Source organism: Nycticebus coucang, chromosome 19 (assembly GCF_027406575.1).
Source record: "Nycticebus coucang isolate mNycCou1 chromosome 19, mNycCou1.pri, whole genome shotgun sequence".
NCBI classification, from domain to species: domain Eukaryota; kingdom Metazoa; phylum Chordata; class Mammalia; order Primates; family Lorisidae; genus Nycticebus; species Nycticebus coucang.
In genome coordinates this window covers 14232477-14520834 of record NC_069798.1, presented here as the reverse complement: position 1 = coordinate 14520834, position 288358 = coordinate 14232477, and positions in this window count along the sequence as shown.

Here is a 288358-nt window from a genome sequence, read left to right as displayed (position 1 = left end):
TCATTATTTCTCACGAGTAATTATTTCTCATTATAATAGAGAGGTGAGTTTGACTTAATCTAATAAGGAAAATGAAGAATCAAAGTTCTGGAGATTAATGTTAGGGAAACAAACTAGAGAAATTTGAATGGGATATGAATTACCTGAGATCTTGTAAAAATGCAGATTGTTTCAGTGGGTCTGGGATGAGGCTTGAGATTCTGCTTATCTAACAAGTGCACATGCGTTACCAGTGCTGCCATGCCAATACCATGGACCTTACTTTGAGTAGAAAAGTCCTAAAATAGTGTTTAACTGGATCTCAGAGAAGCAAATGTAGATTCCACGTCCCTGTCCCAGAATGGTATTACTAAATCAGAATCTGCAGGGGAGGCCCCCGGAGATATGAAAGTTTGGTAAATACCCCGAGTGATTCTTCCAGGCAATGATCAGGCAATTTGGGAATCAGTGTCCTAAGAACTACTGAGTCTGCCTTTAATATCTCAGCATCTCTGGGGGAGAGGGGAACCCCAGGTGCTGGTCTTGAAGGGCAGGTGGCATGCTGAGGGGAAAAAGCAAATAATCTCCACTTAGGCTGCATTTTAGAATCATCTGGGGAAACTTTAAAAAATTCTGAAAATCCTTGCATGTAAGACCCAGGCCTTGGTATTTTTTAAAGCTCTCCAGGTTAATTCAATGCACCTCTGGGGCTAAGAAGCACCGCAGGAGAGGGCTGAGAAGCACCACAGGAAAGGGCGGTGGCTGAGCAAGGCAGAGACTGACAGCCATTCGGGAAAGGATTATTGAAGACAGTGAAGAAATAGATGCTTTAATTTGGATTATAGGTGTGTTCTTTATGAATATGCTGACTTCTTTTTAATACTGGCTTTCCATAAATGTGGTTTGAAAATAATTTGTACTTTAAGGTAAATCTTCCTTTCCTTTCTTTTGTGATTGAAGAAATAGCTATTCTCTGCCCATCTGTGCCCCTCTCCTCCAACACATTATTAACAGACACAGATGGGAGAATGCAGTGTTAACTAAGGGAGTTCAATGAGGAAAAGACTTTGGGCAAGGGCTTGCTGGCAACAAGTATTTTTGGTTAACAGTCTTTTCTGTTCACTAACAAGCTGGCTTTCTGGGGCCATCGGGCCGGGAACTGAGTACAGCTGGATGGAGTTGGAGCTTCTAGAAAGGTGTGGACATCAACACAGGAACGTGTCTAATTGCCTTTTATTTTCACTTCCCCAAGCCAGTTCACCACAAAGCAGAGAGGACCTGTTTTCTGTATCATCAGATTTGATCGGTATGCTAAACTTCATCCAAATTCAAACAGAGCACACCCTGGTGAGATTTACACTTTTTTCTTTAGTAATTTACTGCTTCCTTCTCCTGCAAATCTAGTAAACCAAATAACAATGGAGCGGGGGAAGAGAAGGAATTGTTCTCATCTTTAAAATAAGAAACGCCTTGCCTTGGCATACAGCAGTGCTAACTTGTTACTGTAAACATCAGCAATCCTGTCACAGACAGCTATGTACTGAGGGCGCCCCCCACCCCGGGAAATGTGTGCACAGTTCAGACATACACACTGGACCCAGGCAGCAACAATGGAGAATAGGACCTGGAGGTCTTTTCCCAGGTTTTATCTTTGGCAGGCATCAATGTCTAATGTAGTAAGTCAGCTACTAAGTTCTCCCAGAAAGAGTCTGGCTTCCTCTGTTTGTATGGAGTTTCCTCCAAGTGTGTGGCTGGAGAGACCCAAGTCCACAAAGAACAGCAGTAAGGGACAGGATTAATGTCACCTGTCTTTCCTTGTCTGCTCTACTCCTGGGGAATAACACACTTCAAGCAATACAAAACAGTCGCAGACAACATGAGAGCAAAAGCTTTTAATTCCCAAAGACCTTTTTCATTAAAACGTGTACTTACCTATTACAAAAAATAAGTAGAAAAAGGTATGAGCTTTACTAATGCCCTCGAAGCTAAGCTGAATGCTCCATCATGAAAAATTTGTTTTGGAAATAATTATGAACATGATTTTAAGATGTGTAAACGTCATTGTTTCTAGAAAGCAGCTTGGGTTTCATAAACTTTTACTTGAAAATAGCACTGTAGTATTATGAAAGCATAATTAAGAGAAATCGAAAGGAATGGATTGTTGAAGCACAGATTCACAGACATTAGAACCGGAAGATCTGTGAAAGCTCATCTACTCTAGGGGTTCTCAGAATGTGGGGTGTATCAGAATCTTCTGTGGGGCTTGTTAAAGCACAGAATGCTGGGCTGCTCCTCCAAAGTTTCTAGTTCAGGAAATCCTAGATGGGGCCTGAGAATCTGCATTTTTAGTGAACTATCAGGTGATGCTGATGCTGCTGATCTGGGGACCACATCTCGAGAAACTCCATTCGAGTTCTGTCTGCTTGTATAGCTGAGGCAACCGAGTCCTGAAGAAGTCCAGTGGACATTTTTAATCCCTTCGCCACTGTGGAAGTTGGAGTTTGATCAAAAGTTTCTGAGTGAGTTTACTTTTGTGGTAGAGGATTGGGCTGGTCATTATGGAGGATAGTTGTTTTGGCTTTCATTTATTTCTTTGGAATGATAAGGGGATATGAAAGGAGGAAAAAGAACAATACTAAAAAATCTGGAGGTGACTACATGTACAAGGACCTTGTGCGGGTGACTGCTGAGAATGAATTGGGTAGAAACCTGGAAATATGGTGTTGGGTCAGGTACCTTCCCTCAGAGGCTCCATCAGACACCTCTTACATGCCAGACATCTTAGAGGGCCTCTGTTTTACTCCAGCCTTGAGACTGATGGTGTATTTCTCATTGTCTGCCCCAGGGCTTCTCTGCCTTCATTCGATTCCTGCAGGCGTCTGCATGGGCATTCTGGGTCCTATACACACCTGCTGACATGAGGGTGAACCTTGCTTAATGGAGGTTAAGAACTTGTACATGAATATTTCTCTCTTTTGTCCTTTTGAATAATTCTGAGATGTATTCTTCATGATTCTTTTAGGGGCTCCTGGGAGATCCAGGCTTAGTTGTGCGCAGTGGTGACCAGCTGGGCTGACCTGCAGTTCAGTCCTCCCTCTGGTGTTCTTCCCACTCTCTCCCTTTAGCTCCTTGGGATCACACCCTAAAATAAAGTCCCTGTACCCCAGACCTATTGCAGCTCTGGCCTTTGTGGGAGCCTAGGCTAAGAAAGACAGGAGTCAAACCGAGAGTATTTCTCAAAAACTTCTGAGCCAATTGCAACTTTCTCTAAATACTTTACCTCTGAGATCCTTCTTCCATGCCTAAAGACCTCCATTAGCAATCTATGGCTTGGGTAATAAAGACCAAGATCCTAAACTACAGTAAGTAAAACAAGGTGGTTTATAATCTTGCCCTTCCTACCTTTTGAACAACTCTAAACCAGTCCTCTGTTTTCTCCCAAGTATGACGTCCACGTTTTTGCCTACTGTGTGTGTATGGTTTCTCCCAAGGATTAACTCATGTCTCCTGTTCTCCTAGAAGCCTTTCCCAACAAGTTAGCTCACAACATTCCCACCTTCTATGCACCCTTTCTGCACTTTTTGTCTGGACTGCTGATTTGGTACTTATGCCAGGTTGCTGTAAATTATTTATCTCCTTATTTACGTGTTCTGACTAAACTTCATTCTAATCATCTGTGGGAATAGATCGTATCTTACAATTCAGCATCTCCAGCAGTACTTCACACAAAGCCCTGAACAATAAACGCCAGCGATTCTGAGACCGACATTGTGGTAACACGATCTAAATCGGTGTTTATCAAAGTGTATTCATGGGGGTATTAATAGGTAGACATTATAAGAACAAAAGTATTCTATGTTCAATTACCTTGGGAAACCCCAGAGGACTTCTCTGAGTCTTTTTAATCAACCTTCATTGCAAATCTCTCAGCGGAAAATCCAATATACAGTTTTCCCAAACTTATTTGGCCACAGAATTTATTTACGTGAAGCCTTTCCTTGGGCTAGTCTCCAGAAATGCATGCTTAACCTATTTCTAAATACACTGACTAAATACACTTCTATACTACATGGAAATCCTAGGAGTGAAGAGCCGGGGGTGTGGGGGATGGATGCAGGTAATAGAAATACTAGAATAAGAGAAAATTATAAGAGAATCTTGTAACCAGCATGAGAAGACAAAATATTCATGCCCTAATACTCACGAATGAACATTGGTCAGGAATATCTATTTCAATGTCTCAAATACTTTTTGGCATGCACTTTAATAACCACATATTTTTCTCCTTCAGTTAATTTCTCCTGATGTCCCTCTATTCCCCAGGATGGAGTGCAGTTACCTCATCATAGCTCACTGTAACTTCAAACTCCTGGTCTCAAGAACTCCTTTTGCCTCAGCCTCCCGAGTAGCTGGGACTATAGGTGCACATCACTGTGCCTGGGTAATCCATCCTCCCTTCCTCCCTTCCTCCTTCCTTCCCTTCCCTTCCCTTCCCTTTCCTTTCCTTCCTTCCTCTCTCCCTCCCTCCCTCCTCCCTCCCTTCTCTCTTTCTTTTTTCTTTTTCTTTTTTTTTTGGGAGAAATGGGTCTTGCTCTTACTGAGGATGGTCTCAAACTCCTGGGCTCAAGTGCTCCTCCTGCCTTGGCCTCCCTTTAATTTTTTAATGTAATAAATTATGCTAACAGATTTCTTAAAATTGGGAAATCTTGTTTTTCTGGGATAAACTTTACTTAGTCACAGAATACAACTATTTCAACACATTGGTAGATTTAATTTGTTAATATATGGTTTGATTTATTAATTAGGAGTGTTCTGGTTTTCTTTATTAGAATATCTGTATCAGGTATTGGCATTCGTAGTATGATAGAACTGTAAAAGGAATTGGGAAAAGTTCTGTTATTTTTCTTAAATTTAGAGACAACTCACCTAAAACCTTCTGAATCTGGTGCTGTTTTTAATCATAGAATGTCAGTATATAGAGTATATTTTCAAATTCTACAGATGTTGGACTATTTAGGTGTTCTGTTTATCATTTAGCCAATTTAGAGAATTTATATTTTGGTAGAACATTATTTGTTTCCTTTAGATCTTAAAGTTTATTAGCATAAAAAAGTGGTAGATGATGTTTGTCAGTGATTCATGACTATAGAAGATATTTTATGAGGCTGGGTGCGGTGGCTCATGCCTGTACTCCCAGCACTCTGGGAGGCCGAGGCAGGTGGATTGCCTGAGCTGAGGAGCTCGAGACCAGCTGGAGCCAGAGGGAGACCCTGTTTCTACTAAAAATAGAAAAACTGACTGGGTGTTGTGGTGGGCAATGGTAGTCCCAGCTACTCAGGATACTAAAGCAAGAGGACCGTTTGAGCCCAAGAATTTGAGGTTGCTGTGAGCTAGGACACCATGGCACTCGACCCAGGGTGATGGAGTTAGACTCTGTCTCAAAAAAAAAAAAGATATTTTATGAGTATAATACATTTCCATATAGAAATCAGAATTTTAAAAAATGTAAATTGTTTTATTTTTCCCATTGACTAAATTTTCATTGCCTTTGGATTACACATAAAATAAAATCTAAACTCCTGACAGCTGGCCTCTGCTCAGCTGTCCAACTTCATCTTGTATATTTCTGTACCCTGCTTCAGTCACAAGGGTCTTTTCAGTATTCTTCTAACACAGCAAGCTTTTAACCTCCTTATGACCTTTTTACTTGCTGTACTTTTTCTTCTGATCATTAGGCATAAATAGAATGCTTTGCTGGAGAATAACAGTGAGGATCATAATTTAGATAAGCCTTTGGAGGAAGGGACATTTAAGTTGTCATTCTGTAAGGTGCGCAGAAATCAACCATGTGACAGAGGAAAGAGGAATCTTTCTAAATTATGATTCCCCACTGTTATTTTTTGGCAAAGTATGCTACTAGTTACCTTTACAGCACTTATCACAATATGCATGTATTTATTTACTTATTTACACAATTACTTATCTCCTCATTAAATGGTAAGCTCCAAGAGGGCATTGAATGAATTAAACAACATTGTATTTTTAATTTAGGAATGATGTGATGAATAACTTAGCATGAATGGAGAGAGCCATGTAAATGCTTAATAATATTTTTTTCTCACTATGCAAGAGGAGCTGTGCTCATGTAGTAAGCAGAAATGAGCCGTGGGATCTTTTCAGGAGACTGAGGAGACAGTGAAAACGGGAACCTCATGCTCCACTGGTTATATTTGGATTCCACTAAGAATTTAACATCTCCACATACAAATACAATTGTGAAGTCACATATCGTATTTATCTTTTTATTTTGTTTCCCAATTAGACTGTGAGTTTCTCAAATGTAGAGATACTCTGCTACACTTTTTTTGCTTTCTTCATGGTGCTCAGTCCCAAGTCATAGGAGAGAGGACATTACACGGGAAGCCAGACAACCTGCATTGAAGGGTAGTACCACTTACTAGCTGTGTGACTTTAGGCAAGTCAGACCCTTCGGGCCTCAACTTCTTGTCTATCAAATGGATATAATACTACTTATTCTATTAGTTTTTCTCTTTTTTTTCTGCATTTTTTGGCCGGGTCTGAGTTTGAACTCACCACCTCCAGTATATGGGACCAGTGCCCTAGTCCTTGAGCCATAGGCGCCACCCTCTACTAGTTTTTCTTAAAGAATGAATAACATTTGTGAAATATTTTGGAGAGGAATGAAACGTACAAATGTGAGTTGCCGTTACTATGTACTTCATGAACCATTATTGATTATTATTAGTTTAAACATTGCCTGCATAATGAAAACATATTTTACAATGTAGTGAAAATTATATATTTATCCATGGGCTAAATTTTCAGTTTTTACAATCTTAAGACCAGCTATAAAATGCCATTCTTTCAGACCTTACTCAGTGGGAGAAATCCCTGGGCGCCTCCAGTGGTGGAGAAGAGGAGAAATTTCTTAGCTATCTGGGACATAGTTGCGGCCTAGGTTTTCCAGCTAGTATGAGCTCTCCAGCAGGTAAATTGAGTTGAAATCTTGGTATTGTTTATCTCTGCTATTTCTGAACACGGTCATCGAGATAGCCAGCTCAATGTTTCAGAAAGTCACAGTAGTGCAAGGCTCAGTGCATCCATGAGGTCTTTGCCCAAAACAGGGATCCAACAATACCATTTTGTCTTGACAAAATAAAGAAAAACTTCACCCTTTCCAAGGTAAGCTGAGAGTAGGAATGAAGTACACTTAAATTAATTAATTTCTTGCAAACTGGAAGTTAGGTCTAAATATTTGGTTAAGATTCCAGTTAAACTCATTTCATAAGAGTGTGTGGTAAGTGATGCTTTATGTTCTACATCAGTTTATATCAGGAAGAACATAGCATTAGGTTGTCCTTCTGCTAGTGATGCTTGGCTGGATTACTTAGTTAAGGTACTGGACCTTGCCATTGTAAAGGCACATCTTTCTCTTTGTGTTTAGTAAGTAACCTGTAGGTGTAATGAACACATGTTTTGATTTGCTTTAATGGGAGACACTAGGTTCTTTCCAGAGAAACATAGTGTTTGTCTGCAATGGAATCATGTCTCTTTTAGGAACCTTTGAAGATGAATTTTTACCTTGGGATGGACATATATGAAGCTTGTAAAATTATTATTGACCTTTAACAATAGAAAATTTGCTAGGGCTATAGTTTATTCATCTGTGTTAGTTAAGAAAAATTCCAGGGAATACTTTGAGAGAAGAGAAAATGAGAAAAACCTGAAGTTCAAGATGTGGTCCCTATGGCAGAAACTCCCCTAGTTTTGGTCTGTGTTGGCAGGAGATAGTCACCTAACTACGCAGTGCAAAGACCCAGTGAGAGAAGCTTCAGTTTGAAGGCTGAGGGAGCGTGGTTTTATGCAAGGTGTCCTAAAAGAAGGTTTGAAGAGCATAATATTGATTTGAAGGTGAAAAAAGCTGTCCTCTTGTCTCTATGAAGTGTCAGAGCTCTCCATCTCCAGGGATTAGTTTGGAACACTAATTGTGGCCACTCTTGAGAGAAGTCTGGCGTGTGCTTTTGAGGGAGGGAGGTGATACCTGGGGGCTTCCTCATCTTGTTCCACAGATCCACATCTCCAGGTGTTGCTGGAGAGTTGAGCCCAAGGGGCCAGGCCAGTCTGTTTGTTGCCAGTACCACGCCACAGCCACTCTTATGATCGAGCAAAGTAGATGAATTGAATAGTAGAAGGTAGTGCCTTGGTTCAAACTGTCTCCCTCCTAGAAATGTGGCGTGACAGAAAAAGTGCCCCACAGCTTTGAAGGAGAATAGATCTGCTTTCTCTACCTACTAACCACAGATCTTGGTAAAATTATTATTGTTATCTTATTGTTTTAATGTTTATTTTGGGCCAGTTATGGTTTTCTTTAATCCTCACAACAGCCATAGGAGATAGTTGTTATTAATTACCCCTTTATTTATTTAGAGATGGATTTTGCTGTGTTCCCCAGGCTGGAATGCTGTGGCTCTTCACAGGCTTGATCATAGCATACTGCGGCCTTGAACTCCTGGGCTCAAGTGATCTTTTCATCTCAGCCTCTTACGTCTCAGAGACTACAGGTGTGTGCCACTGGGCCAGTTTAATATCCCCATTTTATAGGCGAAGACATTGAGGCACTGAGAAGTATGTGTGTGTTCTGTGGATCAGGTGTAGGTCATGGCAGAGTAGCTGGCCTAGGGACCCCACCTAAAAAGATTTCCTGAAACAGGCCAGGACATTTCACAAAAAGAAGGGTGAAGGTGAACAGTCAGAGGAAGGGGGACTGAAGAAGCTATATGAAGCCAGCCAGAAGAGAGAGACTAGGGGAGGAGAAAGGCCACCAAAGAAAGAGCAAAAGTGCCTCTTGAGGAAAAGAGACAATTTTAAAGGCCCTAGGACTCAGGGCCTCAGTGCGAGGCAATTCTGGTTCTCTTCGGGTATCACCTTTTCTGCTCCTTACCAAACAGTAGCACCTTACCCTCTGCTCTACTCCAGCTCTTGAGATGGCAGACTCTACAGTGAGTACCCTGGTCCGGAGGGTGAGAAACAGAGGAAGGCACCCAGAGAAGGCAGTGACAGTGTCCCTCTTCCCCACTGCAGGCCCACGCTGGGGAGGGGAACACACATGAACTCTAAATGAAGTTTGGAATTTTGAGTTTTGACTGTGCTATGGGGAAGGATATTTAATTTATTGAAATTAGTTGGCTTTTTGGATAAAAGTGAGAGCAAGACATTTTTTTGTGGTGGAATTTTTATATGTTTGCCATCTGAGATGGACTAGAAAAGACAATCAGCCTGCTCTAGATTCATGTAAAGGGTAGAGGAAAATCAGCCTCACAGAGCAGGTTTGAATAAACAGGGGGAGAAAATGATAGCGTTGGATTCTTTTTCCACTTTTTGGGGTCCTCTTATTTTTGTACTTTTTGGAGACTCTTTTTTCTAGGAGGAGTAACAAATTGCACTGATGGGCTTCAAAACTCCAATATACCTAAAGAATATTTTCTTCAAAATAAATTTTATTTAGAATAGTACAGATTTGAATCTGATTAAAGCAGATCCCTCTCTCTCCACTTGTCCCTCTTGACTACTGCCACCCAATTCAGCCAAAGCAGAGATGTCTGTAACATTTCATGTCTTTAACATTAAAGAGCAGAATTATTGCTGTGATTATAATACCTTAGCAAACCCATTTGGCAGACTTGCTATAATGGCTTCTGGGGCATCTTAAACACTTCTCTAGGGAATTAGAGGACCAAGGTACCTACAGGGTTTCTTGGTGCCTGATTTCAGCCACCGTGTTTTCCCCGGTAACCGAGTAATACATGCTTGAGCTTGCCAAGGAAGTCCAGTTCATTCTTGCGCACAACTGACTAAAAGAAAGTTCTTACTTAATTAAGCTAAATAACAAAACCACTTCCCCACTCCCGCTTTCTGGTAGAAGAAATCATGGTTTTCTTTTCTTAAGTACAGCAGCCTTTTTCCTTTCCTTTTCTTCTAGTTGTGGTTTGGGGGAGGTAATTTTTCCTGCTTCTGGTCATTAGTTTAGCAGTTTTGAGAGCGGTCATGGTGTCAAGTATCAGGGACAGCAGTGTGATAAGTTCTCGTAGAGAAGGAAAAAAGTATTTTTCACAGAGTAAGAAAAACACCTTCAAACAATATCTGAGGAAATGAGGACCCTCGGATTTTCTGCACTTCCTCGACCCCATCCCATATTAGAAGGTGTGATATAAGGTGAAGCATGGCATCAGGGTGGTGGTGTTTCTTTTATTGAATTTGTCAAGGCAGAAAACACTGAAGATTCATGGTCTGAACATTTTTTAGGTAAATAAATTCCCGATTCAGCTGAATCTCTGAGGCTTCTGTCTTTTTATTCTTTTGGTCTGGTTCAGAGGTTCTTTAGATTTCTGTTTAGGGAGACTACGTTGGGTTTGTTCTCAGACCTCATTTTTCTAAAAGGCCCAGGATGGCGTGACTTCACCCTACAGTCCCCACGGGTCTGGGCAATGTTCTTGGAAACACAAAGATGATCTCACCCAGTTGGGAGAAGGGTCGCATGATAAAATAATGGTCCTTCTCCCACTTAGGCCACTGAACACTGCTAAAATATATTGCTTCTTGACCCTTTGGCTAAGATCTCATGGAGAACAACTAAAATATTAACTTCCTGTCAGCTTAACCACATCCAAGGCTGTAATTTCTGACAGCTGTTGAAGATCTTGTGCTTTGTGGGGGCCCAGATGAGCTGTCTTTGTAGAGGCCCCTTTGTGATAGCTGAATTTGTCTAAAAAGCCTGGATCCTAGACTATCCAATTCAATAATCCACATAATGCTTGAATCATCCTTGCAATGTTTGCTTGATTTTCCCCTGGCAGGGATTGTCCAGCCTGGGCTTAAAAACCACCAGTGAAGGGGAGGGGACTCTGAAGCCACTTTTGGCTTAGTATTTGTCTGAGGAAGGAGAAGTTCTTTCTTGCTAAACTTTTTCCCTGAAACTCACGGTCATTAATTCTAGTTCTCCCCCTCTGGGGTCTATGCCATTAGAATAGGCTGAATCCCTTATTAACCATTAGAAATTAGTTACTGTTTGTTCTCAAGTCTTTAGGTTAAATAATCTAGTCCCTTCTACATGGCCTCTTGGGATTTGGATTCAGTGCACCCAGAGCTGAATTCAGTACTGAATATTATATATTGATTAAAGCACCATAAGCTGTCATTAGATTTCCTTTGGAATCATCTCACACTGTTGACACATATTGAGCTTATTATTTATTAAAATTCCCAAATCTCTTACCTACTGTTGTTAAATTTATGAGTTGATTTTTGAACCCACCTATAGGTTCTTGTACTTATTCATTCTAAATTTTGTTATATTTAGTCCATTGTTCTAGCCTCTCACCAATCTTGATTCTTTTATCAACGGTATTTGATGAAAGCCCTCTTGGCTTTTTATTGTCTACGAATTTCACAAGCCTGTTTTCTACATTCCCATCTTACTCAGTGATGTTAGAAGGGCAGAGCTAAAGACAGAGGGCAATTGAAAATGGAAATTACATTCAAAAATAAGTAACATCACTATTCAATAATCATGAGCCCTCAGTCTAGCCAGTGAAACAAGCCCTTCGTGGACCTGGTGTGGTTAGAGAAATCGGTAATGTCTCAGTAACTCTACTCCTTACAATATAGCTCCTTAATTATACAAGAAGTAAGAAATTAAAGGCAACACATAAAGCAAAAGTAAAAAAACACCCATTGATATATAAAATTTTTTAAAAATGATAGCAAAGATTTTATGTGAGAATCTGGTTACTTCCTCAAACCTCAATTGTTCTTTTATTTAAAAAACAACAAACGGGCGGCGCCTGTGGCTCAGTCGGTAAGGTGCTGGCCCCATATACCGAGGGTGACGGGTTCAAACCCGGCCCTGGCCAAACTGCAACCAAAAAATAGCCGGGTGTTGTGGCGGGCGCCTGTAGTCCCAGCTACTCGGGAGGCTGAGGCAAGAGAATCGCTTAAGCCCAGGAGTTGGAGGTTGCTGTGAGTGTGTGAGGCCATGGCACTCTACTGAGGGCCATAAAGTGAGACTCTGTCTCTACAAAAAAAAAACAAACAACCTGTAACAGTTTGACTCAGAATTTGTTTGCAGTCCAGGTCATAACGTCATAACGTCATAAAACATAGCAAAAATATGTAACTATGACACTGCATAAACAAAAGGAAAATAAAGTTCAACAATCCCATTACTGACCGTGCAAACTCACATGCATCTCATTAATTAGGGTAATTTAAAGTGGGTTTAAGTATCCAATTGATGGAAGGAGTTTTTTTTTAAGTTGGAATGTTGTACTGCAATTTATCTCTCCTGGCAATGCTGTCTATGGCTAGTCATTAATCAGAAGGGAATTATTACTTCCTTATGAAATTCAGCTTCAACTCTTCCCCTGTTGAACTTATCTGGAAATCTTTAACATGGAGAATCATGCTAGATCCTTTCCCAATTGAAAAACTTAACTCATCCTTCAAGTTTATCTCCTGAAGCCCACTTCTGTTTATTCAGTCAGAATGTACCAACTGAAATTAAGTTCCTTCCTATCTTTCACATACACGTTTGTCACTGTCAAGAATGACGGCAATTTTAAGGCAAGGGAGCTGAAAACCTGTATATGGGGTGGTTTAAACAAAACCATGTATTTCCCCATCAATTAAATGAACCACGTGATCATTTTTTTAAACTCAACTTCAGAATGTTTATTCCTCACTAAGGTTTTTGTTTGCTTGTTTGTTGTTTTGTTTTTTGTTTTTTTTACCCTTAGGTTTTAGTGTAATGAAAGTGGTTGCAAAGGGGGAGTGTTAGAGAAACAGAGTAAGAATGTGAGAGAGTTTCTTGAAAACCTACCTGGGATGCTAAAGGATCTAGTGGGCAGAAGGCGGCTGGGGTAAGCGTGGAGCGGGGAAGAACAGGGCCCTGATGAAAGGAACCTTGTGTGGGAAGAAGGGTTATGCCCTAAGCTGTGACAGTGGGTCGTGTGATGAAGGTCTCAGCAAAGAGGGAGGCAGCCAGGATGGATGCGATTATGGTTTAATTACCCTTAGGATCCAAATAGGCCTTGGCTTAAAGATTTTTTTTCATGGTTTCAGTAGCTCTCTTTCCAAAGGCTGCATGGCACTGTAGAGTTTGATGTCACAAACGTGGTTTCCAAATGCAGCTATAACACTTTCTAGCTGTCTGACTTTGAGTATGATATGTGACATTTTCGAGCCTCAGTTACCTCATTTGTAAGCAGACAATCACATTCGTCTTGAAGAGTTGTGTTCATTTAAATGAGATAATGTTCATAATGCGTTTAACTCAGTATCTGGCCCAGAGCAATTACTGAACAAATGGTAGCAGTTATTAATATTAACCAGACTTAACCTTTATGAAACTTTTGAATGGTTCTGTTCTTGGCCCTAAATTGTTTGGCATTTTCAAACAACAATTCTTATCAAATTTAAAGATGACACAACACTGAGAAAAACCAGCTAATATGTTGGCTAACAGGCTAAGAGCCATAAAAATCTCAACAACCGAGGAAGATAGGCTGAAACCAACATGATAAAATTAATGGGGATAAATTTAGATTCTTGCTCTTGTGTTTAAAGAATCAGCTGAAACCAGAACAAGGGAGACTTCATTTAATAGTTTATAAGAGAAAGACAAAGGCTAAGGGGTGTTAGCAGACTGTCAGTTTAACATAAGCCAATGGGATTAAGGCTGCCAAAAAGATAATGTGATCTGAGGTCAAGTGAGGAAATAGAGTGTCCAGGAGAAGGAAGGTGATCATCCAACTGTCCCTGTGCTGGTCAGACAACATCAAGGGAGTTCTGCTCAGTGCTTGGCCTGCACTCTGAGAGACATAGATCTAGAAGAAGATTAACAAGAGGGACAAAGTTCTGGAAAACATGTCATGTGAACAATGGTCAAAGGCACCAGAGATGTTTAATCTGGAAAAGAGGAGACTGGAGTGGGGTAGGTTGGGGGTGGAAAGTGGGTCATGATGGAGCATGCCTCTACCTTCAGATAGTTGAAAGATTTTAATTTGAAAGAGGAATCATACTTGTTCTGCAGAGTTTCAAAGGATAGAAGAAAGATTGTGACTGGAAATTTTAAGGGAGAAAAAAGTTGGTGAACATATTTTAAAGTATGCCCATTGTAGGTGTATCTGCTAGCTTTATAAACCTTTATTATAAGCAAGGCTCTCTGCCAAGCTCTCTTATAGTATATGCACATATTGCTTATTTAATCTTTATATCAAGTCTGTAAAGTGGGTATTATCACCCCAGTTTTATAGATGAAGAAACTGAGGCTCAGACTGAAGAAGTAAATCTATGCAACCCATTAAATGGTGAAACTGGGGCTCTAACTCAGGTCTTGTATGACTAGAAAGTCTGTGATTTTGAGCCCTATGGCATTTTTCACATAGGGCTTCCTGGGACAAGACTTTCAGTATTAAAATCAGGACAATTCCTGACAAACAAGAATGAGTTGCCATCCTAATTTTTTTTTTTTTTTTTTGTAGAGACAGAGTCTCACTGTACCCCCCTCCGGTAGAGTGCCGTGGCGTCACACGACTCACAGCAACCTCTAACTCTTGGGCTTATGTGATTCTCTTGCCTCAGCCTCCCAAGTAGCTGGGACTACAGGCGCCCGCCACAACGCCCGGCTATTTTTCTGTTGCAGTTTGGCTGGGGCTGGGTCCGAACCCGCCACCCTTGGCATATGGGGCCGGCGCCCTACTCACTGAGCCACAGGCGCCGCCCGTTGCCATCCTAATTTTATCCCTGCAACCCCAAGATGGACACCTTTGCTGCCTAGCAATAGAAAGCTAGGATTATAGTTCAGCGGCTAGCTTTGGCTCAAATTCCAAAAACGCCTGTAGAAAATTTGAACCATTCAAATATGTAAATGATCAGCTCTAGGTGGCAATGGGCTCCCAATTCCTAGATATAATAAAAAAGAAGCTGAATGACACCTGTCAGAAGTTTGGAAGATGAGAATTCTCTAAGTCGGCTTGTTGTTGGGGAAGACCATTTCTACAGTCCTTTCTATCTCTGTCTTTCTGCAGTGCAGGCGGAGAATTGTCTTGTCTTGGTCCTTGAAGTGATCCTCCAGGCTCTTTGTACACAATTAAGAGCATACTTATAGGACTAGTTTGAGATGATGTCTCAAGAAGCCTAGAACACAGACCCTTTTCCCCCTTCTTGTGGTCATTGTCTCCTGCTAAATATAGCCAAAAGCATGTGTACAAATGTTCTGAGGTTGTTGCTCTAATCACACACAAGCATTAGATTTTCAACCCAAGGGCTCTCAAGAAAGACGGCCATTCACAGTGGCACAGGCCCTTAGTCCCAGCTGCTTGTGAAGTTGAGGCAGGAGGATTGCTTGAGTTCAGGAGTTTGAAGCTATAGTGCAGCATGATTGTATTTGTGAATCTCCAGCCTAGGGAACATAGTGAGACCCCATCTCAAAAGAAGAGAGAAAGAGGGGGGGGGAGAGATAAAGGGAGGGAGAGAGAGAGAGAGAGAGAGGGAGGGAGAGAGGGAGGAAGGAAGAGAGGGAGGAAGGAAGAGAGGAAGGATCCAGTCGTCATTTCATTATATTGAAGGGCCAAATAACAAACATCAGAGTTATTTTTCATTTAAGTTTAACATGTGCAAGTCTAGCTACCATTATTAAAGAACCCACATGGAGTTCAAGCTCTGAGATCATGAGGTATTTGTAGTTCTGTGCTTGTCTTATTTTACTTACATAAATCATGTCCTCCAGGTTCATCCATATTTTCACAAACAACAGGATTTATTTCTTTTTAAAGGCTGTATAGTATTCCATTATATACACACACACATATGCACACACATTTGCTCTATATATTCATCTGTTGATGGCCACTAAGTTTGATTTCCTATCTTGGCTATTATAAATGATGCTGCAACATGGGTGTGCAGATATTTTGTCAGGGTCCTGATTTCATTTCATTTGGATATATATGTATACCCAGTAGTGGGATGGCTGGATCATATGGTAATTCTATGTTTAATTTTTTTGAAGAACCACCATGCCGTTTTCCATAAAGGCTGTACTAATTCACATTCCCCCCAACAGTGTGCAGGAGTTCCCTTTTCTCCACATCCTTATGAACAATTTTTATCTTTTGTCTTTTTGGTAATAGCTATCCTAATAGGTATGAGGTGACATTTCATTGTTGTTTTCGTTTTCATATCCCTGATGATTAGAGATGTTGAACATTTTTTCCGTATACCTGTTGGCCATTTGCGTGTCTTCTTTTGGAAATGTCTATTCCAATTCTTTGCTCGTGTTTTTAATTTGGTTATTTGTTTTTTGCTATTGCGTTGTTTGAATCCCTTACGTATTTTGGATATTAACCGCTTTATAGATGTATAGTTTGCCAACATTTTCTTCCATTCTGTAGGTTGTATCTTCCCTTTGTTGATTATTTCCTTTGCTGTGCAGAAGTTTTGCAGTTTGTACAAGCCCATTTGTTCATTTTTTGCTTTTGGTGCCTGTGCTTTCAGGTTATGTCCGAAAAAAAAAAAATTATTCCTCAGACCATTGTCATGGAACTTGTTCTGCTATTTTTTACATGGTAATTTCATAGTTTCAGGTCATAAATTTAAGTCTTTATTTTATTTTGAGTTTACTTTTGGGTATAGTGTGAGGTAAGGGTCTAAGTTTATTCTACTGAATGTGGATATCCAGTTTCTTCAATACCATTTATTGAAGAGACTGTTCTTTCCCTACTGTGTGTTCTTTGTACCTTTGTCAAAAATCAATTGACCATAAATGCCTGGGTTATAGGTGGGCTGTCTCTTCTGTTCACTTGGTCTATGCATCTGTTTTTATGCCTGTTTTTATGGTATTTTAATAGCTATCGCTTTGAAATCAGGTAGTGTGATGCCTCTAGCTTTGTTCTTTTTGCTCAAGATTGCTTTGGTTGTTTGGGGTCTTTTGTAATTCCATATAATTTTAGAATTTTTTTTCTATTTTTCTGAAAAATATCCTTGGAATTTTGAATCTGTAGATTGCTTTGTGTAGTATGGACATTTTAATAATATTAATTCTTCTAATGCATGAACATGGCATATCTTTCCTCTTATTTATCTCTTCTTCAATTTCTTTCATCAGTGTTTTATTGTTTTCAGAGTATATCTCTTTCACCTCATTGATTACATTTATTACACCTCATTTATTACATTTATTCCTATTTTTGAAGCTATTGTAAATGAGATTATTTTTGTGATATGTTGTTTTTTATAGTTTGTTGATAATGTATAAAAATGCTTTGGACTTTTGCATGCTGATTTTGTTTCTTAAAACTTTACTGAATTTGGGGCGGCGCCTGTGGCTTAAGGAGTAGGGCACCGGTCCCATATGCCGGAGGTGGCGGGTTCAAACCTAGCCCCGGCCAAAAACCAAAAAAAAAACTTTACTGAATTTGTTTATCAGTTCTAACAGATTTTTTTAGTGGAGTCATTAGGATTTTCTGTATATAAGATCATGTCTGGAGATAGGAAAAATTTAATTTCTTCCTTTCTAATATGAATGCCTTTTACCTCTTTTTTCTTCCTTTTTTTTTTTTTTTTGTATTTATTTATTTATTTTTTTGGCCAGGGCTGGGTTTGAACCTGCTACCTCCAGCATATGGGACTGGCGCCCTACCCCTTTGAGCCACAGGCGCCACCCCTTACCTCTTTTTCTTATCTGATTGCTCTGGCTAGGACTTTCAGTGTTATGTTGAGTAGAAGTGGCAAGAATTGGCATACTTGCTCTGATCTTAGAGAAGAAAAAGCTTTTAACTTTCCACCATTGAGTATGATGTTAGCTGTGGATTTGTCATGTGTCATTTATTGTGTTGAGGTACAATCTTCTGTACCTTGTTTCTTGGTAATTTTTGTCATGAAAGAACATTGAATTTTGTCTAATGCTTTTTCTACATCTATTGATATGATTGCATGGTTTTTGTCCTTCATTCTGTTATTATGGTTTATCACATTTATAGGTTTGCATAAATTGAACTATCCTTCCATCCCTGGGATAAATCCCATTTGATCATGGTGAATGATCCTTTTAGTCTGCTATTGAATTCAGTTTTCTATTATTTTGTTGCTATTGAATTCAGTTTTCTATTATTTTGTTGCGGAATCTTGCATCTATGTACATCAGGGATGTTAGCTTGTAATTTCCTAGTGACTTTGTCTAGCTTTGGTATCAGAGAAATGCTGCCCCTGTAAAATGAATTTGGAAGTTATCTTCTCTTTTTGAATTTTTTGGAGGCATTTGAGAAGGGTTGGTATGTGTTCTTCTTTAAATGTTTGGTAGAATTTAACAGTGAAACCATTACGTTCTGAGCTTTTTGATGGGAAAAATTTTATTACCGATTTGATCTCTTTATTTGTTATTGATCTATTCAGATTTTCTATTTCTTCGTGATTTGGTCTTAATATACCTCCAGCTTTGTTATTTTTGCTCAAGATAGCTTTGGTTGTTTGGGAGTCTTATGCGTCTAAGAATTTATTTTTGTCTTTTTAATAATAGCCATTCTAACTGGGGTAATATGCTATCTTGCTGTGGTTTTGATTTGCACTATATTTCCCTGATGATTAGTGATGTTGAGCATTTTTTTCATATACCTGTTGGTCATTTTATGTTTCTTTTGAGGAATGTCTACTCATGCCTATTTTTTAATGGGATTATTTGCTTAATGTTGAGTTGTTTGAATTCCTTGTAAGTTCTGGATATTAATACCTTGCTGGGTGAATACTTTGAAAATATTTTCTCCCATTCAACAGGTTGTCTTTTTACTCTGTTGAGTGTTTCCTTTGCTGTGCAAAAGCTTTTTAGTTTAATACAGTCCCATTTGTCCATTTTTGCTTTTGTTGCTTATGCTTTTGACGTCTTAGACATAATATCTTTGCCAAGACTAATGTTTTGAAGTGTTTCCCTATCTATGTTTTATTCTAGCAGTTTTATAGTTTTAGGTCTTAGTTTAAGTTTTTAATCAATCTTGAGGTAGTATTTTGGAATATAGTGAGAGATAGGGGCCCAGTTTCATTCTTTGGCCTATGGATATCCAGTTTTCTCAGCATCATTTATTGAAGAGAATATTCTTTCCCTATGTACATTCTTGGCACAGTTCTCAAAAATCAGTTGGCTGTAAATTTATGGATTTATTTCTGGGTTTCTTTTTTTGTTTGTTTGTTTGTTTTTGAGACAGAGCCTCAAGCTGTCGCCCTGGGTAGAGTGCCATGGCATCACAGCTCATAGCAACCTCCAACTCCTGGGGTCAAGTGATTCTCCGGCCTCTGCCTCTCCAGTAGCTGGGATTACAGGCACCTGCCACAGTGCCCGGCTATTTTTTGGTTGCAGCTGTCATTGTTGTTTGGTGGGCTCAGGCTGGATTTGAACCCGCAGCTCAGATGTATGTGGCTGGTGTCTTAGACGCTTGAGCCACAGGCGCGGAGCCATTTCTGGGGTCTTAATTCTGTTCCATTGGTCTATGTGTCTGTTTTTATATAAATGCCATGCTGTTTTGGTTACTATAACCTTGTAATATATTTTGAAGTCAGATGGTGTAATGCCTCTAGCTTTGTTCTTTTTGCTCAGGATTGCTTTGGCAATCATTTTTTTTTAAATTATGTGTATTTAATTATGTGTATCATATACACATAGATTGTGTGTACATTAATGCATTTATGGGGTATAATGTGCTGATTCTATATACAATTTGGAATGCTTAGATCAAATTAGTTAATATAGGGCTCACCTGATTTACTTAATTATTGTGTTAAGACATTTATATTCTATACTTAGATTTGACATGTACCCTTGCAGTATGCTCTATAGGTGGTCCCACAGTTTACCCTCCCTCCATCAAACCTCCTCCCTCCCCTCCTCCCCCTTTTCCCTCCTACATCCTGGGCTATAGCTGTGATTTATCTTTCATATGAAAGTGTGAGTGATTATAAAAGAAAAGTCCTGGACCAGATGGCTTCACATCAGAATTCTACCAAACCTTTAAAGAGGAATTAATACCTATATTAATTAACCTTCTCCAAAACATAGAAAAAGAAGGAATACTTCCCAACACATTCTTTGAAGCAAATATCACCTTGATCCCCAAACCAGGAAAAGACCCAACAAGACAAGAAAATTATAGACCAATATCTTTAATGAATATAGATGCAAAAATATTCAATAAGATCCTAGCAAACAGTATCCAGCAATACATCAAACAAATTATACACATGACCAAGTGAATTTTATCCCAGGGTCTCAAGGTTGGTTCAGGTACTTTTTTAGTTCTATATGAATTTTAGGATTTTTTGGTACTATTTATGTGAAAAATAACACTGATACTTTAATGAAGATTACATTACATCTTTAGATTGCTTTGGGTAGTATGTTTTTTTTAATGATATTAATTCTTCCAATCTGCCAGCATTGGATGACTTTCCTTTTGTTTGTGTCCTCTTCAGTTTTTTCACCAGTGTTTTGTCGTTTTCCTTGTAGAGTTCTTTCAACTCCTTGGTTTAATGTATTCTTTGGTGTTTTATTTATTTATTTTTTTTTGTAGCTGCTACAAATGGGATTGTCTTCTTGATTCTTTCTTAGCCATTACTGAAGTATAGACAAAAAATCAGCCATTACTGATTTTTGTATGTTGCTTTTGCATCCTACAACTTTAATTAACTTATCAGATGTAAGTTTTTTGGTGAAGTCTTTTTAGGTTTTCCTCTTCATAAGATCACGTCCTATATAAAGAGGGACACTTTGACTTCTTTTCCAATTTGGATGTCTATTATTTCTTTCTCTTACCTGACTGCTGTGGCTAGAGCTTCCGGTATTATGTTGAAGAGGAGTGGTGAAAATGGGAATCCTGTTTTCTTCCTGATCATAGACAAAAGGCTCTCAGCTTTCCCTCATTCAAAATGATGTCAGCTGTGGATTTGTTGTATATAGTCTTTATTATGATGAAGTATGTTTCTGCTAAAGTAGTTTGCTAAGCATGTTTATCATGAAGGCGGTTGAATTTTATTAAATAACTTATTGCATCTATTGAGGTGATCATATGGTTTTTGTCATTTATTCTGTTGATGTGATATAACACATTTATTAACTTGTGTAGGTTAAATCGTACTTGCGTCACTGGTATAAATCCCCCTTGATCAGAGTCTATTATCTTTTTTCTGTGCTGTTAGATTTGATTTGTTGGTATTTTGCTAAGAATTTTTGCATCTATGTTCATTAGAGATATTGGCCTGTCATTGTTTTTTCCTTTGTTGTTTCCTTGTCTGGTTTTGGTATCAGGGTAATTTTGGCCTCATAGAATGAGTCAGAGTGAATTTCTTTCTCTTCAATTTTTTGGCATAGCTTGAATAGAATTGGTGTTAGTTCTTCTTTATATGTTTGGTAGAATTTGGCAGTGAAGCCATCTAGTCCTGGACTTTTCTTTTTTGGGAAACTTCTTATAATTGACTCAATCTAATTACTTGTTTTTGGTCTATTTGGGGTTTCTATTTCCTTCCTCCTGATTCAATCTTGGTAAATTTTACATATCTAGGAATTTATCAATTTCCTCTAAGTTTCCAACTTACTAGTGTATAGTTCGTAATAGTGTCTGATAGTCTTTTGTATTTCTGTGGTTTTAGTAGTAGTGTCTTTTTTTTCATTTCTGATTTTGTTTATTTGGGTTTCTCTTCTTTTTTCTTTGTTAGTCTAGCTAATAGTTTATCAATTTTATTTATTTTTTCAAAAATCCAACTTTTCATTTCATTTGTCCTTTATAGTTTAGTAGCCTTTATTTTGTTTAATTCTTCTCTGGTCTTTATCATTTCTTTCCTTCTACTAATTTTGGGTTTGGTTTTCTTGCTATTCTAGCTCCTCAAGATGCATTGTTGGATTGTTTATTCAAAAATTTTCTACTTTCTTTTCTTTTCTTTTCTTTCTTTCTTTCTTTTTTTGTTTTTTTTTTGAGATGGAGTCTCACCATGTTGCCCTTAGTAGAGCACTGTGGCATTACAGCTCACAACAACCTCAAACTCTTGGGCTTAAGTGATTCTCTTGCCTCAGCCTTCCAAGTAGCTGGGACTACAGGTGCTTGCTACAATGCCAGGCTATTTTTTGGTTGCAGTTGTCATTATTGTTTTAGCAGGCCTGGGCTGGGCTCGAACCTGCCAGCTTCAGTGTATGTGGCCTGTGCCCTATTCACTGAGCTACGGGTGCCAAGCCAGAATTTTTCTACTTTCTTGATGTAGGCACTTATTACTATAAATTTTCCTCTTAGCACTGTCTTTGCTATATTCTATAGTTTTCTTTTTTGGTTTTAATCTGTTCAAAACAATTTTTTGCTTTCATATCTTTGTCATTCAGGATCATGTTGTTTAATTTCCAAGGATTTGTACAGTTTTCAAAGTTCTCTTTGCTATCTATTTCTAGTTTTATTCCACTGCAGTCTGAGAAGATACTTATATGATTTTGATTTTTAGAAGTTTGTTGACACTTGTTTTGCCTCCTAAGATATAAACATTCTGGAGAATGATCTCTGTGCTGATTGAGAAGATGGTGCATTCTGTAGCTGTTTGGTGAAATGTTCTGTGTCTGCCAGGTTCATTTGGTCTAATGTGTGGTTTAAATTTGTGATCTCTGTTTCCATGGAATACCTTTTTCCATCCCTTTATTTTCAGTTTATTTGTGTCTTTACAAGTGAAATAGAGTTTCTTGTAGGCAGCATGTACATGCTCATGGGGTGTCCCACCTTTTTTTATTTCTGCTGCACTTTGGAAGAAGAGTTGTCTCGGGCCACACATTAAAAATACAAACACTGATGAAAACTGATGAGCAAAAAAGTGTCCCTGCATAATTTTGTGATATTGACACCTCAGAGAAGCAAAACGGGCTTTGAATAATCTGCATGTAGCCTGAGGGCTACAAGTTGGACACTCCTGGTTCATGTTTTCTTACTTATCCAGTCAGTCTATATTTTTTAAGTAGAAATTTAATCTGTTCACTTTCAAGGTCATTATTGATATGGGAAGGCTTATTTCTATCATTTTATTAGTTGATTTCTTGTTGCTTTGTATATCCTTTGTTTCTTTTTTTCTCTCTTATTATAATCAATGTTTGGTGGTTTTCAGTAGTGGTAACATTTCCACTATATGAGAAAGAGTCCTTTCTCTTCTTTATTTGTGTTTTTGCTCTACCAGCAGGTTTTATACTTTTGTGTCTTCATGATGGTAAATGCTATCATTTAATTGTCAGGCAAAGGACTCCCTTAACCATTTCTTATAGGGTGAGTTTAGTGATGAGTTCCTTCAGCTTTTGCTTGTCTGTAAAAGAATTTACTTATTTATTGAAAGGATAACTTTGCTGGTATATTACTCTTGGCTAGAATCTTTTTTCTTTTCAGCACTTTGAATATATCATCCTATTCTCTCCTGGCCTGTAAAGTTTCTGCTAAGAAATTTGCTGTTAGTGTAATGGGGGCTTTCTTATAAATGACTAGGTTCTTTTGTCTTGCTGCATTTAGGATTCTCCTTGTCTTTGATTTTGATAGTTTGGCCATAATGTGCCATGGAGATGACCTTTTTGAATTGTATCTGTTTTAAGATCTCTGGAGTTTTATCTCTTAGACTTGTCTGCTCTGAGCCTCCAGCAATTTGTCAGTTGCAGTTTAGGTTTCCCTACCTTGGCACTGTTTCCTACAGAGGTTTTTGTTTGTGGGTTTCTGCTTTGGCAAGTATCAGTCCTCTGCATTTGCCCATTTGTCTCTCGAATTTGTGGGGCAGTGGTTTTCCCTGTGACCCCCACCTCTCTGACAGGTCTAAGAAAAGTTACTGATTTTTTTCCACTTGTTCCATTTTTTACTTGTTAGGATACAATGGCAGCTTTTAGCTTTTATATGCCAAACTGGAAATCTAAAGTCCTCTGATAATAATAATAATTATTTTTTTTATTTCTAGACATGTACTACTACTGTCATCATAACCTAAATAGAATAGTTTCTTATGACCTTCGAGGAAGTTATCTGTGGAATCAGTTTATATTATACAAATGTATGCAGAATATTTGGTCATCTTTGAATTTTTAATCTTCCTCTTTATTATAATGCCATGCCTCTGCAATGTCTGTTGCATTTTTGCTTTCCTTTTCATATCATTTTGTCTGCTTTATTCAGACCCTTGTTTCTTACAGAAGAAAGTTGAAAATTCTGAACCCAACATTCAAGGCAATCTTGAGTTGGCCCCTGTGGCACTTACTAAGCTGTTAGCTCTCAATTCAGTCCCCGTTCTATACACCATCCTGTGAGTCTGGGCTATCATTCTCCGCAGGCTACATTTCTGCTTTGCCAGTTGGATCCTTGTTAGCTTTGCCACTAAGGGAGAAAGGCACAGGACCTGGTGTTCCCTCTTTTGCTTTCCTGTTGGCTGTGTTTCTCCTGAGTATAACTCTATCCTCGTTTCTTCACCATGGCAGCTGTAGTTACTGCCTATAGTGACAGCTGAATCCAATTTGCCATTGTTCCTGCACTTGCAGAACCAGCCTCACTGAACTTTCTCAAAAACCCCAGCCCCTCCTCAGAGGTTTGGGTTCCAGCACATAGGCTATTAAATTTTATGCATTTCTTTCTTTAAGAGAAAAGATCTCCCTATGTTGCCTAGGTTGGACTATAACTCCTGAGCTCAAGCAATACTCTCACCTCAGCTCCAGAGTAGCTGGGACTACAGGTGTGTGCCAATGGACTCAGATTAAATTTTATTAATCCCTCTTCCTTTTTGCCCTGTCATAGAGGTGATAGCTGTTGCTGCAGTTGCTAACTTCATGATACTTTAGAGTTTTCTTTTTGCCCTTTCAGGTACTTAGTTGACAATTCCCTACCTTAAATTCTCTCTGTTGTATAATTGGTATGGTTTCTCCTGATTAGGCCTGCACTAAATGGCTCCAAACCACAACTGTAAATGCTATTTCCCAAACCAGATCCTCTGCTTCAATGAGACACATGTATTCTTTCCATGGACCCCAGAGTGAGTTTTTCCCTTTTTAAACTTAGAAAGCTTACTTTCATCAACCCCTACCTGCAAAAGGTATCCAACTCTGCCAATCTGAATCCTGTTTTACACAACTCAGGTAAAATCCTGAGGATTTTCTGAAGTTGTCCCTGACCATTCTCAGTACCATTATTTCTTCTTTGTCCAGATGAGTCATTTGACAGTTGGTCCCGTATACGTAGCCTTCCCCTGCCCATCCTTCATCAATGTATAGATATTCTTGGTTTTGTTGTTACTTTTGTAACTCATTTATTTAGAATGCCAAGTGCATTTTCCCATATGAATAATAATATATATGGTGGTTAAGGCAGTGCTAAAATAGTACACAGATTTTCCAGGCTGTTCCATATGAGCCCATTTAATCCACAGTGGAAATGAATTGTAAAGATTCAAGGCTAGAACCTAACACTAATATATAATTTTGGGAGGATGGCGTGGGGAGCTCCACACAAGGTCCCATCTCATTTTGATGTTCTACATTGGGCAGTGATGGAGACAGAGATTGGAGTGATGCGGCTAGGAGCTAAGGAGGCCAAAGATTGCACCAACTATCAGAAAAGGCAAGACAGTGATTCTTTCCTGGAGCCTTCAGGGCACATGGCCCTACTGACGCCTTGATTTCTAGCTTTTGGAGCTATGACAAAATACATTTCTGTTGTAGCAAGCCCCCCAGGTTGTGGTGCTCTGTTACAGTGGTCCTAAGGAACTAGTTCACTCAGTTCATAGTTGGGAAACTGTGGCTCAGGGAGACTGAGGAGTTTGCCTATGAGGCAGCAGACTCAGGTCTGTCTGACTTCCAGTGGGGAGCTCTGACATCCTCCAGTGAGTGCTGGAGTTAGCAAAAGTGTCTGGGTCAGATGTTAGTGCCAACTATCAGAGTGTGTACCTGGCCAGTGCCATCTGGTTCTAGTGTGTTCCTGCATTGGATCCCTGTGATCCACAGAATGCTTGGCGCATCCTGTTGGAAAGTATTAGAAATAGCAACAACCTGTGTTTTTTGGTGGAAAAGGAGAATCTACCAGAATCTTTGAAGAGAATTCCTCATTTATGCAGGTATTAACTTAGGTTTTCTGTAAGTATAAGCCATAGAGATGACTATTTCAGAATAATGACTATTTTAGCCCTAAGCAAATTATTTTGTATCTCTCCAGTACACAGATTAATGATAATTCTTGCCTCTTGACGTATTATCATCTTTGATTCATGCATGGTTTTGCTAGTTAGTTATTGACTATAAAACAAATCTATGTTATAAGATCCTTGAATCCACCAAGCAGTCCCAGAACTAGGACATTAGCAACAGTTCATAGCAATCTATATTCTCCCAGTATACCTCTCCCGAACCCCCACCTATTCAATCATCTTCTTGAATTTTATCTTCATGATTTCTTTTACCTTGACTTTTATTATTTCTTGTTCACTGCACAACAGCTACCTTGGACCTCCTTGCCATTACTCAAGCACATGAAACAGCCTTGGTACTTACTTTTTCCTGTTCTTGGAATATTATTCTTCTAGGCCCAAATGTCACTGCTCAGAGTTACTGTTTCAGACCTTGTCATCTAAAGTAGGCCTCCCACCATTCTCTATATCTTCACCTGCTTTATTTTTCATTTTAGCTCTTTTTCTTTTTTGAGGTTCAAAATTTTATTTTATTTTTATTTATTTATTTTTTTATTGTTAAATCATAGCTGTGTACATTAGTGCAATCAAGGGGTACAATGTGCTGGTTTCATATACAATCTGAAATATTCTCATCAAACTGTTCAATGTAGCCTTCATGGCATTTTCTTAGTTATTGTATGTAGGCATTTGTATTCTGCCTTTAGTAAGTTTCACCTGTGCCCACTCTAAGATGCACCGTAGGTGTGGCCCCACCCATTACCCTCCTTCCACCTTAACCTCCCCCCTCCCTTCCCCTTCCTTGGCCCTTTCCCCATATTCTTGTGCTATAGTTGGGTTATAGACTTCATGTGAAAGCTATAATTTAGCTTCATAGTAGGGCTGAGTACATTGGATACTTTTTCTTCCATTCCTGAGGTACTTTGCTAAGAAGAATATGTTCCAGCTCCATCCATGTAAACATGAAAGAGGTAAAGTCTCCATCTTTCTTTAAGGCTGCATAATATTCCATGGTATACATGTACCACAATTTGCTAGTCCATTCGTGGGTCGATGGGCACTTGGGCTTCTTCCATGACTTAGCAATTATGAATTGGGCTGCAATAAACATTCTGGTACAGATGTCTTTGTTATATTGTGATTTTTGGTCTTTTGGGTATAAACCTAGTAAAGGAATTATAGGATCAAACAGCAGGTCTATTTTTAGATCTCTAAGTATTCTCCAAACATCCTTCCAGAAGGAACGTAATAGTGTGCATTCCCACCAGCAGTGTAGAAGTGTGCCCTTTTCTCCACATCCATGCCAACATCTCTGGTTTTGGGATTTTGTTAGGTGGGCTACTCTTACTGGGGTTAGGTGATATCTCAAAGTAGTTTTGATTTGCATTTTTCTGATGATTAAGAATGATGAGCTTTTTATTCATGTGTCTGTAGATCATGCGTCTGTCTTCTTTAGGGAATTTTCTCATCAAGTCCCTTGTCCATCCTGAGATGGGATCACTTGTTCTTTTCTTGCTAATATGTTTGCGTTCTCTGTGGATTCTGGTTATTAAACCTTTGTCGGAGGTATAACCTGCAAATATTTTCTCCCATTCTGAGGGCTGTCTGCTTGCTTTACTTACTATGTTCTTGGCTGTGCAGAAGCTTTTTAGTTTGATCAGGTCCCAGTAGTGTATTTTTGATACTGCTTCAATTGCCTGGGGAGTCCTCCTCATAAAATATTCACCCAGGCTGATTCCTTCAAGAGTTTTCCCTGCACTTTCTTCAGGTATTTTTATGGTTTATGTCTTAAGTTTAAATCTTTAATCCAGTGAGAGTCTATCTTAGTTAATGGTGAAAGGTGTGGGGCCAGTTTCAGTCTTCTGCAGGTTGCCAACCAGTTCACCCAGCACCATTTGTTAAATAGGAAATCTTTTCCTTACTGAATGTTTTTAATTGGCTTGTCAAAGATCAAATAATGGTAAATAGCTGGATTCATCTCTTGGTTCTCTATTCTGTTCCAGACATCTACTTCTCTGTTTTTGTGCCAGTACCATGCTGTTTTGATCACTATCGATTTATAGTAGTCTCAGTTCTGGTAGCTCCTCCTGCTTTGTTTTTATTTCTGAGTAAAGTTTTGGCTATTTGAGGTTTTTTCTGATTCCATATAAAACTAAGTATTATTTTTTCAAGATCTTTAAGATATGACAATGGAGCTTTAATAGGAATTGCATTAAAATTATATATTGCTTTAGGTAGTATAGACATTTTAACAATGTTGATTCTTCCCAGCTATGAGCATGGTATGTTTTTCCATTTGTTAACATCTTCAGCTACTTCTTTTCTTAAAGTTTCATAGTTCTCTTTATAGAGATCTTTCATGTCCTTTGTTAGGTATACTACCAAATATTTCATCTTCTTTGGCACTACTGTGAAAGGAATAGAGTCCTTGACTGTTTTTTGGCTTGGTTATTGTTGGTGTATATAAAGGGTACAGATTTATGGGTGTTGATTTTGTAGCCTGAGACATTGCTATATTCCTTGATAACTTCTAAAAGTTTTGTAGTAGAATCCCTAGTGTTTTCCAGATATACGATCATATCATCTGCAAAGAGTGAAAGTTTGATCTCTTCTGACCCTATGTGGATACCCTTGATCGCCTTTTCTTCCTTAATTGCAATGGCTAAAACTTTCTTACAATGTTAAAGAGCAATGGAGACAATGGGCAACCTTGCCTGGTTCCTGATCTAAGTGGAAATGATTTCAATTTAACTCCATTCAATATGATATTGGTGTTGGTTTTCTGTAGATGGCCTCTATTAGTTTAAGGTGCCTTCTGGTTGGGTGCATAAATATTAATAATTGAAATCTCATCATATTGAGTATTTCTTTAACAAATATGAAGTGTCCATCCTTATCCTTCCTTATTTTGGTTGGTTTAAAGCCTATCGCGTCTGTGAATAGGATTGCAATGCTTGCTTTTTTCTGCTTTCCATTTGCCTGGAGTATAGATGACCATCCCTTCACCTTGAGTCTATATTTGTCTTTTAATGTAAGATGAGATTCTTGTATGCAGCAGATATCTGGCTTGAGTTTTTGTATCCAGTCGGCCAACCTGTGCCTCTTTATAGGACCATTTAAGCCATTCACATTAATTGAGAATATTGATAAGCCTTTCGAGAGTCCAGTGGACATTTTTAATCCTTTTGTGACTGTGGAAGTTGGAATTTGATCAAATTTTTCTGGGTGGATTTACTTTTGTGGTGGAGGGTTATGCTGGTCTTTATGAAGGATAGGTCTAAGAATATCCTGGAAAGGTGGTTTAGTTATGGCAAATTTCTTCAACATGTGAATGTCATTAAAGTATTTAATTTCTCCATCATAAATGAAACTCAGTTTAGCTTGGTACAGGATCCTGGGTTGAAAGTTATTTTGTTTTATGAGATTAAAAGTCGATAACCATCCTCTTCTAGCTTGAAAGGTTTCAGCAGAGAGCTCTGCAGTTATTCTAATATTCTTCCTCTTGTAGGTAATGGTTTTCTTTTGTCTGGCTGCTTTCAGAATTTTCTCCTTCATATTAACTTTAGTGAAATTGATTATGATGTGTCTGGGGGATGTCTTATTTAGGTTGAGTTGTGCTGGAGTTCTGAAACTGTCTGTTATCTGAATTTCAGAATCTCTTGGCATATCTGGAAAGTTCTCCTTCATTATCTCATGGAGAAGAGACTCTGTGCCTTGTGAAGCCACTTCATTGCTTTCCGGGATCCCTATAAGACAAATATTGGTTTTCTTCAAATTATTCCAGAGCTCTCTGAGAGATTGATCTATTTTTGCCCTCCATTTTTCTCTTCCTCTTTGACAGTTTGGGGAGTGTTTGAAAGCTTTGTCTTCAATGTCAGAAATCCTTTCTTCTGCTTGCTCCATTCTGTTACTGAGGGATTCTACTGTGTTTCTCAGATCTTTGTGGGCTGCAACTTCTTGTTTAAGTGTGTCAATATCTTTGGTCATTTGGTCTTTGAATTCGTTGAATTCTTGAGATATCTTTTGGGTTACTGCTTAGAATTCTAATTCGATCTTATTTGCTATCCAGATTCTGAATTTGATTTCTGACATCTCAGCTATTTGTTTGTGCATGGGATCTTGTGCTGTGTTTGCCCCACTGGTCCTTGGGGGAGTTGATCTACTCTGATTATTCATATTGCCAGAGTTTTTCTGTTGATTTCGCCTCATGATTGTTTTTCACCGTTGCCTCTGGCCGTCCTCAGAGTTGGGGAGGTGTCTCTCTAAGATTAGACCCCAGCGGGATAACTCTATTGTTGCTGGATCTTTGTAGGGAGTGACCCTGTGTAGCTTCTCTGGGGCTGCCCCAGCCAGGGAGTTCTGGTTATGGGAGCAGCTCCAGAGTGTGACACACCCAGATCCAGCAACAGGGCCGGGGGTAGTGCACATGGTTCTGGGAGTGCCTGGTGCCTAATGACTTTGGCACAGAGAGTCCAAGGCTCCAGCAGTCTCTGGCCAGGAGAAGGGCTCCACGCAGAGGCAGGGAGGGCTCCGGAGGGTACGCAGCTACCAGAGTCCCTGGCCAGATGAGTGGGCCAGTGTGGAGGCAGGGAGGGTAGAGGAGGGAGGATTGGGGTTGCGCAGCTCCTGCAGTTCCTGGTCCGGGGGTGTGGTGGCCCGGTGGGTGCAGGTTGCGGGTCACGGCGCAGCTCTTACTGAGGTCTGGGAGGGTGCCGATCATGGTGGTGGCGTCTACATTTTAGCTCTTATCTAGCTGATAGTTAAGTGCCATCTTATCTATCTTCACTTCAAAATTTACGCTGGATTCTTCTTTTCTACCAAAATAAGATTTGTTATTGTCTGATCCTCCTATTATAATATAAGCTTCAGAAAGGGAGGAACTTTTTCCTGTTTTGTTCATTTCTATAGCCCTAGTGCCAGGCAAATAGTAGGTGCTCAATAAATTAATTCATTTTTTTCTTCTATTATAATAAATCAACATTATTATATAGGTCTTACATGCCAGCCAATGTGCTAGGATAAAGATGGACAGAGTCTTGTCTTGGCTTTTCAGGAGTTTATAGTTTAGTGAAAACACTGACATGTAAGCATTAATTCAGCAGTGTGATCTAGGTTTGTATAAGTTACTCCAAGAGTTATTGCAGCAAAGGAAGACTTCTGAGAGATAGCATTTGAATTGAGCCTTGAAGGATTAGAAGACTTAAGACCAGAAGAAGTAAGTTAGATCATACAGAAAGAGGGAATATCATGGATAAAGGCACAAAGGTGACAGAGATCATATGAGTATTTGTGCATGGTGAGGCAAAGGGTGTGTGGCAGAGGAGAGCAATGAGCCTTGGAATGAAGGCAGAAGCCCAGTCACCTAAAGCCTGAGATGTGGCACTGTGTAATCTGAACATTCTGTCACTTAGACCTGGGGAAGCCTTGAATGATATGAAATTGAGGAACAGCAGGATTAAGTTTGCATTTTAGACTGTTCACTATATCTGTTGAAGCATGAAGGATGGTTGTAAGGGGTCAAGGTAAAGGCAGGGAAAGTGCCTGCAGACTGTTGCATCAGCAGCCCATAAGAGAGTTGAAATTCTCAGGGTCTGTATGAGCTGCTATTGATGGAACCGGTGAACTATAATAGAGATCATAGTTTTGGTGAAATTTCTTTCTGCAGAAGCTCCTTCATCTTGGAGATTGGAAGAATGAACCTGTGGACCATACAGATCAGTGGTAAGATATGATTTATTAGATAGAAAAGAATACAGAAGTAATAAAAAGTACCAGAGCCTCTGGCAGACGGAAAGACCCAAGTGGGAAGTCATGCATAGGTCTTCTGTCTAGAGCAGTGGTTCTTAACTTTCCTAATGCTGCGGCTCTTTGATACAGTTCCTGTGGGTCGTGACCCACAGGTTGAGAACCGTTGCCATGGAGGGATGTAAGGTCTTGAGAATTTCACTTGGCCAGGACTTGATAGGGTGGAAGACACCTTTTCATGTTGATGAGTGTATTAATAAATGAATGTAGTCCGTCCAACTCCAGGGCAAATTGGCAGGGAGGCCACTTCAGAACAGGTGGGGCTTGTAAGAAATTGCCTGGGCCTAGGAAACTTACGTGAAATTGCCCAGGCCTAGGAAAGGGGTTCCTGTCCAACACTGAATGGGGGAAGCCCTGTATCAATGGGCTTGGAGGGGATGGTAACAAGTTTGTCTGTGGGAAACCTGGGACAACCCAGTAGACAGATTGTAACCATTGTGCTTCATTGTTCTTCAGGCAGAGCTGTGTTGGTGGGCGTTCATGAATGCCATTTTATAATGAGGACTTTACAATTACTACTTGGTTTTGGTTAGGAAACCATTCAAGGACTCCATCCATACAGCTTGCATCTGCATGAATGAAAGACACACACTGAAAGTAAAACTTTTAATCCATTTGGAGCAGAGTGCCCTATGACCTCAGGAATTCTCTTTAACCTCTCAGAACTTCATGTGCTGGAGAGGAGATGGTAGGACTACAGGAATCCTCAGATTTCTTTCAGCAGTAAGATCTTACAGCTCACATGCTGTTTTGATTTTTCTGAATATTCTTGAATTTATTTAGGTAAATATATTAAAGGTATGGTTCAGTAAAATGGTCCTAATTTAACCCTGCCTTTTATAATTAAGCCTTCCTATCACACAGCAGTTTCTTTTTAATACGTCCTTTATCATTCTAACTCATACTCCCAAACTATTCAGGATTTAAATTTTCTCCTCTATCAAAAAACATTTCCCCCAACTGTATTTCTGTCAATCTCAACCTCCCTATAAAAACAAAACCCAAACAACAATACCTCTCATACTGCCGATGGAATGTAGAATGGGCTGCTCTATAAAGGTCAACCCAGTACGTATCACATTTACAAATACATTCATCTTTGACTCAGCAATTCTTCTGAGAATCAAACAATTACCCCTGTAAGAAGTGACATGCATTAATTAAAACATTTTTTTCTAATATCCCAAGACTGGAAACAACACAAGTGTCTGTCTATAGGAATTACCTGTATGAATTGGAGTATATTCACAGAATAGAATATGTGCCACCATAGCAGAGTACAAGGAATGGCACTGGATGGGGACCAGGGCGGGAGGGAGTCTTTTCTGTGCCCTTTTGTGGTTGATGCAGCTCAACTCCATGAGCAGCCTCTGTGGTTCTGTGGAGCTGCTGTGCCAGCTGAAAGGCAGCAGCCTTTTTCTGCAGAGACCAGCCCTGCTGGTACTCGACTGCAGCTGGCCTGACCACCCCAAGGTCAAGTTCTCACAGAGCTGCTGCAGCTGGCGATAGGTACCACCTTGCTCTGATGGATGTTGTACTGCTGGGAAGCACGCAAACATTTTCCTAAATGGTTGGAGTATTAGCACAACAATTCATTTCTGTTCACCTCCCAAGTGCATGTTCTAACTGATCTTTTCAAATATAATAATAAATGTTTCAAGTTTACAACTCCTGAGAAAGAAGAAGCATGATGAAATTCCAGAAGAAATCTGTGAAATCTTAGTCTTTGGAATTTAGTCTTTGGATACAACAACATTTTTACCTAAGTGATGGGCCAAAATTCTAAACCTTCTTTTCTGGGAGCTGTCTGGGAAAACATTCAATGATGTAGTACACTATGGAATTGCTGAAATGTAGTCTGAGTTTTGGGAATTACATGATGTGTTACAATAGCTGGGATCCCAGGGATGGTGACGTACTAGACCAGCTGTGGACCAAGACTTGTTCAAGTCTCCTGAGTTGCAGACACTCAGTTTCTCAGTATGAACAGCATGGGAGAGTAATTTCCTGCAGACCTTTTTCCCGAAACTGCTTTGTTTGTACATATTGTTCGAGAGTTCTTGTTTTTTTTTCTTTATTTCAAGCATGTTCACGATTGATCACTGAAGGGTGTTCATGATTGATCACCGAACCATTTTTATGATAGCTGCTTTAAAATTCTTATCAGATAATTCCAACATCTGTGTTTTCTTGGTATAGGCCTCTGTTGATTGTCTTCCTCACTCAAATTGAGGGTTTTTTATTTGTTTTTGATATGATGAGTGATTTTTGTTTGTGTCCTGGACGTTAGGGGTATGATGTTATGAGACTCTGGATCTCCTGTAAATGTTCTGCTTTAGCAGGCTTCCTCTGATTCCACACTGCCAAGGGAAGGGGCTCTGCCAGGTTACAGCCAAGCGGGGTGGAAGCCCAGTTCTTGCTCAGCTTCGCCTGACACTTGGGTGCTTTGTTACTGCTGTGGTTGGTGGGGGTCTGGCTCCGCTAGGCAGTAATCCCTGGTTGGCAGGGGGAGAGGGGTATCTGATCACAGCTGGCCACATACCCTCCACTGACACTGAGTGGGGGGTTCGCTATCTCTGCGAGGTGGTAAAAGTCCTGGCTCGTGGGGACATGAGCAGAGAGAGGTATAGCCCTATGGGATAGTATGCTGATGTAGTATAAACTAGATTTCATCTTTTTTTTTCTATTCACTTAAAAACCTTTTTACACATACATAGAAGTAGAGAGATGAGTATAATGAATTTCATATGCCCATCACCCAACTTCAACAATTACTTTTTTTTTTTTAAGTCTAGTCAAGTGGAGTAGTGAGAAGGGGGAAAAGAGCAGAACAAGGAGTTCAATCTGTAACTGTGAACAATCGAGTAAGATAACTCACTACCTTCAGACCAGCCCACAGTTACGTTTTGCCAACCCAGTTTCATCTATTTCCCATGAACTTTCTTTTTCTTGCTTATATATTTTATAGTGAATTCCAGATATTATTTTATTTACTAATACATATTTCATATGGAATTAAAAAAACTATAATCTCAATTCCATTGTCATTCTCAGCAAAATTAATAATCATTCCTTAAAATTATTTTTTGACAACATTCAGATTTTCATGACAAGACTTTTTTTTTTTTTACAGTTGTTTCTTTAAAATTTGCAGCTCTCATCTTAAAAACAAACAACCTAACAAACATTCTCCTCTCGGTAGTTTTTCTACTTCTTTTTATGATTAAATTCCACAAAGGAGATGTCTAAATTCACTGTCTAATTCTTCTTCTCCCATTTTCTCTTTAACCCATTTTGATCAGGATTTTGTCCCCATAAGCCTACTGGAATCTCATCATCAATGTTTTCAAATTCAATGATTCTTTTTTTTTTTTTTTTTTAAGAGGCAGAATCTCACTTTGTTGCCGTTGATAGAGTGCCATGGTGTCACAGCTCACAGCAACCTCCAGCTCTTGGGCGTAGGCGATTCTCTTGCCTCAGCCTCCCAAGTAGCTGGGACTACAGGCGCCCGCCACATGCCTGGCTATTTTTTATTGCAGTTTGGCCTGGGGCCGGATTTGAACCCACCACCCATGGTATATGGGGCCGGCACCCTACTCACTGAGCCACAGGCACCGCCCATTCAATGATTCTTTTTAATATTTTCTCAAATTCCAAGCAGTAGAGAAAGCTGATGTTTTCCTTCTTTTGGGACACGTTCCTCACTTGGTTTCTGGAACATTATGCCCACCTTCTTTTCCTACCTCACCTGCTATTCTTCTCCTTCTTGATCTCTGACTTTTGGAATACTCTAGGAGGTATTTTGTTCTCTTTTCTTCAGTATATGGTTGTCTTTCTTAGGTGACAACCAGGATTTTTATGTTCATCCTAACCTTTCCCCTAACCCCTGGCTATGTGTCAAGTTAGCAGATTTAGTATCTTCTCTTTGATGTCTAATAGACATCTTAAATTTGATTTCTCAAATCCTTCCTCAAATCAGGCTGTCCTCTTCCCCAAGTCTTCTTCCTCATTTCAGTAAATGACTCAAAAATAGTAAAAGAAAAGAGTTATAAGTTAACCTGGCACTGTAAACAAAGATTATCTGGGGAGGCCTCTCTGAAGAAGTGATATCTGAACAGAAATTAGAATGATGAGAGTGATAGTATTGGTTAAAAGACAAGAGATGGAAGGAAAGAGAGAAATTGAAATCTAAGAATCATTCTTAATTATTTATTTTCTAATCCCTATATCCAATCTAATCAATAGATTCTTTTTGCTCTACCTTCACAAGTACTCTGGAATCTGACCAGTCTTCATTACTTCCATTGCTACTGCTGTTTTCCAAGTCACCATCATTTTTCAGTCGGGCCACTGCAGTAGCTCTCCGAGTGGTCTTCCGCTAGACTGTAATCTCTATCAGAATTGAGACCCGTTTTATTTACTGATGTACCCTGTGCACTTGCAACAAAGCCTAGTGGATATTGATGCTCGTTATTTTTTATTTTTTTATTAAATCATAGCTGTGTACATTAATGCAATTATGGGGTGCAATGTGCTGGTTTTATGTACAATTTGAAATACTTTCATCAAACTGCTTAACATAGCCTTCACTGCATTTTCTTAGTTATTGTGTTAAGACATTTATATTCTACACTTAGTAGATTTAACATGTACCCTTGTAAAATGCACCATAGGTGTGGTCCCACCAATTACCCTCTCTCCACTCAACCTCCTCCCTCCCTTCCCCTCCCCCTCCTCTTTCCCCTTCATCATGGGCTGTAATTGGGTTATAGCTTTCATATGGAAGTGTGGGTGCTTATAAATTGGTTTCATAGTAGGCCTGAGTACATTGGATTCTTTTTCTAACATTCTTGACTTAATTATCAGAGAAATGCAAATCAAAACCACATTGAGATATCATCTAACTCCAGTAAGATTGGCCCACATCACAAAATCCCAAAACCATAGATGTTGGCATTGATGTGGAGAACAGGGAACACTTCTGCATTGCTGGTGGGAATGTAAACTAATACGTTCCTTTTGGAAAGATGTTTGGAGAATACTTAGGGATCTAAAAATAGACCTGCCATTTGATCCTTCAATTCCTCTACTAAGTATATATCCAGAAGACCAAAAATCACTTTATAACAAATATATTTGCACCAGAATGTTTATTGCAGCCCAATTCATAATTCTAAGTCATTGGAAGAAGCCCAAGTGCCCATTAACCCATGAATGGATTAATAAATTGTGGTATTTGTACACCATGGAATATTATGAAGCCTTTAAAAAGATGGAGACTTTACCTCATGTATGTTTACATGGATGGAGCTGGAACATAGTCTTCCTAGCAATGTATTGATGCTCATTAAATTGTTGTTGAATGAATGCATGATTTCTCTACTTTCCTCAGCCAGAGTAATCTTTTAATGAGGTTCCAGATCCCTTACTGCTCAATACACATCTGTCAGTGGTTTTGAATCACAATTAAACTTAAAATCTGAATCTAACCTTACATGATCTATCTGCTGCTTATCTCTCCAACTTTCTAACATACCTCCAGCCACCCTTCTACTTCTCCCTCTACTTCAGCCATGTTGTTTCCTTGATGTACCACAAATATGCCAGCATGCTCCTGCTTCATGTGCCTTTCCCTTGGAACATTCTTTCCCTAGATCTTTACCTGGTTGACTCCTTCTCCTTCTAGTTCTGCTCAAATGCTTCTTCAGAATAGCCTCCCTTACGATCTTACTTTGGAGTGCTATTTTACCTCATAGTTTTCTTTCCTTTTTCTATGATTTTTTTCCTTTTTCTATGATTTTTTCCTTTTTAACCCTTTTTACCAGAGGACATTTATTTATTGTTTACTTCTTTCTTGTCTACCTTATTCGCTAGAATGTGAGACCCATGAGATGTGCGTTTACGTAACTCTAGCTCAATAATATTATTGAATGAAGAGCTGCACTAATCTAGAAATAGAACCTTCATGCTGTACAGGTGGAGACATTGAGGATGGGAGGGATGAGGTTGCTTGTTAAGTCAGGGGGCTGAGCTGTGACTCCACTGCTATCCTCTGGACTCTCAGTCCAGATCGTATTTTACTACATGACATTGCAGCAAGGCCCTGAAAATTCTATTAATCCCATTCCCTGCTCATTATAAACACTGAGCTTGCTGTCTGTTATGATTTTATGTCTAACAATAATGCAAGCCAGTTGGCACTTTCCAGGATTTCCCAAAGGGGAGAGGAGGAGCAGAACACCTCTGCTAGTTTCTCTTTTGAAACAGAGACTTTGCAACGTCAGCCACTGTGCCATTGTTGGACAACAATACATGTCTCAGAGGCAAGGAAAATTTCCCACACTCGGTGCTTACCAGATGCCTGACTGGTGAGCCCTGGTCTCCCTGCTACTCCTGGGTTCCTTGTTTCTTTTTCCTCTCTCTTTGTTATGTCATCTATTCATGGCTGGGGCAAGATGCCATGCTATTCTTTCTCAATTCTGGATCAGTCTGATATTAACTATTCTCCTTGGGTGCCCTATTCATGAAAACCTAACACCCCCAGTTGCAGTAGGTGAATTACGTGGAAAAGTTCAAGGCACCTTTTTCCTGCTTGGTTTGTGGGTTTCCTGTGATTCAGCAATCTTCAGAAGGAGCTCTTCATCATATTATACCATCATGGACCGTGTCTCTGGATCTGAGGAGGTTAAGTCCAGTCCAAATTTTATGGACATTCTCAAGGAAAAGGAAAGCTAAATTACAGAAAAGTCAGTCTTTGTTTGACTGTTTGTTCTATGGTTTTAAGAGACCTAAAAATGGAAATATCCTCATGGTAAGAGCATGTTGGTAGAGAAAGTTACATGTATGATGCTCAAGTCAATTTAGGTTAAACTTTAATTCTTCTCTAGGCATACCTACTCCTTCCCCCAAGTTCTAACACTTTCCCAAGTTAACCCCTGCTTTCTGAACATTGGTTTCCCCACTCAATAAGTGGGGCTGAGAGTAATAACCATCCAGATAATAATCTGGTGTTTTTTTTTTTTTTAATTGTGCTTTAGCTATTTTTGGAAGGGAGCTGAATCCAGGCAGAACATCATTTCATCTGCAGAGTTTAAGTGCAGGATGCAGGGAAGCAAGATTCCAATTCATTTAACATGTGCTTGATCCTTTTGCCTATGAAGTTGTATGTTTTCCCTCCCCCAGTTCAGGAGTCATATACAGAGGGTGCCAAAAAATTGTAATATTCAAGTCACATTTGACTACTGAATTACAGAAGGTGTTCAACGTGACTTGTGTTCATTTTTTGTTATCCATATATATTGAATATTATAATTTTAATACAATATTTTCCCCCCTTAATATATGTATACATTTTTTGCATCCTCTATATGTGTATATAGAGATGTGTGTGTGTGTTGTGTGTGTAAGAAAGAACTGAACTGAGTCCTGAATGCCTTTTGAAATCTTAAATCATCAGATAAAATGGAATTGGCACAGTATCGTACCTTAAGCTTACAGATTAATAACACTGGGTCTGTGCTTTGGCACAAGAAGACTTGGATGCAAACTCCTGTGTACACCTTGCCTGTATTTTGATTTAGAAGAAGTTCTTTTTCCTTTCTGAGCCTTGGCTTCCTTACATGCAACATAAAATTACCAAGATTGTCAACCTCACAGGGTAAATGTGAGAATTATGTAATGTATATGTATATAAAAATGCATAAAGTACTTTGTATAGTTCTGATAGTTGGTTAAGTATTCAATAAATATTAGCTATAATTATAATCATTAATATAATGCACAGTTCCACAGAATCAGAAATAAAACAGAATTGGATATTTTCTAATATATCCCCCTCTCTTCAGAAGTTTATTGGTGCTTCCCATCTCTACCTACTTTCTCACCTTCCCCCCAACAAACCTCCCTAAATACGATACATTTATGGTGGCCCCTTGAAGGAAATCTCTTCATTGCTTGGCGGTCCTTTGGGAGACCCCCCAGGTTCTGTTTTTCTGGAGGACCTCAAGTCGTATTTTTATGTTTTTCTCTGTGAAGCTGTTTCTGAGACTGTAGGAAGGGAACAAGTTATTGTACAGGATTTACTCTCCCTATTCATCCCCATACATGAATAAAGTCAATTAAAATGCACGTGATGGGCACTGGGGAGAGGAAAAGAAGTGTGAAAGGGAGTGGAGAGAAAGAGCAATGTGGAGATGGTAGTTTACCATGAGAACTGAGTTTGCTACATGTAACAAATTCTATATCACAGTGGCTCAAACAAAAGAAAACTTTATTTATTTCATGTGGAAAAGTTCTCAGGAAGGTAGCCTGGGGTTAATCTGTCCCCCTCTAGTCTTCTGAGATTCCCGCACGTCCTTTCTATCATCTTTAGTGAGCAGCTTTCGACCTTAGGTTCTCTTGTCCATGATGGCTGCTGGAGCTTCAGTCTTCATGTCCATATTCTTAGGGATGTGATAAACTAGACAAGATATAGAATATCCAGATAGACTTGAATTTTAGATAAATGACAAATGATCGTTCAATATTAGTATACCCCAAATTGCACAGGACATACTTATACTAAAAAAATTTTATTGTCTAAATATTCTCTAAAAGGAGAGAATATATTGGAGGTAGAGAAGCAGAAATTTCTGCTACAGGTGGAAATTTGTTCCAGTGTTTTTGTCAGGTGGATGAATGCAGAGATAAGAATCTCATGTTATCTTTAACATTGTCTTAACTGAGGACATCTTAGAGTCTTCCCTTTAACTGCTACACTTCTCACCACCAGGTGTTAGACGCTGAGAATGTTGTCCATTTTTCTGGAATATACTTCAGTTCCTTTTTGCATATGGTAAAATAAAAAGTAATTAAACAATAAAGCATATTAAGGATTGTTTTAAAAATGTCCCTAACTTTGGGAGAGTCAAGATGTGGTATTTGGGTATATGGTTTTGAGCTATGTACTAAATGTTGATCCATTCTGTACAGTTTTATCAGCATATCCTAAGAGTGAAACACAAATAACAATCTTGGAATAGTTTAAAATAAACTGGCTTTAATCTAACAAAAAGCAAAATTGACCTTTCCAAACTACAATACTTTATATACTCTTATCTTTTGGGGTATAAACCAATTTATGCTGAAAGGTTTTTTAAATAATAAAAGTTAATTTGTTGTTAATTAATAATTTATTGTTAACTAGTAACAAGCAAAGGCATTTTAACATATCACTGGAGAAGATGTCCAATAAGGTTAAAGGCAGAACTAGTCAGCAAATAAGAAAACAAATAGGTTTATGACAATGGTATATTTGAGCCCTTGGAAAGCTTATGTCTACAAATGATCGGCTTTTTAAAGAATTCTGGCAATTGATGTAGAACTGATACAGTAGTATGACTCTGAAAAAAACCACAGGGTAGTTTGATCTTTGATTATAACAGACATTGGTTATAGGAATCAGGGTAACCCAGTAGCACCCTCCTTAATGAATACGCAACTGAACAATGTAAATTGGAATTGGCAGCAGAAGCATGAGCCTGGGAGACCCAAAAGCCATTGTCTAGTGGTGAAGCCAAGCAGATGGTCCACCTGAGGGGTTGCTTCAAAAAGGCTAGCTGGAGAAACAAATCTAGGTGCTTGTCCAGGTACCTGAGCATGCAGGTTAGAATGAAAGAAGGGAAGCCTCCTGCAGGTTTGCTCAAGATCAAGAACACTGTGCTGGGCTTGGTGCCTGTAGCTCAGTGGCTGGGGTGCCGGCCACATACACCAGAGCTGGCAGGTTCGAACCCGGTCTGGGCCCGCTTAAAAACTAAAACCAAAAAACAGCGATGACAACTATAACCAAAAAATAGTGGGGCGTTGTGGCAGGAGCCTGTAGTCACAGCTACTTGGGAGGCTGAGGCAAAAGAATTACTTAAGCCTAAGAGTTTGAGGTTGCTGTGAGCTGTGACGCCATAGCACTCTACCAAGGGTGATGTAGCGAGACTCTGTCTCAAAAAACCAAAAGAACACTGTGCTGGTTTGGACATGAAACAAGAAGACATAGAATGGTAGTAAGAAGTAGGTGATCCCTGTTTGCCTGGGACTTAGTTCTGGAACATGAGACTTTAGCACAAAACTGGGAAAGTTCTGGACACCCTGTGAAAAAAGAGGGTGTTTGAAGTCACAAGAGGACTTTGGGCCCAGTAGACCTATGCAGTGAAGACTCATCAATTATCATGGTTGAAAAGGACCACAGAAGCTGGCCATGAGTTAAAACATTTTAACTCAGTTTAGATCTCTCTACACCAGTAATTTTTAACCACTGTGCCATGTCATTCTGGTCTACCACGAAAGGATCTTAGATGTGCTGTGAAAGTTTTAAAGACCATAAATTAAATTCTTTTTGAAAGATGTTCAAAGCACAGTAAGTATATTCTTTTTTTTTTTTGGTCAATGTCATTTAAGTGTTCCATGGAAGCTTAACTATAGGTTCAAGTATGCCAGGAGATAAAAAAGGTTGAAAACACTGCTCTACACTACCCCCAACTGCCAGTTTCTTCCTGAACACTTATTGATGGGTTGGATTTCTAGCTCTTGTCATGCTCCCAGAAAATTTTTAAAATGGTAAGTTATAAGAAAGCAGTTCTCTTTCATTTTGATCTATCCAGAAACAAAAGTCCCTTGCACACATTTCAGACCCTGAATAACTGAGTAGCTACTTGTATTATAATTGCTTAAATATCTATATCATAACAAACAGAGATGTATAAGGAAGATAAAAGGATTTATCGCCAAAAGATCTGGGATCTGTCCTGCATGAATCCTTTGACCTTGCTAGATTAGGAGGCTCAGAGAGATTAGGTGACCTGCTTAATACGGCAGAGAATTGCAATGACCTAGAATCTGTGCTGCAGAAAACCAAGCCCATATTCCAAGTTCTTCAGACTTTTTTGCTTTATAAACTGTAGTTCCCTTGAGGTGTTGGCTAACTTAGTTCTAATGTTAAGACAGAAATCTGGGGGTCCTACTGATACTCCTCAGGCTATCGTGACACCAAAGAATTTAAAGAGGCTCATATCTTGATGACATATCTTTTTAGCTAAAAAAAAAAAAATGTGCGTATTATTACTATGCATCTGCGGCACAGCCTGTAACTTTTCAGTTCACTTTAATTGCAGTCCCATGACTGACACAGATGTTATTGCTCCCCAATTACAGTGTTTTCTGCTTGGAGGCATCTTGTCCTCTGTAATAGATCATGGGCCAGAGCCCCAGTGCTAAACATTAGCTAGTAATTTATGATCATACCTTCTAAGGCAGAGAGGGCAGCCATATCTCACTTTAGACTTGGAAAAGCACTCCAGGTTTTCCCTCAGCTATTTTTTTTCCCCTCTTTTCTCTCTCTGCATTTGCTCATTACTATATCTTTTCAATTTAGGGATGGCCTGGATCCTGCCATGTAAATCAAAGAAGAGAGGGCCTAACTTCAGATGCCTAGCATGGATCACCTGGAACCCATTATGCTACAGGATCATAAACACCTCCATTTTCCCTTTAGAGAGAGACCAGAACCACTGAAGTTAAGCTACCTGCATAAGAGTTGAGTGCAATCAGCTGTACTTAATCTTTAAATGTCCAACCCACTGATAACCTTTGGTTTGCTTTGATAACTGTGAAATAAATTCTCACTGCATTGGATACTGGCATTCTGGTTTCTGTTCAAGGCTGTGGTCCAGATGTCATGGAATCTTGGACTGGACAGAAGTCTTGGAGATCTCTGGGGCCAGTTACTGGCTTTCAGGCACTTAATTGCTAAGCCTCCCTCTGCCAACACTAAATTTCCTTAGGGAATGACATGGTGTTTTTGCATTACCAAGCTTTAGGTACTTTATGGGGTGAAAACCATTTGGAGGAAAGGGGAGAAAAAGAAAGATCCATCAAATCCAAAGCTTTACTGCATGATATAACAGAAAGAACAGTCTAAGTTTTGAGCATCGTGGGTTTGAATTCAATTCTCCTCTTGCACCCCATCCCCATCACCCCCTCTCCCCTCTCACAGCAGTGAGATCTGGATATTAACTTTCTTGGCCTTGGTTTTTCTCCTGTGTAAAATGAGGGGAAGGGTCAGTGTTTCTCAAAGTTTAATATGCATACATGAATCATTCATGGATCTTCTTAAAGTGTAGATTCTGATTCAGTAGGGCTGGCGTGGCGCCCCAGAGTCTACATTTTAAAAAAGCTCCCAGTGGATGTCAATTCTTTGGGTCCAAGAACCATGCTTTGAGTAGGAAAGGACTAAATCAGTAAGTACTTTTGGTTAAATCACATGAGGAGCAGTTAAAAATATTGATGGACTAACTGAAAGCCCCTTAACTTGGGATCTCTGTTGGTACAGTCTAGGCATTGAGAGTCTTAAAAACGTTGAGGTGGTTCTGATGTGCAGCTATGTGCATCAGAATAATGTGAAGGGCTTATTAAAATACAGGTTGCTGGGCCAGACACCCAGAATTTTTGATTCAGTGATCTGGGTGGGGCTCCAAAGTTTACATTTCCCAAGTGATGATGATGATGCTGGTCTGGGGACTACACCCTGAGAACCACTGTGTTAGATGATCTCTAAGGTCCTATTTATCTCTAAACATAGGCTATACCATCGAGATGGTCTTCTCTTCAAGTAGCACAGACTACTTGTGACTATCATGTACATTTTGAAGATTATTACTTAATTAAGGTTTAACTTGGTTCAATTAACCAAGGCATATGTTCAAAGCACAAACTTCTTTTTTTCATATACTTTTCAATACTATTTCTTGTTCTATCCTGGTTATAAACATAAAAAATAACTATATAAATGGAAAAGAGAGACAAATATAATAAAGAAATTAAAAAAATTCTCATATAATTAATTATATTTCCATAGAGTATTTTCTTTGTATGCAAAAATATGTAATAATAGTATGTTTACCTTATAGATTGGTTGGGAGGAATCGGTTAGTTAATATGTAAAGCTATTAGAAGAATGGGTAGCTGATAACACTCTATGAATATTAGTTTTATTATTATTTAACATAATATCATAAGAATTTTGCCACTGTCAAAAGTTAAAAAGACTTCATAACTATAACCTTAACTAGACTTCAAACCATTCTCTAGTATGTCTATATCAACAATAATTTATTTATCCATTTCCTTATTTTTATCAATCATAATCTGTTCTAAAAATACTTGTGACTTTTTTGTTTTTTGCCGATAGACATGAAATTCCTATAGGTAATGAGAAGTACACCTAATAGGTTTCACTAAGGTCCAAATTACAAATCATTTGTAGTGATCAAATTAATTATAACAAAATGCAAGTTTAGAGTTTTTCTTACATATGTATACCCCTTTGATGATATATTTCTGGAATTTAGGAATATTCAAGGATATAATTTGTTTTTGATATTAGCCCATGCTGGGAATGGAAATGTGTACAAGAGCATTTTTCTGTTTTCCCTTCATCCCAAATTATTCATTCATTCAATGTGAATGAAAGGGTGCTGTGGGGCATAACAAAGAGAGGGAAGCATAATCCTACTCTGAAATTTATCTTTAAGTTGAAGAAGTCAGAGTTCAATAAAGCTAGCTGGGATTGGGTATAGGTTATTGTTGGTGAAATAGAACGTAAGTTTAAATTGAAAATGACTATCAAATATTTATATTTAGCAAAAGGTCAAAGAATATTTGGTAGATCCTCATGGTAGAAACTTCTATTATTACCTGTGAGCAAATTAAAATTAGAATATATTTGTGAAATACAACAAGACTTAGTATTGGGCTAAAATAATCTAAATTTATGTTCATTTTTGTCATAATTCTTTACAATATTTTCACTCAGAATTTTATAACATATTGCCAAGGCATCATGGAATAGTTAAAGTACATTAAATTTGAAGTCAGACTGATTTGTGTTCAAATCCTGGATTTACTACTTACGAATTATATAATCCTGAGGTAAATTAAAATCCTGGTATGTCAGTTTTCTCATGTATAAAATAGGTGCGTGCACATACATGAATGTCTTTCTGTTTTTCTGTACATTTATGTGTCTAGATGTAGATATTATTCCAAATTCGCAAATAAAGTGTGTGTAAATTAATAAAGTGTATTATTATAGTAATTAGGTGGCAGTCTGGTATCCAAGAAAATATATGATCTTGAAATTGGAATTTTTTGAAGCTTAAAAAGGTAAGTTAAAAAATGAATGTTTTGGTTAAATTTTAGTGATTAATAATGAAGCCAAACTAAATATTAACTGGTGAGACAAAATTGACCTACTTTATTATTTCCCTTTGGTATCAAAAAATGGGGACTGTGATCCTTTTCTCTGGATTGATCCCTCTATAATCGCACCTTTGCCCCCAACCTATTTAACTGACTTCTATGTATTGCAACCATGAACCTTTGGTAGTCAGGCCAGTCCTTTCTTTTTATTTGTTCTTCTTATTTATTTATTTATTTAAGTATTTTTTATTTTTCTATTTTAGGACCTTCTTTTGTTCACTTCTACCTTTATGTAGATCTCTGCTTTCAGGGAACTTATAGTCCACTGGATAAGAGGAACATTAAACTAAGTAATTATTATAAAGCAAGATGAGGGTTATATGAAAATTTATAGGATGTGGTAGCAATACAGAACAGGGGAACTTAATCTGGCATTTCTGAGAACTTCCCTTTATTCATTCAATAAATATCTGATGAACACCTAGTATGGGCCAGACGTGTCTTAAGCCTGGTAGGGTATTTAAAAGGAAACATTACAGACGTAGTTTATAAAATTAATGTTTAGCTGGAACCTGAAAGATGAATAGGAAATAACTATGTGATAGGAGGTAAGAAAGGAAGATGATTTTTAGGAGATAACAGCAAGGCTGAGTGATGGTTTGATGTGGGGTGGGAGCAGGTAAGCTGAGTCCCAGCTAGTGTTGGTCTCTGTACTTAGCAGCTGGATAGATGGGAGTGTACTGGGTGAAATGATGAACGGCAGGCTTAGGGGGTTGAAGGGTTGAAGATTATTTATTCCACAGTTACTTATTATGTTCTATATGCCAGGCCCTATTCTAAAGATTTTGAATAAAACAGTTAACAAACAGATGATTCCTACCAGGATGTATCTATAATCTAGTAGAGGGGAGTAGATAATAAGTTAAGTATATGATATGTCTAATATTGATAAGTGTTATAAAGACAAAGACATCTGAAAGAGGGTAAGGAATGGTAGCTCAGGGCGTGGGCTGCTATTTTATATAGAGTTGTCAGCCTCGCCAAGAGGAGATATTTGACTAAAGTGTTCAAGGATGTGAGAGAGCAAGTGCTTCTATCTGAAGGGAGGACAGGCAGTGCAAAGGCTTCTGTGCTGGGGCATCTCTGGTTAGTGTGGCTAGCATGGTCTGAATTGGGGGAGAGTAGTCAGAGATAAAGGGCTGGATAGAGATTATGTAAGGCCTTGTAGGTGTCACAGTGCCTTAGGCTTATACTTAGGGCACCTATGCTCACCTTCTGCACAAAACCCTTCGATGTCTACTCATCTGCCCTAAGTATGTAAGAAGAAATCTAAAATACCACTTTGAAAAAATCCAGCTTTGGAATGCTGATTTTGAGTACCCCTAGGACATCTGAGCAGTTTATCCAGGATAATTGAATACACAGGTCTGGAGCTCAGAATGAGTCTGCAGAGAGACACATTTGTGGGTCATCAGTATTTCAGTTATCACTAATATATCAAGCCTTGGAAGACAATGAGACCATCCAGGAGCCAGTACAGGTTATAAGGCACAGTGCTCCTGGGATAATGTCTTTGTGGAGGTTGTAGAAGAGGAAGAGTCTATTAACAGAGATGGCAGACGGTAGGAAGGAATGCAAAAAACAGTGGCATCAACAATCTCCGAGTAGGGCTCTGAGAATAGGGGGTAAGCAGTGCCCAAAACATGCCAAGAGGTTATACAAGGACAGGAAAGGTTCCATTGGATTTAATGACATGAGGACATTGACTTTAGCAAAAGCGGGTTCAGTGAAGTGGTCATGGGGATGGTGGAAGAGGAAGGCAAAGTTGATGGGGTGAGCACAGGTAACCTTTCCAAGATCAAATGAAGGGGAGCAAGAAGGAAGGAATTTTGAGGTGGAAAGGACTCAAATATGAAGTACATGTTGATGGAAGGAGGGTACTACTGGAGAAAAGAAAGTTTACATCTTAGAGGGGTTGATAGATGAAGTGAGATTCCCAAAAGGGTAGGTGGAAGAAAATGAGATTTGGAGAGAGTGGAGGGATTAGACAGAGATGGATGGAGGAACACCTGAGGGATCAACTCAGGATTGGAAGAGTGGCTGCTAGTTGATGAGAATGGGTGGCCTTGGTAATGTTTTCCACACTTACATAATTGTATCTGGTACACAGAGTGACATATCCTTACGGGAAATAGGTAGGAGCTACTGACACTACTCACTGCCACATGACACTACGACACAAGTTATCAACTACTTTACTGTCCCTGGAGCCCAAGAAGATGGACTCATTCTTTTTTAAAAATACATAATATTCTTTATTAAAAATTCCACATAGCCAATTATTTTTGAATTTACCTATAGCTTCAGTGTGACTTGCTTTTTTTTTTTTTACAAATTTTATTATCAGTTTTTATAACGTTATCACCAAATATGTCATAAAATCAATCATAAATGCTTACTAACAATTACATTCAGCAAAGTTGCTACATTATTCAAGAAAAGGTATAGTTCTGATACAGATATTAGTTGACAATTTCGTTTATGTTAACTAGAAAAATGAAAGGAAAACAACTAAGATGTCTTGGAATTTTTTCCCACTGTTTTAATTTTTTATTTTTTGATGGGCTTATTCTTGAGTGTACCTTCTTTTTGCTTGCAAATTGTCAGTTGATCTGCTAGGATGTGGCCTAATATCATGGAAAGAAAATTTATTTCCTTCCCATCATTTTGAATTGGTTATGATTTCAGTTCCATGTATATCTTGCAACAGGATTTGTATTATATGCTTTAAAAAACTGTTTATTAAGCTAAGTATTTTTATGGAACTCTTAAATGGATTTTTGAAGTTCATTGCTAATTTGTTAGCTCTATTTATTCATACGGCATTTTCCCAAGTCTCTAAACCCACTCAGAAAATGAATATAGCTTAGCAAATACACTATGTTCCTTTCCTTTTTTGCTTCAGATGACCCACTTCAACAGGTGTATGTAAAAGAAATCTAAACTTAAATCTCAATTTGCCTTAGGTGAATTTGGTGTTAATAGATATTTTAATTATTTGATCTTCATTTTTTTAATTTTTAATTTTGCTACTTGTTCTGTGTAGTACAATTACAAGGGGTTTTTCTCCATATATAAATAGAGAAAAACATGATACGAACAAGAAAATATCTATAAAGATTCAACTCTAAACTTAATTTCAACAAAAACTACTGTAGGTGTTCTAGGGAGCTATTTACATTGATGAATTATCTTGCCAATTTCTAGCCCTAAGTCAAGTTAGACAAGTTCTTCAACATGGAAGGTGGGGTAAAGATGAAAATTTATATTTAAAAGTATGGCTTCTTCCTCTTTTTGTCCCCTGAAGTCTGTTATTTCTTTTTTGTCACTTAGTACAAACTGTTAAATTAAGTCACTTCATGATAGATTAAAAAATTGTTTAATGTACTTTAAGGCTTGATATAAGATGGGAACATGGAAAAGAATCAATTTCAAAGACCATCAAACCTTTCTCTTAAAGGAGTTTATAACCCAATGTTTAGCTTTCTTTTGGATTTTTTTCTGGGGAGAAACTAGCTCTTTTATCTACTGCGTGTGATAATTTGGGCGAAGTTCCAAGGTACTGGTGCTACCATCTTTAGAGGATATGTTAGGACCTACCTTCTCAGAGGGAAATAGAAGTTAAGTGCTGAACTGCTTCTCTGAGCAGGGAGGTGAAAGACTCACATCACTCTCAGAGTTGCGTTTGGTTAAACAAAGTGACCCTTGAGTTAAGCTATTGCCATTTCAAGTCTGAAGTCACAGATACACAATTATATTAATCAGTGTCTGGGGAAGCCTTTACTTCTTAACATTTCTAAAAAAGTTGTAGCCTTTATGTTCCTGTTTATGAGATTTCAAGACTCTTACTAACTGGAAATCTGAAAAAGTTATCTTATAAATTATTTGGAATTTTTCTCTTCATAGAACTAAACTAAGCAACATGTCAAACATTTCATACATCTTATGACTCAGACACCTACTTAAAGCTTTCTCCTCTTGTGTTTGATTATAAAAAGAGTGATTGAATAAGAAAATTAAGGCATTTGCTGGTTTTTTCCTAAGCTTTAATCAGTTGACATCCAATAGGTACTTTTATTTTCCTGGCCTTGGAATCTTTCTGATGGGGTGTGGGAGAAATATTTGCAGACGCTCTCTTGGTTAGCAAATCAATCTTTGCTTTTTTTGCCTTCTGTTTCTTTTCTTTTCATTCTTAGCCCACCACCCTCCTTTTCTTCTCAACATACACTCACATGTACACCTACAAAGTTCTTGTTCCTTTTCTTCCCTCAAGTGGGGAAGAAAGCTCCCAGAATGGCCTGATATGCAGCCATCACTCAGGACATGGATACAACTTGAACATCCTCAGGTTCTATAGCCTTTGAGTACAGATGAAGTCACATAGCAATAATGCCTGGATTCAGCTGCCCATAATTGTTTACACTTAATCATGCTGGACTGTAGTGCCCTGCAAAACTCCCCTCTACATTCCTGGCAGTTTCCAGGGCTGTCTTGCATTTTACAGATTGCATCAGTGCCCCCACAGGAAGGGTCCCTCTGGGCCTCTGTGGTAGTTTACTTGCACACTGGGTGTGCTCAGCTGGGCTCCCTCCAGGGCTCTGTTGTTTCCTTCACTGTTCCTGCCTGCCAGGGATAGCCCTCCCTGGTCCAGAGGCTGCCTCTGAATTTTCTTTTGGCTTTTCCCTCTAATCCCACCTCATCAGAGCAGATAAAAAAGTTTAGTTAACAAGATTGGGTGGAACCACGTATCTTCAATTCCCTGCTTCTGTTCAGGTCACAAGAACCCTTTCTTCCTTTTTGGTCTAATACAAAAATTAGAACCCCAGATTAGGTGAATTGGAACATCACAAACAATTAGTAAACATCTACTTTGTGCCCTGCACCGTGTTGGGTACTACTTCCCTCCATCATTTCATCTAATTCTTATAACCTTTTGTGTTCTTTTGTATATTATTATTGTTATCCCCATTTTAGAGATAAGAAAAGTGAGGCTCAGAGCAGGTAAGAAATTAAAAAACCAAAGATCACAGTGCTGTTTAAGGGCAGAGTTAGGCTTTGGCTGCAGGTTTCATGTTCACCGTCCTGAACGCTGCTTCCCACCCTAGAAAGCAGTTATGTGTACCATCATCTTAGCAAAACACAGTGCAGCTTTTGAGAAGAAAAATGGCTCTAAAAAGACACAAATAACCCAATTTTTCTATAAACCTAAAAGTATTCAAAAATAAGGACTATCAATTTGTAAAAGACATAAATGCTTTTTATCTAAAGCAGGTTAAATGGTGTGTTTCTACACCATCATCACCACTCTTATTTTAGATATTCACAAGAATAGTTAAATGACAAAATTCATGTGAAAGTGCTTGGAAGGCACCATATTATTATATGATTATTACAGCATGAGAATGAGTGAAGAGCAACCTTTTCTACATGAAATTTACATTATCCTGATCATTTCATGAAGACTTGTAGGTCAATGGGATATTTGTACAGAATTGAGAATCTTTTACCTGTTAGATGAATAAACATAAACTCAGACTTTGTGGCTGCTGAAGTGACACTTTTCACCAGCACTAAATCACCTTAAAAGATTCTTTCTGAGGAATTTAATATTTTGTAGAAGATCTTTTATTCTTGTTCCAGAAGCCAAAACCCTTGAGTTGCTGTTTTGTTGAATGAAATATAATATGAGAGAGTTAATCTTGCAATAATTCCTGTAACTGTGACTTGGGAAAGGGAAGGGAGTGGAGCTTCACAGACAGCTCACAACCACAGGGGATAGGGTGTGGGGGAGGGGGGTGCCCGTGCAGAAGCCGAGGTAGTGGAAGGCAATCTCTGGCCAGAATGAGGAATGGTGAGGGTGGGGCCCAATATTGATGATTTGGTTCCTTCGCTAACTGATAACTGTTAGGGAGGATGTTGGTTCACCTTTCTATGTAAACTGTTGTAGTTTTACCTTCTATTTGACTTTCTTTGGAATGGGAAGGGATGAGGAGTATCTTTACAGTTTAGAACTTCCAGGGGGCTTTCTAAGGCCGTGTCCTTTCTAATTCTTAAAACAAGATAGCCTCATAAGTTATTTATTATTTTTTAAAGCAGATGGAACATATGATTTAAAGAATAAGTGACTCAGAGGTGCTGTGGGAACCTAGGAATCCTGAGGCTGAATCCCTCCCTCCAGAGACCCAAAACTCCTTCATGAACGTAGAAGTACTTCTCCTCCTGACATTTTTGGCTTCGATGGATACCAAACACCACGTTGAATGAATGCAGCTATGGTAAAGTATTAATATTTTTCAACAGGCACTTCAGAGATATGACTAAAAATGGGAAAACCAAAAAGCACCAAAAATGGCACATCTTTATCCAATGTTTCAATCTTCTGCCAGTATAACCCCACTATTCTCTTAATCTCCTACATAAAAAAAATCACCATTGACAACAGCCTCTCCTTGTTTTGCCCTATGTTATTGGTCTTAGCTGCTGCCATGGAGGGTGTGTGGTAAGTAGCAATGCCGTCTTGGGCTTTCAGTTCATCTATTACCAAGATGATGCTTACTGTGCTATGGTACTATTACTACTACATATTTTCTTTAATTGTTTTTGTACCAGGAAGAACATGCATATTACTGGAACAAATATGCTTGGATTAGGAATTTCTAGACTTTAAGGAAGAGTAAATGATACTCTGTGGAAATTAGAATTGACATATCAGCAGCTTTTCCTTCTGTGTAGAAAACCAGTTTTGATCAATAGTTTTGACACATCTACAAAAATGGTAGAGATAAAAGTATTTCTGACACTGTGGTTTTCTATCCCTAGTTTAGAACCAACATAATAAAAGAAATGTTGAATGCCCAGCTTGGTAGCAATTCAAATGGATCCCACAAGAACAGGAAACAAAGAGGAAATTCAAATATAAGCTATGCCCTAAAGTTGCCATCAATAATCCCTGAAACTAAAACAATGAAATTAGAATGTTTGGGTTGCCCTCCCACCTGATAAGTGAACAAGGAATCAGCCTATTTTCATCATTTCCAGTTCAAAAGCTAATGAGGTGGAGAAAGTCCAACAGAAACTGGGCAGTGACGTTTGCTCCTTTGTCAATGACAAAATCATGTAGCAATTTCCTGGCCTGCAAAAACATCCCAATAAATCTCCCCTGTATACCATTGGGAAGAAGTTTTGTGGAGCTGGGTGGACTTCAGAAGGCTGCTAACCTTGAGCGGCTTTGCTGTTATCCTGCTCTTATTGCTCAATGGAAAATTCAGCAGAATCACCAAGAAACAGGAGACTAGGTTCAGGGCCATAAATCTCTAGTAGATGCTCACTGACATCCACGGTGCTCTGTGGAGTGAGTTTAGCAAGGTCACTCTTGCTGAGCTTCCTTTGAGTTGGCGGCTACAGCTTACTGTCAGGCCCCGAGCCAGGTTCTTAATCATTGAGAAAACCCAAGGGTGGGGGCGGGAAGACCATGAAAGGTAAATTTTAGGCCTGGTCTCAGTGTCAGACGGGGTCTGGGTGGAAGCCCCACACAGAATGGCAGCTGAGATCCTCTTTTGCACCTACTCAGGTAGCCTTACTGCTCAGTCTTTCAGGGACTTCCCATAAGTTATCGAATCAAATGCAAACTCTTGGCCACTGTCTTCAGAGTCTTCTCATTCTGCTTCAAATACTTGAGCATATCTTTGATTCACTCTTAGATCTAGCCACATGGTTTTTTCTTGATATCTATATCTGGCCTTCTCCCTTCTAAAGCCTTGTCACCCATCGATGGAATGACTGGGTTCCCTTCTTTTAATTTTTTTGGGGGATGACAAAATACCAAAGAACAGGGATACTAGAGACCAGAGGCAGATTTGAGAGTAGCAGCAGTGGGAGAGAAGTTGAGAATCCAGGCAGGCATTGTAATTCCCATTTTTAAGGTGATAAAACTCAGACTTTGAGAAGTTACATGACCTCACCTAGTAAGTTTGAAGTGTTGTGATCATCAACTCTATACTGTATATTTTATGCCAGGGTCAGCAGCTTCTTGTTTACAGGCCCAGGCTGTAAATATTTTAGGCTGGGTGGGCTACATAGTCCCTGTCACAACCATTCACCTCTGCCATTGCAGTGTGAAAGCGTATGGAGACCGTATACAAGCAAATGGGCATGGCTGTGCTCTAATAAAGTCCTATTCACAAAAATAGGTGATGGATTGGATTTGGCTCATGGGTCATGGTTTGTGGACCCTGTCCTATGCCATAGGGCTATAACTGACCTATGTCAGAAGTAAGGATTCACAGGCTATGACATACTTTTGTACATTTAAATTCCCAGAATGTAGATATTAAGAAATAGAGTGTAAAGTAGTAATTTTCAACTGGTGTGATACAAACATTTTTAAAGATCTTTAATTAAATTATTTTCAAAAGATGTTCAAAGCACAGTAATTGTGTTTTTTTTTAACTTTCTTTTTTTGATCAGCATAATTTAAGTGAGGCGCAGAAGTTTAACTATAGGTTAAGTGTGCCACGAGATAAAAAAAGGTTAAAAAACGTTGGTATAAAGGAATACAAGATAACCTAATGTGATCCATATAACAAGGAAACAAGACAGGGAATCCATCAGTGTGGCAAGAGCTCAGGGGATACTCATGGTAAAGGAGGTGGATGACACTGTGCAGTTGATTTTCCAGGTTCCCGTGCAGTGTGATTGCCTTGGGTCCCCCTGGCTCTTTTCTCAGCCCTCTACCTTTCTGATCATGCCTCCACTGAAATGTAAGCCCTGCATTTTTTTGTGTGTTTTTTTTGTAGAGACAGTCTCACTGTACCGCCCTGGGTAGAGTACCGTGATGTCACAGGGCTCATAGCAACCTCCAGCTCTTGGGCTTTCGTGATTCTCCTACCTCAGCCTCCCGAGCAGCTGGGACTACAGGCGCCCGCCACAACGCCCGGCTATTTTTTGGTTGTAGTTCGGCCGGGGCTGGGTTTGAACCCGTCACCCTTGGTATATGGGTCCGGCGCCCTACTCACTGAGCCACAGGCACCACCCAGCCCTGCATTTTTTATTCTGCACACTTCTCCCGGATTTTATCATCTCTCTTCTGATAATGGCAAATATCTCAGACCCTGCTTCCTAAAGAGAAGATGCAGGCTCTGCCCTGTGGTCAGGATAGGAGCCCTGGCAGGGAAGAGGAGCTGAGAGGCTTGATAGGAATAGGTCTTTGTGTTTTCCACCCACTCCAGGCTCTAGCCCAATTACTTTATTATTTGGTAGCATATTTCTGTTTACCTGGCAGGTAACCTTGCCAGTAAGGCAAGGAAAGAAAATAGGAGAAACTCTAACAACAGAATTCATTCTTTGAACATTGTAAATTTCTATTTATTCTCAGAAAAATGGACTTCTTAGGCCCCAGGAATCTCAAACTCCTTCTTGTGGTCTGTGTCTTCACCTGGGGTGTTTCCCCATCACTCTTCTCCCTCCCTCACCACCATCTCTAAGGCCTAACTTAGCAGCTCTTTTCTCCCCTGTATGGTCTTTCTCTAGTGTGACCAACTCAGCAGCTTTACGGAGCTGCTTCCTTCATGGAGCTTTGTCTGTTTGGACTTGTACTGCCTGTACTGCTCATTTAGCATTTTATTTTATGCTCTCCCGTGTGAATTAACTTCTCATGTGTGTCTTGTTCTGCGGAGACAATTCAGCTTCTTGAAGGCATTGGCTTCCAGCACGGTCCTAGACCCATTCTATGAACACCTCTTATGGGGGCCATACCCATAATTAGGATTTTTCAATGGAACTTTAACATGGAGGTTCTTTTCTCTGGGTTCCTTACGGTCCCCCCACTGTTAAAACCCTTGTTTGGCTAGCTCTGTTGGTTTGTCGCTTTTCTCTTTTTCCTCAGGACTTGAGATTAGGTCTCTATGAGGCAAGTTGGCATAGATGAGTGATAACACATGTAAAATTATCACTCTCTCTTTGTCCTTAGCCATTGTCCTTGGTCAAGTCTAATTAGTATTCTAAAATCTGTAAGAGCAAAGATGGTGCCTGTTTTGGGTCACCATTATATTTCCTCCGTTTAATAAGTATTTGGCACATTGTAGATGTGAAATAATTATGGGTTGAATAAAACAATGCGAGGATGAATATTATCTTGATCTGGTCCTGGGTGACTCCCTTGCCCTGTGGGAAAGAGGCTGATTGTTAAGAAGTGAGGAAGTGGCCTTAGTTACTGCTCCTTGTCAGAGTATCTCAGCTCTTGGTGTTCTCATTTCACATGAGGCCTGTTAGAATGTTTGACAGCCCACCCCAATGTACCAAGTGCCCATGGATCAGAAGCATTCTCCCAACAAGCGATGAACAGGTACAAAAAAATTGCCAGTTTCTGAGACAGCATCACCTAATCTAAACCTATGAGAACTTGCTTTATGCTTCTTCATAGTATAGTGAGATATACTTCTTGTCTTGACCTGTCAAAAAATTTGAAATCCCTCCACAGAGTGGGTCACACATGCAGTGAGTGCTTAGTGGTGACCATATTTGCAGTTTGTTTTCTTAGGATAAAACCTAATTTAAGGGCCCAAATGATGAGCACCCCTAATTTGAAAATATAAAATCTGAAATGCTCCCTAATCCAAAATTTTTTAGTACTGACATGCAGCCATGGTGGAAAATTCTACACCTGACCTCATGTAACAGATTCTGGTCAAAATATAGATGCACAACACAGTTTATGCAGTATCCTCTAGTATTCTGGTGATGCTAGTGTGCAGCTTACTTACCCTGAACACATTATTTTTTCACTGTTTTACTGTTCACTACTTATGTGAGAATAAGCATAGCTTATTAGTAACACACGAATTAAGAGTCAGGAATGATTGTGATGCCAAATCACAGATTGTCTACACGGGTGGCTGAGATAGTGGCACCTTTGCTTTCTGATGGTTCAAAGTACACAAACTTCATTTCATGCATGACATTATTAAAAAAATATTGTGTAATTTTACCACCCAGCTATGTGTATAAGGTATATGTAAAGCACAAATGAATTTCATATTTATACATGGGTCCCACCCCCAAGACATCTCATTATGTATTTGCAAATATTTCAACATTGAAAAAGATCAGAAATCCAAAACACTTCTGATCCCAAGCATTTTGGATCAGGAATACTCGAGTTGTATATATACATTTGATTATACGTTTTCTGAAATAGTTTATTTTCCTGAATAATATTTTAATGCATATAAAAGCATTTTCCTTTTGGGGGCATTCTGTAATATGCATTGTACACTAAAGAAAAGGGTGGGTTTTGTTTATACAATTGGCCTTGTGCATATTTACCACATGGTGGCAGTATAGCAGCCCCTGCTTATCAGGGACATAGATGCCTTGTAAGTGGTGATGGTGGGAAGATATTTTCCCCCTCAAGTTTCCATAGTCCCAAATCATGTCCATATGTCCTAATCTGTGGCTAAGTAGATTTTGTGATAAACACATATACTACACATAAGTTCAAATTCTTTCACACTCATAAAAACTCTCACATACAGGGCAAATATTCAGTATGTTTTGTCTAGTACTTTGTTAATCATTATGTGTGAATCATTTGTATTTATAATTAAGCACTGCCTTGGATAAGTAGGCAAAATCAAATTTAAAACTTATTAGTGTGACTTTCAAAGCAGTGTGCAGAGGATAACGTATTTCAGGCGTGGCATCACTATTGCAGACATGCTACCTCAGTAGTTCTCAGCTGGAGCAGGGAGAACGTCTGGAAGGAAGGTCTACATGAGGCTAGAGGGGAAAGGTGCATGGGTGGGTTGTCAGCCATCACCTTTAGGTTACAAAAATTTACTGAATACTAATTGATCATTACTTTATTGTGTAAAAGCTTGTCTCAGATTTTTAAGAGCTTATGATACAAAGATATAGACAACAGAGAAAAAAATCCAGCTAATACAAGAGAAGACAAGTCCCCATTACCATGGTCTGAATGGAAGGAGGGAAATAATATTATGTTTTTTTCAAGGGATCAGAGAAGAGAGTAGAAACAGGCAGAATCGAATAGGCAAAATATTATGGGAATAATAATAATGTGACCCAGGTTCTTGTCTCAACTCTGCCCTTCACATTCTGGGCCACCTTAGTTTCCTTGTGTTCAGAGGAAGCACTGGGACTCGGGTCTTGGTCTTGGAAGCATCATCAGAAATACGTTCTGCCAACAGGTGATATTAAAAGCTACCCTTCAACAAAGATCTGTGTTGAAATTAAGTGAGGAAAGAATATTATCACATTGCATCTTATCCTCTTTCCCTCCCCCTCAGAGAGTCATGATGTATGTTAGCACGTAAAGGCTCTGAGTAGCCTAAGCAAATGGTATCACTTTGTTTGATATAACATTTCAAATAATTTAAACATGGAACACAATTTATCCCTCTACTTCACTCTATGAAATACCAGCTAACATTCTGTATTCATGGTATGAATGACTTTTGATACATAACTTGGGAATCACTGAATTTAAGAGGACTTTAAAGTCTGTTCCAGCTCTAGGACTCTGGATCAGAAGCTCCAGGAAGGCAGGAAACTCTGCCTATCTTTTTATTTTTATTTATTTATTTTTTTTACTTTATCCCCAGTGCTTGGCATAGAGTAAGGGATGTTTGGATTTTGCAAAGCAATAATGTTTGCAAAATCAAGGCATGAACTATGATAGTATAGATTTTTCTCCTTCCCACTCCTCCTAGGAAGCATAGCCTGTGTTTATCCCTCTTATGAAGTTGTATACATTTCAAATTTAAGCAACTCCAGCTAGAAAAAGGAGACAAAGACCATTTAAAAAAAAAGAAACCTGAAAACCATAGGGGAATTATGCCGAGTCTTTTTTGGCAATGTAAAAGTGTGTTGTCTTGAAGATATTTGACCCTAATAGGATCGCTTTTCTACTTCTTCCTTTGTTTTCATAAGTTGAATTTTTATCCAGATCCATCTAGAAAAAAACAAAATTAGATGGAAGGAAATGATGGATAACTCCATTATGAACATCAAAAAGAAAGAAAGAATCCTAGAATGGTGGAGAAGTGGAGGTTTTTAAAGGACCAAGAGGCTCATGGTAGTAGAGGATGAAGAAAGAGATCCTACAGAAATGGGAGGATCCCTGAAGGATGGGGAGATAGTGACCAAGTGTGTGGCCCCCAACATCATGAATGAAGTATCAGATGCACAGTAAACCCTACATAGGCTCCGATGGGTGTCCTGAATCAGAAGTAAAGAACTCAGAGGTGTATTCTACCAGATTCTGGATAAGAAAGTATTCAGTTAAAAGGCAAACTTTTCTCAGGGACTAGATGGTACATTCTAGTAAGGGCTTAAGAAGGAAGGGACAAAGTGATGAAACATCTGTTCTACTGATAGGATGAGTAGTAGGCAGTGCAATTTCAGGCTTCACCTACCTAATGATATTAGTTGCCTACTATGACCTTTCGTTAAGGCAAGTTCTGGAAGACGTGTCTGCTAAAATGCAATATGTGAGCAGAGGAAAAACAACACATTTACCCATTAGTAGTCATATTCACTACTCAGCAGACAGAGTCCTAGGAAACAGAACACTGGACTGGTAAATTTTATTGGGGAAAGGGAAGCTGAAAAATGTGGGGTGGTGCTGTAGGACAGTATGGCTGAGGCCCTGGGAGTTAGGTCTGCAGGAGCCAAGAGCTTAAGGGGGACCCCAAATATAAAATGTGGGAGACACTCAAGGTATGTTTTATCTATTTTACAATTTTGTTCACAGCAGAGATAAAAAGAGACAATATCAAGCTGAAAATAAAAAATCTTGGAAGACAGCCCAGGTCTCCCCATTTCTGCTTTATATCAACTGTCCTGGTCCTATTAAGTTATTTGCATCTAAAAATGAAGTTTCAATGTTTATAATTTGTATACTTTGTATTAAATATATGTACAAATATATAATTATTTAAAAAGTGAAATAAAATCCAAGTTTTAAGGTTATTCTTATATTTATTCATTCTTATTCACTTGCATTCCAATGTGATTTTTTAATAAGAAGAAAAAGGAAGGAGGTTTCAGTTGGCATTCTGGAATTAGTAGTCTGTAGCATTTCCATCAAAAATTTTAGTGGACCCTAGTACTTATGTGGAGTTAATAACTCTACTAATTATAAATTATGCCACAGTTGGACTTTTCTCTGCCCTACATATTTTGAGTTTCTCAACCAGGTTGTACTCCCTGGAAGTAGGTCCTGTGTGTGAATGTCACCAGGCATGTGTGTAATGTGCAAAGAAGATTGCTAACTGTGAGTTGGGTCCATCTCTCCAGAATTCAGGTGGAACAACCCTGAAGACTTTAAATGAAACAAATCCTTTAGATCTGTGGAGGCCATTTTTATTGAATTTTTGATTGACATATATGTTTTCAATTGTACATGTTTATGGAGTACAAAAATGATGTTTTGATGCATATAATGTACAGTGATCAGATTGGGGTAATTAGCATATCAACAATGTCAAACATTCGTCATTTCTTTGTGTTGGGAACATTCAATATTCTCCTTCTAGCTAGTGAGAGTTTGTACTATTCTTGTTAACTATAGTCATCCTACAGCGTAAAGCACACTAGAACTTACTCGTCCGATTTAGCTACAATTTTGCATCCTTCAACAAATCTCTTTCTATCCCCTACTTCCACCTACCCTTCCCAGCCTTTAGGATCCTCTGTTATACTTTTTACTTGCATGAGATCTTTTTTTTTTTTTTTTCTCATAGCTTCCACATATAAGTGAGAATGCTCAATGTTTAACTTTTTCTTTTTGGCTTATTTCACTTACTATAAAGTCCTCCAGTTTCATCCATGTTGGTGCAAATGACCAAAAAGAATTTCATTCTTTTGATGGTGGAATAGCATTGGGCATGTATATACCACATTTTCCTTATCCAATCATCTGTGGTTAGACATTACATTGATTCCAGATCTTAGCTATTGTAAACAGTGCTGCAAGAAACATGGGGTGCAGTTGTCTCTTTGATACACTGATTTCTTTCCCTTTAGATAAATGCCCAGTAATGGGATTGTTGGATGATATGGCAGTTCCATTTGTAGTGTTTTGAGGAAACTTCATACTGTTCTCTGTAGTGACTGTACTAGTTTACATTCCCACAAACAGTGTATAAGAAAAGAATTCCCTTTTCTCTTCACTCTCACCAGCATTTGTTACTTTTTGTTTTTTTTGATACCAGCTGTCCTAATGTGTGAGATGATACCTCATTGTGCTTTTGGTTGGCATTTCCTCGATGATTAGTGATGTTGAGCATTTTTTCCATATATTTGTTGGAAATTTGTATGTCTTTTTTGTGGGGGGAAGTTTTTTTCTTTTATTAAATCATAGCTGTGTACATTAATCCATTCATGGGGTACAATGTGCTGGTTTTATATGCAATTTGAAATATTTTCATCAAACTAGTTAACACAGCCTTCACAGCATTTTCTTAGTTATTGTGTTAAGACATTTATATTCTACATTTAGTAAATTTCACATGTACCCTTGTAAGATGCACTGTAGCTGTGGTCCCACCAGTTACTCTCCCTCCACGGATCCTCCCCCTTCATGGCTTCTTTTGAGAAATGTCTGTTTAGATCATTTGTCCATTTTTAATTGGCTTTTTTATTTTTTTTTGCTGCCGAGATGTTTGAGTTCCTTCCACATTCTGGATATTAATGTCCTGTCAGATGAATAGTTTGCATATGTTTTCCTCATTCTACAGGCTGTCTTTTCACTTTGTTGTTTACTCCTTTTGCTGTGCAGAAGCTTTCAAGTTTGCTATAATCCCATTTGTTTACTTTTGCTTTTGTTGTCTACACTTTTGAGGTCTTTATTCATAATTTTTTTTCCTAGACCAATATCTTCAAGGATTTCCCCTTATGTTTTCTTCTAGTAGTTTGATAGGTGCAGGTCTTACATTTAGGTCTTTGAATCGATTTTTGAATCAATTTCGAATTGATTTTTGTGTGAGGTGAGAGGTGGGAGTCTAGTTTCATTTTCCGTCTATGGGTATCCAATATCCCCAGCACCATTTATTGAAGATAATATTTTTTCTTCAGTAAGTATTCTTGGCACCTTTGCTAAAAATTGATTGGTTATAGATACATGGATTAATTTCTATGTTGTCTATTTTGTTCCATTGGTCTATTTTCTGTTTTTATGCCAGCACCATGATGTTTGTGTTATTGTAGTTTTGTAGTATGTGTGAAGTCTGGTCATGTGATGTAGGAACCATTTTTAAAGCCACACAAGTTTACAAGAATACTTTGTTAAAAACAATTGCCATCTATTTAGATACGATTTTGTTTTACATCCTTGTTATTACATGGTTTGTGCTAATTTTCCTAAGTTACTACAAAAACCCACCCCAAATTCCCATGTAATCCTGACATGTGGTAATTTCCATTATAGAAAGAGAAACTAATAAAGTTTCAGAGGATTAATAGAGTATTAACAAGTCTATATTCTTAATGTCAAGGTAAAGTGTTCATTTTTACCCAATAGGAAATGACTCTACTCAAAGTATTTATTTCATTGGCTTATTACAGTTTGCTTTTAGGCAAAAAACTATTAGTTTGGGTGAAAGGACATGATTTATACTAGTGTCATTGGTGACCCTGAAAGTTTAAATGTTATGCCAACTCTTCAACATTCAAAGTCGAGAGAAATTCAAGCATCAAATTCATTTTTCTTAAGGAGGATTAATAGTGTTTTCGGGTTCCAGTGTCAGCTTCAATCTTAGCAAAATGTTTGAAAAGCAAGAAGTACTCATATGTTGGCATGTTGAACTGTTCCAATGATGTTTTTGGCTTTTTGGTTAATAGATATGTGCCATATTGTACAGAGAAATGTTCCATTTCAGGTTCCTGTGTAAGTCCTCAGCTCAGTGATTTAGTCTGACAGATAACAATCTTTTGTAAGCCGTGTAGGGGAGACGCAGCACCCTCTGTACGGTATAGTAGACAGAATAAAGCCCTCCACGGGTGTCCATATCTTAATTCCCAAGCCTGGGAACCTGGGGATTACTTGACATGGAAACAAGGGACTTTGCAAATGTAATTAAGGAACTTGAGATGGGGAGATTTTTTGAATTAAGCTGGTGGGCTCAATATAATCACAAGAATTTCTGTAAGTGGTAGGCAAAAGGTTCAAAATCAAGAAAAGGAAGTGTGACAACTGAAGCAGAGGTTGGAGTGATATACTTTGAAGATACAGAAGGGGCCACATGGAAAGGAATATGGGTGGAGGTCCTGAGAAGCTGGAAAAGGTAGGAAACAGATTCTTACCTGGAGCCTGCAGAAGGAATTTAGCCCTTTCAACACCTCGTTTACAGCTCAGCGAGTCCCATTTTTTGATTTCTGACTTCCATAACTATGAGATGATAAGTTCATGGCATTTTCAGCTATTTATTACTGCAGTAATAGGAAACTAGTACTTATGTGACCCAAAATTCCTTTTCTTTTCAGAGAAAACTCCTAAGAGTTAATAGGGTGAAGTGGAAAGAGAAGTTAGAGTTAAACAGGTCCTTGTTCAAATTCTGATTTTGCCACTTCCTGTCTGAGTGTTCTTGAGTAAGTTATTTAAATTCTTTGACCTTAAATTTCTTTATCAGGAAAAGGGGTTGTGATGAAATTTAAATATGGTAAGATATGTAAAATGCCCAGAGCAATGCCTGGACAAATACATACATTCAAAATAGACCTTCAAGAGATGTTACTCCCATTCTCCACCAGATAGCTGAAGATTTGTGGCATAAAAATGGTCTACCTGGAGGTTTCTACCATGTGTTAAGAGCACCTGGTGCCTTCTAGGAAGATGCCTATCCTCTTCTCTTAGTGTGAGTAAAGCAAAAAGACTAGCTGAGAGCTGAGAGGTGCTCCCTGTGGTAAGGTTTGTCACATCCTGTGAACTTCTACCCTTTCCTGTTTCATCTTCTCTGTCTGTGACACGGGGACAGCACCATCTCACCCCCAGTGGCACCGTGTTGATTTATAAAGAAGGTGAAAATCCCAGGTGTTCACAAATGGGGCACAATTATTCTCAGTAGCAGCTACCTGGGCTTTGAAGATTAAATCTCTGGACTTGTGGGCTCTGGCACTCAGTGTAAGCTTATCTGGCTGTTAGTCCAGGCTGCTTTGCTGGTTCAGAACTAGCAGATTAGGGGCCCACATTTCCAGGCATGGGCTCAGCTGACCTAGAGAACATGGACTGCTTTATGAAGCTGTTTCCACTACAGAATATGTGGTGAACCCCAAAAAGGCAGCATTTGGTTAGAAGAAAAACAGTTTTAAAAAGATCCCACTTAAGAAATAAAGACAGTTTTCCCCTTCATACTTGAAATCTTGTAATCCCAGGTGAGGCACAGTGACAAATCTTTGTTGCCAAATCTTTTCAGAACATCCATAAAGTTTGATCCTTTCTAGTGTGTGGATTTTCTAGGAAACTGGTCTTTGCCTACTAATCTTTTTTTTTTTTTTCAACTTCAGATTAATATGAGGACACAAATGATTAAGTTACAACATTTGCATTTGTTAGATAGAGTCCCTGTTGTAGTTGTGTCCTGCACCCAGGAGGTGTGCCATATACCTTTACAATGTGCCCACCAATCCCCCTTCCTCCTCTCCTCTCCTTCTCGCTTGTTCCCCCTCCCCCAAGTTGAATTGCATTGAGTTTTTCTCTTGTGTGGGCATGTATTAGTTTGTCTACTGGCTTCATATTTGTATTGAGTACATTGAATACTTTCTTTTCCATTCTTGTGGCCCTTTATTAAGAAGAATGTGTTTCAACTCCATCTAGGTTAATATAAAAGATGTAAAAGCTCTATGTCTTTTATGGCTGAATAGTAGTCCATGGGATACATATACCACAGTTGATTAATCCATTCATGGGTTGATAGGTACTTAGGTTGTTTCCACATCTTGACAATTGTATGTTGAGCTGTGATAAACAATCTAGTGCGAATGTCTTTATGATAAAATGATTCTTTTATTTCTATAGAGATGCCTAGTAGTGGGATTGTGGGATCAAATTGAAGGTCTATTTTGAGTTCTTTGAGGATTCTCCATACTTCTTTCTAAAGAGGCTATATTAGTTTGCAGTCCCACCAACAGTGTAAAAGTGTGCCCTTTTCTCTATATCTTCACCAGCATCTGCAGCTTTGGGACTTTGTGATGTGGGCTATTCTCACTGGGGTTAGGTGACATCACAAGGTGGTTTTGATTTGCATTTCTCTGATGATTAGGAATGATGAACACTTTTTTGTGTGCTTTTTGCCCATTTATCTGTCTTCAGAGAAGATTCTATTCATGTCTCTTGCCCAGAAATAGATGGGATTGTTTGCTCTTTTTTTGTTGATTAATTTGAGTTCTCTATAGATTCTACTTATCATCCTCTAATCTCTATAGCATTTTTCTTAGTTATTTTGGTAGACTCAAAGTACAGAATTCAGTGCTGTCATCAATTCATGTGTCTTGAATCCAAATCTCAATTCCAGCACGTAGTTCTACCCACAATAATGTTAATATGATTTGTGTTTAATAATCTGTTGTCCCACATGGTAATTAGGCATAAATGATAAGCAGTCCTTGCAACATTTTTGCTTATAATTCCCTGGCTGAAAGTGGTCTATAAAGTATCATTGTCGCAGTTCAGATAATTTTAAATACACTGTGCAAAGTCTGGTCCTCCAAGAAGCAGAAGGAAAGATGGGATTATATGTGCAAGAGATTTATTAGAGAAAATGCCTGAGAAAGAACAGGAGCAGGCAGGGAGCCTTCAGATCAGGATGCAGCTCTCACACTTGTGAAGGAGAAAGGAAGAAAGAAGGGTGGGTAAAAGAGTCCTAGACTATAGATCAGTTTGAAGAAAGCTTTGACCAGGTTGAAGTGATGTCCTTAAGCCCTAGAGGAGTGGAGCTCCAGTTCTCACAGAAATGGGCCTGCATTAGCTCTGTACTGTGTTGGGTCATTTATTGGGAGCAAATTGCTGGCAATATGGCTTATGCTCCAACATGGTGGTGGGTCTAGAAGGGCAGTTGCTGAGCCATCATCACCCATGCTCCCTGTAATAAAAGAGGCAATGGTACATTTTCATGGCCACCCTACTTCTTCCCTACCCGTTCACACTGACATGTATTAAAAAGCAAGAATCTGTTTGTGGACTTTGCAGCCAGTACCTGAAACCCCTAATCCCATACTCATTGCCCATTTCCCAAGATCTGAGATGCTCTGGGTCACTCTTTAGGGTTTTCCTACCAGAGTTGTCCCTGGCTGTGTATTCTACTCATGTGTGCTGATTTTGTGAGGATTTCTGGGACAGGGACTTCATTTGCCTATGGAGGCAAGAGGAGAGGGCACCTGCATTCTTGGCCTCTGATAGCCATGAATTAGAGAGAAATTTGGTAGCCCTAACATCTGTGATGGAAATGGAAGCTGTGGTTGGAAAGAGGCAGATGGGGCACTTGCCACAACCAGACCATAGTGGGTGGGATATTCACTGTAGAGGACCATGAAGAAACTGAGAGGAAGACGTCAGGTTCATCTATCCTAATCCCTACCCCGGCTCCCATCTGCTACCCAGGCATGCTCCACTTAAGGTGTCCTGTGTGCCCACCATCCTGTCACCAAACAACTCATCTGCCAGCTGATGTCTAAAACCTCTTTAACTGGTATAAGGCCTTTCATTCCATAGTTTATAAACTTTTAAAATAGTTTTCTAGTTCACTACATTGTGGTCAGTTGTCCACTAGCTAGGTGTATCTGTCCCTTTTCTAGATTGGAAATTTTTTTAGTTAGTGCAGAGATTGTGTTGTTTTTCTTTTTTAATTTCTAGTACCTAACACAATCAAGTCCCTGATACAAAGTTAGTTCTCCATAAATTTTTGTTGAATTGAGTAGAATCGAGTAGATGTAGATTCTGGATGTAGATTCTGGGAGAGGTAGCATAGCAACCATGATGGAATCATATGAGAGTGGGCAAATTCCTAAGAGTGAAAAAACTATGGACATTTATATCCAAATTTTAACTCCAGAATGTTCCATCTTTGTGACCCATAGATGAGTTCCTTAACCTTTCTGCATTTTAATTTCTTTCTTATATGATGAGATCAAAGCATTTGTTATGATAACCTCAGCACTCCTCAAATGATACAGAAATAACTTTAAAAATGTAAAAGTGACAAAATTTAAAAAAATTTTTTTTGGTGGAGACTTATGAATTAATTTAAAGGCAGCCAGTACTTGCAGCCCAGAAGGAGAAGTTTTAATGACACCTAAGTCTACCTGGGCATGGAGATATTTTAGGCCATGCAGGACTAATATCGCCAGTTGCAGGAAATTCTGGATTGTTTCTAAAAACTAACTTTACCATCCAAAATATAAAGTAATCTACTTAAAGCAGCAATGCCCCTGTTAGCTCACATCTAAATAAGCAATTTCCCTATTTGCTCTAAGGCTTTCCATAAACCCAAATAAATGGTATTCACTCAAGAAATCACTTCAGTAGTAAAACCCTGTAAAGCAACACAACTATACTTTTATTTCTGGAGCGCTGATTGACTGAAGTAACCTATTCTTATTTAGCCCTTTATGGTTTACTAAATGTTTTAATGTACATTATCATTTTTATTCCTCAGAATTATTCTGGGAAAGGAAAAGAATAAACAGTTTTCATGACATCTCACCACTTATTAATTCATAGCTCTTAAAGGAATTCTATAACAAAAATTGGATGGTTGTTAAAAGGCTGGAGTCAGATAGACCTCCTTTAATAGTGGGCTGTGCTAGCTGTGTGACCCCATGGTAAGTAAATAACTTAGATCCAGTTTCTTATTCCTGAACATGAAGGTTGAACTATTACTCTAGACAAAAATGCAAGAGCCCCACATTCAGATTTCAAAGAGGGAAAAGGACCTTGAATTTAGGTTATGCTTCGAGGACTTTCCTACTCAGACTGATTGAAGTAAGGCATGTGAAGTGCTCAGCACAGGCAATAAGTATTCAATATCAGCCTTAAAAAATTGTCATTTACACAGCATTTTTGTATATTTTATTCAGTCCTTCTAATAAGTCATAAAGCTTCCCTTCACAAATGAAGAAACTAAAACTTAGGGAACTTCTGTTTTGGCCCAACTACACAGCCATTCAAATGTCAGAGCTCATCTGCTCCTCTTGTTGATGACCACTGCCTTTCTGAGTCAGGGAAACTTGCTACCAACAGTGGTTATGAAGAAAAAACGGATGGGAGGGATAGGGCCATACGATTCCGTACTAAAGACCAAGAACGTGGAATCTTCTGCCATAGGATGGCATAGAGATATATGGTAAAGACTCCAGGTTCTGTTTTCTATTTTCTTCAGTTTTAGTGAGCAGATCTAGAACTGAGAATATTTCTAAGACCTTTATAAATTCCCACCAATCTTTTTTTTTTTTTTTTTTTTTTGACAGGCTCTTGCTCTGTCACCCAGGCTGGAGTGCAGTGTCAATCATACTGCAACCTTAAGCAATCCTTCCACCTCAGCCTCCTGAGTAGCTGGGACTACAGCTATGCTCCAGATAATGAACAAGAAATTTTCTTATAGAAATGGGATCTCATTATGTTACACAAATTGATCTTAAGCTCCTGGCCTCAAGCAATACTCCTGCCTGAGCCTCCCAATGTGCTGGGATAACAGATGTGAACCACTGCATTGGCCTCTAGCCATCTTCATATTTAATAATTAGAGTTATGAGCATTAGGATTAAGGTTGGGTATGGTGGCTCATGCCTGTAATAATAGCACTTTGGGAAGCTGAGATGAGTGGATCACTTGAGCTCATGAGTATGAGACTAGCCTTAGTGAGAGCAAGACCCTGTCTCTAAAAACTAGCCAGGTGTTGTGACGAGTTCCTGTAGTCCCAGCTACTTCGGACTTGGGAGACTGAGGCAAGAGAATCACTTGAGCCCAAGAGTTTGAGTTTGCTGTGAGCTATGACACCATAGCACTCTACCAAGGGCAAGAAAGTGAGACTCTGTATAAAGAACAAAAAAGGCAGGGTGTGTGTGTGAGTGTGTGTGTGTGTGTTAGGATTAGAAATTAGAGAAAACTAATTTTGTTAGTTAGTTGACATTTTGGGTAACTTTTACATATTTTTATTTCCCATTATCAAAGTTATATTATTACTTTATCAAAAATTTGGAAAATGAGGTAGGACCTATAATATGGGTGAAAATATAGGTGATTTTATTTTCCTGATATAATCTCTATTATCATCTCAAACCATTTGAGATCCCCTCCCCACAGTACCCCCAATTTTTTTTTTTTTTACAGTGATTGAGTCTGTCATGATTTTAAACTCAGCTTTGTTCTCTTTTGGAGGTGTTTTTGTACAGCAGCAACAGGGGAGATTATCTTCGTTGGTTTGGGAGGAGTTTGTGTTCATGTTAACATACTAATATATGTAAATATATAGGGAAAGTTAATTCAAGTGTGGGCAGCCTCATGGTACAATTAGAAAAAGGCATCGGGAGGCTCCTGTGGGGTGAGAAACAATGAAAAGGGGGCTCTTCTGGAGTTAGCTCCAGATCACTTTCAAAGACAGGCATGAACTCCATCCACATAGGTGATAACATGATAAGACAGGAAACTGTGAGCCCAGGACACAAAAGAGAAAGCATTTGAGGAAAAGGAAGTTGTAGAATTTACTCTGATTCCTGAAAGAAAAGAAAATATAGGTAATGCTTTAAGTCACAGAAAGCCACAGAATGTAGGGAGGATGTTTGTTCACTCACTCATTCATACAAAAATTTTGAATACCTGCTGCATGCTGAGCATGTCCCCAGGGTCTTCTTTTCTGGACAAAATGGCAACAGTCTCCAACTACAGGGAAGGCATCTAGTTGGGGAGGCTCTACAAACCCACTCAGTGGGTGGAGAACACTTAAACAGCAACCTATGTAGACACTCAGAAAAACCTGGTGTCATCTCCACTGTGGAGCCATGAAAGGAAAGGGTGAATGACAGTCAGGGGAGGTTAAGTTTCAAATGTGCTCACAATTTGCCTAAGGTATCTGTGTGTGGAGTTCACGTAAGCTAAATACTCAGAAAAACATCTTGCTGTCAGTGATGCTGGGAAAGAGGTCTCTTGTCAGCATCCTTCAGTGATAGCTACCTGAGAGAGTGCTTGAGTTTTGCCCTTGTCTAGACTTGTGACTAAATGAGTCCTAGTGAGTAGATGGTTCTGGCAAGCCTGGATTCACTAAAGAGAGAATTCTCATTCCTCATGCTAAAAGCCTACTAATTATGATCTAATGGATGTAACATTAGCAGAAGGCCAGATGTGTTTAAGAAGCTCAGAATTTGACTAAGGACTCTACTACAAAACTCTTAGAAGTGATTAAGGAATACAACAGTGTCTCAGGTTACAAAATCAACATTCATAAATTGGTAGCCTTTATATATACCAACAATAGTCAAGTTGAAAAAACAATTAAGGACTCTATCCCATTCACAGTAGTGCCAAAGAAGATGAAATACTTGGGAGTTTATCTAACAAAGGACGTGAAAGATCTATATAAAGAGAACTATGAAACTCTAAGAAAAGAGATAGCTGAGAATGTTAACAAATGGAAAAATATATCATGCTCATGGTTGGGAAGAATCAACATTGTTAAAATGTCCATACTACCCAAAGCAATATATAATTTCAGTGCAATCCCCATTAAAGCTCCACTGTCATACTTTAAAGATCTTGAAAAAATAATTCTTCGTTTTATATGGAATCAGAAAAAACCTCGAATAGCCAAGACATTACTCAAAAATAAAAACAAAGCAGGAGGAATCACGCTACCAGACCTCAGACTATACTACAAATCGATAGTGATCAAAACAGCATGGTACTGGCACAAAAACAGAGAAGTAGATGTCTGGAACAGAATAGAGAACCAAGAGATGAATCCAGCTACTTACCGTTATTTAATCTTTGACAAGCCAATTAAAAACATTCAGTGGGGAAAAGATTTCCTATTTAACAAATGGTGCTGGGTGAACTGGCTGGCAACCTGTAGAAGACTGAAACTGGACCCACACCTCTCACCATTAACCAAGATAGACTCTCACTGGATTAAAGATTTAAACCTAAGACATGAAAGTATAAAAATACTAGAATAGAGTGTAGGGAAAAGCCTTGAAGAAATTGGGTTGGGCGAGTTTTTTATGAGAAGGACCCCCCGGGCAATTGAAGCTTGCTTCAAAAATACACATTTGGGACTTGATCAAACTAAAAAGCTTCTGCAGAGCCAAGAACACAGTAAGTAAAGCAAGAAAACAGCCCTCAGAATGGGAGAAGATATTTGCAGGTTATGTCTCCGACAAAGGTTTAATAACCAGAATCCACAGAGAACTCAAACGCATTAGCAAGAAAAGAACAAGGGATCCCATTGCAGGCTGGGCAAGGGACTTGAAGAGAAACTTCTCTGAAGAAGACAGGAGCATGGCCTTCAGACATATGAAAAAATGCTCATCATCTTTAATCATCAGAGAATGCAAATCAAAACTACTTTGAGATATCATCTAACTCCAGTGAGACTAGCCTATATCACAAAATCCCAAGACCAGAGATGTTGGCATGGATGTGGAGAAAAGGGAACACTTTTGCACTGCTGGTGGGAATGCAAATTAATACATTCCTTTTGGAAAGAGATATGGAGAACACTTAGAGATCTAAAAATAGATCTGCCATTCAATCCTGTAATCCCCCTACTGGGCATATACCCAGAAGACCAAAAATCACACCATAACAAAGATATTTGTATCAGAATATTTATTGTAGCCCTATTCATAATTGCTAAGTCATGGAAAAAGCCCAAGTGCCCATCGATCCACGAATGGATCAATAAATTGTGGTATATGTACACCATGGAATATTATGCAGCCTTACAGAAAGAAGGAGACTTTACCTCTTTCATGTTTACATGGATGGAGCTGGAACATATTCTTCTAGTAAAGTGTCTCAAGAATGGAAGAAAAAGTACCCAATGTACTCACCGTTATTATGAAACTAATGTAGGACCTTCACATGAAAGCTATATCCCAGTTATAACCTAAGAATAGGGAGAAAGGGGAAAGGGAGGGGAGGGAGGGGGGAGGGAGGGGGAAGGAAGGGGATTAATGGGATTACACCTGCGGTGCATCTTACAAGGGTATATGTGAATCCTAGTAAATGTGGAATGTAAAGGTCTTAGCAAAATAACTAAGAAAATGCTACAAAAGCTATGTTAACTAATGAGATGAAAATGTGTCAAACGATCTATGAACCAAGTGTATGGTGCCCCACGATCATACTAATGTACACAGCTATGGTTTAATAAAAAAAAAAAAAAAAAAAACAAAGTAATAAAGTTACGTTTAAACATGTCTTCAAAAAAAAAAAAAAAAAGAAGCTCAGAATTTGGAGGGCCATAGGTAGCTTCCTATGGACTTCAGCAGCAGAGTAGATTACATATTTCATTTGTAAGACCCTTTTTCAATGTTCAATTACAGTGTTGAGGAGAAGAGTCAACACTCCTAGAAATATGGATTGTTCAACTTAGTAAATAACTTGTTGAATTGAATTGAGACAGAATAGAAGAACTCCCAGGTGCCTTTCTTCTCCAAATGACTTTTTTTATACCAAGTAACTGAATACTTGACTTGACATCATGCCAAGGTTTAGCTGTTAGTCATGTATTTTCTGGAAAAATGACACTAATTCCCCCTTTAGATTTCAAAGACAGAAAGGGATCTTGAATTTGGGATAGAGCCCTAAGGACCTCCTTAAGTAATGCTGACAAGTCTCCAGATGGGGTAAGGATGTTCTCGATCTTAGGAACTGAGAAGTCTAGCCCCAGAAGTGTGTGCACACACACTACCAAATCTTATGAGACCATTCGGTAAAAATATATATTTTTTATATTCTTAAGATGTTTTCTTGGGTGGCCAGAATATTAGCCATCAGCTATAGACTGGGATTGAGACTGAGTAATAAAAACTCCATGGCTTCTATATTAAAACAGAAATTGAAGTCAAAATAGGATCTATTTCCCCTAGTCTTATTCACCCCATACATCCTACTTATACATTTTCATTGTACTCATGGTCCTTAGTCCTATTTACACCTTGTCTTAAAGGCCAGTGGGATTTGAAGGCGTGTGCCTACTGTATTCTATATGTTGGCATGAATGTTTCCAGGAGCTTATGTTAGATTTGGATCTTCTTACAAATATGTCCAGGTATCTGTGGGTCTGCACTGGTCTTTCAGGATCTCGGGGGAAAAAGGAGCAATGCTAATATGAGGATTACTCATCTCCCTTCCCCATCCACCCACACATCTCTACCCATTGACCGAATGATTTGCAAGTGAGCTATGAAGAAAACTTTCCCCATCAGAGCCCTTAAACTATATGTGAAGTTATTTTGCAAGAACAGCAGAACAGAAACAAGTTCAAAAGGACAGGAAAAATGCTCCAAATCTGTGGCAAACAGGATTTTACTGAAATTTACAGGATTCCTTGGATATGTCTTTGATTCATGCACTGATTTCCCAACACTTTGAAACTATTTCAAGTGGTATTAAAAGAAATGAAAAATTTTCTCTGTAATGAAAAATAAAAAATGACTACTTTTATAGACAAGTTGAAAAATGACTATTGCTTAAGTTTGTTTTCTTAAGCTGAGTGCTTTTTTTTTTAATTGGGGGATGGTTATAAGAAACTACATTCTCTCTCTCCCTCTCTCCTCTCTCTCATCCCCCTTCTTTTCTCCTTTCTCCCTCTTCCCCCTCTCTTTCCTCTCTCTCTCAATTGCAAATGAAAAACACACTTTGTGATTTAGCCAAAGGAAGTTAAAATGAGTCTTTAGGGAGAGGAAGTAGTGCAACTGGTTATCATGTTAATCTTCCACTGTAAGAGTTGGGCTTGGAGCCAGAGTAGCTGCTTATAGCAAATGAACGGAATTTGAATGGTTAAAAAAGACCTCCCAGTCCTCAGATCTGGTGCTTGTAAGCCAGCTTGACATGTTTTCTAGTGTCCTTCTCCTTCACACATACTAAATACTTAAAGTGACTAGAGATAAAAGTTAGGTTATGAGATATGAAATGCCTCCTCATTTATTCCCCTTCAGTAAATGTCTCTGTATAGCCATGACCATAAATAAGCCACCTCAGAAATGATTTCTGTGTTTGTTTTTCTGGACAATGCTCTCCTCTTGGTCTCTGCCTTGATTTTCCTTCCTGTTCATGAGAACACTAACAGACAAACTGAAGGAGTATTAAGAATACTATATGATGATTTTAGTTTGGCATGGAAGTAGAAATGTGGGTTACATGGTAGGAATGATCCTTCCCATTTTCCATTTGATTATAGGCTTACTTATTGGTTTGAGTATCTTTGAAATTCCTCTTTCATCATGTTTCCATTTCTTTCTTTGAGCTGTGTTGAATGAGTTAGCTTAGTGATGATAGTGTGAGCATATGATATTTTATGGTTGAGTTATTCTAAGATGAAAGGCATGACTAGAGAAGAAGAGAGTGAATTGGGGAGCACTAAGCGGTGATATGGCACACTGTGAGAAGAGTAGTCCAGGAGTCTAGCAGTCGAATTTATCTCTACTGGTAACCTAAAGTGGATCTTTCAGTAGGGGCCTCAATGGCACCGAGTTGGTTTTCTGAAACTGACAAGATAAAGTTGTAGGAAATGACCTTCCAGGTCCTTGAAAGGAATTGACATTATTTTTATAATTGACATTACTTTTATAATTTTTTATCATTGAATTGACATTATTTTTCCTTCCAGCATAGTGCCATTTTTTAATTCATTCAGTAGATGTCTACTAAATACTTGCTATGTGTCCACTCTATTCTAATAGGTAGAGATTCCACAATGTACAAAACTAACAAAATTATTCTCTTATGAAGCTTAAGTAGTCTAGTGTGTGTAGAGAACCAGTATAGAAACAAATACAAAGGATGCCCCCAAAAGTATACACATTTTCAGCAAGGAAAAAACTGTATTACTCAAGTCATGTTTGACTTCTGTACTTACAAGAAGTGTTCAGAGTGACTTATATTTGCCTTTTGTTATCAGTATGTATTGAATATTAGAATTTTAATATACTTTTCTCCTTTCTTAAAATGTACATACTTTTTTTGGCACCCTTTGTATATGTGGTCTGGCAATTAAGTTCACAACTTGCCACTGTAAGCTTACTTTGGCAGCACTGTACAGACTGCTCAGTAAGTTTTCATAACCTTGGTATATCAGTGTCCACAATTGTGTTCATGTCCATGTGTGATGATGTCTTGCTAGTGGAGTTCATTATTGTTGTTGTGTGTTAGGAGAATGTTGGAACTTAAATTAGATCAATGAACAAACACTTGTAAATTTCTTGTTAAATTTAGCAAGAGTGGAAGTGAAATCAGGAACATGTTAGTCCAAGTGTAGGGGGATAATGCCATGAAAATATGGTAATGTAAAAACGGATTAAATGTTTTTCTGAGGGAGAGAAAGTGTCACAGAGGAAGAGAAGCAAAGGTGGCCAGTAATGAGCAGAACTGACAAAAACATTGCAAAAATTTGTCAAATTGTACGTCAAAATCATCAGCTGAGTGTGAAAAGCATAGCAGACCAAGTAAACATTGATAGAGAAACAGTTAGCTGAAAACCTTGGCATTAGAAAGGTGTGGCTCCTACATTACAATGATGCACCAGCTCACATGGCACTGTCTGTAAGGAAGACACATTGATGACATTCAGGATATCAAGGGTATTACAAAGACAGCTTTGATGGTCATTCCAGAAAAAGAGCTCTAAAATTGCTTTAAGGGTGGACTGGGCACTGGCATCAGTACATAGCTTCCCAAGGGAAATGTTTTGCAAGTGATTGCAGTGATATTCATCAATGAGGTCTGTAGCACTTTTTCTAGGATGAGTTTGTGAACTTAATTGTCAGATCTTATATGTATAGTCAGTGGTAAGAGATGTTAGGAGAAAAAATAGAGCACTATATGTGAATAGAGACGGACAATGGTTTATGTGGCAGAGCTCTCTCATATAGGGTAGTTAGGAAAGGTCTCTTTTGTAAGGTGACATTTGGACAGGGTCTTTAAGAAAGTTAAAGTTAGACCTGCAGATATCTGAGGGAAGAACAACCAGATGGAAGGAACAGCCAGTACAAAAGTATAAAAGTGGGAATATGATTTATTTGTTCAAGGATTATCAAAGATGCCAGCGGCTGGATCAGAGTAAAAGGAAGAGTATTAGAAGATAAGCTTGTAGTAATGTTGTGGGCCAGGGCATATCAGGGAAGCGAAGAAAGACTCCTAGCTGCTTCTGTGAGATGGAAGCCATGGGAGGGTTTTGAACAGAGGGGTAACATGACTTGATGTACTTTTTAAAAGCATCACTTGGCTGCTGTGTTGAGAACATATTGTGGAGGGTGGAAGGAGTGGGCAAAAGCAGTGAGACTACTTAGGAGGCTCTACCAACAATTCACACCAGAGACAACGGCAGCTTGGGTAAGAGTGGTAGTGATGGAGGTGGTGAGACATGATGGAGCCCTGGGTGTATTTTGAAAATAGAGTCAACAGGACCTGCTGATAGATTGAAATACAGTGAGAGAGAGAGAGAGAAATGCTAGTGATGATGCCAATGTTTTTGTATTGGGCATCTGGAAGATTGAGTTGCTATTTTATGCGAAGCAGAAGTTTGTAGAAGGAGCACGTTTTGGGTGGAAGGAAGTCAAGAGTTTGGTTTCAGGCATGCTAAGTTTAAGATGCCTTATACACAGTCAAGTGGTGAGGTCGACATGCTAGACATTTAAATTTTGAGTCAGGAGAAAAGTTTATATATATATATATATACACACATACACACATATATATGTATATACACAAATATACACATATGAACATTATATATATATATATTTGGGAAATGTCATTGTCTTGATATTATTTAAAGCCATGGATTTGATGAGATCACCGAGTGCCTAGACCAACAGTTCTTTAACCGTGGTGATGTGTTAGAATCATCATGAGAGCTTAAAAAATGTATGGCTGACTGCCCCCCTTTCCTAGGCCAATCAGGTCATAACCCCAGGGCATTGGTCCCAGGCACTGGAGTTTTCAAAAGTTCTTTAAGTCAGTATCATACAAGCCAGAATTGAAAAATCACTGACTTACAGAGTGAGTATAGATGGAGAAAGGGAGAATCCTGCTTCCTGCTCCCTACAGTGTTCAGTGATTAAGAAGCTAGGAGGGACCAGCACAGGGAGACTGAGCAGGACAGACAGTGAGGGGGCAGGAGAGCTTTGTGTCCTGGAAGTCAAATGGAGAAAGTGTTTCAAGAAGGAAAGAGTTATTGTTAGTGTAAAATATTGCTCAGAGATTGAGAAAGAGAAGAACTGAAACGTGATCAGTGGATTAGGTAATGTGGAGGTCAGTGGTGACCTCAAGGGGAGCAATTTGATGTGAGTGAAGACTGGTTCTATTATTTTAGAATAAGAGGAATGGAATTGGAAATAGTCAATAGGGGCACAGTGAAATGAGGTAGAGTCTGGGGCAGCTGAAGGGGCAAGCATCAGAGATAGTGGGACATTTTTGAATGGTGCTGGTAAGAGGGAGAAAAACTGGTGAGGCAGTAGAGAGGCGATAGTAGCAAGAGTAGATTCCTTGAGAAGTGGAGGGAGTGGACACAAGGAAAGGGTTGGTCCTGGATTGGTTCATCCTTTTGGGCAGCAAAGAACATAGAATACATGGATACAAATATGGACAAACTGGTGGATTTGTAGTGGAAGTGTGTGAAAGTTCGTTTTATTTTGAGTGTTGAAACTTTTGCACTTGGCGGTTTGGAACACAGTAGTTAGTAAGCTACTAAAGACTTGAGAATAGAGATGCTCATGGCCTTTGGAGGTGTACATATAATCGGCTATGTCAGAGAAACAGAGTGAAAGTGCTGTATCAATATAACTGACTATCACATAATTATTTAAAATCGTGTCTTAGAAGAATATTCATTAAATGGGAAAAATTTTAGCATATTATTAAATTAAAAAGCATGTTTCCAAATGGTATGTATCCAAATAGCATACTGTTGTATACTCCAAGGTAAAAAATATTTCTGAGTATTTACATGTAGAAAAAAAAAGATAGCAAAATCTTATGTTCCAGCTGGATAGTGGGACTATAGGTAACTTTTCTTTCTTTTTTTTGATGACTTTCAATATATTGTTAACCTTATATGATAATTGTGTATTTAGAAAAAAACGAATTATATGAAAGTGAATGTATTCAAAGCAAAAATATATAAATGGAATTATTTTCTCCTCTTTGGAGTTATTATTCAGAGTGGAAGTATAAAATTATACAGTTTGATCCTATGGGTTGGATTAAAATTTGCAATGAATTCATGCATCAAAGGAAATCTACCTCTAAGTTTTGATTTGGCTTATTCATGGAAAATATTTATGATTAAAGTAGTATCCAGCTCAGTTATCTTTCACATCAAAAAGAAATTATTATCAAAGCTACCATAAATAAAACTCTGGATTATAACTGAGGATTGAATTTTTTGTGTGTTGATATAAAATGTTTGCTGTACTTGCTACTTTTGCCAACCAAGGGTATATTTCCACTTCTTCCTACTACAACTTTGAGATTCTCTTATCTTCATTTCAGCTCTGATTATGGTTACTACTTCTGGACTACTTATGTCACCACAAGTAAGAGACCAAATCCCTCAATTTCATAAATCTTGTTAGTAAAATGTGGGTAGCACTCTTAAATGACCTCCCAAGGCTGTTGTAGAATCTAATTGGGGTTCTAATTGATTTTACAATAGAACCCCAATAAAATGCAAGAGTGTGCCATAGAAATGAGAAGGCTGGAAAGAATAGTAACCTCTAGTAAATGAATTATGTTCCCCTTTGTTCCTTCCGTAGGATTGGAAAAGATTCCAAATCTGGTATCACAAGTTAAAATAATTTAAGTAACCAGTCAACAGTAATGACATGGGGCCATCCATCCTTCAAGAATGGCACCTGGAATAAGTCACGGGTGGAGGGTCTGGAGACTCGCTGGAGCCAGCAGGGAAGCAGAATTTTATGGATGATATCAAACAGGGCAGCAAGGCAACTCCAAAGCCTGAATCAAGAGTCAGCACAGACCTCTGAGAAGGAGGGTAAGTTCAACTTCACCTTTTTCTCACAGAGAAATCAGGGCAAATTTAACGTTGGATACACGGGTACTATCTAATGTACTCCATCATCTATATGTGCATATTATATAGCTTATTCTGTACATTCAGAGAGTTGAGCAACAGGGAAGAGTCTTAGAGGTGTTGCTGTTCCAGGATAAATATTAATGAATTAAAGGGCTTAGGAGCAGTGAGTTCTGTGCTTTGTGCCGTCATCACAGTTGATGGTGGGGTATCGCTGCCAGCAGAGCTCCACACCAGCAGGTGCCAGGCACAGACAGCACCGCTCCCTCAGACATTGACCCCATGTTAGGGAATACACTGATGTGTTCTATTTACTCCAGGAATGATCAGGGAGGCTAATGCCCTGCTATTCAAGGAGTAGCCTTGAAGGGTTTTATAGCTCTTCAAGATAGATTTCAGGTTCATTCTTTCCAGATTCATTCACAGGGAGGGAGAAAGAGAGGGAGGGGATGGCAGCATTAGAGCAATGTTTAACTCAACAGATTCCAATGTCTCAGTGGTGAAGACAATCAAACCCCTCCACTTCCCCACCCTGTTGGCTCCACAAACAGAAAACGTCAAGAGCAGGCAACCTGCCAAATGCTCCAGCCAGCAGCTGAATTGAAACAGATCTGCCCTGGGAAGGGAGGGAAAGAAACACAGCTAAGGAAACCTAAGAAGGAAAAAATGGCAAACTACCCCAATAGTTTTGCTGCTGACCTATCTAAGTGTTTGTTAAGGTGAGAGTTCTAATGTCCCTGAAATGTTAATGTTATTCCTATTATTATAATTCTGTTAGCAGAAATTTTATTACGTTTCAGACCAGTTTAAGTATTTAAATGCACTTTCTTAAGTGTTCCTTCAACTTTATGAGCTAGGTTCTCTTATTATCTCCGTCTTATAGAAGAGGAAACTGAAGTTAAATAATTTGCTATTCAGTGTTTTGAACGTAGGTCTGTTAAGTGTGATTAAAACTTGAGGCATGTAGTAACGAAAAGAATGTACACATTGAAGCTGTTTTGAATTGCAGGGCCTCAGGATGGGAAGAAGTCAATCTTTTGGCTGCTGTGCACTTTACAAAAGTTATTTTGTGTTTACCTATAGAATAAAGGTGGGATTAGGAATTAAATTTCTATTTGCCTTATCCAAGAGCTTCCCTGTCTCTGTGAGACCTTACTGGGAGAAAGAGGAAATGGAAAGGAATTTCCCTTTTCATTGAAGATAGTGGTGTGATGATACAGACCATAGAGGGGCCAAACCCACAGTTCAGATTTCATTTTAATCAGTAGTTTCAACTCCCTGTGATTACTTATGAGAAATACTACTTAATTTGAAGTTCATTTTTCTTGCAGTTGCTAATAAATAACAAAAATCTTATGATATGTAGAAAAAGAAAGAATACAATGCCTAGTTTGAATTTGTTACTTCTTTTGTAGTTTACAAAGTACTTTCTTAAACTTTGCAACACCAGTTCAGGCTTATGATTCCCCAGTCTCTATTTTTTACCCCAAGGAAGGCCAACACCAATCCATAAATATTTATTACATTGTGGTTATAGCAGCCACTACCGTTTTCATATCAGGGACTTTAACAGACATTATCTTGTTGGCCCTGTACAATAACCATGGAATACATAGCCTCTTTTGACCTGTGAGGATATTGAGCTTTGGAGTGTTTTGGTGGCTTGCCAAGGGCACAAAGTTAAAAACTGAAAAATCCAGGATTTATCAAGCTTGTCCAGTGTTTCTTCTCCTATATTGTACTAGTTTTCCCTTCGAGGGTCAAAACAAGCAAGCTGGCTAATCAGCCTCTTGATAATTGAGAACTGGCTGGAGAATGTGAGGCATTTAAAAGATTATGTTCTTCTCTTTACTAAATCTCACGTATATTGAAAAAAAAAAACAGAGCAAGTGACTTGCTTATGTTAGTTTTTTCAACACATTTTAATTTGGTTTTTCAATTTCTAATTTTTGGGTCCTTTTCCCTGGAGACATGTTTTAGAAACAAAAGGTGAAGGAAATTCAGCAAATTAGAAAAGAGAAAAAAACAGAAGAAAGAAAAGGACAGGAAAGCAAATTCAAATAAGCAAGTGAATCATTAACAATGAAGAGGGCAGAGCAGTGATTTTCAACCTGTATGCTGTGGCACGCTGCTGTGCCATGAGAGGATCTTAGGTGTGCCACAAAACATTTTAAAGATATTAATTATTTTCAAAAGAAGTTCAAAGCACAGTAAGTGTATTCTTTATTTACTCTTTTTTTATCAACATAAATTAAGTATGCTGTGGAAGTTTAACTATAAGTTGAAGTGTGCTGTAAGGTAAAAAAGGTTGAAAAATACAGGGCTAGAGAAAGGAATTATCATGTGTATTTTGCATAGGACACAGAATAATGAGAATTCACCAAATGAGTGAAACAGAGGTGAGGGTTCCTTTGGGCACTTTCCTTCAAAATAAATCCCTGAAGTTCCCTTCATGTAAATTTGTACTTGAGGATAAGACTTATGAATTCCAATTAACTTTTGTTGCTCTTGTCCTTCTTTATTTAGACATACGTTTTAATGACCTATCTGCCCCGCTGTCTCCGAAGCCCCTGCTCCCTTATTCCCTATAGCTTAGAGTATTTGGCCCCTTGTAAGCTTACTATGTAAGCTCAGTACCATTTCTTTTTCTTTCTTTCTTTCTTTCTTTTTGTTTTTATTAAATCACAGCTGTGTACATTAATGCATTACACACTATGGGGTACAATGTGCTGGTTTTGTATACAATTTGAAATACTTTCATCAAACTGTTTTAACATAGCCTTCACCACATTTTCTTAATTATTATGTTGAGACATTTATATTCTACACTTAGTAGATTTAACTTGTACCCTTGTAAAATGCACCGTACGTGTGGTCCCACCAAGTACCCTCCTTCCACCCATCCTCCCCCCTCCCCTCCCTCTCCTCTTTCCTCTTCTTCTTGGACTATAGTTGGGTTATAGCTTTCATATGAAAGTGTGTGTGCTTATAAATTAGTTTCATAGTAGGGCTGAGTACATTGGATACTTTTTCTTCCATTCTTTAGATACTTTGCTAAGAAGAATATGTTCCAGCTCCATCCATGTAAACATGAAAGAGGTAAAGTCTCCATCTTTTTTTAAAGGCTGCATAATATTCCATGGTGTACATGTACCACAATTTATTAATCCATTCATGGGTCAATGGGCACTTATGCTTCTTCCATGACTTAGCAATTATGAATTGGGTTGCAATATATTCTGGTGCAATATCCTTGTTATAAAGTGATTTTTGATCTTTTGGATATATACCTAGTAGAGCAGGCATCCTCAAACTTTTTAAACAGGGGGCCAATTCAATGTCCCTCAGACCGTTGGAGTGCCGGACTGTAGTCTAAAAAAAGAAACTATGAACAAATTCCTATGCATACTGCACATATCTTATTTTTAAGTTAAAAAACAAAACGGGGACAAATACAATTCACACCGCTTCATGTGGCCCACGGGCCGCAGTTTGAGGACGCCTGTAGTAGAGGAATTGAAGGATCAAATGGCAGATCTATTTGTAGATCTCCAAGTGTTCTCGAAACATCTTTCCAAAAGGAATGTATTAGTTTACATTTCCACCAGCAATGTAGAAGTGTTCCCTTTTCACCACATCCATGCCAACATTTATGGTTTTGGGATTTTGTGATGTGGGCTAATCTTACTGGGGTTAGATGATATCTCAAAGTGATTTTGATTTGCATTTCTCTGATGATTAAGGATGATGAGCATTTTTTCATGTGTCTGAAGGCCGTGCACCTATATTCTTCAGAGAAGTTTCTTTTTAAGTCCCTTGCCCACACTGAGATGGGGTCGCTTTTTCTTTTCTTGCTAATATGTTTGAGTTCTCTGTGGATTCTTGTTATTAAACCTTTGTCGGAGATATAATTTACAAATATATTCTCCCATTCTGAGGGCTGTCTGCTTGCTTTACTTACTGTGTTTTTGGCTGTGCAGAAGCTTTTTAGTTTGATCAGATTCCAGTAATGTATTTTTGGTGTTGCTTCAAGTGCCCGGGGGGTCCTTCTCTGGACTGATTTCTTCAGGTGTTTTCCTTACACTTTCTTCTAGAATTTTTACAGTGTTATGTCTTAAGTTTAAATCTTTAATCCAGTGAGAGTCTATCTTAGTTAATGGTGAAAAGTGTGGGTCTAGGTTCAGTCTTCTACAGATTGCGAGACAGTTCACCCAGTACCATTTGTTAAATAGGGAGTCTTTTCCACACCGAATGTTTTTAATTGGCTTATCGAAGATCAAATAATGGTAAGTAACTGGGTTCATGTCTTGGTTCTCTATTCTGTTCCATACATCTACCTCTCTGTTTTTGTGTTGGTACCATGCTATTTTGATCACTATCAATTTATAGTATAGTCTGAGGTCTGGTAGCATGATTCCTTCTGATTTGTTCTTATTTCTGAGTAATGTCTTGGCTATTCGAGGTTTTTTCTGATTCCATATAAAATGAAAGCTCAGTACCATTTCTGATGCTTAAACCCAGTTAGTATTTTGATTATTTGATAAAAGCAAATAAAAAGAGTCCTTAATCCATGGGTCCCCATTGCCTTGGGCTGATACTTCTAGCATTTGCTGTCATTTCTAGATTTTAAAACTAAGTATTTCCTTTGTTCTTGAGTTCCCCAAGTTTCTTAACTGACCCTGGCATTGCCTTTTATCAAACACTGGTTTCTCAAAAATAACATCAAAACAAAACTGAGTTTCCTTTTGTTTTAGTAAGGGAGAGGATTACCTTGACAGAGTCTTAGTGGCATCTTAGAGTTGGAAGGGCAAAGTCAGGATCTTTCTGAGGTTTGGGGCTCTAGCTTAAGATAGGTCTTTCAATCTTGGAGCTTGACTGGGATGGGATAAATAGCATAACACACTAGTCTAGGAACGGAGGCAAATATGGGAAGGATTTTGAGGCTGGGGAATCTGAGGAGTCTTTGGGATAAACTGTCATTTGATGCTATCTGCTGAAGAATTGGTGAGTGTTATTTCCATATGTTCACACAGGTGCTAATGGATTAGTTCCAATTTAATGTTGAGTGTGTGGGGTCTTTGTTTTTCCATTCTTGTGATACTTTACCTAGAAGAATGGTCTCCAGTTCCATCTAGGTTGTTACAAAAAGTATTTGATGTATATTTAAATAGCTTTTTAGGGAAATCTCTAAAATAAACAGTAAAATTACTTGCAACTTTTATCTTTCTGGGCAAGAGTTTCTTTAAATAGAAAAGACATGTTAATGAATATGGCAGTCTCTCCTTATCCAAAATTTACCTTTCTGGATTTCAGTTACCTGCACTCAACTGAGGTCCAAAAGTAGGTGAGTACAGTACATTAAAAGAAAGAGAAAGAATACATTCACATAACTTTTAAAATTATTATTTCAGAATATTGCAGGGGAAGAAATGTTTTGGTTACATAAATTATTTTTGTACTGTTTGAGTCAAACTTATAAGTGTGCTCATTACCAAGACAGTGTGCATTTGTACCAGTTAGATGTGAGTTTACATAACCCCTCTAGCTTGTTCCACCTATTTGAATTTGGTGAGTGTTATTTCCATATGTTCACACAGGTGCTAATGGATTAGTTTCAATTTAATGATGAGTGTGTGGGGTTTTTGTTTTTCCATTCTTGTGATACTTTACCTAGAGGAATGGTCTCGTTCCATCTAGGTTGTTACAAAAGTATTAGTTCACCATTTTAATTTTTATTTATTTATTTATTTATTTATTTTAGAGACAGAGTCTCACTTTGTCACCCTTGGTAGAGTGCTATGACATCACAGCTCACAGCAACCTCCAGCTCGTGGCCTTGCCTCAGCCTCCCAAGTAGCTGGGACTACAGGCACGTACAGGCACCCGCCACAACGCCTGGCTATTTTTTTGTTGCAGTTTGGCTGGGGCCGGGTTTGAACCCACCACCCTTGGTATACGGGGCCGGCGCCCTGCTCACTGAGCCACAGGTGCACCCTGGTTCACCATTTTTAATGGCTGAGTAGTATTCCATGGTATACATATACCACATTTTGTTAAACTACTCATATATTGATGGACACTTGGCTTGCTTTCACATCTTTGCGATTGTGAATTGTGCTGTTATAAACATTTGAGGGCAGGTGTCTTTTTTACCTTTGGGTCAATACTCTTTTGTGGGATTGTCAGATTGAATGGTAGGTCTACTTTTAGTTTTTTTGAGCAATCTCAATACTATTTTCTGTGGAGATTGTACTAGTTTGCCATGCACTAGCAGTATATGAGTGTTCCTTTCTCTTTCCATCCACACCAGCATTTGTTTTTTAGGACTTTTTGATAAAAGCTTTTCTCCCTGGGGTTAAGTAATATCTCATTGGGCTTTTGATTTACATTTCCCAGATTATTAGAGATGTTGAGCGTTTTTCATATGTTTGTTGGCCATTAGTCTGTCTTCTTTTGAGAAGTTACTGTTTGTGTCTTTTGACCACTTTTTCATGGGATTATTATTTTTTTTTCTTGCTGATTTGTTTGCATTCTTCGTAGATTCTGGTTAGCAGCCCTTCATCAGATGTATAGAATGCAAATATTTTCTCCCATTCCGGAGGTTGTCTATTCACTCAAATGATTGTTTCCTTTGTTCTGCAGAAGCCTTTTAATTTGATCAATCCTATTTATTTATTTTTATTGTTGCTGTGATTGCTTTTGGAGTTCTTCATACATTCTTTGCCTAGGCCAATATACATTCTTCTTCTAGAATTCTCATTGTTTCCTGACTCCAGATTAGGTCTGTTATCCTTTGTGACTTCATATTTGTGAGTGGTGAAAGGTACAGATCCTGTTTTAGTCTTCTACATCTGACTATCCAATTTTTCCAGCACCATTTATTGAATAGGAATTTTTTTCTCCAATGTGTGTGTGTGTTGTTTTTTGGGTCAAATATCAGATAGCAAGATGAGGACGTTTTTATATTTGGGTTCTTTGTTTTGCTCCATAGATCTATGTCTCTGTTCTTGTGCCAGTACCATGCTGTTTTGTTACTATAGTCTTGTAGTATAGCTTGCAGTATGATAAATTGATGCATCTCAATTTGTTCTTTTTTTTTTTGACTATTAAGCACTTTATTTTATTTTTATTTTTTATTTTTTTTTACAGATATATTTTTTTATTGTTAAAATTTTTTTTTCTTTTTTCTTTTTTTTATTGTTGGGGATTCATTGAGGGTACAATAAGCCAGGTTACACTGATTGCAATTGTTAGGTAAAGTCCCTCTTGCAATCATGTCTTGCCCCCATAAAGTGTGACACAACCCAAGGCCCCACCCACCACCCTCCTTCCCTCTTTCTGTTCCCCCCGCATAACCATAATTGTCATTAATTGTCCTCATATCAAAATTGAGTACATAGGATTCATGCTTCTCCATTCTTGTGATGCTTTACTAAGAATAATGTCTTCCACATCCATCCAGGTTAATACGAAGGATGTAAAGTCTCCATTTTTTTTAATGGCTGAATAGTATTCCATGGTATACATATACCACAGCTTGTTAATCCATTCCTGGGTTGGTGGGCATTTAGGCTGTTTCCACATTTTGGCGATTGTAAATTGAGCTGCAATAAACAGTCTAGTACAAGTGTCCTTATGATAAAAGGATTTCTTTCCTTCTGGGTAGATGCCCAGTAATGGGATTGCAGGATCAAATGGGAGGTCTAGCTTGAGTGCTTTGAGGATTCTCCATACTTCCTTCCAGAAAGGTTGTACTAGTTTGCAGTCCCACCAGCAGTGTAAAAGTGTTCCCTTCTCTCCACATCCACGCCAGCATCTGCAGTTTTGAGATTTTGTGATGTGGGCCATTCTCACTGGGGTTAGATGATATCTCAGGGATGTTTTGATTTGCATTTCTCTAATATATAGAGATGATGAACATTTTTTCATGTGTTTGTTAGCCATTCGTCTGTCGTCTTTAGAGAAAGTTCTATTCATGTCTCTTGCCCATTGATATAAGGGATTGTTGGCTTTTTTCATGTGGATTAATTTGAGTTCTCTATAGATCCTAGTTATCAAGCTTTTGTCTGATTGAAAATATGCAGATATCCTTTCCCATTGTGTAGGTTGTCTCTTTGCTTTGGTTATTGTGTCCTTAGCTGTACAGAAGCTTTTCAGTTTAATGAAGTCCCATTTGTTTATTTTTGTTGTTGTTGCAATTGCCATGGCAGTCTTCTTCATGAAGTCTTTCCCCAGGCCAATATCTTCCGTGTTTTTCCTATGCTTTCTTGGAGGATTTTTATTGTTTCATGCCTTAAATTTAAGTCCTTTATCCATCTTGAATCAATTTTTGTGAGTGGGGAAAGGTGTGGGTCCAGTTTCAGTCTTTTACATGTAGACATCCAGTTCTCCCAACACCATTTATTGAATAGGGAGTCTTTCCCCCAAGGTATGTTCTTGTTTGGTTTATCAAAGATTAGGTGGTTGTAAAATGTTAGTTTCATTTCTTGGTTTTCAATTCGATTCCAAGTGTCTATGTCTCTGTTTTTGTGCCAGTACCATGCTGTCTTGAGCACTATGGCTTTGTAGTACAGACTAAAATCTGGTATGCTGATGGCCCCAGCTTTATTTTTGTTACAGAGAACTGCCTTAGCTATACGGGGTATTTTCCGGTTCCATACAAAATGCAGAATCATTTTTTCCAAATCTTGAAAGTACGATGTTGGTATTTTGATAGGAATGGCATTGAATAGGTAGATTGCTTTGGGAAGTATAGACATTTTAACAATGTTGATTCTTCCCATCCATGAGCATGGTATGTTCTTCCATTTGTTAATATCCTCTGCTATTTCCTTTCTGAGGATTTCATAGTTTTCTTTATACAGGTCCTTCACCTCCTTTGTTAGGTATACTCCTAGGTATTTCATTTTCTTTGAAACTATGGTGAAGGGAGTTGTGTCCTTAGTTAGCTTCTCATCTTGACTGTTATTGGTGTACACAAAGGCTACTGACTTGTGGACATTGATTTTATATCCTGAAACATTGCTGTATTTTTTGATGACTTCTAGGAGTCTTGTGGTTGAGTCTTTGGGGTTCTCTAAATATAAGAGCATGTCGTCAGCAAAGAGGGAGAGTTTGACCTCCTCTGCTCCCATTTGGATTCCCTTTATTTCCTTGTCTTGCCTAATTGTATTGGCTAGAACTTCCAGCACTACGTTGAATAGTAAAGGTGACAGAGGACAACCTTGTCTGGTTCCAGTTCTAAGAGGAAAAGCTTTCAGTTTTACTCCATTCAGTAAAATATTGGCTGTGGGTTTGTCATAGATAGCTTCAATCAGTTTTAGAAATGTGCCACCTATGCCTATACTCTTCAGTGTTCTAATTAGAAAAGGATGCTGGATTTTATCAAATGCTTTTTCTGCATCTATTGAGAGGATCATGTGATCTTTATTTTTGCCTCTGTTAATATGGTGGATAACGTTTATGGACTTGCGTATGTTAAACCAGCCTTGCATCCCTGGGATGAAGCCTACTTGATCATGATGAATGGCTTTTTTGATGATAAGCTGTAATCTATTGGCTAGGATTTTGTTGAGAATTTTTGCGTCTATATTCATGGGTGAGATTGGTCTGAAATTCTCCTTTTTGTTTGGGTCTTTTCTTGGTTTTGGTATCAGGGTGATGTTTGCTTCATAGAATGTGTTGGGGAAGATTCCTTCTTCCTCAATTTTTTGGAATAATTTCTGCAGTACAGGAATAAGCTCTTCCTTGAAGGTTTGATAGAATTCTGGAGTGAAGCCATCTGGACCAGGGCATTTTTTGGTTGGAAGATTTTTTATTGTTTCTTTGATCTCAGTGCTTGAAATTGGTCTGTTCAGGAGCTCTATTTCTTCCTGGCTGAGTCTAGGGAGAGGGTGTGATTCCGAATATTGATCCATTTCTTTCACATTGTCAAATTTCTGGGCATAGAGTTACTGGTAGTATTCAGAGATGATCTCTTGTATCTCTGTGGGATCAGTTGTTATTTCCCCTTTATCAGTTCTGATTGAGGTTACTAGAGATTTTACTTTTCTATTCCTTGTTAGTCTGGCCACGGGAGGTGGATTGCTTGAGTTCAGGAGTTTGAGATAGAACTAAAAATAGAAAAACTAGCTAGGCATTGTGGCAAGCTCCTATAATCCCAGCTACTCGGAAGGCTGAGGCAAGAGAATCACTTCAGCTCAAGAGTTTGAGGTTGTAGTGAGCTATGATGAGACCATGGCACTCTACCCACGGTGATGAAATGGGACTCTGTCTCCAAAAAAAAAAATTTTTTTTCATAATGTACCGGTCTTCTTTGTGGGGTTTGGTAAAATTCAGGTATGAATCCATCTAGTCAAGGGACTTTTTTGGGGAAGATTTTTATTGTTGTTGCTTCAATTTTGGAACTTGTTATTGGTTTGTTCAGGATATCTATTTCTTCTTGATAGACCCTAGGGAGGTTGTATGTTTTTAAGAAAGTGTCCATTTCCGTCATGTTTTTTACTTTATGTGCATAGAGATTTTTATAGTATTCAGAGATGATATTTTGCATTTTTGTGGCATTGTTTATGATTTCTCCATTTTTATTCCTGATGCTGTTAATTAGAGTCCTTTCTCTCCTGTTGAATGGTCTGTCAACTTTGTTTATTTTTTTCAAAAAACAACTTTTAATTTTGTTAATAATCAGTATAGTTCTTTTGCTATATATTTCATTTAGTTCTGTTCTGATTTTTTTTTTATCTGCTGGGTTTGGAATTGGTTTGCTCTTCCATTTACAGTTCCTTGAAATGATTCATTAGATTGTTGATTTATGATCTTTCTGTGTTTCGGTTGTAGATGTTTGTGGGTCTGAATTTTCCTCTCATTGTTGCTTTATCTGTGTCCCACAGATTTTAGTAACTTGTGTCCCTTTATCTTCTTTTTGGGGTGCGGACAGAGTCTCACTATGTTGTCCTTGGTAGAGTGCCATGGCATCACAGCTCACAGCAACCTCAAACTCTTGGGCTCAAGTGATTCTCTTGCCTCAGCCTTTCGAGTAGCTGGACTAAGGGTACCTGTTACAACGCCCAGCTATTTTTTGGTTGCAGTTCTCATAATTGTTCAGCGGGCCCAGGCTAGACTCAAACCCTCCAGCCTTGGTGTATGTGGCTGGCGCCCTACTCACTGAGCTATGGGCACCCAGCTGCCTTTATCATTTAGTTTGAAGAATATTTTGATTTCCTTCTTAATTTCCTCCTTCACCCAACTATCATTCAGCAGTAGGCTGTTTAGTTTCCATGACTATGTGTAGAGATGAAAGTTTCTGTTAGAGCTGATTTCTAATTTTATTTCACTGTGGTCTGAGAAGATGTATAGTATAATTTATATTTTCTTAAATTTTTTGAGACATGATTAGTGATCTAGGATGTGATCAGGCTTAGATGTTCTCTATTTTATTATGAGCTGATGAGATCATATATAGGTGGTTTGGGGGAGAATGTTTTATAAATATCTGTTAGGCCCATTTGTTCTAGGGTTCCATTGTTTCCTTGTTTTTTTTTTTTGTTTGGAGGATCTGTTCTATTCTGTCAGAGCAAATTTCCTGTCTATTTTGTTGTTGCTGTTTATCATTTTGTTTAGATCAAGTAGGATTTGTTTCATGAGTCTGGGTGCACTTATGTTAGGTACATAGTACTGTATGTAAACATTTAGGATTGTTCTATCTTCCTGTTGAATAGTTCCTTTTACCATTATACAGTATAATGACCATCTTATCTTTCTTTGCTTTTTTGATTTGAAGACTATGTTATCTGACATGAAAACTGCAATATCAGATGTTTTTGGGTTTCTGCTTGCCTGAAATATTGTTTTCATCTCTTTACTTTGAGTCTGAATTAGTCCTATGGATTAGATGTGTTTCCTGGAGACAGCAGCTACTTGGCTTGTATGTTTTTTTTAGATATAGCCAACCTATATCTTTTGACGGAGGGAGTTTCATTTATTGAAAGAATTGGTAAGTGGGGTGCATGTCCGTTCCTCCTGTTACATAGAAATTTATGGTTCCATTTTTCCTTTTGAACCAATGTAGTCACTGGGCTTTGGTCTTTAGTTTTTTTAGTTTTTTGGTGTTTTTACACTTGGGGGTGTCTATTGTGCTTATCCATGTACAGTGCAGGTCTGAGTGCTTTTTGCTGGGTGGATCTGGAGTTTGTGAATTCCTTTAGTGTTTGCTTGTCTGGAAAAGACTGAATTTCTCCACTAAATGTGAAACTTAGTTTTTCAGGATACAAATTTCTAGGCTGGCAGTTCTCAAATGCATTAGCAAGAAAAGAACAAGGGATACCATCACAGGCTGGGCAAGAGAATTGAAAAGAAACTTCTCCGAAGAAGACAGGTGAGCAGCCTTCAGACATATGAAAAAATGCTCATCATCTTTAATCATCAGAGAAATATAAATCAGAACTACTTTGAGATATCATCTAACTCCAATGAGACTAGCCTATATCACAAAATCTCAAGACCAGAGATGTTGGCTTGGATGTGGAGAAAAGGGAACACTTTTGCCCTGCTGGTGGGAATGCAAACTAATACATTCCTTTTGGAAAGATATATGGAGAACACTTAGAGATCTAAAAATAGATCTGCCATTCAATCCTGTAATTCCTCTGCTGGGCATATACCCAGAAGACCAAAAACCACATCATAACAAAGATATTTGTACCAGAATCTTTATTGCAGCCCTATTCATAATTGCTAAGTCATGGAAAAAACCCAAGTGCCCATCGATCCAGGAATGGATTAACAAATTGTGGTATATGTACACCATGGAATACTATGCAGCCCTGAAGAAAGATGGAGACTTTACCTCTTTCATGTTTACATGGATGGAGCTGGAACATATTCTTCTCAGTAAAGTGTCTCAAGAATGGAAGAAAAAATATCCAATGTATTCACCCCTACTATGAAACTAACCTAGGACTTTCACATGAAAGCTATAACCAAGCTACAACCTAAGAACAGGGGGAAGGGGGAAAGCGTGGGGAGGGAGGGGGGAGGTAGGTAGAGGGAGGGGGAGGGGGATTGAAAGGATCACACCTGTGGTGCATCTTACAAGGGTACATGTGAGCCTTGGCAAATGTGGAATGTAAATGTCTTGGCAAAATAACTAAGAAAATGCCAGGAGGGCTATGTCAACTAATGAGATGAAAATATGTCAAATATTCTATGAAACAAGTGTATAGTGCCCCATGATCATATTGATGTACACAGCTATGATTTAATAATTAAAAAAAATAAAAAAAAAAGATTAAAGATGGAGGCCCACTTCTTTCTGGCTTATAAGGTTTTGTTGAGAAGTCTGCTGTTATCTTGATGGGTTTTCCCTGGTAGGTCAGTTGTTGCTTATGTCTAGTTGCTTGTAGAATTTTCTGTTTCACTTTGACTTTGTCAAGATGAATAAATACTATGTGTCTTGGAGAATTCCTATTTGCTCCAAATCTTCCCAAAGTTCAATGACCCTTTTGTACCCGGATGTCAGAATCTCTAGCACTACTGGGAAAATTTTCTTCCATAATACCATCAAGTAAGTTTTTCACACTTTTATGCTCTCTTCTCCCTCAGGGATACTTATAATTTGTATGTTTGTTCACTTTGTGTACTTCTATATCTTTCTAAGTGATTGCTCTGCCCTTGTTCTCTTCTCTGCCTTTTTATATGATTGGTTAGCTCTAGAGCCTTGTCTTCAAGCTCTGAGATTCTTTCTTTTCATTTACTTAATCTGATGCTGAAATTTTCTGCCATATTTTGAAAATCTCAGAATGACTCTTTCATTTCTTTGCATTAAATAACATACTTCTTAATTGATTCAAACTCTTTGGTGACTTTTTCATTAATTTCCTGAAATATTTTTTAGGCTTCTTTTTGTTGGTTTTTAACTTTATTTTCAATTTTACTCATCTCATTGGCCATCCATATTCTGAATTCCATTTCTTTTATTTCAACAATTTCCTTGTAGTTGGAGATCACTTCTAATTTCACTATGATCCCTTGAGGGTGTTGATCTGTTTTTATTTTTCGTGTTGTGAAGTTCTTTTGCTGGTTTCTTCTCATCTAAAATCTCTTTTGTTTCAAATCTTGAGTAATAGCTTTGCAGGATTCTTGCTCCTTGCTGGGGACTCTCCTGATAGTTGTAGGATGCTCAAGTTGGGAGCTAGATGAGACTCTCTTCACTGAGGCTGAAGTTGTGGGGATTGCTCTACCCAGGGTCTCCCCACAGAGGAGCATCAGCAGCTACACAATGTTGTCATGGGTTCCTGGGTTGTGGGCATTTGCTCAAAGTAAGTGCTGACAGCCTTGGGCTAAGAGGTCCCTGGAGAGGAGTTGAACTTTGGGGAAGCTCTTCCAGCCCTACTTGGTGATGAGGCTCTGTGTTTCTTTCTTGGGTTACAGGTGTAATACTGGACCCATGGGGATGGTGTCTTGGGCCTGGAAGGAGTTCTGGAGGTACAAGGGTAGAGCTTCAGACTCTTACATGAAAGCCTCAGAAGTGGAACGTGGAGAGGGAGCTGTAATCAGAACCTCTTAGTAAGGCCTCTGAGCCAAAGTAGGGCTGTATAGGTGGCAGACCAACTAGATCTTGGAGGCAGGGGCAGGCCTGAGCAGATGGGGGAAATTGTGGTCTGAAGGACAGAGTTGGGGCAATCAAGGATAACCCTGACTCACAGGCACTGGGGTACTATGATTATCGGATGAGGCTGTAGCTCTCTAGGCCTTGCCCAGGACCTGCCCAAATAGTTACCCCAAGCCTTTCTTGTTAGAGTCTGCTGCTCCCCAGTGTGAGATCCTCAGAGCTGGGACTGTGGTGAAGGCAGAAGCAAAGCCCCTGAGTAGGGGCTCTGAGCCTGAAATGGGGCTGTGGAGGTGTCTGGTGGATCATACCTGAAGGGTGAGGTCAGAGCTAAACATGCAGGATGCAGTCAGGATGGAAAGTGGGGTCTAGGTCGAGCAAGCAGCAAGTAGTTCTGCAGGCACTGGGGTCTGGAAATGTTAACACAGATACAGAGGCTTTACTTCATGAAATAATCAAAGAGAATTTTCCAGACACGCCAAGAGATTCTGAAATTCAGATAGCAGAGAGTTTCAGAACCCCAGTATGATTCAACCCAAATAAAAATTCTCATAGACACATTATAATTAGCTTCCCCAAAGTCAATATGACGGAGAAAATTTTGCAAGCAGCCAGACATAAGAAAACTATAACCTACAAGGGGAAGAACTTTAGAATGACTGCATATCTCTCTGCTGAAACATTTCAAACTAGAAGACGGTGGTCATCGATATTTAATCTCCTTAAACAAAATAAATTTCAACCCAGGATCCTGTATCCAGCTAAACTGAGTTTCATTTATGATGGAGAAATTAAATACTTTAATGACATTCACATGTTGAAGAAATTTGCCATAACTAAACCAGCTCTCCAGGATATTCTCAGACCTATCCTCCATAATGAACAGCACAATCCTCCATCACCAAAGTAAACTCACTCAGAAACTTTTGATCAAATTTCAACTTCCACAGTGGTGAAAGGATTAAAAATGTCCACTGGACTTTCAAAAAACTTGATATCCAAAATACTATCTGGCTTATCAATACTCTCAATTAAGGTCAATGGCTTAAATTACCCTCTAAAGAGGCACAGGTTGCCTGACTGGATACAAAAACTCAGGCCAGACATCTGCTGCATTGAAGAATCTCACCTTACCTTAAAAGATAAACATAGATTCACGGTGAAGGGATGGTCATCTATAATTCAGGCAAATAGAAATCAGAAAAAAGCAGGTGTTGCAATTTTATTCACAGATACAATAGGCTTTAAACCAACAAAAGTAAGGAAAGATAAGGATGGTTCTTCATATTAGTTAAGGGCAACACTCAACATGAGATTTCAATTATTAATATTTATGCACCTAAACAGAATGTGCATCAATTTATAAGAGAAACTCTAACAGACGTGAGCAACTAGATTTCCTCCAGCACCATAATAGTTGGAGATTTTAACACTTCTTTAGCAGTGTTGGATAGATCCTCCAAAAAGAAGCTAAGCAACGAAATTTTAGCTTGAAACTTAACTATTCAACATTTGCATTTAACAGACTTCTTCAGAACATTTCATTCTAACAAAACTGAACACACATTCTTCTCATCAGCCCATGGATCATCCTCCAAAATTGATCACATCTTTGGTCAAAAGTCTAACCTCAGCAAATTTAAAAGAATAGAAATCCATTCCTTGTATTTTCTCAGACGATCATGGAATAAAAGTTGAACTCAGTGACAATAGGAATCTGTATATGCATACAAAAACATGGAAAATAAATAACCTCATGCTGAATGATAGCTGGGTCATAGATGAGATTAAGAAGGAAATTACCAAAAATTTGAAACAAAACAATAACGAAGACACAAACTATCAGAACCTCTGGGATGCCACAAAGGCAGTCCTAAAAGGGAAATTTATAGCACTACAAGCCTTCCTCAAGAGAACTGAAAGAGAGGAAGTTAACAATTTAATGGGACATCTCAAGCAACTGGAAAAGGAAGAACATTCCAACCCTAAACCCAGCAGAAGAAAAGAAATAACTAAAATTAGGGCAGAACTAAATGAAATTGAAAACAAAAGAATCATACAACAGATCAACCAATCAAAAAGCTGTTTTTTTGAAAAGGTCAATAAAATAGATAAACCTTTGGCTAACCTAACCAGAAGTAGAAGAGTAAAATCCCTAATTTCATCAATCAGAAATGATAAAGGCCATATAACAACAGACTCCTCAGAAATTCAACAAATCCTTAATGAATATTACATAAAACTTTATTCTCAGAAGTATGAGAATCTGAAGGAAATAGATCAATACTTGGAAACACGCCCTCCTCCTACACTTAGCCAGAAAGAAGTGGAAATGTTGAATAGGCCTATAACAAGTTCTGAAATAGCATCAACTATAAGAAATCTCCCCCAAAAGAAAAGCCTGGGACAAGATGGCTTCACATCAGAATTCTACCAAACATTTAAAGAGGAACTAGCACCTATATTACTTAACCTTTTCCAAAACATAGAAAAAGTAGGAATACTTCACAACACATTCTTTGAAGCAAATATCACCCTGATACACAAACCAGGAAAAGTCCCAGCAAGAAATGAAACTTATAGACCAATATCTCTAATGAACATTGATGCAAAAATATTAAAAAAGATCCTAGCAAACAGAATTCAACAACAGATCAAACAAATTATACATCACGACCAGGTGGGTTTCATTCTAGGGTCTGAAAGATGGTTCAATATATGTAAATCCATTAATATAATACATCACATAAACAAATTAAAAAACAAAGACCATATGATTCTCTCAATTGATGCAGAAAAAGCTTTTTATAATATCCAGAATCCTTTCTTGATCAGAATGCTTAAGAAAATAGGCATAGAAGGAACATTCCTTAAAGTGATAGAGGCCATCTACAGCAAACCCATAGTCAAAATCATATCAAATGGAGTTAAATTGAAATCATTTACACTCAGATCAGGAACCAGGCAAGGATGCCCACTGTTTCCACTGCTTTTTAACATTGTAATGGAAGTCTTAGCCACTGCAATCAGGCAAGAGAAGACAATCAAGGGGATCCAAATAGGACCAGAGGAGATCAAGCTGTCACTCTTTGCAGACGATATGATTATATATCTGGAAAACCCCAGGGAATCAACTATAAAACTCCTAGAAGTGATCAAGGAATACAGCAGTGTCTCAAGATACAAAATTAACACTCACAAATCTGTAGCCTTTATATATACCAACAATAGTCAAGGGGAAAAAACAATCAAGGACTCTATTCCCTTTACAATAGTACCAAAGAAGATGAAATATCTGGGAGTGTACCTAACTAAGGACGTGAAAGATCTCTATAAGTAGAACTATGAAATTCTGAGAAAAGAAATAGCTGAAGATGTTAACAAATGGAAAAATATACCGTGTTTATGGTTGGGAAGAATTAACATTGTTAAAATATCTATACTACCTAAAGCAATCTACAGATTTAATGTGATCCCTATTAAAGCACCTCTGTCATACTTTAAAGACCTGGAAAAATTAGTACTTTTTTTATATGGAAACAGAAAAACCCTTGAATAGCCAAGACATTACTCAGAAATAAAAACAAATTGGGAGGAATTATGCTTCCAGACTTCAGACTATAGTATAAATCGATAGTGATCAAAACAGGATGGCACTGGCACAAAAATAGAGAGGTAGATGTATGGAACAGAAGTGAAGACCAAGAGGTGAATCCAGATACTTATTGTCATTTTATTTTTGATAAGGCTATCAAAAGTATAAACTGGGGGAAAGATTCCCTATTCAATAAATGGTGCTGGGTGAATTGTCTGGCGACCTGTAGAAGACTGAAAGTGGACCCACAAATTTCTCCTCTAACAAAAATTGACTCTCATTGGTTAAAGGACTTAAACATAAGACATGAAACTATAAAAATTCTTAGAGAGAGTGCAGGGGAAACACTTGAAAAAATTGGCCTGGGAGAATACTTTCTGAGGAGGACACCCCGGGCAATTGAAGCAACATCAAAAATACATTACTGGGATCTGATCAAATTAAAAAGCTTCTGCACTGCCAAGAGCACACTAAGTAAAGCAAATAGACAGCCCTCAGAATGGGAGAGGATTTTTGCAAGTTATATTTCTGACAAAGGTCTAATAACCAGAATCCACAGAGAACTCCAACTTATTACTAAGAAAAAAAAAAGTGATCCGATTTCAATTTGGGCAAGAAACATGAACAGAAGCTTCTCTGAAGAAGACAGGTGCATGGTCTATAGACACATGAAAAAAATGCTCATCATTTCATGTGTCTACAGACACATGATAAAAATTCTCATCATCTTTAACCAAAACCACTCTGAGATACCATCTAACTCCAATAAGAGTGGCCCACATCACAAAATTCCAAAACTACAGATGTTGGCATGGATGTGGAGAAAAGGGAACACTTTTGCACTGCTGGTGTGAATGAAAGCTAGTACATTCCTTTTGGAAGTAAGTTTGGAGAACACTCAGGGATCTAAATGTAGACCTGCCATTTGATCCTACAATTCCTCTTCTAGGTATATATCCAAAGGACCAAAAATCATTTGGCAATAAAGATATTTGCACCAGATTGTTCATTGCAGTTCGATTCATAATTGCTAAGTCATGGAAGAAGCCCAAGTGCCTATTGACCCATGAATGGATTAATAAATTATGGTATATGTATAACATGGAATACTATGTAGCATTAAAAAATGGAGACTTTAACTCTTTCATGTTTACATGGATGGAACTGGAAAATATTCTTCTTAGTAAAGTATCTCAGGAATAGAAAAAAAATCCAGTGTACTCAGTACTACTGTGAAACCAATTTATAATGATTCACATTTGCTTATGAAAAATGTTGTGAAAAAACACAACTATAGCCTAGGATGAAAATGGGATGGGGAGGGAAAGTGGGAGGGAGGGGGGTAGGTCAATAGAGAGAGGGTTAGTAGGGGGACCACACCTATGGAGAATATTACAAGTACAAGTTGGATCTATCTAGTAGTACACAAATGTCTTAACGCTGTAATTGGGTAAATGAGGTGAAGGCTATGTTGATTAGTAGGATGTAAGCATTCCGATTTGTACAAACAATCCACACATTGAATCCCATAATGGCATACATGTATTCATGATCTATGTACAAATGACTTAATAAAAAAACCATCAACACCACCACCACCAACAACAAACAAATAGCACAAAAATATCTGAGAGCCAAGTGTGACTAACCCAGTGTTTAGAGAGAATCTATGAGATAGGTGTAATTTGTGAGGAAGCTCTAGAAAAGGAGACTTAGGAGGCAAAGCATAAAGGTTGCCAATAACCCAAAAGTGAGATGTTAAAACACCCCTAGATATAGTAAGGAACATATAGAAGGGGCCAAACAAACGAGGTAGGAATATTCATATGAACATAAGCTAGACAGAGTATTGAGAGCTATGCTTTGCATAAACAGCAAAATGAAATAGAACTATTGCTGGATAAAATCTTTAACTTTTGTTTACTGTCAAGCCTTAATTATGTGATAATAAATGCTACTAAAGAACTTGGAAATGCAACTCTTAGGGAGATATATCTGTTAGGAATTTATTCAGCTCTAAGTACCAGAAAACCTTACTATAGAGGTTTTAAAAAAGAAACTTAATCACATGTAGAAGACTAAAACTGGACCTGCATCTCTCAGCTCTTACAAAAATTGAGATGGATAAAAGATTTAAATTTAAGACATGAAATGATAAAAAATCTAGAAGAAAGCATGAGAAAAAACTCTTGACAATATTGGCCTGGGAAAATTTTTATGAAGAAGATCCCATTGGAAGTTGCAGCAACCCCATAAAGAAATAAATAGGACATGATCAAACTAAAAAGCTTCTGCACAGCGAAGGACACAAGTAAAGCAAACAGATAACCTTCAGAATGGGAGATGTTTGCATGCTACAAATCTTCCAAAGGGCTGATAACTAGAATCTACAGAGAACTCAAACTAAGCAACAAGAAAAGAACAAACAATCCCATTTATCAGTGGGCAAGAGACACGCACAGAACCTTTGCCGAATATGGCAGACAAATGGCCGACAAACATATGAGAAAATTCTCATTGTCCCTAATTATGAGAAAAATAAAAATCAGAACCACTTAGAGATATCACTTAACCCCTGTGAGAATAACCCACTTCACAAAGTCTCAAAGTTGCAGATGCTGGGGTAGATGTGGAGAGAAGGGAACACTTTTACACTGTTGGTGGGACTGCAAAGCAATACAGCCTTTAGGGAAAGAAGTATGGAGAATCCTCAAAGAACTAAAAACAGACATTTAGGAATAAATGGTTTTAGTGACCCCAAGTTTGCCCTTCCTCTTCATTTTATTCTTTTTTTTTTATTTTGTTTATTTTATTTTATTTTTTTATTGTTGGGGATTCATTGAGGGTACAATAAGCCAGTTACACTGATTACAATTGTTAGGTAAAGTCCCTCTTGCAATCATGTCTTGCCCCCATAAAGTGTGACACACACCAAGGCCCCACCCCCTCCCTCCATCCCTCTTTCTGCTTCCCCCCCATAACCTTAATTGTCATTAATTGTCCTCATATCAAGATTGAGTACATAGGATTCATGCTTCTCCATTCTTGTGATGCTTTACTAAGAATAATGTCTTCCACTTCCATCCAGGTTAATACGAAGGATGTAAAGTCTCCATTTTTTTTAATGGCTGAATAGTATTCCATGGTATACATATACCACAGCTTGTTAATCCATTCCTGGGTTGGTGGGCATTTAGGCTGTTTCCACATTTTGGTGATTGTAAATTGAGCTGCAATAAACAGTCTAGTACAAGTATCCTTATGATAAAAGGATTTTTTTCCTTCTGGGTAGATGCCCAGTAATGGGATTGCAGGATGAAATGGGAGGTCTAGGTTGAGTGCTTTGAGGTTTCTCCATACTTCCTTCCAGAAAGGTTGTACTAGTTTGCAGTCCCACCAGCAGTGTAAAAGTGTTCCCTTCTCTCCACATCCACGCCAGCATCTGCAATTTTGAGATTTTGTGATATGGGCCATTCTCACTGGGGTTAGATGATATCTCAGGGATGTTTTGATTTGCATTTCTCTAATATATAGAGATGATGAACATTTTTTCATGTGTTTGTTAGCCATTCGTCTGTCGTCTTTAGAGAAAGTTCTATTCATGTCTCTTGCCCATTGATATAAGGGATTGTTGGCTTTTTTCTTTTTTTTTTTTTTTTTTATTGTTGGGGATTCATTGAGGGTACAATAAGCCAGGTTACACTGATTGCAATTGTTAGGTAAAGTCCCTCTTGCAATCATGTCTTGCCCCCATAAAGTGTGACACACACCAAGGCCCCACCCACCTCCCTCCTTCCCTCTTTCTGTTCCCCCCCCCATAACCATAATTGTCATTAATTGTCCTCATATCAAAATTGAGTACATAGGATTCATGCTTCTCCATTCTTGTGATGCTTTACTAAGAATAATATCTTCCACGTCCATCCAGGTTAATACGAAGGATGTAAAGTCTCCATTTTTTTTAATGGCTGAATAGTATTCCATGGTATACATATACCACAGCTTGTTAATCCATTCCTGGGTTGGTGGGCATTTAGGCTGTTTCCACATTTTGGCGACTGTAAATTGAGCTGCAATAAACAGTCTAGTACAAGTGTCCTTATGATAAAAGGATTTCTTTCCTTCTGGGTAGATGCCCAGTAATGGGATTGCAGGATCAAATGGGAGGTCTAGCTTGAGTGCTTTGAGGATTCTCCATACTTCCTTCCAGAAAGGTTGTACTAGTTTGCATTCCCAGCAGCAGTGTAAAAGTGTTCCCTTCTCTCCACATCCACGCCAGCATCTGCAGTTTTGAGATTTTGTGATGTGGGCCATTCTCACTGGGGTTAGATGATATCTCAGGGTTGTTTTGATTTGCATTTCTCTAATATATAGAGATGATGAACATTTTTTCATGTGTTTGTTAGCCATTCGTCTGTCGTCTTTAGAGAAAGTTCTATTCATGTCTCTTGCCCATTGATATAAGGGATTGTTGGCTTTTTTCATGTGGATTAATTTGAGTTCTCTATAGATCCTGGTTATCAAGCTTTTGTCTGATTGAAAATATGCAAATATCCTTTCCCATTGTGTGGGTTGTCTCTTTGCTTTGGTTATTGTCTCCTTAGCTGTACAGAAGCTTTTCAGTTTAATGAAGTCCCATTTGTTTATTTTTGTTGTTGTTGCAATTGCCATGGCAGTCTTCTTCATGAAATCTTCCCCCAGGCCAATATCTTCCAGTGTTTTTCCTATGCTTTCTTTGAGGATTTTTATTGTTTTATGCCTTAAATTTAAGTCCTTTATCCATCTTGAGTCAATTTTTGTGAGTGGGGAAAGGTGTGGGTCCAGTTTCAGTCTTTTACATGTAGACATCCAGTTCTCCCAACACCATTTATTGAATAGGGAGTCTTTCCCCCAAGGTATGTTCTTGTTTGGTTTATCAAAGATTAGGTGGTTGTAAGATGTTAGTTTCATTTCTTGGTGTTCAATTCGATTCCAAGTGTCTATGTCTCTGTTTTTGTGCCAGTACCATGCTGTCTTGACCACTATGGCTTTGTAGTACAGACTAAAATCTGGTAGGCTGATGTCCCCAGCTTTATTTTTGTTACTAAGAACTGCCTTAGCTATGCGGGGTTTTTTCCAGTTCCATACAAAATGCAGAATCATTTTTTCCAAATCTTGAAAGTACGATGTAGGTACTTTGATAGGAATGGCATTGAATAGGTAGATTGCTTTGGGAAGTATAGACATTTTAACAATGTTGATTCTTCCCATCCATGAGCATGGTATGTTCTTCCATTTGTTAATATCCTCTGCTATTTCCTTTCTGAGGATTTCATAGTTTTCTTTATACAGGTCCTTCACCTCCTTTGTTAGGTATACTCCTAGGTATTTCATTTTCTTTGAAACTATGGTGAAGGGAGTTGTGTCCTTAGTTAGCTTCTCATCTTGACTGTTATTGGTGTATACAAAGGCTACTGACTTGTGGACATTGATTTTATATCCTGAAACATTACTGTATTTTTTGATGACTTCTAGGAGTCTTGTGGTTGAGTCTTTGGGGTTCTCTAAGTATAAGATCATGTCATCAGCAAAGAGGGAGAGTTTGACCTCCTCTGCTCCCATTTGGATTCCCTTTATTTCCTTGTCTTGCCTAATTGTATTGGCTAGAACTTCCAGCACTATGTTGAATAGTAAAGGTGACAGAGGACAACCTTGTCTGGTTCCAGTTCTAAGAGGAAAAGCTTTCAGTTTTACTCCATTCAGTAAAATATTGGCTGTGGGTTTGTCATAGATAGCTTCAATCAGTTTTAGAAATGTGCCACCTATGCCTATACTCTTCAGTGTTCTAATTAGAAAAGGATGCTGGATTTTATCAAATGCTGTTTCTGCATCTATTGAGAGGATCATGTGACCTTTATTTTTGCCTCTGTTCATATGGTGGATAACGTTTATGGACTTGCGTATGTTAAACCAGCCTTGCATCCCTGGGATGAAGCCTACTTGATCATGATGAATGACTTTTTTGATGATAAGCTGTAATCTATTGGCTAGGATTTTGTTGAGAATTTTTCCATCTATATTCATGAGTGAGATTGGTCTGAAATTCTCCTTTTTGTTTGGGTCTTTTCCTAGTTTTGGTATCAGGGTGATGTTTGCTTCATAGAATGTGTTGGGGAAGATTCCTTCTTCCTCAGTTTTTTGGAATAATTTCTGCAGTACAGGAATAAGCTCTTCCTTGAAGGTTTGATAGAATTCTGGTGTGAAGCCATCTGGACCAGGGCATTTTTTAGTTGGAAGCTTTTTTATTGTTTCTTTGATCTCAGTGCTTGAAATTGGTCTGTTCAGGAGCTCTATTTCTTCCTGACTAAGTCTAGGGAGAGGGTGTGATTCCAAATATTGATCCATTTCCTTCACATTGTCAAATTTCTGGGCATAGAGTTTCTGGTAGTATTCAGAGATGATCTCTTGTATCTCTGTGGGATCAGTTGTTATTTCCCCTTTATCGTTTCTAATTGAGGTTACTAGAGATTTTACTTTTCTATTTCTAGTTAGTCTGGCCAATGGTTTATCTATTTTATTTATTTTTTCAAAAAACCAACTCCTTGTTTCATTCATTTTCTGAATGATTGTTTTGTTTTCAATTTCGTTGATCTCTGATTTGATTTTGGATATTTCTTTTCTTCTACTGAGTTTAGGCTTAGATTGTTCTTCTTTTTCCAATTCCATAAGATCTCTTGTGAGATTGTTGATGTGTTCTCTTTCTGTTTTTCAAATGTAGGCATCTAAAGCGATGAATTTTCCTCTCAAAACTGCTTTTGCAGTATCCCACAGGTTTTGGTATCTTGTGTCTTCATTGTTGTTATGCTCAAGGAAGTTAATGATTTCCTGTTTTATTTCTTCCTGCACCCATCTGTTATTCAACAGAAGATTGTTTAATTTCCATGCCTTTGGGTGGGGTCGAGCATTTTTGTTAGAGTTGAGTTCCACCTTTAGTGCCTTATGGTCTGAAAAGATACAAGGTAAAATTTCAATTCTTTTGATTCTGTTGATATTTGTTTTGTGTCCCAGGATATGATCAATTTTGGAGAATGTTCCATGGGGTGATGAGAAGAATGTATATTCTTTGTCTTTGGGGTGGAGTGTTCTATATGCGTCTATCAAGCATAGTTGTTCTAGGGTCTCATTTAAATCTCTTATATCTTTGTTTAATTTCTGTTTAGAGGATCTGTCCAGCTCTGTAAGAGGTGTGTTAAAGTCCCCTGTTATGATGGTATTATCAGATATCATATTGCTCAGACTGAGTAAGGTCTGCTTCAAGAATCTGGGAGCATTTAAATTGGGTGCATAAATATTTAGAATTGAAATGTCTTCTTGTTGTAGTTTTCCCTTGACCAATATAAAGTGACCATCTTTGTCTTTTTTGACTTTAGTTGCTTTAAATCCACATGTATCTGAAAATAAGATTGCAACCCCTCTTTTCTTCTGAATTCCATTTGCCTGAAAAATTGTCTTCCAACCCTTGACTCGGAGCTTTAATTTGTCTTTTGAAGCCAGGTGTGTTTCTTGCAGACAGCAAATGGATGGCTCGTGTTTTTTAATCCAGTCAGCCAATCTATGTCTCTTCAGTGGGGAATTCAAGCCATTAACATTTATGGAGATAATTGATAAGAGTGGTAGTATTCTATTCGTCTTATTTGGTGAGAGTCCATTACTTAGTTTTATCTTTTGCATCAGTGTGGAGGTTAGGTTCTGTCCTTTGATTTCTGAGTTCTTACTTTGCTGCTGATCCATTGTGGTGGTCAGTGTGCAGAACAGGTTGAAGTATTTCCTGTAGAGCTGGTCTTGTTGTGGCGAATTTCCTCAATGTTTATATATCCGTAAATGATTTGATTTCTCCGTCAATTTTGAAGCTTAGCTTAGCAGGGTACAGAATTCTGGGCTGAAAATTGTTCTGTTTAAGTAGATTAAAGGTAGATGACCATTGTCTTCTTGCTTGGAAAGTTTCATTAGAGAAGTCTGCGGTAACTCTGATGGATTTGCCCCTGTAGGTCAACTGGCGCTTACTCCTGGCAGCTTGCAGAATCTTTTCTTTTGTCTTGACTTTGGACAGGTTCATCACAATGTGTCTTGGAGAAGCTCGGTTAGAGTTGAGGCGACCTGGGGTCCGATATCCCTCTGAAAGCAGTGTGTCAGAATCTTTGGTGATGTTTGGGAAATTTTCTTTTATAATATTCTCTAGTATGGCTTCCATTCCTCTGGGGCATTCTTCTTCCCCTTCTGGAATTCCTATAACTCGTATGTTGGAACGCTTCATAAAGTCCCATAATTCTGACAATGAACGTTCTGCTTTCTCTCTCTTCTTTTCTGCCTCTTTTACTATCTGCCTTATCTCAAAAACTTTGTCTTCTACCTCTGAAATTCTTTCTTCTGCATGGTCTAACCTGTTGCTGATACTTTCCATTGCATCTTTAAGTTCCGTGATTGACTGTTTCATTTCCTTCAGCTCTGCTATATCCTTTTTATATTCTTCATATCGTTCATCTCTGATTTGATTCTGTTTTTGGATTTCCTTTTGGTTATTTTCCACTTTATTAGCAGTTTCCTTCATTGTTTCCATCATTTCTTTCATTGTTTTCAACATGTGTATTCTAAATTCCCTTTCTGTCATTCCTAACATTTCTTTATAGGTGGAATCCTCTGCAGTAGCTACCTCATGGTCCCTTGGCGGGGTTGTTCTGGACTGGTTCTTCATGTTGCCTGGAGTTTTCTGCTGATTCTTCCTCATGAGTGATTTCTTTTATCTGTTTCCTTGCCCTAATTTTCCTTTCACTTCCTCTTGCTCTTTAAGTTCTTGTGCCTGTGGACTAAGGGTTACAGGACCAGAAGGGTGAGAAGGTTGAGGAGCAAAAAAGGGATGAAAGAAAGGAGGACCGAGTGATAAGAAAAAAAAGAAAGATAGAGAAAGGAGAGGGGGTGGGTATAAGGAATATTGACAAAAAGAAGAGAGGTACAGAAAGAGGGAGACAGGGCAATATAGGTGTACAGTAGGGTACTTTGACACAACCTTAAAAAACCCCACCTTCTGGGGGTGCCCAGTTGGGTGGTTCCCTTGAGGTCAGCAGCTCTTTGCTAACCTGGTCAGACACAGTACCCCACCTCCACCAAGTAGAGAGGAAAGACAAAAATGCTATAAATCAAACCAAAACAAGCAAACAGAAAACTTTACAGGGATACAATTGGGTGAAAAACCAAATTATAGGAGTAGAAACACTAGCAAAAATGAAGTTGTAGTTATTAAACAAGGCAGCAATGGGAAATTATAATTGAACTAGAAAAATTGAGAAAGAAAAAGGGATCTGTATGGAAAAGATTGAAATTAAAAAACAAAAGAACATCAACAACATCAAAATAAACAAACAAAAAAAAAACCAACCAAACAACAAAAGAGAAAAAAATACACAACCAAAAACAAAGCAGTTTGTATATGTTACTGAATATTGTCTGGGCAACACGTGGTCTTCTGGGGTATGAGATGTTAGTCACAGTTCTGATACGACTGGAGGCTGCTGATTTCTCAAACCCCAGCTGGTAGACTCCCTAAATCTCTCTTCAGCCCACTTAAAAGGCACTTTGATCTTGTAAACTTGCTGAGCAGAAGCTTTCCCAGCTTTCTCGCTGGAATCACTGCTGAAGTGGCTATCCACTTACCCAGTGTGCCAAAACTGGTCTCACTCTGCCCCTGAGGGTTAGGGCTGCAAGGCGGCTCAGACCCCACCCTTAGGCTACTTGGTTGCTGGGTTACAAGCTCCCACCCGTTTCTAGGTCTGCGACCCTGAGGGCGGAGCTTGCCGGGGCAGATCACTGGCAATGGTTCCCTGTGACCCACCGCCAAACACTATTAGCTCCGTCTGGCTCAGTGGCTCAGACTGGGGCCCTAGACAATGGCCAAAGTTCTCCGCACTCCCGCTCAGGCCTTCCCCAGGGCAGTTCAACTCAGTGCCAAGTCCAAGGACATCAAAACAGTTCACAGGTAAGGCCTTTCTGGTTTGCAGTCTCGCTGCTACTGAACTTACAGTTGTGGGCGGGTTTAGACGGATTGAACACTCGCGACCACTTGCCGGTTTTCTACTGTTTTAGTCCTCCTCTTGGGGTCCAGAAGTCTCTCGCTGACTCCCTGTATCCTCATAGGAGTGACGCTAGGCAGTTCCCACCAGCCAGAGATGCCTGGAGTCCTATCTCCCCAGATTCACTGTGCCCAGATGCAAGGAAGCTGTTACTGGCTGCCATCTTGCTCCGCCTCTCCCTTCCATTTTATTCTTAAATACAATGAACAGTTTGAGCTTTATGACAAAATCTAAGTCAGATTTTGCTATTCCTCTGTTCAAAATCCTTTAGTAGCTTCCCCTTTCATTCAAGGCCCACCATACTTTTGCCCCAAACACTCCTCTCTCTTACCCTCAAATATGGCCACTTTGCTGCGTCTTCAACAGGCCAGCCCTATTTCTCCCTCTGGGTCTCTACAGTGGCCCTTTTCTCTGCTTGGGCCAGTCTTCCTAAGGACCCTGATGACTCATTCTTTCACCTCCTTCCAGTCTTGGTCAAATGTCATCTTTGCAGTGAAGCGAAGTCTGAACCTACTATTAAAAATTTCAACCCCTGCCAATGCACTAGCATTCTTTATCCCTCTACCTACTCTATTTCTCCATAGTTGTTAACACTTTCTGCATAATTTACTCATTTTTGGTGTTTATGGTCTACCTTCTATAGTACAGTGTAAACTTCCTGGGAGGAGTGACTTTTTCTGTTTTGACATTGCTGGATACTTGGCATTAACGGCGTGGAATGTAGTAGATATTCCGTGAATGTTTGTTGAATGGACGAGTGCCCTTGAGTGAGGCTGAAAGCTTCCAGTCATCCATTTCTTACTGGTACCAGCATATTGAGTGAACCTCCTTATAAACCAAGCTCAGCCAGTTGCTCATAGAGAAGTCATCAGTGAGAGTGGCCTGGGTTGAGGAAGTTGTGACCCAAGAATACCCTCTGAATGAGAAATGTGTGGGCTGGTACTTCCTACAGTTTATTTAAAACCTAATACAGTATTACCATAGAATCAGGGAGGAGACAGTACATGAGGAAACTGAGGCCCTGAGAGACCTGCCCAAAGCCACATAGCTATTTGTGTAGCAGAATACAGTGTACTTTTCCTAAACAGATAGATAGAATAAGATAAAAATGAAAACAATTTACAAATACATAGCAGGGCTGACTTGTAAGTGTACATTTTAAAATTTCCTAAATGCATAATATTCTTGTATGTCTTATTTTAAAGAAGGTTAGTCATTTCTGTCATCCTGAGTGGTATGACACCATCAAGACAGCTGTGGCAGCTAAAAAAACACAGAAAACATGTAGCATGGAAAAAGACTCAGTCACAACAAAGGCTGGCTTTCCTTATCAGTGTGAACCAAGAACCCACTGAGTACCCCCAAATATACATTGATGATGATGCTGTGAGTCACTGCATGACTCATAGCTCACTGACCACTACAAAACAGAAACATGAGGAATAATTTACTGCTTAGGCCAAAAGGACTTGAAAGAACTTTCCCACCCACTCTATGAGTGATATATCAAGTTAGGGATAAGGCACCATCTCTTTCTTCTTCTTGGAGTGGATTAATTCTCCTTCTTTGTGTGTCTCCCCCAGAGACATTAGGCCAGATAAGCCTCTGATTTTACTAATAATCTCCCAGTGAGCCATTCTATTCCTGTACCTGCCTACTTAGGCTCATTCTGCAAAGAAATCTAACCCAGAAGGGTGCCTCAGCACACAAAAATGTACTTCATCACTCCTCAGTGCAAGATGGCTTTTTGGATCAATGTTTTATTCTTTCCCTCCCTTGACTGTGACACTAAACAGACCCATAATAAACCGTCCTCAACTACACAAGTAAGAAAATTATTCACAGGGCCAAGACATTTTGTTCTCCAAAATTGTTTCTCTCTTTTACTTATAAGAATCAAGGAGCCAGAGACCATAATTTGGGAGCATACTTGTAGAGAAGATTAGTGGAAATGCTCATGTTTCTAAAAGAATAAAGTGCTTTATTCTTTAAGCCCTTCTCAGAGGGGCTGCTGTTTTATTCACATGATCTGTGTGGATGGGTTGGTGTTATTTCTGCTTTATCCAGAAGGGTCCAGAGGAGGTTGGGAGAGTCTGCCTGAGGTCACAAGGTCGGCCTTTTTAGGAGCTGGGAATGTCTACTCTCCCTTACCTGGGCTGTGCCTGAAACCATGAAGCTACCCTTTAGGGATCAACAACACCAGTTCACATAGTGAGGCTGATATAGGCTTTCTGGTAGCCAGAGGCTATCTGGCGCTTGAGTTTTCTCTGTAGAAATAGTTCTTTATATCCACCAAGAGTCCCCTGCTTTTGGAGCAATGGATGCTCTGTAAGGAAGTATCCCAAGGGAGAGTGTACTTCCCTACCCCTTTTTGTTCCCTTGGTACTAACAGATAGGTCTTAATTGCACCAAGATGTTTTCAGTCTAGGGTCTTCAGTGCTGCTTAGAGATCATCTCATTAGAAATAAAGTATGAACATTTTTTCCAGGTGTTTCTTGGCTATTCTTCTTTTTCTTGGGAGATGGTTCTGTTCATTTCTCTTGCCCAGCGATTAACCGGGTTGTTAGATCTTGTTGATTTGCTTGAGTTCTCTGTAGATTCTGGTTATTAGCCCTTTGTCAGATTAATAACATGTTAATATCTTCTTTCATTTTGAAAGCTGTCTATTTGTTTTGTTTATTGTGTCCATAGCTGTTCAGGAGCTTTTAAGCTTGATTAGGTCCCATTTGTTTATTTTTCATGTTGTTGCAATTGCCAACAGGTTCTTCTTCATAAAATCTTTCTCCAGGCCTATATCATTAAAAATTTTTCCAACACTTTCTTCTAGAGTTTTTATCATTTTGTGTCTTAGATTTTAATCTTTTATGTAACACGAGTCAATTTTTGTAAGAGGTGAGAGGTGCAGGTCCAGTTGCAATTTTTCACATGTGGCTAACAAGTTCTCCTAGCACCATGTTTAAAATAAGGATTGTTTTCCCAGGTGTAAGCTTTTGTTTGGTTTATCAAAGATCAGATGGTGACATGAAGCTGATTTCATCTTCAGTTTTCTATTCTGTTCCATAGACCTATATCTCTATTTTTTATACCAATACCATGCTATTTTGATTACTATAGACTTGTTGTATTACCTGAAATGTGGTAGTGTGATGCCTCCATATTTGTTTTTATTTCTTAGAATTATGTTGGCTATTCAGAGTTTCTTCTGGTTCCACATGCAATGAAGAACTGTTTTTTCAAGTTCTTCAAAGAAAGAGAAATGCAAATCAATACCACTTTCAGATGTTACCTAACATCTGTGAGAATAGCCTACATCACAAAGCTGCAGATGTTAGCAAGAGTGTGGAAAGAAGGGAACACTTATACACTATGGTAGAATTGCAAACTAACCCAGCCTTTTTGGAAAGAAGTATGGAGAATTCTCAAAGAACACACATGGACATTCCATTTGATCCCACAATCTCATTACTAGGTATCTACCGAGAAGAAAAAAATCATTTTACCATAAAGACATTTACACTAGAATGTTTATAGTAGCTCAATTCACAATCCCAAAGATGTGGGAACAACCTAAGTGCCCATCAAACCATAAATGGATTAATAAACTGTAGTATATGTATACAACGGAATACTATTCAGCCACAAAAAGATGGAGACTTCACATCTTTTATATTCACCTGGATGCAGTTTAATAATATTCTCCTTAGGAAGTATCTCAAAAATAGAAAAACAAGCATCCCATGTACTCAATTTGACACTAGTAGATGGAAAACTACTGGTCCACATAAGAAGAAAAGCACAATTAAATTCAAGGAAGGGGAGAGATGAAGGGAGAAGGGGGCTGAGTAAGCCCCCATTCAACAGATACAATGTAGGGGTATATGGCACACCTCCTGGGAGAAGGACTCACAGGAAAAAAGTTGGACTTTTCCTAACAAATGCAAATGATATAATCTAATTGTATGTACTCTTATAATAATCCATCAGGAAGAAAGGAAGGAAGGAAGGAAGAAAGGAAGGAAGGAAGGAACGAACTATGGTGGGTAACGGCAGGGCGCTCAGATTTTACTTGGTACTGGGACAGGTAGTTTGCATATCTAAAATTACACGCATGATCCTGTGGATGAGAAATAATTGAGTCAGCATTTTCCTAGGGAGAACAGTAGCCATGAAAAATTGAAAGGGCAGAGGAAGATCAAGAGTTAAGAGCTCAGACATTCATCAAGGTTGAAGCTGAGGTTTCTGAGGCTCACCTGTCTTGACTCATATCAGTAAATTAATAATCCATGTTACCACATAAGATCAAATAGTATCACTAGTATCGCTGTTCTAGTAAGCTTATAGAGCTCACTTCTTTGTGTTTTTTTTTTTTAGCTTTTAAAAAAGTATTGATTTATTTTTGAAGAATTGACACATGGAGCTCACTTCCAACTGGGAACATTTTATTCATAGTTCAAATATGTTACATGTACTTGATGTTAATTCATCTAAACTACTGATTGATTTTTCAACTTAAAAGTTCATTTTTTAAAAAAAATTCAGATTAATGTGAGGGTAGAAATGATTAGGTTACATTGTTTGCATTTGTTAGGTAAAGTTCAAGTTGTAGTTGAGCTATTCACCCCGGGGGTGTTCTGTATACTCTTACATTGTGCCCATTAGGTGAGAGCTTACCAAGCCTCCTCCCTGTTCCCCTTTTACCTTTCCTTCTTCTTCGCTCACACTCTCCTAACTTGAATTTAATTTTGTTTTTCTCTCATGTGGGGTTGTAGTCGTTTATCTCTTAGCTTCAATTTAGTATTGTGTACATTGGATATTTGCTTTTCCATTCTTGTGATACTTTACTAAGAATAATGTGCTTCAACTCCATCCAGGTAAATACAAAAGTTGTAAAGTCTCCATTTTTTTTAATGGCTGAATAGTATTCCATGGTATACATGTACCACGGTTTGTTAATCCATTCATGGGCTGATGGGCACTTGGGGTGATTTCATATCTTGGTGATTGTGAATTGGGCTGTAATGAGCATTTGAGTGCAAATGTCCTAATGGTAAAATGATTTTTTTTTCTTCTGGGTAGATACCTAGTAAAAGGATTATGGAATCAAATAGAAGGTCTACTTTTAGCTCTTTGAGGATTCTTCATACTTCTTTCCATAGAGGTTGTGTAAGTTTGCAATGAAATCTCTCCATATCATGCCAACATCTGCAGATTCGAGATTTTGTGATGTGAGCTAATCTCACTTGAGTTATATCTCAGAGTGGTTTTGATTTGCATTTCTCTGGTAATTGGGGATGATGAGCATTTTTTAATGTGTTTGTTGGCCATTCGTCTGTCTTTTTCAGAGAAGATTCTGTTCATGTCCTTGCTCACTGCTAAATGGCATTGTTTGCTCTTTTCTTGTTGATTAGTTTGAGTTCTCTGTATATTCTAGTCATCAGCTCCTTTTCAGATTCATAGCATGCAAATCTCTTCTCCCATTCTGAAGGTTGTCTGTGTGCTTTATTTGTGTCCTTAGCTGTGCAGAAGCTTTTTAGTTTGGTCATGTCCGATTTATTTTTTTTAGAGTTTCTGCAATTGTCAAGGGGGTCCTTCAGACAAAAGTTGCATCAATAATACAAAATCTTCCAAAAAAGAAAAGTCTTCAACTAGATGTTTTCACACCAGAATTCTACCAAACCTTCGAACAGGAGCTTATACCTATATTGTAGAACGTAGTCCAAAACATAGTGAAGGGAGGAATCCTCCCCAATACATTCTATAAAGCAAACATCACCCTGATACCAAAACTTGGAAAGGACCCAACAAAAAAGGAAAACTACAGACCAATATCATTAATGAATATCAATGCAAAAATATACCTCATGATCAGGTGGGCTTATCCCAGGGATGCAAGGTTGGTTCAACATATGTAAATCCATTAATGTAATTCACCACATCAATAGAAGCAAAAACAAAGACCATATGATCCTCTCAATAGATGCAGAAAAAGCATTTGACAAAATTCAACATCCTCTTCTCACAAGAACACTTAAGAAAATAGTCATAGAAGGGACATTTCTTAAACTGCTAGAAGCCATTTATAATAAACCCACAGATAATACTGTACTGAATAGAGTAAAACTTAAAGCATTTTCATTTAGAACTGGAACCAGATAAGGATGTCTACTATTGTCACTGCTATTCAACATAGTGCTAGAAGTTCTAGCCAATGCAGTCAGGCAGAGGAAGGATATCAAGGGTATTTAGATGGGAACAGAGGGAGTCAAACTCTTGCTCTTTACTGATGATATGATCTTATACTTAGAAAATCCCAGGCACTCAACCACAAGGCTCCTGCAAGTGATCAAGGAATACAGTAATCTCAGGGTATAAAATCAATGTCCATAATCGGTACCCTTCATATACTCCAATAACATTCAAGCTGAGAATCAAATTAATGACACCATACATTTCACACTAGCTTCAAAGAAAATAAATAACCTTGCAATATTTTTAACAAAGGATGTGAAGGATTTTTACAGGGAACTATGAAACCTTGAGAAAAGAAATGGAAGAAGATGTTAACAAATGGAAGAGCATGCCATGCTCATGGCTAGGAAGAATCAATATTGTTGAAATGTCCATACTACCCAAAGCAATCTACAGATTTATCACAATCCCCATCAATATATCGACATCATACTTTGAAAAACTTGAAGAAATAGTACTTTATTTCATATGGAGCCAGAAAAAACTCCAAATAGCCAACATAATTCTAAGAACTAAAAACAAATCTAGAGGTATCACATTACCAGATTTTGGGTTATACTACAACTCCATCAAAACGTATAGTACTGGCACAAAAATAGAGATATATGTCTATGGAATAGAATGGAGAACATGGAGATAAATCTAGCTATGTATCACCATTTGATCTTTGATAAACCAACCAAATTATACACTGGGGAAAAGAATCCCTATTTAATAAATGGTGCTGGGAGAACTGGCTAACCACATGTAAAAGACTAAAATTGGATACACATCTCTCACCACTTAGAAAAATTGACTCTCTGGATAAAAGTTCATCATTTATGAAGTTATATTTTGTCAGAGATTTACTTAAAAGTAGTCTAAGTGGAGAAGTAGATGGGATACTGGCTGAGGCAACATAGGAAATGAATTGAAAATTATTTAAGTTGATTTTGAATTCCTGTCCTCAAGTCATCCTCCTGCCTTGGCCTTCCAAAGTGGGAAGGCATGAATCATCATGCTAGGCTAAAAATTGTTTAATTTGAGTGATGAGTACACAAAGATTTGTTATTTTATTCTCTCCGCTCAGCCAGACGCATGCTTAGTAGTGCTTATTCCTTTGAAAGCAGGTCCCAAGCATATCTGAGTCAATACGGAAGTTTGAAAAGAACTAAACCTAGTTCTGCCATGATCTGGGTGCATGATATTTGACAAATTCTTAACTATTCTAGGGCTCTATATTCCTTGTAGGTAATAATTAGGTAGTTTAACTGAATGCCTTGGGATTTTACTTAAAAAAATGTGCTGTTCTAGAGAGATGTCCTAATTACCAATGAAATTTGAATGTAATTTCACCTTGCTTTGTTTACACATTTGCAGACCAAGTATGTCATAAGTATGTAAGTGTGATCAGTGTATTAGATATTCAGTGTTTGTTTTTAGAAAACAATGAGTTAAGAAAATATGATGTACATATGTGTGATCCAGAGAGACAGAAGTGGGAATAAACATGTAAAATAAGACTTTAAGGAGAATCCCCAAAGCATTAATCCTAGAAAGACACTGCAGAGTGACTTGGTGCAGATTTTAATGTAGGTCGTCTACTGAGACATACAGCTAGACCAAATCATCCAGGAAAGGCATGAAAATGGTTAGCAGTCACTCAGGAAAATTTCCACAATCAGATGGCAAAGTGATTTGAGGAGAAAATCTGTTAAATGAGTGCTGGGGCACAAAACAGCCATGTAAGATGTTGAAAAGAGAAGAGTTGGACTTGGAAGATCTTTGCCTTGAGTAACCTGGTGGCAAAGCTTAAAAGATTAAGTTTGACTTCAGATAAAAGATAGTGGATTAAACACATGCTTACATTTGCTTCTTCTCTAAATCCCATTAAATGGCTATCAAAGTATTTCTTTTAAAAGCTAAAACCACAAAAAGGGGAAGATTGGAAAAGACAACAAAATGAAATGCTAGAAGCAGGAAAGGAGATGGGATGAATGACATTCTTAGCAAACCTGAGGAAAGCAGAAGTTTGCCTGATTTATGTAGATGAATCTCTCTACGGGTAAAAGATTGGCAGCTTTAGATTCTTCAGGACGTGGGACCAAGAGTGAAGATTGGATAAGGAGGCTTGGTGGAAAGTCTAAGAGCTACCCACATGTCAGATGGCCTCCCACAATCTGATGAACCCACTGATGGCCAGCTATTCCTTCACCCTGGAAAACTAATATTTTTAAAAAGCAATAAGCTCAGTTGAGGATGCAGGTACTGGATAGAAAAGGGAGATTTGGATCATATATGCATTCTAGATTCTGAGCCAGCTCTATTCCTACATTCAGGTCCCAAAATATTGATTGGCCTTCATTCTCTAAAAGGGAGAATATGATTGGTTTAACAGGAAATATCTGAAGATATTTTCAAAATTTTCCACTTAACCAGACCACAATAAAGTAAAACTCACAGTAGACAAAACTCCCACACACGTGAAAATTGAGCCAAGAAACATCAGATGACAGAGAAAAGTATCTACAGAAACCAAATTAAGCAGGAAAGAGCAACATGCAGGAAAGATTGTGGAATTTTAAAAACATGTCCACAAATTATTTGATACTTCTCACATGAAAAGGTAGAGTCTAATTCCTCTCTCCTTGAATATGAGTTAAGCTTAATGACTTAATTCTAAAGAATACATAGTGTAATGTGATGAAGCTTAACTAAGTAATTTTTGAGACCAGTTTAGAAAAGGCCATGTAGCTTGCTTGTGAGGTCTCACACACACACACTCTCTCTCCCCACCCACTTGCCCTAGGATTCAAGCCACTATGCTGTGAAAAAGCCAAGTAGCCACATGCAAAGATGGCATGAGATATTCTAATCACAGCCCTAGCTGAAATCCTGAGCTAGCCAATAGCCACTATCAATAACCAGACATGTGAGTGAATGAGACTATTTTACTATTGTGTTAATCCAATTTTTTTTCTGTCTCTGTTGCTTGAATCAGGAATTCCAATCATTTTTGAAGTGGTTTGTTATGTAGCAATGGAAACTGAGTGATGAACTCTACCTCAGAGACTCTGCAGGGAGAAGGAATTTCCAAAATTTACAATCAACTCTTCTTCAGGCCAAGATGAAGTAACAGGAACTGGATTTATCATCTTTCCTGAAACATCTGAAATCTGGACAAAATATTTAAAACAATGGTTATTAAGATATTGGACAATATTGGACATCAGACAATGAGACCTTGATCCCTGAAAAAAGGAAGACAGTGAAGTGAACCCTATAATTGCTCCAGATTACTACCTAGAGAAATTTTCCAGGCTATGTGGTAAGGAGGAGGAACTCAGGCAGAGCCTGGTAGTCTCCTTACATTGAGGGAGGAAGAACTGAAAATGTAAGGAGGCCAAAGAGGCTAGAATTCACAGGGCAGAGTCCTCAAGAGAAGAGTGCTGCAAAAAGAAATAGAGATAGAGAGATGGGGAGCACTCTGTAGTTCTAAGAAGGTATATCTCTTCAGCTCAGTATTCAGCTGAGTACTGATTAGTGCATATCTCTGAGGAAATCACTCAAGACCCAGGGAAAAGCATCCAAAAGGATTGCAGTGACCAATACCCAGAGCTTACAAAAGGCACAGGAATAGTAATTGTTCCATTAGTTAGAGTAGACAATCTCATAATTTATAGGGCATTAGGTAGAATTGGTTTTGCTCCAATTGTAATGCAAAATTAGCCCTAGATTGAATGCTTCTTTGGTCTTGTCTAGCAAAGCTTAAAAGGACATCTTGAAAGGATTAACCTGTTTCCAAGTAACTCAACTGCATCACAGAATGAAACCCATGATATTTATAGGACCACAGCATTATCTAGCACTTAAGAAGGTAGAATTCATCATGTCTAGCATGTAATCAAAAATTACTAGGCATGAGAAGTAGAAAAATATGACCTATAATGAAGAGAAAGATCAATCAAAATTTACTCAGAAGGTAAAGTTAATAGAGTTAGGACATTAAAATAATTGTTATAATTTTATTTTATATGTTCAAGAAGTTGGATAAAAAGAATTGAACAAGTTAAATAGAGACATGGAAGACCTTTAAAAAAAGGCCAAAATTAAATGTCTAGGATGAGTTAAAAAATATGCATGGGATTAATGCATATTAGAAATTGCTGGAAATGGCTTGGTGCCTGTAGCTCAGCAGCTAGGGTGCCAGCCACATACACCGGAGCTGATGGGTTCAAACCCAGCCTGGGCCTGCCAAACAACAATGACAACTACAACCAAAAAATAGCCGGGTGTTGCGGTGGGTGCCTATAGTCCCAGCTACTTGGGAGGCTGAGGCAAGAGAATTGCTTAAGACCAAGAGTTTGAGGTTGCTGTGAGCTGTGATGCCATGGTGCTCTATTGAGGGCGACATAGTGAGACGCTGTCTCAAAAAAAAAAAAAAAAAGAAAGAAAGAAAAGAAAAAAGAAATAAGAAATTGCCGAAGAAAAGATTAAAAAAGTGAAGATTAACATCACAATAGAAACTATCTAAAATGAAACATACAGAGAAAAAAGACAGAAAAGAATGAAGAGAATGCCAGTGAGTAGTGGGACAACTTCAAAGAGCATGACGTAAATATAACTGAAGTGCCTGAAGGGAAAAGGATATGAGAGAAAATTTTGAAGAAGTAATGGTTAAATTTTTTTCCAAATTTGGTGAGAATTTTAGACTGAAGATCCAGAAAGCTAAATGAACCCCAACCAAGCAAAACATGAAGAAAAGTATTCCAATGCACATCATAATCAAATTGCTTAAAATTGGTGATATAGAAAAAAATCTTAAAGCTAGCCAGAAAGATCAGACATTTTATGTACAGAAGAGCAAAGATAAAGGTAAGAGCAAATTTCTTCTCATAATGAAGACGAGATGGCAATAGGGTAATATCTTCACTATAATGAGAGAAAAATTTGTCATTTTTATAATTTTTATGCAATAAAAATATCTTTCAAGAATACATATAAAAACTGAAGGATTTCATTAGTCTTAGACCTGTGCAATAAGAAATGTTAAATTCCTTTAAGCAGAAGAAAAATGGTACTAGATAGAAATCCTAATTTAAGCAAAAAGGGAAAAGCACTAGAAATGGAAAACACATAAGTAAAGAAAAATAATTTTTCTTATTTAAATCTCTTAAAAAGATAGTCTATTGGTTTAAAATATAAAAATATTTGTGGACTCATATGTAGGTACGCACACACACATCTTATTAATCAACTCATGAATTGGTGGATAATTAGGTTTATTTCACATCTTTGCAATTGTGAATTGTACTGCAATGAAATTCAAGTTAAGGTGTCTTTTAGATAAAATGACTTATTTTCCTTAAGATAGATAGTCAATAGTGGGATTGCAGGGTTGAATGCTATGTTTATTTCTTTGAGGAATCTTCATACGATTTTTTTATAGAGGTTGTATTAATTTGCAGTGTCACCAACAGTGTGTAAGCATTCCTTTCTCTCAGCATCCACGCCAGCATCTATTTTTTTTTTGACTTTTAAAAAGTTGTTTCAGGTTAATTAAATTACAAAAAATTAAGTTACAATGTTCCATTTTTTAGGTAGAGTCCTTCTCATAATTGTGTCCTGCCCTCAAGTGGTATGCCATACACCCTAACATTGTGTCCATTAAGTCGGAGTACACCCATCCTCCCCTCTTCTCCCTATTCCTTCATTCCCTCACCCTGCACCTTGAATTAATTTGAGTTTTTCTCTTAGTGGGTGTGTATTAGATCATCTCCTGGTTTCAGAACAGTATTGAGTACATTGGATTCTTGCTTCTCCATTATTGTGATGCTTTACTAAGAATAATGTATTTCAATTCCATCCAATTCCAATACAAAAGATGTAAAGTCTCCATATTTATAAAGGCTGAATAGTATTCCATGGTATACATATACCACAGTTTGTTAATTCATTCCCAGATTGGTGGGCATTTAGGTTGTTTCCACGTTTTGGTAATTGTAAATTCAGTTGCAATAAATGCTTTTTTTGCTTTTTAATCATAGCCACTCTGACATGGGTAAGGTGATAATCTCATTGTGTTTTTAATTTGCATTTCCTGATGATTAGTGATGTTGAGCATTTTTTTTTTTTTTTTGGTGAGGATTCATTAAGGGTACAGACAACCAGGTTTCACAGATTGCATTTGTTAAGTAAAGTCCCTTTTATAATTGTCCTTTTGGAGTCAAACCTCCAAAAAGTGTGTCACACGCTATAAGTCTGCCATACCCTCCCTCCTTCCCTCTCTCCACTCCTCCACTACCCCCCCATGTGTCATCAATTGTCCTCATACCATAGTTGAGTACATTGGATTCTTATTTCTTCATTCTTGTGATGCTTTACTAAGAAGAATGTGTTTCAACTCCATCCAGGTTAATACAAAAGATGTAAAGCCTCCATCTTTTTTTGTGGCTGAATAGTATTCCATGGTATACACATACCACAGCTTGTAATTCATTCTTGGGTTGATGGGCATTTAGGCTGTTTCCACATTTTGGCAATTGTAAATTGAGCTGCAATAAACAGTCTAGTGCAGGTGTCCTTGTGATAAAATGATTTTTTTCTTCTAAGTAGATGCCCAGGAATGGGATTGCAGGATCAAATGGGAGGGCTAGTTTGAGTTCTTTGAGGATGCTTCATACTTCTTTCCAAAAAGGGTGTATTAGTTTGCAGTCCCACCAGCAGTGTAAAAATATTACCTTCTCTCCACACCCATACCAGTATCTGCAGCTTTGAGATTTTGTGAAGCAGGCCATTCTCTTTGGGGTTAGGTGATATGTCAGGGTGGTTTTGATTTTGATTTCTCTGATAATTAGGGACAATGAGAATTTTTCACATGTTTGTTAGCCACTTATTTATCTTCTTTAGAGAAGGTTATATTCATCTCTCTTGCCCTTTGATATAATGGATTGTTGGTTTTTTCATGGTAATTAATTTAGCTCTCTGTAGACCCTAGTTATCAAGCTTTTGTCTGGTTCATAATATGCAAATATGAAAATATTTTTAATCATTCTGATGGTTGTCTGTTTGCTTTGGTTGTTGTCTCCTTAATTGTACAGAAGCTATTCAATTTAATTAAGTCCCATTTGTTTATTTTTGTTGTTGTTGCAATTGCCACTGAAGTCTTCTTCATAAAGTCTTTCCCTAGGCCAATATTTCCAGTGTTTTTCCTATTCTTTATTTGAGGATTTTTATCATTTCATGCCTTAAATTTAAGCCCTTTATCCATCTTGAATCAAATTTACTGAGTGGAGAAAGGTGAGGGTCCAGTTTCAGTCTTTTACATGTGGTTATTGAGTTCTCCCAGCACCATTTGTTGAATAGGGATTCTTTCCCCCAGTGTATGTTCTTGTTGGTTTATCAAAGATTAGGTGGCTGTAAGATGTTAGTTTCATTTCATGGTTTTCTATTCAGTTACAAATGCCTGTGTCTCTAGCCAATAGATTACAGCTACACATGAAAAAAATCATTCATCACGATCAAGTAGGTTTCATCCCAGAGATGCAAGGCTGGTTTAACATACACAAATCCATAAATATAAGTCACCATATCAACAGAAGTAAAAACAAAGATGATATGATCCTCTTAATAGATGCAAAAAAATCACTTGATAAAATTCAAATAGGCATATGTGGCATATTTCTTAAACTGATTGAAGCCATCTACAACCAACACACAGCCAATATTTTACTGAATGGAGTAAAACTGAAATCTTTTCCACTTAGAACTGGAACTGGACAAGGTTGTCCTCTATAAGCACTACTATTCAACATAGTGCTGATGTTCTAGCTAATACATTAGGCAAGAGAAGGAAAGAAAGGGCATCCAAATGGGGGAAGAAGAGGTCAAACTCTCCCTCTTTGCTGACAATATGATCTTATACTTAGAAAACCCCAAAGACTCAACCCCAAGCGATCAAAAAAATACAGTAATGTCTCAGGATATAAAATCAGTGTCACAAATCAGAAGCCTTTGTATATGCCAATAACAGCCAAGATGAGAAGCTAATTAAGAACACAGTTCTCTTTATAGTAGCTTCAAAGAAAATGAAATACTAATGAATATACCTAACAAAACAGGTGAAGGACATCTATAAAGAAAATTATAAAACCCCAAGGAAAGAAATAGCAGAAGATATTAACAAATAGAAGAACCATGCTCATGGAGGGGAAGAATCAACATTGTTAAAATATTTATACTTCTCAAAGCAATCTACAGACTCAATGCAATCCTCATTGAAATACCAACATCATACTTTCAAGATTTGGACAAAAATAATTCTTCAACCAGAAGTTGAGCATTTTTTCCTGTATTTCTTGGCTATTTGTCTATCTTCTTTTGAAAAATATCTGTTCATGTCTTTTACAGGACCCCTATCCTTCACTACTTACAAAAATTAATTCAAGATGGATAAAAGGCTTAAGTATAAGACATGAAATCATAAAAATTCACAAAGAAAATATAGAGGGGGTAGAGGCAAGACGGCCGACTGGAGTCAGATTTTCACCGAGGCTCCTGTCCAGAAGGAGAGTTAAAGGACATCAAGTAAGCTGATGGTTTGGAGCTGAGCCAAGACAAAAGATTTAAGAATGCACATCAACCCTGCTGAGGCAAGCTGCAACCCCAAGGAAACAAACAATAGGTACAAAATCCATTGCCAAGCGAATGGGAGTCCCCTCCCCCATGAGAATGGTTCACAGTATATTTTCTACAAACAAGTGAGCAGTGTTCTGATATCCTTCTATTTTATCCCATGGAAGATACCCTCTAAAAACTGGAACTCCTTCCCCAGTGAGGACCGACTAATACTAGTGGCACTCTCCCACTAGGCATAAAACTGTAGATATTCTCTACCTGCAGTTCTGAACTCCCAGCATGCCCCTCCACTCTCACCCCAAGGTCTGGAAGACTATCTCCCATGGAGTCCAGATTCTGGGGCATTTTCTTGAGAGGGGTGGACAAGGCATGGGCTATTGCAGGTTTGTACTGATTCTGTGACATGGGGGTAAAGAGAGGATTGTGGACTGAGAGGGAGAGGGCGAAGCAGTGCCCAGCGGCACAGAGCACCAGTGACAGCAGTGGGAACAATAGGGCTCACACCTTTGGGGATATTTTGGAGAGACACTCCCTACCTCTCTTGAAAACCAGTTGCAGCCACTGATGGAATAGATCTGGGATGGAAGCACAGGCCCCTGTGAGTAAAGGGTATGCCTGAGGCAGTACCTTCCCTGGTGGAGCATGGCGGAGATGGAGACTAGAATACGTGCATGCAAAGATGGCATACTCCCAGGGCGGGGGTGAGTCAGAAGTGCTGCTTTAGTGAATCTAAGAAGCACCCAGCCACCAGCGGAACATAGATGAGGCAAAAGCAGACAGGACAACAGCACCAGTCCAGGGAGAAACAGACCCTGAGAGGTGAGGGTGAGCTCTAACCATGTCCGCCCCAACACAGAGTGCAGACAAGACAGAGATGCCAAGTCTGTGAGAATTGGCGCAATGGCAGCAGAACAGGGTGGGGCTGAGCCTCAGTTTCTGTGAACTCAAACAAAGCCTGGCCCTCAGGGGAATATAGCCAGGACAGAAACACTGACAGCAACATCAATCTGGGGTGGGGCTGTAACTGAGTAAATCACCCCAGCTTCCATTAAATACCTGAGGTTGTCAGGCTTCAGGTTCCCCTGCCAGCTGGTGGCAGAGAGTGGTGATCTGCCTGTGACTCAGGCAGGTGAAAACCCCTAGAGCATCTGCTCATTGGAGGGAACTGGGTCACAGTCCTGCGGGGTTACCAGTGACTGGGTGTGACAGAGGTGCAAGGTGGGGAAGGAGGAATGAACCTTCCCAGACTAATTCATTTGCTGGGTAGGTCCTTCTGACTCCATGGAGACCTGGAGTTAGTTATATTTGAGCTGTCAGCAGACCTCTACTATCTACTTGCTTGAGACCTTTTGAATTCTCCCATTTGAGAATGGGTGCTGAACTGGGACAATTGATGTGGAGCTTGTGACCTGGGCCAATCACCTGTGGACTATCCAAAGTGGTACCCTGGGTGTGTGTTTGTGGGAAGGTCTATTTTCCTTTTCAAGTTGTTGCCCATGGGGGGGTGGGGTGACTTAGTTGCTAGTATTTCTCCACAGCTGAAACTTTGACCCAGAATTACTGATTTACTAGGATAGGACAGAGACCAGCTGAAAGCAAGACAGAGCCACTTAGACCCCCATACCAAGCAGATCCCCAGTGTCTCAGGCTGTAGCACTGTACGGGTCCTTGGCAAAACTCCAGGGTAAAAGGTACAGACATCAGTCCCAGCTCTTGGGCACAGGGCTGGTTAATCACTACTCCAGGATCCCCCAACCCAACTTCACCTTATCTGCTCATCTAGCCAACCATGTAAAATAATCATGGGGCAGAATCAGCAAAAAACTCTGGCAACATGAATAATCAGAGTAGATAAACTCCCCCAAGAATTGACATGGTGGACACAACTGAAGATCCTATTCATAAACAAATGGCTGAGATGTCAGAAATGGAATTCAGAATTTGGATTGCAAATAAGATTAATAGAATGGAGGTAAAGTTAGAATTAGAAATTCCAGGAGCATTTCAAAAGTTGTCTCAAGAATTCAATGAATTCAAAGACAAAACACCAAAGATTTTGACACATTGAGACAGGAACTTACAGCCCTCAAAGATTGGAGAAATACAGTAGAATCCCTCAGTAACAGAATGGAGCAGGCAGAAGAAAGGATTTCTGACATTCAAGACAAAGCTTTTAAATGCTCCCTAATCCTCAAAGAGGAAAAGAAGTGGAGAGCAAAAATGGATCATGCTCTCAGAGAGCTCTGGGATAATTCAAAGAAAACTAATATTTGCCTCATAGGAATCCCTGAAACGGACGAAATGGCTTTACAAGGCACAGAGGCTCTACTCCATGAGATAATCAAAGATAACTTCACAGACATGCCAAGAGATTCTGATATCAGATAGTAGATAGTTTCAGAACCCCAGTATGACTCAACCCAAATAAGACATTTATCAGACACATTATAATTAATTTTACCAAAGTCAATATTCTACATGTAATAAATTTCACATGTAAGATGCACTGTAGGTGTGGTCCCACCAATTACTCTCCCTCCATCCATCCTCCCCGCCTCCCCTCTCTGGGAGTTTTTTTATTGTTTTTTTGATCTCAGTGCTTGAAATTGGTCTGTTCAGGAGATCTATTTCATCTGGGCTAAGTCTAGGGAGAGGGTGTGATTCCAAATATTGATCCATTTCCTACACATTGTCAATTTTCTGAGCATAGAGTTTCTGGTAGTATTGAGATATAATCTCTTGTATCTCTGTGGCATCAGTTTTCTTTTTTTTATTAAATCATAGCTGTGTACATCAATGCAATCATGGGATACAATGTGCTGGTTTTATATACAATTTGAAATATTTTCATCAAACTAGTTAACATAGCCTTCACACCATTTTCTCAGTTATTGTGTTAAGACATTTATAGTCTACATTTAGTAAATTTCACATGTACCCTTGTAAGACGCACCATAGGAGTGGTCCCACTGATTACCCTCCTTCCACCCATCCTCCAGCATCCAGTTGTTATTTAAAGCAACTAAAGTAAAAAAAGACAATGATGGTCACTTCATGTTCATCAAGGGAAAAATACAACAAAAAAACCTTTCAATTCTAAATATTTATGCACCCAATTTAAATGCTCCCAGATTCTTGAAACAGACCTTATTTAGTCTAAACAATATGATATCCTATAACACCATGAAAATGGGGGACTTTAACACCCCTCTCTCAGAGCTGGACAGATTCTCTAAACAGAAATTAAACAAAGATATAAGAGACTTAAATGAGACCCTAGAAAAACTGTGCTTGATAGACATAGATAGAACACTCCATCCCAAAGATAAAGAATATACATTCTTTTCATCATCCCATGGAACATTCTCCAAATTGATCATGTCCTAGGACACAAAATAAACCTCAACAGAATCAAAAGAATTGAAATTTTACCTTGCATCTTCTCAGACCACAAGGCACTAAAAGTGGAACTCAACTCCAACAAAAACGTTCAACCTCACACAAAGGCATGGAAGTTAAACAACCTTATGCTGAATGACAGTTGGGTGCAGGAAGAAATAAAAAAGGAAATAATTAACTTTCTTGAGTATAACAACAATGAAGATACAAGTTATCAAAACCGGTGGGATACAGCAAAAGTCCTGAGAGAAAAATTTATCTGCTTTAGAAGCTTACATTCGAAAAACAGCAAGACAGTGCATCAACAAACTCACAAGCCATCTTATGGAATTGGAAAAAGAAGACTAATCTAAGTCTAAACCCAGCAGAAGAAAAGAAATATCCAAAATTAAATCAGGGATTAATGCAATTGAAAATGAAAGAATCATTCATAAAATTAACGAAACAAGGAGTTGATTTTTTGAAAAAATAAATAAAATAGGTAAACTTTTGGCCAGACTAACTAGAAATAAAAAAGTAAAATCTCTAGTAACCTTAATCAGAAATGATAAAGGCAAAAGATAGTTTTTTCAACTAATGGTGCTAGAGTAATTGGATAGGTACATATGAAAGAAAGAAATCGAACTCCTGTCTTATGCCATAAACAACTCAAAATGGATTAACAACCTAAATGCATGAGGTAGAACTATAAAAATTCTAGAAGAAAACATGGGAATAAATATTGATTAATTTTTATTTTTGGCTATGTCACTAAAAGCACAAACAGCAAAAGAACAAAAAAGCTAAATTGGACTTCAAAATTTTAAAATATTTGCAGTGCAAAGGATACTGTCAAGAAAGTGAAAAGGATGCACAGAATAAGAAAAAAACTCTGCAAATTCTATATCTAATTAGGGTTTTGTTTCCGGAATATATATATTTTCTGGAATCAAAATATATATATATATATATATCTTACTAATTACTAATAAAAACAGGCAAAGGATTTGTATGGATCTTTTCCAAAGTTATGTAAATACCCAGTAAGCACATGAAAAGATGCTTCAGATTATTAGTCATCAGAAAAATAGAAACCATAATGAGATTCCAATTCCTATCCCCTAGAGTAGCTACAATAAAAAAGATAATAGCAAGTGTTGATAAGAATATAGAAGAATTGGAACTCTCATACATTGCTGGTAAAAGTATAAATTGGTGCAGCTGCTATGGAAAGCAGTTTTATAGTTTCTCAAAAAGTTAAAATAGAGAGTTACCATATAACCTAGTAATTTCATTCCTAGGTATCTCTGCAATAGAAATGAAAACATACACCCACCCACACACAAAAATACCACCATGGTCATTGTAGTATTAGTCTTAATAGAAAGTAGAGACATCTCATCACCTAACAAATGCATACACAAAATGTGATATATTCATAAGGTAGAACATTATTCAGTCAGAAAAAGGAACAATTTATTGATACATGCTACAACATGAATGAACCTTGAAAACATTATGCTAAGTGAAAACAGCCAGACACAAAAGCTCATGATTTTGTACATATGAAATGTCCAGACTTTAGAGACAGAGAGTATATTAATTGCTACCTAGGTAAATTGGTGCAGCTGCTATGGAAAGTAGTTTTATAATTTCTCAAAAAGTTAAAATAGAGAGTTACCATATAACCTAGCAATTCAGAAGTTCTCCACATTTACATTTTAACTATTAAATTCCCTTCGTTATCTAAAGTTTTTCTTTATATACTTATGTTACTCTTTTGGAGAAAAGAATGATTTTTTTCATATCCATGATTGCTTTTGTTCTGTAGAATATATTAATAATTAAATACATTCACTATATACTATTTGACTGATTTACATTTTAGAACTAGCCACTAAAAAAAACAAAACAAAAAAAAAATTGCCAGTCCAGACCAGTCCAGATAGTTAAAGCCCAAAGCCAACGTAGTCTTTTATTTCCAGGTTATAAAATACGCTTTATTCAAGTTCAGATAAACTAGTATACACATACTATAAATTTAAGCTGTCCCTAGATATTACTAACTTGTATAACCAAATCTAACATAGTTGATTTTTGTTAGAAACTTTAGGTAATCCACAGTTTATAGTAGATACTAAATAAATCTTCTCAATTCTTCTTTTTTCCCTTAGTTAAGTGAGCTAAGATATTAGTCAAATAACTGCATAAAAATTAGTTTACAAAAAGTAATCATACTTGATCTTTATATGAAAAGATCACCACTGAAAGCAACATGCAGGTTAGTCCTTACAACTTTAGCTATAGATGACCTAATCAAAAGAATTCTCATTTTAATTAATTTGCTATGGATTAATTATTAGCTAACATGCACCTATGTCCTAAGTTATAATAAAATAGGGATCAGATAGAAAATAGATGGCAGATAGATAGTATACAGTATAGACTATTTCTAGGATATAATAATGTACAAATATATGCATAAATAAGGCATACACAGAGAAATTTTTATGAACAGAAATTTTGATAGCATTCTTAGGGCATCATAATACTATTTCCCATTTATTTAGTACACCTTCTGCATTTTTGACTTAGACTAAATTTGCATTTTGAATTGTGATTCAAACTTCTTTCTGCTTACAAGGAAGGAAATGGTGGGCTTATCCATATTCACCAGAATAGAGAAATTTATATCAAAATGTGAGGAAATAAGATAAGCAGAGAATAGTCAGTTTTCCATGTTGGGCCTGTATAAAGGATGTCTTGGAAGAGCACAGTAAACAAATACCAAGAAACTTAACCTTAAATCACAGGTTTTTGCTACAGTTTTTTTTTTTTTTTAATGAAATCATAGCCATGTACATTAATGCAATCATGGGGTACACTGTGCTGGTTTTATATACAATTTGAAATATTTTCATCAAACTGGTTAACATAGCCTTCATGGCATTTTCTTAGTTATTGTGTTAAGACATTTATATTCTACATGATGTAGATTTCACACGTACTCTTGTAAGATGCACCGTAGGTGTGGTCCCACCCATCACACTCCCTCCACCCAGTCTCCCCCCTCTCCTCCTTCTCCCCTTTCCCCACGTTCTTGGGCTACAATTGGGTTATAGCTTTCATATGAAAGCTATAAATTGGTTTCATAGTAGGGCTGAGTACATTGGATACTTTTTCTTCCATAAATGTTCAAGTTTGATGGAATCTTAAGCATATTCTATCATCATATATATTGAGACATTGAGTTTGAGGGAGACGATACATTCCAGGTCAAATGGATTAGTGGCTGAGATAAGCCTGGATTCCAGGATAAGTGTGCGTGTGTTGTTTCTTTATCCCCAGTCCTTTGGTCTTTTCTTCTCTGAAGTCTTGAAAATGAACTCAATGACATTTCAAGGTTCTTTCCAACACTGGGATTCTGTGTAATAGATTACAATTGAGGAATTTTTATAAACTTGGCTTTCTTTCAGTTTTGTTAAATTTCTGAAAGAATGTGATTGTTTTCTTTGAATTCTACAAAATACCCAAGAAATTTTTCCACAACTAGCAGTTTATTACTATTAATGAGCTCAATCATGCCATCATAGAGAAAATGCTAGTTCTAGGATACAAACTCCATGGGATACAGTAGGCCTTACTTTATGAAAAGATGTCAGGGACCTAATTATTGTGGATGAGTTTGTCTTTGGAAAGACTGGTTTCTTCACAGAAAACAAAGAGTATTACTGTTATCTGAGAAAATAACATAGAGAGTAACACCAGCCTTCTGAGTCTTACCTATTTTACTGGGTATGAGTAGATAATTAAATGACTCTGGGTCTAGGTTCAAAGAAATGGCTTGGTCCTTAGATACGCTAGGGCATGGTTAAAGTAGTATGGTATACTGTGGCACAGGTCATTTGGGCAACAGCACTGTCAATCATGACTTGTATTAATGACTGTCACTTAATTAGCTGATACAATTTTCAATAGCACGAACGTGATGGCCCTGTGTTATAGTGGTAGGACACTGACCTGTATATTCTAATTACTGCCCTGCTGGTTGGATTCATTCTTGATTTGAATGTAGATGTTGATATTTAGAAGATAAATTTACCTTTTGGCTAAATACTGATCAGAATTGTGGATTAGAGGATTGGTGAATGGCATGTGTTTGGGGCACCTATATCCTTGTATAGGGTGACACCAGACTTGATATTAATTTCCATAATATTATGACTTTTATCTTTGGAGGCAGGGACTACTGAGGGGAAAAGGATTACCTTGCTGAGAAGGTAGTATAAGTAGCAAGCAAGGCTGAGCATCTCCATGGCTGCTCTATTAGTTTCATTCTTAAAACTCCTGAGAGAAACAATCCAGGAAAATCTAGAACACCCAAAATGTGCAGCACTGTGGTTGGGAGTTACTTGACATTCTGACATCTTTTTTGGTACCCATGTGCTATTTTAAAGCCTCTGCTCACCAAGAAACCACAGAGGAAGAGGAGGCATGCACAGGTACAAATCCAAGAGAGTAAAATCACCTTTTGAATAATAAATCAATCCAGTTGGGTTACCATGAACCTCCAACCTTCCACTGATATTATGGGATTCAATCTGCCTTCCAGTGGATTGATCCTATAGAAGACCAGTTTCTTAATATCTCTTTCCTTGGCATGAGGCTATTCCTAACTAATGTTTTCCCTTGCTTAAGAAGCTGCAGCCATTTTGATGTTCCCCAGAACCTTCTTGTTTCCTCCACTTATTGCTTGGGAAAGGAAAAGCAATTTCTTTTACTTCCTTAGAGAACCTTAATCTTTATTTATATTTCTATTTGGAAGCTGCACTCATTGTGTTTTATCATGTCGTCACTCACCATAACAAAGACAAAGGAACCCTCTGTATGTAGCCTTAAAGAGGAAGAGAGAGTGGCTATAGAAGTTAATTAATTAACATAAACTGAAGTACAAAAGCTATTTCAATGTAACCGTTTGTTGTTGATACCTTTCTTCATTCTTTCTGTTGGTCAACTGTTCTTGCCACAGCAGTTAAGAATTCTCTCCATGACCATCTTGGTGTTCCTTTGGCCCTTTGGTGAGGGCATTTGGCCTAATCATGACAAGCTTTGGAGTTGGCTTCTTCCATAGAGTGGAACAGGGACTGTTGGCTGAGAAAAGTGTGAATGTCGAAGCTGAGGACAGAGTTGGCTTATGGAACATTTTATCTTTTCTCTGAGTTTCTTGTCCCAATACATCAACAAATTTGTTTTTGCTTAAAGACTTTCCCACACAAATGTCTGCCAAGTTTAGATGACTGCTTTTTTAGATTGATCTTGGTTTTCTTGGAACAAGACCTGAGATTATATAATAAGCTCAGTTGATCTCAGTGAGAAAAAGCTGGGATATTTTATTTCCATATACATGAGATAGGTCTGGGCACAGAAGAAAGGAAGGCCTGGAAACTAGATGGGTAAGGGTGGGAGGTGGGTGGACAGAACTAGTAGGAGATTTCACTTGTGTCTATATTTCCCACTTATCTTTGAGGATCTCTGGGTCATTCAGAAGTGAGTCACTGAGATTTCAATGTCCAATTTTGAGATAGACTGTGGCCGCACTCTCAGTTGATTTAAATTAGGCCAGTTTGCAATCCCACCAGCAGTGTAAAAGTGTTCCCTTCTCTCCATATCCACACTAGTACCTGGAACTTTGGGATTTTGTGATATGGGCTATTATTACTGGGGTTATAACTAACACAGCATCTATGGAAAGAAGTGTGAAGAATCCTCAAAGAACTAAAAGTAAACCTTCCATTTGATCCCATAATCCCATTATTAGGTGTCTACCCAGAAGAAAAAAAAATTAGTTTACAAGGACATTTGCACTTGACTAATGCAGCTCAGTTCACAATCACCAAAATGTGAAATCAACCCAAGTGCCTATCAACACAGGAATGGATGAATAAACTGTGGTATATGTACACATGGAATACTATTCAGCCATAGAAAGATGGAGACTTTACATCTTTTGTATTTACTTGGATGGAATTGAAACAGATTCTTAGTAAAATATCATGAGAATGAAAGAGCAAGCTCCAATGTACTCAATACTAGTATGAAACCAATAGATAAACAACTATACACTCATGCAATTAAATTCAAATGAGGGGGGAAGGGGACAGAAAGGAGAAGAGAGGGGGACTGGTAAGCTCTCACCTAATGGGTATAGTGTAAGGGTATATAGTACACCCTCTGGGTGAAGAGCTCAGCTACAACTTGAACTTTACCTGAGAAACACAAACCATGTAACCTAATCATTTGTACCCTCATATTAATCTGAAATAAAAAGAAAGTAAAAATCAATAAATTATGCCAACTTGTTAGAAAAGGTTCTTAGTTTCCTGATTTTTAGATTGGGAGACATTGCCTGTACAGAGCTGCCCCAATGTGTACATTTATAGGAGGACTTCTTTCTTCTCAGACATAAAAAAACACTCTATTGTGAAAATCTCTCTTGCTGGAAACAGCAACTGTCTCTCTGTATCCACAGGAGATTTCTTCTAAGACCCTCATGAATACCAAAATCTGCAGATGCTCAAGTCCCTTATATACAATGGCATAGTCTTTGCATATAGCCTACACACATCCTCCTGTATATTTTAATCATCTCTAGATTACTTATAGTACCTAATACAATAGACAAGCTATATAAATAGCTGTTATATTGTATTTTTTACTGGTAGTTTTTCCTGAATATTTTTGATCTGCAGATGTGAAACCCATGAATGTGGAGGACCAATGTACCTAAAGGAAAGAGGCTACAAAAAGGCAAAGCTCTGTTTCCATGATGGAAGGGTTTGGTTGATTGTTATGAGTGCCAGGCATTCCTTGAGATTAGTTTCTGGCCTTTAGCCATATGACAATCAGATGAGAGGGACCTGGAAGACAGGAGCATAGGAAATTTCATTGCCATTGTGAATGCTAACGGTGGCACAGGGTTTCAGGGAAGAAAGTGACACCTGCCATGTCCACATTCAGAGAGCAGGGTTGCCTTAGGTTCTTGCCACTTCTACCAGTGGCAACCAAATATCAGGTGGCACTGTTGCAATTGGAGAGGGACTCAGTAACACTGTCCTTTCTTGACCAATTTTATGACTTAAGACATAGAGTAAGTCAGATGGAAACCAAGATGCCAGCTGTTAGAAGCTTAAGTGTGCAGTGAAAATGGGCATCTTAATATTAGCACTTAATACTTGGAATTAGACTGACCTACCCAGACCCATGCAGGGCTTCACCACCACAGACCACTTGCTATAGGTGAAGCCCTGTCAAAGTTCTTCTATGGAGGAGCATGTTCACCCCACACATGGCTCCCAAGAGGAAGAGAAAGATGGGAAAATGCTGAGGTTTGTGTGTCCAATTCGCCTCCTAGACTCATCGAATCAGGGAAGACACTCTGTCTCCATGGTGAATAGTAAGGGCTAAGCCAAGAAGCCAGAAGTCCTTAGAGGAAAATACTTCCTCAGAGAAACCAGAGGAGTGGGAAGATGTGTTTCTTCCGTGTAACAACTTTTTTGGCATTGACACCAGAATTTTCATAATTAACACCATCAGCTTTAAGAACACTGTGGCCCTTTTAGGCAGCTTGGGAGGACTATAGATTAACAACAGAGAAGAGAAATGTTTAAAGGATACTTGTTTCCCTCATCATTGTCAGTGTTTTCTAGCTTAATGCCAAGAGTTGTTCCCATTACGTTAACCCATGAAAGTAATGTATGGGTGTGTTTGGGAGAAAGAGAATAAAGTTATGAAGAACAAGATAAATTCACATATAGTCACATATCATCAAATAATGGTGGTTGGTCAGTTTGAGACATTTGGGGGAACACTCACAGTTCATAAAGAGTTTATAGCTTAATGGAGAAGGCAAAATCCAACCAATATAGGAGAAATAGACATTTGCCAATAAAGAATTACATTGGAGTGAGAGTTAAATCAGAGATTTTGCTAGTGAGCAGAAAGAAACTTTTTAAAAGAAAAGTTTACACAGAAAGTGGATCTTGTTCTGCAAAGATGAGGAGATGGGGAATGTGGGAACAGTAGCCTGGAGGTTCTCACTGTACGGTGAAAGCCCCTGGAAATGAGCGGGAGGGCTTCTCTCTGATGTCATCTGAGGTTGAACATAAAATATTATGATGGTGCTGCTGCTGTTGCTGTTGCTGTTGATGGAAGGAAGATAAATGTGACAGACATCCACAAAGTTTTTGGCAAGAAATAGGATTCCATTTAGTATGATGCATTTCAAGGGAATGACCTTTAGCATCATGCAGATGTGGCATGTTTTTAGCTCATTGCTAAACTATGGGGTTTGGGATCTATGCAAGTGTGGAAGGCATCAGGTTGAAATGTAATACAGTACCTTTTGGCCAATGTAATTGACAAAGTGAGAATTGCAACAATTCCCCACATACATGTTGAAAAACAAAAATACCACCCCAAAGTACCAGGAAGTGCTTTCTCAAAAAGAAAAAAAAAGTGAGGAAAAGTATTTAGACATATGATGAAGGCTACCTATATTGCTATTTCACTTTTCATCCTGAAGTCAAATGCATATTTCTTTGATGTGATGAGAGAACTACTGCATCCTTATTCACTAAAGCCACAGTGACAATGAGGGACAGAGAGATGTTCCACCCTTCCCCTAGTTCTTACCTTCTGTGTTACTCTTGTGAACCCCTTACCACCTGCACCTGGTTTCTTGCTTTTAGCTCTGGTCTCACTTTACCCAAATCAACCCCTCCCAATAAATATTCCTACAATACTTTTCCTTTACATCAGTTGCCAATCGAAGTTTTTAAAAATGATCCTCCCTTCTCTATAAGATGAAATCAAATTCATTAACTCAATATTCACAGTGATATATAAAATGGAACTATTTTTATTAACTTCAATTCTCTTATGTCATCACACAAATTCTTCAGTAATCCAGTCTGATTTATTCATTGTTTCTCCAAACGGCTCTTTGAACTTTCCACCCACTAGGTCTTTGCTCATCCTAGTCTCCCTTATCTTTTTCCTCCCTCTAAGTCTTTTTCACAAATATAAGTTCTGCAAATACAAGTTCCAACTAAGTACAACTTAGTACAACTTATATTTGTGGAACTTGTATTTGAAGAACTCTTACTCTGCATGAAATTCTGCTCAAACACAGAAGTAATGTTTTTTTTTTTTTAATGCCTATGCTACTTGTGTGTCATTTACCACATCTCAAGTGTATTGATGATTTTATGTTTCTATTTAGGCATCTTAACGTCTCTAAAAATGATTCTTCCTAGATGGAGTTGAAACACATTCTTCCTAGTCAAGTATCACAAGAATGGAGAAGCAAGTATCCAATGTACTTAATACCTAAGATGAAACTAGTAGATGATTTAATAAACACCCACATAAGAGAAAAATTCAAATCAATTCAAGCTAGGGTGAAGGGGGAATGAGGGAGGGGGAAGAGAGAAAGATGGAGGGAGATGGGTGTGTTCCCACTTAATGGGCACAATGTAGGGGTGTACGGCACACCTTTTGGGTACGAGACACAACTACAAGAGGGACTCTACCTAACAAATGCAAACATTATAACCTAGTTGTTTGTATCCTCACATTAATCTGAGATTAAAAAAAAAAAAAAAGATTCTTGAGGGCAGAAATCTTTTTGTGTCTTTCCTATGTTTAGCACGATTCTTCCACATTATAGACTCCAATGATTAAGAAAATTCTCAGGAGAGGGGAAGGAATATGCTGCCCAGGTGAGCACAGTAGCTTCCCAAGGCAGTAAAGCACTTTTAAATCAAATAATAATGAAAACAGGAGTTCAAATATTGAGAGTTGCAACAAAGGTCACTTAGAGGGAACTCACAGCCTTAAATGAATACATTAGAAAATACGAAAGGCTAAAAAACAATGGGATTCTATTCTTAGAAGTTAGTAAAAGAATCATAAAATAAAAAAGTAGAAAGAGTGAAAGAATAAAGAAAATAAATTTTGTAAAAGAGGAAACAAAATAAAGAACTTCTAAAAAGTTAAACATTCTTTATTTGAAAAGACTACTAAAATTGGTAAATCCATGGCAGCAATGAACAGGAAAAAGAGAGAAAAATAGCTGATGTAGCTAACATCACTATAAATCCTATAGCCAGTAAAAAGATAACAATAAGATATTAAATCTTTATACCAGTAAATTTGAAAATTAAGTGAAATGGATAAATGGATAGGTTCATAAATTAAAAGAAGCCAGAAGAAAAATTGTGAAATCTTCTGTCTTATATTTATTAATTAAGCTGTACTCATAGTTCAGAATTTAAAACTATCCCACAAAGAAAACTCTAATTTACATGGTTTTGCTGATTAATTCTACAACATTAAAGAAGAAATCATATCAATCTTACATAAATTCTTTTAGAGAATATGAAAAATGTCAAAAAGATCATACTTATTTTGTGAACCAGTATGCCAGTATACTTTTATTTTCCCTTTATTTCTTTTTATATTTTGAAATAATTTAAACTTACAGAAAAATTGCAAAACTAGCACAGAGAGTTTACATATACTCTTTATTCAGCTTTACCTAAAGTTGATAATGTACAAAACCATGGTACTATTGTTAAAACAAGTAGATTAACATTGGACACTCCTCCATGGGCCACGCCTATGGCTCAAAGGAGGAGGGCGCCAACTCCATATGCCGGAGGTGGCGGGTTCAAGCCCAGCCCCAGCCAAAAACATTGGACACTCCTGTTTTTTTTTTTGTGAGACAGAGTCTCACTGTGTCGCCCTGGGCAGAGTGCTGTGTTGTCACAGCTCACAGCAACCTCCAATTCTTGGGCTTAAGTGATTCTCTTGCCTCAGCCTCCCAAGTAGCTGGGACTACAGGTGCCCACCATACCACCTGGCTATTTTTTTTTTGGTTGTAGTTGTCATTGGTGTTTAGCAGGCCCGGCCCATGCTCAAACCTGCCACCTTTGGTATTTGAGGCCGGCGCCCTAGTCACTGAGGTACGGGCACCGAGCCTGGACATTCCTGTTAATGAAGCCACAGCCCTTGTTAGAATTTTACCAGTTTTACCTCTAAATGTTGAATGCTCTTTTCTAATTCTGGGATCTAATCCAGGATCTCAATTGCATTTACTTTTTGCATCTCCGTAAACTCATCCACTCTGTGGCAGGTCTTCGTTTTTTTTCTTCTCATTTATAAACTTGATGCTTTTGATGATTAGAGGTCAGTTATTTTGTAAGATCTTTTAATTTGATTTGTATCATGTTTGCGATAATTGGACTGAGGTTGTGCATTTTTGGCAAGAATGTATCACAGATGTGATATTGCGTCATATTGGGTGGTGTGTGATGTTGATATATCTTATTACTGATGATGGTAGCCTTGATCACTTGGTTCTGGTGGTGTCTGCTAGGTTTCACCACCATAAAAAAATACCTATTTTTCCATTTGTTGTTGGTAGATACCTTGGCAGGAGACACTTTGAAATAATAAAAAATATCCTGATTATCCTCAAAAATTTTCCCCTTGGTGAAATGATGTTTAAAAAGTCAACACAGGACAATAAAAACTGAGAAAATTAAAGGAATACATTGAAAGACTCATTTTAAAGATGCCAGTTATTTTTCAATTGTTCTATAAATACAGTCTCATTCAGAATTCCTTACAGATTTTATTTGTTGGAAATTGATAAGTTAATTTTCAAATTTAGATGGAAAAACAAAGGCTGAGAATAGCCAAGTTAGCCTTGAAGAAAAATAAGGTAGGAGAACTTGTTCCACTGGATATAAAGACATATATTATAAAACTAGAATAATTTATACAATGTGATAATGATGCCAAGAGAGATAAATAAATGGAACTTATTTGTTCTTTGGGATAGATTTATCCATTTGTGACTTAATTTTTGACAAAGATAATCTTTTCAATGAATGGTGCTAGATGAATTTTGAGAATTTAGAATAAATAAAACTGCACCCCTGCCTCATATTAGACTTGAAAATTATTTCCAGGCAACTTATAAATGTGTATGTAAAAAGAAAACCAATAAAGCTTCCAGGAGATAATATAGGACCATCTCTTCATGGCCTTGGGGGTAGAAGAAGATGGATATGGACAGAATACAAAGGAAAAGATCCATAAATTGGTTCACTATAAAATGAAGAACTTCTGTTCATCTGAAGACCCCCCTCAAAGAATGTAAAAGTAAGTCGCAGAATAGGATGAAGTATTTGCAATGCATACACAACAGGTGGGAGTGTAAATTGGTATAAATACTTTAGGAAAGAGTTTAATATTTTCTCTTAAACGTATGAACTACCCTATGGTCCAGCAATTCCTTTCTTAGTTATATACTCAACAGAAATATTGGCCATATGCGCTTAAAGTACTAACAGGCAGAAAAATGCTTATAGCAGACTTATTCACATTAAATCCCAATTAACAGTCAACACTAAAATAGATAAATCAATTGTGATCTATTCAGGTGATGTGTGAATGGCAGGGAAAAGGAACAAGCCACAGCAACATACAACAACATGGATGGACCTCACAGACTCCCATTGAATGGGCTCCAGACCTGGTATCTGTATTTTTCTCTCACTGCATCCAGCCTTCATGATGCTGGTGACCTGAAGTTGTTTCTGACACCCTTTGCCAGGGAGCCACATGTGCACCTGGCCTGGAACTGGGAGAAGCTGAAGGAGGAGGTTTGGTGGGAGCTGGAAAGCCTGAGGCCTGTCCCATGCCCATAAGGGGAAGCCCAAGGTCAGTGTCAATGTGTAGGGGCTGGAACTGCACCTGGTGCCCATCAGTGACCTTCACAGCTGACTGGGCTACAGTTTTATTCCCACTTAGAAAATCTTGAGCATATCTTCCTTTTGAGCAACCCTAACTGGAATCATATTGGGAATTCTGGGATTCTATTATACCTGGGCTAACTGGATACAGTATAAGTTTCCACAAGAGTGGCTTGCCTTTGTGGGAGAGGGCAAGAGAGAGATGGCTCGGGGTGGGGGTGGGGTATCTGGCATGATGACAATGTTCTATTTCTTTGCCTGAGTGGATGGGTACATGAGGTATACTTTGTGAAAATTCATTTGGTGAAAAATTTAGGTTTCATACCTTTTTCTTTACTCATATACCTTCATAAACACACACACTTGAAAGAAAAAGAGTATAAGCTTTAAAGTCAAAAGGCATAACTTCAGTTATTGCTCCTACCAATTTTTCATTATTATTAATTTGGGGATAATAATACTTTCTACCTCATAGGTTTTGTGAGTATATTTGTTATGTGCCACACACAGTGCTAATATAATTCTCTCATCTAAAAGTTTGTTTTTAATATTGTTCTGAACATGTTATTTTATGTGACCATGCACTTTACCATGCGCTTACGATATATTTTACAATGTACATAAGTATTATATAATGACATATGGTAACAGGCATAGCTAACTTTTTGAGCACTTCTAGGCACTGTTATAAGCAATTTTTCATTTATTTACTCACTGAAACTTTGTAAGAATCCCTTGAAGTGGATTCTATTATTACCTGTAGCAAAGAGATGAGCAAGAGGTTAAATAACTGTCCCAAGGCCACACAACTTGTAAGCAGTGCAGCCAAAGCTTGAAACTCAGAGTGCGCATGCGTAGGCAGTAGGTACGTGTGAGCGGCTGCATGTGCTCGTGTAAGCAATGCCTGTTAGTCAGCGCTGCTTTGGCTGGACTCAGACAAACCTAACTCCACCTATTAGCTTAGTCATAGTGGGTAATTCAGAAGAAGATTAATGGGATATTTCACATAACTATGAGAAAGACAAAGATACAGTGAGGCCTAAGGTCCAGTGGAACCAAGACATCAAAGCACATGTCTTTTTCTGTTTGTCTCCATTGCTGCCTGAATCCTGTCTACTACAAACAAGCTTTCTCTACACAGCAGGAGTCATAGCAGGCAGCCAGCGGCTTCTGGGTCTTGCATCCTGTTTTCCTAATCCCCCAGAGAGGCTGCTTCTCTTCCCTCAGTTCTAGGACAAAAACTTTGGGTCAGGACTGATTAATTCATTTGGGTTGGCCAGCAGTCTGTGCCTCTGGCTAGAGGAGCAGAATTTTATAAATAGACATAGTCTGCGTAGGGGACCATTCCCAGCAGAGCAGGAAGCCATCACGAGTTATAAGGCCACAAGAGCTGGTGTCTACAGTGCATGATGTAGAAAACAAAGCCAGTAACAAGATGCATGGGTTTCTCTGCTATAAAACCTCTATCTGTGGGGGAAAAGATGTCATTCTTTATCTGTGTTCCAGGACTTTCATTTTAATGATTACATTTCCTGGTAGACAAAGATCTGAGAATCAACGAGATCAAGGATGAAAAACGGACTGTAGCTGTATCACTTTGCTGAATCGTATTCTAATGCGGGATATCTAATAAGCAAAGGAAGAGAATAGATACCAAGGAGTCAACAATCACTGTAGTAATAGGTTTTGAAAATAAATGTGCCCATACATTGCAAAAAGTCTTCCTTTTCAATTACTCATACTGCATAACATCTCTGAAAATTAAGGCAGGTAGGATAACAACCTGTAACCATACTTAGACACTTTGCCAAGTGATTTTGCAAAATGACTTAGGGAGCTTATAAAAATTGATCTTTAAGGTGAAGAATTAGTTTTTTGGTCTGGTTAAAATACCAGTTTCCTGAAACTTTAAGTTCCAACGGGAAAAAAATGTAGTTTGGGTTGTGGGTCAAGTTTGGGGTATCTGATGAATGACAAGAGAATGATGTAAGAGTGAAGCATACTTAATTCAGGAAAAAAGTGCCTCATTTCCCAGAATATTTGCTAGGGAGAGTGAAAGCAAAGAGGGAACTACCCACACAAAACCCTTCTGGCTTACACTTGATATTCTATTACCATGCCTAAAAGATGATTTATAACAATGACATTTAATGTCAGAAATGTATTTGTAATCAACTTTTGATGAATCAAGGCAAATAGAGAAATGCATGTAACTTAAAAATTATTCCTACTTGCTTTGGAATCTGGTCTGTAGTTTCATACAAATGTTAGTATGCCATGTGTGTTATTGTACATTTTTTTAAAATTAAAATTTATCTGGGAGATCCATTTATATCAGTACATAGACATTGCTTCATTCTTTTTGATGGCTGAAGACTATTTAAAAATATTTGAGTGTGGCTCAGTGCCTATAGCTCAGTGAGTACGGTGCTGGCCACATACACTGAAGCTGGCAGGTTTGAGCCCGGCCTGGACCTGCTAAACAATGACAATTGCAATAAAAAAATATATATATATATATCCGTGCATTGTAGTGGGCACTTGTAGTTCCAGCTATTTGGGAGGCTGAGGCAAGAGAATCGCTTGAGCCCAAGAGTTGGAGGCTGCTGTGTGCCGTGACACCACAGCACTTTACCCAGGGCTACATAGTGAGACTCTGTTTCAAAAAAAAATTTTTTTTTAGTATATGAGTTATCATAATTAATCAGAGACCTATTAGAGCATTTTTTAATGTTTAATCTTTTGCTGTAACAGATACTGAATGAATATTCCTCTACATGTTCTATTTTGCCCATATATAATTTTGCAGCATAAATTCATAGAAACAGAATTGCTTTATCAACCAGTATGTGCATTTTCAGTTTTAGTAATTTCCTCTTTGTAGAGATTTTATCAATTAATATCTATGCTAGTATTGTGTCCTCATACCCTTGTGAATTTGCTATGTTAAAAAAAATTTCAGGGTTATTTTTCACGTATTTATATTTACTTATGGATGAGGGTGAACATATTTTCATATCTTTCAGCGCCATTTGAATTTTTTTCTATGAACTGTTTATATGTAAATTTTGTCTAATTTTCTGTTGGGTTCTTTTTTATTGGTTTGTAGAAGCTCTTTATATATGAATGATATTAACCTTATGTAATGAAATGAGATAAAATTTTAAAATTTTGTTTATAGTGTTGTGTTACCATGCATATTTTAAAACTTCTATGCAGTTTCCAGTTGTAATCTGGTTATCTAAATAATAAGTATTGAATGAGCAATCTTTTCTCAATGGTAAGGCACAGCATTTATTGTACATATAAATAATTCCGTATCTTTATTGTAGTTTATTGCCAGACTTTCTGTATTTTAATGATATTTCCTATTATATTCCATTGCTTTGTTTATACATGAATCAGAATTATGCTTTGGGAATCAGAATAATGTCCCTTCCACCAAGATGTCCAATTCTAAACCCTGGTACCCATAAATAGGTTATACACATGGTTACATTTAAAAACTTGAGATGGGGAATGAGTCCTTAAAATCAGAGAAAATTTTCCTCCTGTGGTGAGAGTGAGAGGAAAACGTGACTACAGAAAAATTTCAGAGAAATGCATCATAATTGGCTTCAAAGATTGAAGCATGGGGCCTTGAGGTACAGAAAGCAATGACCTCTAGGAAGTGGAAGAGGCAATAAAACAGATTCTCCACTAGAGACCTTAGAAAGGAATGCAGCCCTGTCTGCACCTTGGTTTTAGCTCAGGGAGATCCATTTCAGACGCCTGACCTCCAGAACTGTAAGATAATAAATTTGTGTTGTTTGAGTTTATGTTAAGTTGTTGCAGAAGAAATAGAGAATAATACATTTGCCATTTTAATAAGTTTTAATTTCAGGCACAGCTAGTTTATCTTTTCCACATAACTTCTTTTTCCTCTGAATTGTTCTGGCTATTCTTATTTTTCCATAAGAGTCTTAGAATGAGCTTTCTTAACCACTTTCTCCCTCTTCCCCTAAAAAAACCTGTTGATGTTTTTAATTGGGATTTTATTGAATTTATGTATAATGTTAACTTGAGGGGATGCTCTTTTTAAGATTTTGCATATTCTATTCCAGAAACATTCCTTTTCTTTTGTTCGGCTTTCTTCCTTTTCTTTTCTTTGGGGTAGTGGTGGTGGTTGTTGTTTTTGTCTTTTCCTTCAATAGTTTGTAAACATCTTATGTAGATATTACAACTATTCTTTTAAAGATTGTTTCTAGATTTTTTTTGTTATTTAATTGTGGTTTTTTTTTCTTTAAATATATCTTTCAGTGACTTTTGTTTGTATGTATGAAGACTAATGATTTTTGTGTTGATTTAATATGTATACCCATCTTAGGAATTATTGTTTGAAATGAGTTTTCAGTTGCTTCTTTTTTCCTCCTCAAGTGAATAATCACAACACCTAAAAATAATGTAATTTTGCCTCTTTTTTTTTTGAATTTTTATATTTCTTTCCTTTTTTTTTTTTTTTGTAGAAACAGAGTCTCACTTTACTGCCCTCATAGAGTGCCGTGGCGTCACACGGCTCACAGCAACGTCCAGCTCCTAGGCTTACGTGATTCTCTTGCCTCAGCCTCCCAAGCAGCTGGGACTACAGGCGCCCGCCACAACGCCTGGCTATTTTTTGGTTGCAGTTTGGCCGGGGCTGGGTTTGAACCTACAACCCTCGGTATATGGGGCCGGCGCCCTACTCACTGAGCCACAGGCGCCACCCGAATTTTTATATTTCTAATATAATAGTTTTCTTTTCCTTCAAAACTATGTTAAAAGTGTTAAAAGTGTGCCTCCTATTCTTTTTCCTCAATTGAATGGGGGTGATTTTGTTTCCCAAGTATGATAGCAACTTTTCAATCAACATAAATATATTTTTTCATGTTAAGGAAACTGAGTTTTCTATACCTGTAATCCTAGCACTCTGGGAGGGCAAGGTGGGTGGATTGCTTGAGCTCAGTAGTTTGAAACTAGCCTGAATAATAATGAGATCCCGTTTCTACTAAAAATTGAAAAACAAAGAAAACTAGCTGGGGGTCTGGCAGGCACCAGTGGTTCCAGGTACTCAGGAGGCTGAGGCAAGATCACTTAATCCCAGGAGTTTGAGCTTGCTAGGAGCTATGCTGATGCCAGGCACTCTACCCAGGGCGATGGAGCAACACTCTGACTAAAAAGAAAAAAAGAAACTGATGTTTTTGAAGGAAATGACCCTCTCTGCATAAATATGTTTTTACTTTTCTCCTGAGAGCACAGGTAGACAGACAATATATCTTAGCCTCATCTATAGTTAGGTTTGTTTAGGTTGCTAAATTCTCTACAAGCAAAAGTGAGATGAGTTAACTTTCATGTATAGCCTCTAAAAACCCCTTTAACATTTCCTCCAAACTCTGCCTCCGTCTGGCTGGCTGGATGCAGGCAATGATGAGGTCCTATGGGGTTGCAGAATCACAAGATGGAGGGTCTTTTAGTCATGATGTGGAGAGCTGCTGGTGACATCTACCCTATGCTACTACATGGATTGTAAGTAAGCTTTTAGTATTATACAGCCATTGTCATTTGAGTACCCTTGGTTTAGACCATCTTAACTAGTAAACCTTCTGTTTCTGTTTTGCTCAGAGATTTTATTTCAATCAACAATGAGTGCTAAATTATATAAAATTGCTTTTCAGGACACAGGAAGATAATAAATTTTTTTCTTTATTGTATCAATATGCTAGTTTATATTGTTAATATAAAAATCCTACTTTCATTTCTGGAATACTCCTTGATTGTCCATGGTATACTGTTATTCTTTTTTATGTACTATGGCTTCTCCTTACTAATATTTCATTTGAATTATTGCTTTGATACTTGTAAATGAGATCAGTTACTGATTTTTTTTATTATTGTTCTTTTCAGGTTTTAATATTACTGATTTCATAAAATGAACCTGAAATGTTGCTTTCTGTGATAGGTACCCTCTGAGATGGCACGGATTCCTGGTATTCTTGCTTTTGTGGGCTAGACTTAGTCCTTTCTATTGAATAGGACATGGTAGACTGATGGGATGTCTCTTTCAATATTAAGTAATAAAAAGACTGGCTTCTGACTGGCATGCTCTCTTCTGCTCTCTCTCTGATTGTGTGTATTGGGGGAAGCAGCTGCTATGTCATGAGGCATTTTTTGTTGAGAAGAAGCAAACTTGAATTAGCTTGGAAGGAGATCTTCTGAGGCTCACTAAAAGCCATGTGATGGGCTTGTAAGTAGATACCACACAACCAGTTGAACATCAAGGTGACTGCAGCCTCTACCAACATCTTGACTGTAGCCTGCTGAGAAATGGAGCCCAAACCATCCAGCTCAGCCACTCTGGATTTCTGACCAACAACTGTGAGATGATAAATTGTGTTGTTTTTAGCCACTAATTTTGGTGTGATTTGTTATGCAACAATAGATAACTAATATACTTTCTTTTGATATATTCTGGATAAGTTTAATAACACAGGAATTACCTTTCTAAAAAAAAATTTTGGCTAAAATATCCTATGAAAACTTCTTCTTTTTTTTTTTTGTAGAGACAGAGTCTCACTTTATGGCCCTTGGTAGAGTGCCGTGGCCTCACACAGCTCACAGCAACCTCCAACTCCTGGGCTTAAGCGATTCTCTTGCCTCAGCCTCCCGAGCAGCTGGGACTACAGGGAAAACTTCTTAATGTGATAATGTTTTCATGATTTTAGTTTTAGACTAGTAATGCTTATCAATTAATTGGTTTAGTTTCGCAATATATTCTGACAGAGTTAGAACTAAAAGGTATCTTTCATATTACCTGTAGTTAAGACAAATCATATAATATAACTGAACTTTCTCCTTCTTAGTCCATTCTTCTTAGTTTTTCCTAATGTTACCTTAGGTTTTAGATAAAACTTACTAAGTTTACATGTACACTACATTTAGATTTAAAAATTTAACATCTGCTTTCAGTTTTTTAAGCTTTCCTCCAAGTTCTTTTATTATTTTAATAGTGGAGACTTTTGAACACGTGTAAAAGTAGACAACAGTATATTATTATATATAGTAGTATAATAAAGAATATTATTCTTTATATTATTTACTAATAATATATTAATATATCTATTATATATTGTATATTATATTAATATATTGTATATTATAATTAATATAATAAATATTTATTAATATAATAAATTTATTTATTATTATATTTATAAATATAATTATTTATAATAAATTATTAATAAATTTATTTATTATTATATTTATTATATTAATATATAATAATAAATAAAGATATATTAATATATCTTTAATATATTAATTAATATATATATTATTATTAATTATATTAATTAATATTAATATATTATATATATTATATAATATATATAATATAATTAATATAATTATAATTAATATAATTAATATATAATTAATATAATTAATATATTATATATAATTAATATATAATAATATATATATTTAATATATATATAATTAATATAATTAATATATATAATAATATATATAATTAATATATAATAATTATATATATTAATTATATTAATATAAAAGATATATAATATATTATATATATAATATATTAATATATCATAAAAGATATATTAATATATCTTTATTATATATTATATATAATAGTATAACAAACCCCCATGTTTATTATTCTTAGCTCCAACAACCATGAATCTATGACCCTTCCACACTCCCATCCACTCCTCATATCATTTGGAAGAAAATTCTAGATATTATATTTTCCTTCATAAATATTTCAATATGATCTCTAAAAGATCAGAACTTTAAAAACCCATGCAACTAAAAGTCATTTCTTAATGTTATCAGACACTGAATACATTTATTTAAATTTCTGATTATCTCATAAAAGTCTTTTCTTTGCTATTTCTATAATTTTGTCAATTCAAGAATATTATATGAAGGAAATTATACAGTATATAGATTTGGGGGATTAGCTTTTTTTTTTTTTCCAAGCATGTAAATCCTTTGAGATTTATCCAACTTGTGTGTATCACTAATTCTTTTTTTTTTTAATTTGCTAAGTAGTCCTAGTAAGGATGTCCACAGTTTATGGAACCATTTACTAATTAGAGGTCAGTTGAGTTGTTTTCAGGTTTTGGCCATTACAAATAATTTTCCTATGCACAGATTTTTATGTAAACACAAGTTTTCATTTCTATGGGATAAATGCCAAAGGGCATACCTGCTGGGTTCTATGGTAACTGTGTAGTTATTCAACTTCACTTTTTAATTAGTGTATTTGCATCTTTTACGTGTAGGGCAATTATTAATATGTTAAGACTAAAGTCTGCCATTTGTTACCTGTTTTCTGTTTATTTCCTTGTTTCTTATTTCTTTCTCTTTTCTTGCTTTTCATATGGATTACTTGCACAGTTTTTAGGATTCCATTTTAATTTATTTATAGTATTTTTGAGTATATCTCTTTGTTTCATTTCTTAGCACTCTGGGTATTGCAATGTACATATGTAACATCACATTCTACCACTTTGGGTAAAGTGTGGAAATCTTATTTTCATTTAAGTACCTTTATCTTTGTCATTTTAAAATGCCTTTTAAGTGTGATATAGTATTGTCATTTTTTTCAATTATCAAATAACATTTTTAAAACTCATGAGAACATACACTATTGTATGCATCCATATTTCTTCTCTCTCCGTTGTTCTTTCTTCCTTTCTGATGCCCCAAGTTTCCTTCTTTTTTTAACCATCCAGGTTAATACAAAGGAATTAAAGTCTCCATTTTTTTAAATGGCTGAATAGTATTCTATGGTGTACATATACCACAGCTTGTTAATCTATTCCTGGGTTGGTGGGCATTTAGGCTGTTTCTACATTTTGGTGATTGTAAATTGAGCTGCAATGAACAGTCTAGTGCAAGTGTTCTTATGATAAAAGGATTTTTTTCTTTCTGGGTAGATGCCCAGTAATGGGATTGCAGGATCAAATGAGAGGTCTAGCTTAAGTGCTTTGAGGTTTCTCCATACTTCCTTCCAAAAAGGTTGTACTAGTTTGCAGTCCCACCAACAGTGTAAAAGTGTTCCCTTCTCTCCACATCCACGCCAGCAGTTTTGAGATTTTGTGACATGGGCTATTCTTGCTGGGGTTAGATGGTATCTCAGAGTGGTTTTGATTTGCATCTCTCTAATAGATATGTTTCACCCATTTCTAACTCTAGGAATCCATCGTTCTAATTTCTGTCTCTACTGATTTGCCAATCCTGAATTTTTTTTATAAAAGGAATCATATAATATATGATATTTTGCATCTTATTTCTTTTGCTTACCATAGGGTTTCTAAGGTTCATCCGTATTTTTTTCCATGTTGTAGTATGTGACAATACTTAGTTCCTTTTCTTCACATCTTTGCCTACACTTGTTACTATCTGTTTCTTTTTTTATTACAGCCAATCTAGTAAGTGGGAAGTGACATCTTTTGTTATATCTCTGTCTGGTTTTGATATCAGGGTAATACTGGCCTCATAGAAGAAAGTGGGAAGTATTTCCTTCTCCTCTATTTTCTAGGAGTTTGTGAAGGATTGGTATTTTTATTCTTCTTTAAATGTTTGATTGAATTTACCAATGATGCCATCTGGGCCTGGACTTTTCTTTGTGTAAAGACTTTAATTACTAATTAAGTTTTTTTACTGTTTATAGATCTAATCATATTTTCTATTTTTTTCTTGAATCATTTTAATAAATTTTCTCTTCTAGGATTTGTTTGTTATATCTGAGTTGCCCAATTTATCAGTGTGAAGTTGTTTGTAGTGTTTCCTTAAAACAGTTCTATTTTAAGGGTAGTACTGATGCCCCTCTTTTCCACCTGTTTTGGTTAATTTGTCTTCTGCCTTTTTCTCTTGGTCATTGTAGCTAAACATTTGTCATTCTTGTTATTTCAACAGAATTGACATTCCAGACCACCAGGAGTATGTGAAAGCTTATTAAGGCCCATTCTAGTTTCCGTTTTGGGAGTTTCTGTGTTCCATTTCTGGTTAGTCTTCTAGTCTATGGCTTTCTCCAGCCAGTATTGTGACCTCTGGATGGCTGCCAAGTTGGCCTTTGGTGAATACTTAATGCAGAGATAACTGCTGTTTACATCAATGACCTGGCTCCGACTAGGGAGGAGATTGGGAGCTGCACTGGGTTGTTACCTTGGTCCAATAGTTTTTCTTCAATAAACGCTTCTCAGTTGGTTGTGTGCCCTTTGACATTTTCCAGAGTTCTACTGTGGTGTTATTGACAATTTTGTCCAACTTTATCATTGCTTTTTGTGGGGGAGGAGATTTGCCAAGCTTTTCACGTAGGCACTCTGGAAGTAAAGATGCCATCTCTATGGACTTCATGATCTGGTATGAAAGTCTTTGTATTTCATCTGTTTTTTTTTTTTTTTTGAGACAGAGTCTCAAGCTATCGCCTTGGGCAGAGTGCTGTGGTGTCACAGCCCACAGCAACCTCTCAGTCTTGGGCTTAAGCAATTCTCTTGCCTCATACTCCCGAGTAGCTGGGACTACTGGCACCCACCACAGTGCCCCACTATTTTCTTCTTGCAGTTGTCATTGTTGTTTAGCTGGCCTGGCCATGTTCGAACCCTCCAGCCAAGGTGTGTGCGGCCGGAGCCATAATCTCCAAAGTAGCTGGGACTACAGGCACCAACCACAGTGCCCAGCTGTTTTTTGGTTGTAGTTATCATTGTTTGGCAGGCTCGGGCTGGATTAGAACCCGCCAGCTCTGGTGCGTGTAGTTGGCACCTTAGCCGCTTGAGCCCCAGGCACCACCCTATTCCATCTGTTCTATTCCATCTTTGAAAATGCCGATGGAATGCATTTTTGATCTCTACGCTTTACCATCCATTATTTCATCTCATGTAATTTTCTTCTCTTTGTCATTTTCTTTTCATTCCAAGAGAACTTCTGACAAATCACAAGTTTGATTTCTAGTTTGTAATCCCTGCAAGCATGGTTCTATTTCTGTTGATTCTTTTTGAAACTTTTTTCCTCTTCATCTTACTTTCTTCTCATTCCACTGCCTGTTTAACTTTTGCTACTTTTTCTATTAAGGCTCTTCTCTTTCTATTATTTTCTGCTCCTGGTTTATGGTGATAGTTCCTCCTTGCCCTCTACTGCAGATACCAAACAACTTTAAACAGTTATTTTTTTCTCATCCTGTAGAATTTAATTTTCAAATGACTCTTTTGGCCTTAGACTCTTTCTTCATGGTGCTTCTTTCATGCCATTGCTCTTAATACTTTCCACAGACCCTCTGTTGATTTTGTTTTTTATTCATCTCTTAATCAGAGGAGACCAATCAGAGGTTTTTTTTTTTTGGAATGAAATGCGTGGACTTTCCTGTCTCCAACCTTTATGATCGTGTGGTGATCATACATCTTTATTTGATCCATCACTGAGATGGCATCTTTTTAGAGGATTACTGGTCAAATCTCCAGTTTCAAGCTGGCTTTCATTTTTGGCAATTTTATTTTATTCAGATGACATTTCCCCCCATTCTAGTTATTTGTTTCCTTAATACTCAGAGCTAGTGGAGTTTAGTAAAACCCATAGTTTCTGCAGTAAAAAGCTATAGTTTTTTTTCCTATCTTGTCCTTGGTTGAAAGCATAGAAATGCTAATTTTCTACCTACTTATTACACAAAAATTTCCCTGAAAGCTGTGTTCTCTAAATGGATAAGAGAATATTGGCAGGAGAAAGAGATATAGAATATTTCTCTGCCTGCCTCAGAAATCTGGATTTTGAATTTTACCTTGTATCTTCTCAGACCATAAGGCACTAAAGGTGGAACTCAACTCTAACAAAAACATTCAACCCCACACAAAGGCATGGAAATTAAACAACCTCTGTTGAATAACAGATGGGTGCAGGAAGAAATAAAACAGGAAATCATTAACTTCCTTGAGCATAACAACAATGAAGACACAAGATACCAAAACCTGTGGGATACTGCAAAAGCAGTTTTGAGAGGAAAATTTATCGCTTTAGATGCCTACATTCGAAAAACAGAAAGAGAGCACATCAACAAACTTACAAGCCATCTTATGGAATTGGAAAAAGAAGAACAATCTAAGCCTAAACCCAGTAGAAGAAAAGAAATATCCAAAATCAAATCAGAGATCAATGAAATTGAAAACAAAAGAATCATTCAGAAAATTAATGAAACAAGGAGTTGTTTTTTTAAAAAAATAAATAAAATAGATAAACCATTGGCCAGACTAACGAGAAATAGAAAAGTAAAATCTCTAGTAACCTCAATCAGAAATGATAAAGGGGAAATAACAACTGATCCCACAGAGATATAAGAGATCATTTCTGAATACTACCAGAAACTCTATGCCCAGAAATTTGACAATGTGAAGGAAATGGATCAATATTTGGAATCACACCCTCTTCTTAGACTTAGCCAGGAAGAAATAGAGCTCCTGAACAGACCAATTTCAAGCACTGAGATTAAAGAAACAATGAAAAATCTTCCAACCAAAAAATGCCCTGGTCCAGATGGCTTCACACCAGAATTCTATCAAACCTTCAAGGAAGAGCTTATTCCTGTACTGCAGAAATTATTCCAAAAAATTGAGGAAGAAGGAACCTTCCCCAACACATTCTATGAAGCAAATATCACCCTGATACCAAAACCAGGAAAAGACCCAACCAAAAAGGAGAATTTCAGACAAATTTCACTCATGAATATAGATGCAAAAATTCTCAACAAAATCCTAGCCAATAGATTACAGATTATCATCAAAAAAGTCATACATCATGTTCAAGTTGGTTTCATCCCAGGGATGCAAGGCTGGTTTAACATATGCAAGTCCATAAACGTTATCCACCGTATTAACAGAGGCAAAAATAAAGATCACATGATCCTCTCAATAGATGCAGAAAAAGCATTTGATAAAATCCTGCATCCTTTTCTAATTAGAACACTGAAGAGTATAGGCATAGGTGGCACATTTCTAAAACTGATGGAAGCTATCTATGACAAACCCACAACTAATATTTTACTGAAGGGAGTAAAACTGAAAGCTTTTCCTCTTAGAACTGGAACCAGACAAGGTTGTCCTCTGTCACCTTTACTATTCAACATAGTGCTGGAAGTTCTAGCCAATACAATTAGGCAAGACAAGGAAATAAAGAGAATCCAAATGGGAGCAGAGGAGGTCAAACTCTCCCTCTTTGCTGATGACATGATCTTATACTTAGAGAATCCCAAAGACTCAACCACAAGACTCCTAGAAGTCATCAAAAAATACAGTAATGTTTCAGGATATAAAATCAATGTCCACAAGCCAGTAGCCTTTGTATACACCAATAACAGTCAAGATGAGAAGCTAATTAAGGACACAACTCCCTTCACCATAGTTTCAAAGAAAATGAAATACCTAGGAATATACCTAACTAAGGAGGTGAAGGACCTCTGTAAAGAAAATTATGAAATCCTCAGAAAGGAAATAGCAGAGGATATTAACAAATGGAAGAACACACCATGCTCATGGATGGGAAGAATCAACATTGTTAAAATGTCTATACTTCCCAAAGCAATCTACCTATTCAATGCCATTCCTATTAAAATACCAACATCGTACTTTCAAGATTTGGAGAAAATGATTCTGCATTTTGTATGGAACCAGAAAAAAACCCATATAGCTAAGGCAGTTCTTAGTAATAAAAATAAAGCTGGGGGCCTCAGCATACCAGATTTTAGTCTGTACTACAAAGCCATAGTGGTCAAGACAGCATGGTACTGGCACAAAAACAGAGACATAGACACTTGGAATCGAATAGAAGACCAGTAAATGAAACTAACATTTTACAACCACCTAATCTTTGATAAACCAAACAAGAACATACCTTAGGGGAAAGACTCCCTATTCAATAAATGGTGTTGGGAGAATTGGATATCCACATGTAGAAGACTGAAACTGGACCCACACCTTTCCCCACTCACAAAAATTGATTCAAGATGGATAAAGGACTTAAATTTAAGGCATGAAACAATAAAAGTCCTAAAAGAAAGCATAGGAAAAACACTGGAAGATACTGGCCCTGGGAAAGACTTCATGAAGAAGACTGCCATGGCAATTGCAACAACAACAAAAATAAACAAATGGGACTTCATTAAACTGAAAAGCTTCTGTACAGCTAAGGAGACAACAACCAAAGCAAACAGACAACCTACACAATGGGAAAGGATATTTGCATATTTTGAATCAGACAAAAGCTTGATAACCAGGATCTATAGAGAACTAACATTAATCCACATGAAAAAAGCCAACAATCCCATATATCAATGGGCAAGAGACATGAATAGAACCTTCTCCAAAGAAGACAGACAAATGGCTAACAAACATATGAAAAAATGTTTGTCATCCCTATCTATTAGAGAAATGCAAATCAAAACCACCCTGAGATACCATCTAACCCCAGCGAGAATGGCTCACATCACAAAATCTCAAAACTGCAGATGCTGGCATGGATGTGGAGAGAAAGGAACACTTTTACACTGCTGGTGGGACTGCAAACTAGTACAACCTTTCTGGAAGGAAGTATGGAGAAATCTCAAAGCACTCAAGCTAGACCTTTCATTTTTTTTTTTTTTTTTTTTTTGTAGAGACAGAGTCTCACTGTACCGCCCTCGGGTAGAGTGCCGTGGCATCACACGGCTCACAGCAACCTCTAACTCTTGGGCTTACGCGATTCTCTTGCCTCAGCCTCCCGAGCAGGTGGGACTACAGGCGCCCGCCACAACACCCGGCTTTTTTTTGTTGTTGTTGCAGTTTGGCCGGGGTTGGGTTTGAACCCGCCACCCTCGGCATATGGGGCCAGCGTCCTACTCACTGAGCCACAGGTAGACCTTTCATTTGATCTGGCAATTCCATTACTGGACATCTACCCAGAAGGGAAAAAATCTTTTTATTGTAAGAACACTTGTACTAGACTGTTTATTGCAGCTCAATTTACAATCGCCAAAATGTGGAAACAGCCTAAATGCCCACCAACCCAGGAATGGATTAACAAGCTGTGGTATATGTATACCATGGAATACTATGCAGCTATTAAAAAATGGAGACTTTACATCCTTCGTATTAACCTGGATGGACGTGGAAGACATTATTCTTAGTAAAGCATCACAAGAATGGAGAAGCATGAATCCTATGTACTCAATTTTGATATGAGGACAATTAATGATAATTAAGGTCATGGTGGGGGTGGGGGAAGGAGAGAGCAGAGAGACAAAGAAGGAGGAAGGGGTGGGGAAAGAAAGAGCAGAGAGAGGGAAGGAGGGAGAGGGGTGGGGCCTTGGTGTTTGCCGCACCTTCTGGGGACAAGACACGATTACAAGAGGTACTTTACCTAACAAATGCAATCAGTGTAACCTGGCTTATTGTACCCTCAATGAATCCCCAACAATAAAAACAAAAAATAAAAATAAGAATAAAAGAAATCTGGATTTTTATCATAAACAAACAATGGTAGAATTTTTCAGGGTCATGATGTATTTGAACCCTAAATTATGAGGCAAAAAGTGGGAGAAACGTGGCAGCTATATTTTGCTTTTTGTTTGTTTGTTTTGAGTTGAACTTTATTTCATGATCTATCTGGGTTTATTTTTGTTTAATAAGGTTTGTTTGATGGAGGATGGGCCAGTGTCTTGATTCCAAGTTCACTGTTCTTCTGTCCCTTATGCTGCTGTCCTGGTGGAGGGACCTAACACTTTACTGCCAGGGAACTTATATATTCTTTCTTCTTTTGGATGCTGGGCTTTGAAATATTTTTCTCCTATTAATGTACAATTTTGAGGAATAATTAATTTCCCCAAATTCATAAAAAATATATGATGCCAACTTAAACTTCTGATAATTTATGAGATGATCGGGGTTATTTAAAGAGTTGATTAAATTTAAAATGAAAGAAGACAGACTGTTACCCTCACAGACTTTGTAGGAAAGACTGTGGTGGGCTAATATGCAAAATTTCTGTAGGTCTTTAGAAACATTGATACTTGATCCAAATATGCCATTTTTAACTCTGTGAGGGACTAGGAGTCTGGAGACCTCATGGCTGAGAATTCCTGCATCCTCGATGATCCAAAGTGATAGATGCTGGGATTGTCAGCAGGGAGATACAGCAGGCTACCACTGTGGTGTTCTCTTTATGCTTTAAGCAAGATGAATACAACACAGGGCATAGTAGTCAATCTGACAGATTATTGCAGATTATCCGTTAACTGTGAAGGGTAACATGACCTTTTTCAGTTTAGCGTTTATCTTTATACATATATTCTCAAACATACGCACTCACACACAAGCCTCTCAATTAGTTTCAGTACAGCCTGCATCAACGACGAGGTACTCACTGAGTGCCTTCAATAAAAAAGTCACCACGTCATGCGATAACATCGAACAGACTCCAGACAGCCTCTTATCTTAGGTATACAATAGGGTAGCATAACTCAAGCCTAGAGGAGAAGTTAAAGCCTTAGGTAATAGTAGCAACATTAGCATGTTAACGGAGTAATAACTCTCCTGGAGGATGACCCAGGATGGGTTTTATTGAATTCAGTTTATTTAGCTGGCATAACACCAGATAGGTATCGCATTTACAAGAAGGTGCTAGCAAAAGGGCAGGTTATCACAAGCGCATTTAGAAGATAAGCAAGTAGAAGCCTGAAAAAAATCAGACATCAGGAAGGGAGCAGATGTGGTTCCAACTTCTTGCCTTGGATAGGTCTATACCTCATCTAACTAAGAGAAAAATAATTGCCTTCTCAGACATCTGCCGGGATAATGGCGTGGGAGCTCTCTGAGGAGCCTGCTGTGCTACCCTTACTGACGAGTTTTCTTTGTGTCCTATTGAAGTTCCCTTTTCTGTAATTTAAGCATGTTTTGTTTCTATGCCCTTTTGAAAATTAAAGCAATTATTCAACATTTCTTCAGACGAATTCTTTTGAAAAAAGTGACAATATCTGTCATCTCTTAGTTTCTTCAGTTCGCTATACCAATTAACCAACTACAACTCCTTGAATTGATGGTATTGTTTTTCCTTTTTATTTTTCTGCTTTGTTGCCTTCTTTTCTTCCCTCCCCCCCCCTCCCCTCTTCTCTCCTCTCTTCTTTTCAAAAGTAAATCTGACAGACATTTACTTGGTTATTTCTATGGCTCTTTTCTAGCATAAAGAATGCCTCTAGGACCGAAATCACCAAGTAGAATGATCAAGTGAGAGTTTCTACTCCTCGTGTGATCGATCTGATCTCTAGGACAAAGCTTGCTTAAGACCACAGGTTCAGAAGTTGCTCCTGGGAGCAAAGTCCCAGGAGATAGGCATACCTCGGAGATACTGCAAGAATCACCACAAGGTGAGTCAGACACAGTTTTTGGTTTCCCAGTGCATTTAAAATTTATGTTTACACTATACCCTAGTCTGTTAGGTATGCCACAACATTTTGTCTACTAAAAAGCACATACGTTGTTAAAAATACTTTATCACCAAAAAATGCCTTCAGCAAGGCACAGTCTTTTTGCTGGAGGAGAGTCTAGCCTCTGTGGTGTTGATGCTGCTGACTAATCAGTGTTGTGGTTACTGACGATTGGGGTGGCTGTAGCAATTTCTTAAAATAGGACAGCAATGAAGTTTGCAACATTGATTGTTTTTTTTTTTGTCCCATGGAAGATTTCTCTGTAGCATGCGATGCTGTTTGATAGCATTTTTATGCATAGTAGAGTTTCTTTCAAAGTTGGAGTCAACCCTTTCAAAACCTGTCGCTCCTATATCAACTGAGTTTTTGTAATATTGTAAATCCTTTGCTTTCATTTCAATAATATTTATGGCACCTTCACCAGGAGTAGATTCTGTCTCAAGAAACCATATTCTTTGCTTATCCATAAGAAATAACTCCTCATCTGTTATCATAAGATTTTAGCAATTCAGCTACATCTTCAGATTCTATTTCTAATTCTAGTTCTTTGATATTTCTACCACATCTGCAGTTATGTTCTCCATTAAAGTCCTAACCTTCTTGAAGTCATCCATCAGGGTTAGAATCAGCTTCTTCCCAACTCCCATTAATGTTATTTTGACGTCTTCCCACAAATGCTTGCAATGGCATCTAGAATGGTGAATCCTTTCTAGAAGGTTTTCAGTTTACTTTGCCCAGATCCATCAGAGAAATCACTGTCTATGGTATCTATCGCCTGATGATAAAATTCATTTCTTAAATAATTGTATTCAATAGGTAAAAGTACTCCTTGATGTAGCTGCGGAATGGATGTTGTGTTAGCAGACATGGAAAACAACATTTATTTTCTTATAAATCTCCATCATCATTCTTAGGTGACCAAGTATATTGTCAATGAACAGAAATATTTTGAAGCAATCTTTTTTCTGTGTAGTAGTTCTCAATAGTGGGCTTAAAGTATTCATTAAATCATGCTGTAAGTAAATACACTATCATTTAGATTTTGTTTTTTCATTTCTTTTTTTTTTTTTGTAGAGACAGTCTTACTTTATGGCCCTTGGTAGAGTGCCGTGGCCTCACACAGCTCACAGCAACCTCCAACTCCTGGGCTTAAGCAATTCTCTTGCCTCAGCCTCCCGAGTAGCTGGGACTACAGGTGCCTGCCACAACACCTGGCTATTTTTTGGTTGCAGTTTGGCCGGGGCCGGGTTTGAACCCGCCACCCTCGGTATATGGGGCCGGCGCCTTACCGACTGAGCCATAGGCGCCACCCCTGTTTTTCCATTTCTAAAGCACAGAAAGAGTAGATTTAGTATAGTTCTTAAGGAGCCTAGGATTTTTGGCATGGTAAATGAACATTGGCTTCAACTTAAAGTCATCAGTTGTGTTAAACCCTAACAAGAGTCAGTTTTTTTTTTGAAGCTTTGAAGGCAGGCATTAACTTCTGCAGCCATGAATGTCCTAGAGGCATCTTCTTACAATATAGGGCTCTGTCATCTATATTAAAAATCTGCTGTTTAGTGTGGCCGCTTTTATCAGTTATCTTAGCTGGGTCTTTTGGCTAACTTGTTGCAGCTTCTACATGAGCGCTTTCTTCTTCATCTTGCACTTTTACACTACGGAATCATCTTCTTTCCTTAAACCTCATGAATCAGCCTCAGCTAGCTTCAAATTTTTCTTCTGAAGTTTCTCCACAAATGAAGAGAGTTGGGGCCTTGCTCTGAATCAGGCGTTGGCTTAAGGGAATGTTGTGGCTGGTTTGATCTTCTATCCAGACCACTCAAACTTTCTCCATATCAGCAAGATGACTATTTTACTTTCTAACCATTGTGTGTACATGTTTAATTTTCTTTAAGAACGGCTCCTTTCCATTCCCAACTTGGCTAACTGTCTGCTGCAAGAAGCCTACCTAGCTTTTGGCCTATCTAGGCTGTCAACATGCTTTCCTCACCAAGGTTATTCATCTCTAGCTTTTGATTTAAAAAGGGAGACACATGGCTTTTCCTTTCACTTGAACAATTTGAGGCCATTTTAGGGGAATTAATGCTTTGAATTAATGCTGCTTTGAATATTGTTCTGTCTCAAGGAATAGAGAGGCCTGAGGAGAGGGATAGGGAGAGAGCTGGGGAAACGACCACTCGGTGGAGCAGTCAGAACACACACGTTCATTGATTAACTTTGTCATTTTATGTGGGCATGGTCCAAAGTGTCCCAGACAATTTATAATAGTAACATCAAAGATCACTGATCACAGATCACAGATCACCATAACATATAAATTGATAATAAATTTGAAATATTACAAGAATTACCAAAATATGACAGAGACACAATGTGAGCACATGCTGTTGGAGAAATTGGTGCCAATAGACTTATTCACACTCATAGGGTTGCTGTGACTCTTCAATTTGTAAAAGATATAACATCTACAAAATGCAATGCAGTGAAGTGAAATAAAATGGTATATTCCTGTATGTGATGCTTTGTCCTAGGCATTGGTGATGAGGTGGGTAAATGCACGTAGTCTGCTCCCAGGAGTAACTCCTGGATCTTGTGGTCTTAAGCAAGCTTTGTCCAAGAGATCAGATCAACCATGTGAGGAGTGGAAACTCTTGCTTAACTGTTCTACTTGGTGGTTTTGGTTCTAGAAGTATTCTTTATGACAGAGAAGAGCCTTATCTCAGCTGAGTCATCTTGGGAAAATTCTGTGCACTGAGGACTATATTTTATTCACTGATAAATATTGAGCATTTTAGGATGTATTGCTCTACTCAAACTTATACAGACAATGTCTTTTCTCATGATTTGCTGAAGTGGCCTCCACTGTCAGTGTGATTTGAGACTGTCACTCCCCCCACACACCTGACAGTGGCCTCCTTTACCAGGACCCATGGTGTTAAAGTGCTGCTCAGTTTTTCTGCATTGCCTTCCCCTCAGAGGTGTGTTTTGTGATGCATCCTAAACAAGTTTGTGTGTGTGGGTATTGAGTAGTGGTGTTAGAAACAGAAATCATTTGCATAAATGGGGGGATAATATTATGATATATCAACACATAAAATTTTGTTTCTTGTGTTTCATTTTCACCCAGATTTCTTCTCTTCCTTTTCTCAGGGACTTGGGTTTTGTCTAAAGATGCTCTCTCTTTAACAGGCTTTCATGGAGATGTTGGTTTTTGGGCGAGAAAACCAGTCTGTTTGCATACTATCTAACTTTGTTGGAAGCTGCCTCTTTTCTCTTGACCCAATTTAAACTCTTTTCATTTTCCTAAAGATCATGTTTTCTGTTTTTTTTTTTTAAGATCATGTTTTTAAATTAGAAAATATTCATTAAATATCTACTCTGTGAAAGGACCATGCCTGGCACTGAGGAAAATAGAAAATAAATACACAAGGTCAAGCTCACTTCTAAGATCGCATAGTTTAGGGAGAGAGATAGACACATACATAAATAACTCCAATAAGGGGAAGACCATGTGAAGCACTTGGTTTAGAAGAAAGTGTATTTAGTTGTTTTAGGTATAGATCTACCCAGGAGAGTTCCAGGGGCAGTCATATTTTTTCATTTTAAAAAATCTTCTCTTTTTTCTTAAAATCTTATAAAATCATACAGGTGGCTGATCCACATAGTATCAAATTGCCCATTCACTTTTCAGTCCTTAGTTAATCCTCTCCTTCTCAATTAAGAAAGGACATTATGGGGCAGCGCCTGTGGCTCAGTTGGTAGGGCGCTGGCCCCATATACTGAGGGTGGTGGGTTTGAACCCGGCCCCTGCCAAACTGCAAAAAAAAAAAAAAAAAAAAAAATAGCCAGGCATTGTGGCAGGCGCCTGTAGTCCCAGATACTCGGGAGGCTGAGGCAAGAGAATCACCTAAGCCCAGGAGTTGGGGGTTGCTGTGAGCTGTGTGATGCCATGGCACTCTACCGAGGATGATAAAGTGACACTCTGTCTCTAAAAAGGAAAAAAAAAAAAGAAAGGGCATCATGGCAGATTACCTTATCTCAAACGTGTTCTAAAATCTTGTTTTAATCTGTATCTGGCTGCTATTTGTTTATTTACTTATTTATTTTAGAGAACCTAATTAACATGTTTAAGTATTTGAGGCTATCAGTATGTAGTGGGGAGTGTGTGGTGGGCTGGCTAGAAAGTTCTCACCCGTCTTTCATTTTTGTTTTGAAGGTTAAAAAAGAATTTGATTCTAATAATATATCTACCTCTTAAATGGAGGAATAAAATCTGACTCCTAAGAAAAGGACATAGGTTAACCCATGGAAGTCATCAGAACATAGTAGCATATAAGTGTTTCTGCTGAACTGGGTACCTTTCAATGGCTGCTGTGCCCATTATGGGACAGATTTGAGTTTTGTGGTATGTGGTATACACTCAGCATCTTAAGGTGTTAGAGACATTTCCTCCTTTCAGTGTGAGGCAGGGTGAACCAGCATCTCTGGAAGGTAAATACAAACCTGCTCTCTCTCCTGAGCGAGAGAGTCATCGAGCCCTGTTTACAGTGCGACACCTTTGTCTGCAGCACATACTTCATGTTTCTTAGAGGTAATGGGCTACCTGCCAGTGACACTGTGCAGCTCCCAAGCTGTGTGGTTTCTTTGGCAATGTAATTCCTCATCTGCTTTACCCTTTCCCTTTGAGTTTTGTGTTTCGTCCTTGCTCTGTGCACTGCACCCATCAACACAAATTAGAGCAACTCCTCATTTCTCCTTCTTTTGATGACCTTGAAGCTCTTCATCTGGTCAGCCCAGGACAGCCGGGAGGAATGTGGTGGTGCTGGAAGCCCGGCTGGGTGCTATATTGCTTCATATTTTTCTCCCTCTTTCCTATGGCATCCCTTCTGCTGTTCCTTTCCCACCTTAAAAAAACAACAACAAAAAACAAGGATATGAATAGCTTGAAATGAACGAAATCAGTCATTGTTATTACAGGAAAAGTTTACGCAAAATACAAGCAATGATCCATTTATATACCCTGCACTCTCTTACACAATAACTTATCCCTCATCACTCTTCTCTGCTTGGCAAATGGAGTAGCTGCTTCTCATTCCCACCCTGTTATGTTCTCATGAAAATAAGCCAGCAGAGCTTCCTTTTATTTTGTTTTTGTTTTTGTTTTGTTTGCTGGCTTCAGTCTGGGTCCCAGCATTGGGTAAGCAGTAGGGGGTCACTGTTGCTGGTAACTTCTGTAGAGGGAGCTCTCGTGTTTCACATGTAGAACATGGGGCTTCCTCAACAGTTCCCCTGAGAGTGGATTCTGTAAAATGCAAGACAGATTTCCTGTAAGGTATCAGAATGGTAGCATTGACCCTATCAAAGATTAAGGAGGAACTACGGCAGGTATGCAGGCATCCCTTTATTGAAGCTGGATCAAACCATATGAAGAAACAGTTGCTAGAACACTATCCTCAATATAAAGTTTCCTAAGTTCTGAATGAAGCCTCCTCACAGGCACCCTGAAGATACTGAACAAATGGCACATCTTCTATGCGTTCCACTTCTCTTATTTGTAGGGATAGTTGCACCCTTTTCTGTTTTTCTATATCTTCTATTTCAGATGTGCATGAAAACTTCCCAAGTCAAAGCCTCAGTCAGAATTAAGAATGTGATTAAATTAGTAAAAGTGACTTTGGAGAATGAATTTACAAATATGAATAGAATGAACAATTTATCTATATATTTAAATTTGCAAAATGAAGCTGATTTTTTGCAATGCAAGTCTTTCTCATGCAAATCTAAAGTTGCAGATGGATGCTGAATGAGATCCTTGATGATGTTGTGTGAAGGAAACAAAGAAATAAAGCTTTTTACAGTATTTTAATGTATTTAATTAAAATATTTAATGTTAATATTTCTCATTTGTCCTTAACTTGAGGTAGATATACTATATCCTAGGATATAGGGCTAAGATTTGCTACTTTTGGTATTGTTATTTTTAATTGTCGGTAAAATCTTCTCAATGCTTTAGCTCCCAGTTAGAACTAAGAAGCAGTTATTAGCAAAAGCAAGAGTCAGCTGTATCATGAAGACAGGTAATTCAACTTTTTAAAATGTCAGTGCTGCAGGCAAGGGCCTGAGTAGAGTGTTGTGGAAAATCTAGACATGAGTGAGAAACATACTTGTTCCAGGAGCAAGGAGACTAGTTAAGCATCTTGGATAAGGACTCATTCCAAGTTATTAAGAAAGTACAAATACAATGTTTAGGCTCCATGTATGGTAACCTAGGAAACATAAAAGCAAAGGAAGAGTTTATAAAATACTCAAACATTAACATTTCTCTAAGATCACTGACAATCCCCTCTCTTTATCAGTCTGGGGGCAGCAATCTTTCTTTCCTGGTGCCTCATCTGTAGCAGGTGCCTGGGTTACTTCATTAGGATTAGTTTACAAAAACCAGACAAAAAGACTGTGGTTTACTTCAGTCTCTTTCAGACATCAGTGCAAAATCCATGCAGAGATTTGACTGTTAAAAAAATTTTAGACACATTTTTGTGGTTTGAGTTTGGAGCTCATTGACAAGATTGTTTCAGAGCTAACCACTTTGATGAAAGGGTCATAAATCTTAAAAAATAAAAGAACCAGTAGCAAACTGATCCAATTCCTTATTTCCAAATAAGTAAGGTGCTTTGATTCTTCACTTTATGGGCAGTATTCAGAGGTTTAAATGCATCACCTAACATTGCATGTCATATAAATACAGGACGATGCCAGGCCTGGTACCCTGCCTCCCAGAAAAGGCTGTCTCACCATATCACCTCTTGTAGATAGGAAAATTAAACTATGAAATTACTGTAAGTTGGGACAAAATTCCTATTTTTGTTTTTATTTTATTGCTTGTCAATCTAAACCTCTATCTATAAAATAATATTATTCTTAGAGACCTTTATTGCCCTCTGTTATCATTATTTTCTGATAAATAATGTGATAAATAATGTGATAATAGTTATCACAACTATTTCCAAAAGAATTTTTAAATTCACTGCAAACCTTATATATACTATGAAATAAAACACCTAAAAACAGAACAAAAACTTCTATTTTCTAAATCAGAGAAACAGCAGATATCTTAATTTGGCTTTCAGTTTCTTGGCAGATGAGAGGAAATTAGAAGCACGTGGGTCTATGTCACTCCCATCCTCTTACCTGTTGGCTTTCAGTGGAGTTCCCAAGTTTAGTAGAACACAAAAAGGGGGAAGAAAGTATTTTTAAAATCAATACCATGGATTATCCTTCAAGTTTTGACTTGTATAAAGCATTAGTACAAAAAAAAAAATACAAGAAGAATTGTTCCCCACCTTGTGTGCATGTGTTTTAGAAGAATAATGGTAGAGGACATCTTCCTAAACCTGCCGCATGTACTGGGAAAGTTTCTCTTTTGTGGAAAGGATGGTCCAGCGTCTTTTCCCCAATTCTTTTTAGAAAACCTACTTTTCTATTTTCTAGAAAGAATATCGGCATTGGCAATCTTTCAGCCACAAACCTCTAAGAAATGGAGCTAAATTAATAACTGCTTGGATTATAATGAGGAATCAATCAAAATATACAGTGATTATGGAGATGATTTGTACACTCTGAATGTTATGGAAGGGTAAGGTGTTATGACCACAGCAACTCTTGGCTCTCTTCTCTATTTGTCTAAGGGTTACTTAGGTTTTATTTAATATCTCAATGTCACAATACTTCCCATTGAAGCATAAGGCCACTGCAGCCACCTGAGATTAAATACTAAGCCCAGCAGCAAGTCAGTCTCCTCCCTCCTGGCCACTCAGAATCTGCTCTGGAAGTGGGCCAGGGCTGACGTGTGGGAATTCAGCCTTTCATATTTGTTTAGAATGGTTGACCTGGCAACCTTGGTCAGAGACTGGCTTTCTTCCTTGGGGATGAACATCTTCCATTTCTTTGTGATTGAGTGACAAAAATTCAATCTGCACATACTAATGTGAAGAGCTCAGAAAATTCGTTATGGTTTCAGAATCAGCTTAAAGAAAAAGAAAACCAAACGAACCCTCTTCCAATCACCCAGAGTTCTAAACATAATTGGTTGGTTCCCAGAAGTACAATAAAAGGAAACCAGAAATATTTTAGTCCCTGGTTGTTTATGAATCAACTTGATTTTCTTATTCAGCCTTGGAAGTTCACAGAATCAAATCACAGGGGGCCATTTCCAGCAAACCTGTGCCTACCCCTTCTCTCCTGTTCTCTGTTTGAAGAAGGGTTTTGTTAGACTTTAGTAGAATATTGCTCAGAATTTCCAGGGGTTCCTAATCAAGGCAAGTCGTGAAGAAAGCTGCCTTGGAAATTACTGGGCAGGAAGTGAGAGTGACAAGCAAAGCAGGTCTCAGAATGCCTTCCGTCAGTACACCCCAGTGTCCATTCTCTTCTTGTGCACAGGCTGGGAATTCCACCACTTCAGGCAGAATCCAAGGAAGAGGGGCTCACACTCATCTTTCCAAGTAAGCCAGGGCACTTTTGTCTAGGATCAAACAGCAAAATAACTATGTGGGACCTTGGGCACGGGCTTGGATTCATGTAGGAAGTGGGTAATTAAGTCTGAGTCTTAGACACACACAGGAAGGGGACAGAAGAAGAAAGAATGATGTTTATTATTTTCTGGAGATCTAATCTGGAAGGCCTGAGTGTCCTTGGCCATAATGTGACCTTTAGAGAACATAGAAAAACTCTTGGCCTATTGCTTGGCACTAATAGTTACCTGCATAATGTAAGTTATCTTTCCTGCCTCTTTTTCCTTTTCTACACTTCAAATAGTATAATTTTGATTTTACTTTATAGATTATTTAATAATATCTGTTGTTACTTCATAATGTAAACAATTTCATATTGCTTATATTTCTTTTTTTAGGACTTAATGAATAACAAGGAAATATTTTTCTCATTGATAAGCTTGTTAGGCAATTCCCATCAATGTTTCTTAGATCCAAATGGTGCTCTGGTATAAGCAATAATAATAATATTATTAAAAATAAGAACTAACATGAATCAAGTGCCAACTATGTGGAAGCATTGCACTTGGGGCTTCATATTAGATACTTGAGTTAGTCCTCAAACAACCCCAAGGGTGAGGATATGTCCCCTCTCCATGTGTGAGAAGGCATCCTCAGAGAGATCTTAACCAAGGTCTGACAGTCAGCAGGTGACAAAGTCCAAGTTCTTTCTCCCCCACTTTAATGCAGAGGATGTAGTGAGTTAGAGAGAGCTAGAGCAACAGATCCTCTTGGATATGCCTTACACAACACCATTTCCTGAAAAACATCTGAAGAAGGAGACTAATTCTACCAAATACAGACAGAATCTCTGCTAGGGCCAGACAGGGCTAGGTCAGGTCAGCCTGTGAAGTTAGAATAATCCTTTCCCATCTTCCCTCCAGTCAACTGTTGGCTTCTTGGGATTTTCTGGGGGCTGAGGAGATACCCAGTAAGAGAAGGCAAACTGTATCCTTGGAAAGTGTCCTGATGTTCACAAGCTTATCTGGAAAACAAAATGGGGAGGGCAGGGGAAAGTCTACAGACGGCAAAGGGAGGATTCAGCCTAAGGAAGCAGGACCAGGAACAGTGTGCTGACCTAGCAATGAGGCAGTGGGTCTGAGTAAAGGTGCAGTCCCAAACACGGCCAGTGTGTTCCTGAGCCTACCCCCACCCCCCTGCAGTCCACAGGGCTCTGTGCTTCCTGGAGTGGGAAGGGCTATATGTGTCCTTCAGCTGTGCTCCAGCTGCCCTGCCACTGGGCCCTCTAGTAGTGGGACCCCAGGGAGGAGGAAGCTGTTCTTCTCACTTTTTTTTTTTTTAATTTTTGGGAATTCATTGAGGGTACAAAGAACCAGGTTACATGGATTGCCTTTGTTAGGTAAAGTCCCTCTTATAATTGTGTCCCGCTCCCAAGAGATGTGTCACATACCCTGACCCCCGACCCTCTTCCTCCTTTTCCTTTCTCTGCTCTCCCCTTCTCCCACCCCCACTGTGCAGGTCATTCATTGTCCTCATATCAAAATTGAGTACATAGGATTCATGCTTCTCCGTTCTTGTGATGCTTTACTAAGAATAATGTGTTCCACTTCCATCCAAGTTAACACAAAGGTTGTAAAGTCTCCATCTTTTTAAATGGCTATATAGTACTCCATGGTATACATATATCACAACTTGTTAATCCATTCCTGGGTTGGTGGGCATTTAGGCTGTTTCCACATTTTGGCAATTGTAAATTGAGCTGCAATAAACAGTCTAGCACAAGTGTCCTTATGGTAAAAGGATTCTTTTTCTCACTTTGTAACCAACTGCTGAGTAGCCAAGGGCCAGGAGGATTGAAGCTGGCACCCTCCTCAGTGAGGGGCGGTAGAGACCAGCAGGAGTGGGCAGTGGCTGCGGCCGTGGTGTCATGGACAGCAAAGGCTACAATTAAGGGGATGGATCCTTGTGTCTGGCTAGGGGTCAGTTTATACACAAGAATGTTTAAGACATTGCCTGTGAGAAATAATTAGGGTTACTGGAGAAAAGGCTCTTGAAATGAGAGTGAATTTCTTCTATGTAGGTAGGGGCCACTAGCCCATGAGGACTGGCCATCAGTGTTACTATGTCTGCATGGGCAGGGGAAGCCAGGAGTTAAGCTACATGAGCAACAGAGTTCAGTTACCTAAAATAAAAGGCCCATGTGTAGGGAACAGGAATTTGTTTCTTGTAGGATTACACCACCCTTGCCAGATAGGCTGGGCAAAAATCTCTAGTGACTGACACATCAACTAGCACCAACACAGATCCCTCTCTGTAGCTGGCTTGTTGGCTGCCATATTGTGTAGAACCTGAAAATTTCTAGGACACCAGGCTGGATAACCTGAAGCAGCTTGTCCTGTCCCTGGTGACAGCCAGCCAGAGGCAAAGCCTGGGAGGGTTACAGGTATGGCTGTGTGGCCAGGAAGCAGCCCCAGAGTGCTGGCTATGAGGCTTAGTGTGAAGAAACCCTCTGGCGCATGCCTCTCATGGGAGATGCAGTCCTCGATATGAGTGGAGGGTTGAGTCAGTGCAGACAGCAGTCCCAGGAGGGCTGGAAAGCACTGCTTCCCAGGTCCCCCAGCTCCTCACTGATCACATGTGGCCTTGGGTTATTGGCAATTATGCTCTGCCTGCCCAGAGTGGGGTCCCAGCAGCTATCACAAAGCCTCTTGTACCCAACCCCAGCACTCTGAACTCTGGCAAAGAGATATCTGGACCTCTTAACCTTTTTTGTCCCATGGGTCTTTTTGGCAATGTGCTGAAGCCTACAGACTCCTTATCAGAATGATGTTTTTAAATGCATAAGATAATATATTTAGGATTAGAAAGGAAGCTAATTATTTGGAAATATGGTCTGAAACATCTCCAGGGACTTCAAGAAATAATTAGGACTAGGTGGGGAAAAAATCTTGGGCGAAGGTTGTGCTTCTTCTGTGCAGGTAGGAGCAGGCACACATTATCAAAATGTTCAGAAACTGAATTTGTGATATGAAAATATATGTGCTTCCTTAGTAATGCAACAAATGAAAACATTAAGCAGCAGTCCTAAACCATAATTTCAGTAACTGCCATACTATAATTCTATAATCTCAATATAATTATGTAATTCCAAGTAGCTGTGAGCATATGTGGATTTTCAAGGTATCTGCTGCGACTAAATAAAATGTGATTTGAAAAATTTATGGTTTCTATTGGTGATAAGGTCACAGAGATACTGTAATACTGATGTGGAGTGTTGTCTACATTCGTAATTGAGGAAAATGCTAAATTTCAATTAAAGGCTAATGAAAATGCAGATGTAATTTTTACCTCATCTTGTTTCAATGGACCCCTAAATTATGTGCTTGTGGAAGATGACTTCAGAAAACCACATTCCACTTGGTTCTGCATATGTTTTCTTACCTCAGCACCAGTAGCACCTAGCTACAGTGTCCTCAGGTTATGTAATGTGACTAGGCAACACCCAGCCCGACTGCAAATGTGACAAATGCCAGTCTGTGTGAAATTAGTTATCTCCCAGGCCTTAAAGGGTTGATCAGGTACAGGCAACTCTGAATCATTTATATGGGGGCAAAGGAAAATTCTAGTAGCCCATGAGATGATACAGCACTAAAAACTATACAGCTGGACAAAGACTAGTTTGGAGTAATTTCTTACAATGTTGGAAAAAAGAGAGGGAGACAGGAGCACAGAGTGGAGTGCTGGGAAGTATGTGGGGTTTGCACTTGAGTCCCAGGTCCACCCTTGACAGCTGGGTTACCTTGGGTAAGTTGAAACATGCTCTCCTTCCTGGCCTTCTTCCATTGGTAAATGGGGCAAATACCTCACAAATACTCCATTGGGTTTTTGTGATGGACACATAGGATAGTATATATAAGAGTTCTTGGAAGTGGTGAAGCCCCGTACATGTATTTGTTATTATTATCCTGTTACAAAACACCTCATGTTTAACTTTTCTCCACACGTGTCACTGGGCAGCTGTCTTAAGGCTATACTCTTGCTGTGGTTTGCAAGTTGAGGCAAGTCACTTGTGGTCTCTGTCACTTTTTCCTCTCTGGGGACATTGCTATGACTGGCAGCTCTGCCAAACTGACTGACTTTGTTACCCAAAGTAAAGGCTGTCTTTGCCTCTCCTGAGATCCTGTATACCTGTTTTTCTGAGGACACTAACTTTCACCTTCTATTCCCTTTCTCTTAGCTTCCCTCCCCTTCTCTGGTCTGGCCTCTGTCTGTGCTTCTGTTTGCAATGGGGCTGGATGTTGCTTAGTCATAGAGGTGCGGGCTGGGAGTAGCAGGTGTGGAGAACTGTCAAGGAAGGGAGAGGAGCGAGTCTCTGACCCTATAACTGACCCCCGAGTTTTGCAGGGTGTGCCCTCCATGCAGGGCCAGCAATGAGAGTACACGCAGCAAAGTATATTGAAGTCATTCAGCTTTGAGCACTTCCTGTATACTTTTAAGCTGCTCATGACATCATTTTGCTGGGTGGCTCAGAACAATAGGCGGGGGTGGATGAAATGAACCAAATCTACAAAGTGACAAGAGCACAGAGTGAGAGATTGATATAGAAACAGCCACCATCTGTGTGAAATTTCCTGAATCAACTGAGGAAGAACTGACCCCCTAGTTTTCCAAGATGGCACAAGAGTGCACCCCTCAGCCACCGCCCCTGTGGAGCCCAATGCTCCTTGTTTTTCAACTATGTGATGACCTTTCTCTGTTGCGTGGGACAAAAAGCCAGCAGACACACAGGGAAAGTCATGTGACTTCCACATCATTCATCCGTCCAAGTTCAATAAAATAGCAGCCAAAAATTTTAATCAGATATTTAATCTTTCCTCCCTGTGAGGGATTTTGGGTGTTTATTGTGGCTCTAGGCCAGGTTAATCTCAGGGAAGAAAGATTATTTGCTGCATCCTTGGTGAGATGGCCCCAAAGAAATTACTTTTGCCTACCGAACTCTGTTCAGCTAGTAGGTTAGCCCCTGTCCTTTACAACTTTCTATAGCTTGTGCCAGGACTGAAAGTGATTGGACAAAGGATTTCCACAATTCATGAACACTTTCCGATAAGGAACAACCAACAGAAGTCCTGTAACAGTCAATACACAGACCATCTTGTCTAATGAGTGTACCTGGCTGATCTCTTCTCACCTCCTGAAGGCTGGGGGTGTCCCTAGGGAGAAGGGCTCCAGGGGATCCTGCCAGGGGAGCTCCTAACTCTGGGAGCAGAACTCATCTTATTTATGAGCAATTAACCGATCTCTGCATTGCTGACTGTGGTTGACAAATTCATTTGACAAAGAATGATCAGATCAAGTGCCAGACACCCTCCTAGGCTCTTGGAACCAACCAAAGAACAAAAAGAAAAAAATTTCTGCCCCCACGTAGCTTATGCTATAATTGTGGGAGTCGCATAATCAACAAATAATTAATGCAAAATGAGAAAGTGACAGACTCTATGAAGAGAAGAAATGCACCAGATGAGGTGACGGGTCATGTGTGAGTGGGGACATTATTTGGTTAAGTAATTCATTGCAACAGTCCCATGGTGAGCCCCTGACAATGCCACTTCATTGGGATGTGAAGAGTTCCCATGGAGCTAGGGGAGGGGGAAGAAATCTGCTTCATACTCTAGGGGTGTAAACTGAATCAGGGGAGTGAGATGATAGGCAGGGACATTTTGGAGACTTGCGATAGCCACAAAAGACCAAGAAGCCTGGAATGAGCTGTGAGTGGAGTTGCAATGGAAACACTGTGCAGGAGAGACATGGAAGGGGAGGAAAGGAACTGGCTAGGGCAGAGCAGCAGAAAGAGAAATAAAGCTCTAGCTGTCTAGACTTGTCCACACATCTGGTTTTGAGCCAGGGTGACTGTGAACATGAATGGACTTTTAAACCAAACATAGAAGTTAAGAGAGGCATATTTGGGGAACTTGAGTTAGATGTCAAGTGTTCAAATATAGATACAAGGGTCATGTTTGCAGTGACAAGGGATAAAACCATCAGAGTGATAGAAAAATAGCAAGTGACAGAGACAGAGAAGTGACTGTGAGGTAGGAGCAAACAGAGAAGTGCTGCACCTCAGGAATACCGTAGTCAATGGTTTCAAAGTAATGCTTCTCAAATTTGCTCCCATTAGAATCATCCGGGGAGAGGTGAACATTCCAGTTCCCAGGCTGCGTCCCACACCAACTACATCAGAATCTCTGAGGGTGGGACCCAAGAACCAGTAGTTTTTAAAGCTCTCTAGGTGATGGTGATTTGTAGTCAAGGCAGAGAACCAGCGTTTTAAAATAGTAAGAATGGATAACAGTTGTAGAGTGTTTAAGACAGATGGAGGTTGGGAAAAATTGTTGAATTAGAGGGTTAGAGGAGCACTGATGCCCTTTCTGAAATTAGTCTATTGTTGCTGTTTTACAGGCAAAAATATTAGACCAAAATGGATTTAGTGACTTTCCCAAGGTCACATAAATGGTAAATAGTAAAGCTGAGATTTAGTCTTTCTAGAACTAAAGCCTAGGTTTTATTCACTTCACTAAGTTGAGACAGAGATTGATAAAATTGAGAGAGTTTCTACTGAATGATTTATTTATTTTTGGTTAAACAGGTGTAGAAATAAAAACCCATGACTTGAAGGGTCAGGGTGCAGGTGAATTGGGGTAGAATAAAAAAGTTGCAGTTTCCCTTTGCTGGGTTATGTTCAGACCTTTGTTATTAGTTGTGTGACTTTATATCTTGGGATTTCTTCTATTTCTTTATTTATACTTGTTTATAAAATGAAGGATTTAGATTTTTTAGTCTCTAGGATTCCAGATATTTACAAAATTTCATGATTTCAAGGTTCTATGAGTATGGTGTGCAGCAGAATGTAGGTATAAGATGAATTAAAAACACAACCAGCAGTAAGGGACAAAAAAAAGTTGAGGTTAGAGGGCAGCACATGTGGCTCAAGGAGTAGGGTGCAGGCAAAAAAAAAAAAAAAAAGTTGAGGTTAGAGAGCTTGGCTCTGGAGGGGACTCAGTTTGGTGACTTGCTCCTGTGAATCTGGTGATGGGGTTAGAGTGTGGATGCTAGCTGAGGAGAACATGCTTGCCAGAGAAATGTCCAAGAGGACATTGAGGACATGAGGCTGGCCCCTGTGCTTCATGGAATAGCAGACAGGTCAGTGGGGCGAGCACCAGTTTGCATGTTAGAGCAGTGCTCCCCTTGCCTTCCGTGAAAGGCCAGGCCACAGATGAGGCAGTGAGACTCAGAATGCTGATGGAATGAGAAGAGAAGAGCAGCATTAATGGGCCTGGGGTCAAATGAGGTCAAACATCAAAGAGAAAGAGTGGGTGCTGATGAAAACCCCTTTGTGAGTTTAAAATAGGAGATCAGACCAAATGGTCTCTATGAACACTTTTTAGCTCTATTGAGTATTTTATGACATCACTGACTCTGACTGAATAAATGATTTCCCTGCCACCAAAAGAAAGTTTCATAAGGGACTCTTAACTTTACTTGGAAATGCCTCCTTTAGTTGGGTATTCTAATTATGGCACTAAAGCTTTCCACTTTAAGGAAAAAGTTTTGTGATTTCATCTTATTTTTTGATAATAGTGAAGGCTGAATGACTGCAATTAAAAGGCCGCTTCTACATTTTATTCAATGGATCCACAACTTTTCAAATGAAATTTTACAACCCCTGCATATTTTCCTTGTATAAAACATGCAGTCTCTCAGTTATAAACATTGCTTCCCAGATATTTGATTGCCACAAACTAACTTTGTTTGTTCACATGACTTGATTAGGATGATGAATATCATAACAGGTCTGTGGACATTCTTTTACCATGACAACAAAACAACAGTGGAGACAAAAAACAGGTTAACACATAACAGATCTCTCTCTTCCATGGAATTATCCAAGACAAAGTAATAGAATCACCAAGTACTGCCCTCAATTATTGTGAAACTTTTTTCGCCATGATTACTTCTGAAAACTCTATTATAGGAAGGCATTTACTCTGAGTCTTCTTGATTCACAGAGAGAAAGATATCAAATGCACCATTTTCAGCTTAGAGCCTCTGTCAAACAGGCAAAACTATGAGGAATTAAGTGACAATTAATTTGAATATATGACCTTTGGAGTCAGCAAAATGGAAATAACTATTTAAGAGCCTGTTTTTTAACATCAGCATTTGCTGTTTTTTTTTTTTTTCCTTCCCCTTCCTTACCCTACTCCTTGTCAGTTCTTTGGTCAATTACCTATGGTTTCATTAATTTATTGGTTAAATAGTCATTGAGATCTACTTTGCCAGCTGCTGTGCAAGGTGCTGGAGATGTAGCAGATCCTGTAATTCCTCTGCTGGGCATATACCCAGAAGACCAAAAATCACAACATAACAAAGATATTTGTACCAGAATGTTTATTGCAGCCCAATTCATAATAGCTAAGTCATAGAAAAAGCCCAAGTGCCCATCGATCCACGAATGGATTAATAAATTGTGGTATATGTATACCATGGAATACTATGCAGCCTTAAAGAAAGATGGAGACTTTACCTCTTTCATGTTTACATGGATGGAGCTGGAACATATTCTTCTTAGTAAAGTATCTCAAGAATGGAAGAAAAAGTACCCAATGTACACAGCCCTACTATGAAACTAATTTGGGACTCTCACATGAAAGCTATAACCCAGCTACAACTTAACAATAGGGGGAAGTGGGAAAGGGGGGGGTGGTGGGTAGAGGGAGGGGGATCGGTGGGATCACACCTGTGGTGCATATTACAGGGGTATTTGCAAAACTTGGTAAATGTAGAATGTAAATGTTTTGGCACAGTAACTGAGATAACGCCGGAAAGGCTATGTTAACCACTGTGATAAAAATCTGTCAAATGGTTTATGAAGCGAGTGTATGATGCCCCATGATCATATCAATGTATACAGTTATGATTTAATAAAAAAAAAAAGAAAAAAGAAAAATGTTAAGTGGCAACCTGCACTTGGATTTAATGAAAAAATACGGATATCAAATAAATAATTATAATAAAAAGATGAGGGACATTGTAAGGCAAATATGGAATATTATGAGAGTGTCAGGCAGGTATAAGACCAACGCTAAGTTTTATGACAGATCTATCTGAGGAAGATATGTATAAATTAGTCATGGAGAACAAGTAGATATTAGCCAGGGATAGTGATTATGTGGAGTGCAAGGCAAATATTCTAAGCAAAGAGGAATAATTGCATTAGTCCAGATGTGAGAGAGTGCACTGCATATCTGAAAGTAATTTAGTATTGCTGGAGCATAAAGTAGAGACTGGGACATGGTAAAAAATGATCTTGGAGTGATAGGATAAAATCATGCAGAGTCTGTAGCCCTCAATGCAGTGTGGGGTGATTCAATCAGACTTGAGTTGAGAGAATAACCCTGGCTACAGTGTGGAGAATGGATGGCAGGCAGTGCTCAAAAATGAAAGAAAGAGACTGATGTTTCTAGCCATGAGGAATAAATAGGATCTGCAATTATCTTTCAATTGTAAACAATGAGAAAACTGTGCAAAATATAGAAAACAACTATTTTCAGATATTGCCTAACATGAAGGGCAGGATTGTAATCCCTGCAAAAAGGGAAATGGATAATATTAGCCCCATTATTGTTAAAGCTTTCTGTCTAGAGGTAGCTTCCAGTTTTATGTGTAGGAAGCAGGAACTCAGAGTTCAGCAATCTTTCTGAGTTGAGGAGAAGAAAAATAAAAGTTTGAGAGAGGTGAGGCATTTAGAATTTTGGGGACAGTGTCCAAGAGAAGTTATTCAGGCAGAGAATTTCAGAATTCTTCATAGAAGTTCCTGTGAGTCTGTGGCTGGATACTAATACATATATGCATAGGGTATAGGGCAACCTATACCTTGGTGACAATGAGGGCAACCAAGAATAAATTCAAAGAAAAGCACTATTACTGGGAAGCTATTGTACAAATAATTTTTGTAGTTCAAACAGAGCTGGAAATGGTGCTAATTTCCTTCAGCCAGAGAGGAGAAACATCATTAAATACTTGAAGCATTTAACAGAGAACCCTTAGAAGAGTGATATCTTAGAAGTGGAGCTAAATTAGCTCTCTGTAAACTATACCTACCCGTAAAGAATTTAAATATAAGCCTCAAAAATTTAAAACAATCTGTGAATGACTCTCTGTCGTAAAATTCCAATACCTTTAAAAATGATGTATAATCCAATAAACAACATGCAATTCAAAGTGTCCAGCAACTAATAAAAAAGTGAGAAAATGTGACACATGACCAGGAAAAAATAATCAAATAGAGATTTAAATACCAGGGATAATCCAATTAGAATACAAGGATATTAAAATAATTATTATAAATATGACCCAGACTGTAAAGGAAAACATAAGGCTTACTGAGGAAAGAAATGGAAGTTATAAAAACTTAAATGAGGGGTCCTCAAACTTTTTAAACAGGGGGCCAGTTCACTGCCCCTCTGACCATTGGAGGGCTGGACTATAGTTTAAAAAAAAACTATGAACAAATTCCTGTGCACACTGAACATATCTTATTTTGAAGTAAAAAAAAAAAAACAGGAACAAATACAATATTTAAAATGAAGAACAAGTAAAATTAAATCAACAAACTTACCAGTATTTCAGTGGGAACTATGGGCCTGCTTTTGGCTAATGAGATGGTCAATGTCCGGTTCCATATTTATTTAAAATCACAAATATTCCATATTTGTAACAAGTGATGCAAGTGTGCATCAGTTAGTCCCGAAACTGAGAGGAGGAGTCGAGAGACAGAGAGAAGGAGGGGAGTTGGAGAGTGCTGTGCACATTTCACACATGCGCACTGCGGCCCTGGATGAGTTACCTACTAAGCAGGACAGGCAGTGGTGGCAAAAACACCTGGTGGGCCGGATAAATGTCCTCAGTGGCCACATGTGGCCCATGGGCTGTAGTTTGAGGACCCCTGACTTAAACTATACTATAGCATATGCTTCTATCTTAAGAAACTAGGAAACAAGAGCAAAGTAAGCCTGAAGTAAGTAGAAGAAAGGAATTAGAAATAAAATCGAAAATAGAAAAATAAAAGAGAAAATATATAAAATGAAAAGGTAATATTCAGAAAAATCAATAAACTCATAAGATGCTAGCTAAACTGGCTATGATGAAGGAGGAGCATCACTACAGATATTAGAGATAAAAGAATAATGAGGAAATATTTTGAACATCACCATGTCAATAGATTTAAAAACTTATAAAAAATGAAATAGTCATTTGAAAGACATAGTTTATCAAAACTGGCTTAAGAGGAAATAAAAATGTGAAGAGCCCTATGTGTATTAAGGAAATTAAATTAATAATTGAAAACTTCAAGCACACATGTGCATGCGTGCACACACATAGAACCTCAACCCAGGTGTTTTTAATGTTGCATTCTATTCAAATTTAAGAAAGAAATAATACCAGTTCTACACAAATTTATTCAGTAAAGAGAAGGAATAATTTCCAAATAATTTTTTGACCAGGTTTGCTCTTCTACTGACACTAGACAAAAGTATTACAAAAAAGAGAAAACTGAATACAAATATACCACATGAACATAACTGAAAAAAATCTTATATTAGCAAATAGAATCCAACAATGCATAAAATCATGTAATGCCCATTAATATAAAAACTTTCAGCAAACCAGGATAAAAGAGAAATCTTTCAACCTGATATATTGCCTATGAAACATCTACAATTAACATCATGATTCATTCTGAAAAAACTGAATGACTTCTTACTAAGATTATGAGCAAGGCAAGCATGCCTACTTGAATTGTTTGTACTCAACATTATACTTGATGTTCTAGTCACTGAGAAAAGAGAAGAAAAAGAAATAAAAGACGCACATATATAGTATTGGATGGGGTGAAAGAATTATGTTTTTTATTGGTAAATAATGTGATCATGTTTGAAGAAAAATGTATAGCATCTACAAAAAATTACTAGAACTAATAAATCAGTTTATAAAGGTTGCAGAATTACAAGGTCAGTATAAGAAAATCAATTGTACTTTTATATACTAGCAATGGACAATTGTAAATTGAAATAAGAAATATGGGTGGAGCAAGATGACAGACCAGAAGGATCATTCAGCTGGTTTCTTCTAGAAAGACTGGGGATAAAGAGAGAACCCAGCCATACCTGGCATGGGGACCTTACCTAGAGTTGTAGCTCAGGACCACAGCAAGAAGGTGGTCAACTGGATACAGCATATGATCTGGAGCGATGGAAATCTGATGAATTGGGCACATGATTGCGAATGCTGGAATCAGGTAGTTCCCCATAAAGGTCCGTGATGGGAGGAAGCCTTTCCAGAGTTTTTTCAGTGTTGGGGGAAGCTGTGCATTGAGTGGAAAGCTTGGAAGAATGGGCAGACTCAGACAGTATGCAGCAGCCAGATTTGAATACTGGATAGAGTGGATTTGCCACAGGTTTGATGGCTGGAGAGGCAGCCATACTGAGATCTCAGTGATCAGGGGATTGCCACTGTGGGAAGGTGGTGAGAAGGTGTTAGCAGGGGTATAAAACACAGCCACTTTAATTCCCCCAGCTGGGATCAGACTTCACTCTTGGGACAGGCTGAGGGACTCCCAGACCCCATAGGAACTGGGAGTCAGGGACTCCCAGACCCCATAGGAACTGGAGTCAGGGGGCACTGCTCATGAAGGATTCTTGTGAGCTTTAAGAGCCCAACCCAGCAGGATCTGAATACTGAAAAAACAATCAGGTGATCACTGAAGGCAACTAAGTTAGGAATAAGGACCATAGAGGTTGCTGGCTGTGTTCTCTGTCTCCTAAAAAAACCACAGTACCACCTAATGTTGAAATATTGCAACATATTGTCATCAACAGTAAGGTCTTTGGGGTTTTTTTAGGACATGAGGAAGAGTTTGGCTTTGCTCAGGCTGGGGTCACTTCCAGACCTAAGCACTGAGACAAGATAATTTGAAGCAAAGGAGAAAGCGAGAAGGAAAAACAAGGACAAGGCGGTGAACAAGAAGAAAGAGCACATGAAGAGGAACCAACAAAAAAATTCGGGCAACATGAACAACCAAAACAGAACTCCCCCAACAAACCATGAGGCAGCTACCGCAGAAGACTCCACATATAAAGAATTAATGGATTTGACAGAAAGAGAATTTAAAATATGGACAATAAAGACAATAAAAGGAATTGATGAGAAAATGGAAAGACAGAACCAAAAGTTGGACAAGAGATATGTAGGATATTGAAAGGATATGGTGAAGCTTAAGGAAAAGAGGAGACAATCAGGGAATGTAAAGATGCAGTAGAAAGTATCAAAAATAGGTTATACTATGGAGAAGAAAGAACCTTAGAGCTAGAGGATAAAATTTTTGAGTTAACCCACGTAGCCAAAGAGGCAAAAAAGAAGAGAGAGAAAGAACAGGCACTTAGAGAACCATAAGACTCCATGAAGTGTTCAAACATATGGATAATAGGGATTCCTGAAGGAGAAGAAGATTGTCCCAAAGGATGGATGACCTACTGGAGACGATCATAAATGAAAACTTTCCAAGTTTTACTAAAGACCCTGACACACTCTTTTCAGATGGATATCAACCCCCAGGTCATCTCGACTCAAACAGAGCCTCTCCAACACACATTGTAATTAACCTGTCCAAACTCAAGATGTCAGAAAAAATTCTGCAAGCAACCAGGAGTAAGCACAAACTGCCCCTACAGAGGCAAAGCCATTAGTAAGACAGCAGACTTTTCTTTTCTTTTCTTTTTTGTTTTTTTTTTTTTGTGGTTTTTGGCCGGGGCTAGGTTTGAACCTGCCACCTCCGGCATATGGGACCGGCACCCTACTCCTTAAGCCACAGGTGCCGCCCGACAGCAGACTTTTCAACAGAAACTTTCCAAGCCAGAAGAGCATGGTCATCTGACTTCAACATTCTTAAACAAAACAATTTTCATTCCAGAATTCTGTATCCTGCTAAACTGAACTTAATCGATGGAGAAATCAATTCTTTTGCAGATATTCAAACACTGAAGAAATTCGCCACAACAAGACCAGCTCTACAGGAAATACTTAGACCTATTCTGAACACTAACTATCATAATGGATGACCAACAAAGTAAATACCCAGAAGCTAAAGTTAAAAACTCAGTTTCCACAATGGCATAAAGGATAAAGCTACACAATGCACTTTCCACAAAATAAGATGACTAGAACTCAATGATCTTTATAAATAGTCTCAGTGAATGTCAATGGACAAACTTTGCCACTGAAGAGGTACAGGCTGGCTAACTGCATAAAAAAGCACAAGCCATCCATATGCTGTCTCCAGGAAATACACCTAGCCTTGAAGGACAAATCAAGACTAAGGGGAGAATCCTGGAGGGTGGAGCAAGATGGCAGCCGAACAACAGCTTCCCTGCAATTGGGCACAGTGAGTCTGGGGAGATAAGCCTCCAGCCATCTTGGGCTGGTGGGATCTGCCTATAATCATCCCTTTGAGGATACAGGGAGTGAACAAGGGACTTCTGGACCCCAAGAGGAGGACAAAAACAGTGGAAAACTGGCAAGTAGTTGCGGGTGTTCGATAGACCTAATCCCACCAGCAACTGTAACTACAAGCAGCAGTGAGACTGCAAACCGGAAAGGCCTTACCTGTGAACTGTTTTGGTGCTTTTGGACTTGGCACTCAGTTGAACTGCCTTTGGGAGAGCTTGAGCAGGAGTGTGGAGAACTTTGGGCATTGTCTAGGCCCCCAGACTGAGCTGCTGAGCCAGACAGAGCTAATAGTATTTGGCTGTGGGCCGCAGGGAGCCATTGTGAGAGAACTACCCCAACAAACTCTGCCCTCAGGATCGCAAAGCAAGGATAGGGTGGGAGCTAGTAACCTAGTGACCTAGCAGCCTAAAGGCAGGGACTGAGCTGCCTTACAGCCTTAACCTGCAGGGGCAGAGTGAGACCTGTTTTGGCACACTGGAGCCTTGGGCTTTTGCCCTGGCTAGAGTAATAGGGTATCACAGCTCATAGCAACCTCAAACTCCTGGGCTTGGCACCGCCCAGACCTCCATAAGAGCTGTACCATGACCACCGACCTGCGACCTGCACCTGCCGGGCCTCCAGATGCCCTGACCAGGAACTGTGGGAGCCACATAAACCCGCATCCTCCCTTCTGTACCCTCCCTGCATCCACACCGGCCCACTCATCTGGCCAGGGAATCTGGTAACCATGTACCCTCTGGAGCCCTCCCTGCCTCTCTGCAGAGCACTTCTCCTGGTCAGAGACTGCTGGGGCCTTGGGCTCTCTGTGCCAAAGTCACTGGGTGCCAGGCACTCCCACAACCTTGCGCACCACCTCCTGCCCTGTTGCTGGATCCGGGTGTGTCACACTCCAGAGCTGCTTCCACAACCAGAACTCTCTAGCTGGGGCAGCCCCAGAGGAACTACACAGGGTCACTACCTACAAAGATCCAGCAACAATAGAGTGATCCCGCTGGGGACTCATCTTAGACAGACACCTCCCCAGTTCTGAGGACGGCCAGAGGCAATGGTAAAAAACAATCATGAGCTGAAATCAACAGAAAAACTCTGGCAATATGAATAATCAGAGTAAATAAACTCCCCCAAGGATCAATGGGGCAGACACAGCACAAGATCCCATGCACAAACAAATAGCTGAGATGTCAGAAATCAAATTCAGAATCTGGATAGCAAATAAGATTGAATTAGAATTCCAAGCAGTAACCCAAAAGATATCTCAAGAATTCAACAAATTCAAAGACCAAATAGATTTTGACACATTGAGACAAGAAGTTGCAGCCCTCACAGATTTGAGAAACACAGTAGAATCCCTCAGTAACAGAATAGAGCAAGCAGAAGAAAGGATTTCTGACATTGAAGACAAAGCTTTCAAACGGTCCCAAACTCTCAAAGAGGAAGAGAAATGGAGGGCAAAAACAGATCACTCTCTCAGAGAGCTCTGAGATAATTAGAAGAAAACTAATATTCGTCTTATAGGGATCCCCGAAAGTGATGAAGTGGCTTCACAAGGCACAGAGTCTCTTCTCCATGAGATTATGAAGGAGAACTTTCCAGACATGCCAAGAGATTCTGAAATTCAGATAGCAGACAGTTTCAGAACTCCAGCACGACTCAACCCAAATAAGACATCCCCCAGACACATTATAATCAATTTCACTAAAGTTAATATGAAGGAGAAAATTCTGAAAGCAGCCAGACAAAAGAAAACTACCACCTACAAGGGCAAGAATATTAGAATAACTGCAGATCTCTCTGCTGAAACCTTTCAAGCTAGAAGAGGATGGTCATCGACTTTTAATCTCCTAAAACAAAATAACTTTCAACCCAGGATCCTCTACCCAGCTAAACTCAGTTTCATTTATGATGGAGAAATTAAATACTTCAATGACATTCACATGTTGAAGAAATTTGCCATAACTAAACCAGCTCTCCAGGATATTCTCAGACCTATCCTCCATGAAGACCATTGTAATCTTCCACCACAAAAGTAAGCCCACCCAAAAAATTTTGATCAAATTCCAATTTCCACAGTTGCAAAAGATTAAAAATATGTCCACCGGACTCTCGAAAGGCTTATCAATATTCTCAAATAATGTGAATCGTTTAAATGGTCCTCTAAAGAGACACAGGTTGGCTGACTGGATACAAAAACTCAAGCCAGATATTTGCTGCTTGCAAGAATCACAACTTACATTAAAAGACAAATATAGACTCAAGGTGAAGGGATGGTCATCTATACTCCAGGCAAATGGAAAGCAGAAAAAAGCGGGTGTTGCAATCCTATTTGCAGACGCAATAGGCTTTAAACCAACCAAAATGAGGAAGGATAAGGATGGACACTTCAGATTTGTTAAAGGTATTACTCAATATGATGAGATTTCAATTATTAATATTTATGCACCCAACCAGAATGCACCTCAATTTATAACAGAAACTTTAACAGACATGAGCAACTTGATTTCCTCCAGTTCCAAACTAGTTGGAGATTTTAATATCCTTTAGCAGTGCTGGATAGATCCTCCAAAAAGAAGCTAAGCAAAGAAATCTTAGATTTAAACTTAACCAATCAACATCTGGACTTAACAGATATCTACAGAACATTTCATCCCAAAAAAACTGAATACACATTCTTCTCATCAGCCCATGGAACATACTCCAAAATCGACCATATCCTAGGCCACAAATCTAACCTCAGCAAATTTTAAAAAATAGAAATTCTTTGCATCTTCTCAGACCATCATGGAATAAAAGTTGAACTCAATAACAACAGGAATCGGTATACCCATACAAAAACATGGAAGCTAAACAACCTTATGCTGAAGGATAGATGGGTTATAGACAAGATTAAGAAGGAAATCACCAAATTTTTGGAACAAAACAACAATGAAGACACGAATTATTAGAACCTCTGGAATACTGCAAAGGCAGTCCTAAGAGGGAAATTTATAGCACTGCAAGCCTTCCTCAAGAAAACGGAAAGAGAGGAAGTTAATAACTTAATGGGACATCTCAAGCAACGGGAAAAGGAAGAACACTCCAACCCCAAAACCAGCAGAAGAAAAGAAATAACCAAAATCAGAGCAGAATTAAATGAAATTGAAAACAAAAGAATTATACAACAGATCAATAAATCAAAAAGTTGGTTTTTTGAAAAGGTCAATAAAATAGATAAACCGTTGGCCAACCTAACCTGGAAAAATAGAGTAAAATCTCTTAATTTCATCAATCAGAAATGGTAATGATGAAATAACAACAGACACCTCAGAAATTCAAAAAATCCTTAACGAATACTAGAAGAAACTCCACTGTCAGAAATATGAAAATCTGAAAGAAATCAACCAATACCTGGAAGTACGCCACCTACCAAGACTTAGCCAGAATAAAGTGGAAATGTTGAACAGGCCTATATCAAGTTCTGAAATAGCATCAACTATATAAAATCTCCCTAAAAAGAAAAGCCCCGGACCAGATGGCTTTATGTCAGAATTTTTACCAAACCTTTAAAGAAGAACTAGTACCTATGTTACTAAACCTCTTCCAAAATATAGAAAAAGAAGGAATATTACCCAACACATTCTATGAAGCAAACGTCACCTTGAACCCCGAACCAGGGAAAGACCCAACAAGAAAAGAAAAGTATAGACCAATATCACTAATGAATATTGATGCTAAAATACTCAATTAGATCCTAACAAACAGAATCCAACAACACATCAAAAAAAGTATACACCACGACCAAGTGGGATTTATCCCAGAGTCTCAACGCTGTTTCAGTATATGTAAATCTATAAATATAATTCAGCACATAAACAAACTAAAAAATAAGGACCATATGATTCTTTCAATTGATGCAGAAAAAGCTTTTGATAATATCCAGCATCCCCTCAGAATGAGAACACTTAAGAAAATTGGTATAGAAGGGACATTTCTTAAACTAATAGAGGCCATCTACAGCAAACCCACAGCCAATATCATATTGAATGGAGTTAAACTGAAATTATTTCCACTTAGATTAGGAACCAGGCAAGGTTGCCCATTGTCTCTACTGCTCTTTAACATTGTAATGGATACTTTAGCCATTGAATTAGGGAAGAAAATGCGATCAAGGGTATGCACATAGGGTAAGAAGAGATCAAACTTTCACTCTTCACAGATGATATTATCGTATATCTGGAAAACACTAGGGATTCTACTACAAAACTTTTAGAAGTGATCAAGGAATACAGCAATGTCTCAGGCTACAAAATCAACACCCATAAATCTGTAGCCTTTGTATATACCAACAATAACCAAGCCGAACAAACAGTCAAGGACTCTATTCCTTTCACAGTAGTGCCAAAGAAGATGAAATATTTGGGAGCATACCTAACAAAGAACATGAAAGATCTCTACAAAGAGAACTACGAAACTTTAAGAAAAGAAATACCTGAAGATGTTAACAAATGGAAAAACATACCATGCTCATGCCTGGGAAGAATCAACGTTGTCAAAAAGTCTATACTACACCAAACAATATGTAATTTTAATGCAAATCCTATTAAAGCTCCATTGTCATATTTTAAAGATCTTGAAAAAATAATACTTCGTTTTATATGGAATCAGAAAAAACCTCGAATAGCCAAAACTTTACTCAGAAATAAAAACACAGCAGGAGGAATCACACTACCAGACCTGAGACTGTACTATAAATCGATAGTGATCAATAGAGCATGGTATTGGCACAAAAACAGAAGTAGATGTCTGGAACAGAATAGAGAACCAAGAGATGAATCCAGCTACTTACCATTATTTGATCTTTTCCCCAGTGAAAAACATTCAGTGGTGTAAAGATTCCCTATTTAACAAATGGTGCTGGATGAACTGGCTGGCAACCTGTGGAAGATTGAAAGTGGACCCACACCTTTCATCATTAACTAAGATAGACTCTCACTGGATTAAAGATTTAAACTTGAGACATGAAAGTATAAAAATACTTGAAGAAAGTGCAGGGAAAACTCTTGAAGGAATCGGCCTGGGTGAACATTTTATGAGGAGGACTCCCCAGGCAATTGAAGCAGTATCAAAAATACACTATTGGGACCTGATCAAATTAAAAAGCTTCTGCACATCCAAGAACATAGTAAGTAAAGCAAGCAGACAGCCCTCAGAATGGGAGAAAATATTTGCAGGTTATACCTCTGATAAAGGTCTAATAACCAGAATCCACAGAGAACTCAAACATATTAGCAAGAAAAGAACACGTAATCGCATCTCAGAGTGCGCAAGGGACTTGAAGATAAACTTCTCTAAAGAAGACAGACACACGATCTACAAACACATGAATAAAAGCTCATCATCCTTAATCATCAGAGAAATGCAAATCAAAACTACTTTGAGATATCACCTAACCCCAGTATGAGTAGCCCACATAACAAATTCCCAAAACCAGACATGTTGGCATGGATGTGGAGAAAAGGGCACACTTCTACACTGCTGTTAACAATGCACACTAATACGTTCCTTCTGGAAGGATGTTTAGAGAATACTTAGAGACGTAAAAATAGACCTACCATTTGATCCTGTAATTCCTTTACTAGGTTTATACCCAGAAAACCAAAAATCACAATATAACAAAGACATGTGTACCAGAATGTTTATTGAAGCCCAATTCATAATTGCTAAGTCATGGAAGAAGCCCAAGTGCCCATCGACACACGAATGGACTAGCAAATTGTGGTACATGTATACCATGGAATATTATGCAGCTTTAAAGAAAGATGGAGACTTTACCTCTTTCATGTTTACATGGATGGAGCTGGAACATATTCTTCTTAGCAAAGTATCTCAGGAATGGAAGAAAATATATCCAATGTACTCAGCCCTACCAAGAAGCTAAATTATAGCTTTCACATGAAGGCTATACCCCAACTATAGCACAAGAATATGAGGAAAGGGCCAAGGAAGGGGAAGGGAGTGGGGAGGTTAGGGTGGAGGGAGGGTAATGGGTGGGGCCACACCTATGGTGCATCTTAGAATGGGTACAGGCAAAACTTACTAAATGCAGAATACAAATGTCTACATACAATAACTAAGAAAATGCCATGAAGGCTACGTTGAACAGTTTGATGAGAATATTTCAGATTGTATATGAAACCAGCAAATTGTACCTGTTGATTGCACTAATGTACACAGCTATGATTTAACAATACAAAAAAAAAAGACTAAGGGTTAAGGGATGGAAAACATTATTTGAAGCAAATGGAAATCAGGAGAAAGGAGGGGTTACAATCTTATTTTCAGATACAAGCAGATTTCAAGCAACTAATGTTAAGAAAGATGAATACTTTATACTGCTCAAAGAAACAATATAACAAAAAGATATTTTAATTTTAAATATTTCTGCAACCAACTTAAATGCTCCAAATTTATGAAACAGACCTTAATGAATCTGAGCAATATGATATCCCATAACATCATAAATCTGGGGACTTTAACATCATTCTGACTGAAGTGGACAGATCTGCTAAACAAAAACCAAACAAAGATACAAAGGATTTATTTATATGTGACCCTAGAACAAAAGTGATTAATAGACATATACAGAACACACCATCCCACAGCTAAAGAACAAACATTTTTCTCATCAGCCCATGGTACTTAACTACAAAATAGACCACATCCTAGGATACAATCAAACCTCAGCAAAATTAAAAGAATAGAAATTATACTTTGTATCTTCTAAGACCACAGGGTAATAAAGGTGGAACTCAACTCCAATGAAAATGTTTATCCCCACACAAAAACTTGGAAATTAAACAACCTTATGCTGAGTAATAGTTGGGTTCAGGAAGATATTAAAGAGGAGATTTTTAAATTTCTCAAACATTACAACAATGAAGATGCAAGTTACCAAAATCTGTGGGATACATCAAAAGTAGTCTTAAGAGGGAAATTTATCATATTAGATGCCTACATTCGAAAAACAGAAAGGGAATGTATCAACAAACACATTGATCATCTTATGGAACTGGAAAAAGAAGAACAATCTAATCCCAAACCCAGGAGAAGAAAAGAAATAACCAAAATTAAATCCGAAATTAATGGTATTGAAAATAAAAGAATCATCCAGAAAATTGACAAAACCAAAAGTTAATTTTTCAGAAAAAAAATAAATAAAATCAATAAAATTTTGACCAGATTCACTAGAAACAGAAATGTAAAAACTCTAAACTCAATTAGAAACAAAAAAGGGGAAATAACAACAGATGCCACAGAGATACAAGACATTTTCTCTGAGTACCATAAGAAACTCTATGTCCCAAAATTTGAGAATGTGGAGGAAATAGATCAATACCTGGAATCACACCCTCTTCCTAGATTTAATCAAGAAGAAATAGCTATCTTGAACAGATTAATTTCAAGAACTGAGATTGAAGAAATAATTAAAAAATCTCTTCCCCCCCCCCAAAAAAAAAGTCCTGGTCCACATGGCTTTACACCAGAATTCTATCAAACCTTCAAAGAAGAGCTTATACTCATACTGCAGAAATTATTCCAAAAAAATTGAGAAGGAAGGCATTTTCTCCAACACGTTCTATTAAGCAAATATCACCCTGATACCAAAACTAGGGAAAGACCCAACTAAAAAGGAGAACTTTAGACCAATTTTATAAATGAATATAGATGCAAAAATTCTCAATAAAATCCTAGCCAATAGATTATAGCAACACATTTAAAAATATATTCATCATGATCAAGTAGGTTTCATCCCAGGGATTCAAAGCTAGTTTAACAAACGCAAGTCCATAAATGTAATTCACCACATCACCAGATGCAAAAACAAACAGCATATAATCCTTTCAGTAGATACATAAAAAGCATTCAATAAAATTCAGCATCTTTTTCTTTTCTTTCTTTCCCTCCTTCCTTCCTTCCTTCCTTCCTTCCTTCCTTCCTTCCTTCCTTCCTTCCTTCCTTCCTTCCTTCCTCCCTCCCTCCTTCCCTCCCTCCCTTCTTTCTTTCTTTCTTTCTTTTTGAGACAGACTCTCATTATGTCACCCTCTGTAGAATGCCTTGGTGTCACAGCTCACAGCAACCTCAAACTCTTGGGCTTATGCCGCGCCCACAGCATATAGCCGTTGTGAGGCGGCGCTGTCCGCGTTATAGAACGACGGGAAGGTGGATTGTGCTCTGCGGAGCTTAGCCCCCAGCGCCCCCAACACGTACAAGCATCAGAAATGTTGCACTACGTGTCTTAGGTATTTGCCAAAGTTTAAAGATTGTGGCATCTGTTCATGTGATTGTCATTCTGTACCTGAAACTCATTCACTCTGATAAATTGTCAATATGTACTTTCTTAAGAATGAGCACAATGCACTGTTGATTCAGATAGAGCACAGCCTCGTGAGCTTGTCAGACTCAGTGGCACCAACAATGAGCACACAAAGATGTTTTTCCATCGCAAATACCAGTGAGCTGAAACAACAAACCCAAGAGCACAAAGAACAAGTTACATAAATAAGTTACAAATTCACTAGAACACATCCACTCATCATAATACGATAAAGTTCTATTCAGAACACCGTGCTTCATCAACTCTCATATATAGTAGAAATCAATGAAAGAACTTAATTCATGCCAAAAATCAATTCTTAAATTATAATCACTAGAAGTAGAAATAGGAGTAGTCAAGCATTAAAATGAGAAGAATGTCAAGCTGTTCAAAAAAGATAATAAGAAACCAAGAAAAGAATTGCAGGCAGTTACAACACAAAGATAAGAGGAAGCAAGTAAAGTTAATTGATAAACCGCAACCTTCGGGGGGGGACGGAATGTGGAGAAACCTGACAATGCATAATAAACTACATTTGTAAGCAATAAAGATAACCAGCAGAATGAAAACTGCATTATGTAATTGTGTAAAAAATGTATAAATACCAACATGTGCACCTAGTAAAATTCACAGCTGCATACTTCACCAAGTGCTGTGTGTCAGACTGTCATTCCTGCGTCGACCTTTCAACCAACCTGACTCCGTTTCCCTACTTTCCCTCGGACTGAAGCCCACCGACAGGGTGGTCCGCGGCAGGCTTAAGCAATTCTCTTGCCTCAGCCTCCCAAGTAGCTAGGACTACAGGCACCCACCACAATGCCTGGCTATTTTCTTGTTGCAGTTGTCATTGTTGTTTAGCTGGCCCAGGCCAGTCGTGAACCTGCCAGTCCTGGTGCATGTGGCTGACCATAACCACTATGCTACAGGCGTGGAGCCACAGCATCCTTCTATAATTAGAACACTTAAGAATATAGGCATAGGTGGCACATTTCTTAAATTGATCAAAGCCATGTTCGACAAACCCACAGCTAATATTATACAGAATGGAGTAAAACTGAAAGCTTTTCCACTTAGAACTGGAACCAGACAAGGTTGTCCTGTATTGCCACTACTATTCAAAATAATGCTGGAAGTTCTAGCCAATACAATTAAGTAAGAGAAGGAAATAAAAGGAGATCCAAATGAGGGCAGAGGAAGTCAAATTCTCACTCTTTGTTGATGATATGATCTTATACTTAGAGAACCCTGAAGACTCAATCACAAGACTTCTGGAAGTTATCCAAAAATACAGCAATGTGTCAGAATACAAAATCAATATCCACAAATCAGTGGCCTTTGTATATGCCAGTAACAGCCAAGATGTGAAGCTAATCAAGGACACAACTCCCTTCATAGTAGTTTCAAAAACAATGAAATTACAAAAGATGCAAAGGAGCTCTACAAAGAAAATTATGAAACCCTAAGAAAAGAAATAGCAGAAGATATTAACAAATGGAAGAACATGCTATGCTCGTGGCTGGGAAGAATCAGTGCTGTTAAAATGTCTATATTAACCAAAGCAATCTACAGATTCAATGCACGCTCCATGAAAATACCACCATCATACTTTCAAGATTTGGAAAAAAAAAATTCTTCATTTTATATGGAAGCAGAAGAAACCCCATATGAGTAATAAAAACAAAGCTAAGGGTATAACCCTACCAGACTTTTGGCTATTCTACAAGGCCACAGTGATTAAAGCAGCATGGTATTGGCACAAAAATAGAGACATTGATATTTGGAACCTGATATAAAACCATGAGTTGAAACTAACCTCTTAGAGCCACCTGATCTTTGATAAACCAAATAAGAATATACACTGGGGAAAAGAATCTCTATTCAATAAATGGTGTTGGGAGAACTGGATAACCACATATAAAAGCCTGAAACTTGACCCACACCTGTTACCATTTACAAAAAATTGATTCAAGATAGATAAAACATTTAAATCTAAGGTGTGAAACAATAAAAATACTCAAGAGTAGTATAGGGAAAACTCTTGAAGATATTGGCCTGGGGAAAGATTTTATGAAGAAGACTTCAGTGGCAATTGCAACAACAACAAAAATAAACAAATTGGACTTAATTAAACTGAAAAGCTTCTGTATAGTTAAGGAAACCACAACCAAAGCAAATATATAACCTTCACAATGGGAAAAGATACTTGCATATTATGAATCAGACAAAAGCTTGATAACTGGGATCCATGGAGAACTTAAATTAATCAAAATAGAAAGAGTAAACAAGCCCATATAACTGGGCAAGAGACATGAATAGAACCTTCTCTAAAGGAGACAAATGGCTAACAAACTTATGAAAAAATGTTCAGCATCCCTAATCATCAGAGAAATGTATATCAAAACTACCCTGAGATATCTCAGTGAGATGACCCCACATCACAAAGTCTCAAAGCTGCAAATGCTAGTGTAGATGTGGAGAGAAGGGAACACTTTTACACTGTAGGTGGGACTGCACACTAATACAACCTTTTTGGAAGGAAGTATGGAGAATCCTCAAAGAATTCAAATTAGACTTCTGATTTGATCCTGCAATCCCATTACTAGGCATCTACCCAGAAGAAAAAACATCCTTTTATAATAAGGACATTTTCACTAGACTGTTCATTGCATCTCAATTTACAATCACCAAAATGTGGAAGCAACCTAAATGCCCATCAATCCAGGAATGGATTAACAAGTTGTGGTATATATATGCCACGGAATACTATTCAGCCATTAAAAAGACGGAGACTTTACATCTTTTTTTGTATTAATCTGGATGGAAGTAGAATACATTTCTCTTAGTAAAGCAGCTCGAGAATGGAAAAGCAAAAACCCAATGTATTCAATTCTGATATGAAGGCAATAAACGAGCTAATACAAAGGGAGAGCGAGGGGAAAGAGGATGTGGGGAGAGGGAGAAGGATGGGGGTCATGGTATATGGCACACCTCTTGGAGGTGGGATGCAATTATAGGAGGGACTTTATCTAACAAACACAATCAGTGTAACCTAAAAAAAAAAAAAAGAGAAATAGAAAATACCATTCATAACAGTACCAGAAAGTATAAAATAAGTTTAATACTTATTTTAAGTAAATAAATTTGATGAAATAAGTATAGAGCCTTTACAATGAAAACTATAAAACATTGCTAGGAGAAATTAAACAAGATCTAAGTAAGTTAAGAGATATACCATGTCCATGGATAGGACGACTCAATATTTTTATTTATTTTCCATAATGTGTTCTATCCGACACATTCTTAAATTTTAGAGGAATTTTTTCTTGGTAAATTAATTTTGTCATTTTTAAAAGAGTAAATATTTAGTACTTTCATTTAACACTTGTATCAGTTGCAACTCTTTGTCTAAGGAAGTATGAAATGAATCTCAGTGCCTTCTGGGAATGATATTATCTGATAAATATTGGAAATTTCCTCTCTCATATTTTACTTTTGAGAACTGAGATCTTTCAAGCTGGAAGGGATTGGGGCCCCATCTTCAGTATTCTAAGACAGATCAATATCAGCCTAGAGTTTCATATCCTACAAAACTAAGTTTCTTAAGGGGGAAATAAAGACCTTCTTGGATAAGCAAATACAAAGGGAACTTGTGAAGACCAGTTCAGCCCTGTAGGAAGAACTCAGACCAGTATTACACACTCACTACATAGCACAATAGACACCTACTAGTGTAAAACCATCCCACACCTCTCACCGCTTCTGAAAATTTGCTCACAATGTATAAAATATTGAAATCTTAGGCACAAAACTATAAAACCTCTAGAAGAAAGTGTGGGAAAAGCTCTGAATAATATTGGCTGTGGGGAAGAATTTATGAGTAAGACCCCAAAGGCAATTGCAGTAATAGCAAAAATAAATAAATGAAAACTGATTAAGTTAAAAAGCTTCTGCACAGTCAAGGGCATGATCAACAAAGTGAAGAGACAACCTTCAGTGTGGGAGAAGATACTTGCATTCTATGAATCCAAAAGAGGGCTAATAACCAGAATCTATAAAGAACTCAAGCAAATCAACAATAACAGCAACAACAACAACAAATCTTTTTTTGTTGATTTGCTTGAGTTCAAGCAACCCCATGAAAAACTGGGCAAGAGACATTAACAGAATCTTTTCTCATAAGGAAAGATGAACAGCAAACAACCACATGAGAAAAAATGCTTATTGTCTCCAATAGTCAGAGAAATGCAGTTAAAATCTCTTTGAGGTATCACCTAAAATCACTTTGAGATATCACCTAATTCCAGTGGGAATGACACACATTACAAGATCCAAAATCAACAGATACTGGCATGGGAATGGAGAAAAGGGAATACTCATACATTGTTGCTGGGACTGCAAATTAGCATAGCCTTTATGGGAGGAAGTATGGAGAGTCCTCAAAGATCTAAAAGTAGACCTTCCATTTGATCTTGTAATCCCATTACTAGGTACTGACCCAAAAGGAAAAAGTTATTTTACCATGAGGATATTTGCATTCAAATGTTTATAGCAGCCCAATTTACCAATGCAAAGATGTGGCAACAACCCAAATGCCCTTCAGCACATAAATAGATTAATCAATTGTGTTACATGTATATCATGGAATACTATTTAGCCATAAAAAGATAGAGATTTTCTATCATTTGTAACAAGCTGGATGGATTTGGAGAATGTGTAAATAAAATAACAGGAATGGAAAAATAAGCATCACGTGTGCTCAATTCTAAGTTGAAATTGGTAGATTAACAACTAAATGTTCGCTTGAGACACAAACTCAGTTAAATTCAAGAGGAGAGGAGAGGAAAGGGTTCAGCACATTCCCGCCCAAAGGGAACAGTGAATGGGTGTATGGCACACTTCCCAGGTGAAGGAAACAACTACAACTCAGACTTTACCTTACAATGTATCCTAGTTATGTGTACCCTCATATTAATCTAAAATTTTAAAAAATAAAATAAAATAAGAAATTTTTTTTAAAAGGTGAAGTTTAGAGCAAAGATATCATGATGAGTCAAGAGGTAAAATAAAGCTATAAAAGCCCACTCAACAGGATGAACTGTAAACCACACCACTTATCAATTCTCTCAATTAGAGAAGTATTTTTCAGATTGAAATACAGACTGAATTATATGAAATTGTCATTTTTGTAGGTCAAAGAGGTCCCATATTGGCAATTTCACATGATTTTGCCTACTAATAGTGCTTAATGTTGCTCTGGATGTGGGGACAAAGAAAAGGGGACTGAGGGATGACTTGTCTTTTTTGTCTTGAGTAACCTGAGAGATGCACGTTACTTAACACAGCCATTAAGGTGGGGAAAATTAGAGAATCAAGTGTGGTGGCCATGGAAGTTGGTTTCTATCATAAATCCAATCCCTCTCCCACTGTGTAGTAGTGCTGAAATTTCAGAAATTGCCTCCAGCTCCAAAGGCCATTAGTGACTAGCCTAAGCCAATCTTGGTCTTCCCATTTATTCTCCAGGTTGGTTTGGAATCCCAAGATGATCTGGGTCTTTTCTGGAGCCCACTGGTGAGTGTGCAACCTAAATCTGTTCAGATTGAAGGGAAGAAGTTTAATGGATCTTTGTTCATAAAATTTCTAGGACCTTTCTATTTTTTTTTCTTTTTAGTAAGATGGATTCCCAGAATTAGGAACAGTGAGTCAAAGGGTTGGAACGCTTTAAAGTTTCTAGAAAACAGTGATTCCAATGAACCTTTACTCCAGCAGTGTATCAAAGTGTCAATTAAGCCATATATTTTCATAGCATTGATTATCCTCATTAAAAACAACCTGAGCTCGTGTTTATGGCAATAATTATTATTTCATTTATAATTGCCCTTCATTATTAATAGTATGAGGGAACAGTTTCCCATCAGATTATTTTATTTATTTAATTTCATATTGTTTAAAAAATAGCTAACTAAATGAACATGAACTCCAAAACTTAAAACCTTCTTCAGAGAATGCTTCAGAATACCTTCTGAGGAGAGAACTTATCTTTACCCATTTGCCTTACCCCACACAATCTTGTAGAATTATAACTGACATACTGATAACTTCTACTGCTTTCATTTCCTAGCATAAAGGATAGTCTATAAGACTGTATAAATCAAATCAATATATAAATCCAGGTTCCAAAACTGTCTAACTTTGTTCATATCATTTGGGAATTAAAATTATAGTTTATTCCTGATATAAAAATTCAATGCCAGACTTACCAGATGATGCAAGATTTCATATTCTTGCTCATCTCTTCATATGCTCAGAATGTCTTCTTTGCCTTCCATTTAACCTGTCAAGTGAAAGTGCTTAATGCCACCTGATTTATACTTTAGGAAGAGAGAAATGAATTACTCTTCTGTTTTTAATTCTCAAAATCTTAGGTTGTATTATTTATTCTTGCTGTTCTTATAAGTTTAATAAAATAAATAATTGTTAATTCATTCATTAATTTTACTATAACATTTTTATTTTTCACAATGAAAAACCTATCCTCTGAATTTACAGTATTCTGAGATATGTATATTCCATATTGTTAACAGAATTTTTCTGGAAGAGCCATGGAAATTTATCTTCTATAATATATCTTGGTCCCAATGTCAAAGGCATCAGAAGCAGCAACAAGAACTAATCCTTCCTTCACAACTTCCACTCGTCCAAAATAGGATTTTGCATGGAATCAGATAATGATGGATGTATACTTTTTCTTTTTGCTTCAAATGCTTAAATCTACTTTTATATTAGAAAATTCCTGTACTCCTATTTTATACCATTTTCTAATGTTATTTGATTATATATGCTTTGTTAAAGTATATGTTCCTTGTAAGTAGGGACTTGTATTATTCCTCTTATAATCCCTTTAATATTCATGCCCGGAACATAGTAGGCATTAGAGAACAACCCACATCTTAATGTACAGATGTAGCTAAAAACACCAGCAGACTTTTCCATAATATCTATTTTGCCTAAATATGATTGTACTTAATTCCAACAGGATTTAATTCTAGATATTCATGATTGAGAATCATAAAAAATGTTAAGATAAATTATTAATCAAAGAGGTTGAAACATCTAGCCTTTTTCAACTTGGGTTTTCTGAAGATGTTGAATATTTCCCATCGATACATTCTCTCCCTCTGTCCTCTGAAAATCATGGTCATAGACAAAGCAGTTTTCTGAGAAAAACTGGGATGCAACTTTGAGTCTTACATCACTCTTTGGTGTGTTGCCAAAAAAAATACAATTTGCTTCAAAGAACTGACACGGCTTCCAGAACAGCAAAGGGGCACATGCTGAGAGACTTCCAGTGGTTTCTGACAGCTTGGCCAGACACGTCCCTTCCTTGCAGAGACTATGTCATAACATAATCTATGGTCTTTATTTTGTATTATGGCCATGTTTTCTGTTTTTTCCCCTGTTCCCCCTTTTTCTCCTACAAAGAGATTCAAATTCTAAACCACTGTGCTGTAATACTTCTATAAATTTCTCACCAAATGTGTAGTCAGTGGAAAACCAACAAATCCTTCAATCTAGTTAAAAGCCACCATTTGAAATTTGTCCTTCTCAGATACATTAATGCATGAGTACATTTAATTCTGTACTATTTAAAGTCGTGGGGCTATAAGAAGAATGTTCATTATTCAAACCCATCAATATTTTGTTGAATACATGCATCTTTTCCCCTTTCAATCTTTGGTGTATTCTTATAAATGAAAAAATGGATGCAATACCATGGTGGACAGTTCATTTTTTCTTTCTTTGCACTGGTAACATCATCCTAGTTAGATTTGGATTGCCAAATTGGTCGACCAGAACTGGCTTCCAGTACTAGTCCTGCATGGAATATTGCAGGATTGGGATTTTGGCAATTTGTTTCTGAATGGTCTGACCTTATGTAAAATGGAGATAATAATGGGGTTCTCATAGGATTGTGCAAGAACAAAGGGATAGTATGTCATAGGCTTAGCTTACTGCTCGTGGTTTTCAATAAATATTAGCTCCTTTCCCCCCTTTTTTCCATTCCCCATTTTCTTCTTCATCACTAGTGAAACATTCCAAAACTGGATAATCTTGAAATAAAGCAAACACAGTGACCACGTATATTATAATTGGATAATTAAATTTTGACCACGGCTAAAACATTGAGTGGCAGGCATCGCTCTCTGCCTCAATGTGCTTTACACTCAAATTTGTCCTACAAACTCTCCTAATGAGATGCAAACTTCAGATTGGTCTTCAAAATCCTTCATTATCCTCGACTTATGTTATCTAGAGTCTAGACTCAACCCTGTCTCTTCCTCTCACCTAGGTCTCTCCCCTCAAGTCAGGAAGTCTTTCCATTGCAGCAGGAATCTGAGCATTACACAAGCCCATCTCACGTATACACGCTGTCAGTAGTGCCTGAAGTTCTTCCCTCCTCTTCTCTCTCCTTCCAAGTTCTATTTCTCCTTCCAGATCAAATCCAAGTCTTGCCCTGAGGAAGTCCTTTCTGGTCTGTCTTTTCCAAGGTCTGTTTTACACTTACAACACATTTCAGTTAGACAAGCTGCATTTTAAGTGCTAATAGCCACACGTGGCAAGTGGCTGTTGTATTGGACAGCACAGATCTAGCTTCTTTCTTGCCCATCTCTGCAGTTCTGTGTCACTCAGTGTTTACAACACATACTTTGAATTTTATCTCTGTAGACAAGACATCTTACATTTGAAAACTTTGTAGTTTGCAAACTACTTTTACATATTATCATCTTCAATGGTTTTCACACCAAAGTCTATGAACATGGAAGAGATTATGGTCAACCATTCAGAGGTAAAACAAAACAGTTACCAAGACTCTTAAGACCTTGAATAACTTACGCTGAACGGTATATAAAGTAAAAAAGACTATTTTACTATTTTACTTATTTTACCTACCTGAGGTCCCAATACACAATAACAAGTTGTTTCTTAAACTGTACATGCATGAAACTTTAAAGTTAATCAAGACCTGCATACATTACCTAACAAAAATCAATTCCCACAAAACCATCTGAAGGTAGTTTAATTTTATTTATTGTTGCATTCAAAAATACATGTTCCAGGTACAGAATTCAAATGGAAACCACATTTACCAGTTTCTTGTATTCATTTTCTCTTCTTTTCCCTAAATGACTGTGTACTGTGTGCTATCATACACTGTGATAGTTTTCACATAATAGTATATTCAATATAATGAGTATATTAGATCATTGTGTGTTATAGATAAAGGTTTACTTCATTTTTAAAAACTGTGGTATGTATCCCATCGTCTGGATGTACTATCATTTATTAACTAGTCCCTGCTAATGAGCATTTAGGGTGTCTTTAGTCTTTTGCAATGACAAATAATATTGAATTAAATAATGTTGGGAATATCTCAGTTCAACATTGTGATGTGTCTATACTGACATTTCTGAGTCAAATTGTATATGTGCACTTTAAAATATGAAAATTCTCCCCTCCTGCCAAATTTTAATGATTCTTACTCAAACTAAGAATACATAAGTTTCTGATTTCTTACACTGTGAAAACTCAGCTTGTTGTGAATTAGGACTTATGAGCATAAACATTGTTTCATGGTTTCAAGTGTCATTTGCATTTTCTGTAGACTGACTATTCATATCTATATCCCATATTTTGTTTTTCTTTTGAAGTGGTATTCTTATTTTTTATTATAATAGCTCTTTCTATATTAAGGAAATTGTGACAAGAAGTGCAATATTTCTACCTGTCTTTTGACTTCAGCTTTTTACAAAAGTTTGGGGCCAGGCACAGTGGCTCACTTCCGTAATCCTAGCACTCTGGGAAGCTGAGGCAGGTGGATTGCTTGAGTTCAGGAGTTCAAGACCAGCCTGAACAGGAAAGAGGACCCCCACTCTACTAAAAATAGGAAAACTACGGGTGGTACCTGTGGCTCAGTGAGTAGGGCACCGGCCCCATATACCGAGGGTGGTGGGTTCAAACCCAGCCCTGGCCACCGGCCAAACTGCAACCAAAAAATAGCCGGGTATTGTGGCGGGTGCCTGTAGTCCCAACTGCTTGGGAGGCTGAGGCAAGAGAATCGTGTAAACCCAAGAGCCAGAGGTTGCTGTGAGTCCTGTGACGTCATGGCACTCTACCGAGGGTGGTAAAGTGAGACTCTGTCTCTACAAAAAAAAAAAAAAAATAGGAAAACTAGCTGGGCATAGTGGCACACACCTGTAGTTCCAGCTGTTTTGGAGGCTGAGGTAAGAGGATTTGTCAAGCCCAAGAGTTTGAGGTTATTGTGAGTTATGATGCCATGGCACTCTACCCAGGGTGACAGAATGAGACTCTGTCTCTAAAAAATAAAAAATGGAAATAAATAAATAAGTAAATAAAAAATAAAAAAGTTTGGATTTGCTTTGTTTTGTGTCTGCTGTATATATAGGCTTATTTATAATTCTTTTGAGGCTTTGTGTTTGTGTCATACCTGGAATCCTAGTAGCGTAGATCCAAGTTTAATTTTTTTCAGATGATTCCCATGACTCAATATCATTATGGAATAATCCATCTTGTTTTCTAGGTTTAGAATGCCACTCATAATTATACTATTTTATCTTCTGTTTTTAGACTTTTTCCTGAATTTTATTTTCCACTGGTCTATCTTTGCCTTAGTACCATAATATTTTGGTGTCTAGTAGGGTTTGTCCTGTGACCATTATTCTTCCTCTCCTAATAGTCTGGATTTTTGTGTGTTTATTTATTTATTTATTTTATATGAAACAGCCTATCTGGCTTAGAAGAACATTTCAGCATTTTATTGAGATTACACTTTATTCTTTGGCTACATTTTGGAGAAGGTTATGGTTAGGAAAATCATCTATATGTGATAAAACTTACAACCCAATGGTATGCTTTTATATTTGTTGGAGTCTCCTATTGTGTCTTTCAGTAATGTGTTAAATTATATATGTGTAATTTTTCCAGGTATTTTATATTTTTGTTGTTATTTTAAATTATTTAAAATATTTTATATAGAAAATTTCAAACATATCAAAAGTAGAGAGAATAGGATGATGAAACTCCTTGTATTCATCACCCTGCATGAAGAATCTTCAACTTACAGCCAACTTCATTTTGTTCATATCCAACTCTCATCTCTCCCCGCCATGTTATTGTGAAGCAAATTCAAAACTTTGTATCATTTCATCTATAAATATTTAAGTATATATTGCTAAAAAACATATAGCTGGGAAAAAACTACAAATATAATGACTTTTCATATCTTAAAAACTCCACAATAATTTCTTAGTATCTTCAAACATCCAGTCAACTTGTTTTCTCAGCCATCTTTAGGGTTTTGTTTTCTTTTTCCAGTTTATTTGGTTTAATTATGATCCAAATCCATATATTACAACCGGATGTAATAAATATCCAGATATTAAATCTAATAAATATAATAAAAATAAATATAAAAGATAAAAATATACAATTATTGTCAGTGGTGTTCACTATCACACTTCTGACACCACTTGTCAGGGCCTGGGACTCCGGCCAGGGTGGGGCCAGGTCTTGGGTGCCTTAACTAGGTTCTGGACGTTGACCACTAAGCTACCTTGCTCAGGAACAATTTCTCTTAGGTGCCTGAGGGCTATCTACTTTAGCAGGAGAGAGAGAGAGACTTAGGGAGAGTAAAGCAGTTTTAGAATAGATAGATCTTAGTCTTTAGTAGAGCTTGGTAATCTTCAGCAGAGAGATGCTGTGCTGGCGTTCTGCAGGCAGGAGAGGAGACAGAGTCAGAGTAAGTGGGTCCGTGATAGAATGTGCATGCTCCTGACTGCCTTTTCCTCCAACCTAATATAAGACTGATCTCATGTCTTTCAACACCATAGGTGTAGAGACTGCCAATTCACCAATGCTCTCATCCCATAAGCTCTCATGCCTTTTAGGAGAGCTAAATCCCTCTCCATGCCCTTTTCACCAAGGTGTTCCATTGTTGAGCTATACAGGTATTTCTTATAACTCTCACTCCCCCCAGCCATAGGCTATATGGGCTGCTACAAATTATACATTATAATTGTTCACTATGCCTCTTAAGTCTCTTTTAACTATTAGGTTTATCCTCTAATTCTTATTTCCTTATGTATTTTTATTGAAGAAATAGAATCACTTACTCTGTGGATTCCCATAGTGTAGATTGTGCTAACTGGTTTCCTGTGGGATTATCATATTCTTTCACTTTTCTTTATTTCCTATAAAGATAGTAATTAGACCTAGGGATGTGATTAAATTCAGGTTTGATTTATTTTTGGGGGGGAGGAGACTAAATAATATGAGGTTGTTATTCTTTTCTGTGGTATTAGAAGACATTGCTAGTTATTTCCTAGATATGTTAATTCATTAGGGCTGGCAGAACCATAATGTTCCAAGTTTATCTCTTTTTTATTTTCATTTATTAGCTGGAATATCTCCAAGCAGAGATATTTCCCACATCAACTACTCATATGCTTGCTTAGCTTCAGTCACTTGAGGTATATTCATATGAGAAAGGCAGGGTGAATGCTTGGTTCTTTGCCTTTATTTATTAGTTTTCAAAATAACAAGTTGGTGCTTGACATCCTCACACATGACCAGTAAGATTTGTGCTGTTTTATGTCATTGTGTATCACTGGATTTTCAAGCATATTTGATGTGATTTGATGTGTCTTAGTCCATTAAAGTTATTATTTTTATTGATGCTCAAATTGCTCCATCTTTGGTCAACAGGAAGCTATTGAAATGGCTCCTGTGCACATGATAAAAGTAACAGATAACTTCTTTACCCTCTTCTATGAAAAGGCAATCCAGACTTGTGCTTGCATATTTCCTGCCCCAGATCAGGAAGTGAATATTTCTCTAAGAAGACTTGGTTACTTTTATTAGGAAATTATCTTCAGAGACTACTGTGTGGACATTAGGGGTGCTAATTGGCATTAGGTTGACCAATATCTTTAAGACTCTTCATGGATAAAACTGGGGTGTGTGTGTGTGTGTTTCAGATTAATTATATCATGAGAATCATAGATTTAAGTTGGGGAAGGAAGGAAGAAGATGAGTGCATAGATTGAGTGTACTGGATGATATGGAGGCCAAGAATCCCACAATCTGCCCTCTGCAAGCTGGAGAACTAGGAAAGCTAGGGGTGTAGAGCAGTCAAGTCCAAATGTCTGAGGGTGGGGGAAAAGGTGTAATTCTGGGTCTGAGTTTGAAGGCCCAAGAACTAGAAGCACTGATGTCTGACAGCAGGAAATAGATGTCCCAGCTCGGGGAGACAAAGTGAATTTTCCCTTTCTCTCCCTTTTTGTTCTTTTCAGGTCCTCAACAGATTGTCTGATGCCCACGCACATTATGAGAGCTGTCTTCTTCACTCAGTCCACTGATTTATATACTAATCTTTTCTGGAGATACCCTCACAGACACCCCCAGAAATAATGTTTTATCAGCTATCTGAGTATCCCTTAGCCCAGTCAAGTTGACACATAAAATGAAGAATCACAAGGAGAGAGATGAACAATCAAGATACTGAGAGCATTTTGTAGGTCTCAGTGGAAAGAGATGAAAAAATGTTGAAGTCAAAATAGTAGACGCAGTGATTCAGAAAGATTAGAGGTAGTGGTGCAAGAGGTTGTCAACCTTGCAAATTTGATGATAAAGGCGATACAGTTAAGGTAATAAGAAAACTTTGGGAATTACCAAGAGTGGCTGAGGACAGGAGGGGGAGAAGATCACTGGACAAGGGGAATTGGAGGAACAGAGTGGCCAAGTTATTGACATGATCATCTTTGTGGATCTTGAAAATTTGGGGTCAAGAATTATGACAGGCATATTGGAGTGAGTGACAGAGGGGCAAAAATACAAACAGGAGATAAGGGAGTGATGGGGCAGTGGTAGGCTACAGCAGCAATGAGGAGAATAGCATCAAAACCTGAAAACATGATGTTCCAGGATGAAAGTTTAAGGGAAGACAGAGGAAGGGTGATCAGAAATGACAACGAAGGCCAAAGAGGACCCCCTACCCTGCCAAATGCCCCAGGGAAGAAGGATGAAGGAGAGAAACTGTCCCACCAGGAAAGAGCTGCAGGTTCCTGAGAAGGGAGAGCCAGGTTCTGCTAGAGCAAGAAGATGAGGAGGACTTTCAGAGAAGAGGCTAAAGATTTGAGAATTTTGCTGAATAGTGATTGAGAGTTACAGAGGGAACATGAAGAAGTTTCAATATTTGGAGAGGGGTGAGATATGGGATCTGAATCAAAACAAGAGATGAAAGATGGTTCAGGGTCTTGGGCTTCTTGTGATGATGGATGTAAACAGAGATAAAGGCATGATGCAATTGTTTCTGATTGTCTCTCAGCACACAGTGATGGTGAGGTTCTAAGGGTTGTAGGGAGTGCGGGGGACAGCATGGGGGAGACTTGCTACAAACAGGCAAAGTCCATGGTAGGTGGGAGCAGAGAGCAGGAGGAAAGGGGTCTTATCTAGACCAGGGAAAGGAACTTTTTTCCCTTTTAAAAAAGGAACTTTTTTTGAGTGTAAAAATACGTGAAGAAAAGAGCACTAATCACTAGTATTATCGCTTGCAAGGTGAACACACCTGTGTAACCAACAGCCAGGTGGGAAAAGACAGCATCATCAGATCCCAGAAGCACCCCCCACCCACCGCCCCTAGCAGGCCACAGCTTCCTCAGGAGTAACCATTATCCAGACTTCTAACATCGTAGATTAGTTTCGTCTGAGTCTGCATTCTACAGAGATGGAATTATGCAGTCTCTAGCCTTTTGCTTAACATTATTAGTGATCCAATGGATCACTCTCCCTGGTGTGCTCATTCTCATTGTGTTTGTAGTTTATCATATAAATAAACTACGATGTATTCAGTCCTCTGTCGAAGAATATCTGGGTTGTTTTCAGCTTTCAGTTATTACGAACATTCTCATACAAGGCTTTTGGTGAACACATGTATGCATTTCTGTGGGAAATATCCTTAAGAGATAAAAGGGTCATGCATACTCTCTTGTTTCATACAGACCATCAGTTTCCCGAAGGGCTGTGCAAATTTCTACTCCCATCAGCTGTGTATAACAGTTCCAGTTGATTTTACAACAATCTTAAATACCCGGTTGGTACCTCCAAAGATGGTTACATACTTTTCTTCTTTTCATGTATAAATATTGCTAAGTAAATTGATAGATTTTCTGTTATGTAAACTTTTTTTTGAGACAGAGTCTCACTATGTCGCCTTCGGTAGAGAGCTATGGCATCACAGCAACCTCAAACTCTTGAGCTTATGTGATTCTCTTGCCTCAGCCTCCCAAGTAGCTGGGACTACAGGTGCCCACCACAGTGCTTGGCTATTTTTTGTTATAGTTGTCATTGTTGTTTAGTTGGCCTGGGCTGGGTTCAAACCCGCCAGCCTTGGTGCATGTGGCCAGTGCCATAACTACTGTGCTATAGACAGTGAGCCATGGTATTTAAACATCTTTGAATTCTTAAATACAACTAACTAGTTTATGCTGTGTTTCTCTAACTGGATTTTATTTGCTAATGTTTTATTTAGGATTTTTTTCATTGATATTCACACCTGACATTAGTGTGTAGTTTTTTATCTGTGACATTTTTGTCAGTTTTTGATATTGGTATTATGCTAGCCATATAAAAATAATTTGGAAGTGTTCCATTATGTCTAAGTTCTGAAACCATTTTAATAGCATTGAAATGATTTGTTTCTTAAAGCCTTGCAAGTATTTTCCTGTGAAACTGTCTAGAACTGGTGCTTTTTCAGGTGAGGACCTGGATGGGTAGGAGATCAGATGAGAATAAACTTTTCTCACAGCTTGCTTTATTTCTTCTATGGCAATTGGTCTGCCTAGATCTTTTATCTCTTCTGGTGTCCACTTTTGTAAATTATTTCTCTAGGAAAAATTCAATTTCCTCCTTTTTCAGAATGTATTTTCTTAAGCATGGGCAATGTGGTTTCTTTGAATTCTTTTAATTTCCTCTGTATTTGTGGTCATTTTCATCTTTTCAATTTTTAAACTAGTATTTGTGCTTTCTTCAACTTATCTTGAATAGATTAGATTCACTTTACTCACTTTATGTATTAATGTATTACAAAGAACCAGCAGCTTGATTTAATTATAAGTTTTATCCATTGTTTGCTTTTTAATTCAACTCCCATTTTTATTTTTTGTAATTCTTTCCATTTGTTTTCCTTGGGTGTTGCTTGTCTTCTAAACTCTTGAATTGAATGCTTAATGCATGAATTTTTATTCTGTTTGATTAACTAATATAAATATTTAAAGTTGTTTCCCATAAGCACTATCTTAGATGTAACTTACTGATTGAGATACGTAGTGTTTTCATTATTGTTATTTTCTATATTTCTGGCAAATTCAAATTTGATTTTCTTTTTGCCCCAAAAGTTGTTTTTAAGAGAGTTAAAAAATCTCTAGATGATAGAATATTTTCTGTGTTCCTGTTTAGTATTACTTTCTGGCTTTATTGCATTATGATCAGAAATTGTTGTCAGTATAGCTCCTATTGTTTTGAAATTTACTATAGTTTTCTTTGTGGTTTGGTATATAATTAATTTTTGTGAGGGTTCTTTGAAGGTTTGAGGAAATACACTTTCTTTTGTTTTCAGAGTAAAGAGTTCAATATTTTACCATTTGATCTAATATATGAATTTTGTAATTTGGGTTTTCTACTTTCTAATAAATGCTCTATTTACATGCTCTATCATGGATGAGAGGAAAGAAAGTCAAAATATCGTTTAAAAGAAAGTGGTATTCTTTCTCTGATTTTCTGTAATTTTTGGTTTTTGCATGTTGATTCTAAGCTATTTGGTACGTAAGTGTTCATAAATGCTACATATGGATTATGAATAGTTCCATCTTTATCATTTAAAAGTGTCCTGCTCTGGCTCAGCGCCTGTGGCTCAGGTAGCTAAGGCGCCAGCCACATACACCCGAGCTGGCGGGTTCGAATCCATCTGGGCCTGCCAAACAACAATGACAACTACAACCAAAAAATAGCTGGGTATTGTGGTGGGCGCCTGTAGTCCCAGCTACTTGGGAGGCAGGGGCAAGAGAATCGCTTGAGCCCAGGAGTTGGAGGTTGCTGTGAGCTGTGATGTCACAGCACTCTACCCAGGGCAACACCTTGAGACTCTGTCTCAGAAAAAATAAATAAATAAATAAAAGTGCCCCTGTTCTTATTACTTTTTCTTCCCCTGAACTTGGTTTGATATAATAATAAGGATTACAAATGCTATGCATTAATCAGAGTAGAATAGGTTATTCTGCAGGAAAATGTAAAGCCCAATATTTACTAGATAGACAAATATTTATTTCCTGCTTATGCCAAGACCAGTGTGGACTGAAGCGCCCTGTTCCATCTGGTGGCTGTGCCACTGGGAATACGTGACAAGGAAAGAGGGGGATGGAGAGGCAAGCTGGATGTAATCTGTCTCCATGAGGAAGTGACAGTCAATTCTCTTCAGAGTCTATTGACTAGAATCCGCCACTTTTTTCACAAAGAAGGGTGAAAGAAGGGGAGGGACAAACTGTTTCTACCTCCCACTTTCTTTTTGTTAGCAGTGCTTGGAATGTCTGTGTTTATGCATGGTATATGCTTTTGCTCTTTTGGTATGTGTGTTCGTTTTGTGATTCATAAAAAATCTTACATTACTCTCATCCATCTGTATTTGCTAGTATGGCAGACATACTTGATCTCAATTTTGCCATATTATTCTGTGTAATGCTTTCTAGTTTTTACCTTTTTCTTTCAGTCTACAGTCTGTTATTTCCTTGATTTTTGTGGATATTTTTTCTAATAAATCAAAACACTTGTGTTTTGTTCTAGTATTTATATTTGCAATCAAAATGTTACATAGACTTCTAGAAATAGAAATAGACTTCTATTTCTTCAGATAGTATCTATTAACTCTCTGCTTTTAATGATCCACCCCCATTCTAGTTTATTATTTTGTCATTGTTAGTGCTTAACTTTAAATGTTCTATGCCTTTATTACTTCATTAGCTTTAAATAAAATGTCGTAACCTCCTGACTGCAAATGATGAGAAAATAAACATGTTTATATATATATATATATTTTTTTTTATTGTTGGGGATTCATTGAGGGTACAATAAGCCAGTTACACTGATTGCAATTGTTAGGTAAAGTCCCTCTTGCAATCATGTCTTGCCCCCATAAAGTGTGACACACACCAAGGCCCCACCCCCCTCCCTCCATCCCTCTTTCTGCTTCCCCTCCCGTAACCTTAATTGTCCTCATATGAAAATTGAGTACATAGGATTCATGCTTCTCCATTCTTGTGATGCTTTACTAAGAATAATGTCTTCCACTTCCATCCAGGTTAATACGAAGGATGTAAAGTCTCCATTTTTTTTAATGGCTGAATAGTATTCCATGGTATACATATACCACAGCTTGTTAATCCATTCCTGGGTTGGTGGGCATTTAGGCTGTTTCCACATTTTGGCGATTGTAAATTGAGCTGCAATAAACAGTCTAGTACAAGTGTCCTTATGATAAAAGGATTTCTTTCCTTCTTGGTAGATGCCCAGTAATGGGATTGCAGGATCAAATGGGAGGTCTAGCTTGAGTGCTCTGAGGTTTATCCATACTTCCTTCCAGAAAGGTTGTACTAGTTTGCAGTCCCACCAGCAGTGTAAAAGTGTTCCCTTCTCTCCACATCCACGCCAGCATCTGCAGTTTTGAGATTTTGTGATATGGGCCATTCTCACTGGGGTTAGATGATATCTCAGGGTTGTTTTGATTTGCATTTCTCTAATATACAGAGATGATGAACATTTTTTCATGAGTTTGTTAGCCATTCGTCTGTCATCTTTAGAGAAAGTTCTATTCATGTCTCTTGCCCATTGATCTATGGGATTGTTGGCTTTTTTCATGTGGATTAATTTGAGTTCTCTATAGATTCTAGTTATCAAGCTTTTGTCTGATTGAAAATATGCAAATATCCTTTCCCATTGTGTAGGTTGTCTCTTTGCTTTGGTTATTGTCTCCTTAGCTGTACAGAAGCTTTTCAGTTTAATGAAGTCCCATTTGTTTATTTTTGTTGTTGTTGCAATTGCCATGGCAGTCTTCTTCATGAAGTCTTCGCCCAGGCCAATATCTTCCAGTGCTTTTCCTATGCTTTAATGGAGGATTTTTATTGTTTCATGCCTTAAATTTAAGTCCTTTATCCATCTTGAATCAATTTTTGTGAGTGGGAAAGGTGTGGGTCCAGTTTCAGTCTTTTACATGTAGACATCCAGTTCTCCCAACACCATTTATTGAATAGGGAGTCTTTCCCCCAAGGTATGTTCTTGTTTGGTTTATCAAAGATTAGGTGGTTGTAAGATGTTAGTTTCATTTCTTGGTTTTCAATTAGATTCCAAGTGTCTATCTCTCTGTTTTTGTGCTAGTACCATGCTGTCTTGACCACTATGGCTTTGTAGTACAGACTAAAATCTGGTATGCTGATGCCCCCAGCTTTATTTTTATTACTAAGAACTATAGTAATAGTTACTAATAGTAACTATAGCCCTTAGCTATACGGGGCTACTATAGCCCTTAGCTATACGGGGTTTTTTCCAGTTCCATACAAAACGCAGAATCATTTTTTCCAAATCTTGAAAGTACGATGTAGGTACTTAGATAGGAATAGCATTGAATAGGTAGATTGCTTTGGGAAGTATACACATTTTAACAATGTTGATTCTTCCCATCCATGAGCATGGTATGTTCTTCCATTTGTTAATATCCTCTGCTATTTCCTTTCTGAGGATTTCATAGTTTTCTTTATAGAGGTCCTTCACCTCCTTCATTAGGTATATTCCTAGGTATTTCATTTTCTTTGAAACTATGGTGAAGGGAGTTGTGTCCTTAATTAGCTTCTCATCTTGACTGTTATTGGTGTATACAAAGGCTACTGACTTGTGGACATTGATTTTATATCCTGAAACATTACTATATTTTTTGATGACTTCTAGGAGTCTTGTGGTTGAGTCTTTGGGGTTCTCTAAGTATAAGAGCATGTCGTCAGCAAAGAGGGAGAGTTTGACCTCCTCTGCTCCCATTTGGATTCCCTTTATTTCTTTGTCTTGCCTAATTGTATTGGCTAGAACTTCCAGCACTATGTTGAATAGTAAAAGTGACAGAGGACAACCTTGTCTGGTTCCAGTTCTAAGAGGAAAAGCTTTGAGTTTTACTCCATGCAGTAAAATATTGGCTGTGGGTTTGTCATAGATAGCTTTAATCAGTTTTAGAGATGTGCCACCTATGCCTATACTCTTCAGTGTTCTAATTGGAAAAGGATGCTGGATTTTATCAAATGCTTTTTCTGCATCTATTGAGAGGATCATGTGATCTTTATTTTTGCCTCTGTTAATATGGTGGATAACGTTTATGGACTTGCGTATGTTAAACCAGCCTTGCATCCCTGGGATGAAGCCTACTTGATCATGATGAATGACTTTTTTGATGATAAGCTGTAATCTATTGGCTAGGATTTTGTTGAGAATTTTTGCATCTATATTCATGAGTGAGATTGGTCTGAAATTCTCCTTTTTGTTCGGGTCTTTTCCTGGTTTTGGTATCAGGTTGATGTTTGCTTCATAGAATGTGTTGGGGAAGATTCCTTCTTCCTCAATTTTTTGGAATAATTTCTGCAGTACAGGAATAAGCTCTTCCTTGAAGGTTTGATAGAATTCTGGAGTGAAGCCATCTGGACCAGGGCATTTTTTGGTTGGAAGCTTTTTTATTGTTTCTTTGATCTCAGTGCTTGAAATTGGTCAGTTCAGGAGCTCTATTTCTTCCTGGCTGAGTCTAAGAAGAGGGTGTGATTCCAAATATTGATCCATTTCCTTCACATTGTCAAATTTCTGGGCATAGAGTTTCTGGTAGTATTCAGAGATGATCTCTTGTATCTCTGTGGGATCAGTTGTTATTTCCCCTTTATAGTTTCTGATTGAGGTTACTGGAGATTTTACTTTTCTATTTCTCGTTAGCCTGGCCAATGGTTTATCTATTTTATTTATTTTTTCAAAAAACCAACTCCTTGTTTCATTAATTTTCTGAATGATTCTTTTGTTTTCAATTTCATTGATCTCTGATTTGATTTTGGAGATTTCTTTTCTTCTACTGAGTTTAGGCTTAGATTGTTCTTCTTTTTCCAATTCCATAAGATCTCTTGTGAGATTGTTGATGTGCTCTCTTTCTGTTTTTCAAATGTAGGCATCTAAAGCGATGAATTTTCCTCTCAAAACTGCTTTTGCAGTATCCCACAGGTTTTGGTAGCTTGTGTCTTCATTGTTGTTATGCTCAAGGAAGTTAATGATTTCCTGTTTTATTTCTTCCTGCACCCATCTGTTATTCAACAGAAGATTGTTTAATTTCCATGCCTTTGGGTGGGGTCGAGCGTTTTTGTTAGAGTTGAGTTCCACCTTTAGTGCCTTATGGTCTGAGAAGATACGAGGTAAATTTTCAATTCTTTTGATTCTGTTGATATTTGTTTTGTGTCCCAGGATATGATCAATTTTAGAGAATGTTCCATGGGGTGATGAGAAGATTGTGTATTCTTTATCTTTGGGGTGGAGTGTTCTATATGCGTCTATCAAGCACAGTTGTTCTAGGGTCTCATTTAAATCTCTTATATCTTTGTTTAATTTCTGTTTAGAGGATCTGTCCAGCTCTGTAAGAGGAGTGTTAAAGTACCCTGTTATGATGGTATTATCATATATCATATTGCTCAGACTGAGTAAGGTCTGCTTCAAGAATCTGGGAGCATTTAAATTGGGTGCATAAATATTTAGAATTGAAATGTCTTCTTGTTGTAGTTTTCCCTTGACCAATATAAAGTGACCATCTTTGTCTTTTTTGACTTTAGTTGCTTTAAATCCACATGTATCTGAAAATAAGATTGCAACCCCTCTTTTCTTCTGAATTCCATTTGCCTGAAAAATTGTCTTCCAACCCTTGACTCGGAGCTTTAATTTGTCTTTTGAAGCCAGGTGTGTTTCTTGCAGATAGCAAATGGATGGCTTGTGTTTTTTAATCCAGTCAGCCAATCTATGTCTCTTCAGTGGGGAATTCAAGCCATTAACATTTATGGAGATAATTGATAAGAGTGGTAGTATTCTATTCGTCTTATTTGGTGAGAGTCCATTTCTTAGTTTTATCTTTTGCATCAGTGTGGAGGTTAGGTTCTGTCCTTTGATTTCTGAGTTCTTACTTTGCTGCTGATCCATTGTGGTGGTCAGTGTGCAGAACAGGTTGAAGTATTTCCTGTAGAGCCGGTCTTAGTTGTGGCGAATTTCCTCAATGTTTGTATATCCGTAAATGATTTGATTTCTCCGTCAATTTTGAAGCTTAGCTTAGCAGGGTACAGAATTCTGGGCTGAAAATTGTTCTGTTTAAGTAGATTAAAGGTAGATGACCATTGTCTTCTTGCTTGGAAAGTTTCATTAGAGAAGTCTGCGGTCACTCTGATGGATTTGCCCCTGTAGGTCAACTGGCGCTTACTCCTGGCAGCTTGCAGAATCTTTTTTTAGTCTTGACTTTGGACAGGTTCATCACAATGTGTCTTGGAGAAGCTCGGTTAGAGTTGAGGCAACCTGGGGTCCGATATCCCTCTGAAAGCAGTGTGTCAGAATCTTTGGTGATGTTTGGGAAATTTTCATTTATAATATTCTCTAGTATGGCTTCCATTCCTCTGGGGCATTCTTCTTCCCCTTCTGGAATTCCTATAACTCGTATGTTGGAACGCTTCATAAAGTCCCATAATTCTGACAGTGAACGTTCTGCTTTCTCTCTCTTCTTTTCTGCCTCTTTTACTATCTGAGTTATCTCAAAAACTTTGTCTTCTACCTCTGAAATTCTTTCTTCTGCATGGTCTCACCTGTTGCTGATACTTTCCATTGCATCTTTAAGTTCCCTAATTGACTGTTTCAGTTCCTTCAGCTCTGCTATATCCTTTTTATATTCTTCATTTCGTTCATCTTTTATTTGATTCTGTTTTTGGATTTCCTTTTGGTTATTTTCCATTTTATTAGCAATTTCCTTCATTGTTTCCATCATTTATTTCATTGTTTTCAACATGTGTATTCTAAATTCCCTTTCTGTCATTCCTAACATTTCTTTACAGGTGGAATCATCTGCAGTAGCTACCTCATGGTCCCTTGTTGGGGTTGTTCTAGACTGGTTCTTCATGTTGCCTGGAGTTTTCTGCTGATTCTTCCTCATGAGTGATTTCTTTTATCTGTTTCCTTGCCCTAATTTTCCTTTCACTTCCTCTTGCTCTTTAAGTTCTTGTGCCTGTGGACTAAGGGTTACAGGACCAGAAAGGTGAGAAGGTTGAAGAGCAAAAAAGGGATGAAAGAAAGGAGGACCGAGTGATAAGAGAAAAAAGAAAAATAGAGAAAGGAGAGGGGGTGGGTATAAGGAATATTGACAAAAAGATGAGAGGCACAGAAAGAGGGAGACAGAGCAATATAGGTGTACAGTAGGGTACTTTGATACAACCTTAAAAAAAACCCACCTTCTGGCGGTGCCCAGTTGGGTGGTTCCCTTGTGGTCAGCAGCTCTTTGCTAACCTGATCAGACACAGTACCCCACCTCCACCAAGTAGAGAGGAAATACAAAAATGCTATAAATCAAACCAAAACAAGCAAACAGAAAACTTTACGGGGATAAAATTGGGTGAAAAACCAAATGATAGCAGTAGAAACACTAGCAAAAATGAAGTTCTAGTTATTAAAGAAAGGCAGCAATGAGAAATTATAATTAAATTAGAAAAATTGAGAAAGAAAAAGGATCTGTATGGAAAAGATTGAAATTAAAAAGCAAAAGAACATCAACAACGTCAAAATAAAGAAAAAAAAAAACAAAAAAAAAAAAGAAAAAAAAAAACACAACCAAAACCAAAGCAGTTTGTATATGTTATTGAGTATTGTCTGGGCAACACGTGGTCTTTTGGGGTATGAGATGTTAATCACAGTTCTGATACGACTGGAGGCTGCTGATTTCTCAAACCCCAGCAGGTAGACACCCTAAATCTCTCTTCAGCCCACTTAAAAGGCACTTTGAACTTGTAAACTTGCTGAGCAGAAGCTTTCCCAGTAAAGTGCTTCTCGCTGAAATCACTGCTGAAGTGGCTATCCACTTACCCAGTGTGCCAAAACTGGTCTCACTCTGCCCCTGAGGGTTAGGGCTGCAAGGCGGCTCAGACCCCACCCTTAGGCTACTTGGTTGCTGGGTTACCAGCTCCCACCCGATTCTAGCTCTGGGACCCTGAGGGCAGAGCTTGCTGGGGCAGATCACTCACAATGGCTCCGTGTGACCCACCGCCAAACACTATTAGCTCTGTCTGGCTCAGCGGCTCAGACCGGGGCCCTAGACAACAGCCAAAGTTCTCCGCACTCCCGCTCAGGTCCTCCCCAGGGCAGTTCAACTCAGTGCCAAGTCCAAGGACACCAAGACAGTTCACAGGTAAGGCCTTTCTGGTTTGCAGTCTCGCTGCTACTGAACTTACAGTTGCGGGTGGGTTTAGACGGATTGAACACACGCGACCACTTGCCGTTTTTCCACTGTTTTAGTCCTCCTCTTGGGGTCCAGAAGTCTCTCGCTGACTCCCTGTATCCTCATAGGATTGATGATAGGCAGATCCCACCAGCCAGAGATGCCTGGAGTCCTATCTCCCCAGACTCACTGTGCCCAGATGCAAGGAAGCTGTTACTCGGCGCCATCTTGCTCCGCCTCACCAACATGTTTATATTTTTACATTTTCTTTTCTTTCCTTTCCAAACTACTTTAAGTTTATGTAATTTTTACTTTGCATAATTGTTAGGATTTGTTAAATTTATTTAAATTGATTAAATTAAACTCTGTTCTGCTGCAATCTTCCTTAAATATAAGTAATATAGTACAGTTAAATAAGGTTAAAGCTTATTACCAGTCTTTTGACAGAGAGAGAGTGTGTGTGTGTGTGTGTGTGTGTGTGTGTGTGTGTGTGTGTGTTCTGTTCATCTTGTGGTTGGTTTAAGTTCAGTAGTTTAAGAAGGATGCTTGGAAATTAGTTCTTGAGTCCTCACACGTTCATGGTTCTTTTTCAGTTCTTTTTCTACGTGAATCACAGTTTGGCTGGGTTCTTAGTCAGTTCTAAGTAAGTTCTTAATCAGCCTTTCTTTCCTGGGGAAAATGCAAAAATAGAGCTGTCAACTTTTGAATGCTACTATGAAGAAATGTGAGGCCAGCCTGTCATCTTTCTCTTATAGGTGATTTGATTCAGTAAACTTGTGTGATGTTGCCTGTTCTGGGTTTATTTTTCCTACAACATGGCATGAATTTTCTGTCATCCTGGGTAGAGGGCCTGCTGTGGCATCATAGCTCACAGCATCCTCAAACTCTTGGGCTCAAGCGATCCTCTTGCCTCACCCTCCTGAGTAGCTAGGACTGCAGGTGCCTGTCACAATGTCCAGCCAGTTTTTTCTATTTTTAGAAGGGGTGGTGGTGGTGGGGTCTTGAATTCCTGAGCTTAAGCAATCCACTGGCCTTGGCCTCCCAGAGTGCTGGGATTACAGGCTTTTCAATCTGTAGATTAAGTCTTTATTTAGCTTGGAGTGATTTTTTTTAACTATATTTAAAATATATTATGCTCCATTATTTTAGTTCCCTCCTTTGTAGTCTTTGTATATTGGCTCACCTTGGCCAGTTTCTACAGATATCGTTTTTCCTCTAATATTTTTAAACTTTTTCTTTCATTTCTTTTTTTTTTTTTGTCCACTTTTCTCAGTCCCATCTTCTGTGTTTCTTATTATACTTCTAGCAGGATCTGGGACTAGTTAAATGTTTGGAGAAAAATAAAAGAAAACAAAGGCAAAATTATATTCCCACTTCATTCCATCACACACATCTAGTTGGATTACAATGTTCAATAAAAAACAGATATCTTAAGAGGAGTGGAAAAGACATAGATGATTTTCTTATTTGATATTGGAGTGAGCTAGGCTTTGCTAAGCACAAAGAGCCCAACAATAGAAAATATTTGACTTTATGACAATTTTAATGTATATATTAAATAGATTAGTATTGGCAAAATTATAAAAACAAAGAATAAGCTGACAATAAATATTTGCAACACATATGACTAATATATATTATATACTTCACATGTATAGTATACAGCAAAAACACAAAAGATGTACACCCCAATAGAAAAAATGGCAAAAGAAGAAAGCAAGTAATCACAAAAAACGGAATATAAAAATCCCAATAAACATGTAAAAATATTTTACTTGTAGTCAAAGAAATGTAAATTGAACCATCTTCCAAACCAAACTGGCTGACATTAATATACAATATTGGTGAGGGTGAGAATGAACAATCAATCTCCTAGTCCGCTGGTGGGAACACAGCCCAGCACATGTCTAAAGGGCTAGTTGGTGATGTTTGTCCAAATTGTGAAAAATTTGTATCATGGAGTCTATTCATTTCACTTCTAGAAATTTATCCAAAAGAATTTATCAGAGATGTGAATAAAGATTAACATACATGAATTTTTGTTGTTGTGATGTTTGCAACATGAAAAATTGGATGCATCTAAATAATTCAAAATAAAACATGGGTTAAATAATTTATGATACATTACTATGATGGGATAGTATGCAGAAATTTTCAAATAATTTTTTTTCAAATAATATTTTTTAAAAACTGTTAATGATGTGAGAAAATGTTTAAAATAATATGAAGTGTAGAAGTACATTATGAAACACTACATAAAATATAACCCCAATTTTATAATAAGATACCATTTATAACACTTACAGGTAGTTAAATTTATACATATGGAAGATTAAAAATATACAGAATGTTGTGTATATTATATTTATCCATCATATATATGTTACATTTTAAATTATGAGAAAACTTTTCTTAAGAGAAGGAATCAATTTTAAATATGAAATAGATGTCCTTTCTGGTGATAGGTACACTGAAACCCTGACTTCAGCATGATACAAACTATCCATGTAACAAAAAACACTTGTACCCTATAATTTTTTGAAAGAATAATAAAGAGGTCCTTAATTTATGCTTTCTTTCAACTACGCTACATTGCTTTAATTCTAGAGTCACTTTTTGAGTGCCAACTCTGTAGAACAGGTTGTTTAATTAAAGCAATTTTTCAACTTATTTGCAATCTTGGATTTAATTCCACATATAAGACAGATGAATCAGTTTGCTTGTATATTTTCATACCTTTTATTATTTTGTCTCTCTAATATGTCACATATGACATTTCATTTATTTATTTGTTGGCAAATATTGACTGAGTTCCATGTGTCTGCCACTGGGGGTATAGCAGTGAACAGGAGAGACATGGTCCCTGCCCTCTTGGAATTAGCACTTGGCTAAGGGAAAGAGACAATAAACAAGTAAATGAGCAAATAATTACAAATCACCATGATTTCTATAAGACAAACAGGTTGGTGTGATAAGATTACAAGCAGTGGGGTACAGAAATCTAGGTTAGATTAGGTGATTAAAGGAGTCCTTTCTGAGAAGGTGACCTGAAAACTGAACTTGGAATAATTTCCAAAAGATAAGAAGGATTCAGGCATAAATGCCACCAGAAGAGCACACCAGACTGGTAAAAAGTATGGGCAAAGCTCTTGAGACTGAAAGGGTCTTGTGTATTTCAGGTTCTGAAATAAAAAGTCCAGGTACTAAGCATACAGGCTAGGAGGGGGTGTGGCATAGACTGGAGTTAATCAGGTGGGCCTGGGCCAGATAATGTAGGGCCTTAATGGACAAACTATAAATCCTGGATTTTATTCTAAATGCAATAGGAAGTCACTAAAGAATTTTAAGAAAGAGTGGGGGTGGGGGGAATAGCATTATATAATTCATTTTTAAGCAGACTCTGCTAGCTGCTGTGAGGGAATGGGTTTGAGGCCAGAATAATGGAAGTTGGTCAACAGTGGAAATAGAAAAACTGATCAAGAGGCTGCTGGCCTTAGACAGAAATAGAGAAAAACTGACAGATTGGAAAAATAACTTAGAAGTAGAATTGACCGAACTTGCTGATGATTTAATTATGGGTGATGAGGAAAAAGAAAGGATGCAGGGATGATTCAGTTTTCTAGTTTGGGTACTTTTTTGAAATTAAGATCAGAGGTTTTTAGAGTGCACTTGTGTGGGGAGTCTGAAGCTCAGTTTGGGTCTGCAAAATTTGAGATAGCTGTGTGACATTACAGTGGAAGCATCTAGTAGACCGTGAATATTATGGAATTCCGAAGGATAGTAAGGAGCGTAAATACAAATTGGGGTGATGCTATATGAAACTACAGGAATGGATGAAACCATCTAGGAGAGTGGGTAGAGGAAGAAAGAAAGGGAGCCCAATACTGGGTCTCGAGACTCAGTAAACTGGGTAGCGAGGAGGGGTGAGCAAAGGAGACCTAGGAAGAAATTTAATAAAAGATGTAAAGGTCTCTGTACCGAAACTATAAAATGGTGTTGAAGGGATTGAATGAGGACTGGAAGAAAAGGATGTATGATGTTGATTAGTTGAAAAATTCATTATGTTAAGAGTAGCAATTCGCCTCAGATTGACCTTTAGATTCAGTAAAACCTCAAATCAATTTCCCAGCAGGCTTGTATGCACATGTTCATGTGTATGTGTGTGTGGAGTGTTTATATAAAATTTATATGACAAAAGTCCAAGAATATTCAAGGTAATCTTAAAGAAAAATGAAGTTGAAGGTCTTTCATGACCAGACGTCAAAGACTTGTTACAAAAGTGATTAAGACAGTATAATGTTGGTAAGAAGAGAGATAGACCAATGGAATAAACTAGAGTCCAGAAAAAGAACCAAAGTATATAGTCAGCAAGGGTGACCGCTAGGGCATATGCGACCCCAGGAGAATATGTTTTTCAGGGCTCTTGTTTATAGAAATAATTTGACTAAACTGTGTTACTAAATATATGGCCCCAAGTGAGATATAATGATTTACTGATGAAGACTTAGAAGGATGGGCAGAGAAAAACTCTTCTCTGAACATCTTTATATTGTTTATGCTTCCCTGTTTATTTATTGTCCAATCAGTTCATGTGAAGATTCTTCATGGGTCCGGGCACCATCTCTTTTTGTTCAGGTCCATAAGCTATCCCACTGTGATCCTTATTGTCAACCACAAAGAAAATGTAGGGACTCTGCTGTTATTCATAATGATGGGGTCTTCAGAACTGCCCTGAAACAGCACAGATCTTCATGCCCCTTCAGTTCCCTGCTACCACATATTCAATGTTGGTTGCGTCATTATTCACGATGCTGAATCATCCATCATGATGCTCATGCACATGGGCTTCCAATGACTCTCTAAAAGGTTGTTACTGTGTTTCATCGAAGAGCACCACAAATTCAAGTCTTACACAGAATATGAAGAAAAACGGTTGTCTAAACACATCAAATTTACTATTTAGAATTTTATGGTATAAACAAAGAATAAAACATCATCTCACCATGTCTTCTCTTGAAGTCCGTTGGCTGTACATTCCTAGACTGTGATCACTTTCAATGTCGACTACACCCTGCCTTTCCATGTGCTGACACAAGAGGGTGAGGGTGCAACAGACAAAGCAAGAGGAATACCCTCATTCATGCAAAGAATCCCTCATTTGGGATGGCTTGCTGCTGACCTGGGAGGGCGTGCATCACCACATTGATCAGAGGCAAGAGAGAACGACCATCAATCAGAAGGGCCCACTGGCAATGATGAGCAATAGGTTTAAAAACCTCAGAGGAGATAACTGAGGCCAGCCCTCAGGGACTGCCTGACACTGGCAGGGAAGGGAAGGGGTGATGACCACACTGTTGCCACTGCCCCGAGCAGACAGGATAAAACATACCTACCACTATCTCCTCTCCACGGGAACTGTAAGTCAGAGACAGCACCACATTAGATCACTGATAAATGAGCCAACACAGGACCACATGTGTAGCTCAAGACCGGTTTAAGGTCAGTGGTGGACCTATAGCAGCCTAGAACACTGAATTTGTCCTGTGACTGATATGTCCAAAATCAGCATATCAGTACCATTGTGGTGGCCCAATATTGCTAATCCTGTAAAGAAAATACCAGCCACAGGAGCTATACCTCATGGCGGACCCCTTCTGGGACCAGGACCCAGCCATGGGTCTCCAGGCTGATGTTATAGGTGAGAGTCCAGGTGTTCCTCAGGACCTGTGATGAACTTCTTACATACGGGTAGACAATGGGAGAGTAGACAAAGAAGAGACAAAGGGAAGGAACAGGGCACACGCAGGTACCCACCCTGGCTCAAAACACCCTGACAGCACAATCAGCCCCAGGCGCCTAAGGAAGATTGGAGGAAGACACTCCAAAGTGAAGGGGTGTCTCCTGAGGTGTGTGGCCTAGCACAGGGGTTCTCTTGCTGCAACATAGTACTACAGTAGTGGGATTTACTAACAATGTGTTGTGGGATATCTTCATCTGATCATTACGCATTACATGCATCTATCAAAATAGCACATGTACCCCATAAATAAGCACAAATACTATGTATCAATAAAATATTTAAAAGAATAGAAAGGAAAACACATGCTGCAGCAATGTAGTTGGGGGAAAAGATTGGCCTTTCCAACAAATGCTGCTCTGCTAGAGCAAATGCATATCCATCTATAAATAAACAAAACTCCACTTCCTCCTTGCTTCACTCACAAAAAAGCCAATTCCAGGTGGACTGAAGAACAAAATAAAAAGGGTAAAGCAATAAAGCTTTTAGAACTAAACCAATAAGAAAGGAAAAGATTGATTAATAGACTCCATTAAAATCAAGAACTGTGTTTTTGTTAAGAATCAGAAAACACCATTAAAGGTGAGAAAAGGTTAAGTAGATTTGTAAGAATGTCGTAACACAACCTTGTTCGCTGTAATGTACAAATAATTGTTATAGATCAATAAGAAAAAAGCAGACAACCCAACAAACCAGCAAAACAAAAGGAGAAAAAAGTTTGAATTGGCACTTTCGAAGAGAAGATACTTAGGCAAATAGAGCATATAAAAAGTGCTTAATCATCCGTGAAAAGCAAATTAGAATCACAGCAAGAAACCACGATACAGCCACCTGAAATGGCTGACTGAAAAGTAAATAAATAAATGACGCTATAAAGCTTGGTGAGAATGTGAAGCTACAGGAACTCTCATGCACTGAGCAGGAGGGGGTGGGGTAGGCTCATGAGCTCCCCCTCTTTGGAAAGCTGTTTGACAGCATCTACTAACGAGTTTCCAATGACCCAGCCATTGTACTCCTGGCGGGCTACACACTACGCCAATACCAGGAAAGCAGAATGTTCAGTGGCACGCTGTAATAACCCTATGGGAGAAATAACCCACATGACCACTGATGGCAGAAGGGACACAGTGTGTAGTATTCATACCACACTAGATTATACAAAATGAAAAGAAAATGAGCTGCTGTTACATGTGGTCCTATGGATGGATTCAGACACAATGCTAAACAAAAAGGCCACCCACAAAGGAGTACATGGATGCATGATTTCATTTGCATAAAGTTTAAAAACAGAAAAAAGTAATTTATGGTGAGAGAAGGCAGAGTATGAGTTGCATGTGGGAGCAGTGACGGGGAGGTGGTGCAAGCATCTGGGACATTGGTAATATAATGTACCCTAATCTGGGCAGTGATCACATAGGTATGATCACTTCATAAAAATTGGCAGAACACAGGGTCTGTGAACCTTAATGTATATATTTATTCATTCGGTGTGAGGCATTGCAGAAAAATCAGCTTGGCCTCACAGAGCAACCCAATAGGACCTGTACAAATATTTTTCATGTGGCCTTTGTTTATACAAACTATTTGACTTACTCAAAATTATCTGGGGTCGCAGAAGGAAGAAATAGGACCAGGACCCACGTGGGTTATATCCCTAAATAGGGTGCCCCTACTGGTTTCTCAGACCAGATGGAGACTTAGAGAATTTTGAGAAAGGCACTGCAAAGTGTGGTACCCTGTGAGTGTGAACTGGAACAAGGATCCCCTACACAGGTCTAAGAACAGAGCTAGCTCTCATATTTTTAATGTATAACCAAAAAGCTCAAAGGCAATGAAAAAATATCTATTGAGGTGTAAGGGGGAATGATATCTGAAAAATTTTGTGTTACTGTGGTGTTACTCTTATGTTAAAACAGTAGGCTATTTCATGACTCAAGAAATGCACCAGCCCTTTCTTTTTTCTTTCTTTCTTTTTTTTTTTTTGAGACAGAGTCTCACTCTGACACCCTGGGTACGGTGCCATGGCTTCATCATAGTTCACAGCAACCTCAAATTCTTGAGCTCAAGAATCCTCTTGCCTCAGCTTCCCAAGTAGCTGGGACTACAGGTGCCTGCCACCACATCCAGCTAGTTTTTCTATTTTTAGTAGAGACAGGGTCTCCCTCTTGCTTGGGCTGGTCACCAACTCCTGGGCTCAAGCAATCCACCTGCCTCGGCCTTCCAGAGTGCTAGGATTATAGGCGTGAGCCACCACACTTGGCCCCTGTGCACTTTTTAAAGAAATTGCTTTAAAATATTCTCCATCCAAGATAGATATGAATCAGGTTGTGTAAATAACACATATATGTATATAATTTAAATAATCAAATACAAATAATTATAAAAATTATGAGTTTTTTCATAAATCTAAATATTGTAGATATGTTTTTAGTTATTTTTTACTCAAAAATAAAACAGGCTATATGTGGTGGCTTATGCCTGTAATCTTAGCACTTTAAACGCTGAGGCGGGTAAATCCCTTGAGCTTAGGAGTTCGAGACCAGCCTGAACAAAAGCCAGACCTTGTCTCTACTAAAAATAGAAAAAATTAGCCGGTGTGTTGTGGTAGGTGCCTGTCATCCCAGCTACTCTGAAGGCTGGGCAGTAGGATCATCTAAACCCAGGAGTGTGAGGTTACTGGGTGATGCCATGGCACACTAGCCTGGTAAACAGACCAAGACTCTGTCTCCAAATAAAATAAATAAAACAGATAAAGCTTTTTAAGAAAACAATAGAATGGAAATACTATTTTTTTTTTAAAAACTAAACAACACTAAATGAAAGAAGAGGTGTTAATTAATAAAATTTCCACAGTGAAATACAGTGCTCATTATATTTTAGGTGACTTTCCTCCATACATAAACAAAAGATTTTGGCAGAGGAAACTGGTCAGAAACACAATTGTCGCTACTCAGGAGGCTGAGGCAAGAGGATCGCTTGAACCCAGGAGTTTTAGGCTGCTGTGAGCTATGATGACTCCACAGCACTCTACCCAGGGTGACAGAGTGAGACCCTGTCTCAAAACAAACAAACAAACAACTCAAAATTGTCATGGGAGATTTCTAAAACTTTGTAAGGTAACATAGAAAACACAAGGACAAGAAATTTGAATCTTAGGACGAGTTTGGATTAGATCTATATTCAACTTTATTTTATTCACATAAGGTACTTTCTCAAGTTACCAGGAAATAATTATTAAAAATTATTATTATTACAAGATTTTATACATAATTTATTACAAAATTATTCTTACAAGAGAATCACAAAGAACATCTTAACAAATTCCATGATGTGAAGTTAAATTGGTCATATTCCATGAACACAATAAATTGAAAAATTAACCAAGTTTAAGTGATGATTCCTCCAGTCCTTGTAAATAGTTTTTTTTTCATTTCCAAACACATACACCAATGATAAAATCAACTCTACAACAACAGATTATTGAGAACATTAAGGACAAGAATAAGAATACCATATGCCGGAGCTTTAGGATTAAACCATAACCTTAAGTGCTGTCACTATCAATGAAAATAAATGAACTAATCACTGAACTCAAGGAGTTAGATATAAAATAACAAAATGCACCTTAGGAAAGAAGATAGCATATAGTAATGATACAGAAATCAGAAACTGCTCAATCTAAAAATAAATTTTAACAACTTCATAGAACACATGTAGAAGATGGGTTCTATGAAGAAAACAGCGCTATGAAAAAATAGACAAAACAACCTAAAAACCAAAAGAAAGGCATCAAAACTAAGAAAGAATATTTAACAGCAGATAGGGAGGAGATGAAATTTTAAGAGAATATTACGTAAAATTCTTTGAAGTTAAATTTGAAAGATATGCATTTTAAGGAAAGTACAAAATTGACACAGTAATAAACACACCAAGAACCTTGAAAAATTGATAAATGTATTAAAGAGATAATTCAAAAGGCATTATGCCAGGTAATTCTCCTGGTAAACTCTTTCCAAAGTTTCAAGAAACAGATGATTTTAACACTATTCTATTTCAGAACATTACAAAGCTTTAATTCATCTTAGGAAGCTTACACATCTCTAAACCGAAAGCTAAAAATTTAAGAGAATGTTAAAAAAGAATAATTATAAAAAACCCAAATAAAATTTTAGTAATTAAAATTAAACTCCATGTTGTTATGCAATATATCTTTGAAATGCATTTTTTAATATCAGGAAGTCTATTTATTCAATGAATATAATAAAAAAGAAAAAGAGACATATGATAAAATATTATATGTACTTCTTAGAAAACAAAACTCCCGGGAGACTTACTTGGATTTAGCTGATCCTTCCTTATGATCAAGAATATCTATCTGAAATCTGTGTTTGCAGATGAACTAAATACAGATCACTATTTTGAATTTTTTTGTTTTGGTTGTACTTTATTGGGGAAATGGTTTTAGGCTGGCCATGGGGGCTCACACCTGTAATCCTAGCACTCCAGGAGGCCAAGGCAGGTGGATCGCCTGAGCTCAGGAGTTCAAGACCAGTCTGAGCCAGAGCAAGACCCCCTTCTCTAAAAATAGCTGGGAATTGTGGTAGGCACCTTTAGTCCCAGCTACTTGGGAGGCTGAGGCAAGAGGATCACTTGAGTCCAAGAGCTTGAGATTGCTGTGAGCTATGACCCCACAGCACTCTACCAAGGGTGACAAAAAAACTCTTGTCTCAAAAAAAAAAAAAAGATTTTACTTACAAACATTTTATATCTGAAATATTTCGTATAAAATCAGATATTTTGTGTGCAAATATCCAGTTTCCAATTTGAAAAATTAGAAGATCCTTAATAGTAGCCCCACGTTTTTGTATGGTATCATAAGCGTAGGTTGAGTGTCTGCTGTGTGCCTCCCTTTAGAAGGAGCACTGTCCAGTCACTCAGTCTCCACCAAGCTCCTCTGTCTTCTAGCTGGCCTGCTCCACTATTCCTGTTCTCCACGTAACCCAGTATCAAAGTTAACAACTAATACCTTATTGAATAATACATAAGAGGCTATTCTCATTCCTATTAGCACCAACTGCAAAATGCCAACCATGATCTTTCCCAGTTAACTTTTCTAAAAGCTATGGCCAACAAAAGGGACAAGAACAAAAAATGGTGTTACCATTGGAAGGAAAAAGCCAAAATATGATATTTTCAGCTGGCATAATTATATACCTCCCCACACCCAGACACTCCAGCCAATGAGTTTGTTGTAAATAGTGAGTAGTTTAATAAATTAGTTGGTTAGAAGATAAATATTTCTAAAATTAATAACTATTTCTTATATTCCAGCAATCTCTAATTAAACAATACAATGACAACAAGATTATATTCACAATGTCAACAAAAATGTAAACACACAAGGAATATGCAGGAACAATAGAAAAAGCTGCAAAAGTCTATTGAGAGTCATAAAAGAAAATTTAAGTAAATGGATACACATACCTAATTCCTGAAAATTGTAAAAATGTCCGCTTCTTTTCCATTTGAATTTATAGTTTTAATGTAATCCAAATAAAAATTCTACAGAACGTTTTACTAGAATGAGAAAATTTTGAGTTAAGTGCATCTGGGAATGTAAACAAGGAGAGAAAAATATTCTGAGAAACTAATTAAGGACACAACTCCCTTCACCATAGTTTAAAGAAAATGAAATACCTAGGAATATACCTAACAAAGGAAGTGAAGGACCACTATAAAGAAAATTATGAAATCCTCAGAAAGGAAATAGCAGAGGATATTAACAAATGGAAGAACATATTATGCTTATGGTTGGGAAGAATCAACATTGTTAAAATGTCTATACTTCCCAAAGCAATCTACCTATTCAATGCCATTCCTATTAAAATACCAACATTGTACTTTTAAGATTTGGAAAAAATGATTCTGCGTTTTGTATGGAACCAGAAAAAAACCCGTATAGCTGAGGCAGTTCTTAGTAATAAAAATAAAGCTAGGGGCATCACCATACCAGATTTTAGGCTGTACTGCAAAGCCATAGTGGTCAAGACAACATGGTACTGGCACAAAAACAGAGACATAGACACTTGGAATGGAATAGAAAACCAGGAAATGAAACTAACATCTTACAACCACCTAATCTTTGATAAACCAAACAAGAACATACCTTGGGGGAAAGACTCCCTATTCAATAAATGGTGTTGGGAGAACTGGATATCCACATGTAGAAGACTGAAACTGGACCCATGCCATTCTCCACTCACAAAAATTGATTCAAGATGGATAAAGGACTTAAATTTAAGGCATGAAACAATAAAAATCCTCAAAGAAAGCATAGGAAAACACTGAAAGATATCGGCCTGGGGAAAGACTTCATGAAGAAGACTGCCATGGCAATTGCAACAACAACAAAAGTAAACAAATGGGACTTCATTAAACTGAAAAGCTTCTGTACAGCTAAGGAGACAATAACCAAAGCAAAGAGACAACCTACACAATGAAAAAGGATATTTGCATATTTTCAATATCAGATAAAAGCTTGATAACTAGGATCTATAGAGAACTCAAATTAATCCACATGAAAAAAGCCAACAATCCCGTATATCAATGGGCAAGAGACATGAATAGAACCTTCTCTAAAGACGACAGATGAATGGCTAACAAACATATGAAAAAATGCACATCATCCCTATCTATTAGAGAAATGCAAATCAAAACCATCCTGAGATACCATCTAACCCCAATGAGAATGGCCCACATCACAAAATCTCAAAACTGCAGATGCTGGCGTGGATGTGGAGAGAAGGGAACACTTTTACACTGCTGGTGGGACTGCAAACTAGTATAACCTTTCTGGAAGGAAGTATGGAGAAACCTCAAAGCACTCAAGCTAGACCTCCCATTTGATCCTGCAATCCCATTACTGGGCATCTACCCCGAAGGAAAAAAATCCTTATATCATAAGGACACTTGCACTAGACTGTTTATTGCAGCTCAGTTTACAATTGCCAAAATGTGGAAACAGCCTAAATGCCCACCAACCCAGGAATGGATTAACAAGCTGTGGTATATGTATACCATGGAATACTATTCAGCTATTAAAAAAAAATGGAGACTTTACATCCTTCGTATTAACCTGGATGGAAGTGGAAGACATTATTCTTAGTAAAGCATCACAAGAATGGAGAAGCATGAATCCTATGTACTCGATTTTGATATGAGGACAATTAAGGACACGGTGGGGGTGGGGGAAGGGGAGAGCAGAGAAAGATAAAGGAGGGCAGGGTGGGGAAAGGAAGAGAGAGGGAAGGAGGGAGGGGCTGGGGCCTGGGTGTGTGCCACACCTTTTGTGGGCAAGAGGGACTTTGCCTAACAAATGCAATCAGTGTAATCTGGTTTATTGTACCCTCAGTGAATCTCCAATAAAAAAATAAAAAAGATGGGCGACACCTGTGGCTCAGTCGGTAAGGCCCTGGCCCCATATACTGAGGGTGGCGGGTTCAAACCCGGCCCTGAACTGCAACCAAAAAATAGCTGGGCTTTGTGCAGGGCGCCTGTAGTCCCAGCTACTCGGGAGGTTGAGGCAAGAGAATCGCTTAAGCCCAGGAGTTGGAGGTTGCTGTGAGCTGTGTGATGCCATGGCACTCTACCGAGGGCCATAAAGTGAGACTCTGTCTCTACAAAAAAATAAAAAGAAAAAAAAAGAAAAAGAAAATGGCAAAAAAAAAAGTGGAGGAATCTTAAAAATCTTCATAATATTTTCCCTCGTAATTTAATTTCTAGCAATGTATTTTAATAAAATAATAAGAAATATAAATAAAGGGCTACTTGTAAGATGTTCATTACTATAATACTCATAATATTAAAAAATTAGGTTCATTAAAAACATCCCTCCACAATATGAAAATAGTTAAATTATAGTTCATCAGATAATAGACTGTGAAGCATTTATTAAATGTCATGCTTGTGAAGCATGTTTAATGACACAGAATAAAGCTCATGATGTAATGCTATAACAAAAAAAGCAAGATATAAAATTTAATGTTCAACCTGATTCCAGCCTAAAAATTCTTACAGTGATGGAATTGTAGGTTTATTGTCTGTGTTTTATGTATTTATAAATTTTATAAAATGAGAATGTATTTTATAATTAGAAATGCATACAAATTTTGTCTGGTCAAGAGAAAAATTATTCTGACCCAGGAAATACCCTTAGTTGTGGGATGATGTTTTTAGACAAAGACACAAGTCGCACTTCAGTGGGGATGCCTATATTTGCTTTTCCCTCTCCTATGACCTTTTATGTTGGTAAGTAATTTGTGTAAGAACTATTTAAGGAAGACAAGTGCTCACCCATATTGGTTTTCACCAAACAGGGCCTTTTTCTTATTAGGCCAAATGAGAAAGTATTGTTTATATATAATACAAATCCCCTTGTCAATACATCACCATATTCCTGTGTGTTAACTCCAACTTTTGTATTTTTAATAAGATCTTATCTGCCTCGTAGTCCAGCAACTGCTGGATCATTTAGAGACCATCCTGTAGTGTTTATGACAGCACAGTTGGTTGCCATGGAAAGAACTGAGCTGTCCCCAGTCACATAACAAATATGGGTTCGAAGCAGTTGATTTGGCCAAATTCAGAGGCTGTGTGAACACTGGGAGTTCTGGATTTCCAATTTTCTTGAGCTGCTGGAAGTTTGTTTGTTTATTGTTAGCAACACGAAATTCCATTTTGCTTCTTTTTTCTTTCATTTTTTTCCAAACAAAAAAATTTTTTTTAAGGAGTTGAAATTCTGCTTATAAACTATGCATGCTATTCTATCACAATAAGATTTTGGTGTTTTAAAACCATATGTGTATTTGTCATATACACATACATATATATAGTCTTATTTTTTTCATAAGATTTTATACAAATCATATACGGAGGGTGCCAAAAAACTATATACTTTTTAAGAAAGGGAAAAAGTATTAAAATTGTAATGTCAATATATACTGATAACAAAAGATGAATACATGTCACATTGAGCACCTCTTATAATTACAGAAGTCAAATGTGACTCAAGTGTTACAAATTTAATACATCTTTTTTGTTAAAACATGTGTAAATTTTTGATACCCTCTGTATATATACATCTATATACACATATCTCTTTCTCCATAAAATAAGAAGAGGAAAACATGAAGCTACTATTCCCCAGATTTGTGTCCAGAATCTACTAGGAATGACAGTAAAATTCTTTAGCTTGATCATTTCATGCAAGTAGAAAGGATTGGATGTAGGGTGACCACAACATTTATTGTTCAGAGTTGGACATTATTGAGTGTGGACGGCAATGTTAATAATCAAGTTGGGATGGTATGTACACCAGAGCCATTCTAAGCATGGTGGGATGCTGGGTCGGCCCAGTGAGAAGATACCAAATGTGAGATATATTACGGGTTGAACTGTGTCCTCCAAAAACTCATATGTTGAAGCCCACCTCCAATACCTCGGATTGCGACCTTATGTGGAAATACGGGTGCAGATGTGATTTTGTTAAGATGAGGTCATACCTCTATTGGTTGGGCCTCTAATCCGATGTGACTGGTGTCCTTATAAAAATTTAGACACAGAAATGCACAGAGCGTGAGGCTATGTGAAGTTGAAAGCAGAAGGCACAGGACCCTGAAGACTGCCCCCAAACACAGAGGCAGGAGAGAGGCCTGGATCGTCCTTCACTGCCCCGAGAAGGCAGCAATCCTGTAGACACTCCATTTCTCTTTATTGAGGTAGTCTGTGACAGCAGCTCTGGCAAACTGCTACAAGATGCTCAACAACTTGCCACTGAGCATCTCTCTGGCCAACACTAAGAAGTCTTCAAGATTTAATCTTCCAAGAGGCCTAAGAACTTGTTAACTCCTCCTCTACTCAAACATTATCACTGAACAGCAACCACAGCAAGAAACATGCACAAACTCTCTACTGTATCCAGCACCTCGTGCACCCTGACTCATAGAACAAAGAAGAGAGAGAGGCAAGAACATGAATCAAAGTGTCAGCTGGGGCCACACTTAGTAGATCAGGCTTTGTACCCCAAAGAACCTAGGAAAGGCTGGGAATAGAGCACCATGTTCTGCCACAGGTTAGAGGAAGGGCGCTAAAAATAGGGGGTCCTGTAGAAGTCCATATAAGGAGCTGAGACCCCATCACTCCTTCCAATAATCTATGCAGTCTTAGGAGAGCTCTCTACCACACCCCCAACAGGAGATAGGAAGTTCAATCCCTGAAGAGATTGACTCAGAAAGGCTGTGAAGTTGAGGCTAATTGGCACAAAAGCAGGTAGAGATGGAGTGGGGGAAAGAAAAACTGGGGATGAAGTCAAATCCATCCTTCAATCCTTTTCTGCACCCATGCTCAGAATGCAGTCAGACCTTTACCTGCAGGTGAGCCCCTGGAATACACTTCTCTGGGCACACTGAACCACCCAAAGGAGGATCCTGAAGGTGCAAGGGAGCCCCTGACCAAAGTGCAGGTGACACCCAGTCACTCTGCGGTGAGGCGCTGCTTCCCCAGAGTTGTGTTTGCTGTTACATTCTGAAATGGAATCAGATAGCAGCAAATGGCATCCAGGGAAGCAGCGCCATGAAAGGCAGGGTCTGAAACAAGCGGACAAGCAAAGGACCTTGGAGGAAAGAGACATGGCAAGAGAGAAGAAAACTTCCCCAAAGCAAGCCATAGCTAGCACTCTCAGAGACATCGTATCCGTGGAAGCAAACCATAGCTAGCACTCTCAGAGACATCGTATCCGTGGAAGCAAACCATAGCTAGCACTCTCAGAGACATCGTATCCGTGGAAGCAAACCATAGCTAGCACTCTCAGAGACATCGTATCCGTGGAAGCAAACCATGCTAGCACTCTCAGAGACATCGTATCCGTGGAAGCAAACCATGCTAGCACTCTCAGAGACATCGTATCCGTGGAAGCAAGCCATAGCTAGCACTCTCAGAGACATCGTATCCGTGGAAGCAAGCCATAGCTAGCACTCTCAGAGACATCGTATCCGTGGAAGCAAACCATAGCTAGCACTCTCAGAGACATCGTATCCGTGGAAGCAAGCCATAGCTAGCACTCTCAGAGACATCGTATCCGTGGAAGCAAGCCATGCTAGCACTCTCAGAGACATCGTATCCGTGGAAGCAAGCCATAGCTAGCACTCTCAGAGACATCGTATCCGTGGAAGCAAACCATAGCTAGCACTCTCAGAGACATCGTATCCGTGGAAGCAAACCATAGCTAGCACTCTCAGAGACATCGTATCCGTGGAAGCAAACCATAGCTAGCACTCTCAGAGACATCGTATCCGTGGAAGCAAACCATGCTAGCACTCTCAGAGACATCGTATCCGTGGAAGCAAACCATGCTAGCACTCTCAGAGACATCGTATCCGTGGAAGCAAGCCATAGCTAGCACTCTCAGAGACATCGTATCCGTGGAAGCAAGCCATAGCTAGCACTCTCAGAGACATCGTATCCGTGGAAGCAAACCATAGCTAGCACTCTCAGAGACATCGTATCCGTGGAAGCAAGCCATAGCTAGCACTCTCAGAGACATCGTATCCGTGGAAGCAAACCATAGCTAGCACTCTCAGAGACATCGTATCCGTGGAAGCAAACCATAGCTAGCACTCTCAGAGACATCGTATCCGTGGAAGCAGGCCATAGCTAGCACTCTCAGAGACATCGTATCCGTGGAAGCAAACCATAGCTAGCACTCTCAGAGACATCGTATCCGTGGAAGCAAACCATAGCTAGCACTCTCAGAGACATCGTATCCGTGGAAGCAAACCATAGCTAGCACTCTCAGAGACATCGTATCCGTGGAAGCAAACCATGCTAGCACTCTCAGAGACATCGTATCCGTGGAAGCAAACCATGCTAGCACTCTCAGAGACATCGTATCCGTGGAAGCAAACCATGCTAGCACTCTCAGAGACATCGTATCCGTGGAAGCAAGCCATAGCTAGCACTCTCAGAGACATCGTATCCGTGGAAGCAAGCCATAGCTAGCACTCTCAGAGACATCGTATCCGTGGAAGCAAGCCATGCTAGCACTCTCAGAGACATCGTATCCGTGGAAGCAAGCCATAGCTAGCACTCTCAGAGACATCGTATCCGTGGAAGCAAGCCATAGCTAGCACTCTCAGAGACATCGTATCCGTGGAAGCAGGCCATAGCTAGCACTCTCAGAGACATCGTATCCGTGGAAGCAGGCCATAGCTAGCACTCTCAGAGACATCGTATCCGTGGAAGCAGGCCATAGCTAGCACTCTCAGAGACATCGTATCCGTGGAAGCAAGCCATAGCTAGCACTCTCAGAGACATCGTATCCGTGGAAGCAAACCATAGCTAGCACTCTCAGAGACATCGTATCCGTGGAAGCAAGCCATAGCTAGCACTCTCAGAGACATCGTATCCGTGGAAGCAAGCCATAGCTAGCACTCTCAGAGACATCGTATCCGTGGAAGCAAGCCATAGCTAGCACTCTCAGAGACATCGTATCCGTGGAAGCAAGCCATAGCTAGCACTCTCAGAGACATCGTATCCGTGGAAGCAAGCCATAGCTAGCACTCTCAGAGACATCGTATCCGTGGAAGCAAGCCATAGCTAGCACTCTCAGAGACATCGTATCCGTGGAAGCAAGCCATAGCTAGCACTCTCAGAGACATCGTATCCGTGGAAGCAAGCCATAGCTAGCACTCTCAGAGACATCGTATCCGTGGAAGCAAGCCATAGCTAGCACTCTCAGAGACATCGTATCCGTGGAAGCAAGCCATAGCTAGCACTCTCAGAGTCATCGTATCCGTGGAAGCAAACCATAGCTAGCACTCTCAGAGACATCGTATCCATGGAACAGACTAGGATGATAGAAAAAGAGCAAGAGTTCTTGTCAGTTAAAAATACGATAGCAGAAATAAAATATTTTGTTAAAAGGTCCAGAGACAAAGTGAAGGAACTCTTCCAGAAAGTAGAATCAAAACACAGAGATAAAAAATAAAAGAGAAAATGTGAGAAAATTGAAGAATCGATCTTACTAATAAGCAGTATGGGAAGAAACAGAGAAAACAGGTGCAAATTTTCTCTATACACATTTTTTTTCTGTAACTAAGCAATGGGAGCTTTTTAAGTGTCAAACTAGAAAAGTAAGAGAAGACTCAGGCTATGGTACATTGTTGTGAAACTTATAATACTGGGGATAAAAGTAATAGGCTTAAAATTTCTAAAGATAGAGAACAGGGCAATCTACAAAAGCTTAGGAACCCAAATGGCAATAAACTTTCCAGTTGCATCCCCGGAGGTTGGAAGACTATGAGCAATAACTTCATGTTCTCAGTAAAAATCACATACAGTAGAACCTCCATAGTTGGCCACCTCCCTACCCTGATCACCTGCTTGAATTGACTTAATTTTCATAGTCCTGCCATGCACCGTATATACATTTCAATGCAGTAAGCCTCGTTCCTTATGTTGACCACCGTCATGTGTTGACTAGGCAGTTAACTTACGGGGTTCTACTGGGTATATATATTTTTCGAGATGGAGTCTCAGTTTGTCGCCTGAGGTAGAGTGCAGTCCTATGATCATACTTTACTGCAACTTCAAACTCCTGGGCTCTAGCAAACCTCCTGTGTCAGCCACCTGAGTAGCTGGTGCACTCCAGGACACCCAGCTAATTTTTCTATGTTTAATAGAGATGGGGTCTCACTCTTGCTGAGACTTGTCTAATAAAAATCATATTTTAATTTAAATTTGATACCCAGTGAAACTATCAATCAAGTATGAGGGTGGAATAAATGTAGTTTCAGACATGTAAGGTCTCAGAAGAAGTTCCATTCCAGGTGTTATTTCTCAGCAAGTTCTTAAAGGATGCTCTGCCAAAATAAGGGAGTAGTCTAAGAAATAGGAAAACATGGGATCCTGGAAAGAAGGGGTCTAATATTGATGCAAAAGAAAAGTACCGAGACAACGGCTGCTCAGGAGAGCTGGTGAGCAGCCAGGCAGACCGAAGGGTAGATGAGGGATGTTCCCAGGGGAAAAAAATGAGACTGATAGAGAAATGCCTAGGTTTGACTACGTGGAAAATTGTATGGAGAGGCATTTCACAAAGCTGTTGGAGTATGTGAGAAGATTGGCAGACGCATAAAAACAATCAAAAAAAAAAAAAAAACCCCACCCCAAAACTAAGTGAATGAGAAAATGAGGTGACTGTTAACTCCAAGAAAAACAAACAGTTTTACAGGAAAGAAAATTAACTCGTGGAGCACTCCTTTGCTGGAGGATCCAGCAATATAGTAAATAATATTTTCATAGTCATACTAATGAACAATTTCTGCTCAGGAGAGCAAGATTATGGGATTAACCAAAAATTGGGAGAAAGGAAAGAGAAGGAAAGTTGGGCATATAGAAGAGCTAACATTGTTGTCTACCTTAACAGGTAATGTCTAAATGGATAAATAAAGAAATATAAATATAAGCACATTACTTAGAAATACAGAAATAAAGACCAGAATAAACAGCTAAAAAAGTTGAAAGTAGTTGCCTTCAGGGTGCGATATATATATATATATATATGTGGGAGGACAGAGGAGTTGCTAGTTTTTGTAAAAAATTTACTTTTTGCGTAATTTTACTTTTAAAACAATGTGTGTTATATTAGCAAAACATTTTTAAAGAAAAACCAACAGAATCACATTTGAGAAAAAAAATAAATCTAGAAAGCTTACATGTCAGTATATGGATTTCATTGATCTTAAGTGAATGACTATCAAACAGCAATGGTTTCTCTTTTTTTTCTTCCTTTTGGAGACTTTCACCTGATTTCTGTGTTTTGTTTTCACTTAGGAGTTGAATGGAGTGACTGAGATACTCTATCAAACTTCAACTAGATAACCATGCTGTCTTAATGGGTGGGGCATGACATTATTAAATCCAAAATACTCTTATGCTAATCTCCTTTTTATAGGAAGGTAAATAGTTGTTTTAAACTGCAGATGTTGCAGTATATTGTGAATTTTTGTTGTAAGAATTTCATGCAAAAGAGCTCTTTTGCCCCAATCTTTCTATTTTTCATTTCCTGTTTCTAAGGGCATTGCATTTAAATGGAACCGTAGCCCAATAATAATTTTGTATGTAGTAAATGTTTTTAATATTCTTACATTATGAATTAAGAGAAAAATGGCTTCATACATGATCTCGTACGAACTAAACGAACTCATACATGATCATACACTGTATGAGCTTTTTTCCCTTATTTAACTTCTTTCACAATGGAAATTGCAAAGTTGGCCAGATAAACTCTTTCCAGGAGCACCTTAATTACTGAACTTGGAAATGCAGGGATTCAGTTGCAATCAGATGACGGTCGTATAGTCAATGATTTTATGAGTTTGATCCAGATCATGGACAGTTGACGGGTGTTATAATGTCAGTTCCTTTGTTTGTCAGCAGTGTGACATCGGTCAAGTGGGTTTCCATGTACTTTTCAGCCTCCACTTGCATGTAAATTAAAGGTGTGAGTATACCAGATATGGCAAATAGTTTCTTTACCTGTGTCAACTCCAAATGAATGACAGAGGCTACCCAGAGTTCTGTTTTAATAAGAATTAAGAGACTGTGTATGCCTGTGGCTCAAGGAGAAGGGCACCAGCCCCATATACGGGAGATGGTGGGTTCGAACCCGGGCCTGGCCAAAAATTGCAACCAAAAAAGAAAAAAAGAAAAGAAAAACGAAATTGATGATGGCTCAGCACCCATGGCACATTGGTTACAGGACCAGCCACATACACTGAGGCTGGTGTGTTTAAACCCAGCGTAGGGCTGCTAAACAATGACAACTACAACAAAAATTAGTCAGGCATTGTGGCAGGCGCTGGTAGTCCCAGGTTCTTGGGAGGCTGAGGCAAGAGAATCACTTAAGGCCAGGAGTTTGAGATTGCTGTGAGCTGTGATGCTGCAGCCCTCTACCGAGGGTGACATATTAAGAATCAAGAAGGAAAGAAGAAAGGAAGGAAGGAAGGAAGGAAGGAAGGAAGGAAGGAAGGAAGGAAGGAAGGAAGGAAGGAAGGAAGGAAGGAAGGAAGGAAGGAAGGAAGGAAGGAAGGAAGGAAGGAAGGAAGGAAGGAAGGAAGGAAGGAAGGAAGGAAGGAAGGAAGGAAGGAAGGAAGGAAGGAAGGAAGGAAGGAAGGAAGGAAGGAAGGAAGGAAGGAAGGAAGGAAGGAAGGAAGGAAGGAAGGAAGGAAGGAAGGAAGGAAGGAAGGAAGGAAGGAAGGAAGGAAGGAAGGAAGGAAGGAAGGAAGGGAAATTGCTGAGATTGATTAGTTATGTCTGCCTTGGGCAGAAACTAGAAAAGTACTTATCCTTACTCCATGTGTTGTATATGCCAACCCTGGATTAGATTAGTTAGAAAATTACTTTCAGGCTCTACATTATTTTATTTCAGCCTGTGATTTTTATTTTCTACTTTGGACAAGTCAGTAAAACTCCATTCTTTTCTTCGTTTTTTCCACTGTGCATTTATTAGATTATAGATCTTTTTAAAAGAAAAACTTACATAGTTCTGTTACCCATTTAAAGGAAGACAAGTTCTGCTAAATAGCATTTTTTTTATGAACCAAACAAGCTCATTTTATGGAACATTCAATAAGGAATGTTTGATATACAAATTTAAAATTTTCCCCCATCAACTTTAGTGTATTTAATTAATCTTTTTTAAAAGACATGGATCATATTTAATTAAAGAAACCAAGGCTAATACAAGGGGGGACATGTTAGTTATGGCACACATCTCTCAATGAATAGACTTCCGGGATACGTGATAAGATGTTGACTTTAACTATCATGAATAGAATTTCCTGAGGGTCTTGGTTTTTTTTCTATTCTTTTAATCTTGACAAGCTATGATACTTAGAAACTGGCCCAGTTGAGGTCATTTTGCGAGAAAAGAAATTTTCAGGTGCAGCTAGGTTCTTACTTTGATATCTTACTCCGAGCTTTGTTCTAAGGTGATACATATGACCGCCTTTATGTTTCCCATCTTCAGAGCCAATAGCTCCAGACCTTTAGCGATTTTCTTCCAGGCATATACGTACGTCTGTCTGCTGTATAGGAATCAATAAATAAGATGTGAAAATAGAAATACAAGTTTTAACCTATGATTTATATCTTCTGATTTTCCAACATACACGTACTTTTAAAATAAGAATGTACATTATTTAACTTTCACTGCCAACAAGTAGAAGAAAATGCGCAAGAATTAATGCAATGGCAATAATTCAAACATCTAAGTATAAGGTATGGCTCCTTCCTTGAACATTTCACCTGCTATCAGTTATTGCTAACTGAACCCCAGTGTTCCTTAGCAAGGCTGAATCTATTTCAAGATGAAGAAGTAGTGATGCTTGGTATGGTTAGAGTGGCAATGTGTGTTGGACGAGAACACTTGCCAATTCATTCTACTGTCTCCACATCATGTGTTAATAGTGTTTTAAATAATTTAAATGTTAAATAATGAAATTTTTATATTTTCATTTAAATAATTAAATTTTCAATAGTTGCTCATTCTAATTATTCCGGCTAGGATTTTTTCTGTTCCTCTTATAATTCCTAGGGGAAACATAGTTCCTTCACCTCCAGCAGTGGCAGCCCAGTACACTCTGGGCACCCTTTCTATGTGTGTGGCATCATCTTCCTCATGTGCCCACGTCCTTCAGATAGAACACGTGGAACTTTCTTTCCCACCACCTTGTAGCTGGGCATGGGCATCACTGTACTTACCTGAGACTGGCATTAATTTGAGGGAAGAGCTCGGTGGAATCTGTTTTGCTGCTGGGGTGTGCTCCAGGCATCCAGGTGTGGAGGACCCCAGGGGTTGCAACATTTGGACCCCAGCAGAAGTGACAAGATGTTGGTTGCCAGGCAACATGGATGTAGCTGACAGCCGTGCAAATAGGAGCCTCTACAGCCCCGTGTCAGCATGACTGCTCATGGTGTTTTGCTAATCAGCTCAGTTTTGGACATGCTTTTTGATATTTTATCTGGAAGGCGCAAGCCTAATTCTCCAGGTATCCAGAAATTCCGTAAACTACACAAGAGTTTTTTAATAGACTCTTCTTAGACTTGATCTTTTGAGTTAAAATGAAAGAAATTAAAAACTTTGGCAAATACACTATTCTTCCAGTAGAACATTCTTTCTACAAGATGTTTGCCAGGAACCTCTGCATTCTCCTCTGGAATAATCAATGGGAAAGTTAGGAAAAACTCAATCTTGCTTATATGTGGAATCTAAAAATGTCAAATTCGTAGAAGTAGAAAGTAGAGAAGTAGTAATTGGGGTGGGGGTGGAAGGGAGGAGGTGTCGCTCAAACAACACAAAGTTTCAGTTGTGAAGAATGAATAAATTCTAGAATTCTGATGTAGAACATGGTGAGTATAGTTGAGAATCCCGTATTGCATACTTGAAATTTGCCAGGGGAGTAGATCTGAACTGTTTTTACCACGTGCCTGGACACACAAACATAGATGTGAAAACATGGAAAAGTTAATTCGCCTGACTGTGGTGACCAGTTCCATATGTCGTAAATAAAATTAATTAGTAGAAAGGGGAGAATGAAGGAAAAACCATGGCAATGTAGGTTACATTAGATTTTCACTGAGCCTGACTTGGAAATTTAGCATACAGTTACTTAGAACCTACCACAGGTGGCCCTGAGCTGATATGACATGATACGGGAGGTTGTGGTAGAGAATATAAAGATAAGCAACCCAAATTCCATAGCTTTAATTTAAAATAATTCTGCATAGAATTCTCATAATTACTCTAGCAATTCCCAGTCGTCTTTAAAAAAAAAAATCCAGCTTCAAGCCTCCTGCAGATATGCCTTTATTATACTTCTTAAACAGTTGTATTTGTTTTTATTGTGCATTTAAAAAATGTTTTTTCCTAAATACAGCAATGGATGAATGGAAAAACAAAACAAAATGTGATACACATGCCAACAAAATGGAATACTATTGAGTCTTTTAAATGAAGGAGAATTTTGACACGTGTTGCCAACATGGATGTACCTTGAAATCACGCTAGGGGCAAACTGTGTAATTCCAATTCTAGGTGATCCCTGAAGTGGTTAAATACATAGAGACAGAAAATAGAATGGTGTTACCAGGAGCTAAGAGGAGGGGAGAAAGGAAAGTTATTGTTTAGTGGGTGCACAGTATGTTTGAAAAGGAAAAAAAAAAAGGTTCTAGAAATGAATAATATTGATGATTGCACAAAAGTGTGAATCTACTTAATGCCGGGGAACTGTACACTTAAAATGGTTAAAATGATGAATTGTATGTTATTAATTTTTTAACCACAACTAAAATGCTTTTAAACAAAACAGAGTATATGCTTCTAGGAATAGGACTAGGAAACTGGTCTTCTCATAATCACTAAGAAAATTGCACCTGAGAGACAACAGGGAAATGAATGAGAGAGCAGAGGCCTCAGAGATGCGGAGCTGGGTCCTTGCTTGCTGCCAGCTCTGGCCTTTGCTAGCTATGTAGTAGACTCTGCTTGGTCTTGCCAAACCTCAGTTTCTTTATCACATGGATATGAAGGGAGAGGGGCATTTCACATCTACAGAGCTCTGATCCCCATTTAACTGCAGATTTAGAACCAAGTCATCCTTGACTTCAAACATTCAACTCCTCTGCTGGCGAATAAACAGATCTTCAGAAAATTATACTTGCCTCCCAGAGAAATGGTTTCTTTAAGTAGGTTCTCACAGAGCAAATGCGAGCACCACCAGGGTAGGCTTTTGAGAATGCTGAGTGTTTCCTGTTGTCACGATCTTTCCCTCTTAGAAACTGTCTATGATCTAGAAATTCAGGTCCCATCCAGATTTAGAAACGCAATTCTTCAGTTACCTGATAAAACGCAGAGGAAAAAAAAAACGATGTTATTGTATTTTGAATCTTATAACACTAATGAACTTAAACTCTGATTTCATTTTTGAGTTATTTTAGAAAGTTAAACTTTCCAATCTAATGCTTGGTGTTAAGTCTTAAAACCTTCAGGTAATGCAAGCACAACCATTTCTGCCTCTGAAAGTCCTATCACAGAGCCTCTAAGAACCTACACGTGGGCTCCTTACACAACATTGACTATCAAGGTAGTATTTATTGGTCCAAAACTTCCCTAGGCAGATCAAATAGTTTAACACAGAACTGGCATTTAAATCGCAAGCTCCGGGCTGCCAGCTAAGTAGTTGAGCACGCTCAGTAGGCCTGCAGGTAGAGAAAGCTTTCAAGGCCAGTCTCCATACAATCTCTGGGAACCAACTGCCGACGACTATGTCAGTTGCAGGAGAAGTCTGTCTCAAGGAAATGTGTATTGTTCATGAAAATGCCATGACACCAGTAGGAAACACAAACATAGAGTCAAAAGAAGCAGGGAACTGCAGACTGAATAAACAGTCCGCGCCAAACCCACTTTCCTAGGAAATGTCTATCCAGACTGAAAAGTTTTAGTGCAGCCTTAGCTGTCATTTACCTCTAAAAGATAGATGAGTTTGGGGTGACATTTGCTCTTGTGCCCCACAGGAGGCTGCCAACTATTATCATAGATCATCCACTAGAGGGTGACAACCACATGTGATTAGGGACGAATGGCTGTTTCATTTCTTAGACTCAGCGCACATTCCAAAGCCCCTGAGGAGAGTTTCTTGAAGCTCATCAGCCTAACTGGTTGGACTTTCACTTCTGGAGTCTTTCCGATAGAGAAAAAAGGCAGGAGGTATGAATTTTTTTCCATACCTATGGACTAGCTTGTACCTCCTTTTCAGACATAGCTAGGAAAAATGTTTATATACGGATTTTTTTTTTTGGTTTTTAAGCAGAAAAACACTTCTCACCACCAATTCAGATGGTGAGCGAGTATATTCATGGCTGAAACTTTCCCCCCTATAACTGTTAAGGATCTCTGGGACAGTTTCAGGAAGCAGTTTCAGTGGGTTCTTGGTTTTTCCAACTGTAAAAGGTGGGCTATTAGAATGAAATTCTTATCATAAAATAGGAGAATGTGGAAGCTTTTATTAGTAGGTTTCATGTCTTTCTGGGATAATTAGTGCAGGCTGTACCTTACCATACTAACTAACATGCATGAGGTAAGTTGGTGAGACTGAATCTGAATGGGGATGTGGGTCTCGAATCTTGAATCAGGGACATGAGAAATATTAGTCATGTAATGAACACCCAGACAGTAGGCTCAAACCCAACACACCCTCCAATAGCTTTCAAATAGCGTCAATGTATTCTAATGTAGGTTTCTCCCCAGCTCTTTGTAGAGCTCTGAGTCTTTCCCCCACTATTGTGGAAAAATGTTTCAACTTTTAGAAGAGGACTTGGGAAACCAGGACTTCTCCCTTCATATATTAAAAAGGTTAAACCTTTTGTGCACTACTCAAATGAACATATTGGGTACTTCTTTTGTTTTTGTTTTTAAGAAAAATAGAGAAACAATGCTTTAATAACAGGCTTGAACATAAGCTCCTGTATTAACTGCTTGGAACTCTTCCCAGTGCTTCACTTAGAGCTATGTACCTCTGGTTAGTATAAAATTATTATAATTTTAAATAGGAACATTCATAGAGTTTTGAGTGATGTGTTTATGATGCTTCTTGATACTTTCTGTTTAAACATAGAAACCAGATAGTGAACTTCAGTTCCTTTGTAGGTGACTTTGTCTGATTATCCCTGCGTGTTTGTCAATGTTCCTCTTAGCCTTTGTGTTTAGCGTTGTTAACAGGCAGTGTTTATAGTGGACTAAAGCTTTGGGAGCCAGACAGACCTGGGTTCAGTAGGTTTACATTGCTGAGTTTTGTAAGGATTAGAGGCAAATGTGTGTACAGTGCCTAGCACAAAATAGATAAAATTTTGTTTATTAGCCATTGTTAGCTAGCTGTGTTAATACTGATTATTATTATAATGATGGATATATTGGAAATGGAGAGGATGTGGTGAGGAGATGGCAAGGTGAGTGTGGTACGCGTCTGAACTAGGCCATCTGGTTGTTTGCAAGTTCTCTTTCAGCAAATATTTGTTGAGTACCTTCCACAGGCAGCATTGTTCTAGGCATTGAGTTCCAAGTGGAGAATCAGACAAAGTCCTTGTCCTTATGAACATTTCCTTCTGGCTCACATTGACATAGAGTATTTACCAACAGAACTTTTTAACAGCACTATTGGGGGGACCTGTTTTACTTTATGGCAACTTTTTTCGTAACAGATTTATTGAGATATAATTCACATGCTGTAAATTCACACATTGAAAACATGCGAGTCAATAGTTTTTAGTATATGTAGACTTGTACAATCATCATCACAACTAATTCCAGCAGTTCCTTCCCCTGTCATCCCCATTTTAAGGCAACTGCTAATCGACTTCCTGTCTCTCTAGATTTGCCTGCTCTGGACACTTGGTATAAATGGAATCATACAGTATGGGGCCTTTGCTGCTGGCTTCTGTCACCTAGTTCAACGTTTATAGTGCTCATCCCCGTTGGAGCAGGCATCAGTATTTCATTCCTTTCTATGGCTGAAAACGTTTTTTAAAAAGTTTCCTTAATTGCATCTTCGGTACTCACAGATTAATTAATTCACTCCTTTTTTCCCAGTCTGTGGGGTCCTGTCTTGCTTTCTTCCTAACTCTTTCTCCTACTTTTCCTCGGAAAGGTTTCCTCTCTTCGTTTTTGAAGGCAACGACCCTCCTGCTATTACAACGCACAAATTCCCGCTTTAACGACGCTGAAACACGGAGCCTGCTCTTTGCATTGACGGGAAAGCTAGTATCTGTCCTTTCTTTCTTTCAAATCCTTTTATTTTCCATCCATGTACCCTCCAAAAGCAATTAACTACAGAACGTTGTGGAATTGGCCTTAGAATGGAAGCTCTGAATAATCTTAAAAAAATACATGGATAAGACAAAGAAGAAAGCAGAGGGGATGAAAAAAATCAAAAACAACAGCCAGAGGATTCTCTCAAAATTGGGACGGACCTTGGTTGTTCCTTACTGAACATTTCCCACAAGGGCTGGGCACCGTCCCGGACCCACGCGGGATCCGCCAGATTTTCCCCGGCCAATTCCAGACTCTCTGCTCTCGCTTCCTTTCTTCTGGGGTTGGCCCACGGATAAGTTAAAAATGACTTATCAAGCATCAGTGCGTAGAGGAGACGGCTCCACAAATACCTACTTGGCCTCATTAAAAAGCTACAGCGATTAAAGAGAATGATTAGTGTGGTGCCAGAGGGGAGAGACGAAAATCCACCATCTGACTCAGAAAGGGCCAGACCTCTTCCCGGGGAAGACGCTGGTGTCGCGGGAGAGGCTCGGGCCGCGCACGGGGACTGCACGGCGGCGTCTGCGGAGCCGGCACGCTGGGGCTGTCAGGGAAGAGTTATGGAAAGTGCACACGTTCCCAGAGACGATTACCCTCTTGCCCTCCGCGCCTCCTCCCCAGCCGCCCCGTCCACTCCCTGCTGCCCCCCTGGAACCGGGAGCATGATTGAAACAGGCAAACCTATAACTAGTATGAAATGACCCTCAAATGACTGCTTAATTACAGAGAAATGAAAGCCGGGGGGCTACAAATAACAGGAACTGTCCCGGCTGTCACTGAAGAGGAGCCTGCACATGACTCATGGGTCGTCAATGAGCAGCCCCGCGCTCCGCGTCCAGCCGCGGCCGCCCGCCTCGGCCCCGCGCGAGCTGCCCCCTCGGGCCGCCGCCCGGGCAGGCGGGCGGGCGGGTCGGAACCGGGCCGCCGAGGTGATTCCCAGCGCCCGGAGCCCGGCGGGCCGGCGCCCCCGCCGCCCCCGGCCGCTCGGTGGGTCGCCGGGTCGGGGAAGTCTCCCAGGCTGCGCAGGAGACAGGCTGACTGAAGGAGCGCAGCCAGCGCGGCTGCAGATAAGTTAATGTACACAGAGAGGATGTAAATTACCACGACCCGCAGCAGCAGGACATTGGCCAGGGCCCTGTCAGGCAGAGGACAAGCGTCGGCAGGCTGCGCTCGCTGACGTGCGCCTGAGATGGAGCCGCCGGGCTGCCCGGCCAGGGAGGACCTCTTGGAGCCAGGCTTTCCTTGAAAACAGCTGCGTGTCCCTGACACCTCCAAACTAATGCATTTTTAATCAGGAGAATTAGCTCTAGGCGGCCCAGATTTTCCCAAACCCCTCGGTCTCTTGCAGCCACATCCTCCCCGCCCCTCCCCCAGCCTGGGGACTGGCAGTCCCATTTTGTTTCTTTATCGGGACTGCAAAGTCCCTCGCCGCCCCCGCACACCCCAGACCAAGCCACCTTTAACAATCTCCCTCCCCACCCCCATCTTCCCACCGGCCTCCTCCGCGGTTCGCTCCAAGGCAGCTTTAGCTCCCACCCTTCCCTCTGTTTATACAGTGACATCACAGCTCCTGGCTCTCCAAGGCTCGGAGAAAACAGAGTTCAAAAAGGCAAACAGGAAAGCCCGCTGGTCGCGGGCACCGGGTGAGCCGCGGCCCGCCTGCCGCGGTCGGCGCAGAGGCGCAGGCGCGCGCGCCAGCCTGGCCTGGGTCCCCGCGGGCTCCGAGGGGCAGTCCCAGGGCGAGGCTGCCGCGTTGGGCTCCGGTCAACCCCGGGGAAATCTTGGGCCAGCCACTCGGGGAATGTAATGTTCTCCAGTAGTTGCGTAAGAAGAAAAAAAAAAAGAAAAAGGTAAACCAGATGAAATTAACTTTAATAATATGTTTTGACTTGACATATTCAAAATGTAATTTCAACAATCAATATAAAAACTATTAATGAGGCACGTAATGTTTTACATTTTTCACACTAAATCTTCAAAATCCAGTATACATTTTACACTTCTTATATCTTCGTTCAGTTACTTTTTATCAGAAATACATGATCTGTATTTACATTTCATAGAACCTAGAATTGAAAAAGCACACTGTTCCAAACATACGTATGCATATTTCTGGTAACTGAATTCAATATGAGTCCTTAAATTTGAATTTATATTAATTGAAATAAAATAGAATTAACATCAATTTGTATTAAAAATTTGGTCTCTTCAATTAAGGTTATGGGGGGAGGAAAACCAGAAAGAGGGACGGAGGGAGGGGGTGGGGCCTTGGTGTGTGTCACACTTTATGGGGGCAAGACATGATTGCAAGAGGGACTTTGCCTAACAATTGCAATCAGTGTAACCTGGCTTATTGTACCCTCAATGAATCCCCAACAATAAAAAAAAAAAAATTAGGTCTCTTAATGACACATTTCAAATTCCTAATATCCACTTGCAACTCGTGGTTGCCATATTGGACAGCACCGTTACAAAGTCCCTCCAAGTTTCAACTCCCGTGATTATAAAAGGATAATAGTAACTACCATATGTAGGAGTGCTGTAAAAATTAAAAGAAATGCAATAGAACAATGTATATAAAAACTGGGCACAGGGCCTGGCACTCAGTGGGTGCTTGATAATGAAGGCTTTGATGATTTCCCCTCTCCGGGCATAAACCCAGTGTTTTATGTTGTCTTCCTCCAGAACTTACTCTTAGGAAGGATTGTTGAATGAACTTGCACAAAACTGCCAGGAATGAGTAGCGTATTCAAACATGCACGAGTCCTGTCTTTCCTTAATCGCTTTACCCCAACACAACTCACAGCTTCATTTGTCTGTATGCTGGGCACCCCTAATTTTATAAATAGAACACAGATCTTCAGAGTTATGTATTCAACTAGGTAGTAAAGATCTTCACTGAGATTATCTGAAGATATTTTTAACTCAGCCACCAACATCTGAGCTGATTAGTATCATCCCTCATGTACTTCTCCTCCTGGGTCCCCTCCCTGCCTTGGGGCCACCATCTCCTTAGATGCCTCCACCAGAATCCAGCTGTCATTCTAAGCACTTCTTCCTCTTTCACTGTTCCCCTGGCCAGGACCCCTTAGTTAATCACCAAATCCTATCAGTTCTACTGCTAAATGCCTCCCAAACCCATTGATGTTTCTCATGTCCACAGTTCCTACTCTAATCTGGGCCATTGTCATCCTTCACTTGGATATTGTAACCGGTCTTTCTGCCTCTACTTTGCCCCCCTTCAAAAAAGGTATTTTTGTCTAAAGCATGAATTTGATTTTGCAACAAACCTGCTTAAAGACTTAAATGACTTTCGACCCTCCAGCAGGGCCTCATAAGGGTCTTCACAACCTTTCCTTGCTTACCTCTTTTTGTCTGCTATAATAGCCTGTACCACCTCACTTATCCCCCCGTCCCCCTTGCCGTCCCAGCCCCTCTGAACCTCTTCTGGCTCTTCTAACACCCCGCGTGCTCCCTGATGGAGGAGCTCTGAGTGTGGCCATGCTGCCAAGCTGGTTATGTCACATTCACGTGCATCCTACGAGTCACATCTCTGCCCTGAGAAGTCATTTGGATGCACAAAACCCCCCTTTGCCCCATGGCTACCATCTGCATATTTGACTACATCTGTTTCAGGGATCCCCGGCTTTGGAACCCAAGTTAGAAAATGCCACCTCCGTCTCAGAAATCTATGCATGACACCTCCGAAACTCTTTTGAGATGCTGAGCCTTAGTTTAAAATGTGCACACTGGCTGTTACTGATTTTGTCTGTTCCATTCCCCAACAACAGTTTTTATAACATTTCCTTTCTTTGTTTCACTTTGTAGAAACTGACTAAGATTCATTGGCACTAGCACAGTCTGTTGCTTGCAAAGTTGTGCTCATAAGTAGTGTTGATGTGGAGCTGTGAGAAAAGCAAAAACTGCCTTGCAGGATTGGGGGGGAAATGAAATGTGCAAAGTTTGAACTTTAGATGCCAGGTAGGAGCAGTGGTGGAACATTTCAGAAACCAGCCTGAGTCTAACGAGGCTTGCCAGGCCCGGGGGCAGGCATCAGCTGGCTCTCTGCCAGACCTCTTGCCCTCCCAGGCACACAGTGCTGGGGAGTTAGCACTTGTGCTAATGTTGGAGACAGGCAGGCAACATGAGCCTGGTAGATGAGGGCAGTGATGGCTAGGTATTTCCCCAGAGGCCCAAAGAGTGGGATTTGTGTCTGGTTTCTGCCTCTGACACCTCCAGACCTGGGGATGGATTCCCAGTGATCTCCTTCCATCAAAGGGCTTGATCCCAGGAAAGGCGAGTGAAGATGAAACTTCAGCTCTTTGTCTGCCTTCAGGATAAAGCCATGTGAAACTGTCAAAGCAAATATCATGTTTCCCTGGAAAACCATAAATTCCTTCGGCTGTGGGTCCAGGAGGTTTATCGTGTGATTGGAGGAAAGATGAGTATGCCGATGTCAGGTCATTAGCTATAAGGTTCTGTAGCTTGGGGCCCAGGCCCACGGATGCAAGCTGCTAGGATACCACGTACAGTGCTGGCTTCAAGTAATGTTCCCTAAAGGCTCTGTTTTTACTCCTCACAATGAAGACAGGGAAATAACCTGGTATTTGTTATATACTTGGCAACTGATGTACGTGTCATCAGATTAAATAGAGGTGTTGATAAGTTTTGTCAAGGCACAAATAAAAAACGATATAATTATAAATGCTATTGTCGTAGAATATGCCTGAAAATCTTCAGAAGGAAATAAAGGATTATAAAAGATTAATTTGTTTCGTTGTTGGCTGGTTGGTAGATTTTTGCCAGATTCTTTGTATGTTAAAATAGCAATCATGCTAAAAGCACGCTACAAAATCAGTTGAAAAGTTGGAAATTACTATGAGTTACATCTCTTTTTCTCTTTTATAGTTTAATAAACAAGGGACTGTGGATGCTTAAATAATGTTTTTCCAAAGCTCTCTCTTTCATTGCTGTGGTGTGGTCAGAAAAAAAAGGAAATACTCAAGAAAAACAATTTTGATTACTCATAGTGCGGCAATAACTGTATCTTATTAGTCATGTTGCGCTACATTTGGCATTCTGAATTCCTAACAATTATTTTTCTCACACCCTTTAACAAGTACTTCCCCAGGTTACTGTGAACTCTTTATGAATATTGAAAATGTCGGAGGGAGGTGGGTAGGGCCTTGTAGTGTTTGGGGGCAAGACACGATTGTAAGAGGGACTTTGTCTAACAAATGCAATCAGTGTAATCTGATTTATTGTACCCTGAATGAATCCCCAACAATAAAAAGAAAGAAAGAAAGAAAATGTCTACATACTGTGCTATCAGATAGATTTGCCAATACCTGATATTAGTTATTTGGGGTTTTTTTAATTAAGAGTTTTTCAAGGAATTGATTTTTATTAGCCTTAAAGTAATGGCAATATTGAACATACATGGGGTAATATTTAATTACAATGTGTATTGTGTTGACAAAAATTAAAGAAGCCAGAAGTTTTTTATTAAAGTTTTATGAAAACCTGCATAACATACTGAAAAATCAGTTTCACTGGGCTCCCATTTTCAGAGAAAACCTGTGACCTTTTCAAGTAGAGATTCCTTGTTCACAGAGGGGAGGAGCTGATGATTGAGTAATCAGAAGGGAAGATGCATGATGGACGCGTGGCCAGGTAGCTGACCCAGAGTGGCCCAGGAAACACCCTCTAGAGAAGGTAGCATTTGATCCAGTACCCTCAGGACAAGGACCGTTAGAGAGCCCCAGCTATCCTGGCATACTTTGGCAGATAGCAGTGGATAAAATCTTTCTGGAAAGTAGTCTACTAATATGTAAGAATGATCTTAAAGATGTTCTTATCTTTTTAAAAATGTAAACATTCAGAAGCAACCAGAAAAGGCAAGGGAATTAGTGCACTTATTCATCTTAGCATGATTTTTAATAGGGGGGAAAACGGAAAGGATTTTTATGTCTCAGCTAGAGGATTGACTATGAGAGTGCCTCCACTGGAATGTATGTGTCACTGAAATGTATGCTTAGAGTAATTAAAATTAGTGAGAAGGTGGTTCTGTAATAAAAGAGACATACCAAAACACAGTGCATGGATCCATTTGAAAACAGCAATTATGAAACTACCTGAAAAAAACACTGGGAAAACACTTCAGGACATTGATCTGGGCAATGGTTTCTTGAGTGATACCCGCAAAGCACAGGCCATCAAAGTGAAATTAGACAAACAGGATAACATCAAGCTAAAAAGCTTCTGCACAGCAAAGCAAATAATCAACAGCGACAATCCTCAAAATGGGAGAAAATATTTGCAAATTACCCTTCAGACAAGAAATTAATAACTAGAATATATAAGCAACTTCAAGGCTTCAATAGGAAAAGATCAAATAATCAGATTATAAAATGGGCAAAGGATCTGAATAGACATACAAATGGCCAACAGCTATATGAAAAAATGCTCAACATTATTAGTCATCAGAGAAATGCAAATCAAAACTACAATGAGATATCATCTCACCCCAGTTAAAATGGCTTTTATAAAAAAGAAAGGCAATATTGAATGCTGGCAAGGATGTGGAAAAAGAGGAACCCTTATACAGTGTTGATGGAAATGTAAGTTAGTGCAACTACCATGGAGAAGAGTATGGAGGTTCCTCAAAAAACTAAAATAGAACTACCACAGGATCCAGCGATCCCACTGCTGGGTATATATCAAAGGAGGGGAACTTCGAGTATCAAAAAGGTATCTGCACTCCCATGTTTATTGCAGCACTATTCACCATAGCTGAGATTTGGAATCAATCCAAGTATTCATTAAGGGATGAATGGATAAAGAAGTGTGGTACGTACACAGGAAGGAATATTATATACTAGGTAGCCACAGAAAGAATGAACTCCTGCCATTTGCGACGATGTGGATGGACACGGAGAACATTGTATTAAGCAGAATAAGCCAGCACAGACAGACATGTTCTGTGTCACATGTTCTCACTTACATGTGGGAGTAAATATTAAAAGCAATTGATCTCACAAAGACACAGAGAAGAATGATGATTGTCAGAGGCTGGGAAGGGTCGTGGGGACAGAGGATAAATGGGGATAGTCCGGGGGTGCAAAAATGTAATGAGATCGAACGCACAATATTTGATAGCACAACAAAGTGACTATAGTCCATAATAACTTAAAATACTAAATAGTGGAATTGGAATGTTGAATGAATGAGGTGATAGATAGCCCAACTAGCCTGATTTTATTAGTTCACATTGTATGCCTGTATCAAAAAAATCTCACATACCCTATAAAGACACATAACTGTCAGGTACTTATGATAATTAATAATTAAAAAATCAAATTAAACAGCAAAAATTCATTTTGTAAACAATTAAAAAATACAAATATGAACCGGGTATTAAATAATGTTAGGAAATAATTGTTAATATTCTTTTGTGATAATGATGTTGGGATTATGTGAGAGAATGTCTTAGAGAAACATGTTGAAATATTTAGGGTCGAAGTGCTAGAATGAATGCAATTTACTTCCAAACACTTCAGCAAAAACATACATATAACTTATTTATACCTCCTCTGGATTCCCTGGCTTTTGTAACTGAAAGTAGTAGCCAGGAGGATCTAACGGAGATAATATATAAGGACATGGAACAGCATAGGGTATTAATAGAAAAAATTGCGTGTGTACACACACTCACGCACAGATAGATAGAACAAAGTATATGTAATTATTTATTCTTGGAGGAAAGTATACGGATATTCATTGTACTTATCTTTTGACCTTTATATGTTTGAAAATCTTCATACCAAAGATAGTAGACATTAATACGGTATTATCTAGAAAAACATAAATGTACCATGTGGTTCAGTAATTCTACCAGGATTGTAGATATTTGGATGACTTATTTTCTTCTATCCTTGACTGCATTTTTTACAATGGACATCTGTTTTTTTTTAATAAACAATTAATTCCATATTCTATTGAGCACTTCTTAGGTGCTATGCTTTGCACGAACTATCCTATTTAATTCTAAGAGGCTGGTACTATGACTTCTTTCTTATAGCTGAGGACACTGATGTTTAAAGAAATCACATTATTTGCCCACATATATGTGGTTATGTCAGGATTTGAATCTGGCACAAATGATATTTTCATGATTCAACAATAACTTTCAAAATATTTAGTAAAATAAAAGGAAACTATCCATCTGACGATTCCACCCCAGAGTAGTGTAGTGATATGGATTTAGAAGCTGAAATCGTGATTCGAGCCCTGGCTCTGCAGTTCACCACTACTCAGGGTGGTGTGTTGAGTGCTGACACCCACTCTGACCTCCTCTCATGTGAACATACAAAGCACACTGTTAATAATAAATCATCCTGCCACACGAGTCGTAACTATTGCTCGCAGGTCCCAATAACGTATCCAAATATCCAGAAGACCACTAGTTTTCCTCTTTATACTTTGCCTTTTGAATTTTATTTTAGGATTGAATTTCATTGTTCTGAAGGCATCTTTTAGTGACCTCTTGGTCTGTGTTTTGCTCTTTCTATAATCACAAAGGATAAGACTAGGCAATTATTCCTCATTTCTTGATAAGCGACGGGTGGGAGGATCTGCCTTCCTATTGGTGAGCATAGATGTCAACCCAGGGTGCCCTGGAGGACAGAGCCCATCAAAGAGAGGGACCAGAAGAAGCCTGGGCCTTTCAAAGTACAAGAAAAATCTATAGTGAGCTTCCACACCTGACTTGGAAATCTGGACGCCATATTCCTCATTTTCAATGTTTGAATCTAGGCTCAGGTGAAACAGTTGAAACAATGAATTGTCACTAACTAGATGAGGGAGTATTGAGAGAACTTGTTCTTTGTATTTGATTTCCGGTCAGCAGTGTGAAATAGTCAAGAAATTGCAAGAAATTGCCATGATTGTGAAAACTTAATACAGAAGTATAGAAAATTGGCACAAGAACATTAATTATCAATTTGGACAGAATTTCTGAACTTTCTGAGGTTCACCCATCATTGTTGTAAAATTCTAAAGATCAAGTTTATTTTGGACATTCTGCTACAACCTCAAGCATGTTACCCATAGCTTGGCAGCAGGGAAAATGGAAAAAAACAACCTGCTGTTTTCAGATACACATCTCTGTTTTTGTAAAGCTCACTGTGTTTGTTTTACTAATGCAGAGAGAAGATCACCACTAATTCCTAGGTGAATGTTTAACATTTTGCTTCTCCAAAGTAACCTGATCTATTATCAATGCCATCACGGGAGATCACATATGTAATAAACTCACATCTTAAATGGGAATGAATAACATGAGCTGAATAATCTGTGACTAAAAGTTTGTTTTGGTTACTCATATAAGTAATTTTTTGGTCAGAAAGCAATCAAGCAAGCTAAGATCCCCCTGGTGCATATGGAGCCAGGTCATATGTGAAAATCTATAGTCATATCATCTCACTGGGACACCCAAAGTATGCAGCCAAGAAGATACCTGACTTCCCTTGCCGAAAATGTCACTCCATTCAAAAGTTACACAGGGCCCTTGGAAGAGTAAATTTGTATTATTGGGGATACTAGAAGCCGGTGACTGGCAACAGTAAATAATGGCTTATGAGTGATGATTGGCAGCCTTCCGATAAGACCACTGGCTACCAAAACATCGAAGGACTGTTGCCTCCAATTTACGTAATTCTGCAGACTGTCATAATCTGAGCATCCTAAGGCTTATTTGAATTGTTTCTCTTATCTCTTTGTCTTGAAGATTTAAGTTATATTCAGTCAATAAGTACACGGGACAGTGCTTTTCAACCTTTTTTATCTCACAGGACACTTGCACCTATAGTTAAACTTCCCGGGGCATGCTTAAATTACGTTGATCAAAGAAAAAAAAGAGTAAAAAAAAATGTACTTGGCTTGGCACTTGTAGCTCAGCAGCTAAGGGCACCAGCCACATACACTGGAGCTGGCAAGTTTGAATAGAGCCCAGGCCTGCCAAACAACAATGACAACTACAACCAAAAATTAGCTGGGTGTTGTGGTGGGTGCCTGTAGTCCTACCTACTTGGGAGGCTGAGGCAAGAGAATCCCTTAAGCCCAAGAAGTTGAGGTTGCTGTGAGCTGTGATGCCACAGTACTCTACCAAGAGGGACATAGTGAGACTCTGTATCAAAAAAAAAAAAAAAAAATAGAATGTGCTTCCTGTGCTTTGAATGTCTTTTGAAAATAATTTAGTAATGACTTTTAAAAATTTTTTGCAGCACTCTTAAGATCCTCTCATGGCACACCGGTTGAAAAATCACTGATACATGAAGTAATAGCTACGATACCGAGCTAAGTGGAGTAAGGAATGTAAAGAAAAAATTCTCATGATACAGTCCTCCAGGAATTTAGAGTTGAATTAGTCGGGCCAGAGAAACAAGAAGCAGCCATCAGTATGTGGTTAGATTAGTCCAGGAAAGCTACTGAAAAGCGGCTGATGAGTTCTATGAGTTGGTTCATTTCCTTTATTCACTCACTGTAAGATGCTTCCTGAACTTCGAATGGTGTCAAGCGATCACTCTGGTGAGGAATGGCCACCCTTACCAGAGCCTCACCTCCTTATCAGAGCTTCACTAATGATGTGGGAGCCACCTCATCTATCCTTTGCATTTGGAATGGCAGTTTCTCTTTCTCTTCATATAAAGCACTTCCATTTCCACAGACTTAATTAAAGTCACTTGTGGAATGTGGCTTTCCTTTTCAGAACAGTCAGAGCCGGCATTGTTCCCTTGGGCCAGCGTTGACCAGGCTTTGATATTTTAGTTTAGCGGTGACCATTATTAATGTATTTATTTTCATAGTGAGAAAATTTAAGTCATTTGGAGCCCTGGTTCAAGGTTACATGTTGAAGGCATGGACTCTGTCCCTGAACTCACTAATGAACTCAAATCATAATTCATGAGCAGTGGTTTGGCCAGAAGGGGAGACAGGGCCAACAACAAACTACGACCATTTAGAGAATTTACCAAACAAATGTCAATGTTTTGACAAAGACACTATTTCCGAATTCCTTGACCTGGAATTGCATGCAACTTATTTTTCCTTCTTTGCTTAAAGTATCGCCCTCTTGATCAAGGGCACTGGGCTTGTCAGAGGGAGCAGTGTCCTCCATTGTCAAATCCAGAGGTCAGTTAATTAAGTTATGCAAACAGTCAACATAGTGAGCTGTCCTGCCTCTTTAAAGTGTTTTTCTTCACTTGCCCTTCAGAGCACCACAGTCTGTTTGTTTTTCTCCTTCCTCACTGACTTTTCCTTTTCATCTTCCTTTCCTGGATCTTTCTCATCTTCTCAACCTCCTGACCTTGAAGGTCAAATCAAACTCATATTTGTTCCTCCAAACCTGGGTGTGATCCCCCTCAAGAAGTGCCAATTCTTACATGCTGGGTGTTCAGGCTGAAACAAGTGGAGTCACCTGGCTCCTCTTTGTCACTCAAACTCCATGTCCCACTTGTCAGGAGATTTTATTGGCTCCTCCTTTGAAATACATCCGAAACGTGAGACTCCTCACCACCTCCACTGTAAACCACCATGATTACTTCCCAGGTGATTGCAATAGCTTTTCTCCTGCTTCTTCCCCTGTCTCTCTATAATCCACACAGAATAATCCTTTAAAATAGTGTCATCTTATGTCACCTCTCTGCCTCAAAACTCACCCATAGTCCCCATGTCACTTGGGGTAAAAGACAAAGTCCTTGCAATGACTCCCAAGGCCTCCCAAGGCTTAGCATATTTGACTTCTCTAATTTCTTCCCCTCCATTCTTCCACCTCTCATGCCTCTCCAGCCACACATCTACTTTTCGTTGCTTCGATGCTCAAAGAATGCTCCTGACTCTGGAGTTTTGTGCTAAGTCTTCCTTCTGCCAGCATGCTGTCCCTCCATGTGGCACCTGGCTCACTCCCACACCTCCTCTGGGTCTTTGCTTGAGCATCACCTGATCAGAAATGTCTTCCCCAACCTATTTCAAATCACAATCATATCCCCCATCCCCACAATCCTCTTCTCCTTTCGCGTTTAATTTATTTCCCTTAGCACATACCATTTGATAAACCATTTATTTGTGTTTGATTATGTCCTTCCCATCCACAAAATGTAGGCTCTATGAGGACAGGTAATACTTGGTGTCTTTTCTTCATTGCTATGTGCTTAATGCCTAGAAACAATGTCTGGCACTTAGTAGGCACTTCAGCGTTTTTGAATGAATGGTCTTGCTCCAGGCCATGAAACACATCTCAAGTAAAGATCAAAACCAAGGCTCTGAGGAAGTTGTTTCCATGAGTACTTCTTTGCTTACACTTGTTCTTACAAAAGAACAAGAAGCTGTATTGTTTTGCTTTGTTTTGTTTTAATCCCCTCATAGACCCTCCTGGGATGGCTGTTCCTTCCCATTTATGTTATTCTGTCCTCCTTCTATCATGTTGTTTCTTCAACATAAGATAGTTGGTTCATTTTTATTTATTTTTTATTTTTTTATTTATTTTTATTTTATTTTATTTTATTTTTATTAAATCATAGCTGTGTACATTGATATGATCATGGGGCATCATTCACTACCTTTACAGACCATTTACCAAGTTTCACATATACCCTTGTAAGATGCACCCCTGGTGTAATCCCACCAATCCCCTTCCCTCTACTCACCTCCCCCCTCCCTCCCCTCCCTTTCCCCCGTCCCCCTATTCTTAGGTTGTAACTAGGTTACAGCTTTCATGTGAAAACCCTAAATTAGTTTCATAGTAGGGCTGAGTACATTGGGTACTTTTTCTTCCATTTTTGAGATACTTTACTAAGAAGAATATGTTCCAGCTCCATCCATGTAAACATGAAAGAGGTAAAGTTTCCATATTTCTTTAAGGCTGCATAATATTCCATGGTGTACATGTACCACAATTTATTAATCCATTCGTGGATGGATGGGCACTTGGGCTTCTTCCATGACTTAGCAATTATGAACTGAGCTGCAATAAACATTCTGGTACAAATATCTTTGTTATGATGTGCTTTTTGGTCTTCTGGGTATATGCCCAGTAGAGGAATTACAGGATTGAATGGCAGATCTATTTTTAGATCTCTAAGTGTTCTCCAAACATCTTTCCAAAAGGAATGTATTAATTTGCATTCCCACCAGCAGTGCAAAAGTGTTCCCTTTTCTCCACATCCGTGCCAACATCTCTCGTCTTGGGATTTTGTGATATAGGCTAGTCTCACTGGAGTTAGATGGTATCTCAAAGTAGTTTTGATTTGCACTTCTCTGATGATTAAAGATGATGAGCATTTTTTCATATGTCTGAAGGCCGCGTGCCTGTCTTCTTCAGAGAAGTTTCTCTTCAAATCCCTTGCCCAGCCTGTGATGGGATCCCTTGTTCTATTCTTGCTAATGCGTTTTGAGTTCTCTGTGGATTCTCATTATTAAACCTTTGTCAGAGACGTATCCTGCAAATATCTTCTCCCATTCTGAGGCTGTTTGCTTGCTTTACTTACTGTGTTCTTGGCTGTGCAGAAGCTTTTTAGTTTGATCAAGTCCCAGTAGTGTATTTTTGAAGCTGCTTCAATTGCCTGCGGGGTCCTCCTCATAAAATACTCGCCCAGCCCGATTTCTTCAAGGGTTTTCCCTGCACTCTCCTCTAGTATTTTTATAGTTTCATGTCTTAAGTTCAAATCTTATCCAGTGAGAGTCTATCTTAGTTAATGGTGAAAGGTGTGGGTCCACTTTCAGTCTTCTACAGGTTGCCAGCCAGTTCACCCAGAACCATTTGTTAAATAGGGAATCTTTTCCCCACTGAATGTTTTTAATTGGCTTATCAAAGATTAAATAACGGTAAGTAGCTGGATTCATCTCTTGGCTCTCTATTCTGTTCCAGACATCTACTTCTCTGTTTTTGTGCCAACACCATGCTGTTTTGATCACTATTGATTTGTAGTATAGTCTGAGGTCTGGTAGCGTAATTCCTCCTGCTTTGTTTTTATTTCTGAGTAATGTCTTGGCTATTCGAGGTTTTTTCTGATTCCATATAAAATGAAGTATTGTTTTTTCAAGATCTTTAAAGTATGACAGTGGAGCTTTAATAGGGATTGCATTGAAATTATATATTGCTTTGGGTAGTATAGACATTTTAACGATATTGATTCTTCCCAGCCATGAGCATGGTATGTTTTTCCATTTTTAATATTTTCAGCTATTTCTTTTCTTAGATTTTCATAGTTATCTTTATAGAGATCTTTCACGTCCTTTGTTAGATAAATTCCCAAATATTTCATCTTCTTTGGCACTACTGTGAATGGGATAGAGTCCTTAACTGTTTTTTCAACTTGACTGTTCTTGGTATATATAAAGGCTACCGATTTATGAATGTTGATTTTGTAACCTGAGACGCTGCTGTATTCCTTGATCACTTCTAAAAGTTTTGTAGTAGAGTCCCTAGTGTTTTCCAGATATACTATCATATCATCTGCGAAGAGCGAAAGTTTGATCTCTTCCTACCCTATATGGATACCCTTGATCGCCTTTTCTTCCCTAATTGCAGTGGCTAAAACTTCCATTACAATGTTAAAAAGCAATGGAGACAATGGGCAGCCTTGTCTGGTTCCTGATCTGAGTGGAAATGATTCCAATTTAACTCCATTCAATATGATACTGGCTGTGGGTTTGCTGTAGATGGCCTCTATCAGTTTAAGAAATGTCTCTTCTATACCAATTTTCTTAAGTGTTCTGATCATGAAGGGATGCTGGATATTATCAAAAGCTTTTTCTGCATCGATTGAGAGAATCATATGGTCTTTGTTTTTTAATTTGTTTATGTGCTGAATTACATTTATAGATTTATGTATATTGAACCAGCCTTGAGATCCTGGGATAAAACCGACTTGGTCATAATGTATAATTTGTTTGATGTGTTGCTGGATTCTGTTTGTTAGGATCTTGTTGAATATTTTTGCATCTATATTCATTAGTGATATCGGTCTATAATTTTCTTTTCTTGTTGGGTCTTTTCCTGGTTTAGGGATCAGGGTGATGTTTGCTTCATAGAATGTGTTGGGTAGTCTTCCTTCTTTTTCTACCTTTTGGAACAGGTTGAGTAATATAGGTACTAATTCTTCTTTAAAGGTTTGGTAGAATTCAGACGTGAAACCATCTGGTCCCAGGCTTTTCTTTTTAGGGAGGTTTTGTATGGTTGATGCTATTTCTGAACTTGATATGGGCCTGTTCAACATTTCCACTTGATTCTGGCTAAGTCTTAGAAGGTGATATGATTCCAAGTATTGGTCAATTTCCTTCAGATTTTCATATTTCTGAGAATAAAGTTTCTTGTAATATTCATTAAGGATTTTTTTGATTTCTGAGGAGTCTGTTGTTATTTCATCTTTGTCGTTTCTGATTGATGAGATTAGAGATTTTACTCTTTTTTTCCTGATTAGGTTGGCCAAAGGTTTATCTATTTTATTGAGCTTTTCGAAAAACCAGCTTTTTGATTTACTGATCTCTTGTATTATTCTTCTGTTTTCAATTTCATTTAATTCTGCTCTAATTTTGGTTATTTCTTTTCTTCTACTGGGTTTGGGGATGGAATATTCTTCCTTTTCCAGTTGCTTGAGATGTCCCATTAAGTTGTTAACTTCCTCTCTTTCCGTTCTCTTGAGGAAGGCTTGCAGTGCTATAAATTTCCCTCTTAGAACTGCCTTTGCGGTATCCCAGAGGTTCTGATAGTTCGTGTCTTCATTGTTGTTTTGTTCCAAAAAATTGGCGATTTCTTTCTTAATCTCATGTCTGACCCAGGTATCATTCAGCATATGGTTATTTAACTTCCATGTTTTTGTATGAGTATGCAGATTCCTGTTGTTACTCAGTTCAAGTTTTCTTCCATGGTGGTCTGAGAAGATGCAAGGAATAATTTCTATTCCTTTAAATTTACTGAGGTTAGACTTGTGACCTAAGATGTGATTGATTTTGGAGTAAGTTCTGTGGGCTGATGAGAAGTATGTGTATTCAGTTTTGTTGGGATGAAATGTTCTGTAGATGTCTGCTAAATCCAAATGTTGGATGGTTAGGTTTAAATCTAAGATTTCTTTGCTCAGCTTCTTGTTCGAGGATCGATCCAACACTGCCAAAGAAGTGTTGAAATCTCTGACAATTATGGAGCTGGAGGAAATCAAGTTGCTCATGTATGTTACAGTTTCTCTTATAAATTGAGGCGCATTCCGGTTGGGTGCATAGATATTAATAATTGAGATCTCATCATATTGAGTATTACCCTTAACAAATATGAAGTGACCATTCTTGTCCTTCCTTACTTTTGTTGGTTTAAAGCCTATTGTATCTGCAAATAAAATTGCAACACCTGCTTTTTTCTGATTACCATTTGCCTGAAATATGGACGACCATCCTTTCACCCTGAGTCTGTATTTGTCTTTTAAGTTAAGATGTGACTCTTGTATGCAACAAATATCTGGCCTGAGTTTTTGTATCCAATCAGCTAACCTATGCCTGTTTAGAGGACAGTTTAAGCCATTCACATTAATGGAGAATATTGATAAGTCTGGTGAAGTTTTGGATATCGAGTTTTTCAAAAGTCCAGTGGGCATTTTTAGTCCTTTTGCCAGTGTGGAAATTGGAGTTTTATCTGAAGTTTCTGAGTGAGTTTACTTTTGTGGTATAGGATTGGGTTGGTCATTATGGAGGATAGGTCTGAGAATATCCTGAAGAGCTGGTTTTGTTATGGCAAATTTCTTCAACATATGAATGTCATTAAAGTATTCAATTTCTCCATCATAAATGAAACTCGTTTAGCTGGATACAAGATCCGGGGTTGAAAGTTATTTTGCTTTAGGAGATTAAAAGTCGGTGACCACCCTCTTCTGGCTTGAAAAGTTTCAGCAGAGAGATCTGCAGTCATTCTAATATTCTTGCCTTTGAAGGTAATGGTTTTCTTTCTCCTGGCAGCTTTGAGGATTTTATCCTTCATATTAACTTTAGTGAAGTTAACTATGATATGCCTGGGGGATGTCTTATTGGGGTTGAGTCATGCTGGGGTTCTGAAGCTGTCCGCTATCTGAATTTCAGCATCTCTAGGCATGTCTGGAAAATTCTCTTTCATAATTTCACGCAGAAGGGCCTCTGTGCCCAGCGAGGCCACTTCATCTGTTTCTGGAACCCCTATGATTCGGATATTTGCCTTCTTCGAATTATCCCAGAGCTCTCGGAGAGAATGATCCGTTTTTGCTCTCCATTTCTCTTCCTCTTTGAGAGCTTGGGAGCATTCAAAGGCTTTATCTTCGATGTCAGAAATCCTTTCTTCTGCTTGCTCCATTCTGTTGCTGAGGGATTTTACTGTATTTTTCATATCTTTGAGGGCTGCAAATTCTTGCTTCAGTGTGTCTAAGTCTTTGGTGTTTTTTTCTTTATTTTATTATTTTTTTTTATTAAATCATAACTGTATACAATGATATGATTATGGGGCATCATACACTCACTTCATAAACCATTTGACACATTTTTATCACAGTGGTTAACATAGCCTTTCCAGCGTTATCTCAGTTACTGTGCCAAAACATTTACATTCTACATTTACCAAGTTTCGCAAATACCCCTGTAATATGCACCACAGGTGTGATCCCACCGATTCCCTTCCCTCTACCCACCCCCCCCTTTTCCACTTCCCCCTATTGTTAAGTTGTAGCTGGGTTATAGCTTTCATGTGAGAGTCCCAAATTAGTTTCATAGTAGGGCTGTGTACATTGGGTATTTTTTCTTCCATTCTTGGGATACTTTACTAAGAAGAATATGTTCCAGCTCCATCCATGTAAACATGAAAGAGGTAAAGTCTCCATCTTTCTTTAAGGCTGCATAGTATTCCATGGTATACATATACCACAATTTATTAATCCATTCATGGATCGATGGGCACTTGGGCTTTTTCCATGACTTAGCTATTATGAATTGGGCTGCAATAAACATTCTGGTACAAATATCTTTGTTATGTTGTGATTTTTGGTCTTCTGGGTATATGCCCAGCAGAGGAATTACAGGATTGAATGGCAGATCTATTTTTAGATCTCTGAGTGTTCTCCATATATCTTTCCAAAAGGAATGTATTAATTTGCATTCCCACCAGCAGTGCAGAAGTGTTCCCTTTTCTCCGCATCCACGCCAACATCTCTGGTCTTGAGATTTTGTGATATAGGCTAGTCTCATTGGAGTTAGATGATATCTCAAAGTAGTTTTGATTTGCATTTCTCTGATGATTAAAGATGATGAGCATTTTTTCATATGTCTGAAGGCCGTGCGCCTGTCTTCTTCAGAGAAGTTTCTCTTCAAATCCCTTGCCCAGCCTGCGATGGGATCCCTTGTTTTTTTCTTGCTGATGCGTTTGAGTTCTCTGTGGATTCTGGTTATTAAACCTTTGTCAGAGTTATACCCTGCAAATATCTTTTCCCATTCTGAGGGCTGTCTGCTTGCTCTGCTTACTGTGTTCTTAGCTGTGCAGAAGCTTTTTAGTTTGATCAAGTCCCAGTAGTGTATTTTTGAAGCTGCTTCAATTGCCCGGGGGATTCTCCTCATGAAATACTCACCCAGACCAATTTCTTCAAGGGTTTTCCCTGCATTCTCCTCTAGTATTTTTATAGTTTCATGTCTTAAGTTTAAATCTTTAATCCAATGAGAGTCTATCTTAGTTAATGGTGAAAGGTGTGGGTCCAATTTCAGTCTTCTGCAGGTTGCCAGCCAGTTCACCCAGAACCATTTGTTAAATAGGGAATCTTTTCCCCACTGAATGTTTTTAATTGGCTTGTCAAAAATCAAATAGCGGTAAGTAGCTGGATTCATCTCTTGGTTCTCTATTCTATTCCAGATATCTACTTCTCTGTTTTTGTGCCAATACCATGCTGTTTTGATCACTATCGATTTGTAGTAAAGTCTGAGGTCTGGTAGCGTGATTCCTCCTGTTTTGTTTTTATTTCTGAGTAATGTCTTGGCTATTCGAGGTTTTTTCTGATTCCATATAAAACGAAGTAATGTTTTTTCAAGATCTTTAAAATATGACAGTGGAGCTTTAATAGGGAGTGCGTTGAAATTATATATCGCTTTGGGTAGTATGGACATTTTGATAATGTTGATTCTTCCTAGCCATGAGCATGGTATGTTTTTCCATTTGTTAACATTTTCAGCTATTTCTTTTCTTAGAGTTTCATAGTTCTCTTTATAGAGATCTTTCACGTCTTTTGTTAGGTAAATTCCCAAATATTTCATCTTCTTTGGCACTACTGTGAATGGGATAGAGTCCTTAACTGCTTTTTCAATTTGACTGTTGTTGGTGTATATAAAGGCTACCGATTTATGAATGTTGATTTTGTAACCTGAGACGCTGCTGTATTCCTTGATCACTTCTAGGAGTTTTGTAGTAGAGTCCCTAGTGTTTTCCAGATACACAGTCATATCATCTGCGAAGAGCGAGAGTTTGATCTCTTCTGACCCTGTATGGATACCCTTGATCGCCTTTTCTTCCCTAATTGCGGTGGCTAAAACTTCAATTACAATGTTGAAAAGCAATGGAGACAATGGGCAGCCTTGTCTGGTTCCTGATCTGAGTGGAAATGATTCCAATTTAACTCCATTCAATATGATATTGGCTGTGGGTTTGAGGTAGATAGCCTCTATCAGTTTAAGAAAAGTCCCTTCTAGACCAATTTTCTTGAGTGTTCTGATCATGAAGGGATGCTGGATATTATCAAAAGCTTTTTCTGCATCAATTGAGAGAATCATATGGTCTTTGTTTTTTAATTTGTTTATGTGCTGAATTACATTTATAGATTTACATATATTGAACCAGCCTTGAGACCCTGGGATAAAACTAACTTGGTCATGATGTATAATTTGTTTGATGTGTTGCTGGATTCTGTTTGTTAGGATCTTGTTGAATATTTTTGCATCTATATTCATTAGTGATATTGGTCTATAATTTTCTTTTCTTGTTGGGTCTTTTCCTGGTTTGGGGATCAGGGTGATGTTTGCTTCATAGAACGTGTTGGGTAGTCTTCCTTCTTTTTCTACATTTTGGAACAGGTTGAGTAATATAGGTACTAATTCCTCTTTAAAGGTTTGGTAGAATTCAGACGTGAAACCATCTGGTCCCAGGCTTTTCTTTTTAGGGAGGTTTTATATAGTTGATGCTATTTATGAACTTGATATGGGTCTGTTCAACATTTCCACTTGATTCTGGTTAAGTCTTGGAAGGTGGCGTGCTTCCAAGTATCGGTCTATTTCCTTCAGATTTTCATATTTCTGAGAATAAAGTTTCTTGTAATATTCATTAAGGATTTTTTGGATTTCTGATGAGTCTGTGGTTATTTCGTCTTTGTTGTTTCTGATTGATGATATTAGAGATTTTACTCTTTTTTTCCTGATTAGGTTGGCCAGAGGTTTATCTATTTTATTGACCTTTTCAAAAAACCAGCTTTTTGATTTATTGATCTGTTGTATTATTCTTTTGTTTTCAATTTCATTTAATTCTGCTCTAATTTTGGTTATTTCTTTTCTTCTACTGGGTTTGGGGTTGGAATGTTCTTCCTTTCCAGTTGCGTGAGATGTCCCATTAAGTTGTTAACTTCCTCTCTTTCCGTTCTCTTGAGGAAGGCTTGCAGTGCTATAAATTTCCCTCTTAGAACTGCCTTTGCGGTGTCCCAGAGGTTCTGATAGTTTGTGTCTTCATTGTCATTTTGTTCCAAAAAATTGGTGATTTCTTTCTTAATCTCATGTCTGACCCAGCTATCATTCAGCATAAGGTTATTTAACTTCCATGTTTTTGTATGGGTATGCAGATTCCTGTTGTTACTCAATTCAAGTTTTATTCCATGATGGTCCGAGAAGATGCATGGAATAATTTCTATTCCTTTAAATTTACTGAGGTTAGACTTGTGACCTAAAATGTGATCAATTTTGGAGTAAGTTCCGTGGGCTGATGAGAAGTATGTGTATTCAGTTTTGTTGGGATGAAATGTTCTGTAGATGTCTGCTAAATCTAAATATTGGATGGTTAGGTTTAAATCTAAGATTTCTTTGCTCAGCTTCTTTCTGGAGGATCGATCCAACACTGCCAAGGGAGTGTTGAAATCTCCAACGATTATGGAGCTGGAGGAAATCAAGTTACTCATGTCTGTTAGAGTTTCTCTTATAAATTGAGGTGCATTCTGGTTGGGTGCATAGATATTAATAATTGAGATCTCGTCATATTGAGTATTACCCTTAACAAATATGAAGTGACCATTCTTGTCCTTCCTTACTTTTGATGGTTTAAAGCCTACTGTATCTGCAAATAAAATTGCAACACCTGCTTTTATCTGATTACCATTTGCCTGAAATATGGATGACCATCCTTTCACCCTGAGTCTGTATTTGTCTTTTAAGTTGAGATGTGACTCTTGTATGCAACAAGTATCTGGCTTGAGTTTTTGTATCCAGTCAGCTAACCTATGCCTCTTTAGAGGACAGTTTAAGCCATTCACATTGATGGAGAGTATTGATAAGTCTGGTGGAATTTTGGGTATCGAGTTTTTCAAAGGTCCAGTGGACGTTTTTAATCCTTTTGCCAGTGTGGAAGTTGGAGTTTGATCCGAAGTTTCTGAGTGAGTTTACTTTTGTGGTATAGGATTGGGTTGGTCATTGTGGAGGATAGGTCTGAGAACATCCTGAAGAGCTGGTTTACTTATGGCAAATTTTTTCAACATATGAATGTCATTGAAGTATTTAATTTCTCCATCATAGATGAAACTCAGTTTAGCTGGATACAAGATCCTGGGTTGAAAGTTTTTTTGCTTTAGGAGATTAAAAGTTGATGACCAGCCTCTTCTTGCTTGAAAAGTTTCAGCAGAGAGATCTGCTGTTATTCTTTGTACGTTATAGTTTTCTTTCGCCGGGCTGCTTTGAGAATCTTCTCTTTCATGTTAACTTTAGTGAAGCTAATTATGATATGTCTGGGAGATGGCTTATTGGGGTTGAATCGTGCTGGGGTTCTGAAGCTGTCTGCTATCTGAATTTCAGATTCTCTAGGCATGTCTGGAAAATTTTCTTTCATAATTTCATGTAGAAGGGCCTCTGTGCCCTTGGCAGCTACTTCATCGTTCTCCGAAATTCCTCTAACCCTTATGTTGTTTTTTTTCTAATTATCTGAGAGTTCTCTGAGTGAGTGATCCGTTTTTGCTCTCCATTTCTCTTCCTCTTTGAGAGATTGGGAGCGTTCGAAGACTTTATCTTCAATGTCAGAAATCCTTTCTTCTGCTTGCTCCATTCTGTTACTGAGGGATTCTACTGTATTTTTCATATCTTTGAGGGCTGTAAGTTCTTGTTTCAGTGTGTCTAAGTCTTTGGTGGTTTTGTCTTTAAATTCGTTAAATTCTTGAGACAATTTTTGAATTTCTCCTCGAATTCCTAATTCCATTTTATTAATCTTGTCTGCAAACCAAATTCTGAATTCGACTTCTGACATCTCAGCCAGTTGTTTATGAATGGGATCTTCAATCACATCTGCCGTATCTTTTCTTGGGGGGGTTGATCTATTCTGGTTATTCATGTTACCAGAGTTTTTCCGCTGATTCCGCCCCATGGTTTACTCCCTTTGGTTTTTCCCCTGGGGTTTTATCGAGGGCCCGTACAGTGTTGTGGCCTGAGAAACTGGGGCCCTGTCTGGTGTGGTGGAGCAAAGTGGTTCTGTCTTGTTTTCAGCTGGTTTCTGTTCGATCCTATTGCAACTTCTACTCTGGCTTGAAGTCTCAGCTGTGTGGAAAAATCAGCAATTAAGTCACCCCGCCTGCCCACCTCTGGCCCCAGTTGGAAAAGGAGAATCAAACCTTCCTACAATCGCACACCCAGGGCACCGCCTGAAAAGTCCTCAGTCTATTAGCCCAGTTCAAAAGGTCCGAATCAACTGTCTCAATCGCACTTGTCTCGGGTGGAAGGGTTCAAGAGGTCTCTGGGAACTGGATCACAGGGGCCTGGTGACTCCTCTGACACAGCTCACCCCAGTGCAGCGTGGAGTCAAGAGGAGCCACCCAGCAAACAGAGCAGTCTGGGAAGGTTGACATCTCCTTCCCCACTTTGCCCCTCTGTCGGACCCAGTCACTGGTATCTCTGCAGATGGCTAACCCAGTTGCCTGCAGTGAACAGACACTCCAGGGGTTTGCACCTGCCTGAATCGCAAGGAAGTCTGCCAGGCCCCCGCAGACTGCCGCTATCTAGCAGGAGGAGATGGGGCCTGACATCTTTGAGTGTTTGATGCAGGTGATGGGAAGGAGGTGTTCACTCAGGCTTAGCCCCATCCCTGATGGATGCTGCTAACAGAACAGAACAGAACAGACAACTTCGTGAGGTTCTGTCTCTGTTCCTGTCGTCGCCTACAGAAGACGGGCTGTTTTGAGTTCAAACGTCTTTGCTGCTGGAGAATTGCGTCTGAACACCTCTCTGGGTCGGCCCCGCCCTGGAAGCTTCCCGGGTTTGTGAGCCGTGTCACCGGTGGCCTCCTCTGGTTGCCCAAGGAGACAGGAGGTGTGGCCTCAGAATATCCAGAAGTGAGCATTCTGCCGTTAAAGAAAAAACGGCTGTTGATCTACCTCCAGGGAACTGCTGCTCTGGTGTGGGCACTAAGGCGACCCTTTTCTCCTCTGTCCCGCGCCCCAGAGTCAGCACTGAGCGGCCGCAGTTTGTGCTGGGTCCACACCCCTTAAGAGATCCCCCAAGAATCAGAACTCTTGGGGGATGGGCCCCCAGACCCCGATTGGGAGTGGGGCGGGGGGAAGCTAGAGTTTCATTCAGTTTCACGCAATACTACGGTCCGGGGAGGGCTCCTGCACTGCACCGCAGGGAAGTGCCGCCAAGGCTTGATTTCCCCTCAGCAGAGTGCCCTCTCCTCGCTCACGTATCCCAGAGTCAGAGCTGACCTGACGCAGCTCAGGCACTGTGCACTCTCCTCGAGAAATCACCCAAGGAGCCGAACTCCTGGGGGATAGGCCCTCAGACCCCGAGTGAGAGTAGGGGTTCTCAGCTCTCAGCGGGGAAGCTAGAGTCTTATTCAGTCTTGTGCCCCGTAATGTTGCCCGGGGAGGGTTGGTGCACTGCACCGCAGGGAAGTGCCGCGAGGCGTGACTCCCCCTCAGTCCGGTGCCCTCTCCTCACTTGCGCGCCTCAGAGTCAATGCTGACCAGTCGCATCTCAGGGACTGTCCACTCCCCTTGAGAAATCACCCAAGGATCCGAAGTCCTGTGGGACAGGCCTCCAGACCTCAGTGGGTGGGAGGGGAGCACCGGGGATTCAGGGTTGCCGGCAAAGGATTCCCAAAGTTTTATTCAGCCCTATGTCCGGCAGGAGAACGCCACGGCACCCCAGTAGGGGAGGTAGGTCCAGTTTTTAGAAGGTCTCTCCCGTGGAGTGTAGTGGGAGGGCCTTTAATTTCTGCCCGCTTGTTCAATTGTGGGGCTCATGAGCCGGTCTCATGGGGGAGGGGGCTCCCGTCCTCTTGGTGGTGGATTTTGTACCTTTTGTTTGCGTCCTTGTGATCACTACTTGCCTCAGCGGTGTTGATGTGCGTTCTTCAGCCTTCTCTCTTGGTGAGGCTCAAGTCCACCAGGATACTTACTAAATTCCTGTCCCTTAACTCTCCTTCTGGACGGGAGCCTTTGTTGAAAGCTGGCTTCAGTCCGCCATCTTGTCTCCCCTCTCTTTTTCTTTAAATTCGTTAAATTCTTGAGACAACTTTTGAATTTCTCCTCGAATTCCTAATTCCACTTTGTTAATCTTGTCTGCAATCCAAATTCTGAATTCAATTTCTGACATCTCAGCCAGTTGTTTATGAATGGGATCGTCAATTGCATCTGCCATATCTTTCCTTGGGGGGGTTGATCTATTCTGGTTATTCATGTTACCAGAGTTTTTCCGCTGATTCTGCCCCATGGTTGTTTTACTCCCTCTGATTTTTTCCCCTGGGGCTTTGTCGAGGGCCTGTATAGTGTTGTGGCCTGAGAAACTTGAGCCCTGTCTTGTGTGGTGGGGCTAAGTGGTTCTGTCTTGTTTTCAGCTGGTTTCTGTTCCACCCTAGTGAAACAAATACTTTGGATTGAAGTTTCAGCTATGGAGAAATATCAGCAATTAAGTCACCCCACCCCCCACCGGCAAACAATTGGAAAAGAAAAATTAAACCTTCCTACCACCGTGCACCCAGGGCACCACCTGATTTGTCCTCAGGCGATTGGTTCAGTTCAAAAAGGTCCAAATCAATTGTCTCAGTCTGCACCTGTCTCGGGTGAGAGAGTTTAAGAGGTCTCTGGGAACTGGATCACAGGGGTCTGGTGACTACTCTGGTGTGGCTTGCTCCAGTGCTGCGTGGAATCAGGAGAAGCCACCCAGCCAATAAATCAGTCTGGGAAGGTTGCTGCCTCCTTCCCCACCTTGCACCACTTCACATCCAGTCACTGATAGCCCTGCAGTTGGCTGACCCAGTTGCCTGTAGTGAATCGGTACTCCAAGAGTTTGTACCTGCCTGAATCGCAAGGAAGTCTGCCAGGCCACTGCACTCTGCCTCTCTCCAGCAGGAGGAGGTGAGGCCTGACAACCTCGGGCGCTTGATGAAGGTTGAGAGGTTTTCACTCAGGTCCAATCTCGCCCCTGATTAATGTTACTGACAGAACAGAACAGAAGAACTCTGCGGTTCCCCTGCAGAAGAGAAGCTTTTGTTTGTATCCTTGTGGTCGCAGCTCGCCTCAGTGGGGTTGACGTGCGTTCTACAACCTTCTCTCTTAGTGCAGCTCAAATCCACCAGGTTACTTGCTGAATTTTTGTCCTTTAACTCTCCTTCTGGACGGGAGCCTCTGTGGAAAGCTGGCTTCAGTCAGCCATCTTGTCTCCTCCCCTGGTTCATTTTTAAAGAGCAAAACTGTTTAACTGAAATGTGAAGAAATCTTAGAGTAGAACTTACACCAGAGATAACTATGAAGGAATGAGACTGAAGCAATATATTTTCATTGTAAAGCAACAAAACAAAACAAATCATTGGAAAAATCTATGGCATTACTGGAGCCATTTTTTTTTTCGTGCTCTTGGCTTAGGGCAAACTGATCTGGTTAGTGGTGTTATATTTACCATATATGGGTTAATGAAAAGGAAAGAATGAGGGATAGGGAGTTGAGGGTAGAAATGGAATGAAGCTTACGGGTGGACTGAAGTCATCAATTGGGTATACTATATGCTAATTTGGGATAATAAAAGGTTTCAAAAAGCAACATTTAAATGTCTGGTGTGGTCTACTCTTCTCACTCTGCAATATAGCTGTGATGAATCTAATCTCCCAGCTTGATAACTTTAATGGACTGGTTTCTACTGGTCACACACAAAAACTAGTTTCTGCACAGGGTGCTCACAGTACCTTGGTGGAGCTTAGCTTGCTGACTAGCATTCTGCTACTTGCCATTTCTGTCTGGTTGGCTCATTCTTCTGTTCTGATCCTTGAATAATCCAAGCCTTCTGCTCTAGTTTCACTTACATTTTGTCTGCCAGTCCAAGATTTTCCTTTTCATCATTCAGCTTTTAAATGCAAGCCTGTTACAGCACCTGGATCACCTAGACACCATCCTCTCGCTCCAGAATTCTGTTTGAGGCACTTTTAGCATCTCAATTTTTCTTCAAGCTAAGTCCCTTAAAGGTGTTTTCTTTCTCATTCTTTTTTTAAATTATACTAAGAGATAACATTTATTGAGCAGTTTCTATGATACATGGAAATACTGTCCTAAGTATTTTTTTTAATTTTTACACATACATGTGTTTATTAGGTTTCCACTTTTTGCCTTCACAAAATTAAAAAGGCTTAAAATTTAATAACAATAACAATGTTTAAGATAAGGACTAGAAACAAAAACCTCGTAAAGAACAAATGAAGATAAATACCTTCAGAAAAAGAAATCAGATGATTGTTGCATTGAAATATTATTAATATTGAATAATAATGCAAAGAAAGTAACATTCACATTGTCAAGTAAGAGTATGTCTATTATAAAATGCTTTGACTCTAAGGCTCAGTATGGTCTTTCTCATTCTTTTCAACACCTGTGTTCCCAACAGTGCTTATAACAGTATGCAACAGTAGACAATACAAAAATAAGGATCAGAACAAATAATTTTGCCCTATAATTAATCCCCCACCCATCTTTTCATCTCACCTAAGAGGGAGGGATAGCTAAGAAACACCTGCAAAGGTCACATCCCAGGGACACCGCCCCACTTAAAGACTGAAGTTTAATCATAAGAATACTTCCCTTCTACCACATTTTACCATCACCAGTGCCACCTACTGAATGAGCTGCAATGCAGAGAACCTATCTAAGGAGGAGTACTTAGGGAAGCCCAAAGCTAATAAAGTAGAAAAAACACAAATTCAACTCTATTCCGTTCACAGTAGTGCCAAAGAAGATGAAGTATTTGGGAGTTTATCTAACAAAGGACGTGAAAGATCTCTATAAAGAGAACTATGAAACTCTAAGAAAAGAAATAGCTGAAAGTGTTAACAAATGGAAAAACATACAATGCTCATGGCTGGGAAGAATCAACATTGTTAAAATGTCCATACTACCCAAAGCAATATACAATTTCAGTGCAATCCCTATTAAAGCTCCACTGTCATACTTTAAAGATCTTGAAAAAATAATACTTCGTTTTATATGGAATCAGAAAAAAACCTCAAATAGCCAAGATATTACTCAGAAATAAAAACAAACCAGACCTCAGACTATACTATAAATCGATAGTGATCAAAACAGAATGGTACTGGCACAAAAACAGAGAAGTAGATGTCTGGAACAGAATAGAAAACCAAGAGATGATCCCAGCTACTTACCATTATTTGATCTTTGACAAGCCAATTAAAAACATTCAGTGGGGAAAAGATTCCCTATTTAACAAATGGTTCTGGGTGAACTGGCTGGCAACCTATGGAAGACTGAAACTGGACCCCACCTTTCACCATTAACTAAGATAGACTCTCACTGGATTAAAGATTTAAACTTAAGACATGAAACTATAAAAATACTAGAAGAGAGTTCAGGGAAAACCCTTGAAGAAATCAGTCTGGGCAAGTATTTTATGAGGAGGACCCCCACCCCGGCAATTGAAGCAGCTTCAAAAATACACTACTGGGACCTGATCAAACTAAAAAGGTTCTGCACAGCCAAGAACACAGTAAGTAAAGCAAGCAAACAGCCCTCAGAATGGGAGAAGATATTTGCAGGTTATGTCTCCAACAAAGGTTTAATAACCAGAATCTACAGAGAACTCAAACGTATAAGCAGGAAAAGAACAAGTGATCCCATCACAGGCTGGGCAAGGGACTTGAAGAGAAACTTCTCTGAAGAAGACAGGCACATGGCTTACAGACATATGAAAAAATGCTCATCATCTTTAATCATCAGAGAAAGGCAAATTAAACTACCTTGAGATACCATCTAACTCCAGTAAGATTAGCCCATATCACAAAATCCCAAGACCAGAGATGTTGGCGTGGATGTGGAGAAAAGGGCACACTTCTACACTGCTGGTGGGAATGCAAATTAATACATTCCTTTTGGAAAGATGTTTGGAGAACACTTAGAGATCTAAAAATAGATCTGCCATTCAATCCTATAATTCCTCTACTAGGTATATACCCAGAAGACCAAAAATCACATTATAGCAAAGATATTTGTACCAGAATGTTTATTGCAGCCCAATTCACAATTGCTAAGTCATGGAAAAAGCCCAAGTGCCCATCAATTCACAAATGGATTAATAAATTGTGGTATATGTACACCACGGAATATTATGCAGCCTTGAAGAAAGATGGAGACTTTACCTCTTTCATGTTTACATGGCTGGAACTGGAACATATTCTTCTTAATAAAATATCTCAAGAATGGAAGAAAAAGTATCCAATGTACTCAGCCCTACTACGAAAATAATTTATGGCTTTCATAAATATAATAACCTAAGAATATGGGGAGGGGGAGAGGGAAGGGAGGGACGGGGGAGGATGGGCAGAGGGAGGGTCATTGGTCGGATTACACCTGCAGTGCATCTTACAAGGGTACATGTGAAACTTAGTAAATGTAGAATATAATTGTCTTAATACAATAACTAAGAAAATGCCAGGAAGGCAATGTTAACCAGTGTGATGAAAATGTGTCAAACTGTTTATAAAACCAGTGTATGGTGCCCCATGCTCACATTAATGTACACAGCTATGATTTAATATTAATAAAAAAAAAACACAAATTCAAAAGGAATTTGGAATTTCTGGCACCTACAGCTATAGCAAACATCAAACACATCCCAGCTTCTACCTGGATGAATAAAAAACTTCACAACACTACTTGATTTATCATGTTGTACTTTTCATAAATAGTTACAAGGCAAGAGAAAACATAGTCTGAAAAAACAAAGCAAGCATCAGAACTAGACTTAGATATGACAAAGACACTGGAATTATGAGTCAGAGAATTTAAAATAACTTTGATGTGTATGTTAAGGGCTTTTTAAAAAAATTAAATCATAGCTGTGTTCATTAATGCAATTATGGGGTACAATGTGCTGGTTTAATATACAATTTGAAATACTTTCATGAAATGGGTTAACATAGCCTTCACCGCATTTTCTTAGTTATTGTGTTAAGACATTTATATTTTATACTTAGTAGATTTAACATGTACCATAGGATATTAAGGGCTTTCATGGAAAAAGTAGACATGGAAGGACAAGTGGGTAATATAAAGAAGAGAATAAGAAAGAAGGACAAAGAAATACTAGAAATCAAAAGCGGTGTAATAGAAATGAAGGATGCCTTCAATGGGCTCATTAGTGGACTAGACATGACTGAGGTGAAAGTATCAGTGAGCTTGAAGACATGACAATAGCAGCTTCCCAAACTGATATGCAAAGGTAAAAAGAATGACAAAAAAAGAACAGAACATCCAAGGACTGTAGGACGATCTCAAACCGTGAAAAATGCATAATTGGATATTTAGTAGATGGGAAAAGAAAGGGGCAACCAAGCAGGAGAAGTATTTGAAGTAATAATGGTCAAGAACAGACACTAAACAACAGATTCAGAAAGCTCAGAGAACACCAAGGAGGGCACATATAAAAAAAGTACACACCTTGGCAGAACAGATTTAAATTCAGAAAACCAAAAACAAAGAGAAAATCCTGAAAAAAGTGAAAAAAATAAAATAATTTACCTATTGTAGAACAAGCGTAAATGTTATATAGAACCTCTCATCAGAAACCTTGTAAGGAACAAGAGTAGAGTAAGATATTTAAAGTGCTGAAAGAAAAAATCCACCAGTCTAGAATTCTACATCCTGAAGAACTTTCCTTCAAAAGTGAAGCGTCTTTCCCTAGGAGTAATTATAAAGAAAAGAAATTAAGGAAGGAGATAAAGAGAATGAAAAGCCAAGTCATAAATAGAGAAAATATTTGGAAAACACATCTAACAAAGGACGTGCATCTAAAATATATAAAGAACTTTTAAAACTCAACAATAAGAAAACAAACAATTCAATTAAAAAGTGGGTAAAAGACCTAAGCAGACACCTCACAGATGACAAATAACCATATGAAAAGATACTCTTTAGGGAATTACAAATTAAAACAACGAGATACCACCATTCCCTTACAAAGTGGCAAAAATCTGAAAAACTGACAATACCAAATGCTGGTGAAGATGTGAAGCAACAGGAACTCCTATCCACTGCTGATGGACATACAAAATGGTATAACCATTTTGGAAGAAAGTTTTGACGCTTTCTTGTAAAGCTAAACATAATCTCCCGTATAATTGACTGATCATGCTCTTAGGCATTTACTCAAATGAATTAAAAATTATATCCACACAAAACCCTGCACATACATGTTCACAGCAGCTTTATTCATAATTGCCTTAGTTGGAGGCAACCAATACGTCATTAAATAGGTGGATGGATAAACAAATTGTGGTACATACACACAATGGAATATTATTCAGTGCTATAAAGAAATGAGTTATCAAGCTGTGAGAAAACATAGAAGAACTTCAAATATATAATGCTAAGTGAAAGAAGCCAGTTGGAAAGGCTACATTGTATGTGACATACTGGAAATGGAAAAACTGCTGAGCCAGTAAAAAAATCAGTAGTTGCAAGGGGACTGGGGTGGTCTAGGGGAGGAGGAGAGGGATGAATAAACGGAGCAGAAGGGATTTTTAGGGCAGTAAAACTCCTCTGTCTGACACTGTAGTGGTGGATACATGCCATAATGTATTTGCCAAAATCCAAAATCTGTACAACACAAACAATGAGTCCAAATGGAAACAAGGGACTTAATAATAAGAACATATCAGTATTGATTTATCAATTGCAACAATTGTACCAGGCCAATGCAAGAATGCAGAAAACTGGGGGCGGGGGTGAGTAGGAATTGAGGGAATTAATGGGAACTCTATACTTTCTGCCTCATTTTTCTGTAAACCTAAAACTGCTCTGCAAAATAAAGTCTATTAATTTTTGTGAAGGAGAGATAAAGACCTCCGCAGAGAAACAAAAGCTGAGGGAATTCATCTCCCACAGATCAATCTTATAAAGAAATGTTGAAAGATGTTCTCAGGGAGAAGAAAAGTGATATAGGTCAGAAACTAAGAAACTAAAATCCCTATGAAGAAAGAAAGAGCATCAGAGAAGGGATAAATGAAAGAAAGATTTTCATAAACCCTGCATATTAGCAACGTGCAACCTGTATAAAGTCTACCACTATCTACTTTTTCTTCCTAGTGTCAGCCTTAGAGTACATGTTAAATTACACTTGAATTTTCCTAGCCTGCCTTTACAGCAGAGATATTATCTAACGCTCATATGCATATTTTTTCTAGAGGGTAACTGGTACAATTTAATCCAGAAAATGTTGGTTCAGAGAGTTATTTCTTTCACAAACTAATGATGTACAGAGTGGACATAAAATCTGCATGCAATTTTAAATAGTTTAACATAGTAAATTGCACAGGTCCTTTGTGGACACCTGTGTAGTGAAGTGGACATTAGAAAACTATTTAGCAAGTGTGAGCCCTATGGAAAGGCAGAATGGAACAATTAACTCCAATGTAGAAGTAGACTGGGGTGGAGGGGCGTGGGGGAGAAGGAATGGAAACATTTTAGTGTTGTAGCCCTTGGGGGGGGATCCGATTAACTCTAGTGGGAGTGCCAATCTCTACTACCTGTATTTTGTTAGAATGTTTCTAGCGATCTGGGAGCAAATTAACCAGCAAGTTGGCAAACAGCTCTCTCTCGCCTGTGAGATTAGAATGGGCTAGTTGGCTCACCAGTGAAGCAGTCTCTTAACCTGCTGAGGCTAGCAAGAGCAATTTCTTCCCATCTATTTGTGTTACTGTTGTATGCTGAATGAACCTTTTAATACTTTTTTCCCCTTTAGTGTGACTTTAGTATGTTTGGTATTTTGTTTGACTTTTCAGATGTAATCGTTCATAATAAAATTTTATGCTTTCCCTTGATGACACAACCAAAATTCATCATGACAAGTAGCTATCCTTGGTTTTTACTTCTTGCCTACAAATCCTGTTCTTAGCAGTTTTCTACATTCTGAGATGTTCAGAGTATAGGAGCAGAAACACTTTTCTAAATTGATTTAAAAACTCTCTCTTCCAGCATTTCCCTCTGTGACTTTGATTAGGAAAGGAAAAGAAAAGAGGAGGAAGTGGAGGAGACAGTGTGGAGAAAAGGCATTAACCCCTACGCAACTGTGTTCAGGTTATTGTAGGATAGTTTTTCTAAATACACTAAATCCATTGTCAGTAGGAACAAATTGTAGGCAATTCTGTATAAATAAACAAGCAGACAAATCACTTCATGTCTACAGGATTTCACTATCTGATTTTAGGTTTCTAATCGCAAGGTTTAAACAGAGATAACACTTAAGTATCTCAACAAAAGAATTACCATTAGTGGGGTCCAAGGATTGCTGTGGTTGGGATGGTGTTGCTTTAGTTATAAATTTGATTAAAAATCAAAGAACAGCAAGAATACATTTATTTGTTTGTGGTCATGCCTACTCTTTTGCCCTCAACTCTAGGAAACCAAGCCTTGTTATGAGATGGGCATGGTATTATTTTAAGGTGAACATGGCATCATAGGCGAGGATGCAGCCATCATCTTCCTGACAGATGGTATGTGCTATCATTAATAGGCAGGAGTTAGAAGCGACCACATCATGACTCTGGATGACAGGCTAAACTAATGGCAAACCCTCGGGGCTGCACATCAGAACTTTGGTGCTGGGCAAGCCGTGTGGGACTCTGGACAAACCACTAAACGTTTTGTTCCCCTTTAAATTTCTCATTTTCAAGTTGTAAATATGGCCATGTTTCACCTACCCACTGCTGTGATAATTTCATCAAGGAAAAAGACAGTAGGCATTTAACAATAACACTTTATTCTTCTGGGCAGAAAGGTGACTAGTCATGGTTATGACTAAGCATCTACCCACATGTCTGAATGTGGTTCAGTTGAGTCGAACACACATTCACTAGGGATCAGGCACTATTTGGGACGGGGGTTCAGGGATTTCTGCACCCAAGAGCTCAACATCTGGACAGGCACACGCAAGCAGCCACACAGTGATATTGACTATGTCGTGTTACCAGCAGTATGGAAAGAGAGGCTCATTTGCCCTGTACTCCAGGAGCTCCCGCAGGGGAGGCAGGAGCGTTCATTCACATGCTTGTTCAGCAGGTGTTTCTGAGCAGCTCCTCTGTACCGGGCACTGTGCTGAGGTTCCATGGTGACCAAGACCGCACTGCCCTGCATTGTGATGCTGACAGTCTACAGTAATATCAGCAAATAACCGGGTCTCTATGCAGTGTCGAGGAAAGTTCTGGTTTCCACTGAGATCCCTTCTCTTAGAGAGATGAGAGATTTAGAGCAAGCAGGTAGCTTTCCCCAGCCATGTCATGAAGGCATGGGGTTAAGTGGACACCCACAATCTGGAGGCTTCTAAAAACTGCTAGGGCTTACTGGGCTTTGGGACACTTGACTGGCTGTAGAGATTTAACACATCTAGATATGAAGGGACTTCACAGTGCTGAGTGTGAAAATCTAATTAAGGGGCCTGATTAAGAAAAGGAGATAGGTGTGGTTTATCAACACAGAGTGGGGATAACGTTGGCTGATACATGATCGTGCTAGGGGCTCAACCTGTTGCATTATTCCTTTCTCCCTCCCTTTCTTCTACACGGTTATTGAGGGGTCTGGGACATGACGCTGAGGATATAAGGACTGCGAATTCACCATTCTCTCCTGCCTCATGTTCCCCTGAGTGTGCTGTCCAGTGGAAGAGGCTGGCAGGTCCCCAGGCCTCCCCAGGGTGGTGGCGTCCCTGTGCCTGCATTAGGGGGAGGACGAGGTATCACAGCAGTGCTCAGAGGGACACACATCTGGGTTTTCAGGCATGGGGAGATTCTGTGAAGAGCACTATCTAAGTTGGGGGCCTACAGGAGTAGCAATTAGTCAGATAAGGGCAAAGAAGGTGGGGAGGGAAGCTAATTCCAGGCAGAGAGAACATCCAGGGAAAAAATTGACCGAGTCCAGCAGGGCCACAGAGTGTGTCAGTGCCAGGCGGGGTGCAGACTAAAGAGGTCCTGTCAGGTGATAAGAAGAGACCAGACGCAGAGCTGGGCAAGCCAGGTAAGAAATGCCCTGAGGGCACTGGGAAGCCAAGTAAGCTTCCAGGGAAGCTTCCAGACTTTTCTTTTCAGAGATCTCTCTGGATGGAGCTCAGAGAAGAGACCAGAGGATGGGGCCAGGACTAGAGGCAAGGAGACCCTCGTGATGATCAGACCCTCGTGTCATCCTGTCAGCAGGAAACCATGGCACCTGCACTCGGGGTAGAGACAGCAAGGAAGCTCTGAGGGAGCTGGAAGCCAAAGGGTTTGCCATTTATTTGATGTGAGAGTGGGGATGGAGAGGAAGAGATTAGGAAGACCCCCGAGTCCTCTAGAGACACATGATGCCACCTTTAGCTGAGTAGAAAATAGGGTTGCGAGGTTTCAGGGAGCAAAGACCAGGATTTCAGTTTTGGACATTTGATTTTGAGGACTCTGTAGAATATAAGAGAAATTCTACGAATCTGAAGGGCAGGAGAGACGTGTGGGCTGGAAAGATAAAGAAATCTCTCACTTCTGAGAGTAACTGTGAGAAGATAAAATTTACAATGATAAAAATTTATAAAAAATAGCAAAGAATTCTCACTGCTCCTGGCATGAGGATAGTAATTACAGTGGGAGACGTATTTTCACATCAATCCCTATTTTCCAAGGAAGAAACTGAGGTCTGGAGAGCACTAATTACCTGGTCCAAGCCAGGAGGGGAGCAGGGGAGCCCGGACTTCTCACCTGTGGATTTTCAGCCCACAGCACTGTCTTTGGGAAAACGCACTTTGGATCTGGTTGTGTTGTTCTATGGAAGTTTTTTCCTCATCTCTAAGAATTCTGAAGAACATTCCTATTTATTACAGGACCTCACTTGGAGAAGTGTCACTGTTCACAGCCTCCTCTTAACCCGACCTCTTTTTTTTTTGTAGAGACAGAGTTTCACTTTATGGCCCTCGGTAGAGTGCCGTGGCCACACACAGCTCACAGCAACCTCCAAGCAACCCTCCTGGGCTTAAGGGATTCTCCTGCCTCAGCCTCCCAAGTAGCTGGGACTACAGGCGCCCGCCACAATGCCCGGCTATTTTTTGGTTGCAGTTTGGCCGGGGCTGGGTTTGAACCCGCCACCCTCGGTATATGGGGCCGGCGCCTTACCCACTGAGCCACAGGCCCTAACCCGACCTCTTTATAAGAATCTCTTTCCCCCTGGACAGGAAGATACTTGGTCCCTGAAAGCATCTTGAATGTCCCCGCCAGCCAGACCCAGTGGGTGGCCCAGTGGGTGGCCGACCTAGGCATCGTGCTGACCACCTGTCTTCTTGTGCCTGCCCTCACCTTAGCCACATCGGAGGAGCCCTGGCGGTGGCACAGAGCCATGTCGCTCCAGGCCAGCTGGCTCTGCATTGACAATGGGCAGAGACACCCACTGCTGTTACTGAACTTGTCTCCGGCGAGTGGGGATTTCCACAGCTCACCCACCTGACCCACAAATTCCATCTCTGTTCTTGGTCCACACAGCACCATAGCTGAAGGCTTCTCTCATTTCCGATCTGGAGGGAGGCTGGATGTTCACTGGGTGACCTCATCTCTCTTGGCGGCTTCCTCCACCCCCAACCTCAGTCACAGCCATTTTCATCTGCAAGGCCTCGGGGGCTTTCCCTGCGGAGGGACCGGCTTCCTAGCCGACACCAAGGCTCCCGCTGGAACCTCTCACACTTTCTCATGTAACAGCTCATCTGCCTGCGGAATACATTTGTTTGCGATTATAGGCTGCACACAATAGCCCTGCGCAGGGCCGAGGCGATGGCCCAGCGCCATGAGAAAACACATTAGTAATTTTTTATGACCCTAGCGCAACCAGGCAGGATTTCCCTAAAACAGAAAACAAGAAGGGATTTTATTGTCTTGCACTATTAGACATCCCTTATGGCCGAAGGGTGTATATTAGAAGTAACAGAACACAGGGCTTTCCAGGCAGTTGGGGTTGAGAGCTTTCTGACTCCGGACAGTGCACACCCCGGGTTACGTGAAATCCAAGGAAATTACCAACCAAAGGTGTCAAGGGCTTGAACGTTTTGGTATAATTAACTGTCTCCCGTGCTTAGAGGAGACACTCTCTGAGAGTTACTTCTAAGAGTACCTGTGAGATAATAAGCATTAGGAGAGAATGGTGAATTCGCAGGAACTCTCCCTACTCCTTTTGAAAACTTCTCATTAGACCAGGACAAGACCTGGCTCTTCCCTGGGGTTCCCCTGTCTCTCTCCATCTCTCTCTGTCTTTCTCTCACATACACGCCACCCAATCAGAAGATCTAAAAAGAAGATAATAGCCCTTTGCTGGGTCTGCTTCCCTGGCCTTAACAGCAAGCCAATATAATTCCTATAAGGAGCCGTTCCAGTTTTAGCAGAGTTGCTGGTGTTCAGTCTCTCACCCAGCATGAGAGAAATCAAGATGTCCCAGCCCTCTCAACGGAGCTATCTTGGAATGTTTTACCGCTTTCTGTGAAGGGCAAACTCACTCTGGCCGCTCTGGTGTCCAAGGTGGGAAGATAAGTCAGCCAGGAGTGTCAGGAAACAGCAGTCACCATGGAGGCAGCAGCCAGACCCTAGAAAAGGTGTTTAGAGAAAATAATGTTGCCTTTTGAATACAGTGTGCTAGCTAGCAGTTGGCATGATGGTGCCAGGTATTTAAACTGCATATAAAATGTGTCGGCCGCCCTTTCGAACTATATATCAGTCTTCAAAAACATGCATTCCATGGAGTGACCAAGGGTGAGAACCTGGCTGAGCATGTTTGTTCTAAGAGCCATGGGAAAAACACGGTAGACAAAGCAGACCAGTGAAGGACAGTAATATTTGGGTTTCACGAATGACTGTGTTACAGTTATAGTAACAAATCTGCTAAGGTTCGAGCATATTTAACCTCCCTTAAAAAAACTAATTTGTTGCTGAGATGCTCTGAGGGATGGAAGGGGGGAGGTGTTCATGGCATCTCACTCCTAACAGAATGGAAGAGACCTGTTTATACTCCACACCCTCACCTGGAGCCTTCACTGGGGCTGGGTATTAACATCTGTTGCTTGAGACTCCCAGGGAGCAGAGGATGGGCTCACCCCTGACAAAGTGATATTGATATGCACCATCAAGTGCATCCCTGAAGTTATGAGGCTGGTTTGTATGTTTCCTTTTTAGTATTTGGATTCATACACAGGGTGTCCATAAGTTCAATTCTAAATTTTAAATTGCATACCATTGTAAATAGCACACCCACTGGTGGCCACCCTGTATGTCGTCATTTCTACTCAGTTATCCCCAAGGCTATGTTCTGAATGCTATTAAGCAAATATCAAAAGGTATTTTTATTTAACCAACCAAACATTGCAAAGGAGCTCCAGCTCGGCTGGCCCTTCTAAGCCATCACCGGGAGATCCTGCCAGCAGAAAGAACTGGGGTTATCTCTGGGGCTAACCCCAGCGGTTAGGCATCAGGCCATAGGTGAATTTGCATCCCTTTTTCCTTGGAAAAAGAATCTGACACTTTTTGATTCACTGCTCTGGCAAGTGAAGTGGATTGCTAAAACCCAAGGGCACGCCCAGAGACTAGCTAATCAATCCCACCATTAGGGAGAGAGTTTTGTGCACTTGGTACACCGGGGAGGTTGGTTAGATGGTGTGTGAAGATGCAATTCATGGGTAGGGATAGGAAGTTGTGACAACTTAATCTTCACCTTGTTGTAATTAATAAAATACCCACAAAGCTTGCCTCTGAGAAGCACCGTCAGGAACTCACGATGAGAAGCACATTTTCATCATGTTTGGCCTCTCGTATGTGAGTCTTAGATCATGTCATCTGCACAGAGCATCCATCAGTTGGCATGTCTTCCTGAGTTCATTTATAGTTTATGAGATGTGGAAGAAAGGAACTCTGCTCCCAGCTATTCCCTAAGATCACAGGACTTTGCCCAATTTGCACAAGTTCTTCCAGTGGTTGACTTTGCTTGCTTCTCTTCACCCCAGGTCTGGCTATTCTTAGAACGGGAATTAAATCACTGAAATCCAAGCTTCTCAGCCTTTCCTCCCACTGGGGAGAGTAGATTTAGAATGTTAGTAAGAAAACCAACTCATCCTTAAGAAGCTGGCCTGGAGACCCTTCCTTTGACAATTCTTCCAGTAAAACTTCTTTACTTTTTGTATCCCGAGGTAGGGAGCCCTCTTGAAAAGTTCACACAGTGAGTGTGGTTTGTGCCTTGGATGCGAAGATCTAATCGCTGTCTCCTGAGGCCTGAAAAATGAAAACACTGGATGCGAGCCCACCTCCTGGCTTCGCGCTTGTCAAGACCAGGATCTATTAACCTTTTAAAGAAACACTGATAATAAAAAGCAGACAAAGAGAGCTATGTGAATTGGCATCTAATCAATAATTTCCTGAGCTTTTTTTCCCCCTTAAGTTACTCAGAGGCACGTGAGCAAACAGGATTTTACTGCTCCAAGCCCCATTGCCTTCCACAGACCTTGGGTAACGTGTGATACTCTGCACACCCCCATTTTCTTCTGAGATGTTTTATTATCATTATTATTATCATGGGAGAGGTCATAATTCCTTCAACAAAAGGGCACAAAGTCAGAGACTCCCCACCCCACATCGCCCAAGCTTAAAGACTTGCAAAGCCTGAGTCTCCCTCCACTGCCCACTGGCTGGCCAGCACCCTGGCAGTGTGAGGACACCTTGCCAGGACATACTATGCTGCTGGCCCTGACTGCTGCTTTTCCCAAATTAGTTCCTCATTTTATTTGACCTAGAAACTTTGGATGGGGACTGCATAGCATACTTGGAATGAAAATTTTCTCATTAAACCTTTTGCCCTATAGTTGATTTATTTCTCCTGGGCTCAAATTTGACTCGTCCTGAACATCCGTCTTTGGTGTGGCAGGAACTCCAGCATTTGGAGGGTCTCCTCCTCATGACTGGCCTCATGGAATGTTCTAGTTTGCTTCAGCTTACTTCCCCTGTCTGCCACCTCATCTACTCCCACCGTCCCTCTGGCTCTCTCCAAACTCACTGCCCACCCTTGACTTCCGCTGTATATGTCACTGAAAGAAGAAACACACGTCTGACTCTGCCTGAGCGTGGGCCAAGTGTGGTGTGGGTGTGCCAGTTTCCCAGGCACATGCCAGGCAGCCCAAGAGTGATGTTGGTTTTGACCCGTTGCCGGTGGCCTCCACCCACTGAGCATTTAGAAGCACTGATTAGCCAACATCATCTTGGTTAACCCTTTATTCCAAAAGAGCTCCTAAATCATAAGGAAGAATCAACAGGAGGGTAAAGGATAGTTTAGTAGGACTTCTATTTTTCTATTAAAGAAACAAAAAAAGCTATTTTCCAAAATTGGGGTTGAGATGGCTGCAGTCACTCTAAGTAGCTCAGTCCCTGCCACAGAATTCTCCTCTTCAGGCAAAAAGTGGGAGATTATTTAAAAGTGCCCAGTTATGCTTATTAAATTCAGACCTTCTCAAAGTTAGATTGAGAAAAGTTCATTTCTAGGTAGAGTGTGCCTTCCAGAATAAGCTTAAATGTACAACCAGGCTTGGTCTGTAGTCCTGTTGGGTAATTCCAGCCACACCTTGATCCTGGGGCTCGTGAAGACCAAGAGCGGCATTACCAGTTATTGCCTATGTTGATAGCAACTGGCGTTGAACTTGGGAGCGTGATTAATGCTAACTCATATTTCCCTTCCCTCCAGCCAGCCACTCAAATCACCCAGGCTTCTCACAGGATAAACATGTCTACTAGTTTGTTCCCAGGAATTCTCCTTCAGTTTTCCTTGTAACAATTAATCTGCCCCTTTCATCACCTTTCCCGAGACCCACTGGCACACTGCCCCTCCCTGCGTTACCTGTTTGAAGCTAGATTTGAAGTCTTGGATCCTCCTGGGAGTCTATTCACAGACATCAAGGCTGAGCTATTCCTGTGTTCATTCTCTACACACAGCTTCTTCGTTGTATGTCTCTGCTTAACCATTATTCCAACAGAAGAAAGCAATTTTTAATATTTTCAATGCCTACTTGAGGAATTTGAATAAGCACATTTTAAGAGAACCCAGGCCTAATGCTTTCTCCTCCCCTCGCCTAGGTCCACAGCCTCCCAACATGTAGGCAGAGCCTTCTGCAGGGCAGCTGCTCTACTGGGCCTTCACTTATAAGATCCTGTTCAACATCACCACCAGCCTTTAGTGTTAGGCCCATCACCGTGTGGGTTAGAGTTATTAGCCCAACTTTATTTATTTATTTATTTAGTTTTTTATTAAATCATAGCTGTGTACATTGATATGATCATGGGCATCATTCACTAGCTTCACAGACCGTTTGACACACTTTCATCACACTGGTTAACATAGCCTTCCTGGTATTCTCTCAGTTACTGTGCCAAGACACTTACATTCCACATTTACCAAGTTTCACATATACCCTTGTAAGATGCACCGCTGGTGTAATCCCACCAATCCCCTTCCCTCTACCCACCTCCCCACTCCCTCCCCTCCCTTTCCCCCTTCCCCCTATTCTTGGGTTATAACTGGGTTATAGCTTTCATGTGAAAGCCATAAATTAGTTTCATAGTAGGGCTGAGTACATTGGGTACTTTTTCTTCCATTCTTGGGATACTTTACTAAGAAGAATATGTTCCAGCTCCATCCATGTAAACATGAAAGAGGTAAAGTCTCCATCTTTCTTTAAGGCTGCATAATATTCCATGGTGTGCATATACCACAATTTATTAATCCATTCGTGGATTGATGGGCACCTGGGCTTTTTCCACTACTTAGCAATTATGAATAGGTATTAGCCCAACTTTAAAGCTGAGAACTCTGGGCATTGCCCAGTGACTAGTGGCATTGCCAACACCCTGGTTTGACTGACTTCTCCCTCTGCCAGTCCCTGGCATTGTCTCTGTTACATCCATGAGCACTGAAGCCACTGTTCAGCTGGTACCAGAAATGCGATTGCCTAATGCCGTCTTGTTGCTTGGTGCTATTTATGGACAGAACGTGGGTGACTGAGCAACATGGTGTTTTGCCTCTTGGCCTCTGGAATGTAGTCTATGGAGTTTGCTCCAGAAAACCTCACACAGATTTGTGTTTGCAGAAAGGGGTCCAAAAGCTTAATTAGTTTTTGGGAGTGCTAGTATTTGTCCTTTGCTAACCAGGTCATTCTTCAGACAGAAAAAAATTCTGTGTGTGACCAGGCTAAGGCTGCTGCTCAATGGAGTTGATAGCTGGCCAGAAACTGAGGGCCCTGCCTGCAGGCCTGAGCATGTCCAGAGAGGGAACTGCCAGACAACAGCTCTCTGTGTGCACCCTGCATGCATCTCTCCCTCCCGAGCCTTTGCTCAAGCTTGGAGGAGTTTCCAGAAGCAATGTGTACGTGACCATTCTTGATGGGTGTTTGTGTGGAGCTGAATGAGAAGAAGGCAGCTGCCTCTGCAGCCAGCAATGAGCAAGGCAGCATCCAACAGGCATCACCTGGGCCTGGATGTCTCTATGACTTGCAACAGCTCAGTGTTTCCATCACATCTGTCTCTCCCAGGAAGTGGATGTGAAGTGTCAGGAAGGAAAACCTTCAGAATTTCAACATTTGGTCTTTCTGCTTTCCCAAAACAATTATTTTATAAATATGTTCACATAAGTAAAATTCTTGCTCAAGACCTCCAAGCACTTGAGAATATATTTCAAAGGGTCCAAGTGGAGGTCCTTCTTCAATGGTGTGTTCTTGGGGGTCTCTTGATTGCCCATAAGAGTGGTGCACACTGAGCTAACTGATGTATGAGTCCATCAGAGTTGCCCGCTCTGGTGACCCTGAAGGAAGAGAGGAACTAGGAGTTAGAGGGGAAGGTGCACCATTCATTCCAGAGGTACCCATCTTGCCAGTAGGCAGAGCAGTGTGCTAGCAGAGAAGGACTCCCAAGTAGGCATCCTCCCAGCTCTGCTGATCAGTTGACATCCATCAAGGAATCTCCGTGCTCTGAAAGTGCTCCGTTTCCAACCATGGATTTTAGCATTCTCTAGTGTACCCAGATATCATTAATGTCATCCAAACTACATTTAGAGTGACAATAATCATGCAGGCTGGTGAGTCCTTTTATTAAACCAACACCAATTTTATCCTTTCTTACATGTAGACATTCTTCTTTAAAAAAAAAAGTCCTCAGCTTATTTTAAAGACCACACACAGCTACCCATATGTAGAGATTTATGATAGATCACATGGGAGAATGCACTTAAAGGGCTTTCCTTCTAGGAGAAGGTCTGGGTATGTCCTCAGCAAATGTTAGCTGCCATCACCGTCCTCATCACGTCATTGTGGTTGTCATCGTTGTTACAGTTTATTGCTCAGTACATTTTTTTGGCTTGTCTTTGGCTAAAAGTAAAATCAATGAGATTTTAGAAGTCTGGAATTAAAAAGCCCCTCCTTGGGGCAGCTCCTGTAGCTCAGTGTGTGGGGCGCCAGCCACATACACCGAGGCTAGCGGGTTTGAATCCAGCCTGGGCCAGCTAAACAACAGTGACAATTGCAACAAAAAAACATCCAGGTGTTGGGGCGAGTGCCTATAGTCCTAGCTACTTGGGAGGCTGAGGCAAGAGAATCACTTAAGCTCAAGAGTTTGAGGTTGATGTGAGCTGTGACACCACAGCACTCTACCGAGGGTGACATAGTGAGACTCTGTCTCAAAAAAAAAAGTCCCTCTTTGTATTTGGACATGCACTTTTTGTGATGTAGAGTGAAGACTAGTTTGCCTCCATTTTTGAACTGGTGACCATTATGTGAGCAACAATGGACATTCCATTTTAATAAGATGATTCTGCAATTCTGTATCTTTGTCAAGGAAATTAAAAGATTCTATCAAGGAGCCTAAGTATATGCTTCATGTGTTACTGATGCCAAACCTTAGATGTGGAGAGAGGAGAAAGGAACCAGCCTTTATTTATTTTTTTATTATTAAATCATAGCTGTGTACATTAATGCGATCATGGGGCACCATACACTGGTTTTATAGACCGTTTGACACATTTTCATCATACTGGTTAACATAGCCTTCCTAGCATTTTCTTAGTTATTGTGTTAAGATATTTACTAAGTTTCACATATACCCTTGTAAGATGCACCGCAGGTGTAATCCCACCTATCGCCCTCCCTCTGCCCATCCTCCCCCCTCCCTCACTTCCCTTTCCCTCTTCCCCCTGTTCTTAGGTTATAACTGGGTTATAGCTTTCATGTGAAAGCCCTAAATTAGTTTCATAGTAGGGCTGAGTACATTGGATACTTTTTCTTCCTTTCTTGAGATACTTTACTAAGAAGAATATGTTCCAGCTCCATCCATGTAAGCATGAAAGAGGTAAAGTCTCCATCTTTCTTTAAGGCTGCATAATATTCCATGGTGTACATATACCACAATTTATTAATCCATTCGTGGATCGATGGGCTTTTTCCATGACTTAGCAATTATGAATTGGGCTGCAATAAATATTCTGGTACAAATATCTTTGTTATGATGTGCTTTTTGGTCTTCTAGGTATATACCTAGTAGAGGAATTATAGGATTGAATGGCAGATCTATTTTTAGATCTCTAGGTGTTCTCCAAACATCTTTCCAAAAGGAATGTATTAATTTGCATTCCCACCAATAGTGTAGAAGTGTTCCCTTTTCTCCACATCCACACCAACATCTCTGGTCTTGGGATTTTGTGATATGGGCTAATCTTACTGGAGTTAGATGATATCTCAAAGTAGTTTTGATTTGCATTTCTCTGATGATAAAAGATGATGAGCATTTTTTTCATATGTCTGTAGACCGTGCACCTGTCTTCTTCAGAGAAGTTTGTCTTCAAGTCCCTTGCCCAGCCTGCGATGGGATCACTTGTTCTTTTCTTGCTTATACGTTTGAGTTCTCTGTGGATTCTGGTTATTAAACCTTTGTTGGAGACATAACCTGCAAATATCTTCTCCCATTCTGAGGGCTGTTTGCTTGCTTTACTTACTGTGTTCTTGGCTGTGTAGAAGCTTTTTAGTTTGATCAGGTCCCAGTAGTGTATTTTTGAAGCTGCTTCAATTGCCCGGGGTGTCCTGTACATAAAATACTCGCCCAGACTGATTTCTTCAAGGGCTTTCCCTGCACTCTCTTATAGTATTTTTATAGTTTCATGTCTTCAGTTTAAATCTTTAATCCAGTGAGAGTCTATCTTAGTTAATGGTGAAAGGTGGGGTCCAGTTTTAGTCTTCTACAGGTTGCCAGCCAGTTCACCCAGTAACATTTATTAAGTAGGGAATCATTTCCCCACTGGATGTTTTTAATTGGCTTGTCAAAGATCAAATAACGGTAAGTAGTTGGGTTCATCTCTTGGTTCTCTATTCTGTTCCAGACATCTACTTCTCTGTTTTTGTGCCAGTGCCATGCTGTTTTGATCATTATCGATTTATAGTATAGTCTGAGGTCCAGTAGCATGATTCCTCCTGCTTTGTTTTTATTTCTGAGTAATGTCTTGGCTATTCGAGGTTTTTTTCTGATTCCATATAAAACGAAGTATTATTTTTTCAAGATCTTTAAAGTATGACAGTGGAGCTTAAATAGGGATTGCATTAAAATTGTATGTTGGTTTGGGTAGTATGGACATTTTAACAGTGTTGATTCTTCCCAGCCATGAGCATGGTATGTTTTTCCATTTGTTAACATTTTCAGCTATTTCTTTTCTTAGAGTTTCATAGTTCTCTTTATAGAGATCTTTCACGTCCTTTGTTAGATAAATTCCCAAATAGTTCATCTTCTTTGGCACCAGTGTGAATGGAATAGAGTCCTTAACTGTTTTTTCAGCTTGACTATTGTTGGTATATATAAAGACTACCAATTTATGAGTGTTGATTTTGTAACCTGGGACGCTACTGTATTCCTTGATCACTTCTAAGAGTTTTGTAGTAGAATCCCTGGTGTTTTCCAGATATACAATCATATCATCTGCAAAGAGCGAAAGTTTGATCTCTTCTGACCCTATATGGATACCCTTGATTGCCTTTTCTTCCCTAATTGCGGTGGCTAAAACTTCCATTACAATGTTAAAGAACAGTGGAGACAATGGGAAGCCTTGTCTGGTTCCTGATCTGAGTGGAAATGATTTCAATTTAACTCCATTCAATATGATATTGGCTGTGAGTTTGCTGTAGATGGCTTCTATCAGTTTAAGAAATGTCCCTTCTATACCAATTTTCTTAAGTGTTCTGATCATGAAGGGATGCTGGATATTATCAAAAGCTTTTTCTACATCAATTGAGAGAATTATATGGTCTTTGAATTTTAATTTGTTTATGTGCTGAATTATACTTATAGATTTACGAATATTGAACCTGCCTTGAGACGCTGGGATAAAACCGACTTGGTCGATGGGCGGAGCAAGATGGCAGCCGAGTAACAGCTTCCTTGCATCTGGGCACCGTGAGTCTGGGGAGATAGGACTCCAGGCATCTCTGGCTGGTGGGAACTGCCTATCATCACTCCTATGAGGATACAGGGAGTCAGCGAGAGACTTCTGGACCCCAAGAGGAGGACTAAAACAGTGGAAAACCGGCAAGTGGTCGCGTGTGTTCAACCCGTCTAAACCCGCCCACAACTGTAAGTTCAGTAGCAGCGAGACTGCAAACCAGAAAGGCCTTACCTGTGAACTCTTTTGATGTCCTTGGACTTGGCACTGAGTTGAACTGCCTTGGGGAAGGCCTGAGTGGGAGTGCGGAGAACTTTGGCCGTTGTCTAGGGTCCCAGTCTGAGCCGCTGAGCCAGACGGAGCTAATAGTGTTTGGCGGTGGGTCACACGGATCCATTGTCAGTGATCTGCCCCGGCAAGCTCCGCCCTCAGGGTAGCAGAGCTAGAAACGGGTGGGAGCTGGTAACCCAGCAACCAAGTAGCCTAAGGGTGGGGTCTGAGCCGCCTTGCAGCCCTAACCCTCAGGGGCAGAGTGAGACCGGTTTTGGCACACTGAGTAAGTGGATAGCCACTTCAGCAGTGATTCCAGCGAGAAAGCTGGGAAAGCTTCTGCTCAGCAAGTTTACAAGTTCAAAGTGCCTTTTAAGTGGGCTGAAGAGAGATTTAGGGTGTCTACCTGCTGGGGTTTGAGAAATCAGCAGCCTCCAGTCGTATCAGAACTGTGACTAACATCTCATACCCCAAAAGACCACGTGTTGCCCAGACAATATTCAACAACATATACAAACTGCTTTGTTTTTGGTTCTGTATTTTTTTTTCTTTTTTTTTTTTGTCTGGTTGGGTTTTTTTGTTTGTTTATTTTGACGTTGTTGATGTTCTTTTGTTTCTTAATTTCAATCTTTTCCATACAGATCCCTTTTTCTTTCTCAATTTTTCTAGTTTAATTATAATTTCCCATTGCTGCCTTTTTTAATAACTACAACTTCATTTTTGCTAGTGTTTCTACCGCTATCACTTGG